The sequence below is a fragment of the Pezoporus flaviventris genome, unplaced genomic scaffold (genome assembly GCF_033815535.1).
Source record: "Pezoporus flaviventris isolate CSIRO_AGI_PZ_B2104156 unplaced genomic scaffold, CSIRO_AGI_Pfla_v1 ptg000015l, whole genome shotgun sequence".
NCBI lineage: Eukaryota > Metazoa > Chordata > Aves > Psittaciformes > Psittacidae > Pezoporus > Pezoporus flaviventris.
The window spans coordinates 3,157,001-3,400,167 of NW_026892563.1; the positions used below are offsets into that span (position 1 = coordinate 3,157,001).

General features: G+C 39.0%; 2 protein-coding genes and 1 long non-coding RNA gene across 9 annotated transcripts; 2 read left to right on the forward strand and 1 right to left on the reverse strand.

The window, feature by feature from the left end:
* Window positions 1-8,145: 8,145 nt before the first annotated feature.
* CNKSR2 (connector enhancer of kinase suppressor of Ras 2) lies at window positions 8,146-222,908 on the forward strand. 7 transcript variants are annotated; one of them, XM_061453247.1, is made up of 22 exons: window positions 8,146-8,505; window positions 43,002-43,165; window positions 54,696-54,898; window positions 65,784-65,871; window positions 80,877-80,918; window positions 94,073-94,192; window positions 100,824-100,883; window positions 105,581-105,649; window positions 121,900-122,046; window positions 132,003-132,136; window positions 135,490-135,701; window positions 139,068-139,157; window positions 140,822-141,036; window positions 160,463-160,511; window positions 161,301-161,473; window positions 163,604-163,677; window positions 166,114-166,185; window positions 173,508-173,575; window positions 178,976-179,076; window positions 180,292-180,835; window positions 216,741-216,937; window positions 220,390-222,908. In XM_061453247.1, exons 1-22 carry the CDS (start codon window positions 8,442-8,444, stop codon window positions 220,603-220,605), a joined length of 3,102 nt encoding a protein of 1,033 aa, XP_061309231.1. In that variant the 5' UTR covers window positions 8,146-8,441; the 3' UTR covers window positions 220,606-222,908. The 7 variants fall into 7 exon arrangements, with proteins under 7 accessions (XP_061309231.1, XP_061309233.1, XP_061309234.1 ...); XM_061453249.1 differs by lacking the exon at window positions 139,068-139,157; XM_061453250.1 differs by lacking the exon at window positions 121,900-122,046.
* Window position 222,909: 1 nt separating this feature from the next.
* Window positions 222,910-226,199, reverse strand: KLHL34 (kelch like family member 34). The gene is made up of 2 exons (XM_061453255.1): window positions 226,101-226,199; window positions 222,910-225,958 (listed from the first exon to the last, which is right to left on the reverse strand). The coding sequence occupies exons 1-2, from the start codon at window positions 226,170-226,172 to the stop codon at window positions 224,060-224,062; spliced, it is 1,971 nt and encodes a 656-aa protein (XP_061309239.1). The 5' UTR covers window positions 226,173-226,199; the 3' UTR covers window positions 222,910-224,059.
* Window positions 226,200-227,148: 949 nt separating this feature from the next.
* LOC133269240 (uncharacterized) lies at window positions 227,149-231,050 on the forward strand. Its single transcript, XR_009743385.1, has 3 exons — window positions 227,149-227,278; window positions 229,201-229,338; window positions 230,934-231,050. It is a non-coding gene; the product is annotated as an uncharacterized LOC133269240 (long non-coding RNA).
* Window positions 231,051-243,167: the final 12,117 nt, after the last annotated feature.

The following is a 243,167-nucleotide window of genomic DNA, read 5'->3' on the forward strand; positions in this document are numbered from 1 at the left end:
TGCTTGACTATTTGTCCTCATTCTCCTACTTTGTCAAGCACAGGTACGTAAGGGTACTTGTGGGAAAGCAAGCTGTTGTGATACTTGCAGTTGATTATAAACCATTTCCTTGAGATTGTGATTAGATCACCTCCTCAGGTCACCTCCAGATCAATTTGGGGTTCCCCTTGGGGCTTTATGACACCTCCAGGACATCCTTGATTGTTGGTTGGCAAAGCATAAGGATTGGGTGACCACCTGGAGATTGTCTAGGCCCCTCTGCAGCCCTAGCTTCACCACTGTGGTGAACAGATGCTGCGTGCTCTAGTCTGATGTTGACACTCAAGTCAGAGTACAGCAGAGAAAGAACGTTGACCTGGAAAGCAATGCCAGAGCCTGTGATATGAATGTAGGCTCCATCCTTAAGACCTCACCCCTAAATCTAGAAAGGTCTTGAAATATTTCCAGGTATGAGAATGCTTGTGCTACCAAACTCTTCAGATGTTCCCTGGCACAACTTTGGGCTATGCCAGCTAATAGTTCCCAAACAAGTTGCAAGCTCTGTTTGGGTGTTAGCATGGCCAGGAACCATCCAAAATATGCAGGCTGCATGCAGCCACTTGGTTTTGGAGGTAAAAGCTTTTTAATGCTATGGACGTGAGACATTCTGTAGTAGCTGAGACCAGTGGTAGAGAATGAGCCAGGCACATTTAATTCAGCAGAATTCAATTAATTAGCTCTAGTCCACCAAGGAATAAGAAAAATAACAATAAAACCAGTTTTTGTTTGGCACTTAATCTAGGTATGCTTTGAGAACTAAGCTCTCTTGTTTCTCTGATTAAAGTTATTTTGACTCCTTTTCAGTGGCTTAATTCCTGCTGAGTCACTTTAGGTACTTTAAATCTACCCTGTCCAATCCATGTGACTTCTTAAAATCCTTTTCTTCTAAAACCTGTCCATGTTTTGGGTCTCTTAGATTTTATAATATACTTACGTTTTCTCCTTTATTTCCTCCCAATTTCAATACTCATCCATATCTTCCTATTTCACTTCTTTCTCACTTTTTAACCCCCTTAATTCTAACTGTACCTACCGATTGAGCCATTCATTCGCTTTTATTTCCTCTCACACTCGTTTTTCATTTTCCTGTAATATTTTTCTCTGATAACTGTATTGCTTCCTGTTGTGCAATCCCTGTCATTCTGCTTCACTCCTCCAACAATACCACCTTTTCACATTGATCCATCGTTTTTCTATACTGATACTTTTCCTTCATTATAACAATTCTTTGATAATAGAAAAGTTCCTTCTCTCCCAAAAATATTCCTCATACTTTCTTTTCATAAACCAAGATTCCTCTGCCTTATCCTTGTTTCTTATGCTTTAATCAGGTCGAGCTGTAAATAACAGTACAAAAAGAACATTAATGGCATGGTGGTATAGAATATTCCAAACTCTGGCACTGCTGTGATATCTGAACACTTTGCGTATTTCTGTAAGTCTAGCATGTAATCTGGTTAATATTGTTCTTCAGGCATCATTTTGATTTGACCATCAGCCTCCCTAAATTCACTTTGATTTCAATGTTACAGCATATGGACAAACCTTTAGGTCTATGCACAGTCCCAACACAGCTCCAGGGAGAATGTGGGGACCAGGAAGGACTTCTCGTAGGAGTAGGTCACCAATTTCTCAAACTGTAAAAAAGAAGTTTCATGTAAATATACAAAATCTTAAATAACTTCTAATCATAGCAATACCAGTGCACATCAGGGCATATTTAGTTGTAACTTAGATATGCTGCTTTACACCAGGAATATTCAAAAATAGGTGTCTTTTTGCCTTTTCCTGTGAAATATGTTTGAAAATAGTAAATGATTCCTGAGTCTGGGAAGGTCGGGGCTATTTCTGTAACAATAGCTTTTAGAGAAAGTTGTCAGGTCTGGAAATAAAGCAAACCTGTTTCCCTGTTCATTAGGAGCCAAATTGCTCCTGCCCACTTCATCCACAAAAGCTGGCTGATACGAAGTCTTGTGGCACTGGAAGATTTATACTCTCTTTAATTTATTCGGCATAAATACTGTCCAAGTGGGATGGAGCCCGCACAGTGTGAACAAAGAACATGCCACATTTAAGAGGCCATGTCTGATCTGAAGACATATGGCAATGCTTCCTGAAGTCAGAAATAAAATGTAATACTTGTAATATGGCATGTAATACTTTCTGTACTCCACCAAATTACCGGGGAGACAGATTGTGCTTTTCTGAGTATAGTGACAAATGTCCCTTCTCATTATGGTTTTGCCCTTTTTATATTACCATATCATTATTCTTTTTCTTTTGTACTCCAGTGTGCAATTTAGATGACTACATTCTCTGGCAATTCTAAATGTTGTTTTATTTTCAGTATTGCTTAGAAAATTATCAGATATTTATTATTCTTTCACTAATGAGAATTCATCAGTAAAAATATATACCTTGAGGGGAGCCACCCATTGCATTTAGCCAACCACCCGACCATTCCAAAGGTAATAAGATCACATTTATAACCAGGAATAAACTGTGACATTGCTTTCTAATGAGATTTCCAAGCTGACTCTTGTTGGCAGCCATTTTACATTTGTGATACTAATAATGAGTGGGAACCTGATGTTAATAATGAAGTTATTTTCTTTTAAAATCTTTTCCTAATAATTTTAGCAAAGAAGGACACTTCCCCTGGGTTTCTTATTGTTTCAAGCAGGGTGTATGTCACAGAAGCATAGATGCAGCCTTAGCCTAGCACGGTAGCTGAACAAACAAACAGCCTCCTAGAGCTTGTGCCTAAAAAAAGAAAACAAGAAAGCCCACCTATGTATATTTATTTTCACAAAGGAACAGAAAACTGTTCTTTTGAGAAGGCAGCTCCGCCACACCTCCAGCCGAGTGGGTAACACACCTGAAAAGCCCTTTGCATCTGCAAGGACACTTCCACTGCAACTCTGTTTCTGGTTTACACCTACCACAAGGCAGCATCTCATGGCAGTGAGAAGCTGCATCAGACCTCAGCTGGGAGCAGCCATGGGATGCAGAAAGACAAGAGCTTGTCACATTGCCAGGGATTCCTATTCTTTTCAGTGACAGAATCAACCAGGCACTTGACTCCATGCAGAATGAAATGAGAAATGGAGACAATTTGGTGTGGAGAAGAGATATGATCAGAGAAAATAATTTCCCTCAATGAGGGAAAGGCTGGGAGAAATTCTTTGGCAGGCATCAATGCAGGAGGACGTGTCAGATTGTAGGGGTGGTCCCTCCTGATCATCAAAATTGACTAAGTCTTTGCATGACCCCGCAGACCTGGGGAAGGAGGAGCTCTCAGCAGGCAATTGCTCTAGTCCACTGTTTAAGAGAGGCAGTGGGACTCAACTTGTGTATGGAGTTGTTCCTTTTTTATTTTAAATGAAGAAACCTTATTAAAATTATAGGAATTTCCTGGGGAAATTCTCAGCCTGTTCATTTTTTAAGAGCCTTTGTGTTACAGAAGGTGTTTGAAGTCTTTAGATTTTTACCCTTTAGCCACCTTTAATCTAATTTCTAATCTCTTAACAGCCTTAATTGAGTTCTGAATACTTTAGATTATTAAACATCTTTGGGGAATTATGATTTCTATTTCTGATTACAAAAAAAACAATATAAATTGCATCCCTCTCCCCCATATTTACATCAAATTAAACCATCAAGGATCTAAGGCATATACTTTAAGGGCAAGATACTTGCTTTTGAAATACTGTTTTAAAGGACTTGTGCTTTCAGGCAGGTTGAAGATGAGTAGTGAGAAATGCGGAAACAGTGAGATCTCAGTGTTGGCCCCAAATTAATTGAGTGTCTTTTTAGCCTCTGTCATAATAGGTAGAAGCTGTCCATTGAAGGGGAAGGAGTAGCAGCTGGTTGCCAGTCAGGTGGTGGGCCACAGAGCGCCCCCCAGACCTGCTCATCCCAGCCAGGATGCACCTCCTTCCCACCCCAGGGCCTTCACACCTCCCTGCTGCTCCAGTGTCAGGGACAACTGGTCAGTTCAGGGCATTGCTCTGAATTGTCTTGCGTCCTCTGCCCCATCTAAGCCTCTTTACTCCTCTAAACTTTCCTGATCTACCCTGCTCCCACCCTCCTCAGAGACTTACCACCTCACTGCACCTCTGCTCTGCCATGGACTTTCCTCTTCTGACTTTGCCCATGGCCTACTGAAACCAAGGCTATGTTATTTCCCTCCCTGTCCCCATCATTCCCATTTCCCCTTGGAAGATGCCTGCCCTGGCAGGGACAGCAATCCTTGCATTGATGAGGCATCAGCACAAACACCACTCTGAAGGCAAAAAGACTTTGGGAAACAGAGGACAGATGGCAGCCCTATCAGCCAGGGAACAAGCCCAGTGTCTTTAGTCACAACTAAAAAAGTAGCAACTTGCTTTACACGTTGTCCCAAGCTGTGGAATAAAATAATCTCCAGTAATGAGGGTGCAGCATCCAAAGCAGATATTTGTAGCTAATAGTGATGGAAGAGCTTGACTACTAAAATAAAGCATCCCCTGTAAAAATCAGGAATTTATTTGTTACTAAAACACAAACAAGCTTTCTTAACTTGACAAAAGTATTGGCCTTTTCATCATGTTTGTTTTGTTTTGTTTTTTTAATCTAACTGGGTTTATTAGACCTCAGCTTTAGTTTACCTCCACTTGTTTTCATCTTCCTTCCTCTTGAGGAATCTACTTTAATATCCAGCACCAGAAATAACATCTTTTGAGTGCTAAATTTCTTTCCCTAGCTTCAGGGCAGGATTTCAACTTGTCATTACTGAGCATCTTGTATGTTTTCTAGAGATGCCAGTAGAAAGTCCATGAAGTTTCTGGGGAACTCACAGTTATGCTTGTACCCATTGCTGGTACCCACTGTAGAGTCTGGCCTCATATACACAAAACAAATGTCCACTCAAGTGGGCATTAGACTCAAGTTAGAACTTAGGTGTAATTCTGCCACCATTATTCAGGCTGAGCAATGCTCTACTTCAGGAGTTGTCCTAGTTAATTAAACAGGCACAAAAAGCATATTATTAGACATACTTGAACTATTTACTGGCAGCATTTACAATTTGTATTGCTGTAGCAGCTACGCCTGCCAGTCGAGCTCTAGGGAGCTTTGGTTTTGACAACATGCCATGACAGAAAGGTAACATCATCTGTGAGCTTGCAGGCTGAGGTGCTGATCTGGGAGGTGTGTATGTCCAAAACTATCTGCTGGAGCTCTCTACCCATGTCCATGGGTATTTAGAAAATGGATATTTAAGCCAATATATAGTCTATAAAGATGGGTTCATGCTTGTACTTCAGTTGCAAACTCATCCCTGTTCTTATTATTTTTCTTTCAATTTTACTGTGTACTTACTTTTACATATACTACCTAATATATTCAGACTTATCTAACAGGGACATGTATACTTATATATATATTTAAACACGTTAATTTTTAATGTACTATATGGACCAGAGTAATTATAAAAGATGAGTTAGAACCTAATTCTGCAGTTCAGCATTGCTGCAGAAGCCTGTCCCATATGCTTTACATAAAAGGCCTGACTCATGCAGGTGTGACAGCAAAATGAGGGCCACTAAACTAAAAGATGAAAACAGCCAAAAGACTTCAGTTAAGGCATTTGGCTGAGATGCTGTCGTTTAAGAAGGTCAGCATGAAAAGTCATTCAGCTCTCCTTTTGATTTCCTACCCTAGAAAGAGAAAATAATAAAATCAGGCAGTAATAAATTTAGAGCAAATTAAAAAATACTTTTATGTAACACATGTCCTGAGTATAGAATTCACTGCTGTAATAGGTCATCAAGTTAAATACCATGGCTGGATAATTTTATCATCACTCATACTGAGCCAAATCCTCCCCACCATAGCCAAGCCAACACCCTTTAGTGAGACTGAAACAAGAACTAAGTAAAAAGGTGGGATTTTACCCTGGTGTTTATGAGATGGTTACTCCCTATGAGAAGAACAATAAAGGTAATTAGATCCCATCTCAAAACATCATCTGTTTACTGAAGCAAGAGTGTAAGCTCCCTTTTGCCATTCCATAATTTGCTAGAACCACTATAAAGGGGATTTAGAAGTAATAGCAATTGACTACTGGGACACTACTGGGTCACAGATGTTTTACTGACAAACTCACTTCAGCTACAGATCACCCTGGCAAGATATAGGGATGACAGTGTATGCCATAAATAGGAACTATAGGACTTCAGACATACACACCGAGAGCTTACTTTTCCTCTCCTCACCCATGAAGAACTCTTCAGCACAGTGAGAATTACACAATGGTGTTATAAATTATATGCCAGGTTTCAGTTTGATCTTGGGTATATACTTCTAAACCTTTCAAACTACTGGTTTCTAATTAAAATTGTGACACGCTCTTTCAACAACAATAACCTGGTATATAAGGGTTCTGCATACCTTTCAAACCTTTTGTAGGGAAAAAAGTCAGCTTTAATTTGCAAGTGAGGTTTACTGTTTCAGTCTCTTCAGGTAATGCAACCTCTTTAGAAGCAGGCTGCATTGTAGTCAGTGTGCTGGCAGGAATGTGACGCAGGAGATAGTGTGTAAACCCCAGTTATCAGGAAAAAGAAGTTTCTTCTCAAGGATAAATACAACCTTTAAAAATGAAGTCTAACTAATGCTGCTAGGGAGGCTCCTCCTAGGTCTCCAAGGAGAGGTGTTACCAACCCTGTGAGTGCCTTGCTGGCCCTCGTCACTGCTGGTACTTCAGCCCCATGTACCAAAAAGGGAGAGCTTCTGTCGCTGCCCATGTCGTGCAAAGGAATTCCTTCGCTGTTCCCACTTCGGGGCTGAGGGAATCCTCTTTTTTCCTCACGTACAGATATTAAATGTCAGCGTCAGCGGCTGGCATTCAGCAGCCGACAGCGTCAGAGGGAACATCTTGATGGCCGTCTCCTCAGCCTTGGCAAAAGAAGCAGGGTGAATGCAAATGCAGGCAAAGCTGTGCACTAGCCAATTCCTTAGAAGGAAAACACCCTTCAGCGGTATTTATCCTCCGCCCGGAGCTCGGGGAGGGGGCCGCTGCCTCCTCAGAGCTGAGGCTGCTAGGTTGGGTGCTTGAAAAGCACCCACAGCCATACTAGGAGGGATCGCCCTCCGTCTGGGAGGGACTCCTACAAGCAGATATTCTGGCTCAGGATCTGTGGGAATTGCTCCCTCGGGGTAGCCTGCAGCATGATGCAGCCCGGAGGGGCACACAACGGGATGAACAGCTGAAGCAATGACGGTCCGCTGCGGAGACGGTGGATTTACACACCCGCAGCCATCACACTGTAGTGGTGCAGCTCGGCGGATACCCAGGGCAAAAGAGCTACCCTGCTGCCGTGCCCTCTCCGTGCGGAGGCTGGCCAGTGCCCACCCCGATTCCGCTGGGCAGTCTCACTCCAGCTGCCCCATTACTGCGTCCCCGGGGTGAGGCAGGCCAACCAACCAGGTGCAGATCACCTCCTCTCCCTCTCCTCAGTCCCCGGCCAAAGGCCGGTACCCCATCTGTGCTACCCGGCGGCACGGCCCCACGGAAGCGTTCAGCGGCACTGTTCGTCACATCACATCACTGCCGTTTTCCAGTTGGGCTTTACTCAAAAGAATTAAATAAATAGATAGATAAATAACTTTTCCCGCCCATGCACCGATGCTTTTCTGAAGGGGAAAAAAGCCCCTAAAGCAACCAACAAAGCCCAAACCCCGAACCCGGCTCGGTGCCGCTGCTAGCGTTTCCCGCAGGCACCCCCGATGTCCTTGCATCGGCGGGAGCAGGTGCTCGGCGCTGCCACCACCCGGGTCCCGTCCCCCCCCCCCCCACCTCCGGCGGCACCTTGCGAGTCATCCCTCCCTTCCCCCTCCCTCCCCCGCCCCGGGAGGCCGTCGGGTGTCGCTTCCCATTTCACTTGGAGGTATTTTCGGGTGGCAGGAGCCGCCTCGTCATTTCCGCCAGAAGAAAAAGACACCGGCGCGGCAGCCGCGGAGAGCTGTGGGAGTCGCCGGGCACGGCACAGCCGAGCCGAGAGGAGCCAGTCCCTCGGCTCGCCGCCTGCCGGGAACCGACCTCGCCGTGGCCGGGCGCCGCCGCCGCTGCCCGCGGGTCCACGGGGGCGGGAGGCGTCAGAGCGTGCCACCGCCTCCTCCCCCTTCCTCCTCCTCCTCCCCTCCCCGCCGAGCCGGCAACATGAACTGAAATCCCCAGAGAGGCACAGAGGCGGCGAGCCAGCGGAGCGGAGCGCAGCGGAGGCAAGCGAGGATTTAGCGGCTGTCTCCTCTTCCTGCCGCCGCCGCCGGGGCTCCGGGCAGCGCTGTCCCGGCGCTCTGCACAGCCTCGCCCCTTGCCCGGAGAGCGGCGGCCGCCCGCTCCCCGCGCCCCCGAGCCCCCCATGGCCCTCATCATGGAGCCCGTCAGTAAGTGGTCGCCTAGCCAAGTCGTCGACTGGATGAAAGGTGAGGAGCGGCGCCGGGGGTACCATCACTGCACCCCCAACGCCCCATCCCTGCAGGTGCGGAGAGCTCCGCGGCTTTCCCCGCGCCGGGGTCCCGCCTCCCGGCTCTCCCCTCGGTTCGGTTGCAGGGTGGGAAAGGAAGAGGAGGGCGAGGGGTCCGGGGGCTGCTCCGGGGCGCGGGGCCGCGCTCCAGCTCCTTCCCCGGGTGCAGTGGGATGGGGGCGGCCGCTGACCCTCTGGGTCCCGTAAAACCATGGGGGAATGATGGACGGACTGGAGTCAGGCTGTTCCCGAGGGATCCCAGGATGCTCCCTCGCGGGCGGCGGCCCCGTTGCGGCGATGGGGCTCCCCCCCCATCTGCCAGCAGCGCGGGGATGCGAGGATCGCGCCTGGGTGCTCCCGGCAGACGAGCTGCGAAATGACTCGCGAAATAAAAGTTTAACCTAACGTGGGGCACTCGCCTGTGTGGGGGACACGGCTGCAACCAGAGGAGGGGGGGGGGAGGCTCCGGAGGTGGCGGGGTCGGCGATTCGGTGCGCGCCCCGGGAGCGCCGGGGATACCCCCCCTTCATCCTGTCCCATTCCCCTCCCCCCCCCCCCCCGCTGCTGTGAAACCGCCTCGGGGGGGGGGGGGGGGGGGGTTCGGAGGGCTCTCAGCCCGCTCTTTCGTCCGGGTCCGGAGCATCCACGCGTGGGGAAGGGGGTCGCCGTTCCCGTCCCCGTCCCCAGGGGCGGTATTTAAAGAGCCGTGATTTATGTTAGGCTGGACGAGCCCGCTGGGCTGAAGCGTGTTTGTGCTGCTGCTCTGCCCCTCCGCTCCCTCACCTGTCCTCTCCAAATAAAGGCTAATGAGAATAAAATTTGGACTTTCTGGAAATGCTTTCCTGTTATTCTGTGTGCACTGACATGGTTTAACACTGCAATTTCAAAATGTCTTTCTGTGGTGTGGTTATTTATTTATTTATTTTTAATTACCTTTAAGTTAGGCTGCAGCTGTGTTTTGAATAAATCACCATCTAGTATTATGTATCTTTTCATAAAGATAGAATGACCGGATGGGTACAACTTTTGAACAACTGCTACATTGTGGGCGTTCTTTGTAACATGCTGCATGCTACTAATGTGACAGTTTCATCATCCTTAAAATTTCAGGCATATAGCATATGTTTTCAGTTATTCAATCCTGGCATTTATAGCTGTCCAGTTATAATTATATTAAGCAATGTAACATAGTTTTGCTGTTTCTGAAGCATTCTTAATAATAATAGAATAATGTGGTACTTCATATACTAAGAAATGAGTAAATATTAATTAGACACTTGAAGGAGCCACAGATGATCAGTATTGAAAGGAAATCTCTTCCAACTTCAGAATGTTTTATTACAGCTGTTTAGCTTCCAACATTTTTAATTCTGAAAAGAAAAAGAATAAAGAAGAGTGCTTAGGATATTTTTTCAAATCAATGTCTGAGATACCTCCCCCATACTTTGGGAATGCAGAAAAAAACTGCAGATAGTGCATTTCTAAAACACTTGAAAAATGTAATGTATCAAATACTTTTCATAAGTGACAGGTGAAGTGCAGTGCACACTCTGCTTTTGTATTGCATCAATATGAAATCAGTTAATTAAAAACAATAGGCTGACTAAATGATAACATTAACAGTTGTGAGGCTGGATAAAGGTTCATGGTTAGAAACCCATGACCAACACACAGAGCTGTAAATCTGATTTTAAAAATAATTAAGAGAACTTTACAAGAAAAGCAGTTGTTGCAGTCATGGCTAGATTTTGGATTGCAAAGCTTGCTTTTTAGTGTTTAACCTGTTTATTTTGTTGCAGATGCTCAATTGATTCTCTGGAGTACTTTAATTTTTACCGAGCAAACACGTATATGTTGCCTCAAGCTTTCATTTCTTCATTTTGTATCCTGAATTGCAGATGAAGCTTCATTTAGAGTGAGGTGGAGAGAGAGAGCGAGAGCACCTGCCTTTTACTAGCACTGTGTGAGGAAAACCACCTTGATAGGTACTGTAGTTGCCAAAATTGAGCCTGGAGATGAGTATGACCAGCTACTGTGGGCAAGTCCAGTCCTGTCTGATGGATTGCACATTGCCCAGCTTGGAGGCAAGACAGGAGTGGGTAAGGGCAAGTGTTCTTTGCTGCAACAACTTCATTTTCCTCACTTATCAGTCGTAGTGTTGCAAACATTGTTATTGAAATCTAGGTGAAAAAATGTTCTTCTTCTGCTTTAAACACATTGTCTCCAAGAAATTACTTTTCCGAAAGTCTCAAAAATAGCTTACTTATGGCTTAAGAGGTACCCAAGGCAGTTCAATTAGTAAAGTATGAATGTGTCTTTGTCATGAGAACTTTGGGGTTAGTGCATTAGTGGTCTTTGCATTAGCAGCGGTCAAGCCTGATTTGCATAAATTACATTAAACTTCAAGATGCAAGAATATTTTGCTGACTTGCTGGGTTATTTTACAGAATAATCAATGTTGAACTCTTGTTTTAACATCTTCCTTGAAGCAAGTGCCCTGCTATGTAATGTGCCTGCTTTATTCTTCAAAATATGCCTGCTATTCTTCAAAATAGATTTCAATGTTCAAAGTGAAATCTTTTCTGAAAAAGAAAAATCCTACTGCTTAACGTTGTTTACAGTTATCTGAAAGTAAGGGGAAATGAAACACTTTGGGTTTTATTGCTCTCAGTGTTTTTTGTGATGGTCTTGCTGGTATGACCTAAACGTTTGCAATAAAAGGCCCCGTCTGGAACTCTTTATTCAGGCAAAAGAGCCATTACTTCAGTGGCATTATGTTCAGGGCAGTGATAAAGCATCGGGCCTAATATTAAAAGATGTGAAAAATGGAGACAGGGAAAGCTGTCCTGCTTGAAAGTGTCAGATGAAAATGCCAGGCTCTGGGCTGGGTGGCTGGTTAGGGAGCGGACTCAACACAGTGGGTATTCATGGAATAAATACAGTGTCTCCAGTATTTTTTCATTTTTTAATTCCTTGATATACATGGTTGTCCTATGGATCCTTTAATAGCCTACGGACTCTCAGGCTGCTGAGATACAGAGTTGGACCTGGAACTAGTTATGCAATCAAGCAACTACCTAAATTTTGACCTGTGAAAATGTGTATTAATAAGAAGCTGTGGACCGAAGCACCAGTTAAAACTTTGCAAACCTAAAGGACAAAATGAGCAGAGCCTGTGTCAGCACATGAATGTTTGGATGGTTCAAAATGAATCCACTGACAGAAGATTAATTGTCATGGAGCTGGAAAAAGAGCAGATGGATTAGCTCATCTCTCCCACAGGATGGCATATTGTATGTGGAGGAGAAAATGAATATTTAAATTGATTCAAACTGTGTATTACTTTGCTTTTCATCTATTTAGTACTAATTTTAAAGGCTGTGCATGGAACAGTGAGCTGAAACTATGTCAATCACCTCCTCTGCCTCCCCTTTGGAGGACATGCGTGGATTGCACTACTGCGTTGCAAGATGTTGACATGCTGCATAGGTGAGCGCTGTTGGACGTCATGGCTTCCACTGACTCAGGAAGATAACTTGTCAGATGTGTTTTAGATTTCTAAGGTGCTGAGAAAACTCAAAGACATGCAATTACTTTCCAAATATCAGGATGTTTTTAACAGAGTCTTGTGATTTAACTTCTTTTGTCCGAGGTTATTTATAATGGTTGTAGTTTGATAAGGACTTGCTGCTTTCAACAGTATTCTAGTTTTAATTCAGGACCAATCTCTCAATGGAAGAAGCTGTTCAAAAAGGCAATCCACCTGGAAAAATCGGTATTACTTTATCTAACAAAGCTTAAATATGTTTTTTTGTTTGTTGAGTGACAGTTTACAGAGCTTATAGTAAACTCATACAGCTTAAACTGTTGTAATGGTAGTCATACTCAAGAAGCTGACATCTGAGACATGGAGTTGCTCTAAGGGCTTCTAATGATGAGTTTTTAACCCCTATAAAGTCTACTGTACGAGCATTTCGAAGGATGTAAATATTTAGAAGGACTGGGGAAAGAGGAGGAAAACATGAATGTGCTAGCAAAGAGAAATCGGAGTGCAAAAGTTCCCCATTTGAATGAGTGAATATTACATGGATTTAAGAACTGAGTTTCTGTTTGCTCTTCATGTAGAAGAGTTCATGGCCATTTCCAGTAGCATGTGTGTTTGCATGGAGTCATCATGGGCTGCCGACAGCTTGGTGTAATGGGAGTTACTTGTTATTCATCAAGGAAATGCAAGAGTTTGTGGGAATGCTCTGAAACAAAAGACTAATACTTAATGATGATTTAAAAAGAAAAAAAAGAAGTTGCCATGGGGATCTTTTCACTCCTGTTCCTGTGTGTGCAGAGCCCTAGGACTTGTGTGGCATCACCTAGGTCCCATTGCAGTTCCTGAGCCATTAGGTACCAACAGGGAAACTCATCAGTGATGGCACAAACCCTCTTACAGTGCCAGGATGTGGCAAATGGATTTAGGTCTTAAAAACAGTAAGGATGGCTCCTGTGTTCAGGGTCACTATCAGACCTACCTCATTTTTTGCCTTGGCTTTCTCTGAAGAAGACTGTGTTATGGATGGAGTTTAGGATAGAGCTTTTTCTGCAATGTATGCTCAACTATAATGCTAAACAGGCCTGTGAGCATCTACTTGATGGTAGGGAAGAGGTGTGCTTGCACATAAGTACGGGCCTCATTTGGGCTTTCAGTTTTGTCCATATTTTTAGGTTTTATTTTCAATGGCTTATGGAGTTAAAGTTGCTTTCTTACGCTACTTCCCTTCATATTGCTTTTGGCAGGCCCCCTTAACAAATGTGACTGTTAGAAATAATATGGAGAAGTCTGAGCTGTCTCAGGAAGACAAAAGCTGGATATTTAAGATTATGAAAAATGCCTGGATTCTGAAACTTTCCTTCTTTGTGAAGGTTGTGTAGATGACTAATGAGCTGCAGAATAGTCATCAACTTGAACAGTCATTGTTAAGTGCCATATGTGGAATAGATCAGGTGTATTACAGTTTGTCAGCATTAGAATTCTTTTTTCTCGCAAGAAAAGCAAACTAAAATTCTGCAGTATCGGAGGGTGCATATAGTACTCCATTAGCTTTGAAGCAATGCTATTAAATGGAGGTATGACTTTTACTGAAACGTCTAGCAAAGAAAACTGTGGAAAAGGGATAGAAAAATAGGAAATAGTGCCATAGCTGGAGCTTAATTTCGATGAACTCACAAACTTTTTAATTTATAGATAGTTACTCAATTTATAAGGAAGTAATAAGAATTTTGGTAAGACAAAAAAAGTTGGGGGTCTTTTTGGGGAGGGGAGCTTGCACAAAGACAGTCAAGAGACAAACTGTGCTATTGCAAACTTTCAGGGACTCTGGCTTTAAAATTGTAGTGAAAGCAGCACTGGGAGATCTGTCTTAGGCATGATTTTTTCCTGTGGATCTCTCACTTTTTGCTTGCCCTTCTGACATTAGGCATTTTAGCAGTATCGATGGCCACTACATCAGTCATGGTGATGTGTTTTGGGGCATCTTGATTTGTGATTAGAAGACCTCTTCTGCCATTGTTTATCAGCAGAAAATGAAACTGCAATTGCAATTGGGATGTGCCAGTGCCTAACAGCCTGGGTGTTGCCATAGCAAAGGCAATGTTACATAAGCAGCCACACTGCAAATAATTTATGCAGCCAAATTTTAAGCATAACATGAGAATTAATTTCTAAATTAATGATCTTTTCATGAGGGAGCTTTCCTAGACGAGGTGATCTCACTCGCTACCAAAATTAATGTGCTAGTTGTGAAGCAATTTTAACACTGCCCATTTACACCTTTATTTTGTTTGAACATATTGTTCTGTTTCTGAAACATCTGTTAGTTTAAATATGGCCTCACAATATGTTTTCTCAAGTAGTTTTTTGCAACAGTTCAGCAAAGCTCTATACTCTGATCTTATTCAGATTTATTTGCATACTGCAGTATTAAAGCAAGCAATTTACAAATGCCTTTTCTGGTTAATGGGTGTCAAGAATTTTTCAAGGCAGCAACAGAAACCAGATCACTTTTCAGATGAGAGTTTTGAAATATATATACAAATGCATTTTTAGAATCTTTTCAAGTAATGGTTTTTTAGCTCTCTGACAATAATAAACCAGGCAGTTTTATCTTCAAAAACTGAAACTGGCAAATGGTCTGGCCTTTCTGTCTGATCCTCAGAAGTACAGATAACCATTTAATCTCAGTGAAGTTACTGTAGCATTTGATTGTGCTTGATTTCTCAAAGTCAAATATTAATATTTGTTACTGATTTCCAGGAGAATAGGGAAAAGCTGTTTCCTGAGAAAATTCTCAGGTATAGGCTTGCATTCAGAGGTATGCAGTCAGAAGGAAGAGAAAGCTCATTCCTCAGGCTTCTGTTCTATGCATATGCTGGTTTGTTTATTGGTTGTTTTTTGCTTGGTTGGGGTTTTTTTCAAGAAGTTACCATTTCCTCATTAAATCATAGAATAATCATATCCACAGTCACCTGTAGCAAGCACTTACCTTCAGCCGGATAACTTAGCTCTAGATTTCTAGATCCAAATAAAACAAAACTGTACTACCATCATACTTACTGCTTAATAATTTGCTTAATGAAAACTTTAAACCTTTAGTTTAGAAGGTGAATAGTTACCAAGACAAATGCTGTAGAATAAGGGTTCCAAAATATCTTACTAAAAAAATCCAGTTCTGGAAGGCTGTGTTGTGAAATTCTTAAATGTCACGTTTTCTTCATGCATCTCTTCCAGCTTTTCAAATGCTTCTGCCTCTTCTAAAAAGACAAAGTAGGGAGATGGAGATGAGTTGCATTTTTTCAGAAGAAGAATTTTAGGAGCCCAATATTAGGCTCCTATTACAGGATCATAGGTCAAAATGCAAAGGAAAGCCACTGCCATGTAAACGTACTTGCAGCATGGTCAGGGAGTTTAATTTCTTTTTGTGGGACATTTGCTCTTAAATTTAAAATATCTGACAGCCCAAGAGCAAGCATCTGCTGTTCCTCATAATGGTCCTTTCCTGCAGTTGAAGGGTTAAGGGCTGGAAGAGACAGGTCTATTGGTCTGGTGTACCCAAGATTTGGAACCCAAGATTTGGAGCACTACATGAGTATCCACTCATAAACATGTTTTGCCCTCACCATATTTTGGCATGAGCAGAAATCTGGTAGATGAAATGAATTTTTCCTGGAGGTTTCCAGTGCAGGCATTTTTCTTATGTAGAGGGAAATCAGCACCATCTATATCAAGTAATTTCAAAGCAAGGGAGGCTTGAAAATCTATCCCTTTTTGTTCTCCTTATCTGCCAAATAATACTCTATTCGAGAAAATAGCTGTGGATGGGATCTTGTGGGATGTTTGGCATTTCCAGTTTATCCTTTAAGTAGAAATTTAAGGCACTTGGTACCTCAGATGAAGTGCCTAGAACAGTAATTTCAAAGTGTTTGGCCTTACATGATTAACATCTGCTACAGTACCATATGGTGGGAATTTCCAAGTAAACTGTTAATTAATATATGAGTGTACAAGAGTAAGCTGTAATTAAACTATATTCAGCGGAAGTGTATTATGTTAATTTAGTGGGTACAAAGTACTATAGTTTTGTATTATACATTTTCTGTTGTGTGAAGAAGAGGGCAAAAAGATGATGAAAATTAATCGAGCCTTTAAATTAAAGGTTCAAGTAGCTATCTAAAATAAATGATTTAAGACTCACATCAGCATCAACCATTCACTAATATAAGTGGAACAGGGTTGTTATTTGGTAATGCTGAATTTTAATTTGTGAATGCTGTGGAGACTTCTCTGCTAGCATTTTACTGCTGTCAGCTGTGGATGGTCAGTGGTTGTGCAGCTGAGTGGCGCAAGCATGTAAGCCATTTTCGTCCAACTTCAGATATCACTGATGGGTCCATGGCTGTGCTGCTTGGTCTAGCAACACCAGTGCAATGAAATCTTCCTATGCTAAGGTTGTGCATGAGCTGGGGTAATGCTGGGACCTACCCCTTGTCTGTATTATATTTGGAAGGATGAACATCCCCGTGGATACTGCAGAGCAGCTGGCTGGGTCACCTCTAAAGGGCTGTTGCCTCCTACTGAGGATGATTGTCAGCCTTACAGAAGTTTATGTTATTACTGGTTTTGTTAAAGTATAGAATTTGGTTTTAGTTTGGCCAGACCACCAGTTGCCAATAGCTAAAGCTATAAATTACCTATTTTAAATTAGATTCTTCTTCCGTGGCCTGCCTCCCTTCTCTCTTTCCTTTTTGTCCTGGTAATCTTCACGTCCATAGGAAGGTGAAGAAAACCTTCCGCTGCATAATGAGCCAGGTAAATAAATGTAGGTGGGACATGTCAGTGTTGTCTGAGTAATTCACTAGATGACATTCTTCCGTCTGAGTCAACATTGAAACCCTTCATGGGAATGACAAGAGAACTTAGTGTTTTTATTGAAATGTCAACCTGAAATCTTGACCAGATGTGATTCCGGAAGGCTCTCTGGAGTTCTTCATAACAGTGGGAGACTTAACTATAGCACCCCGATTAAATTCCATGTTAATAATTAACATCTTTGTAACTGGATTCCCCTCGCTGGTATCTATTACTGACATGTGCCTGCCTTTCTTACTTTAATTGCTTTGTAGTTTTATTGGTTGCTTTCACACAGCTGGTATTTTGATTTGCAAGGTGCAGTGCCATCGTGGTCCTTCTTTTTCTTTTTGTATTGTCAGGAAATAGTGGTGGAGGGACCTGTTGAATGCAAAACAGAAGTTGCTCTATGGAAAAATAACTCGTGTTGTATACAGTCAGCTGTTGTGAATCTACACTTGTCCTGCATTTTGTACACCTTGTAAACACCAAACAAATATCAGTTTTCTTCTTGATTAGTCTGATTGAAGTGTGCCTGAAGTATGGGGTGAAGTATCCAAAAAGCACTTTCTTGAGTTTTCAACATTGGTAGACTTCTGGCTGGCTTGTTTATTGTAGCTTTATTCTCATGGATAGAACTGTGTGCCCTTTGTCTCTATTTCTCTTAAAAGATGAAGCATGTCTCTTTTTGGTGGGGTTTGTTTTGTCAGAGCTGATATGAAACAAAACAAAGCAAAAAGTTAAAAAAAAAGAAATAATCTATTGCTGTGTTTTAATGTTTGTAGTCTGTCAAAAACTTTTTGTAAAGTGCTTGGTGATGAAGTAGTCATTGCTGCTTTTCAAAGAGGTGTTTATTGCCCTTTTTAAATATTTCGGTCTTCAAATATTTTCAAATGAAACTAACTATATGTTAGTTTAACCTAGAGTGTGGAGATTTATTGTTTCTTAAGTTTCTGTTTATGTTTTTTAGTATAGTCTTGAGTGTTGTGTCCCACAAGTCCTTTTGAGAATACCTGCGATCAGTAATTTTGCTGTTGGGCTCTGGACTTCAAAATCATATGTAGTTTTTATTACTTTAGCCGTTATTTCATTGTATGTTTTAAACCATATAGATCTTAACTATTTGATGCAGTCTGTGGTCAAAAGCCTATTTCTGGAGCCCTGGTAACTGAGTCAAAGAGCACAGCGTAATGTGAATAATTTGTCATGCTCTGCATGTGGATTTGAGAGAGAGCCTGGAAGCATAATCATTGCACTTCAGAGATTTCCATATAGGTGTCAATCTGAGCACTTGAAGGGAGGAGGACAGTTTATCATTAGAAAAATAAGAAAGTTAGGTATCAGATGGACTCCCTGAGAGCAAATAAACTTAGTTTTTAAAAGGACTGGATATTTCATAGCCTTCAAAGAACTGGTTTAAATGCCTGTTGTAGCAAATTACATTACTGGCATAGCATTTGAATGCCTGCATGAGTTGGTATGAAACTACCCCTTGCAACTATGGAAAGCATGCAAAATAGTGAAATGGTGCACATGCAATCATGAAACTTCTCTATTCCTAAGATTAGCATGTTTCCTTGGTTTTGTTTTTGTTTGTTTTTTATTTTTTTCCCCCTTACCCTTTTAATTGAAGGATTGGGTGTTCTTAACTATTTAGGCTTGAATATGACTGCTGGAGAGTTGTGGCAAAGCTAATGCAGGAGTGATCACCATCTCCCTGATGGAAGTGTCTGTATTTGAAAATGGTCTTCCCAGTTTACTAACCCAAGGTCTTGGGAAAACAAAATGCAAGATAAAGATCACTTTCCTATGAAAATACGCCCCATGAACTATTTGCTAGATGAATAAAAATTGAAATTTGTTGCAGAAGGTTAAAGGTAATTTCTTTTCACTTACTAGGAGTTTACAAATTTATTTTACAAGGAGCTCACTTTTCTTGTTCTGTCTTGGTCGGTGAAACTCTTTTCAGTTACTTATTTGGACATCATCTTGTTTCTCTCTTCCACTCTGTTGTTCCTCAGCTCACTATAAGCCACACTGAATTATTCAGTTATGAACTGGAGGTAACTAATGCTAATAAGGTATGAATGAGTAAACCTGAACAGACTGGACAATTAATGACTGCCTATGGAGCTGTTATCAGCTCAGAGGGTTTTATCTGTGTCCCTGAGACCGTTGCATTCTGAAGCAGGGTGCAGCAGTGTGCTGGAGATGGCTACCTGGGCAGCTGAATGCTGGTGATTGTGGGATGGGCTTGAGTCTGCTAGATGCCAGTGTCCTGAATGTTTTCCGCATCTGCAGGTCTGCCCAAATTCCTGTTTAAAGAATGGGTGCTCTGTGTAATAGAAAACTGAAAATACAACTTTGATATGTAACGCATTCCTTCAAATAAAATTAGAACAACCCCCCCAAACCTAACTGAGAATTCCTTTTCTAGTTGAAAAGAAGGAAAAGTTGAAGAAAAACTTTGCTGCCCAGTCCATTAAATAGAAAGTAAAAAGGTTAAAGACTCTTACTTTAGAAAACGTCTGGTTTTCTGTTGATAATATATTTCAGGCTCTGGTGAGAATGGTGCTGTTTTCCATCCAAAGAAAAAATTAACATGTTCATAACTCTCCCATTGCATATGTATGAAATTAATTCAACTAACAGGCAGAATTAAGTAATACCTGGGAATTGTAATATTGTCTTGTCATTTCATTAGATTTCCTCACTTTGTGTGTGTTCAGTAATGTGGTCTACCTCTTACAAGGTAATTGACTTGTATTTATCCTAAGAATTAAAACTGTAACTCTTATGCTTGTACCCTCTCGTTTAGTGCTCTCAAATACTGTAAGGAGTTTCCTGCAGAATACTGTTTTGATAAATCTTATTACATCAAAATTCGCTTCAAGAAAGAATTAAATTGAGACTTCTGAAGCAAAAGATTGATGGGTGTCAAGATTTGGTTTCAATTGATGATAGAATTGATTCTAAAATTACAAATTTATCTAATTTCTTTTTTTTATTTAAATTGAATCTTTGAAAGTATTACGGCAGTTCACAAAGCTGGAGCTCAAAGTTTTTGAGTTCAAAGCATCTCAGTAATGTCAAATGTTATGACTGTACTCCCTAGAAAGAAAATGGCTTTCAGATTACAGTAATTTAAAAATGGGCAAACAAATAGAAATAGCTTCTTAGTGGCATGATTAGGTATTTAAATCTGAAGAGGCCATTTGTTTTTGTTTACTGATCATTATTTTAAGATTTTTCTGTCACTGTGGAACAACACAAAATGATAAATTATAAATGATTTAATGGTAAAAATCAGCCATCAGTGTTGAGAAAAAGAAATCGGTGTAGAGCTCCTCTAGAAGAACACACTTATCTTGCATGTAATCAAGCACTCTAAGAACAATTGACTTGAATGAACTTTTGATAGGTTCTTAAATGTGCTCCCTTTAAAAGTTATTATCTCATGACAGATGGGGAGTAAACTAGCTAGGAGTTCAGAGAGGTCAGATAAGGCCAGCTATAAAGAGTTGTCTGCTTGGTTTTTTTGCTTACCATTTTTTTTCCCCTTCCCTTAATGACTTTTTGCTGTGGCGTATGTGACTTTATTTAAGTTTGCTCTGTGTGCTGTAATCCAATTGCTTTTTATTTTTTATTTTGTTTTGAATTTTAGCTTTTGTTTTTATCATTAAATGTGCATATTTAATTAAGATGCGTTATTAAAGAATAGATTCTCACAATGGGATGTGTGCCAATTCTTGAAATGAAGTCATGCTTGTCAGGAAATAGTAAATAATAAGCTTAGTGAGATTTAAAAAGATGTGTCTTGCAAAACATTAGCCCCTGTAATGAGTGCAAAGTGGCAACAGCACATAAATATCAATTGTTTTTCTCCAGTGGATATGTTTGAATATGAGTTTTCTTAATTTGAATTAAATTTTCTTTTGCCAGTTTAATGAAACAAGCAAGAAGGGATGTTTGTCTTTTGAGAAACCAGAGCTTCCCCATCCCAGAACAATGACATGTTTTGAACTGAAGGGAACAGTCCAACATTCATACAATAATCTTATAATCTATGTTCCCCAAACCATGTTAAAAATAAGAAACTCCTGTCCAACAAATCCCCATTTAGCTGCAAAGGGGAATCTTGGATTCTCAGCTTTGTTTTCATGACTGGTTGTGTTTTGTTCTTCACTTTGTCCAAAATCTTTAAATACTCCTGGGAACAAGGGTTTGGAGCATAACGTTCCCTGTGCTCCTAAATACCTTGAGTATTCTGACTAGTGTGCGTGAGCATGTGTGTGTATGTGTGGCTGGTGCGCCCAGAGTGGCATTAGCAAGAACAGGATTTGGAGACAAGGATGGGCCTGTCTCCATCCTAATTTGATCAGACAAAACTGTCTGCAGTCATGCCCTGAAAGATTAAGAGCAGCTTTTGATGACTGTGGTCTTAAGTTCAAGCACTGAATTTCTGTCTTTATGTGCATGAGTGGGTCTGGGCATAGTAACTCCTCTGCTAATAATCTGTGCAATAGGTTTTTTATCAATGTTTCTGATGTGTCCCCTGGCCCATGTTGGGGGAGGAGAAAAGGCAAAGCCCTTCTTAAGGGTGCACCTCTAGCCCAAAGCAGGAGGGAAGTGGGAGCACTGTGTTGAAATACATGTGTGTAATGCAGAAAGCAGAGTAATTTAAGTTGAGATGAGAAAAAAAAAATCTATTATACTTACTTTTTACAAGGGCATGTAGTGACAGGACAAGGGGGAATGGCTTAAAGCTGAAAGAGGGTAGGTTTGGGTTTGATTTTAGGAAGAAGTTCTCTACTGTGAGAACTGTTGAGGCACTGGAACAGGCTGTCCAGAGAAGCTATGTATATCCCATCCCTGGCAGTGTTCATGGCCAGGTTTGGATGGGGCTTTGAACAACCTGGTCTAGTGTGTGGTGTCCCTGCCCATGGCAGGGGGGGTGGAACTGGGTGATCTTGATAAGGTCTCTTCCGACCTAAATCATTCTGTGATTATGTGATTCTGTCACTTTTGTTTTACATTAAATTTGGTTTTCATGTTTGAACTTGTATTTCTAATATTTTTGAAATTCCATGTATATAATAAGTGCTTGATTCAGGAGCCATGTGGTATTGAGATGTAACCTTGGGAATAAGAAATTGCCTTTGCTAATGAGCAAATATTTCCATGAGATTAATAAAAGAAAAACAAAACTGAACAAGTGCTGAAGAAAATTCCCTGCGTTTAGTAACCCAGGGGGGCTTACCAAGTAGCCAAAACCTGAGGTATCTGGTACTGAAACTAAGTAGCCATTATGCAAAGTAACAGCATATTGCTGTGAGTACCCATCATGTTTCAGTTAAACCACCATGGCGCCATTTTTGACTAACGCAAAACTTTTGTACTCAGTACTGGAAGGCTTTAAAAATCCTACATTTCATTTTGTATGAAACTCTTGTCTCAAGTGTATGAACAAAACTACAGAAAATGGTTCTTTATGCCACTGATTTTTTGCCATGTGATGCTGGACAGTACCGTTGGGCTTTCTAGTTAGGTACCAGTATTTCACCAGCAGGTGAATGGGCTGCTTGTCACCCACTCTATACCAAGGCCTCTGGCTTCTCCTCAATACAGGAGAGGGAGGAGGTTAAATGCCTTGTGTCATCTTTAAGTGTGCAGAAGCACTTCTAACTGCCTGCTTTTCTCAGTGAAAGAAATTTGTCTTGTAACAGCTTTATATGCCCAGCTAATTAAAACAACTACATTATATTACCCTCCATGTATCCTATTTGGTATGCAGAAATTGTTTGCACTTGGCAGACTTATTTCTTGTTGATGTTGGTTTTGTAAGTTGCTTATGTCTTGGACTTATATAATAAGACATAAAGGCTTTTTTAGATATTGGAAAATACAAAGATTTGTTAATCGTTAACACAGAAAACATTTTCAGTCTGGCTTAGCATCATAACATAGTTTGTTCTGCGTGAGTAAATGCCTCAGCTTTATGGCAAGACTAAGCTGAGTGACATTGTTTGGTACATGAAGCTTGGGAATGTGTTTTAAATACAGAAATCATTACAGCATGGTTTCTCTCTGCTGTAACAACCTTTTTAAAAGATGTCAGGCAGGAAAAATGCCTTTTTTTTTTTTTTTGTGAAGAGGCACGATTCTCTGTTTTTTCTGAGACACTCAGTGTTGGCTGATGCCCTTTAGATTATTTGAAGCCCTGTGTATTTTTCCAGTGGTCTCCTCATTGCACTGCTTTGATTTCTTCCATATGGACCTGAGTGTGCACAGGTGGGACTTGAAGACTGCCATGCCACCTGTCACTCCTGATTTGAGACCTGGAGGTCTGAGGAATTTCACCCAGCTGGGAAGCTGGATTGGCTGTTGAGATGGAGCCACCTTCTAAACAAATCATGCATACCCTGCTTTTCCTCCTATCTTTTTCTCATGCCAGAAGCTGTGGGGTGGACTGAGGATTAAAAGCCCCACTAACTTTTGTCCCAGATGTCAAGCAGTCTCTTGACAAATTTGTCGGTGGTCATGTTGGTGCAGATTCTGTAGCACATTGAAAAGGGAAAAAGTTTCTCTTCAGTATATTGTTGCTGAGCCTGTTGACTGAATAAGTTGGCATCTTTTGCAAACACAAAGACCAACCACCCCTACCTCCAAAAAGAAGGGGATGGAGGAGGGCTTGAGTAAGTACCTTTCTTCACCCCTAAGCAGAGAATCATCCCCAGGGACATCACAGCCTGAATAGCACAGCAGAAAAGGTGAAGTGAATTATTGGGTAGGTTATTTGAAGGGAGGGAGCTGATGGCCCAGTGATAATTGAGCACACTTCTGGCTGGGTAGTATAAGCTGTCACAATTTGCCACCTGGTCTGCCATTGTTCTGACTCAATGTCAGACAGAGAGTGTTTGTAGTTCATAATGGGGTATTTTGGGAGAGGCAAGCCAACTGGATGGGTGCCTCTTGTCTTAGGCTCTGTAAATGCAGGTTCTATATAACTGAGTTTGTCATATATGAAAAGAGGGAGGCAATGTATAACTAGGAGAAAGAAGAGTACTGCAAGTTTTTTGTTTTATGTAGGTTATCTGATTAAATGATTTTGAGCAGGAAAACACCGAAGGGAATCCTTTGGTGTAAAATCCTTGCCTGCTATAAACTGTAGGTCTACTTTGATCTTGCATGGTGCTTATCACTGCTACAATGATAAGCAAGACACTACAAAACACATTTGTGCTCATGAAAAATAAACAAATACAGCACTAAACTTATTTCAAGTTCCTTGAAGCTGTGTGGGGAATATCGGATCTTTGACAAAATACTGATACCTGGTGTTTCTGTGGCTTTGGGCTGGATCTGCAACCCATTTGTTACAAGGGCAGGAGGGGCTTCAGTACATATAGCTCAGTAGGTTACCAATTATGAGTCAGGTCATAATAAGACTTTTAAGGATTTTAAAAAGACCAGTAGGTCATTTGGCGAGTCTGTACAGTATGCTCTGTGTTAAAACATCCTCAAAATACCGGTTGAGGTCCTGAAGAGTACTCATTATTAAAGTCAAAGTAGATGCTGACATTCTTGTAAGCTCTAACTTTTATTTGCACCAGTATTTGTGATGGCTTGTAAAGGAATGTTTTCATGGCTGTTTACGGACTTTCTCAAGGAAAATTTGAAATGACATCATCAGTTTGAGACTAAGCCTTTTCTGTTCTTGAGTCTGCCTAAAAGGATTGATGATATTAAAATACCAAGACTGGTAGGAAAAGAAACGTAACATAGAAATTACAGAAAACTGAAGTAACTAATCTGACGTGTCTTGAATAAACTATGCACTATTTCTCCCATTTTATTTCATAATGGTAAAATATTATGACAAATGCTTATGGCATTTACCATGCACTAAGGCTGGTCACAGGGAAGAGCAGGTGTTGTGCTTTTGGTAGAGGGATTAAAAGAAGACTTTCTTTGCTTCTCTCTTTGGCAGCTACTGGTGTGGGCGCCAGGCTGCTGCTGGGTGTAAAATTACCTGGCACGTGAGACAGGCCTGTGTCCAAAGGCAGGGCGCAGGAAACTCTCCTGGTTAACAAACCAACCTCTTTCAGTTTGGTCAATCTGCAGAAAGCAAAGGGGTTTAATACTGTGTTTTTAATTAGAGATAGGTTTATGAGATTGCTGGTTGCCGTTGTACAGAAGTATGGATGGTGTATTGCACAGGGAAGTCAGAAAGCCTCCTTGGTAGGTAGGTGCGAGCTGAGGCACCTGCAAAGTCCTGTATGACACTGCCATAAAGGCTAACTCTCTGTAACTGCCACTTAAGCTTCCAGGTCTGCAATGTTCCGATTCTGACTCAAGCAAAACAAAAAAGTCAACTTTATTCATCGCTCCACAGTGTGGAGAGCTCTGTAACAATTGACATTTTTGTCATGTTTTGAGCACTCATTAGCACTTCAGATTAGCTATTAAAGGACATGAAACGTTTAATCACCATGTCTTTTCTTCTTAGCAGTAGTCACTAATGCAGTGCTTTAAAAGAAAAAAAAAAATTGTAATTAAGTGAAAAAAATGTACTTTAACAGTTTTACTTGGGATGCAGCAATTTCAAGCAATAAGATTACTGGCCTAAGCAAATTACATTTTCTTTTCCCTGAAATAATGTTTTTAAACTCTTGAAATCTCAAACCAATAATAATTCTGAATGTCATTCAGAAGCCCAGAAGATCCTCTTTTACTGCTTCTAAATGTTTTGACATTTTTGTGTTTGGTGCAAAGGTGAATACTTTTATTCACGATTGAAATTAATGATTTCTCATCTTCTAAAGGTCCGCTATTTAGCGAAATATTTTAAGTGTGATACAACATTGGTTCTGTAGCAGTGACATATTCATTGAATTGCTTTTTTCTTCCCTAGCACTAGGTAGCTATTTAAGAAGTTATTTTGGATAGAATTCTGACTTTTTTTTTTTTCCAAAAAGGGGCTCTTTCAATTATAGATTAAAGGAAAATTTATAAGCCTCAGAAAGCCTCAAAATACTGAAGCACAGTCTCTTACTGTTTTCAGCCTTATATTGAAAAGGTTTCAAGTAGCAATAAAACATAACAGCTAATTTCTTCAGGGGTCCGTAATAGTAGGACCTTTTTCTTAAATTGAGATCTATTCCTCTGCATAAAATTGGCATTTAAGAAAAATAATTTTCATGTAATTGTTTTTATTCTAAAAATACAGAATGCATGAAAGATTGAAACACTCATTTTTAATAGTATACTGGGGAACTCTGAAGGGAATGCCATGGGAAATAGTAAAAGTTTGCTAATCAGTCCCTGTCCTTTTCTTTGCTGTTCTAAATGGACAAGACCTGTCCCAGGCTGTGGTGGGAGAAGTCTTCAGGATGGATTCATGCTGTGAGGATTTCTGCCAGCTTTGCTAATTGAGTGCACACACGCAGCTTTGTACCGGTGGCGATGCCTGGCAGTGTGGTGCGTGACAAGGCAGCACATGGCATCTCATTGCATGGGGATCCATCCCACTGTGGCTTCTTGCACCTTCTCCCTGGCCTTGCCGGGAGTGGCTGGCTGGCTGGCTGGCTGCCCACCTGGGGAAGCTCTGAGCAGAGGTCAGATGGGTTTTAGGTAGAGTTAGGGGGTGATCAAACCCAAGTTTTTCCTGGCTAAAATGGACACAGTGAGGGACTCAAAATATTTGTGCTGCAAGGGATGGGCAGGAGAGTCCATGGATTTGTACGTGAGAATTGGGGGTAGAAGAGAGGTGACTTTTGTGGCTGCTGCTTCCTCTTGCATTGATGCATTGGTTTCAGGCTGAGACACTTCTTTCAGCTTCCATGGAGAAAGTCAGTGGATCACAAGTGATGACTGCTGCAGCCAAAGGTCTTGGGAAGAACTGAGATGCAGGAAAACAGAACTTTTGTTTCCCATAAATGCTGAATGGTAAAGTTTTCTTTCAGAAGTAACTGAAAACCTGACCAAGAGTAACAATACCTATACCCATGCCAATGGGGTAAATTTTTCTGTTGGCATTTAGAGTAGTGAGAGTGGGGTTTGCAGAAGAGAATCTTCTCCTTGGAACTTAGCTTCTTTCATAGAGAAAAAAAAAACAAACACATCTCTGCAGGCTTGACTAAAGTGCAGGCTTGGTGGTGAGAAGTGGGAAAGGTGAAATTGAAGAGTAAGATGCAAAGAGGTCAGTTATTACTAAAACTAGATATATTTTTGTGGGCTTGACAATACAGAAAATATTTCTTTAGAAAAGCGAAGGAGGATTGTATATACTTCACTGTTTGTAGAATCCTAAACGTATGTTTATCCTTGGCAAAGTGTCTTAAGGTCTCAGAAACCAGAAGATATTATAGGCACCTCCCAAGGAGACATCTGAGACTTTGCCTTTTGAGATTTCAGTGCAGGTTTTGAGCTGGAGAGCCTCTTCATGTGGACAGTGTGTTAGGTTTGAGGTTCTATGTGGAGATTAACTCCTTGAAATTTAATTACCAGGTACTGCATGTTAAAAACATATGCTGATTTTGTTTTGCTTTTTGATTTTTTTTTTTTTTCCTAATACCTAACATGGAACAATCTTGAAGACCAAATTCAGAAAACATAGGAATTGAGTTATTTTACCAGTATTCAAGCATTTCTGGATAAAATCCAATAATTAAAGAAGTCAGTAGGCCTTATGGTTGTGTAAATATGTATTAGAATTCATTTTGGAATGTATTGTATATACTAGTGCTGTCTGGTAGAGTGTTTAAAGTATGTTTTTTTTAATTATCACCAGCTGATGTTTTGAAATTTTCACCATATTCTAAGGTAATTACATTAATTTCAGAGGACTGTAAAGGGCATACTTAGGTCTGATGTTTATACTTTCCATAATAACAATCAAATTATTTAGTCCTCTCAGCTGTTAGCAGGGAGAGACATGAGTACCTCCACAACTTTCTGCTAGAGCTAAAGCTTCATCATCTAATAAGGTGCACAAGCTCACACATAAAGCTCTAGTGTGATCTGCTCTAGTTTCAGTAGGAGTATTCATACTCTTGAAGTTAAAATCATGGACAGTCTCAGCAATTAGGCCCATACTTGACAACTTACAATGTCACTGAGGTACATACACCTCAGAAACCTTATTCTGGGGATTTTATGATTTTGACTTTTTTATTTCTGCAGTGTTATATTGTGTTAGCATCTAGCATTCTATCTGCATGTAGTTATTCCATAGTTACTTTACTGAGGGTGGTATGTTTTTGGGCTGTCAATAGCAAAAGTACTTGTGTACTGACAACTGTTTCTCTGTTTTACCTGGAATGAAAGGTTTACCTTCTGAAAAGCTAAAAAAAAGTGCATGTTTTTTAATGTATGTACTCTCAGAAACTTTTACTAGTTGTTCTCATTCACAGCATTTTTAAAACATTGTTTTCTCACTGCTTTTGTTTATTTGCTTTTAATTATTTTAAAACGTTTGGGCATTCACAGGGCATTTTTTTTCCTCAAAACTGGAATAGGCCTTCTTGAGATAATTTAGCAAGTACTGTTGCTACCAATTGTCTTTGATATGCATTTAAACTTGCTAATTTACTTAGCAAAATTTTAAAAAACTCAAAAACTTTAGGACCTTATCATTTAATTTGGGCTGTAAAAGTGTCTAATCCTCTGTGTCCAAATTAGCCTTCCTCATCCTCCGTGGAGAAAGGAGGGGAGAGACATTTTGGGATGGAGTTCAATAGCATCAGGCCAAACATTGAAAGATTGTTTGCACAGCTGTGTCTAAGCAGTGACCAAACTGTTAAACAACCTAGTGGGGAGAAAATGAATAGAAACTCCTGTTGGCCAGAGGACTGAGTTTCCTGGACGGTGCTCAGGACGTTATGAAGTCACTGCACATGCTGGGTCAAGGCTTTTACCCATATTTTCCCCTTGTGCTTGGGAATAATTCGTGCTTCACTTTTTCATAATAATATAATTGGCTTAAAGCATCTGAACAGAATTCTGTACTGACGAATGATGCACTGTAGTGTACTTACCTATAACTTCAATTAGGAAACCTTTCTCTGCCAGTAAACTGATTCACTGATATGAGAGGAGACAGTGCCTGTATATCTGTCTTACTTCCTTGCAAATTGTGGATTATGAAAGTGGACTACTGAGCAGTAATTTAATCAGTGGCATCAGAAGAGCATTAAGCTCCATTAAATGTTGGGTCACCATCAATGTCAGATGAGTATTAAATTATGGCTTGCAACTTAGCAATACTCATCCAAAAGGCAGTGCTTCGGCTCTTGGCAAGCATCTAACAGTTTATTACGGAGCAGATGCTTCAGAGCTTAACATATGACTGCAGTGTCAAGTTGTGTCAGAGAAGATGGGCCCAACACTAACGTGGTGCTCAGACTTTGTGAGACACGTGTTAGCAAATTTCCCCCTACCTGAACAATGTGGGTTAAAAGCGTTTCATTAATTGGCTCTCCTGTTGAATGCTTGGAAGTCAAAGCAGTGCTCTGTCTGCTGGAGGCTGGCTTGTAATGTGCATAGGTTATTATAAAATTCTCTCTACAAATGGAGATGTAGCTCTGCTGATAAGGAGGGAGGATCCCTACAGGCTGCTGAGAGTTTGAATTTTTATGTAGAAGAAACATAGTTTTCTTTCTGTTTCTGGCACACCATAAATATTGCCAGGCTGATATTTGGAAGATCACTTGGATCCCTCCATTGCTAGTCACAGATTTTCCATGTACGAGCACTAAGGTGAAACTGTTAATGCTCTTTCTGGGTGGCTTCGCTGATGTTAGCAGCAGTTCTCATGCAGCAGCTAAATCATTGAGCCTCTTGTCAGACTGCTGTACAGCTTATGTCACTTAAGAAAGCTGCGTGCTGCAGATGATGCTGACCTTGGAACTGTGCAGGGAGAGAGAGGAGGATGAAAAACGGATGCTAGTATAAAATGGCTTTCCCATTCCTTTTTAGGTGCAAAGGGAATAAGGAGAAGATAAAGAGGAGAGGGACTGGGTTGGGCTGATAGAGTAACAGGTGTACAGAGGAAAATTTTTGCTGCTGGTGGTGCTGAGAAAGGAATTAATGAGAGTGACATTGATGGGGTAAAGCTTATGTGGTCTTTACGCAGCTTGGTGGTAAGATGGGTTTTCCAAGTGGGAATCCTAACAAGGTTTCCCTGCCCATCTCCTGAAGATGGTGGTTAGGCTTCTTGCCAAAATCTTGCCCATGGTTGAGATTTTCTTATCTGGTTGTAACCACAAGTTGGTCAAATTATCTTATGGTCACAACATCATGGCAGGATATGTTACAGGTTTTTCATTTACCAAGGGTTGCACTGCTGGTGCTCAGATGTTGCCAACTAGATTCTTGCTGCTGTGCAGAAACTGTAGTACTTCTGTTTTGTGCAGCGGGTTGCAGATGGGAATGCTGCAGTTTCAGCTGAAGGAGCCTAGGACAGCTGGGCAGAAGCCAGTGGTCTTCAGGGAAGACTCCTGTCATCTGGCTGCAGGACAGGCTGACTGAGCTGATGGCTGGTGTGTTGCAAAACCACTCCAGTCAGAAGATTCCAGAATCTCCTGCTCATAATTTTCACCCTAAAATTTGGTGTTCCTTTGCTTCCTGAAAAGTACTGTCCCAGAAATCTGCGTGTCCTATTGTTATACTGTTGCTTTTATTTTTGAAAATATAACAAGTTGAAAATTTAAATACTAAGTATTAATATTAAAGCTTCAGATTTTTTTTCCCACTTTTGTCCCTATAGCAGTTGTGAAACACACCATTATTCAGAGAACCAGCTCTGAAGGGACTTCAGCAGAGCAGAACCTGTCATGAGAAGGGCAAATTGCGCCTTAGCTTTATAGGCATTATTATTGCCATTTACTATGTGTCAGTGCTTAACTTCATGCATATTTTATTATTAAAAGCCCTGCTATTTCTGAAATAGTTCAAGTTAGTGATTCTAAAAGAATTGAAGAGTTTTAATATATTACTGTTACTTAATCAAAAACTGAAATAATACATAAGCAGTAGGATGCATGTGGTGCAGTGAAAGATTAGAATATAGCTATCAATATGTGTTCAACAGACAGGTTAGCATTGGAAATCGTGGTGGAAATGATGGATTTGATACCTTAGAGCAGGTACTTAGAAATAAAGATGTCCTCTGTCTTTCAAAACCCACACTTTTTAAGTTCAGGTTCAGAAAGTTTATAGAAACCACGTTTAATGAGACCAAAGGAGTTTGTGGTACACTATCCAATGCTGACTGATACAAGAAATTAGTTCTGCGAGCCAGGGATATTGCAGAATAAAAGATGAAGATCACAAAACGAAATCAAAGTTCAGAATTAATCCAGTGGTAAAACTTAATATGGTTGTGTTTTGTTATTGTTTTGGTTTTTTTTTTTTCCTTTTATCTCATGAGCTATGGCAGTAATATTCTAGAGGTTGTGGAACTGCAGCTTCAGTTAAGTTTCAGCTCTGATTTAGTTTGCCATGCCTTCCATGTGGTTTGGGGCAAGGCTGTTTGTAAGTATGGATAAGAAAAACAAGAGAGCATCACTTTACCTTGTGTTGCCTTCTGGAAGGCATGAGTAAAGGTCTCGCTGACAGTGCATTTTTTGTGACGTTTCTGGCCTCTTTCTACATGAATTGCTCGGGAAGTGTGGTGTGCATCTCCCACCTCCCCACCGATGGCTCTCTATGTTGCCTGCAACAGAGGCAAAGCATGGGGATTTCAGGTTTTTCTTTGGATTGGCTGGCATTAAGCCTGTGAATTGATTAAGTAATTGTGTGTAAAAGTATGCATTATGAAGCATTAGTAGCATTAAACTGCTGCATTTTGCACAAATCTGTGTAGTGTGTAATACTAGTATTTAATGAAGTACCTACCTCATCCTGCCTTTGGGAAGAAGTTTCAGGGGCAGGTTTCATGTAGTTCATTTAGTGCTATGTAGTTACTAGTGAAAAACAAATTGTTAATTTTGTGTGATGCGTGCACACAGTACTTTCCATGTGAGCGTTCATTTCTCTTTCCTGGGGATATAACATTAATGAGACTTGAATGAGACTAATATGTCGCTGTGGATTAATTCAGTCTTCGAAGGGTCTAATTCCTAGTTACTGCTTTGTGCTCATATGGGTAAATTGCATGAGCAAGTGATTATACAAAATGAGAAACTGACTAAAGTGTAACTTAGGTTGTCACTTCAATGGATTTAAAAAAATAAATAACTGGTTTTACAATTTATGCAAAGCTGATAACACTATTTTAAAAAGTACATTGCCAAAGAAAATAGAAAAAATGACAAATTTATTTTGCTATTCTCTAGTTGTGTGGATTGCAGTCCCACTTTATAGGCTTAAGGTTCATATGGTAGATTTTACATTATGGAATGTGTTCTCTTCTAATGAGCAAGAGGGAGAGTGGGGAAGAGCAGGCAGGTAAATTTGTCTTTACATGTGTTTTTATGTAAAGCTCTCTATGTTGAATATAGTTTGAAGCAGAATGTCTTACCCAAGAAGCTTAAAACTGAACTGTTTTAAACTTAATATACGATCTGTGCATGTCAGACTATAATAAAGCTGTACTTGTAGGGCTGTTTATAAAGTTATTTGAACATATTCTGTCCAATTAAGGGTCATGTCTTTATGGTTTCTCTCTTAATTCTGAAACCCTTCCTGAGAGAAAGCAGATAAAGCCAGTGAACACTGGATGATTTTAGTGGTATTCGATGGAAAATAAATATAGGAGAAGGAAGAATAATTTGGAGCATGGATGGAAGCCATCCTCTAAAGCACTCCCATCCATGCCTAGTATCTTGTTCACTTTTGCTCCAGGGAGAGGTTCAATGTAAATGTAGCAAAAACTGATATTTACTTGTGTTGCAAAATGAATTGCCTTGTTTTTAACCATGCTGCTGGGCTGCATGAAATCCACAGACCCCATGTGGTGGTATCACCAAATAAATCTTGAAGCCTTGTCTGAACCATTAACAGATTTCTCCAGTGGGTGGGAGACAGTGGAAAGTACTGAGATAAAGGAAGGCTTTAACAACTGTTGTATTATTTCTTCTGTGACATAATGTTCCAGCTTGCTCTGAAAGGATGGATGCCTTCTGGCATAATAAATTCTTTACAGCAAAGCTGTTTTTCGTGGTGAAGAACTATAATAAAGCCCGTGGCAGTGCTTATTTGACTATTTTGTGTACTAGCATATATTAGCCCTTGTGAGGGAGGGAGAAGAGGAATGACCTTCTTGTGACAACAACAGTGTGTTCAATGTGGCTGCTTCGAAGCATGCTGTAAAAATGCAAACATGGGAAGGCATTTGAAAGAACGACCAATAGTTATTTACTTACTTTGTTAATGTCAGGGGCGTGCTTGGCTTAAATAAACACCTTCTGACTGTCTTACATATTATACTTGTTTTCCCCCTTTAATATATGATTAATTTGTATTTTACAGAATAAGATGGTTACTGAGACATAGTGTGTGAAGTGATGGAAGTGATGATTAGAACTGTAGCTTTCTCTTTCTTCTTCAAGACACTCCTACACATATCAAAGTATTTGACCAGTGATTTTAAGCTACAGATGTTTCTTTGTCATGTGGAGGGGGATGCACAGCTTTTTCTGCCCACAAATCTAAAACCATCCCAAATCTCACACTGTGCTGAATTGTGCAAACTTTTGCTAAAGAGAGCTTCAAGCCTGGGAATTGCATGGGCGTGTGAGAAGGAAGAATGAACGGGAGGGAGTTCACTTGGAGTTTGAAGAAACTTTCCCTCCTGCCTGTCTGCTGTAGGCTTGGATATCTGATGGCTTTGCACTTCCTGTAGCCATATGTGCTAGTGTGAAGCACAGCTGCAGATAATCATGGGAGACAGTGAAAAGCTATGGAAAATTAAGACTTTTGTATCTCAAGTCCTGAGAGAGTGTTTCAGACTTATAGCCCCTTCTAAACTGTTGAAGAAGCAAAAACCGCACCTATTTAGACAAAGCCTCTCATCCTTAGGGGATATGGTGGTGAATTGCAATGCTTACAGTCATATTTGAGAATTTGGTAGTTTGTCATTGCTGTGCAGTATGAAATGGTTCAGAGGGCTGTGCATTCGTGCAGTCGGGGTCGGAGATGTGCAACTGTAGCCCCAGGGCTGGGACAGATGGAGGGCTGGTTTGCTTTGGGCAGACTGTGCCCTCACTAGCCCTTTCCAGCTCTGGCACTGTTTGATTGCTGGTGTGCTTGAACCTGATAGTACTCACTTCAGCCTATCTTAATATCATTAGCACTCCCTGCTTGCTTGAGAGGTGTATCGGAAAAGTAATAAAGCCACACGCTGTTGTCAGATGGATGATTGTTCTCCCCATGTAAACCACTGATGTAATTTTTTTGTTTGCAGGCGCCGCAGTATTATGTTTGGTGATAAGCTGTGTTCTTATCTTGTAAGTTGCTTTGCATTGATACAGAGAGAAAGCTCCATAAACTCTAAAGTCAAAAGGATATTGCTGCAAAGTTTTTTGTTGTGCTTTATAAATAAATTCTTAATTTATAATGAATTTATTAATTCATAAATTGCTTTATATTTTAGGGGAAAACAATTATTAATAAAGTTATTCCTTATAGTCTGATGTATGGTAACAAGTTGTTAGGGAACATCAAATCCCGATAGTGTTAATGATGCAGACAGATGTTGTACAATAAGTCATTTTAGAGGATAGAAATGGTAGCATTTAAAATTTAAAAAAGTATCTGATGTAACACAAACTAAATACATGTTACTTAATGGTATTTAGAATCCTAATTTTGTAGTCTTGATAGAAAAATGCTTATATGCTAAGATAGTTGCAATGTATTCTAGTTAATGTGTGATAATTGGAGCAGAACTTTGAGAAAGAAGTTAAACAATGATTGGACCCAAGAAGGCTTCCCTTTCCTGTGGTATTCTGCAAACTGGCATATGTGTGAACAACTGGAAGGAGAATGATTGTGAGAGGAGAAAACTGCAAAGTGAAACAAACAGAGTAGAAATAAAAGTAGCTGTTGAGGGATCTGCCTTTATTAGCTAGCCAGCATGAATTTTATGGAGAAACAGAAATTTCTTTAATGTCTTGTGTCAGGACACTGTCTCCTTGTATATTACTTTGTACAGTCTCTAGCATCATGGAGCTCTGAATAAGACTAGACTGGCTGGATTTTTGTATTATCATAAAAATACATTATTACTTGTAAAGTGACAATGCTGTTCTCTTGCTTTTTGTGAAGCTTTGATTGTATATTTCATGGCTTTAAAGCTGCTTCAAAAATCACGAAAGCAGAGATTTAAGTAGGGAGAAAATTGAGACAATGATATTTCCTCTTTGAAATTTTAAGGAAGTACTTCATTCAGTGTTTATAGTCTCATAATCCTGATAATGCTTGGACAACTTACTGGAGAACTTCTGGTTTTGGTAGAATACAATATTTAAACATACTCTCCACCCCCCCACCCCGCCCCCCAGTAGCCTATTTTTTTTAGAATACAGGTGGGATTTCGGGGGGGTGGGGTGGGGGGTGGAATTATAGTTCAGATATTTCCACTTTATCTCGAGGTTCCTCCCAAGTTGTGCTGAACTTCTAACCCTGAGTTTAAAATCTGTCATTTTATACATTGAATTATGCAAGTGACTGCACAGTTTTTCATCCCATCCGCATTGTGACTGCCCTAGGCTCCTGCAGTTAGATGTAGCAGTGTTTATCAGGAGTAAATGGATACATTCCTTTGATTAGCTTCATTTGAGGGATTCCTGATATTTAATGATGCTGTGGGTTGTTTGGCTCTTCTCCCTTTCACTAGCGAGAGATTTCCGCTGCCGTTATCAACCACACTAACTTTTCAGCACACTTCAGCATTTTTTGTGTGCAAAGGCCACAGCTGTAGTTGAACAATGTGGTTGTTGTAATCCAATAATGAGTCCTAAATATAACAATAATTATAACCTTTACATTGAGAACAATATTGATAATCAGGGACACTGATCCTTGAATTTCATAGAAATCAAGCTCGTCACTGGTTGTTGCAGTGTTATCCATGTTTTAAGATTTCAGATACTTTGCAAAACTTGTGTGTGCTTGTGTAAAGACTTGGCTTTGCTGTACAGATGGGTATAATGGAAACAAAAAGCATCCAGATAAATATGAATGATTACATTTATCAACAGCTAAACAGAACATTTTGGATATTATTCTTGTAATTAACAAGTCTAAATTGCCATAATAAGCCCTGAGTATAAGTAGTCCAACAGCACGAACTGATTTTATTGAAAATATTTTGGCCACTGCACTCAGTTTGGTCTTGTGTATTTTTAAATCATGTTTGCAATTATTCTACATGTACACTTTCTTTCTCCCTGTCTTCTTATTTAAATTTCAGTTTCATTTTTCAAGAAAACCCGTGTAAAATTTGGTCAATGTGAAATCCTTTGTAAATAGGGCTTTTGATCAGCCATGTATGATCAAGTCAGTCTTGATGTGTTTCCAGTTTTCTGATGAACAAAATTGCCATTTATCACCGGCATGGTCATACTATTAATATATCCAGGTCTCATAAGAGTTCATGATCATGAAAAGAGTATGTTGGTAGGCACAGAAACAGCAGGCACTTCAGAGTTAGATTCCTCAAACAGGATTTGATTTTTAGTTACAGGATTCACAGTGACTCAAGACAGTACTTCTTTCACCTCAAACTTCTGTTTCAACCTACCACTGTCACTAATACTCTGTTTGACTCTCAAATTCTCACCGGGCATAATGCCATCTGCTTGTTCACTGCTGACTTTTTGACTACAGGCCCTTCTCCTTGCAAGGACCTTAAGGAGAACAGAGCAACAAGGTCTAAAATATACTCCTATTTCAGTTCTTCATTTCGTGCATCTCTTCAGGAGCCTGGTGTGATACCTTCTTTATTTACCTCACTGCTGTACACAGTACCTGTGGTCTAGTAGCCAGGGTCTCAGCATTTATAACACCTTCAGGAGAGGCTGAATTTGGATTATGTTGCTGCTTCTTATATTCCCTTTTTCTGTACTTTGGGCTCTTCATTCTACAAATTTCACATGCTTTTCTAGATGAAGTAGCATGTATCCACTGCATATAAAGTGGTTTTTTATATATATTGTGTTTCTTTTTCGTTGCCTAAAAGTGTAGTTTTTGGTTAGCAGTACCTCTCAGCTAATGTTTTGACTATGAACATTCGAAAATTCCTAGGAAAAAATACATCTAGCTAAACTGCACATGGAAAACATGTAATTGTGTATGATATTCTATGAATATGCATGTTATGCTTGAAAGAATAATTATTTGGATCTTCTCAGTAATTTTTGCTATTTATTTTATTATTCTTTTTTTTAGTTATATATGTATCTAGAGAGAGAGGAAGGGTAAAGAGCAAGAGAGAATAATTCTACAGAAGGGCAAATGCTTTTTGCAGTTAGAGGGGTTTTGCCTGAAATTGCAGATAACAGTGCACAAAGTGATTGTCCTGGTCTTTTGTAATCCAGGCACTTGGCAATTTTTATTTTATTTTATTTTTATTTTTTCCTTTAATCCTTTACCCATTCATAAATCTGGGGCCTGCAATTATCCCCCCCCCCCCCCCCCAAGTTTTAAATATAATTTTTTTTAAATATAATTTTTTTCCTGAAGCTGCTTCTGGTGTTTCTTTTTCTGTCCTTCCTGCAGTGCTCCTCTGGGATGGGGCATTACATTTTTTTTCAGCCTTCCTCTCTGCAGTAGGCATTTGCCATCTACCATACTTAAAACATTCTGTTCTTTGCTCCGTCTTTTGGCACTGATAACTGTGACATCTGTTTGTCACATATGAAGCCCAGGAGGTGCTGAAGACCCTGAAGCAGTGAGCATCCCTTACATGAGCATCCCTTATGTGGGCAGAGGAGAAATATCTTTGCCTCATAGGTGGCAAAGCAGCTGACTTGGCTTGCTCCTAGTTTCCATGGTGACATTCAGACTGAGGGATATGGAGAGTTTCCAAATGCTACGTATAGACTGTGGGAAATCTGGCCTTTCCTGGCCTCCCCTCTCGTGTTCTGGTTCACCTGGAGAGGAAATGTGAGTGTGTACCCCAAATAGGAGCTGCTGTGGTTAGGAGAGTTGCTCACTCTGGGCTGACTGCAGTGTCTATGCCCAGGAGCAGCTGTCTGGTTGAGGTGGAAGACAGGGAAGAGTTTTCTGGTTGGTTGTCTTGATCTTTGACATAGGCAAAGCTTGCATATTTGCATAAATAAAGTGAATAGGCTAGTAGCCTACCAGCTCTGGATTAATGAAGCCTAGGTGCAAATACATAAGTTGTAGCACAGTGTTTTAATTTATCAGGAACTCAGTTGAACTTTTGAAACATATGTAGATTCATGCAGTTTCAAAGGTGGTCAATCCTTAAGAATAGTTGGCTTAAATTTAGTGAGTATTTAGTGGTGAGCTGGGAGAAAACAACTGTCTGTTTTTTGTTGTTTTTTTTTCTGAACACTGAATGTTTTAGTGGTCCTTTCCGTCATGCTGGTTCAGGTAAAAGTATTGTAAATAATAGTTTGTGACCTGAAAAGTCATAGGACAACATTACATAAATGCCCAATTTGTATTAAACTCTAGTGTAATATTAAACTCTAGTGTAATTGTTTTATTTAATGACTTGTTAAACTCTATGTTGCAGTCCATTGCTTAAATTTGCATTTGTTAAGGTGTGAAATGGATGGCGTTCAGGTAGGGCATACTCTTTGTGTTCATATTGAAAGATGAATTTGCCTTATATTTAAAGAAAAAAAGAAACCCCAAACCTGTCATTTGTTTTTTGAGAAAGCTGTGTGTCTTTGCCTCCCATGCGAAATTATTCCATGTATTGTCTATGTGTTATTGCTTTTCAGTAAATGCTGGGTTTGCAGAACAAGGACTTGCCAAGGCAAGTTGTCGGTTTGCAGCCTCATTCTGATTTACCAGGGGAGCATAAAAATATACTCCCTTCCAAAATTTCATGTATGATAGTTAAACCAGTAATGTTCATCATCTTTCCATTAACCCCAAATGGAAAAGAAGGCTGGTAAGCACACAAGCTCTCTTATTTTCATTGTAGTTTTCCAATCTTAAAGAAAATTTCTCTTGACACCAATTTGGGGAAGAATATTCTACCTATTTGCCAGTATTTTTGGAATTGTATCTTCTCATGTATATCTAAGCAGCTGATTAGAAATTGTAATTCAGATCTAGACATAGAAAAGGCTATTTTAATACTTTTTAGTCTCCTAGAAGAAGGAGGAAAGACTGAACTGCTTGCAGAGGAGGAACAGACTGTGGGATCAGAACCTCAGGATATATTTAATGGAGAGGTTCTTTTGAGTTTGAACCAGCACATATGTGTATAACTTTTTCTGACATTGAATTACAGGGTGGTTTATTGGTTTGCTTGTTTCAAAAGATAACCTGTTACACACTTCAACATAAGACAATACCTCAGAGAGATCATGAAGTGTGGTATTAGTTAGGAGATTGCAAGTGTGGAAGATTTCCCTGGAGGGTAGCGCTGCATCATGCAGTCTTATTCCAGAAAATCATATGAGTATAAAAATAAAATTAATCATTTCTTTATAAGTTTCTACTATGCTGTTGTCATAAAAAGAATCCATTACATAGAAGTATGCCTGATTTTGTATCAGTGAGCCGTTAAATGTTGTTAATGATTTGATGAATTCTGACTTGGCCCACACAAGGTAGAACTCAATGTGGAGCAGGGAAAAAAAAAAAAAAAATCTTCAGAATATTCTACTTGTGAAATGAACTTTTCTAGAGAAGTTTTTTCTAATGTTAAAAGCACTGACTGTTCTGAGCAGTTTCTGTTGGAGGTGCTTTACTTTTTGCTATTGTTTTTAATTTGTTTAGTCTCACAGATGACGTAGATCTTACTTCAAACTTCATAAAGAGAGCTGCTCGTGTTCTATTAATGCTCTGTATAGTACACCTTTGTACATAACACCTCGGGGGTATGCCAGCTGACAAAGATGTGCAATGCATTAGCATCTTAAATGCTCTTCTAGGCCCCAGTCAAACTAGCCAGGAGCGTATAGGGGCATCTGGGAAACATTGCCATTGATAATAACATTGTTGATAAGCTCAGGTGGAAAGCATGCAGGGCAGGGAGGTGCTTCTTGAGTAGTTAGTGTTCTTGGAGGTCTGTGCTATTTCTATAGAAAAAGAGGAATCTTTAAAGAAAAAAAGAAAAAAGTTACATTATATAGTGTTTATTTTAAATAGTAGGTCTAAAAAGAAGGGGAGTTCCATCATACAGCTTTACATTAAGCTCTCTTCTTATTGGAACATCTGTGCCTTTACATAAATCTTGGGGTTATTTTAGGTGAGGAGCAAAGTTGTTGAATAAGAAGAGACTGTTACTTGTGTATTGACATCACAAAATCTGTTTGATGGGGCCTTATGCACCCCAAATATCATAATGAACCTGATTTTTGGACAGAGGCCACTGTTCTTGAATATCCAGGACTGCTAGATGCTTAGTAACTGTAATTGCACCCATAGCCAGGAACAAGGAATAGTACATAAAAATGAGTTATTTGCTGGGATTCCTGTGGTACATGGGTTGTGTGACATCCTATGATATTAGGGCATCTGAGGGTAAAAGCGAATGGGATCTTGACAGCTAGAAAAATTTCTTACTACATTGAGGTTTGGTGGATGCCGGATTTGGAGGAGTATCATAAAAGACACAGTGCTCTTAAGAAAGCTGTGCTGTCCCCACCAGCTTCCAGGGTGCTTCTTTGAACCTCAGGCATCTGATGTTTTTTGAAACACCTTGTCCTGTCGCAAGTTAAATGGCATTATCAGCCAGGAACGCCCTCTCCCTGAAGCTCCCCTAGTGTTGATCTGAACACAACAGCAGCTGGCCAGCTGCTGGCAAACAGGGCTGTCTGCTGCGGCTCTAGGATGAAAGGTGTGGGTGAGGAATGCTGCCGCTATTTTCGAACTATTATTATTTCCTATTTGTGCACAGTTCTGTTTACAAAAACAATTGCTGCTCTTTAATTAAGAAATAGAATGACAGAAATAAAGTATTTTAAAAGGATGTTCTATTTAGGGAACGAGGGGAGGTATTTGCGAGAAGCTATTCTGAAAACGTCATGCAATCTATGGTTAAATTATTTTGTTGTTTTGGGGATGTAGCTTTTACAAAATCGGTGAGTCAAGCAATTGTCAGTAATATTTTTGTTGTCTTAAATTTTTTTCTTACCCTATATGAACTATATGCCTCCATCTAAATTACGTCTGAATGACAAAAATACATAGATAGCAAGAAGTGGAAGAGTAATGGCTTTATTTAGAATTAACTGTCAGTGTTTATTAAGTGCATCTGTCATGTCTTATTCTGGATTTGTATTGGTAGTCTCTTAGCTCAGAGATTTTTTGATACCTGATGACGTTGAATATTTTAATGTTATTATTCTCATTCAGCAGTCTGTGTAAGCAGTGTGGGACTTCAGGAATATCAAAAGTACTTACTGCCTTCTTTTATAGTCATTTAGCAAAACCACATCTATGGCTTATTTTTAATACATTCTTAGGTAAATGTTTTATGTATTGTCAAGAATATTCAATTTTTTTCAAAAAATAAATGCCATTATACATGGGACTGCTTATAAAACAGTTCATGCAATTAACATAACAGATGGAAAAGTTGGGCTTTGAGAGAAAGTACGTAGAAATACGGATAAATCGAGAATGCTCACACCAGATAATTCAAGATAATCGTATCTTGTGTGTGTGAGCAAGTAAAGTGGATCCAAGAAGATTTGGAAAAGAAATTATTTCCTTTTGCAACCTAAATTTAAATGTCTAAATGAGTTCTTATAGCACTGGGACATTTTACATGGCCTTACTATTGGGTGTCAGGCAGAAAAAATAGCTGATTTTTACTGCTGCTTGTCTGGTGATAATGATGAGCATTGCCTAGCACGTAAGAGACAGCAGCAATTTGATGAATAGAGGGTTCCACTGAAATGCCTTGGGAATATGTAGGACTCATGCGCTTTGACATGTTCTGAAGCAATGGTGTCTAAGAAAGAGAGAAATTAAGATCTTCCTCTTGTACATCACACTGATTATGCATGTATTGTGTTGTTTTACAGTGAAACATTACTTTTGATTAACAAGCGGTTCTAACAACCCCAGTTCCCTTAGCTGCTCCTCATAGAGCTTGTGCTCTAAACCCTTCACCAGCTTCATTGTCCTTTGAACACGCTGTAGCAACTCAATATCTAACTTGTAGTGAAGGGCTCAAAACTGAGCACAGCATTTGAGGTTCAGCCTCACCAGTGCTGAGTGCACAGGGGCAATCACTTTCCTGGCCCTGCTGGCCACACTAGTTCTGACGCAAGCCAGGATGCTGTTGGTCTTCTTGGCATCTCTAGTAGCCCTTCCTCATCATGCGACCTACCATGGTGGAGGTACTCCAGGGGTGAGGTTAAGAGACACTGACAGCTAATAATTCCTAGATGTATGGCATTAAGCATATTCACACTCTCATTATTTCCTTAGAATTGGTCTCTGGCAGAAACACTTTCGTTTCTGGTCTTTTTCAGTGGTGTAATAGTTAACAACATCTGTTGATATGCTGGACCCAGAGAAGGGTGATAGTCTTCCTCCTTTCTATTGTTCCCTCTTCTCCTCTCCCATCCCAGATATAATGGAGACATTGCTAACATACCGGTTATTAGAGATGACCAGATAGGCATTCACAGTGCACTATCCTACAAGAATTCAGGGCTCTTCTTTGGATTCTGGAACAGTTGGTGTCTTCCACAGGTTGAAAAACCATGGCTGCCATAACTCTCCAAATCTTAAGATTTCATGTAGCATTAATTTTTTGTAATGTTGAAATACTTCTCTTAAACATAGGGCAAGTACCCTCTGTTGGCTTGATTTTGGTTTCAGTCTTTTTCTACTTCCCATGGCAGGACAAAATGTTGCTAACTGTTGTCTTCCCTTCTATCCTTTTTCTGCAGGTCTTGATGACTGCCTGCAGCAATACATAAAGAACTTTGAGAGAGAGAAGATTAGTGGTGACCAGCTACTACGCATTACTCATCAAGAACTTGAAGATCTTGGAGTCACAAGAATTGGCCATCAGGAGCTTATCTTGGAAGCAGTAGACTTGCTCTGTGCACTGGTAAACTTCTTGGGGCAAAACGGGGACAGCAAACAGTGTTTGCACATTCACAGTTTGAGAATTCACAGTGTTCATATTGCTAGTCCTAAACACTATCTAAACTCCTGACACATAATGTATGAGCAATTCAGCATTTTATACCAGAGTCAAGATAAAGAGCAATATCTACTGATAAGACGGAGCTTTGTAAATACATTGGTATCAGAGATTTAAAGCTTGCATATCTGTCTTTATAGAAGAAAAGTATATCTGAAATCAGAAAAAAACTAGACTGGGTTTGGTTTGGAATGTAAAACAGTTATATATGTGAATGCGCTACTTGAGTGCTGGTTGCCCTTCACAAACAAAATGTCCTGATATTAACCATGTCATTTTTCACTGATACATGCAAATTATGTTTTAGATGATAATTTGAGTTTGCTGAAACATAGCTGCTTCTATTTCACAGTAGAAAGGATTAAATACTGAAATAATTGTCTTATATGTAAATAATACATATTTTCTGGTGGAGCATACAGTGGGATTTTGGTAATTTTTTTTTCAATCAGGTCGTGTCATGCATAACTGGGATTGTCATCCCCTTGGTGAGAGGTGTGGTGCTGACTTCACCCTTCTTAATGAACCTTTTATGTGCGCCTGTAAACATTAGTGATAGCTTGGGCACACTGTCTGCATCCTTCACTGTAGGAAGGATTGTAAACAGCTCTGGTAAGATGTACTTTACTGCCTAAAGTGGTGTTTTGTGGATTTTTAATGCATGCTGCTTTTCCAAGCCTTAGAAGCAGCTTTAAGAAAGCTGGATCCCAGTAGAGGCAATCAAAGATGGTAGGCTGAAAGGCTCTTCAGAAGAAGGCTTGTGGATTTTCAGTATGAAGCAGCTTTGCTGCATAGTCTGATGTTGCATCTTTAGGAAACAGATGTGAGGGGTTATAAAGAGAAAAAAAAAATGCAGAAATAGAGGGGGAAAAAATGCAGAAAAGGGGGAAAAGCTTTTCCATATGGGAAGACATTTGGTTTTAAACACGTCTTAGGCTCTCTTCTTTAGAGCAGTATTTCTAATAACATTGCAAAGTGGCTCAGTGTAGTAAGTTAACTCATCTATTTGTTTTTTAGATAATGGAAAGTATGCAATGTTGAAAAAAAAAAAAAGCTACTCATATAGAAGGGAACAGACTTATTCACAAAATACTTTTCTCATCAGACAGCTCAGAAGGCAACAAGAAAGTAAATACTTTAATTAACTGAGACAAAATCTAAGTTAGGGTGAACAGTGATGACCATTCCTCTGGGGCACACAAGGAGACAGTTTACGGCTCTTAGAAATAACCTATTTTCACAAAAAAACACTCTTGTTTATTAGCTGAAATTTCTTTTTTTCCCTGGATATATAATTACAGATGTTATCTTTAGACAAACAAACACAACTTGTCTTTGTAGTTCTGTTATCTTAGGCAAAAGTGGATGGAACTAGGTTGAATATAAAATAAAGCATCTGTAGTGAAGGCTAGCACTGCCTGCTTAATTTATGCAGGAAGTCTCTACCTTCCTGATCCATGTTGCACAGGTAGCATTGGCTGCTTTTCTGAGTTTATCTTAAAGAAAACTTCATCACTGAAACACAGTAGCATGTGCCAGATCACAGCTTCCAATTTAAGCTGAGGTTTTTGCAGCCTCAGAATTGGCTCCTGATGGCTCCTTAAGGTTAAAAATATGTGATTGTTATATTGATTTTAGTGGACTTAATTCGAATTTATTGTTCACTAATCAGATAAACCTCTTAGGAAATTTAATTCAGAGGAGATTCTTTTGGCTATACTGGTCCTGTCCTTACAGGTTTTCCTTTTCTTACTGCATCAGTAAGTATCTATCCTGGTTAGTGCTTGTCCATTCTTCTGATTAGCTTCTAATGTTGACTGTATTGTTTAGGAGAACTTCAATTCAATGACTCTCCAGTGTAGGATAACTGCTAATGCAAGGTATTTAAATGAATATTATCTGATTATTTTTTTCTGTTTCGTTGGTATTTAACAGAAGTTTTGTGATAGAATTTGGCATGAGTTACAAGTGTATGATCTGACTGAGTTAACATCTGTTTATGGATACTGGAGATGGAGGGTGGCATGATGGAGAAGTAATATTAATGTTAATTTTGCACTACAAGCATAATCTCTGATTTTAAACTAATTGAAAACCAAAAGTATTGTCACTTCTGATTCTTCTCCCCATTCTCTCCAAGTTACTGAGTGACCACCTAATCAGTTTTTGGCAGGGAGGGCAATTGAGGGGGACAGAACCGCCTCACACTGGACATTCCTGCTCCCGCTCTGCAGGGGAGTTTCCAAGACAGGGTTGCCTTCAATGAAAAAAGCTTATGCAGTGATGGTAGCTGATGTGTTTTAAGAGCTGCTTTTTTCCCACCCCCTTCCCAGCACTTTTATGGTGTAAATTTCTACTTGCAGTTTCTGCCCTGACAGCTGTGGATATGGCAAATGGCAAGCCAGCTGCTTGTGTTGCATGCCTGTAGTTGATGGGGCAACATTTTCTTCCTGGAAGAAAGTGGAGAGCCTGAAAAAGCATATTTGGCTGGTATGGAGAGAGCATGGGACCTCCTTAACCGAGGTGGAAGCTACTGAACAGTGCTAAATATACAAACTGCTCGCCGTAGTAATAGTTGGGAATCATTTATGGTCGATAGCACTATTTAAAGGGTGTTCTTTATTGATTTTTGATAGAAGGTGGGTAATTGGCTGTGGTCTCTCATGGTATTCTTCTCCTGTCATAAGCACTAGCAAAAATGGATCCTCCAGTGTTAGCTATCAGAGAACAAACGGTGGCCTGTGCTATCCATCTAAGTATAGTCTCTCATGGCTGCCAGCCTGACATACCATGCTCTTAACAGGAGAGCAAGCATCCTGGGGGTGAGATTCACAGGTTTTCTTTTCCTGTGGTGCTTCTGAGAAGGAAGAACAAAGATTTTTCCCAGCTGCTCTTGCTGTTACAGGTCACACTCACTGATAATGGTGGGGGCGTATATACCATCACTGAGCAGAATGTGCTCCAGGAGAGAGTGGGCCATGTAACTAATGTGGCTTGTCTCTTCTTCAGTCTGTGAAGGTGGGAGCATGGTCAATAGATGATCTTGCCTTAGTGCAGTTTTGTGTTTTATAAAATTCATATGTCAGAAAGGGCAAGATAAATGAAATGTTCTCTGTGCTTTAAAGAAAGAAGCAATGAGGTCTGTGATGGTATTTCATTGGTGATAAGAGTTTGTTGCATGGTTTTTGATCGGTCCTTGAGAAACCATGACAGATACATGCCTGTAGAATTGTTCTGTTTCCAGCAAGGAATGTCTGTTTTCCTTTCAATTCAAATGGGGACATGAAACTGGGATCCCACTGGTGGCACCTACAGGTAGATTCCTACTTGATGTGGACGTGCATGTTTATTCATGCTGATAAGATCTCAAAAAATAATTGACCTCTGAAAAATTATTGAAAACTGTTAAGCTCATTAACTGTGTGTCCATCCCTAGAGATACAGGAGAAACTGTATTATTTTTTTTTCTTCAGGCTACTCCCAGGTAATAAAACACACGCTTGTTTATCAGTTATAAAAATTACCACCCTGATCTAGCCTCAATACAATCCTTTTCAGTATGTGTGTGGTGTGAAGCTAGCTTAAGAATGCTTTACATTTAATCAGTAATGAAACAACAGTGTAGCAGACCTTGAACCACAAATAAAATGTGATCAGCCTTGTTACTTTGATGGTTGCATTAAGAACTGGATGTGAATGAACAATGCCAAAAGAAATTGAGGAAAGATGCATGTGATGCTTTTGAAAAGAGAAATGCATACTGAAGAACTGATTATTTAGATAACACCATCACATCACTGTATCAGTCTTCAGGTTTGGAGTGCATCTGCAGGTCTTGTAGTGCCTGAAATATCTGACTGTGCTGCAGAAAGCAAAGAAATGCACCTAATTATTTTTCCATCATCTGTTTGTCAGGAGATGGAGTTCCATTTATCAAAACTGGGTATGACCATATTTTGCTGACTGTCCATGGACTCTAAATTTTATGTCTCCTTGATGTATTTTTCCCAGAAAATGCTACCTTTTGCTTTACTGCCTGGGGAATACCAAGACTGAAGACTGCACAGCCAAAGATCTCTTCTTCAATCTTTAAGCAAATGATGTAGTTTATCTGATATACCACCACAATGGCCTGTTGCATTAAGGGATTTTTTTGCTTTACTTTCCCAAAATATCATGTACGTTTTGTTTCCGTGAAGATTAGATTAGCTTCATTGAACATTAGATTAGTTTCATTGAGTATTTTCAAATATTTTTAAAGAGGAGACTTTAAAGTGGGAAATATTTTGTTCTGGGAAGACAAGAATATACAGAAAACTTCAAAATAACTTTTGGATGTTTTAAGTTTTCCTTAAACAAAGAAATTATTAAAGTCCCTGTGAATTTGCAAAATCCTTCTTCAGAGAATCTGCATTTGTGTAGTTTTGTTAAAACTCAAACCAGTTTTTGCTTTGTAGAGCATTCTGGTTTCAGTACCGGTTTCATGCTAATTATTTAAATATGCTTTGAGTGCACAGGAATCTATTATACACTGTGTATTTGAATCTGTAAAGCTAGAAGATTGAAGCAGATGAGATAGCATTATTATTTTGTAGAGAAAACATTGGTCTGCACTAACAGCATGAAATCACTTATCATTTACCACTAACACAAAACATTTATATGCAAATGAATGTAAAAAATAGACCTACTTTACCCATGAATGATTTGATTTCTCATAAGAATTATGCCTTTTACCTTAATTTCATCTTCTTGCCATTTCTCGCACAGAAATCCTTTCTTTTTGCCCTTATCACTAGTCAGATCTTAAAGCTGCTTTTGTCAGTAATAGTGAATATTAATCATCATAGTGGTCAATGAGGAAGACTTCATTTTGGAATGGAGATTTGTATGTGCTAGAGTTGGGATTTATTGTTAATATTCTGCATGCTCATAGCACAAAAATTATTTGCCCTTTTTACTATTGCCCTTTACAAGTTAAAGTTCTGGTTATATGTCATCTGCCTTCCTGTCTTCAGGCTGAGCTAACTTAACTGCAGAGAAAGAAATCCCGAAGTCCATCACCAAATCAATAACGCTAAGGAGTTAAAGGGCTTCTTATTGCTCATATAGATCGTGTCGAAAATGTTTGTTGCTGTTGTTAGCAGATCTTTTATACAGAACTGCAGTAAAGCCTTGTGGTATGCCAAAGGCAGTAAATACATCTGCATGCAAATTGTGAATGTCCTTCTTCCTAACTGTCTCAGGAAACAGTTTTGGATCCTAGATAATTTCCTTAGTTACTTTTTTTCTTTGGGTTGTTTGGTGTTTTGGGCAAGTAAAAAATACACACCCAGGTTCGCAGAGTCACAGCATAGTTTGGGTTGGAAGGGACCTTTAAAAATCCAACCCTCTAGGTCAAAAGCAGACTGGATAAACAGGGCTGTTACAGTATAATATGTTTTGAAGAGGTAGTGTATTCCTAGCAATCTACTTTTTTTTTTTGCTTTATTTGAAATTGCTGATAAGCTGTTTAGGACTTTGTGAAATGCATTTAACTGAATATGTAACTGATAGTTTGAATTCTGGAGAAATAAATAAGAGCACTTGGCTGGCTAGGGACAAAATTACATGACAAAGAAGAAAAACAAAAAAATAATGAGCACTTGGTCTTGAAGAGTCTGCTGATTAAATAAGAGTAAGAAGAATAGTTTATGTAATTGCTTTATTAGCACTGCAAAGCATGACTAGGGCTTGGCTTTTTGCTTGATTGTGCTGTAGAAAAAGAAGGGCATTTTTCAGGAAAGGGGATAATGATGATGATTGATTATGAATCTTTCCTGGGTTCTGCAGGGCTGTAAGTATCATGCACCTGAGCTTTATTTCTGTAAACATTTAGGACAAATATTTGTACTCTTTGAAACTATTTGCTTTTTAATCAGTATATGCTTAGTAATTGCAGTAAAATACAAGTGTCATTTGAGCTGTCCGGCTTTTTCTCCTTATCTACTTACTCTGTGTTTATGAAACAGATGTGCAAGGATCATGTGTTATGCACTTCTAAATTACCCCATATGTCAGTGCTGTTCGAAAGAGAGATAACCTTAGTGTTGGCATTTCATAATGCTGGAGGAAGGGCCGTTAGAAATGTATGTTGTAGGCAGATCTGATGAGGTATGAAGTTACATAAGGCACCTTCCATATGACAAGTTGTGTTCTCAGTTGCTCGCAACTTTGGGCTGGTGAGCTATCTGCCTCATACTTTGTGGGATGTGTTCAGCCAAATGTTTTCAAGAATGAGGTTCAGATGCATTTTGTTAATTTTAAAAACAACTTTGGAGACAAAGGTTGGAACTTTTCTTGGTGAATTTTTGGCCGCCCCAAATTTGGAGGCATGGTTTTGAAATGGCTGCCATGTGCCGTGGTATCTGTGTGATCCTGTTTTGATTATTCACTTAAGATCTTCCTCAGTTTTCCCCTGAACTGAGGATTCTGTGAACTTTACTGTTTCCAGGTTGCTTGTTTAAAAGCAATAATATATACAGAAATTATACTAAAAAAATAATATGGAAGATGAAAGCACTGAAAGATAGTGTGGAGCAGAATTAAATTTGTCTGGGGTTATCTTAAGTCCATTTCTTAGCAGTCATATGCTATTACCTAAAAATCCTGCATTCAGTCTGTGAATAAGAAGGAAAAGACTTTAAAAAGTTGTAGTAGAGAGAAAGCTTATGATTTAATCCTTGTGATTTTTAGCCATATCACTGAGAGATGTCAGGCATAACTGAGAAGTTACATTTCTTTACACATAATTTATTACGTACTGCACATAATTTGTTACCCCGTACACCCGTCTATACTATAATATTAGTCTTTTCAAAATGTTGCCATTTTTTCCTTCTTTAAATAATAATGTTTGTGTGTGTGATAATAAACATTTGCCAAATAAAAATAAAAGTTTACTTTTTGTAGTTTGTACAGCCATGGTTGCCTTCTCCAGAGGGGTATCAGGAATTGATATTAGCACTGCTATTTGCTCTGCCTGCCTGGAGAAACTGTTTTTACTTTACTTTTGCCCCCAGCTCCAGTGTTATAGTAGTATTGTTGGTTCCCAACTTGTGTCTCTTTGTTGTCAACTTGTGTCCAGCAATGGTCACTTCATGCCTTTTTCTCCACATGATTTCCAGCCACTTTCTGGGCTGGAGAGAAGTAACAGTTATTTAGGGAGGTAGGCAGAGGGGCCTTACCTTAATTTCTCGATCTTGGATTGTTTGCCGAAGCCGAATAATGACATTGAACTTGTTGTGTTCTTTGTGCTTGGAGGTGTAGAGGCATTTGTGGTTACATAAAAGTTGTGATCATGACATCTGCTCTAAGGGATTTTTTGATTTGTTAATGGGCCTGTGGCTGTCTCTACTGCATATTGCAATGTGTTTAGATGTGGACTTCTTTTGATATCTGAGCTTGGCATTTTTAGTTAGTTGATTTGTCTTTGCATTTGCAATAGGCAGCATAAAAGTACCCTAAACTAAAGGTCTCAGCAGCTTCTAGACAACCTGTCTGGGCCATCAGAGATAGCACTATGAGTTAGGAACACTTTGCTTTTAAGCTGTACTAGCAGTGTGAGATGCACTTCCCTGCCAGAAGGGGTCAAGTGAATTTAGCACAAGAGATAAAATGAGGTCTGATTTTATTTTTCTTTTTTAATATATATATACACACACATATATCTATTTTAATTGGGGGAAGAGGAGGGACACCTGGTGAACATTGATCAAGCTGAATTTTCACTTTACTTCCAAAGTCTGGTTACTGAACTCTGTTCCTATCCTGTGTGACTGGTGCAAGGATGTCCTGGCAAAGGGACTAGGCTTCCTGTTGCTACCAGAAAAAAAAGCAAAATTCATCAGTGGCTCAGTGGTGGTTAGAGCTGCTGCTTGTCAGCATGTGAAGAAAAGAGCTACAATTCGTCACTCACACTGTCATGTGAAGCCACAGAAAAGTAATTAGCAGGTAAAATGCCTATTAATAGCTCCCACCACCTTTAGTTCGAACACCTGCTGACAAGCTATTACTCTGTGTAGCTTAGTTTCATCAAGTTCTTGTTTTGTGATTGCCAGAAAGACTCCATTAGAGCTGTTTCTGTTGAGGCAGGGTGTCTCTGAAGAGATTCTTGCTCCATGGCCTCTCATTGAGAAAGCGGATGCATAGACTTGCTTTGCTTCTTGTAATCTCTGCAAGCATGCAGAGATTTCTTTGTGGTTCCTTCAGTGACTGTGAATTTATTTTGGCTAATGAAAGCATAACTTGTGTTAGTGCTGGCTAAATGTAGACTAGGGGAAAACAAAGAATTGTCTCTTTTTGCCTGCTATTATCTTCTCATGGTGCTTGAAAATAAACTGTGCATTTCTAAGAAAACCGTATTATTAATAGTGTCTTATTGTATATAAAGTATGATTAAACTTGGTGGTTATTATCTGAGCAGTTTTTTTTCCAATATTAGAACATGCAACTCTTTGTTAATTTCTAATGTGGGACAGAAATATTAGTGATAAACAAAGTGTGGAATTTGTTAGCTTGGCTGCTGTTTTAGGATCCTTCTACTTAAAGGCTTCAATAAACACTGCTGCCCCAAAATATATTCCATCCCCCGCTTTATCTGCCTCATATTACAGGTGGAGGCTTTACTGAAGCCATTCCCCTTGTAAGACTGAATTCTGTATGTAGCTTAAGCTTTACATTTGCCCCTTGTCTTTTCTTTTATGTTAAACAGCACACACTTTATGAATATGTGTGAAAATAGACTTTGTATCTGTTAACATTGTCTCTTCCTTTCCACATATACAATGGTGAAAAAAGACATTGAAAAAGAGTGAGTCTGCAGGTGTCTATCACTTGAAATATTAACAAGAGGCCACTAAGCTTTTATAGGAGCTGATTTTCTAAAGAAGCGTATACAGAAATGCAGGCTATTTTCCTGTTGTAGAATAAACTTTTGATTCATCCTGTGTTTTGGGGAAGTGAGCACCATGTCGTGCAGGTGTCACAGGGCTCGCTTACAGTGGGCTGTTGATCTGGCTGTTTTATACGGCATTTTGTATGACACATCTTTCACCTAAACTGTCTTTAATTTGTTTCTTCCCCTGTTAATTTTGTCAAAATAAGCCAGGTGCTCAAGAAGCAGGGTGAAATAAGAACAAACCCTATTTTTGGTGATGAAACACTGGAACAGGTTGCCCAGAGAAGCTGTGGATGCTCCATTCCTAGCAGTCTTCAAAGACAGGTTGGATGGGTTTTGAGCAACCTGATCTAGTGGGAGGTGTCCCTGCCCATGGCAGGGGGGCTGGAACTGGATGATCTTGAAGGTCCCTTCTAACGCAGACCGTTCTGTTTCTATGATTTTATGATTTTTTTCCAACTTTTACTCTGGCCCAGTCCTCAATCTCCGTCGTGCTCTCTCAGCCATAGAAAACCACAGCAAAATCAAATTTATTTTTTTCTAATGCCTGTCTCTTTACTTTGAACTGGGTTGGTAAGTAACTAGTTTGGCTGCGTAATAAAGCACGATTTACTTTTCCCTCCCTATTTATTGCCTTCATTTTTTATTTTTTTATTTATAATCTAACTCTATCTCTTGTGTAACTACTATTGAATATTTACATGGTGGGAAAGTCACTGCCCAAACATACAATTTGTCTAACTGGGAACTGAACCTGATGGCAGAGGACAGCTCCTGTGCAGAAACTGTGCAGTTGAGAAACATGTGTGGCAATCCTTCCTTGCCCAAAGTATGGATGTTCACAGAAGTTACGGTGACAGCTTTTAAAGCACAACCTTAGCGCATGGTCACCTCCGCCTTAAGCTGAGTCCCAAAGTGCATCCTCTGCTGTCGTAAGATAGATGTGGTTTTAGTGTCTCCCTCACGAAGAGTGTTTGATTTACAAGCACAAAGAAGGGCTGGTTGAGAGATGGCAAACTGTGTTCTGAAGTCTCTCTTTTCTGTGATGATCTCCCATTTTCCTGGGAGTGGATGTTGTGGGAGGGCTGGGGGCTCACTGCCGCCAGCTTCAGTGTAATGATCCTGTAATCCTGTGTAATTAAAGAGGAGATTAAGTTCATTTAGTAGACGGTTTGGGTTAAGAGCATGACAACTGCTGTAAATAATTACACACCCCAAACCCATTTCTTACAGGAAAAAAAGACTAAGGTAAATAAACTTCAGTGGTCTCAAATTAGCATTGACAAATATATCCCTTCTCCCATCTCTTCTCCTTGTGGACAGATCAGCATGGGAGCCAAACTGGGGGTCTGGGAGAAAAGTTGGTGAGGAGAGTGTGTGTTAGAAAGTAGATTTTTATATGTGCAGCTGAAGGGTTTTCTGCATCCTACTTCATCATCATTTGTAGTAGAAAATGGTCCACCCTTTGACAGAAAGTAGCCCTTCCCATCATCAATTGAACAATGTGGGAGCACCCTGTGATGTGGTTAAGGTGAGGAGTACCTTCAGAAGTCCCATCTTTTCTTTACAGGAATACTAAGCTCAATTCAGTGCAATTGCTTGCTTATTCCTTTACAAAGGCAAAAGAAAATCTCTTTCAAAAGAACTCTATTATTCTTTGCATATGTAAGGAAAGCAAATCTATTATAGAAATAACGAATCATTGATGGTACTATATTATATTGTAATTGAACATTAAATTAGGGTATTCTCTAGTGCTGTTTCAGTAATATTTGTATATTTGGATTGTATATATTGGAAGGATTATCACATACTGTTTATTAATATTTCTTCATAATTTTTTCTGTCTGCTGCGCACCTGAGGAACGTAATTTAAGTTTAAAGGATTGACTCTTAAATGGAAGCATAGTTTACATCTTGACTTTAAAAGAGCAACAGACACTGGGCAGAGAGTAGCACTATGTCCTCTAGTCTGTGATTCTAGTGGTTCTTTTCTGCTAACAAGAATAAAAATAAGGCAATGAACATGTTTCCTTGACAGAAACCAACCATAGCAATTTGGTGTCATACTGTGTCCATATGATGTACTAATGCTAGTTGCAGGCCTTCTTGTCTAATGTGATCTTAGGACCTGGTATGAGTACAGACATGAGGGGACTGATCCCTAACCATCAGATTTACTGAGAGAACCATCTGATCACTGAAAGTGATGGACTGCTTTGAAAGTCAGTCTTCCAGACTAGTCTTTTTTCTTCATTTTGAGATGTTTTTCAGCTAAAAGATCACTCATAATTTTGCTCTTCTTTTGTTCCATTTTTATGCACTTTAGAAACAGAACACGCCATACATTTAAAAATTAATGAGTGGGTGTATTTCTACCTTAATTATTAGGAATGGTTAAGTTTTGAAGCAGAAGAGCAATCTTGCTGTTCTCAGTACTTCATGTTCAGATGGAAAGCTAATTTTTTCTTGTCTTTTTTTTTTTTCTCAATGCAGAACTATGGTTTGGAAACAGAAAATCTGAAAACCCTTTCTCACAAACTGAATGCATCTGCCAAAAATCTGCAGAACTTCATCACTGGGAGGAGGAGGAGTGGTCACTACGATGGAAGGACCAGCCGCAAATTACCGAATGATTTTCTGACATCGGTAGTGGATCTGATTGGAGCAGCTAAAAGTCTGCTGGCTTGGCTGGACAGGTAAAATCTCCAAAATGTGTTACAGGTGACCAGATCATGCACACGCACAAACCCCAACTTCTTTACAAAATATAATGTGGGCACTGAAACGGAAGCAAAATTAATTTACAAATTCTGAGAGGAAGTTTGTAGCAATTTTTTCTTGTAAAGTCACCATGCCATTCAGATAGCATTTCACTACAGTACTTCTAAATACACTGCAACGCTACACATTTCTGGAAATACAGTAGAGCAACAGGATGACATCATTAGGTTATATATCACAGAATCATAGAATCAACTAGGTTAGAAAAGACCTTTAAGATCATCAAGTACAACCGTTACCCCAGGACTGCCAAGACCACCACTAAACCATGTCACTAAGAAAGAGCCTCACCTACAAAGGTTTTGAACGCTTCCAGGGCCAGTGATTCCACCACTCGCCTGGGCAGCCTGTTCCAATGCCAGATCATCCTCTCTGTGAAGAAATTTTTCCTAATGTCCAGTCTAAACCTCCCCTGGTGTAGCTTGAGGCCGTTACCTCTTGTCCTATCACTTCTTACCTGGGAGAAGAGACTGACCCCCCACCTCACTGCAACCTCCTTTCAGGCAGTTGTAGCGAGCTATAAGTTCTCAACAACTATGTAGATACATGTGTGTTTGATACTGATATGCACTCTGACCTGCATAACTCAGATTCATTGCTCTGAGAGTATCAAATTCACAAAAATATGATTGTAATTTACATTTGATAGGTGTCAATATATATTTAAAATGTGTGTGTGTGTACCATGCATGTTGCATTTTAGGTTTTTTAAGTGGCAATGAGATACCTCTGAAACCGGAAATGCCTTTTGAACTTATACTTTTGCCTCTATTACCTAGGAAGTATGTGGGACCATGACTTAAGTGCTCTCCTTTTCTGTATCTATAGTGACATTTTTCTAATGATAACAAGAGTAATAATGCAAGCTTTTAAGATGATCATTGAAACCCCTGAAGTGGTTAAAATTAGCCTATCTGTATGTCTTGCAAAATGCATCACAGTGATTTTTATCATTAAAATAAAATGCTTATCTTGATTTGAAGATGTATCTTTTTTTTTGTTTTTGTATCCAGCAGCTGAAGTTTTGTTCAGAGTATGATCTTTGTGAAATCCACAAAATCCAACAGAATTATTTGGATTTACTGCTGTGGGTTTTGTTGTGTTTCATTTTCCTGAGGCAAACTGTATTCTGTCCCATAAATGATTTCCATTTGAAAGCTTTAACTGAGGCATGAATCTTCTCCATTTCTTAAGCTGAACTGCAAAATCTTTCTTTTGTTCATTAGATTGCAGGTACCACTGCTGTTTCTCTTCTCCTCCCTTTCAAGCATTCCCCAAGTTTCAAAACCAGAATACCTAAAGTTGGGTTCCTAAATTGCTATTTATATGTTTAGCATTAGATGTGCAGAGAAGCAATACAATCTCATGGCAAGAGTTTAGTATTGAGACTTGAAAAATTTCGAATATATTTTTAGTTCTGCCTCCAGCCAATTTTTGTTACTGGGAAAACCTGTAGGCTTCACATTTTATCCCTGCAAATATTTTTTGACAGAGAACAGCATTATCATTCTGGGCTTTAAAACAGAAGGAATGGTAGAAAACCGTGGTAGAATGGTAGAAAACCATGCATAGGCAGATCAGTGTTTGCCACTCCTTTTTATTCTGGTATTAAGAAGTAAACTTTCACACACATGCGCACACACACACACACACACATATATATACTTTTAACACATTGAAAAACATTGTGGTTTTGTCATCAATATGTATTTAGTAGTTGAACTTCAGGACTTTTTAGTATTAAAAGACAAATCCAGACTGTAAAATTAGTTTGTAGCTCAGGAGTGTGTTGAGCATTATCTCCTAGTGAAGTTATGTTTATAAAGGCAACTATAGTGTATTTGTCAGAGTTAATTCTGTTAGCAGGTTTTAGTGTTGGTGGGGGAAGACCTTTTAAATAATTTTTCTAAAAAATGCATATCAGTTCTGCTACCAGTAAAATGCAAAATGACTTTTGTACTCATCTGAAATGGTAGCTGGTCAGACTAGGAGTTCCAAGGAGTTAAAAATGAAGGCAATCATGATGGCAGCCTGCTTTTAGCAATGTTGCCTTGAGTGTCCAGATAAGGCTTCCTAAAAGTGATATTTTAATTTTGTTCAGATTTCTCGGAAAGTCTTTGAAGATCTGTGTGTAGCTTAAACACCTGGTTCTGGCAAATCCCTCCCTCCTCTCCCACCCCCTCTCATAAATCAGACTTTTCTTATTTATGAACATGTGAGCATTTTGGTTAGGTTTGTTCTTCCTTGTTTGGTGAAGCCTCAGGTTAGGATGATGGCTGGCCAGTGACTTCATTTTCCTCAGGAAGGGGAGCATCTGGAGATCAACAGGATTTTGCCTGTTGTATTCCTTCTAAGAAGCTGTTGGGGCCACTAGGGGGAGACAGAAAGATTTTAAAAATCTAATTTAAAAATTTAAAGTCAGGAACTTGGATTTAATTTTATTCTTCACAGCCATTATTATTAAATCTGGGTCCCAGATCTTAGTATTTTGATTGATTTTTACCACCAGTTCTATCTCTGGGGTGCAAGAGAGGGGAAAGCATACCATTAGGAGGAATAAAGTGGCTCTTAGGGTTATTCACCCCATTGTGCTAGTCATACTAAGCTGCCCTTATTCAGTGTTTTTCAGGTCATGTCAGGAAAAAGCAGCTAGCGGCAGTTCCAACTTGCATAGAAATACAATAATGTGGCTTTTATGTGTAGGGAATGGTGGTGACTCCGTATGACTTGTGCTTCACTTGCTGCTCTAGTGAGCTCTTTTTTAGGATGTTTTTGTAGAATGCTTAAAATTTGTAAGGACCTTGTTAAGCCAGGCACAGTTGTCAAAAGGAGTGTGAGAGTCATGATTTGCTGAGTTACTTTCACCATGGCTCTTGCAGTGCCACTGTGCAGGGCCAATCCAAGGGCACTGTTTATTTCAGGTCTCTGCCTGGAGCAGTCCTACTTCCAGATGTATGTCAGAGATTGAGTTTAACTGAAAATTAGGGTAGCTTTTGTCACCAGGCTTTAAAAGTCTTCTGATTTAGTTTCATTTAGAAACTGGAAAACTTAGTGGAGAATTCTAGCTATTTTTAAAACAGGTTGGCTGATGATTTTGAGGAATATGAAATAGCTCTCCAATAACGTTCTGTAAAGAAACTGTCATCACACTAGATGATTATGTCCTTAACTTTTTTAAACTAATTTTAACTTCCTGTTACTTTCTCAGCCCATAAAATTTGTCCTCTCTTCCGGGAGACTTAAATCCTTTAAGTACTCCATTTTCCCCCTTCGAATCCCACTGTACATCATGTTTTTCTTTCATGGGACAGCTGGATTTAGGGTAGAGCTTATTACTACAGTCTTAACAGGGAACAACTGTAATGCTGTTTGTGGAAGAGGAGGGATCCTGAGAGAACCTGACATGGGGTGACATTTGGTAGCAGGAGCATGAGCTCTGTCTCCTTGCATGAGCATCTTGTCTCTTTGCTCTGCCAGCATACAGCTTGTTTGCATCCCTTGCTTCTGCTGGTGCCAGCTTCCCTGTTGCTGTTGGTTTGATATGTTGTCTTCATTCACCTCCACCACACTCCTGTAGTCTTTGACAGCCAACCAACCTGGAAACCTGTATTTCCTATTGACTGCACTAAGCAAAAAAAAATTTCTTAGTTATGCATTTGGGCTTCCTGCTTCTGCCTGTGCTGTAGTGCTTATGCTGTGTTACCTGAAGCAAGTGCTCCTCATCCCATGTGTCTTGTGCAGCACCAGGAAGAATGGTTTGGATCTTAGCAGATAGTACCAATAAATGCGGACTTAGAGACTAGGAGTGAGGAAGGGATTGTTGTTCTTAGGGCTTTAATCAAGTCTCCATTAAAGACACAACTAAGAGAATGTGGTAGTTTATTTTTCAATTAAGAATTTAAGAAAATATAATAAACTCCTCATGAGATAACTACTACAACATTTTGCATCTGTTATTGTGTCACAGATTTTAATGGTTGTGAATTAGTATTTGTCAAGGAACACTGGATTTTAGTGTACTATTTGACTCAGCCATCTGTGTGGGCAGTGATTCAATATGTCTTTCACAGCAACTCTCCTGTATCCCTTGTTTTTCACCCTAGCACTATCCCCATTTTGGAAATAAAAAACTTAAACTGCTACTGCAGATTACACTGAAGTCTAAGTAGTAGGAACAAAGAGATCTTGTGGAGACAGATTTTGTATTCAAAGCTTTCAGTACTGTGGCCAGAGAAAAGCTAGCAGGCTGACAAATGTGCACCAGTCTAATTAATTTACCACTGCTGTCTGGATATGTGATACATGAACAAAATGAAACAAGGAGATCAACAAAAAAACCAACTGTAAATAAAAATTTTTGGTCATCTGAAAGATACAGGTCAACTTGCTGACAGTAATAACAAAATGTGAAATTTTTGGCAAGTCTAGGTCCGCTTTTATGGCCATTCAGAGTGGTTAGGTATAACCTTTTGGCTTCTGACCCCAGGTGGGCAAGTCATTTTGGCCTGCGCTCAAACGTGCTAGTATTCTGCAAAGCACTTCTATGTATACATAAATATGATTAAGTAAGGCTAAAATCTGTGTGTAAAGTTAAGGATATTAGAATGCTTCAGTAGTTAAGTCTGGACAGAGAATAGGACCTCCAAGCCCCACTGTGGGCTGCATATACCTTTTTGATGATGCTCTGTTGTCTACAGAGAAATGCAGCCTGCAGTGATGTAAATACTCTTTGTTCATATGTGAGCAATTCTAGGTGTTCAGATTCAGTGCAACCCCTTAAGCCTACTTTGCGTGAAAGCATTGTGGTAGCAGACTGCATTCCCTGCTAAAAAATGGATCTCCCTCTTTTCACCATGGTGACATACACAACACATACATTGTCTTCTGCTGTACGTAAAATGGGTTCAGTTGGGTTTCTTTGTCTCATTGTTTTCAGTGAATGAGCCATGGTGGTGCTTATGGTGTGACTATTTTGTAGTCTTAAGTAAAGAGGAACATTGTTTACAAGCCCATAACTTCTTACAAAGAAGGTGTTTCTGATTTAGAGTCTCCTTTCTAAGAGACTTTACACCATCCTGTTAGCTGTGCTTGGTTATTGCCTATCCTAATAGGGCAAATCTGTTTTGCACACAAGATGGCAGGGGAAAACAAATGAAAACCCAAAAAAAAGAAACCAAAATGTTTAGTGATTCTGTATTCATCACACAAATTATGGACTTTCTGTCAATTGGTTTTCAGTCTTAAACCTGTAAATCTTACATTTCCTTTATGCATTTCCCTTTATGTTTGCTTGAATGGTATGCCAAACCTGTTAGTAAGTGCTGCCTAAGAGTGCTATGGTACTTAACTATGGAACAGCTGTAAATGTTTAACAGAGCATTCATTCAAAGAATTCTTTTATCCAGTGTGAATTCTACTGCATTCCTCCCTGATTCTACATAAAGCAGTTCCATTAGAATTAAATAAAATATTTGTTTCATGAAAGCCTAAAATTATGAATTTTAGATGGATTTGGTGCAAATATATATGCAGCAACATTCTACGTTCAGATATCTATTTGAATTCAGATTTCCATTTGAGCTTAATGTGTTACCTTTGAAGGCTCAGTTATATCTCTGATTTGGTTCCCTCTCTCTTTAAAATATTTTTGACTATTATGTTTAATCAAACTTCTCTGAGGATATTTCCCCATGTTAGGGTGCTAAAATAAGCATGATATTGGTCTTAAACCCCTCACAATGTCTATTGTTATAAAATAGCTGTGTACTAAAACTAGTGGTGAAATGTGACTAACTTTTATTCTGGGGCAATACTTTTACAAACAGGGGTCTGTATTTGTCCAAAGTGCAACTTTTAAAGTGAAATAGTTATTTCTGTGTATCATTTTCCCCTAACCAAGTGTTACGTGGAAAAGACAGATGAGGTAAAGCATCCAAGGCTGAAAAATGTTGATAATGGTAATATAGAAATACCAAGTGTATGCATCTCCTTCATAATGCACATCTTTATGTAATTGTTTGGGAAGGATTTTCCTTCATGTGCTGTTGGTACTTGTAAGTATTAATAGCTGTTGAATCACATTATTTCTTAAGTCTGTGAGGGAATTAGCTGGGCTATGGTGATGTAGCTGTTTTTCTATCAGTCTTTCAGGGTGGCTTAATTAATTAATAATATTAGATAATACACTTTTTTTTTTCATCCTGAAAGATGTTGATACTGCTATAGATTTTAATTAGGTCTCATTTCATAAAAGTATATACATACATGCGTGCATGTTACAGCTTGCATTATGCACATATAAACAAAATCATGTTTCAGAGGTGTTTTATTATTTATCTCAAACACTGGCTTAACGAAATGTGAAAAGAAACAGTACCTCTGTCATGCCTGGTGTGAGGGAAACTTTACTTCCTATAGATCAGGGACTTGAAGTTGATTGAATTGAATGTTATTTGAAACAACAACAAAAAAAGATAAAGCACCAATTGTAAGCTGTTTTTTTTTTTTTTTTTTCTTCTGTGAATGAGGTATTTAGAAGCTCTTCGTCTCACTGGAATCTGTCTTGTCTAATGAGGTGCAGGCTCACAATGTAGGTTTGCAAAGTGGAAAAATTAAGAGGCTCCCACTTTTCCAGCTGCATGCATCAGCACAAAACATGTCTGAACTTAATTATCCTTGAAGCCTATTAGCCATTTGCGAAAGTGGTTTGAAAATGGCTTCAAATGTTGGAGAAAGCAGGAGAAAAGGTGAGAAAAAGGGCAAAACCAACTTTCATGTGCATGTCCATGCACATGTGCGTGTGTGCAGAAGTGCTTATGTGATTGGATTAATCTCATTTTCTTAAAATGTCAGGATGTAAAACGGGTAGACAAAGAATGGAAAGGGGAAACCAGCAGAGGTCCAGAAGAGGAAATGAGTGGAAAGGGCATGTGGTAAGGTATGTGTGCTATGGAGCCACAGAGGTGTTTTCATGTGGGTGTTGCAAAGGAGGAGAATGACAAGGAGGTTTTCAAAGAAGAACAATTAAATTACAAGAGAAATTTTGTAAAACAGGTTCCATGAATGAGGAAATGTAAAAGGTCTTGGAAGTTACTGAGAGAGGCAAGACAATGGGACAGTGAGGTCAGTGTCACAGCAGGAAGTGGGGCAACATATGACCCCAGTCCAGGGTAGTTTTTCAGTTCTTGTTTAACTTAAAGAGCATTGAATTGGACAGCAAATGTGTTAAAAATTGCAGTTGTCTCAGGGATTTTTCTTCACTGGAGCCTTAGGAGTTATGGGAGACTTGAATGTCCAAGGGACTGTGAAAGATACAGGTTTGACAGAAAAGAGTGGAAGGTGGAAGCTGATAGAAATAGCACAGCCAAGGAAATGATTTTTTTAAAGTAGAGAGAAGTGGTCTAATTAAACAAGGAATTCCTTCTACATGGTGTGTTTCTGATGCCTTGAAGAAGAAAGTGTTTTAGCAGCCAATTGAAATGTTTCAGTGTATGGAGGCTTTATTTGCATTTGTACATACTGTTTCATCTGTTCATTCAACAATATTGTGCTGTATTAAAATTGCAATTAGTGGATGTTATCAGTAAAGAGGGTTTTTTTTGTCAGACTGGTGTTTCACGCTGTTTCTTTCATGAATCCCATCAGTGATCCCACAGTGAAGTTTCTGTTAATATTTTCGTTGAAACTGCTGGCATGTTGCTATACAAAGTCTTGCTGGACTTTCACTGTTGAAATTGAGTCTTAGGAACAATGCGTTCCCTTTGGTAGTAAATATTTAAAGAGGCCCTTACTAGTTTCCCTGCTGCTTATGCAGTAGTGCTGTATAATTGTGTGTGCAGATTGCCTTCAGGGTAGTGGTGTGAACTGGGAAGGAAAGGGAATTGCAATTTTATTGGTCCAATTTGCAGCAATACCCCAGAGAGGCATCAGCAGAAGCTGATGTGAGAGGTGGTTTATAAGACCAGAGACCTCCAGAGGAGGCAGCTCAAGGACCCCTTATGTTTTCTGCGGTAGCAAAGTCCGTATAACATGGACCTGTCTCCTTATCTTTCCAAGTTGTGAAGCACTTTTCAGAATAATACTTATTAGTTACTGATTTTTCATAGTCTTCTCCCTCCTCCTGGCACCCTTGCTGCCTGTTTCATATGCTGTTTTCAGTAATGCTTCACTATGTAAACTTCAATGTAACAAAATGAGTAATGTGTCAGTCTCTTGGCCTATTCTTTAATGTCAACAAAGTTTATTTGGGGTGCATTTCTAACAATCTTCACTAAGAGAAATGACAGTAAAAATGTCATTGTTTTCCTCATGAATTGTGAAACCAAACTAAATTGGAAAAGTATGAAGGAAGATAATGCAGTATTAGAAGTCAAAGCCTACCAAGCGATTTTCTTTAGAGAAATGCTGGAGGCTTTGAAATGTCAATTAGATTCCAGTTGCGTAATTTGAGGATCAAATTACATTAACACCCATACTTAATATAAAATAATACTGTTTGCTGGCTTGATTCCGTTCATCTTCAATAAAAGTGAGTTCATAAATGAGCATGACCTTTTTAAATCAAAGTTTCAGGTAGATTTCAGAAGCTCAGCAGTTACAATTTTGAAAGGAAAAATATCAGTGGTTTTTGTACATCTTGGCTAATGTAATTTTTTAAATGCAATTATGTTTCATAACCAAGCTGTTCAGATACTTTTTATTCTTTAATATGCCCACATGTCTCCTGAACTTCAGTAATAATCTGTATGCGTGTCTGTGGGTATGCCTGCTGTAGTGTGTACTTAGCATGCAGCTGCCAAATACTGCATAAAACTTGGACTTTGAATTGTGGTGTGTCAAATAGCTTTTGCAAGGCACCTTTTGGAACTTAACCAGATGCTGTCTACTAAATCCCACTCTGTTATTGGTTTTATGTTTCTTAAACTCTGCCTAGCTTCCAATTTCTGTACTTTTTAAAAAAGAATGTACTGCTTTTCTCCCTAGAAAATATGGGCAGAAAGAATATATTGTTGTATGATGTATTACATCAAATTAAGGCAGCAAATATGAGTACGCACATCAAAATTCATTCTGTCTGGCTGGATTAGGAGCTCTGGAGAAAAAAAAGTGCTAGAACAAGCAGGCAGAGAGAGGAGTTCACATGGGTTTATTAATGGACAGTTCCAAATTTAGTGTAGGACAAAATTTTAGCCTGCACTAAAATTTCAGTAGCTCTGCACATGGAAAAGAAACTTAGAAACCTGTTAAGAGCCGTAAGAACTATATCTGTAGTCATCACTCAGACCTACGTATAGCAGAGATCTTTGTACTGGAAACTTTTCTCTAGGCTTAAATGAGGAACGCATAAAACCAACCAGTGCTGTAAACCAGGTGTATACAAATATGTATGCTCTAATAAGTAATAAAAGAAGGCAGTTGGGGAAGGAACTGGTCACCCAGCTTAATTTAAAGGCAATGACACTTAAAGTATTGTTTAGAGAACTTGGCACACTGCATGATTTATCATTAGTTTACTCAGACATTATAATCCTTGTGGTTCTGTGCCACCGTTTTCTGTTTTAAATGTTAGAAGCAGGTATGTATATTAGGGAGAAATGCCATCTTTGCAATGCTAATAATGCCCATAAAAACCTCATTTGCAACACTGAGTCAAAATCTTGACTCCTCCTGAAGAAGATACCCATCCTGCCTAGTGTTTGGCTCCTTCTAAAATATAGAAAATAGGCCAACTTGAGTTTATAGTTTAACACAGACTCTAAGTACAGGAATCAGATGACTGACTGCCTCATTAACCAAACACATTTTAGCAGTGTCTCTAGAAAGCAAGCATGCTTCTAGGTAGACAAGCATTTTAAACATTCTAATGTGAAGTTTTATGCTTTAGGATACAAGTAGGTGACATCTGCAAATGCTGGATCAACTTTTCATTTCACTAAGCATATCTGATTGTAGTACAGTGTGGGGGATGTTGGGCTGTGCCTGCAGTTTAGCTTTTGCAGCTGCTACTGAGTATTGATGCATCTCTGGCTCTGTGTTATTTCCCTCTTTGGATAAAAGTTTTACTTATTCTAAGTCCCCCCAGTGCTTTTACCAGATATTAGATCAGGTCCCAAGAATCCCAATGAATCAGCCAAATGCTTTTCTCATCTGATTCGCATGTGGACACCATTTGTTTCACAGGTGGAAGTGGTGCTTCTGGTTGGTTTTATGAGGGTATTCACAAACGAATGCAGAAGGCAAGGTGGGCTTTTTCTGTGGGAGTAAAGGCAGTCTAAAAGTGAACTGGAAGACTGAGAAATAATCATAGAATTGTTTAGGTTGAAGAAGACCTTTAAGATCATCAAATTCAACTGTTAACCCAGCACTGCCAAGTCCACCACTAAACCATGTCCCGGTTTGCCATGTCTAAACATCTGTTAAGGCCCTCCAGGGATGGTGACTCAACCACTTGCCTGGGCAGCTTGTTCCAATGCTTGATAAATCTTTCAGTGAAGAAATTTTTCCTAATGTCCAGTTTAACCAACCTTGGCACAACTTGAGGCCATCTCATCCTATTGCTTGTTACTTGGGAGAATTTCTTAAAGAGAAACTTATAAAACTTAAAAACTGCAAAACTAAGGAGAGATTAATATTTTCCATGGATATGTATCCTGAATTTAACAATTTTAGTAGTACATTTTGGGTATTCTGTGTGATTTTAATATCTCTAGATATAATGTGTCTTAAGCGCATTGTGCATCAGTGAAGCAAGCAGATATATGCTAGTGACATTCAACATTATTTTTCTTTTTTTTGTTTTAGATCACCTTTTGCTGCTGTAACAGATTACTCAGTAACAAGAAATAATGTCATACAGCTCTGTCTGGAACTAACAACAATAGTACAACAGGTATGAGACCATCTGCTTAGCAATTTATTTTTTCCTAAATTGTAAATGGCTGTTACCTTCTTCACACAATTTTGTTACTCTGTCAATATCATTTTCTAAGAAAAGCAGCTATCAGTACTTAGTAAGTGCTTTATAAAAATTCTGCTTCCTGGTTTTATAGTACTAGTTTAGTTTGTGGTGTGTATAGGCTTCTGCGCATCTCGGTAGTAAGGTTCATCTTGGGTTCTTTAGTCTACTATCGTCACTATAAATTGGTGAAATCTAATTGATAATTTGCATATTTGTTGTGTTTTTCCATTTATTTTTAATTAACTCTCTGGTTTAAAAGGTCTGTATCTTTTGGACTTTAGCCACCTGCTCTTTAGTACAGCTCATATCATCTCTACACTTGGGCAGATGACATGTCCCCGTGAGGCTAAAATACTTTGAATACATTTTTGTGCATCCTACCTTCAAGAAATCCATAAGTAGGTTCTGAGAAGCACTTTCTTAATGGGCTTCATTTGGAAATGCAATTTAGAGAACTTTCCCTACCCTTCCGTTGTCTCTCTGTAGTTTAGGTCTGTACCTATCTTTGCCTGTTGTTCTGCTGAAACTGAAAAGTGTCTTTAGCCACAGGTTGAAACTAATGTAGGTATGAAATTTTGTATAAATAACCTATAAAATAGTTCAGTTGAGCATCATCATTTACCCTTATTCATGCATATAGGAGGCCAGTCTGCTGCTGATGATTGTGAAGGGCCTTGTTACCAACTTAGACCATCAGTTGACTGTGTGGTGCAGCAGTGCCCATCGTGCAGAGAGAAAAGAGTCCAGAAAGGGTTGCCTCTCCTGGTGGTTCAGCAACCACAGAGGGAAGGGACCACTGCTGCCAAGCAGAAGTTTGCACATGAGAAGTTGGAGTGGAAAAGAGGGGAGTGAGTGGGCTAGGTAGGAGCACTGAGGAGACTTTTTCAGGTTTTCAGAAGCACCACTCCAAACTGAGCAAAGCTACACTTCTCCTGTGGCCTCTTGGCTTGACTTTCTATGATGATACTCTCCCTTTTATAAAAGAAATGCAAATTTCTCTGATCCTTTCATAAACGTGTGCAATTAGATGATTAGTTGGATTTGCTTCCCACCTGAGCTGGAGAAGAGCATTATTGTTAGTCCCCTGTGTTCAAGCTTGGGAAATGAAAGTTCCTCACTTTTCTATATTTTTGTTGTTATTGTAGTTATTATTGATTTATTTTAGTCATTCATCATTATTTTCCCTTAGTTATGGGGTGGGGGGGGAGAGTGGGGTGGGTGTGGGTAGCGTGGAAATGGAGCATGGGCTGTTCTCTCCCCACAGGCCACACAGTGAGCATCCCTGTTTGCTTCCTAGGTCAGGGGGCCAAAGGTCCAGTCCTGTCCTTCAGCCACCCTATGCTCCCCACTTCTCACTGTCACCTTGCCTCAAAATGGGAAGGAGGTGCCTTTCGTAGTGGCTGTGGAAGAAGAGCCGGCCTTTGTTTTCTTGTCTGCTTATTGCGTGATGAGTGTTTTTTATCTGTCCTCTCATGGCTAGTGTCCTTGCTGCACTTGCCCTCTTGACATGAGGTCATAACCCCAGGAAGAAGAAGGCATCCCTTCCCCATGTCCAAATGGCTCATTTTCCACAGAGTTAGCTGTGAATCACTATCTAGATTTTCAATTAAGAGGAAAAGCCACCTGGTCCATTTTAATGTGTCCACTATTTGTGAAAAAGTGGGTAAAATATCAGCCGCTGAAGTATGTCCCAGGAATTAGCTCAATATCAGTCCATTTTCTTTCAAAATCATCCCTATCTATGATAATGCCAATTCGTTATGTATAGGTAAGTATTTTTCTATGTATATTTTTAGTATGAATGGGAACAAATTTTATTATTAAATACCTTTGGAGAACAGCAGTTTTATCTTTGCGAAAACTGACATGATTCCCCAGTCAGGCAGCAGTTCAGTACATGAATTCATATTTTGAAATCAAAAAGAACATTTAGGTGCCTAAATTTAAGCATGCTTTGAAATTGAATTGGGCTGTAGTCAGAAGAACAATAGTGAAAAATTCTATTAGTTGTCCCAAACACATGTGGTTTGATCTCTATGTAAAACAAATGCATTCCAACATAGCATTTCAAAATGCCCTCACTGAGCTTTCGTTTTATGTGATCACTAAACGCAACTGAACGTTTCAATATCATCTTACAAGATCTGTCTCAGAGTCTGGTTTCTTTTGTATGCAGATTACTTCCCTAATTTACAATGAGTAGTTTAAAGTATCTTTTTTGTTTATAAAAGACCTACAGAAGGCAGTGTTACAATTGCTCTTGTAACACTAGCTAACAATAGATTTTTATAAAGCTTAATAGTTTATTAAAACCATTAAACCCATGATTTATATATTGTCTGTACATTTTCTTATACATTTGACTTTTTTAAGGAATTTTTTTTTAATACAACTTAAAAATAGAACTTCAGTATTCATCTCAGTAACTGAGCATGAGCAGGATTGAAAAGTGAGGGTTTTCTTTTGTTTGGTGGTTGGTTTGTTTTTGTTGTTTTTTGTTGTTTTTTTTTTGTGGTGTTTAAGTTACAGCTAACATTCAGATTTATTAACTGAAAATGATTCTTTAGTTTAGATGGAGGAAAAAAAAAAGCTAAAATTTAGCTGTGTTGCTTGAATAATTATGCACGTTTGGTAACATCAATGTTTCTTCGTAGAATTAAATGTTGTTGGGTCATCCTTCCCCCCCCCCCATCAGTGCTAAACGTATAATGAACAAAAAAAATGACAGAATTACAGTACTTTCTTATCTGAGAAAAGTCTAAGAAAATCTATTGAGAGCCTGTGCTTTATACTTTAAATAATTTGAAAAGTTGGAGTTATAACATCTACTTAGAGACAGACTTTAGAATAAAGTACAGAATGGCACATACTGTGTTTTAACCGTTTTGTTTCTTATGCATGGTGCACAAAGCCCAGGACCCAACTAGCAGACCAGCATGCAGTGGATATTTCCCAGTGGAAGCAGGTCCCTCAGAGAACTGCAAGTTACTGTTGTAACCTTCTTTGCATCTGCACTAATCGTCCGCTTTTATGCAGCTGTTATATTTTGGCTCAGAAGATTTTTTTTCTCTCCCTTAGGACTTTAGGCTATTGTTTCATAGGTGCTTTCTGCAGGTTTTCACTTTTAATACCATCCTCCTTGCTGATGGCTTATTTGATTCAGGGCTTGCATTCTTGCTTCATTTTTATAATCAACTCTTCCCTTGCAGCAGAACGCTGGAGGAAAAAGATTTAAATAATAATTCTATGACTGTATCATGATTTTTGCTACCATTCCCTTGCACTCTCTGCCTTTATCTCCTACACCTGTTTGTCTCTCCATAGGAACCAGAGATGGGCATTATCCATCTTCTCTTTTTACACTGTAATAAGTAAAAAAGGCCTGTTCGTTCTTCATGGTACAAGATAGGTGCTAAAGGGGTACGGGTGTAGCGGATGAGACATGGGGTTCTGCATATTTCCCTTTTGGCTCATTCATGAGTTCAGATTTGTGTTCCAGAATTGTTCCGGTCATAAATGTCATGTAAGGAAGAGCATGAGTGACTCCTTGTCTTCATGGTGTTCATGAGTTTCTTGCTATTGACTTAGTTGGGGTGTTCAGCTTCAGAGGGTGCCTGGAACTGGTCCTTTTAAGTGTGCTTGTTTCATTTCAGAGAGGTACTAGTAAACAACTGTAAGGAAGAGAAGGTTTATTGCTTTCTCAGGCAATTTGTAGGTAGCTTTTATTATCATTCTCAATGCTCTTATTCTTCAGGAACCCATTAGGGTGTCACTAAAGAAGCTGTCTTCTTTAGTATTAAAGCCCTGGAAATCTTGGGAATATTCGAAAAACCTAATTTTATCTTGATTTTGTAAGTTATCAGACATGTAAAGAAAACTTTACTGCTGAGCACTGTCATTCTTATTTTTGCAGTTTAGTAGTGATCATTAGTAGTACTGGCCACATGTTTTTTACTTTCCTTAATCAGCTTTCACAATGATTTGCTGTTTATTTAGTTTTAAAACCACTGAAGTTTATCTCATAGCTTTAGGGTCTTGTGGGATTTACTTAGAAAGATAGTCCAGCAGAAGCATAACTGTAGGCCTGTAAAAACTCCTTTATAAAAGCTTCACTGCAATAAGTAATTGCAGTAAGTAATCTTGCTAAACACCTTTTTGAAGGACTGCATGGTGGAAGCAATTGTGTAACAGGGGTGGAGATGGAGAGCAGTCACTTAACTGACATGGATCTGGCTTGCACTGTAGTCACAGAACATACTTCTGACATCATCTGTGTCACAGCAATATTTTGATGTAAATTCAGATTCTGGAAAACACAGAGTGAGAACCTGAGTGGTGCAGTTTGGGAGGTGGTGGCTGGGATGGAAGACAGCTAGGAAAGACCAAGACAGCTGTTCAGAAATACTCTGTCTGGATGTATAGGCACCTTGCGATTTTGAGCTAAAAGCTGTAATATAGAGCACATACAGAAGTGCCCTGTGCACTGCCTCAGCTGAACGATTTGAAACTTATTCCCAAAGCTTATTCGCCGTTTAAGGATGGTTGAGATTTGTAAAATTGTCTATATACTCCATGCCCTGATGGACTTACTTCCCAGTCTTTGCTGGGCTTCTAGCAGGGTAATCTGTGTTGAGCTTCTAGCCATTGTTGTCTTTCAGATAAAAGATACTGAAAAGGATCGCAAATTATTTCTTCAGTAAGGCACTGTTTTGTGTGACATTGTGTTTTTTTATAGTCAAATGTCTGTGACGTAATGGATATTTCAAATATTAAGTCTCGCTTGGAAGCTAAGTGCACGCTGGTTTTCCAGTTATAAGGATAAAAAGGAAATCTACTTTCTTAGCTCCCTGCCCCGACTCAGAATCCAAATGCAGCAGTATAAAATGGCTCTATTCATTTAGTAAGGATAATATCAAATATGTGAATACAGAAGAATAATGAATATCTTCAGTACTATTGTTACAAAGTATCTCTGATAAAATCTTTTCTATAAAAATTCCTCACTTTTGTTTTTAAGTCCTAATTATTAAGGAGTTTAAGGACTGACTAAACATAGCTTAAAAATTTTGAATTTTAAGTCATACCAAATTGGGTATCTTTAGCTAATAAACTGGCTTTAATAGTTTAGTGGTGTGAATGTTTAATTGGTTCCTCATTAAAGCTGCTTTGCGCTTCCAGATTGTTGGGATTTTTCAAAGCAACACGTGTTTGATGAAACAGTTATGCATTAAATTCTAAACTTTTTAATTTAAATTTTCAACATCATTCCTTCCACTCCAACTTTATTATCAAATGCTTACAGGAAATTCTTTGTTAGCTTACAGTGGTAATAATCTCTCTCCTGCACCATTCCCCTGCTCCCCTTCCCCCTGCTTCCACTACCCCTTCTTCTTAATGAAAATACTTCATGGTGCGGAGGCCACATTCTTGGAATTTAAAATATATATGTGCATAGTACACTGTTTATGCAAAATGCCCAATTTCTGATAAGTGTACAAGTAAGGCAGTAAGTGTACAAGTGGGTAGGTGAAGAGATACAGTGAAAAGTTAAAAACAGCACAAAAAAAAGCCTCCTTTGAAAACAATACCCAGGCAATATCTGCCTATAGTACATGGAATCCAAATGATACTCATATGAGAGTGTTGTAACTCATTGCAAGTAACTTGCAAGACTTACCTTGTATCCTTCAAACATTGCTGTTATGCAGGATTTCCTGTTCCATAATGTTCAAAGCAGTGCTCAGATATATACTTTTTTTTTTTTTCCCCTTGAAATGGCTTACTTGTAGGTATATTGTTGTCTTTTGATATAAGTTTCTAAGACATTCCTGAAATAGATTAGGCATGGACCAGCTCAAAGGTTAAAACATCAATAATAGTTTACAGGGATATGAACCACTACTAGAAATCATTTGATGGTTCATTAGTTGTCATTGAGATGTATGGTGTAAAGAGGTTTGATGTTCCTAAACTTGTGTTGCCTGTGATACGACATTTTTGAAGTAGCTTATGAAGCCACTGCATACTTTAATAAAAAATCCACCTTGTGAAGCCGTGTGAATTTGTTAGCTCTGTTTACTTTTCCATTCTTAGAGAAAGTAGTTTGGAGTGGATGGAAGGAAAAAAGAGGGAGGGGGATGTGAGGGGAGACTGCTGAGTACATAAGAAGCTTAGTGACCAGAAGTGGGTTGGTGTTGGCTTGTTTGGGTTGTTTGGGTTTTTTTTTCTGTTTGGTTATTTTTCTTCCAGATTAATGAATGACAGCCTCTGAACATGGGGAAAACTGAAACACAAAGCAGAATAATGTGGGGAAAAGAGTAATTGTTTTGATAGAGCATATGCTGGTACATCAATGCAGCTGTTACATTTTTCCAAGAAAAGGAGACTGAATGGGCCTAGGTGACGGTAAAAGAGTCAGGGACTGTTAATTCGCGCACTCATGGAAGCACTTGCACAAAGTAGCAGAAAGTTGTTGGAAACTGCGATAAATTGTAGACCGGGAAAAATGTGTTTTAGTATCTTATATGTTTCCTTTAACTAAAACTTTTTTTTTTCTTAGGCTGATTGCTGTGGGCACTGTGTCAGTCCATGAGTGCTGAGTGGCATCGCATTTTCCGTTTGAATAGGGGCAGACAGAGGATATGCCATGCTTCCTGTGTAATTCTTTGTAAATGCTGAATTTAATCATTAACGATGATGGATTAAGATAACATTGGTTGTGTTAGTAGAAATGAAGATTGAGACTCTATTTCTTTTAGTTTGGAAACCGATTTCCCTTTCCAAAGACAGAATGGTCTCTGTCACCAAGTGCAGTGAAGCAAAATTTCACTTCAGTATAGTGAATTACAGAACCTATGTGTTGCTGAGTATCTAGTAGAAGCCTTGACCATGAAAAAGTGTAGGGTCTGTATTTCAGGAATATAGTGTGAGGTATGTGTTTGTTTGCTTAAATCCAGTAAAAATACATCAAGAATTTCAGATGATCCAATATGAAACATTTAAGTCATATCTGAGCCTGAAATGCCATCCGCCTATATATAATTACTTTTTCTCAAGTTTAGTTACTTTTATTTCCTCTGTTTACAGAATAACCACCCAGACACTATATGGAACGTGAAATATTTTGCTGCAACTGTGTTTTATAAACCAGAATTCTTTAAATAACAGTACTGAAGGAAAAGCAGAAGTGAAAAATTGAGAAGTTATTTACCTCTAAATGGTCTTGGCAGTGACAAACTTAAGAATTGCACAATACGTCATGCTATAAAACTTATGTTGCATGTCAGTAATAAAAGCTTGAGTTTTGAATTCATGATGCTTATTTTTCTGAGTTGTGTGGAAAAAAAAGGGTGACTTGACTTTGGTTTTTCTGCTTTGGGTGAAACATTTTTGCCTATTTCCAACTTCTCATCTGTTGATAGATTCAGTGGATTTTATTTTTACCTGCTGAGAATGTTGCTGCATAGAGAAATCAGCCTAAGAGCTGAAATTCAATTTAGACCACGTACATGCTTAGGTTCTAACAGGATATATGAGCAAGTATTAGTGTGATTTTAGTCAGTGCTAAAATACTTGCTGTGGTTTCTGACCTAATGGTATACCAGCTCATTTTAGAAATGGCATAGCAGGAAGAAGTGTTTCTATATGCAAATTAGAACTACTAAGCAAGCAGATCCCAAAGGAACGCAAGATGACGTCTTTTACAGAAAGGAGGATAGAAATAATTGGAAATGGAAAATAGCTTCAGAAAGATAGAAAAGAGCTTAGGGTACACATCGCATCTCTCTTAATCCAGCAAGCAATTTTTCCCAGTAGTTGCTTGGTCTGGGGGTGATTTATGTAAGTTGTGTTAAATTTTCACATGAAGTATTCTGTTACTATGGTGATAGGTGCCAATTCACGCAGATTGTTCAAATAAAATTAAGGCAATTCTTTGTACTCAGTAAGCTGGGTAATTGCTATTAGTTTGTACACAAGGGTTATGAACTTGGAGAACTGCAGGTTCATTAAGCATTCAGACTTTTAGAAACATTTGTGTAGGTTTCATAGGAAAGGTCCTTTTATGTAGCATTTATTTAACAGCTTGCATTATATTTTTCACAATAGATTTTTTTTTTTCCCTCTTCCCTTAGTATCTTAAATTGCGTGTGCTCACTGTTCTGTTTTCTCCTACCTTTGTCAGTTCTTACGCATGTTTCTGATGGGGGAGGACAGAGTGGGTTGTTGCAGATACAGATGAGCTCTGGCTTCAGTGTGGAGAAGCATGGAATAATAATGGAGTGAGGATGCCATAGACCAAGTGGCAAGAAACTGCAGGAATTGGATGATTTTGTGTAGTTGGAAAGAAAGTGAGTATTTCTGAACAGCAGTGGGATTAAAATCAACAGGATTTGTGTGGGAAGCGAAAAGGAGTTGAAAATGGCACCCAGGTTGTGAGCTTGTGGGACATAAGGTGGTGGAGTTGTTGACAGAGACAGGGAAAGAGGGGGAAGCAGGGAGGGTTTGAGAAGAAACGTGATTTCAGCTTTTCAGCATAATGCGCTGGGGCTGGTGGCAAATATCCAGAAGGAGATTCTGAGCTGCGAATGTGAACAGAAGGGACAAGAGATCTGTGACTCATCCGCACAGAGATGATAATTAAAGCAGCATGATTTTAGGAGGCTGCTGAGCAATAGGGAAGTGGTTGCAGAAAAGGGGAGAGTTGAGGATAGAGCTCCCTGGGATTGTTGCAGTCAGAAGGAGGAAGAACAGCCATGACAGGTTCCTCTTGGAGCAGCTCAGTGGGAAAAAAAGGGAAAGCATGTGCTTTAGACATCCACTTACAAATACAAAACAGGTTTCACACAAATGGCTGTGTGATTTTAAAAATTCATGGCAGCAGCCAAGGATTTCCTCTTCCCCTTTCTCTGTTACAAGCATTTTCACTTGTCAGTGTCCCCAAGGCCCACGTTTCTTGTATCCAAAATCCTGTTAGACCTCTCAAAATCTAAGACGTAGGAAAGCACCTCAGGAAACCTCTGCCTGTGTCACGCTCTTAATTCGTTGCCCGTTGCCAGAGGAGAATGTTATCTGCTTGCCAGCTTCTGTAGCTTTGGCGATATTTAAGAATTTATTGTTTCTTATTTATTTGAAGGGGGGTTGGAGGGAAGGGGATTGAACAGAGCTGTATGTCTGCTGATTTGTGTTTTGTTGTTCTAGTAATTACTCAGACATACCTATAAATCACAGCCTGAGCAGAATTCCCTAATATTATTGCATTTCTGATCGTCATCCTCTATAGAATACGGTGTTTTGCCATAGCCTGTATTATATCTATCAAGCTTTTTTTTCGAAACTGTCTTTGTAATCTTGCCATCAGATGTATTAGATATATTTTTCATGCATTTTCTAAGTAGTGAAAGGCTAAATTAACTCAACCTATCTTATCCTTGTACCTTTTTGGAAATTATATACTCCTGTTTTGGTCCAAGAAAAGTGATGAAAGGTAATAATAAGTGAACATACTATGAAAGCTATAAACTTTTGCCTTCTTCATGTGTTGGCAGAGCTCAAGACTTTATCATGAGTGTTGTTAAAGAACTTTTGTGAGAACCTTCAGTGACTACTCCAGCAAACCTCAGTCTTGTGGCTTTCTTGTTACAGCTGAATTGGGCAGAATTCAAACCAAATGAACCTTTCTAGAGCCAGTGGCATAAATTCCCTACAGCTAGTGACACTTGAACAGGCTCATTGTAGGCACCTTGAAGCCAGAACAACTTATTCTGAAGGGACTTGGAGTTATGATCTGAGCATTCTCGGGTTAATTATTTTGTATTGTTGTGAACTAGCAAGACCAACAGACCATCCATTAGAGATATCCTGGTATTAAAGGATTCAGTTACAGTTTTAATCAATTTGTGAAGCAAAGGATTTAAAGGATGGCTTGGCTTGATTCCAACCTATGGTTACATTGCTCAAGAGAGATTCTATGCCAAAGGTTTGGCAATGCATGAGAGTCTGAACCTTCTTTTAGCAATCATGTAATTTGTTATTTTTGTTACAAATAGAGACCTGAAATCATGCAGTTTAGACCATTTTGCGTGACTTCAAAATAATGGTGACAGCAATTCTATCAGACATTTGTTTTTAAGCAGTACATAAAATCTAGCTGTTAACCTCTTAAAACTAGGCATGGAAGATGTGTGGAATTGCTCATGAAAGATGCATTTCCCAGGCAATTTCACTACGTCTTTTAAAATTGTGCTCCTTAACTTTGCCTACATTTTATCAGCAAAGTGCTGGTAGAAAGAGTACAGTGTACACAAACACACACATGTAGATTGCCTTCATGTAAATTCAGTTAAACTGCAGTGGAAAACAAAATTTAAAAACAGTGAAGAAGCTTCACCAGAAGCAGCTTCAAAGTTGTCTGGAAAAAGAACACTTCTGTGGCAAGTTCTTGTTCTTCACAAGTTGCTCCACTTGACTCCACCTCTGTAGCCCCACACAGCCTGCTTCTGAACAATGCTGCTCATCATATGAATTCACAAGGGACATTTTGGGGCTAATATGTTAACTGAGAGTCAGGAGATTGGGGTTTTGTTCTTAACAATCGTGTAACCTGCTTCTGTATCAGTTCTGCCTAGAAATTTCCTTGCCTTGGAGGAAAAAATAAATTGGGATGACTAAATATATGTGGGCAGCTAAGACATTCTGCTGGACAAGAAAATACAGTGAAAGAAGTCCATGACCTCTCATGAGCATTCTGATCTAAGGATTACTAGAAATGCTGAAATGTTGCTGATTCATTGCTGAAAGAATTAATAAACATATTTCTACAGTTCTTCCTTTTTTATCCCATAACTATTTGTATGTATAACTTTTTCTTTTCTGAGCTAGCATAACTTTATTCTGAAGTTAAGTCATGGATTTAACAGGAAATTAAGACTGCCAAGAAGAGTGCAGTGCAGCAGCTGCTTAGAATGCATGGCTAAACCACAAATAATAATAGTAGTAACAATGATGCAAGAACCCTGTAAGAAGTGTCTGACAGATAGACGCAATAGGTAATTTGGCAGGTTGCTGACTTGGACTTTTAAACCAGATTATAGATACGCAAAATTAGAAGTGTTTTCTGCTGAATATTATCCTATGGTTATAGTACTGGAGAACTGCATGAACTTTTTTCCCTATGAGCAGTAGCAGGACTTGGCAGTTCTTTTATGTCTGAGTACTTCGCATCTTGAGATTTAATCAACTTGGATGGCAAAGAAATGGGCTAAAAAATAAGAAAAAGTCTGCTGTAATTAGCCAACCTAAAAATAAAATGGAAAAATAAAGCATCATAAACACTGTTCTTGAAAAAATGAAGTCCACAAATATTTGTATTTTATGTACGTTACCTCATATGTGAATTGTTCTAGCAGTGTCTAGGGCAGGTGAGGTGTTAGGGCTTCCTAATTCAGTGCATTTAAATGCCTTTAGCAATTATGACTTATGACATTATGATAGAATCTATGCAGATAAAACTTGTAATTTTTGTAGAAATAATGCAGAATTGTGGATATGAAAGAAGTTCTGGAAGAAGTGATGCCTCACAGTTGCAGTTGAGCATAGGTTTTGCTAGTCTTAAACAAAGGTTTTACTATTATACCAGGATTGAAAGTACAAAAGAACCCTCCTCTCCCTCACTGTTGTGGTTTGTTCTTGCTTTTTTTACCTTCCTCCCTTACTGCCTTTTTTTTTACCTTCTTCTTCTAGCTTTGAACTTCCAGTTTCCTTTTTTTAGGATCTTAGCCAAGTTCCAGCTGCCTCCACAATGGTCACTTTTGCCATTTTTTACGCATACAACAGAGCTGGAAAGAGTGACCATGAAAATATGATCCTAGTAATTAAGTTGTTCCATAATATGCCCCTTTTATTTATCTTTCTTTATAGATGATGCTGTCCCATTTTCCTCTCTGAAAGTGCTAATGGCCAATATTTGACTACATCTTCAGGAAGTATAAATTAACATGGAACTGCTTTTGTTGCTTTATTAGCAATCTGTGTCATTAATGTTTTAGAAAATAATGCATATTTGAAGATAACCTTTTGCTGTTTCATCTTAGGTTTTCTTCGATTGGTTGAATGAAGGTTATAATATAGGTTAGCTGTAGTTATACTTTGTCAGTGTATATATGTGGGGGGCTGAGAGAATAAACAGCTAAAAGGAAAATATCTTCTTGCTGTATCTGTGTATTTCAGTTCAGGGGTAATGACTGTATTGTTTCAGTAAGTGAATAGCAAATCGTTAGCTTGTGTAGGAGTAAAGCTTCACTGCAGATTTTTTGTGTGTTCCTTGTTTTCTAAAGTAAAAAAAAGTTGATGTTAAACTTGCATAAGATCTGTTTCTTAAATTAATTGCAATGTTTTGATACTGTGGTTAAACAGATATTAAGATCTTTCAAGAGTAAGATAAGGGCTTGTAGTCCAGGTATATATATGAGATGTTCTCCAGCTGTGGGTGGTATGCTATTAAAAATACAAATTTATCTCTAATTGCATAGTTAATGTCTCTTTTTTTATTGCTCAAGCGCTTTAAGTTCTTTTAGTTGAAATGAAATGCGTATGAAAAAGCAGTAATTGTAAATGGAAAAGGCCCCCAGTAATAAGTATTCAGCTTATCGTTCTACCTAAGGGATGTTTGAAAACAATGAGCACAGTTATCCTCAGCACTTGCTTAAAGATAAATCACAGAGGAGTGGAGTGACTTAAAAAAATTCTAAGGGGAAATAAACTTCACTACAAAAGAAAATGACATGGAGGTTTGCTGTTGGAATCATTCAGAATCAGCCTCAGCCCTCATCTCTGTGGATGGCTGCAGGAAGTTAAAACGAGCTTACTACGATGCAGGGATCAGCTTTGTGACCTTTTCTAGGTTTCTTTGAATCCTGCACTTCAGGGCTGCTCAGGGCTGTGCTGGTATGGATCTTTGCATTCCTGCACGTTTCCCTGATTTCATGCTTGAATTATGTTTAGTGGAATGTCATTCATGTGTTGAAAATGTGTATTTTCAAATTGTTTGGTGTATTTTTTGCGTAAGCATCTGCTGTCTTTCAGATTTTCTGTGTTCTGTTGTTTACTGAACTGTTAATTTTTCTTTTGCCTGCTATGTGATGAACTCATTTAGCTATTCTTCCCTGGATTTGTAGGGAATTATGTGTTGAGGAGAGAATTTCAGGGTGAGGCTGCCTGCTCCTATGCATAGACTGGATGCCAGAGAAGTTTTCCACTTGCTTTACTGTCTTTTGTAAACTCAGAAATATTTACATATATATATATATAAAATAAAATAAGCATATTTCTTTAGCTTCCTTCATGGTTGTGTGAAGAGTTTCATTTCAAGGATGTAGCAGTGTTTCTCTGTTATCCTTCATTTTCTTGATTGTACTGTACCTCTACAGCATTTAAGAACCCAGAATCTTTTTTGCCTTAGTAGTGAGACTTCTCAAACAGTATCCTCTTTAAGATGAATGTTTAACTTATAGTAAAATCTTCCTATTACCAATGAAATAATTATATCTGCCTAAAAGCACTTCTTTTTTTTTCTTCAATATAAATGTTATAATCCCCTCCTGCTATTTTTGCAAAATGATTCATAAGAAACCATGTAGAACATAGATGTATCCAGATTGAAAATGCTACATGTCCTCCCACATATAACAATGAAATGTGTGTTTTCCTACTAAGATTGCAAATACTTCATTGATGTCTGCGTATAATTGAATGTGGTAGATTTTCTTTCCAGCTCTACTTACTGGCAAATGTTTCCTGAATGCCAACAGCTGTTATTAGGAAAATGCTCCCTATCAGCCTGCTGCTTCTGCATAGGTTGCTTTATATAAAGCTTAAGAACACATTGACTTTTCTTGCCCGAATAATGCTAGAACCATTTCATGGATTAAAAGTTGATTAAAAAAAGCAAACCCAGTTGCATATAACAAGTTGCTTTTCTAATAAGATCAACTAATTTAAAAATTAAACTTAAACCATGAAAACTTAGTCACATTTCATGTGTGTTATTAGGTAGGATATAAAGCATCTGTTCTAAACAGAGTTTGCACTAATTAGCATAAAACTACAGCATCTTAGAATTCTAAGTTATTCCTTCACCAATTTGGTTGTATTTCATGTGCTTCCAGCATTATTAATTCAATTTCTCTATATATCCACTCAGGTTTTGGCCTGTTAGAAAAACTTCCACAGCCCTCAGCCTCCCATCTATTAATCTTGCTTATAGAATCTACCTTGCATGCTACATAAGGTAGCAGAGAATGTGCATGCAGTCCCCAGCAGGCTGTATGGAATAAGACAGTCCGACTCAAGTTTCCTGTGCATTTTGTATTCCGCATTTGTCTTCCCTCACATTGCTTGGAGTGTTATAAACAGACAGTGGTTTCCTTTTCTCTTTTTCCTCCTCCCAGTGTTTTTCTCCTCTTCTTTGGCAAGGTGTGCGAACATGTTAGTTCAACTCAGCTCAGCAGGAATTGTTTAGTTTCATTTTCTTTCTTAGTTACTAAAGAGCACTGCTGGTACATCTGTTTTTTCCAGTCTTACCACTGAAAGTGGGTCATTTTTTTCCATGGCCAGGGACTGCTGTTTGAAGCTACTCGTCTGGCATGCATGTGACTAGCTGGTATGTGCCAAAAGGATGTAAAGTGGAGGTAGATCAGTATCTGTCTCAAGGAAGGAAGCAACAAGAACTAGTCAAGAGATAGAAACATTTACCAGTATTTCCTTTGTGTGGTGGCTTCACATTAAATTTACACGAATCTCTCCATTCTGTTTAAGATTTTGAAATATTTTGTTTCTTCTTTGATTCCTTTTTAATTAAATTTAATTCTTTTGAAGAATAAATCTAGGAAGGGTGGATGACTGGATCAATTTAACCTGCCTTTTCTGCTTTACTCTTTCAGGACTGCACAGTATATGAAACAGAGAATAAAATTCTTCATGTGGTGAGTAGTGTTTGGATTTCTATTAATAAATATATTTGTATAGACTGCATAGAATTACAGACCTGTGTGTTTCATGCTTTTTCTGCAGTGCAAGTGTGATAATGAACTAGGCTGGGTATGACTGAGTGAACATCATGTATGGAACTAGTGGTGAATAAATAGTGATTTTATGGAAGGTGAGCTTCACACATGAGCGGCCAGGAACTTTGCAAGGGCTTGTGTTTGGCTCAGATCCGTCTGTTATTTGTAAACCATGGTCAGAAGAATGATTTTGAAAAATAGAATCTTTTGGGTTTGTTTTTTTTTTTTTTGTTTGTTTGTTTTTTGAGAGAGAGCTGGTCGCTAGGGTTCTATGAAACCGTATATATTTAAGTAAGTGATATAGCCTCATTTATACAGCTTTATTCCTCATAGGAGAATGGACCTAGCCAAGTGATAGGAAAATTAAAGCAATTCTTTCCTTTTGAACTCTCAGCATAAATACAACTGTTTCCAGAATCTGTAGCATTACTGATAATAAATAAAGCCTATGAAAGTCATCAGGGCATCAGAAATCAAAACGTTTGAAAGGCTGGTACCTGGTGGATGGAAAATCAAAAGCTTGAGTAAACTTTGCACCTAAGTTTTAGATATTAAATTGTATTTCATGTTGTTGCTGTAGTTTAGTGAGTATTAAGTTAACCCAGAGCTTGTTTCTGAAAGTTAGATACAAAGATACTCTTCTTAAGAATGAGTAATAGATTGGTTTAGTTTATTCACCATATTTCTCATTTAAGTGGGTTTTAATATTTTCTGGTTCTTATTACAAAAGCTTAATGAAGAAAATACTGCATTTCTTTGTCTGAAAAGGTGGGCGTCCCAGTAAATTTTGCTGTACTTCTTTTTTTTTTTTTCTCCTTTTCATTGCTTCCATATCAAATGCTTGGCAAGCTGAGTTCTATAAGCTTTTGATGCTTTGATTTCATAGTGATGTGGAATAAAACATCTCCTTGTATTCTCAAGTTTCACTGACACTTTTCCCTGTGGGGCACAAAGAATTAGCCATTTTAGTGAGGCTGACATCATCATCATCTTTGCTAGGCTGATCTTTACAAGTATTTAAGTCATTAAGTTTTTAATTGCATAATCTTGGCAAAAGTGCTATTAAGCTTGAAATCGTTGTGTTCAATTCATATTTGTTTTCTGCTGGAAGAACCTAGAGTTCTGAGTTCTGCTATCTACAGTATATCTATCTTTTCTAAATTAATAAAAAGGATTGGGAAGGGAGCTGGAAGTATTTAGAGCTAATGAAGCATCCATTAATATAATCTTCAACAGAAAATGTTGAGGAAACTGGAGGGATTCATTTAAGATATGTGAGTGCACAAATTTAAGGCAGGTTTCAAAAGTTATCTTGCAACATTCAGACTCACATAGGCTTATTTCTTTAATCCACAGTAACTTTATTGTGTTGACAGGTGGACATATGTATTATTATGGAGAGCTTAATTAGCTTCCACGATTAGTGCTCAAGCTTGCAAGGAAACCAGAACAGAGTGCTGAATGTTTTACTAAAGCCTGGGATTAAAATGACTATATATATTACACATCACTTGGATCGTTTCTGACCATGCCGCATTTTAGCTGATGGATGGGATTTCACTGGGCAAAAGCTGACCAAAAGCAGTCGAGGAAAGAGGTAAATCTGCAATTGAATAATTAAAATATAGGATTTTAAATCATGTTTGAATATTAAAGGGAATATTTTACACGTGCAGCTGAGAAGGTTGATGATAGAATTGGAATTGAAAGCAGAGTACCCCCTAACTGCATTTCATGGAAGAAAGAAAAAGGTGTTGAAGCTTTAGCCCATTAGACAATCTGGGGAGGAGCAATCTAACAGGTTGATTAAAAAAATAGGGGAAAAACCTGCTTATGTCAAGATCTTGAGAAAGTGCATGGTTTTTTTACACCAGTGTCAAAGAAGAGAGATGTTCAATACCTAATGAGATAATAATATTTGAATGCACAAACTAGATTAAAGATGTTCTAGAGGGGAATTAAGAATTTAAATCTCCTGTGATAGACTGTGCATCCAGTAAATTTAGAGGTGAATGTTAAAAAGAAGATTCTCTGATATAAAGAGAATAGTAGTAAATTTGATAAAGATGTAGAGAGAATCTTGAATGAGAAAGCTAGGAGAAAGATTGGGAAGATAGGATAGTATACGGAGAGAAAGTGAATTCTCTTTTCTTAAAGTCAAAGACCAAGCTATTTCAAGTCCATTTTCTGAGTACATTTCCCATGTACAAACCATGCAGATTCCTGAAGGTAACAGAAATGGAGTCTGGCCAGCATCACATACAGCTGCCTTTGAATGAACAGATGCTGATGTATAGCTGTGTTTGCTGGAATGACTTAGAGAAGAAATCGAATTCAAAACCATGGGCTCACCTCATGTGATTTTACTACCAGTTCTTTTCCAGACACAATGAAACAATGTTCCTCACAAACACAAAAGGCAATGACTTACAACTAATCTGCAATTCATGCAGTTAGCCTAAGGAAATCCTTGTTACAAGGTATTGTTCCCACTGAAGATTGAAGTCAGATTTTAAGAGATGCTTCTTACATAAGTAAAAAAGAACTACAGCTGCAGAAATTAAAATAAAACTAAGTTTCAGTTATGTACTCTTATTCTTTAGAACACCAAGAAATTTGCTACCCTGGGAGCACATCATTGGATCAAAGTACCTGATTCTTACCTGTGTTACCTATTGGCGGTCCAGTGCTTTACTTCAGTTTGAACCTGTATTTTAGGTGAAACATCTTCATTGTTCACATAGCTCAAAGTGTTATTTTGGACTTTTGTGCAATGATTCAGGGACTTGAGTTGTACACATCTCCTGTGGGGAAGCTGCCTATTTCCCCTGGGGTGAGCCTATACCTCTCCTATGAGGAAAGGCTGAAAGAGTTGGGGTTGTTCAGCCTGGAGAAGTCTCTGGGGAGACCTTTCTGTGGCCTTTCAGTAATTCAAAAGGGGCCTGTAAGAAATATGGAGAGAGACTTTTTAGCAGGATCTCTTCTGACAGGACAAGGGGTAATGGTTTTAAACTAAAAGAGGAGAGATTCAGGCTGGATATGAGGAATAAATGTTTTACAATGTGGGTAGTAAAATGTTGGAGCAGGTTGCCCAGAGAGGTGGTGGATATGCGACCCATGGAGACATTGAAGGCCAGGGTGGATGTGGTTCTGGGCAACCTGAAGATGTCCCTGTTTATTATAGACGGGTGGACTAGATGACCTTTGGAAGTCCTTTCCAACTCAAATCATTCTATGATTCTATACTTTGTGCCAAATCGGGGGGAAAGAGTGTGTGTGGGCACAGGCAGGGGATATGAGACCACTCTGCTGCTATTGAAGTGCATCCATGGATATCTCTGAAGTTAACTCATCACTAAGTCTTCATGCTTTCCTCTAAATCAATGTGGAGAAGGCAACATCCCTTATCAAAGGCAAGTTCCTCTTTTAAATAGTGGACTGTTTTGCTTTAATCAGGAAGGGACAGAAAACAGTTAATGTGCTCATATTCTAATGGCAGTAATTTGTTTTGAAAAGCAAATGAATGCCCTCTTTCTTTCAGAGATGGCAGTGTGGATGTTCATGTGGAGAGGCTGCTGAATCACCTTGTCCATAGATAGTATATTTTAACGTCAATAAACTTCTTCAGATGTTAGCATTTTAGATATCACAGATATAGTCAAGTGTCGTGGTTTAAACACAGTCAGCCAAGCAGTCTCTCTCTCACCCCACACCCCCCACTCCCCTTCTTGCCCTCCCCCTGCTCCTGGAGGGATGGGGAGGAGAATCAAAAGAATACAACTCCCACGGGTTGAGATAAGAACAGTCCAGTAACAAATCACTACTGCTGCCACCAATAATAATAACGATAAAGGAAATAAGAAGGGAATACAACACCTCACCACCTGCTGACCAATAACTCACCCCACCCTGCCTGCCTGAGCACCGACCAATACCTCATCTAACCCCACAGTGCACTAGCCCTTCCGGGTAACTCCCAGTTACATCCTGGGCATGATGTGCTGTGGTATGGAATACCTCTTTGGTCAGTTTGGGTCAGGTGTCCAGTCTCTGCTTCCTCCTGGCTTCCCCTCCTCCCTGGCAGAGCATGAGGCTCACAAAGTCCTTGGTCAGACTAAACATTTGAGCAGTAACTAAAACCATCGGTGTTATCAGTGCTGCTCCTGGGCCGAAAGTCAAAAACACAGCGCTGCAGCAGCTACTAACAAGGAGAAAAAAATTACTGCTATTGCTGAACCCAGGACATCAAGAAATAGTATTCTGTGGAGACAGAGCTGTATAGCTGCAGTTTATCTTCAAGAAATAAATGTCTTTGTTTGCTCCAGGCAATTTGAGTTTCAAATGTTATATAAAAGCATTTTGATTGTCACAATATTAGGTGAAGTAGTAAACTAATCTCTGTTCAACTAAACACATAAAATATATCTAAAGTAAAAAAGTCTTATGGAAAACTGATGAAGTTTTAAGAAGTAATTACCTACTTCAACTTGTTTATTTCTTCTCCATGTAGCTGTAAAATGTGTCTGGGAAAAAGTGTCTTTTCTATAATTTTCTGCCCTAGAATTGCAGGTGTGTTGAACCTATTTTAAAGACAACTATAGGTCTTAAAGTTTTGTTGCTTTTTTTGCTTTTTCTGTTAATTCATTCACAGAAACACTTGGTTTCTGTGGAATAAGAAGCATAAAACCACACATTAATAATGTGTTGGTATTTGCTTATTAAAATGTAGATGCTTCTGAAATATTCAGGAACACAGGGAAATGCTTCATATTTCTACTGCTTCATTTTTCAGTATGTTTTCTCCAGCTTACCTTTTGCTCAGCAAGCGATGCAATAAATAAATAAATTATAATAGTTCTAATAACTTATATAGATAGAAACTAATATAGATAGAAAGTAAATATCACCAGAAAAAAAAATAACCAGCAGAAGTAGATGGCAATAGAAAATGCTGATTTAAGAAGAACAGATTTTAAAATACAGTGGGCCTAAATATGAAAAGATAAGCCATAGGTGTGGTTTTTGCTTCAAAACTGGAGATTAGTATGCTCTTGCTAGTTTGTATTTAGAATCCTGATACTGATTAACTTGAGATGATAAAACATGGAAAACTGATCAGCTTAAAAAAGGTGTCAGTTCTGATTGTTTCGGGAGTTATAAGTTAATTGTTGCAAAACTCTGAATAGACCTGTAAAATCTTTGAAGAATAATTCATTGATTCCATCCAGCTGTTCAAGGATATATATGATGGAAATATCTAGTTCAGATTAATTCATGTGAAGCAGGAGCGTATTAAAGAGCAAAGCAAGGGCTAATTATAGAAAGTAGAAGCGAGGCATCAGTCAGATGAATAATAAGTTTTAACTGAGTTTTCTTTTTAGTTTAATTCTATAAGAAGAATGTTTTCATGAGGAATTTCGTTTTATTAAAATTATGCTATTTTTACCTGAAAAAAACCCTCATCATTTTATTGAGTTGGAAAACTGTAGAAAATAGAACTGCAGAGTGAAGTTAATACCGAGGAGTTTTTGAAAAACAAATGAGCTATTTAAAATAAAAAAGAGTTACTAAACTGAAAAAGAAAATTAAAAGTAATGGATCAGAATGTTCTTTTTTTTCTAAGAGCCTTGAAGAAACCACAGTTATGATAATTCACTCCTGCCTGCTGTATTTGAATATTTGTTATAGAACTGTAATTGACAAAGAATGCATTGTCAAAGGCATAATTTCTATAGTCTCATTAAAGAAAAAGAAAACACCTTTTTCCTTTAAATAGTCTGTACCTTGAAAATTGAGCCCAGCAAACTTCACTGTAAGAGAAGCCTCTCTTTTTGCATCTAAAATAAGATCTAGTTCACTGTTTAAACTCCATATATATACAAAAGCAAGTCCAGGGCTTTAAACCACGACAAGGGCTTATTGGTTCTAAAAGTGCTGGAGTTCCTGATGTATTCCCTATGGTACACAAATGTTTTGGACTAAAATCAATTGAATAATAATTATTTGGTTTGGCTTAAGTTGACTAGCTTCATCCTGAAGCTCATGTAGCAAGTTGCTTTGCCTTGTACAGGTCTAACTAACTGAGATTTTGGCTTTTTTTTTTTTTTTTTTTTCCCCAAGCAGATTAAAATTAACATTGCCAAGACATTTTTTTCTTACTTTTAATGTTCAGAATGCCCACATGTCTTATTGGCATCTTGTCCCTCATTCAAATGACATGGGTGAGAGACTTGATTGGGGAGCCTGGTGCTTTTCTTGTGATCAGCCCTGGAAATGTGTTTGAGCCAAGATGCTTCGGTATAGAATCATAGAATAGTTAGGATAGAAAGAAACTTAAGATAATCTAGTTCCAACCCCTCTGCCATGGGCAGGGACACCTCAGACTAAACCATGTCACCCAAGGCTCTGTCCAACCTGGCCTTGAACACCACCAGGGATGGAGCATTCACAACTTCCTTGGGCAGCCCATTCCAGTGCCTCACCACCCTCACAGTAAAGAACTTCTTCCTTATATCCAATCTAAACTTCCACTGTTTAAGTTTTAACCCGTTACCCCTTGTCCTGTCAGTACAGTCCCTAATGAAGAGTCCCTCCCCAGCATCCTTTTAGCCCCCCCTTCAGATACCGGAAGGCTGCTATGAGGTCTCCACGCAGCCTTCTCTTCTCCAGGCTGAACAGCCCCAACTTTCTCAGCCTGTCTTCATACAGAAGGTGCTCCGGTCCCCTGATCATCCTCGTGGCCCTCCTCTGGACTTGTTCCAACAGTTCCATGTCCTTCTTATGTTGAGGACACCAGAACTGCACACAATACTCCAAGTGAGGTCTCATGAGAGCAGAGCAGAGGTGCAGGATCACCTCCTTTGACCTGCTGGTCATGCTCCTTATGATGCAGCCCAGGATACAGTTGGCTTTCTGGGCTGTGAGTGCACACACTTGGCATGATGGGTTAAAGCTTGATCATTAGCCTGGGTAAAATTAAGGACGGGAGCAAATACAAATCTGTTTGCTTGACCAGAAATGCCTGGTGACCCTAGAGCTGCCAGATAACAGATGGACAATTTGATGAAAGGCCACGGCAGAGCCTCTGAAGCTAGCCATGACACCTGAGTACTTCCATTCCGCTGCAGAAGACAGTCGTTTTCCCAACACATATTGAAGTAGCCACAGATAATCAGAACAGGTGCAATTCTAATTTAGACACCTTTAGGTCCTTATCCTCCTGGCTAAAAGAAGGAGCAATTGTGGAAAATGTATTAAAAATTGGTATACTATATCCCCAGAGTAGAGGTAGAAACTGTTATCTTTCATTCTTCATGCTCTGGAACATAAATTAGTTGTCTGCTGAGTGAGAAAAAGAAATGTTTCCTCTTGAATTTCTACCAAACAACTAGATGCTGTGTAGTGATATTTTTCATCCTCCCATGAATCATTTAGCTTTGCATGTAAAGACAGTGGTGTAGCTTCAATCTGCAATTATAAGTTTGTCACTGAACAGAGAGGAAAATTTGTTAATAAAGTGGAGTAAAGAGGTGCTGCAAAAGAGAACTGAAGTCATCGCTGTAAGGCTTATAGTGAGAATATAGACAGTATGACAAAAGGAGAAAATGTAATCTGTTTATTTCTCTCAGTTAACCTCTTATAACTTGCTTTTTTTTTTTCCTTTGGCCTGGCCAAATCCTTTTCCTTTGTTTAGATAGCTTGCACACTGAAGGCTGAGTGGAGCTTGAGAAAGGCTGGGCATTTTTTATGTATGCTTCCTGATATTTGTAGGAGCAATTGGATGCTCATCTTCCTGTGAGTCTTACTGTAGCTAGTACTGCAGTGCAGCAGGGAGTCAACAGTAACAAAAGATGAAGGATCCTGATCTCATTAGCAATGTGTTAATAAACAGAAGTGTAGTTTTATGAAGTAACGAGATGTAACTACCATATGAGAGAAAAGGTGAGTTGTACTGTCATCTTATTTAGAGAAACTAAAATACATGTCTACAGTACAGTTTGTACTGAATTGTTATGCTGAGAAATAATGCAGTCATAAATAGGAGCAAAATGAGTAGCAAATGTGCACTTTTTGTGTGCTTTTCTTACACTCAAATTAATTGAGTGGCCACTATCATGCGAGTCCATTAATTTCCATCAAAAAAAAAAAAAATTTAAAACTTTTTACTAATAACAACAATGTAATAATAAGCCTCCTGTATTTCTTGCACTTACATAACTTGTAAAATTGGCTTGCATCTGCAAGGTGAAAGCTCCAGTGCAGTTTGGGGAGCTTAGGGAAAACTTACGCAAGCTAGAAGCAGCACCAAACATAACTTTAGATTTAGGCAGGTTTGTTGCTTGAATGTATATGGAATAAACCTGATGAGCCACAGTGTGAACTATTTAGGAAGAGGAGCATAGTTTTCTCTGGGAACTTTCCAAATTCAGCATGTTGCCACCATTAAATTAACATTGTTCCTGTGCCATGTGGCAGCATCTTTGCCATGGAAGTTCCTGATCCCCTGAATAGGTCCAAGGTCTTTTTCCATAAAGAAGCCTAATGGAGAGGAAGCCTGCTCCAGATGAAAAGGCTGTTTTTTCTGTATGCTGATTTATTCTGATTGGTATATTAAAAAGCCTTGGCCAGTGAAGTCAACAACAGTAATCTGGGCAGGAACTGCACAGTAACTATATTCAGAACCACTAGTTAAACTCTGTTGTATATTGACACAGCTGTAGCCTATGAATGTGTCCCAGAACCATCCAAGCTCCAGTATCTTCCTGGAGTTGAATTTACCTCCTCCTCCTCCTTCTCCCATCTTCCACAGATACACACAACAAAACCAACCCAGAAACTGTGAATAAGATGTTTATGAGAGTAAAGGCAAGGAAAAGTGCATTATTTTTTCTGTATCAGCCTCTGAACATGTTTCCAGTGAGACCCTGTGTGCTCTGTCTTTCCAAAGGGGAGAGGATGCCTGCTAGATGATGGTGGGCTCCTTGCTGTCCTGTCTCTGCTTAAGCTCAGAAAATGAAAATTTGTGAAAATTTGTCTTTCACACAACCCTGACAGACACTTGATCCTACTTACAATTCAACTCTTTAACTAAGGAGTATTTAACTAAAATTATTTAAATGTGTAACAGTTAAGGGAAGTTTATAAGATTCTGTGAGTATTCTAACACCAACAAGCTTCTGTTAGATATTTTCTTGTAACGGCTGGTTTTGGAAAGGTCATAGAATTTGAAACCTCAGTCTGAAAGAGCATCCCCTCATTGCAGGATCTTTTCTACAGACTTTGCTGTGGCTCATTTATTGTGCTTAGAATGGGCATGATATCGTGCTGTTGGACAGCAGTATGAATATCTAAGATGGAAAGAAAATCGCAAGACCCAGAAGACAATAATCTTATAGAAATGCATAGGAGCATATGGCAGGTTTTTTTATTGTAGTAACTTGGCATCCAGTATTCCCAGAGTTCCTCTAGGGAATATTCACACTACTTTTTTTTTTTTTAAGATTGCAACCAATATAACCATTCTGGAATGCTGATCTCCATAGGCTTACTGTTTAGACTGTCTGTACCCCTCTCATGGAGAGGCAGAGGGAGAGCAGCTGCTCTAAGGAGCTATTTAATGAATCTCAGTTTAGGCTTCTGTTCCATGCCACATCCTAGACTTGCCTCACTCCTTTCCCCATCATCTGTCAAGGCAGCCAAGGACTTTTTTTTTATTGAGAAGCTACGTCTGTGGACTTGAAATGGCATACGTTGTGTTAGGTGATAGGAACACTCCTTTTCTGTGTGTTTTGGCATCTCTCTGCAATGTAACAGTTGGGAATAGGAGAAAAAAAATCATACATTAATTCATTGTAAAGAGAAGTTCCTCTGAAACTGCTAAGGATCCCATAAATTTAGTAGTTTTAGAAGAGATAAATAGGAAGAATATATGGGTGAATACAAACCTAAAGATACATGAAAAATTCAAGTTTCATCACCAAAGAATGGTTTATACTTCAGATCTCTTTACTATGCATGTGGAGAACTGAGTGTTCTGTAATTTTCTAAAAGTAATTTCTCAATAATTGTCAGTGCAGTAACAAGTTATATGAAAATCAGGAGTAGTCGGCATGGATTCAGCTTAACTAGCCTGACTGCCTTCTACAATGGTTCAACTGGCTGGATAGATGAGGGGAGAGCAGTGGATGTTGCCTATCTGGACTTCAGCAAGGCTTTCGGCACCATCTCCCATGACATCCTCATAGGCAAGTTCAGGAACTGTGGGCTGGACAAGTGCATGGTGAGGTGGATTGAGAGCTGAGGAATGGCAGGTCTCAAGGGTTGTGATCAGTGGCACAGATTCTAATTGGCGACCTGTAACTAGCCGTGTCCCCTAAGGGCCACTACTGGGTCCAGTATTGACTTGCTCGTCAGTGACTTGGGCGAGGGGATAGAGGGACTTCTCAGCAAGTTTGCTGATGATACAAAGCTGTGAGGAGTGGCTGCCCCAGAGCTGTGCTGTCGTTCAGGGGGATCTGGACAGGCTGCAGGGGTGGGCAGAGAGGAACCTTTCGAAATTCAACAAAGGCAAGGGCAGGGTCCTGCACCAGGGAGGAGTAACCCACAGCAGGCTGGGGGGTGAGCTGCTGGAGAGAAACCTGGGGGTCCTGGTGGACAAGAACTTGTCCATGAGCCAGCAGCAATGTGCCCTTGTGGCCAAGAAGGCCAGCGGTATCCTTAGGAAGAGCAGTGCCAGCAGGTCAAGGGAGGTAATACTCCCTCTCTACTCAGCCATGGTAAGGCCCCACCTTGAGTACTGTGTCCAGTCCTGGGCTTCTCAGGACAAGAGAGACGTGGAGCTCCTGCAGCAAGTCCAGTGAAGGGCTACCAGAATGACTAAGGGTCTGTAGCATCTCTCATACGAGGAAAGGCTGAGGGAGCTGGGCCTGTTCAGCCTGGAGCAGAGAAGACTCGGGGGATCTGATCAATGTGAATAAGTATCTGAAGGGAGGGTGTCAAAAGGACAGGGTCAGACCCTTCTCAGTGGTGCCAGGCAATGCGACAAGAGGCAACAGGCATGAACTAAAACACAGGAAGTTCCACCTGGACATGGGGAAGAACTTCTTTATTGTGAGGGTGACTGAGCATTCATATGGATCATGGAATAGACTGCCCAGGGAGGCTGTGGGGTCTCCTTCCCTGGAGAGCAGTCTGGACCCAATCCTAAGCCAGCTGCTCTAGGTGATCCTGCTTGAGCAGGACTAAATGACCTCCAGTGGTTCCTTCCAGCCTCAACCGTTCTGTGATTCTATGAAAATACAAATAGCATGCCAGCATTGTATCTAAAAACACACACACAAAAGAAATCTATGCTTTCATTTTTATTATGGAATTTTATATATTTTTTTCTTTTTAAAATGTCAGGTCAGAGCAATTTTCATGTATTCAAAAAGCCATAAAAGCTGAATTTTGCAATAAAGTTTACTTTTTCACTTCTTCCTAATTCAGATAAAGTAAAAATCACTCTTAACACCCTTTTATATATTCCTCGACTTCCTTTTTTCAGTAATGATCCTGCATCATGAAATACAGCTAAAGCAGAAGGGGTGGTGTGTGTGTGTGTGTCTATGCTTGAAGGTAATATTATCTCTGAACAAAGGTCATGTTGGTAACATAAGTTTTGTTATATTTTGTTATGTTTTCCATTTGCTTCTGATCTGTTTATTCACTTTGAAACAGTATAATTTAATAAAATAAGCCATTGATATACATACCTAAATTTCTAACTGTAAATAATTTAAAAAGGAGAAAATAAAAATTACCAGTGTAATGGTCTTTAACAGGATTAAGATTTCACTGTCACTGGATTTTACTTTTTTTTTTACTTTTATCAGGTATTTTTTTACTTTCTTTTACATAAAATAGTTGTAGTTCGGCATTTGGACTGACAATGTTAATTTGGCAAGGAGTTTATATCCAGCTTCATATTATTTTTCTGTAGCATTGTTGTAGGCATTTTTTTCTTTAAGAAGTATGCTTTGCAATCTTGAAAGAGTGGTTAGTGCAGCATTTGTGTGCAGTTGTGTTTCAGTCATTTGAGGAGACTGGTTTGCTTTCATCTTTTGAATTTGAGAGCCATTAAGCTGGTTCTTAATTGGCTTTGGAGGTACCCACAGTTACAGGACCAGAAAAATGACCTGATCCCTGAATTTCCTGACAAAACACACCTTTGGAAACCTGAACTGAGAAAGCAGTTTTAGTTGCTGAAAGGGGACTTCACAGAGAACACTGAACCTCTCAAAAATCACCTGCTTAGTGACATATGAGATAATGATAGCAAAAAAATCACAGCTTCCTTGCCTTTGAGAAGAGAGTTTTCAGGGAGTGAGAGATGAGGAGATAATGCAGAACCTGTTTGACAGTCCCATCCTTTTTAGAAACATTTTTTTTCTATCTTGCTGTGAAGAGGCTGCCAAGGATAACAGGTTTAAGAATTATCCCATAGTGAAGTGGTTGTTTATTGTAATCTTCATACCAGTAATAGTAAATCATGGTTGGCAGCAGTAGAATGTGAGAAACTCAGTCCAAAGTCAATTAGCAAATTTTATTAGTATAGCATAAACTTCAGAGTTAATGGGAGTTACCCATCATTGTTAAGAGCTTGATTTTGATCTGTGCTGAACATCTGCATGGTCAACAGAAATTAGAGGGGTTCTGAGGCACTTAATGTCTTTGTGAAAGGTGTGTGCAGAGAGCAGGGTTGGAGCTTACCACATTCTCTGTGCATGCCTGAGCAGAGCTCAGATGCAGGGCATTTAACCCTGAGAGCACAAGGGAGCAGCTCAGGCAGTCATTTTTTCTCTCTGTTTGTTCTTCCCTGGTCTGATGCTGAGCCTGTTAGGGTCATCACAGAGAACTGATTTTGTATGGTTCTGCTGACTGAGGCCTTTCCCCCTCTTCCTTCATCTCCTCTGCCTTGTAGACTCAGCAATGTGGTTTAGCATGTACTTTAAAAATGCAGCGGTTTAAGTTGTAGGTTGATATGTGAGTAGTTAGCAGTGGTATACTTATTGTGACTTTTTTTTCTTTCCTAGTGTAAAACTCTCTCTGGCGTCTGTGATCACATTATCTCACTCTCTTCTGATCCGCTGGTTTCCCAGTCTGCCCACCTTGAAGTGATCCAGCTTACAAACATCAAGCCAAGTGAAGGGCTGGTAAGAAGTACGCAGTTAATTAAAGCCATCATCCAGGATGAGAAAGTGATATTTAATTTTTTTTTTTAATGTTTCATATATGGAAGAGAATAGGAGATTTTAACCTTTTCTATTTTGAAGTCTGAAAATGATTTGAAAATAGTTTCTCATGCTAGTTCTGTTTCTCATGCAGCTGGGATAACAGGGAAGTATTTTGTAAGGTTGACCAATATATGTAAAGAGTTTAGAGAACAGGGAGAAATGAGCAAGAAGTTCTTGCCATTTATACCAGCTTCTGAAAAATTGTTCAGATTGTTCTAGGATGTTGAAGTTTGAAGGGATTTAAATTACTAAGATGAACTCAACCAAGAAGTTTGCGTGGGCTTATACACAAAAGCTGTCAAATTCTGGAATATGCTTCAGAGTATCTCTGGGATATAATGCTGTTTTATAAGTTATTCAAGTGCTCTACAGCGCTGCTGAGAAGTAGCTTATTGAATTTATTGCAAGAACTCTGCATGCTTAATCGGGTGCTTGTAAAGGCTCAGTGCAGTGCAGCCATCCTGTGTTTGATGTTCGAGAGCTGACCACTGATCTTTTGTTTACTTAAGTATCCAACACCCACTGCATGGAAAAAATCAAACACTGGTGACAATTACAGCAGTATGACTTTACATCACTAATAATATCTCTTCCCACAATCCTTGGAGGTAGTAAAAGGTGATCAGAATACAGTTAATAATTTTTTGCCTAATTAAACAACTTTTTCAAGTTCTATCCAAGTTTATTCTCATTGTATTTTCTTGAATAAGGATTACTGCTGTACTTTTTGCAGCAGGTTTTTGAAGTTGTTTGGATGGTATTGTTTTGAAGAGCATTTTGGATTGTACATAGATTGTTGTTAGGTTTTGGCATTTGGTTTGGATTTTTTTACAAATTTGGCATGCCAGGGTATTTAGAGCAATTATGCACTAGATTAATTATCCATTCTTTTTGGAAAATCACAGTTAAAATAAGAGAACCCCCCAAACATATAGGTGAGTAAATATTGCCCCATCCTTTGCTTTAGTCTGCTTTTTGTTTTTGTTTTCCCATCCCCCACTGGCTTTCTTTTGATCTCTGAATCCATTTCAAACTAGTCCTCCAGGATTTCAGCTTTTCATGGATTCTCTCCTCCCTCTTTCCTATTATTTTAACTCTTTTTCACCAGCTCACTGCAGTAAAATTTTTGAAATCCTGTCTTTTACTATAATGAAGAGATCTGCTTCTCCCTTCTCTTGATCACCTTTCTTGGAGTTTTGTCCATTTTTATCTGAACATTTATTTCTTTTCCTTTCTGTCTCATGACTGGTTTTTATTTGGTTTTGCTTTTTTTCCCCCCCTCTTTCAAGTCTTTGTGTAGGGTGGTGTTAAGCCCCAGTGACTGAAAAATGTCGAGTGGTATTTTTGTAAGTAAGAATGTGCATCATGGGTCTGTTCCTGCTGGGTAGCTGATGAGATAAAGAATCTCCTCCCACTCTGTGCCTCTGTTTTACACCCCCTGTCTGTCTTGTCTGTTTAAACTGGAAGCTTTTGAAACAGGGCTTTTTCTTTTAATATCTGTTTATGAACCAACTGAACAGGGACTTGGTGCTGACTAAGGATTACCATGTCATTGTCATAAAAATAATTATATGTATTCTTAAAGAATGGAAAATACCAACTGTGCAGTATACAGGCCTTAGAAGGATATGTGCTATTTTGGTGCAGTCACTTTTTTTCCCCTTCATCCTTACCTATATGCCACTATTCTTTTGCCTCTTTATTGTGCTGCCTTCTCTAGATTGTGAGCTCTCCAGAGCAGGCACCAAGGACAATATATTTGCGCCAGAAGCATGAATGTCATACCTTTCAGTTTGTTACAGTGCCAATGTTATCATCTTTGCCGGGTTGCTCTTTGTGCTTTAAAGAAAAGCCTTGCTTTTCAGTTGTTTGGCTTCTGTTTGTTTGGGCTTTGAACTAATGTTTTTCAATTAAGATGCAGTGGGTGCATATCAGTACCATCCTGTTGAGTGCTAAGTCTGTAAATTTAAGAATTGGTGGTGGAGCTCGGAGTTGCGAATATCCTCTGCACTTGAGGAGCACTTGAATGAATGTGAAGCTCTATAACTTCTGGACCTTCTTCAGGATTTGTGCAATGAAGGAGGTGGAAAAATGGATTATTGTCAACTTTCTTCTGGATTTTTGACCCACATGACAGTTCTGTTCTGGCTCTACCAACCACAAAATAAAATCTTCTATAAACATGGGAAGATTTCAAGTGCAAAGACAAGGACAAGGATGGCTGCTAACTGGGAAGATTTTTTTGTCACCTAACATAAACAGAGTATCTAACTTGTCAAAAATTTAATATCTGAGAAACTAAAGTAGATCAGGGAGAGGAAAAGGAACGGAGAAGAGAAGGAAATAAAAAGTTTGGAAAATAATGCTATTTCTCTAAAGTCATATGGTAAATATATGATGGAATTAAGAAAATGGTTGGCATTTTTGCAACTTGAAACAGCCTGGAGCACTATCAGAATGTTTTGATCAGCACAAATAGTTCCTTCACAATGTTTGATCTTTTCTTGTGGAAACGTAAGTATCAATCAGAGGTAAATGTAAATTGTCAGACTAATACCTTAATGCAGAAGTAACAGGTAAATGTGTCACAGTATTTTAAATGTCTTACGTATATTAAAACTAGCTAACACTTACTAGAAAACCAGACCAAATAACCTGGCAAGCAGAAAATGTTGTTAGGGTGTGATGTAGGGAAACTCTTGTTACTGGGTAAAGTAATGTTATGGGTGGGTTTTGGTATTGCTTTTTTATTTTTGCCTTTTTTTGTTTTCTTTTTTTTTTATCTCTATCTCTGGTCTGTTGCCGAGGTGTGGTTATGTGACTGGCTGCACACATGTGTTCTTCAGTGAGTGTTGCTGTGGAAGAGTTAGGGCGAGCAGTGGCTATGAAGTAAGGGTGAAAAGAGGGTTTTCAGGGTAGAAAATTATTTTTAAAGGCCTAAAATGGATGAATGTGGTCAACTTTGAAGTAACCAGCATGCTCCATGATCCTTTTTATTGTTTTTTTTTTGAAGACTTGGAAGTTCTTCCATCTCTATCAGTAAGCAGAATTTAATTTTATGTGTTTTTACATTACTGATATTCTAGAAAGAGACAAGACTCTGTAACTTAAGTAGTATATTTTGCCATGAAACAGACTTAAAAACATTAGGGCTTGGCTGAAAACAGTGAATGTATTAGCAGAGAAGCACAATACTGTACACCTTTTCCTTTTGATAGACAAAAGCAAGTAACCAAGTTTTCCTTGGAAGTTTTTCTTCAACAGTCTGTTTCTATTTTATCTTTAGTTTTAACATAGAACAGAATATCAGAGAACTGTGGCAAGGGTTAGTCTTGAGTTTCAATCTTTTTTGTTCATATTATCATTTTAATCCTAGTCATTTTAGGTACTGTGATATGGTTTCAAGTTACAGCTATTCACCTGGCTTGCAAGATTCAGAAATGCAAAGGTGAATTAGAAAGGACATTAGAATGATTGTTCTAGGTTCCTGTTTGCCTGCGCAATCAAACACAAAATGAGCCTGTCATGTAAAAAATATCATGCAATAGACTACAAGCTGTAGATACAGCAGGGTGTGGCAGCTGATTAAAGGTGTACTGCTGACTCCCTATCTCAAAAGTATTTTCCAGGAATCGGGTGTAATAGTGTTCCTAATATTTCTCCTGAGTTATTTAGTTTGAAATGTTGGAGGAGCTGGGAAAAATCTATAAAGAGATTCTGAGAAGTGTTTGGGCTCAAGGAGGCTCATGAAACTTTGGGGGAACTCCATTAAGATGGTTTCACAGTGGAAGTAAAAGTTCAGTTATGTGTGCGTGATAAATGGTATCGGTATCTTCTTTTCCATCCAACATTGCATAAAATATGTTAAAAGTATATCAGGAAAAAGTCAAAAGGTCTCTCTCTTTTCTAATACTTAACTGAATAATAGTTCACACCAAGATAAAATTTAATGATTGCTTTGAAATTAGACTTCTACGCAAAACTGATCAGGAAAATCTCTGATTGAATTAAGCAAGAGTTATCCTATCTTTAATCTAGGCATACATTTGATCTTGATTACGAGGGCGGTTACCTTACGGTTGTTTTTTAACTATCTTTCCTTTTATTTCACCTAACTTGTTCTTGTAAATTCATAGGGACCATGGCGTTATCTTTGTGTATCTGCAAATTTGTTTCAGTACAAGTGAACAGCACACACACTAATCCCCCCTGTATTCTTGGTCACAAAAGTACTGTTGATACTGTGCAGCCACAAGGAGACAGAGGGGAAAGCTTCTAAATGTCTGTGGTGTTCTTATGTCCGTTCCAGATGAAACATTATAAACCAGGAGCATTCTCTTCTCTGTACCGTTTCCCATATATTGTTCACTTAAAAAGTGGAGGAACATGGGTGGAAAGGTAGCTCATCTTCCTGTTGCAAAATGTTGCCTCTCCCCATTTAAAAGCTGCTTTGTAAGCAGGATTATGTTGGCTCTTGCAAAATTAATATGTCATGGTACTAGTGTAACATGTATGAATTTTACATGTGAAATAAATATAATCGGGGGGGTGGTGGTGGTGGGAGTTCTGCCGCTTCACTCTTCCCACTCTTTCCTAATGTGTACATAATCCTGATCTTAGCCTTCAAAGAAAATTCTGCAAAAGTTCTTTCCTATTGCTATTTCAAAGTCTTTTAAATTTGTAGAAAAGACTACATTGGATGTAAATTGTAGAAAAGACTAGATTGGATGGAGCTTGTACTCCACCATGATGGCACACTTGGATGACCTTAGTATCCTTCAGAGTAATGCTTTGCATAAAACTAAACACTGTGTAACCATCAAGCATGAGACTGTCCTCGGCTTTCACCCTGATATTTTAAGTTGAAAGCAGTAACGCACTGTCAATAAAAGCAAAGACGTGATTTCTTCAGAAATTGCTCTGTGTGGGGACCTGGCACATAGTTCTGTCACCATGAATTCGCTGTGATTTCACCACTTGCCATGTCACAGGTTGTATGGTCAGGTCACTTGGGTGACCTGAGAGGGATTTAGGCCCTGGTTTTTGGTGGTTTGAGGGTAGGTATGTGTATCAAATTATGGATACCAACACATCTCAGCTTCTTGTGTGGCTCATTACCCTGTCTGTAAAATATATGTTAGTGTTTCCCTACCTCACAGGGGTGTTGTGAGGATAAATGTGTAAGAAATTGCCATTCTATATTTGATATAACTAGGTTAAGTGGGAAACTGTGTATGTGGAGCCAATCAATGGAAAAATTGCTGAAGGTTCATAGAGGAGCTGGGAGTTGAAGGATGATGCCAAGGGCTTCTATCTATGTTATAACAAGCAAATTCTTGCTTTGTCCTGTACTAGCTGTGGCAGCCTAACATGACAATTGTATTTGATGCCGTTACTGCTGTGTATTTTGCAGAGCAAAATAGGAGTTTAGTTTTGAGACCCCTCTCCTGAGAAACTCATAAAATCCCTTTTTCTTACTAGGGATATCATCTTCTTTTAAGTGGGGGGTGCTTTCTTCTTCCTACTACCAAAATGTCTGTGAGTTTTGGTCCCAAGTTAGATTAGTCCAACGTGATACATCTTCTTTGCCTCTTTACCACACTTAATCACCAATGAGGGCACTCTGTTCAAGTGGGGACAGACTATTTTGGGCACTCCGGTTAAAAGAAGAAAAAGTAGGTTGTGGAGAGAATGTATACTCAAGCCCTCAATGTTTACCTGCTTTCTGTAAATTGGTTGTGGGAAAGGAGATTCCTCAGAAGTTGTTGAACTCTCAGGGTATGCCAATTATTTCTCGTTTTTCCTTCTCTTGGTGTCTTAGTGGATGCTTTAAAATGCTTGAATTATGACATGATGAAAAAAAAACAATTTGAGGCACTGTCTCAGACTACCCATGCAGGAGCTTCTGTCTGTTCATAGGCTAACCCTCCATTTATGTATTTTTGGAAAGTGAAATAGCTAAAAAAGTTGATGTTTAAGTTTTTGTCACTGAGTTTTACAGCTGAACTGTTCACTGGGGTGAGTGAGGCTATCAAAGTCTTAGCGACATTTTGCAGGCTCTTTTCAGAGCATTGGTTTATCAGTTTGAAAGTTATGTTTGCCTACCAGAGACTAGATCTTTTAAAGCCTTTTCTACCTTCTAAAGCAAAATGGATCATCCTAAGGCTATTAGTTATTCTGTTTTGTTTTGGTTTTGTTTGTTGTTTTTTGGTTTTTTTTGTAATCAGGCGTTGTTATATTTGTAGTTGAAGTTATATTTGTAGTATTGGAAAAACTGGGGAGTATTTATGGAGATGACTGTGATCAAAGATTTAGTTTGCTATTGCTAATTAGGGCCAGACTAATCTGGGCTGTTGTTCTTGAAGTGTGTCAAAAAACACTTTCCTATCCAGAGAGAAGTTCCTCGTGGCATATATTAAAAGTCCACAAATCTTTTTTTTTTTCTTTTATTTTTTAAAGTCTTTTCTTTTAGAGATGTGCAAGTTATGTTTGGATGGTGTTGGTTTGTGAAACACTTTAAAAATTCTTTCCCATGATGTCTTTTTCTTAGGGTATGTACATTAAATCAACATATGATGGTCTCCATGTAATTACTGGAACAACAGAAAATGTAAGTATTGTTAATACTGTATGTTCAGGCCTGGAAGCCTTTTTGACCTTACCTGTGGTTTATGCTTTCCCTTTGCTATAGACTACATTTTGCTTGCGAAAGTGTGCTAGTTGGCTGTGGAGGACCAATAGCATGTTGGACAGCAGAAACGCTTGTGCTTGTTTACCTCAGAATTGAAAGAGTTGTTTCCAGTTGACGACCAAGAGAATCAGTTTTGATTTGTTCGTGCAAGACATCTAAAATTCTGCAGTTGATCAAGATAGGACGTAACTGTCTTGGAGCTGCCTTGCTCTGTGAATAAAAGATAAATTTCTTTATTATGTGTAGGCTGATATGCTGGAGTTTGCTGCAGTTTTATACAAACAGCTTTTATATTTTTCCATCTATCAAGCTTTATTTTGTGATAAATAAATGCATGGAAATGGGGACATCCCTCCACATTGACAAATAACCATACATTTCTGCATGAACTTCTGAATAATGCCTATAGAAAGGAACACTTATTACCGGTGTACTAGTCCTCACTGAAGGTATTAAATAGCAAAAAACCCCATAATAGAGTACTTTTCAAATTATTTTGAAATGCAACCTCTTTTCCTTGTACACCATATTTAGAGATCTGGCTATATGCTAGGAAGTGAGCAGACTGATCATTTTATGGGGAAAATGTTCTAGCCATAATCTTCAATGAGCATGGAACAAGAACTAAACGACACTGAACTGTTCCATAATGATTTAGGCAATTCCTTTCAAAGATTTTGATGGCATTTTCTGAAAATGAAGCTGTCAGAAATGTTTGTTTTATTCTGCTACTGTGTTGTACTGTGGGAAGTGCAAACTGCCTACACGGTATTTACAGCTGCTACCTCTCATCTGCAGTGAGGTTCTGTTAACATCCCAAACAAAATAGGAATATTATTTTCATCCCTTCATAGGAGCTGCCATCTGATATCCTTTCTTCTTTCTGTTTTCTTCTGCTGTGGGCAGGACATCCATGGGTTATATATAATAGATAATATCAATTGTAGAACTTGAGTGAATGCCACCTGTCTCAGAATAAGGAAAACATAAGGAATTTCAACCTTGAAATGAAAAATCTAGTGATCTAGATTTACAGCTACAATCAGTGAAATCAGTAAAACTAAACAAAACCAACAGAACCATACTTGAGCATAATCTAGAAAATATAAGAAGGAAAGAGGATGGTTTTTACGGTTGGATTTCTCTCAGATTAAAACAAGAACCATCTCTCTCCATGACTTACTAATATTGGATTTAATTTCCCAGTGGCAAAAATAAAAATAAAATCTTAATGCATTCCCTCAAAACTCTTTATCTTTTGTGATTCATGAATATAATTTAAAGCCACGTCAGGAAGCTTCATTCGTGATGACTTTTCTGCTGTTGTTACTGACTGTTTAACACTCTGGAGGTGCTCACAGCAGATTGAGAAACTGCAGTCTGCTATCTAGGGAAAAAACTCCTGTATGCTAAAGCATGTGTGAAAATGAGCAACACTTTAGAGAAAGTAAGGTGTCTATGGCTTTTAAGCACACAGCTGCTAGATGCTTCTTTTAAGAACCAAAAAAAAAAGGGGTATGATTCTGATAGATGGGAGAATAAACGTGTAAGCAGCATGGCCGGAGCAAGGTCATGATGGTGCAGATGTAATCTGACCTGTTGATGTTGACATTGTTACTATTTGTGATACAACTTAACTTGTAGGAAACAGTAAGAATCCAAACTCTCTTTCCTTTGAACAAAATTTTATGGCCTTTTTCTTTCCAGTTCTGTTCCTCCAAGTGAGACATTGGCAGACTTTTTGTCTGAGACTTTCCTGAAAGATCACAAAGAAGCACTTGTCTTTTTGGTAAACACAGTAGCATAGCAGTGCTAGCAACATTAATGTAACAGAGTATAACTGAGCAGGCTTTGAAACCATAGTTCTGCTTTTTCTGTTGGCCATTTTAGGTGGTTTTGTCCACCTACAAAGCCCATTAATTTCAATCTTTCTGTTCAGCATTAGGAGTCATCTCTACCAACACATCAGCACTGCAGTTCAAAGCAGCTTTGAAACTTGAATTGTGAGAGAGCAGGCTTCCTCACAGGCCACTGCCCCATAGGAGCTTGTCTCTGGCGGTCCTGTAGCATTAGAGCAAGCTGAGCTTTCTGGTTCATGTCTTCTCTCTTTTGTTTAGAAGTAAGAAATCCAACGGGTATATTGGTCCAGCAAAAGATTACAGCTTTCTTCTTAAGGAGCCCTTTTAGACCACATTGGAGAGGTTCTTTTAAATCACAAAGCAAATGTATTCTTCAAATAAGGTCATTTTGTAATTTGGTTTTCCAATAGAAAAGAGTACTTTCCAAAGTAATAGCATGTAGTGCATCTCCAGCAGGAGTGTGACCTTGAAGGGGTGCTTCCAGCATCCCCACTTACTGTGCACTGTTTGAGTTTGCAGGGTGCCCTTAGATCTCAGGGAAGAGGACCTTTCAGAAAAATAGAACCAATTTCTCCATTCTGAGCATGTAGCAAATGTACTTCATGGGATCTAAACTAGTCTTTCAGACTTTGTGGGTATACAGGGGGTCTAGGACAAAGACAACATTTAGCCTACAGAACAAAACTAAATCTATTCTGAAGAATAAATCCTAAGCAGATTCTGAATAGCTTGTATGTATGATCCTCCGTAACAGGTACTTCCATTTGTTGTTCAGCTCCCTGTTGAACTGAATTATAAGCTAAAGACACATCTGTGGAAAAAAAAGCTTATGGACTCTCTTCTGTTTTCCTGTTCCTTTATGGCAAGGTCTCTGTGTATTACTTGGGAGGAAAAAGGATAAGAAACAAGAGTTGTAACCTTTTCATAAGACCATACCTTGAGACTCCTTTATAAATTATTTTTACCTCACCTTGCAGTGTGTTCAAGGCACAATTGCAATGAGGTGGTTTTTTTTAAATAGACTTTTCCAATTTGAAGATTCTCAGACCATATTTTACTGGCTTGTCATAGAATCATAGAGTCATAGAATCGTAGAATTGTTAGGGTTGGAAAGGACCTTAAGATCATCTAGTTCCAATCCCCCTGCCATGGGGGTAAATCACACTGCTACACAAAATGCCAGTTTTGTCAAGATGAAGCTGCAAGTGCTGAAGTTAATACAAGAGAAAGCTTATACTGTAGAGTTCAAGGGTAATTACACAAGATTCACTTGCACTTGCATTTTGAAAGTCTTAGGTGTAACTACATCTGAGCTAAAACAGCAGTATTACAAAAGAGGATTATAAAGATTGTTAGAGGTATGAATGAGTAGTGAAATGGCAGACAAAATACAGATTGTTACAACATAATCACCAGTGTTAAAATTTTTCTCCAAGTCACTCAGGCAACACCTTTAATGATGGGGTAGTGCCAAAAAGTCAAGGCTGCTGTTCTTTATGCAAGTAAAATTATGCTTTCACCAGCCCAGCTTGATTTAGGATGTTCAGAGCAATGTCTCCCAGGACTGAGTTGTCAGTGATGACCTCAGCCTCCTCTCCCCTTTAAACACTGTCCTTGACTTAGACCATGTATTACACAATTGTACTAGAAAGTCATGGTGAAGCTATGGGACATATTTTGAATTAGGATACAGTATGTAGGCTACTACAAAGAGTATTCATTTCAAGCCTAGAGCATATTCTCTAGACAACCTGTTATGTCATCTGAAAATGAATTTAATTTCATTTATTTCTGTAAAATCCACAGGAGCTTTTCAGAAACCGACTTCTGAGCAACTTGGCTAGTTTTCTTTCAAATTGCCAGTCTCACCTTCTACCTTTAAGATTAAGCGTCTTCATAGACTGGCAGTCACAGTACTGAGAGAAAAATCAAAGCATTGACACTCTGTGAAAAGCTGAAGGAACTTATTTTCCTCTAAACATAGCAGTATTTGCCTCAGAAAACAGTTGGTCTACTGTAAATGTAGAAGGCAGAAGAAGGGAGAGTTTTGTGGGAATGTCAGTTTATGGCGGAGCATTGGGGTTTTTTATTGTGGGTTTTTATGTTTGCATTGTGTTGTCATTGAGCTGCGTTTTTTGAGACAAAAGCCAAAAATGAAAATACTTTGCTTTTTGAAAGTGTGATCTTTGTAGGATTTTTGTGCTGCTTGCATTTCTTCCACCCTAATGATCCATAGCTAAGTTACCATGTAACTTACATGATCTTCCTAGTTGGTACCTAACCTAATCCTCTCTTTGAAGAACATTGATTTACTGAAGCTCCCTGCAACATATTGAAACATTGAAAAATAAAAAGGCAATGTTTTGAAATTTGTTTGTGAAGAATGGCCAATTAGTCTTGATAGGCTCAATATTCAGCCAAAGCTTGGCTTTCAAGGCTTTAAGAGATGTTAGGCAGATTAAAGCACTCTTTTAGCAGAATGAAATTTGAAAGAAATCCTTAGGACTTGGTTATCCTTTCATAAAAAAATACTCATACCTTTCTTTATATTTGATTGTATTGTATACAATAGTACAGATTATTTTTCTCCAATAACAATGAATTGATTTATTAAATATTTATTTAACTCTTTATTTCACAGTAAAATGTCATTATCAATCTAACCTGATTTGCATAGCTTAGAAAACATACTGCTGAAAGAGAGATGATGACCAGTAAGAACTGTATTCTTGATCATCTCTTTTATTTTAAATTCAGTCACCTGCAGATCGGTGCAAGAAAATCCATGCTGGGGATGAAGTGATTCAAGTTAACCACCAAACTGTGGTATGTATAAATATGTTCTGTGTCAATTGGAGATAGAGGTGTCATGGCACATCAGCATGCGTAGAGAAGAAATATGTAGAAAAATGTGTTTTTATTATTAATTCTAATTTTAAAATTTTCCTTTTCTCTTCTGAAACCACATAGTTCTGAAGTTCAGCCTTGATCCTCTGAGTATCACTGAAGCTAAGAAGTTAGACTAAATAGCTGTGGCTTGGGAGATACGTTAGGGTGTTTTCTGCTTACCCAGTTGGGTTTAGTGTAGTAGAAGGTGTGGGTTGAAGGAATGCAGGGAGTTGCAAACCTACTGGAATGTGTAGAACATGATTTTTGAGAACAAAAGCATGTAAAATTCCCGTAGTGTGTCTAGGGTGGTTAGAGTAATTTAAACACGGATTTTTAAACTTGGAAACTTAAGATGAAACAAATCTTTCACATGTGATAGGCAAGAACACTAATGCCATGCAAACTACTCTTGAACAGATGCATGTTAGTTCCTGCTGATTCAGGGTTGATGAACTCTTAAAATCACCTTTTCTAAGGTAAGGCTTGGGAATGGAAAAAAGCAGACTGTCAATGTAAAAAAGAACTATTCTTTTTCCAAAGTATAAGGTTTCTTAAGAGTAGAAAAAGTCAATATATGATACAAATTACATGTGTCCTTGCAAATCACTTTAGCAGTTAATTAATTTGACAAAAAAGTATCCTAGATTGCCATTATTAATACAGCAGTCATTGGTTAAAAACACATTTGCCATTCACCGTAGGGTTCCACTTCTAGCTTTAGGCTATTGTACATCACGTCAGGTCCTCTGCACGAATTAGTGTAATATTTCAGTATACCCTCCAGCTAATTTTGATATAAAATGTACTGTACATATGTGGAACTTAACTGATGAGAAGCAATCTTTTGAGCTATGCACTGTAATCTAATAAATCTAAGCAGATCAGGGTGAATTTCAATACTGTTTGACCTTAGAAAGTATTGTATCCCATGATTAGTGTGTAGTTGACTAATTTCTTGATTTTTCAGCACTAAGAAAGCTTATGATAAAGGGAAAAACATTTTAGATCATTATTTTTTTGGCTACCAAAATGTTTACATATCTGAAGAAACACATCAACAAGCATTCAGTTTTTCTAACAAATCCTGATGTTACTATCAGGAAATTTGTCCTGTCAACTTGAAAATTTCCAATCAACTAGGTATTTTTTCTAGGGTTTTTGGAACATCTACTCTGCATTTATGTGGTGGAAAGATTAGGTTCTTAATACTATCACTAATCATAAAATCATTTTGACAAGCTTTAAGATGGGCTTTCTTACCTAGTTGGATGGAATTTTGAATGTAGGTTTTGGCTTTCATATCAGTGAAGCTAGGTATTTTGAGATGTACAGAAGAAAGAGTTGCTTGTAATTCTAGGAAAAAGGACTATAGGGAGCTAAGACAAACTTAAGTTGGTGTAGAGGATACATATAGTAATAGACTAAATCACACATTTGCATATGCTCTTGCTTTGTTGCATCAACAATATAATTAAAATAATTGACATCACTAATATCTTATGCAAGTAACTTCCTTGTATTTTCATGTTGCTTTTCCACAGTGAAAGTCAGCAATCATTCTCTTAGAAATGTGATAACACCTCCGACATTACTTTTACAAAGGTGCACTTCGTTCACTTTCCAATTTATAGAGCAAAAATGTTTGACCTTTTCTATGGATATTGCAAGGGTTTTAGGAATATTTTTAATGTAGATGTATTTTTTTAACAGACATATTTTTAAAATAGATAAAAGTCTAAGTCAGTCCTTTTGTACTCTGGCCCCTGTCATAAGAAATTTACTGTCCAGTTCTAGTAATCTCTTTTTCTGGGCAGAAGAGGTATGATTCCTTACAGTGATTCTTACTTTGGAGATAAATAATTCTGAAGATATTATATTTTGTCTTTCTCTTTATTGACTTTTTTCATACTTCATACACAGTATCTGATTTTCAAGTTGCTCCTTGTAACTTGTCAGAGATTGTCACTTGTATTGACTATAGAAACAACTATGATGAAACTTTTTAAAGATCTAAAGCTGCAGGAAATTATTGTTCACTTGTTGCTGTTACTTAGGTGATATCTTGTAATTGGAAAATCAAAATCTAAAAAAATCTAACTAAATTTAAATTTTAACAGTTAAAACTTTTTTACGGTGTTTTCTTCAGTGTATTCTATTTGTCAAAGCGAATTTAATACCTGGCTTTCAGTACTTTGTATTTCAAAGAATGAAGATATGGGGAGGAGAAGTTCCATTCCACACAAATATGTTAAAAATCCAACTTGTTAGGTAACACAGTTTAAAATAATTACTTTTTAATAATTGAGATACAGATGAGATTTTTTGGTTGTGGTTTTTTGGGGGGTTGTTTTTTTTTTTTCCAGAAAGCTCAGTTTCAAGCAAACAGCATGCCAAAGCAGGAGAATAGTTAAGTGACTTATAGTGATTTTTATTATACATATCCTAACAGTGTGTGTCAAAAAATTTTAAATTCTCTATTGACATCCTCTGCTTACTTGTAGTGGTGCTTAATCCTCGCAGTATTTTTTTGGCAGTGAAATCAAAGGATTTCAACTGGTTACTCTGATCTTTTGCTACATTGATCAAAACCATGTGTAACAGTGTGTATTCCACTTGTTGCTGGCAGGATGTCTGGAATGTAAATATCTTCTGAATCTTTAAATTTAAAAGAAATAAGTTTAAGCCTAAATTCAGTGAAAAGTTAGTGTTCAGAAAATTGTCCATTAAATTATGGTTTATTGAGGTTAGATAGCTTTATCAATCTTCTGCATCACATTTGCCTTATAGAATACATTCTCATAGAATACAGAATAGCTCTGTATCTAAGAGGCATGACTCCCCCACTGAAATTCAAAGGATTTAGCACTGTCTTCTCTTAAAGTTCCCTGTAAATTCCATCCTTAATCTCCTTTAAAAGCTTGTCTGTTTAAAATATTTCCAACGTAAACAAAAAACCAAGTCATCCAGTTGATTCAGAATCTGCACTGTGCTGCAGTACTCATGTTTCTGCCTATATATAAGTCAAGAGTGTGTTTTGCCTCAAGATAGTCCTCCTTTTAACCAACTAAAAGGGCAGGAAACAGTATTAGTGTTTACATGAACTATTACTGTTCACAGTACACTTTCTGGTTGTGTCAGTGATAAAGCAGTAGAAGAAATGCTCCAAGCAGAAAAGAGGAAGATATAGACTAAGGATGGTGTTAGATTCTTGAATAACAGGCCAATCTGTAATGTCCTGTGCATAATTTCTTTATTTTGGAGGCATTTTTGGCACATTGCATTTACTTCTAAAACAAGTATGATAGGACTTACAGATTTAATACAAGGATGCTATGACATCCGGTAGACATGTGGATTCCCCAAATTTGTGTTTGTTGCTAAAACTCATTGAAACTCATCATATAGATGATGGAAAAAAATGTGTTTAATTTGGCAAAATAGGTGAATATGGTCAGTTATCAATCCATTTCATGGAGAAGCTGGTATGTTCAATGGTTTTGAACCTGGAAGTTACCATTGAAATTGGATTTTTTTTTGAATCACGTAGTGTGTAGATAACACCTAGGTTTTATATGATGTCTCTTGATGTGAAAACTCCTGTAGGCTTTTGTGGGCCAAGTCAAGTCCGCAGCAGTGAGTTACTGCAATTCTTTTTGTATTTACAATGCAAAAACTTTGAGGATATTTTGCTAAAATTCCTGTGAAACATGATAGATGCATTTACAATATCATACCTTGCTTTTCTGTAAGGGTAAACACTTAAGAAGGCTATGATACCTTTCTAGATCCTTACACTAACTTAATCTTTGCTTAGAAAAGTAAGGAGCAGGTTTTTAAGATTCACTGTACAATTAGTGAGTAGAGTTCAACTTCCACAGAACCTCTCAGCATTTGTGGGGAACTGGCAAATTACAGCTGATAGGAAATGCTGAAGTTGGGGTGCATATGAATCTCAATTATGTGCATCCAAAATGGAGTTTGCAGATGTCTTCTTATTTTAGGAAAACCAGAACAAAATACCTAGAAGTAGAAAAATGGTGTTGAAAATATTTCTGTTTATTTAGTTTTTCTGCACTGTTTAGAAGGATCTCTTTCAGATCCTAGCTAGGGTTTTTTGAATATAGATTTCATTGAAGGCCTTATTAACTTGGCTTTGAAGGAAACAGTAGTTTTAAAGAGACTCGGTAGGTAAGTGGGCTGGAAGAGTATAATGGGGGGGACAGCATTGTCTGCCCAAGATTTTCACATCAGGTGTTTATACAACAAAACTTCCACTAACAAGATCTTTCATTTAAAATTACATGTTTATTCACTTATGATGCTTGACTTGTACAACAGAGCAGTGAAGCAAGATCATAAAAATTCAAAAGAAATGTGCCTCATGGTCAGCTTCCTTCTGTTGCTGTTACGCATGTGCTTTTATGGAAGAGGAGATAGAGTAAGAGCTCCCAAGTAATAATTTTAATCCTTTCCAAATCCTTGAGTTTCCTCTGTTTATAACAGTTTGATAAATGCTAACATTAATATTTAATTTTAAAGGTAGGTGGGATTTACATCTAAAAGCTTTTTAGGTGTATTCAGAAATGTAATGGAAGTTCTCTGCAGGGCTCTATCTTGAACCCTCTGTAGTTTTTCAGGATATGAGGACCATACTTTGATTTTGACAAATGTAGTCCGTCCTCCAAATGTCCTCTCAAAATTTCAGTTTAATTCTTTATTCTTTCTTTGCAGTCTTCGTAACTGCTTTGTAATACTGATAAAAGAACTAAATTGGCAAGATCCTCTCAAAAGGAAAAAACTTGTTGTGAATTTGCAATTGCATTTAACATGAAATTTGGTTGAGATTATATGGTTTTGCTTATGATTTGTTTTCTACATGGATGTACAAATACACACAGAAATAAATTATTTTATATCCCATATGTCAGGGAACTGTAATATTGCAGAAATGAAATGTGTGAGGGAAGATGATCTTTTGTTTCCCCATGGTGACAAATACTGTATGCTCTTGTTCATGGAATCTGTTTTCCATGGATCCCTAGGGCTTGCTCAGAGTTGATGTGTGAAACACACCACTTTGATGAGCACAGGCTCATTTTTATATAACTATTGTGCTGTGTCAGTGTGGGCATCCACTTATACTTCTAGCTCTGGCACGACACATCAGCTAACAAACAAGTCATTGTTGCATCTTGTGTTAGAGTAGTGTAAGCTTGGCCAGCCCACGCTGCTTCATGTTTCTGCCAAACTTTAAATAATTTCCCTTTGTTCATTCCTCATGAAATTTTCACGCTTAACTACACACCTGTGTCACCAGCCAGTGGAATTAGTTCAGTTGCAGCAGAAGGCCATGCTGTGCTGCCTTTCATCATCTACTTGCCTCCTGGATGATAACAGAGCTTAACTATGTGAGTGCTTCTACCTTAATTTAAAATCAACCTGCTTGGCTTAGCTGAAAGCTTAAACCTGGTTGACTGTGCCCCAAAATAGAAAGGGAACACTGACAGCATCACTGATAAGTTATATATGGTTGTGGAAACTGCTCCTTACTACCTCAGGCTTCATGAGTAACAGGTCTGGTCCTGTGACTTGGACACTAACCACTTCCGGTGTGCTCTTTGATCTGTGCTCCAGAGGACCTGACCTCCACTCTGCTGCAGCTATGGTATGCTACAGTACTTGAAGAATTTATGCTGGTGTTGTGGTTTAACCCCAGCTGGCAACTAAGCACCAGCTAGCTGCTTGCTCATTCTCCCCTACTTCCTGGTGTGATGAGAAGAGAATTGGAGGGGTAAAAGTGAGAACACTTTTGGGTTGAGATTAAGGCAGTCTAATAAGTAAAGCAAAAGCCACCCACCAAGAAAAGCAAACCAATGAATTCACTCATCATTCCCCATCATCAGGCAGGTGTTCAGCCATCCCTAGGAAGGCAGGGCTCCGTCACATGTTAACAGTTACTTGGGAAGAGAAACACTATCAGTCTGAATGTCCCTCCTCTCCTTTTTCTTTCCGTTTTATATGCTGAGCATGACAACATATGGTGTGGGATATCCATGGATCATTTAGAGTCAGCTATCCTGTCCTTGTCCCCTCCAAACTCCTTGTGCACCCCCAGCCTGCTTGCTGGTGGGGTGGTTTGAGAAACAGAAAATACCTTGGTTTTGTGTAAGCACTATTCTGCAATGAGAACATCCCTGAGTTACCAATGCTATTTCCAGCAGAAATCCAAAACACAGCCCCATACCAGCTACTGTGAAAAAAATTAACCGTACCCCAGGCCAAACCAGCATAGCTGGGCATGTTAAGCCTCATCTGTGGAATTAGCACGCTATTGATGGAGCTATGTAACAGTCAAGCACTGAGAGGTTCAGATTGCTATAGTAGTCCTTTCAGGAAGTAATAGAAGAAATTGGTGCAACAGGAGATGCCCATCCTGTCATATAACTGTGATGTGGGTTCAGTGGCTGGACACTGTATTTCTAAAAGTACTCCCTGCCAACTGACTCTGACCTTGGTCACCTGTTGCCATTTGCTATGTCCCGTAAGTCACTCAAAAGCATAGAATTTTTTTTTCCTGTCCTGGCTGTACCGCAGAATGAACAGCTATTACTGGGCCCTGGTGCTTTACTCATGTGATGAGATGAACATGTGCAATTCAGCAGGCTGTCATGTTCTTTCATGAGTTTTCTTTAGGGGGAAAAATGTTCTTTTGTAATTGATGACATAGACTGCTCTGTACACCACTGACTACGGTTTGGGAATACACACCTAGGCTGACTTTGAAGGCACCGATACCACTTTTAGAAGTAGTGTAATTGTAGGAAGATTTTCACTGCAGTACCATTGGACTTTTTGTGTGGATGTCATTGGTGGGCCTTCATAGTTTCAGCGCTGGTTATCACTAAGTTACTGAGTCTGTAGCCAAATCAAGTATTTTTATGCAAGCTGTACTCATGACCATACTCTTGGAGGTGTATCTGCTAGAAACTGCTGTAGCATTCTGTGGAGTATTCTGGTGATCTAATTGTTAAATTTATCTTTTTGCACAGAACATACTGGGAGATGGTGCATTTTCACTCATGTATTTTGTACAGTTGCTTTATGTTTTGCATTTTTTCCTTATATGGTGGTGTTTCCATAGGAAAAAAAAAAAAAAAGTCCTTCAAGAGGTGCTGTAAATGATACTAATATTTCCAACGGAAATACTGAAAGATAATATGCAGCCAAAAACTTTTTGCATATAATCCTGATAAAAATTATTTCCATGCCCTTATAGTAGTGGCTGTTGACTACCATTTGCATTTGCAGGCAATTTAAATTACAATGTTAACAGTGTGTTCTTGATAGTGGATTTTGCAGTTACAATAATTCTTTCAAAATTTCTTAGTCTCTCATATGTGAGATGCATGGTTTGAACATATGTTTGATGCCCAGGTAGAAGATAGTAAGTAGAATTGAATTTTTTTATTGTTAACAATGTTGATGCCTATAGAACAGAATACATATTACATTAGTCTTGTCAAATAGGAGTAGGTTAAAAGGCTTACTGTTATTTAAGTTCAGGTACTTATTTGTATTTGGAAAGGAAGGCAGGTATTATTCTGCTACTAATAATCTTCATTTTAACTGAGATAGCTGAAAATTTCAGTACACTGTAGAGAAGGAGATAAAGGTAAGGAGAGATGTCCTCAAAGTTATGCAGATTAATTCACTGATACTACAGTTGTGCACAGCATGGACCACATACAAGTTAGAATTCAATAGTTTTGAATACCTCTGTGCTTCGTGCAGGTAGCAGCTATATAAGTTAAACAGCTAATCTTCAGGTTCCAGCCTGATACTGTGTATTTCACTATCTTATTCTGATGAAGTTAGGAGTTAATTGTGAGGAAGTGTAAGACAGTGATAGTTATTGTAAAAGTAGATAGAAACAGTAAGAAAAGCAAGTTATTGCTGTGTCATGAGGGAAGAAAAATTAAAGCAGGGAAATTCTGTGCCTGATTTGGATAGATGTAGTCTGAATATGTAAATTTTTATTAAAAAAAACACCTCAGTTCTGGCTTAGAACACCTTAGTGGCTTGAATGTTTATGGCTGATTATTTTAACAGCAGTAAAATGGAACAAAAAAGAAAAGAACTCTTATGTCTAAATAAATTACTGCTTTATTATGATAATTTCTTTTAAATCTCTATCCATGTCTTTCTTTAGCTAAGTGATGCTACGTAATTCAGCTCTATTAAAGGCTTTTTGGTTTGAGTTTGTTTTTACCCCTCTCTCTCCACTCCTCTCCCGTTTTCCTCGGTCATTAGTGACTTTTAAGGATTTTTTTACAATTTCTTTGTAAAGACATGTTAATTTATTTTCACTATATGAACTCAGTCTCAGGAAACATCTGCTTCAAGGGTAGCAGCACTGTTTAGCTGCAGGGCTACTGGGGATATCAGTTTATTTATACATTGAAATGCGGGGATCAAAAACTTGGAATTACTGAGTCACTGGACTTCTAAATTATTAAGTTGTGATAATGTAAATTTAATCCGCAACAAAGTTATGTAGATATATACGTATGTTTACATATATTTATTATTTTAATTCAAGGACGACCACTTTGGAAATTTAAATATGAGCGTATGCGATGCACACACACATTTGCCTCAAATTCCCATTGTGAGATGAAGCACATGGCAGCACAAATGAATTCCTGTAAGGCAAAAGTGGCTGTGGTGGGTTAATACTGCAGAGTCACTACTGAGAAACATGTTCCTCATGCTGTGTGAAATACGGACAACTTGTCTATTCACTTCCCTTGAGGAATGAAGAGGCTGCTTATATCCATACTGCAGCTTGATCTGTGAGAAACTGGGGTGTGATCCAGTCTGTCTAAATCCTGCCTGGGTCTCCTTAGATATTGTATCAGCCCTTAAGTTTCTTTAGCACTCACCTGTGGCCACCCAGGGATGCTGAAATCTCAGGCAGTGGAGGTCTGTCCCTCACCAGGAGCCCTGCTGAAATGTACACAGCTTCCTGGGCTCTCCATATATTCCCTGGAAACTCCTGAAAATGAGGCCAAGTGAGGACTCTAGCGGCAGCACCTTTATTCATAATAGTTTAATGTCTGTGACCTTGCTAAAGAAGGGATAGGGCCTGATCATCGCAACTTGGCTTTCAGACCCTGTTCTTTGCAGTATGTGTGTAGTTTGTATTGTGTTTCTATTACACAAAAAAAAAACAGTGACTGTGAATTGGGATCAGAACCCTCATTTCTCTGCTCCCAGTGTAGGGACATGATGGTTTCTTACCTGTTGTATGACTGGGCTTCATACTTACCCGTCAGCACAGTGCTTTGCCTTCAGGGAAGGCCATTAACCTGAAATTATGCACATCTTGGTGGCTGAGTCCCCCCTCCAGGTTTAGAAAGACTGATTTTAGTCCCTCTGAGGCTAAATAATACTGAGATCCACATTTTGCAGGTGGGCGGAAGGCTGGATAAAATCCCTCCAAATTTCTGGTAGCTGTCTCCTCAGGTTATCTGTACTCTTGGTTGAAGGGAGAGTTGCCTTGCAGTCATCACGCTGGAGGCAGCCAGTCACTGCAGGGAAGAGCAAGTACACAAGTACTTCCTTCAAATTTCAGAGATACGTCAAAACTGGGTGAACTGAAATCAACTCCATTTTTTAGAGCCATACATGGAAATAGGGAAATAAGACCTTTTTTCCTCAAAAACTGTGCCTATTCACTAACCTTACATCTGCAAAAATAGGATATAATCAGACCCATAAAGTTGGACTCTTTGCTGTTCCCAATGGATATACTCTTTTATTTGTTCTAGGCTGTTGCTAGCACTGACTCAAAAGCAAAACAGTGAGGTAGCTCTGAACTAAAGTTTGATTGCATCAGTGAAAAATGAAAGGTAAGCATTGTTATTAAACAATGTCCAAGCTTCAATGCAGAACTGATTCTGTGTCCCTGAATAATTCAAGTTCCGGTTCTCCATGAATGAAACAGATGCTTGTCTCCATTACCGAGGTGTTCTGTAGTCATGTTAATAACATTTGTCAGGTTTGTTGAATTATGGTAGAATTTAGCTGTACAAATACCTAAAAGGAGCAAGGTAATAAAATCAGTCAAAAGTCATGCTTTGGATCAGATATATTTTTTGACAGGGAAATGTTATTAGAGCAGCTTAATGAGAAGCAGTAACTTCTCTATTCAGCTTTCAATTTTGGTCCTAACTTAGTTTATTCTTGGGAAGGTATCATAATTGTGAACTTTAGTTTAAATAGCCAAAAATAAATATGACAAATACTTATTTTATACTTTGGTGCTACTAAACAAAAGTTTTAGTGAAACTTCAGAATTTTCTCAAGTAAAAGATGTGATTTTCTTCAATGTACTTTACATGCACACTGTGTTGTGACTTTGGACAATGATATGGTGTGGTGTGATCAGTGACATTCTGTGGATGCACAGAACTGACTTTAACATTGGGTTAAAATTGCATTTACTTAAATAATGTAGCCAAGATAGATAGTCTTAATTAGAATTGTAGCGTATGCAATCACATTATCATTAACCTCTTCTGTTTGTGAGAAAACTGCTATGTAAGCATGGAGTTTCTGGATAAATCCCTGAAAGGCATCTGCTACTCTCCTGACACTGCTTTTACCTCATACAGGTACAGCTTTCATCTCTGTGGTAGTTCATGTTGTAAACATCCTTCTGTTGTTTCCCCACCCAATAATCTTTTCTGGCTGCAGAAGACCTATGGCCTTCCATTCTTTTTTAGCCTTTTTAGGCATCTACAGCTGGGGGAAGGAAAGGAGATGCTACTAACATACTTGTTTCATAGGGCTGCCAGCTGACCATCCTCATTTCTGCCCAGTGCTCATGGAAATCAATCTGTTAATTTAACAGCATGACACCAGATAGTTTCTTGTCAGATTCTGACTTCCTTAAAGACATGGTACGTTTGATAGACAGTGATTTGAAGTGCAGTGTTGTGGGGTTTTTTTCTTATGCACTAATTTTTATTTATAAAATAAACACACTTTCCTCCTAGAAATATTTTTTTTTAGCTGAAAAATTAGTAAAAGCTTGAAGCTTGAAATAGTTGATAAGTTAAAGAGCTCTGGCTGCATGCCACTTATAGCAGGCAATATTGAAAGAATAATATTTTTTATTATCTCTGCATTCCAGTAACTTTTTCAAATTAAATGCTAAAGTGGATTTTGCATATTTGCCTAGCTAGAAAGTAGCACATGGCTTTGCAGGTTATATTTAGCAGGAAGATACTACTTCTCCTTCAGAAGTGTAAAAATATTTGTACTTCTCTCTTTTACAAATCTGCACATCAGGAAAGGATTACTGTAACTGGAGGAAAAAAAAAGCAAACAAAACAAAAACAGTTTTCATGAAAACAGAAAGATCCCATTAACTTTCATGGGACTCTGGTAGCCCTTTGAACAAGAATAGGCCTGTAAAAATGTGGACTGTGTTCTATTTATCATTTGACTATAATTCCATCCTCTGGATGATGTAGTTTCAGTGTGTGTTAGATTTCCACACTGCTTTTAAATAATGCAGCTGTTCCATGGGTTCTTTGGCAAACATCTATGTTTTTTCACACTGTAGGTTATTTAGTACTGGATCTTGTAACATGCTAAAAATACTTGGTTTAGGTCCATCCAATTGTATTTAAGCTGCCTGCATGTTAATATTTTACAGAGTTCCTCTCTGGCTCATAACATACAGCAGTACTCACGGAAGTCATGAATGAGCAAAGGAGTTCGTGTGTGTCTGTGTAAAAAAAAAAAAAAAAATTCAATGAATGGTCATACTTACTTTCAGAAAAAGAGAAGATCACTACCAATTTTCCAACCTTTTCATAAAGGGGAAAATAGATTAATCTGGAGGAAAAAAGGTCATTATATTAAGAGTAACTTTTTAATAGTTTAAAATGCTAAAGTTCTCAGCAATTTAGAATAGGAATTCAAAATAAAAGTTCCATTTAGGCTGTTGTAACATTGTTATTCAGTTGTACTTGCCGAAGAGACACTGTGGTCATTTAATAGGTCTGCTCTTGCTTGGGGGCATCTTTTGGCAGGTGATGGCTGGGGGAGCAGACCTCTAAAAGCATCCCCTGCTAAAGCTTTTTGCTGTTTGGGGTAATGGGTGCTGGGATATTCCGGGTGGTGGAGAAGCCAGTGGGAGGTGATGGGGAGAGGCAGGGTAGATGAGGATGTGTCGGAGCTTGTTGCAGCTACACAGCTCTCCCACATGCCAGTCTGGCCCTGTTGAAGCAACCTGTGGAGCATTTTAGTGGGGCTTCCCAGCCTGGCTGCAACCTCTGGGCATGTAGTGGTGGGATGAGATGAGAAAGCTGAAGGTGGCCTGAAGCTGATGTTGCAGGCACCCTGCCTGCAGACTTGCTTCTCCTGGCACAGCACGTTGCTCTGCCTTTGGGAGGGTGACGTCCCTTCTTGCACCATCCCCCAGAAGCGCTGTTCATCTGGGCTTGGGGTATCAATGCTTAAGTGACATGGATGTTGGCTTGTCTATCCTTGTCTACCCTTGTCTATCCCTCATTTACCCTGGCAGTAGACTCCACCAGCAAAGGTGCTATAATCTCCTTGGCAGAAACAGCTCAACACAACTTCTCAGCACCCCTGTGGTGCTTGTTCACTCTCCTTTTCCTCTTCCTCCAGCTCCCCTATGTTTGCATGCACGCTTACCATCCCTTGGTGCTCGTGAAGCCCATAGTCCTCTTCCTCTTTCCTCATCAAAAAACCCCCATGTGGCCTGTCTGCTTCAAGCTGCACCTTTCCACAAGGTGCCCCACATTCCCTCAGGTGCCCAGTTCTACACTGGCTCCCAGTATTACCCAGGGACCTGCTGTGTTGTGCCTGTGCATGGTACCTGACCCATGGGCTGCCCTTGTCTGCCCTCGGCCCTCCTTGTGCTTGGCCATGAGCTGCACCGGCAGCCAGCAGTGATTCAGGCACTGCTCAGCAAAGCCCCGTGCTGGGTTTAGGCTGCCACTGGAGACCTCTCCTGACCGCCACTTGTTGTTGGCACTTGGTTTAACAATGTAAATTTATCTTAAAACAAGCAACAGTAACTTTCTTGGTCCTTAAAAATGGGTACCTGGTCAGCATAGTGCAGTATTTTAAAAATTAATGGCTCAGGTTCCTTCAGTGTAAGGAAAGTTCTCAGCTAATACTTTTACTTATCTATTAAATTTTCAAACCAGTAATGAAACTTTCTTATTACTGTCTGGTTTTGCAGTACATGGGCAGGATAAAGGATATGATAAGGACTTTGATATCTCTGCCCAAAAATTTGATGATTAGAAGTTGAGAATTAATAACTGCGGTGGTAATGAGAAAAGGGAAGATACTGAGGATAGATTACAGCGAATACATTCAAATCACACTTAAACTGTAGATGATATATCACTAAAGTGGATTTCTGGAGAACAGTTTTCAGTTCCACTTATAGTCACTGCCTTTTCCTCTTTTCAGCCTGACCTCCCCAAATAAAAGTGCTTCTGTTTAGTTTGTGTCAATATGAATTTTGATGGGATCTAAACTGTGTGGGAACTGAAAAGCATGCCTTCTATGTGGACATTGATTTCCTTCAATTTGTTGTAGACAGCCTTCTATGTGACTTCTTCCTCTTCAGACTATTTAAAAAGTGAGAAGTAACCAAGGATTGTCTGAACCAGTCAGAAAACTCCTGTCAGGGAACTAAGTAAAAGCAGAGGATGAACTTCATTTGAAATTTATAGTAAACTCAGAATATTCCTGTGAAAAATAAAGTTAAATTGTTTATATTCATGAGCTTCTAAATTAAGTACATCAGATTTAGTACTTTGATGTGATTTTTTCTTTAATCCCGCTAACTCTCAGACAGGCACTAGGTAATCTCCCTTTATTGCAGTATATGGCATAGTTGAAATACATGATAGTTTATCTCTGCAGGTTATGAAAGTGCATTTAAAATATTTTTAAAACTGCTAGCATAACAAACCCGTCCAGCTTTATTTAGATTTTTTTGGCTACTTCTCTAAGAAACAGATGGCTTTAAAGCACAGGTTTTGTATGCAGTGTTCTATCAACTTAAATGGCAAGAATTTTACACCCTAACTCTGCAAATGAGGCCACGTCGTGTTCTCGACAATCATGTTCTGCTTTATTCAGCAGAAAGATTCCTCTCCAGAGCTCTGTCTTCAGTTGTTACATTAGGGAATTAGAGTGTGCAGTTGCTTATGTTAGAAGCAGCTTACATGAACAGTAGGCCTTGTATTCCTTCTTTTGGGTAGCATATGAAACCTTGTATATGCCCATGGTGACGTTATGGAGCTATAGGGAATACACTGTTTCTAAGCGTGGTGGAAGTCTCTCTGAGGAGGAAAATGGTAGTGTAAAGAGCAAAGTACTTTTTTATAAAATTATATTTCTAAGACACAAAGCTTGGATTTACAAAGACTTGGGTTAGGTGCTGTTGAAACAAAATGGAGACTTCATTAGGATGTGGGAATTGAGCCAAAGTTGATTACATTCCTGTTCCATTTTATTCAATGTATAACAGCCATGTGCCTAGCACATTAGACTGAAAATAGGAATTCTAGTCTTCTGTGAAAGCTGGAAAATATTACATAAAGATGCCTGCTGTCAAAACTCTGTTTCTTTGTGTACAGTAACATTACTGTAGAGGTACATCCGGATATAGTGAATTTGCTGTGGTGAAAATGGGGCAGATGGGTTCACAGTAGCTGAGGAAGAGTGGTGAGGTTTGAACCATGTCTGTAATTCAAAGTTGTTGGCAAGCATTAGTATTGGTGATAATATGCAAACAAAGCGAGTTTCAGTGTAATAGGGAGTGATGTAAAAAATAGTAGCAACAACCTACTTAAACATAGAAAAAAGTACATATTTGTGTCATACATATTGCACTATACCAATGATAAAGAACATCTGCATTCTCTTAGTTCACATTGCCTAATTGTATTTTTTAAACATATTGACATGATACAAAGTGGCCTTTTCACAATCTCGTTACCTTATCACTTCAGATTTTTGTTTTTCAGTAAGAATTTCACTTCTCAAATGGATAATTTTCTTCTGAACAAGTTGTGAAAGCGGGAAAATATTTTAACTGTGATCTTTTAAACATGCGGAAAGTTTACTTGTTTGTTTAGGGGGAAACAGAAAAAAAAAGGTAGAAAAACTGTCAAGATTGCAGAAATAATCACTTTCTAAGTCTGCAGGCCAGGATCTTAAAGGGATATATGATTCTGTGTATTACCATTCTAGGTGCCAAACATGAGAGTGCAGAGATTTAATATCTTGAAGCATTTCAAGATAGATACCTAATATTAGGTATTATTTAGGCTGAAAATCATTGTCATGAGTTGTACTATTTTAATATTTGAGTTAGGGTTTTTTGAAAATGCAAACTAAATGTTTTAGAAAGTTCTATCCTGCATTTATAAATAAAGACTTCTCGCATTCCACATTAGTCAAGTTCTTAATTTTGGAATATTTCAAAATGCTGTAGGAAAATTTTACTTTGGGCTAATACTCAAGTAGTGGCTAGACTACCTTTCTGTTATCAATTTACTGTATTTGTTTCTGAAATCATCATGAAAAAGTACTATTAAAATAATAAAAGGCCTTGTGATTCTGATTTTATTTTTATAGCAGTGTGAAGAGTAGAAGATTTTCTTGAACTGGTTTGTCCTTGCATAAGCTGCTATGAGTAGAAGTAATATGACTACATGTGATTAGTGGACTTTAAAGAGTAACTATGGAGTACAAAATGCTCAGTTTTGAATTGAACTGTCAATGCAGAAGCCATGGGATTTTTAACTTTAGAAAGTTTATGTAGCAGAGCTCATTTTGAAAATGCTTTGAGATTTAATTGTGCATTTACAGTGGAATAACAATAGTTTATTAATTCTAAAACCTGATATGATGCATATGCATCTCAATGCATTAGAATAATTATTTTAGTTGACATGACTATTATGCAGTAACTTATTTTTGACATTTCTAGAGTTAATCTCCTTTAATATGTATATATATACACTCCTATTATGTTATTTTACTAATCTTATTTAAAAAGGGAACATTACATATTGAATACTGTACCTCAATTTTATTGTGATGATTTTACTGGTTACCAGGTGGGGTGGCAGTTGAAAAATTTGGTGAATGCACTACGAGAGGATCCGAGTGGTGTTATCTTAACTTTGAAAAAGCGACCTCAGAGCATGCTTACTTCAGCACCAGCTTTACTGAAAAATATGAGATGGAAACCCCTTGCTCTGCAGGTAATGAAGCTTAATCATAAGTCATACACCATCATTTTAACTATAGATTATCTCAATGATGCTTTATTGTGCTTCATCTCAGCAGCATATGGATTTACTCTTGCATACTTTGAAAAATTGTTTCTCTGCAGTTTGTTCTCATAGACTCAATTGAAATAAAACCTGTTAATAGAACTCTTCAAAGTTAAGAAGTAATCCCAGCAGTTTTCAATGCAGAAATATAGCCCCAGATAACTTTCTAGTCAATGGAAAGCAAGCATACTTCATAAAATAATAAATTTTAGTTTGATTTCTTGTTAATCTCTCAGGCAGTAAAAGCTTAAAGAAAGGGGATGAAAAGATCTAGAGTTCTCAGTTTGATCAGTGATGGAGATGTAGGAGAATTGACAAGGTGATTTTATTCACCAAACCACTTGACCATCAAAATTTTCTCATGTAAGTAAAGTATTATTTGAGTCAAAGTTGTCCTTAAGATTGAACCCTTGCATGTAAAGAGGTGTAGCACAGGATGTCCACCTAGGTGTTTAATTTTAGTAAGCCTGCAATGTGCTGAAAACCATGGAATGGTTTCATTAAAGATTTCATGTTTCACTGTAGGATAAAATGTCACTGTGATGGATTACTCTAGGAAATAAAAGTTATGTCCAGACTAATGAAAGATTATAATCAACAGATAAAGCTGGCAATAATCCCCTTTTTTTGTTCAGTTCAGATAAAACATTGTTTAGAAATGGATTTTCTTTGTGTAAAGATTGCATTCTTTGCAACATTTTTATTATTGCAACAAAAAGTCTAATTTGAAATCATATTTGAGATGGAGAAGACTTCTGCAAGAATTGGGAAAAAGGAAAATGAGATATGGAAATGGCACTGCCAGCAGCTGTGATCTTTGCCATTTAAAATATTAAGAGATTCTTAAAAATAACTAATGCATTGAAGAACTTATTTCAAATAAGTATGTATATATATATATAAAATTATTTTATAATGGTTAAATGCATCATTATTTTTGAAACTGAGTAATTTTTTAATGATTGAGATGTCTTTCTTTCAGATATAAAAAAACTGACTAGATATGTGATAAAAAACTTCCGACCAAAAATATCTTATTAGTGTCTGAACATAAAATTGCAAATCTGTATGCATGATATGACTGTATGAATGACCATACTAGAAGACTTCACTTTATCATAGATTTAGTGAGAATATCAATACAGAAGAAAAATGCACATCATTGCTTTAAATGAGGTCAAATGCTTACAGCCTAAATCCTGTTTGGGTGAGTTTGGTACTTCTTTGGGTGAATTGATTTATTCTCCTAAATAATTACATTTTGCTTCACTTAATCATTTGCTGCTAGGATAATTACACTGAAAGCCCCACCACAGGAGTTTCTGACATTGGTCATTGATGCAGGCAACTGCAAATAACTAATTCAAGGCGGGATATTCCAAAAGGGTGGGAAGAAACTGGACAGAAACTAATTTCCACCATTTAAACTAGGTCCAGTAGGAAAGTCAGGATTCCTGTGGTCCTTTTACAGTGAATGCAATCATGAGCTTAAGTTGTGTTCCTGTTTGAAAACTCCACACTCCCAGAAGCAAAAATCCAGTAATCTTTTAGTGTATTGTATTTGGCTTTGATTTACATCTCAGCATCATTAGTTCAATACAGATACTAGGGTGTTACTCAACTGATCTAACTTCAGATATCTGCTATGTACGTATCCACATATAATTCAGGTTTCTCATTTTTACTCTGGCCATCAGACATACATAACAGGTACTGGTTCATTCATCTTGGCCTATTTCAGATAGGATGAGGTGAACTGAACGTTGTGCATGCCTCTTTCTCTCCATTTGATGATAAAGGGAGTCTGGACAGCTAGCTCAACTGTAGATTATCTGTATTAGATGAGACTGACCCTAGATAGAGGTCTTCTGTAATTTTACAGGTTTGGGAAGAAGGGTAATGGGAGTATTGGTTTGCGTATGGGGTATTTTTGCTGATAGCATAGAAAATATTATTAAGGCTAATATGAGTTCAAATAGAGATGCTGTTCAACGTTAAAGAGATTATTCTGATATCATGATGATATTGTTCTGATTTTACCAAACAATACCAGGAAAAGGCTAGAACCTCATTCTATTCTTATGTGTGCAGTGTTGCACATGTCATAATTTTTTTATTTTAGTGTCAGAAACAACAGTTTTCTTAAGTAGACTGAATGTTGAAAAAGCTCCAGGATGAAGTGAATACAGACTTCAGAAGCTGCATAATGTAGAGATTTGTGTTGTTGATTTATGCAGATCAGAGGTGAACAGATGTTAAAGTCAGCTAATGTTAAACTTTAAACGGAGCCTGTGTGACATCAGTACTATCAAACAGTGAAAACTATATTTGGTAAATAACAAGCAGCAAAAGCAGTGAAGTGTAATTTTATAGCCATTCAAAAGATGAAGTAATTACATTTATTTAAGAATTTACTTTAAAATTTTCTGGAAAAAAAAAAACAAACAAAACACTTTCCATAAAACTAAGTTTTGTAATTGCAATTTTCCCTAGGCCTGTTCTGAAATTTCTTAATGTTCCTGTTTCAGATAAGGGTGCTATTCTGTAATAGGAGCCTGGTACACAGTATTAAAGGAGAGGAGCAAAGTGACAGCAAATAAAAAAAAAATAATTAGGAAAAGCAGTACCATCACCTTTGAAAGCAGGAGAAATTATAACTTTTTTCCTATATCAGGATGTCATGAAATAGTTGAGAATATTAGAACTGTGCTGTAATCCCAGAGCTAAGTTAATTGAACCATATGTATTATTCAACAGACATAGGCTATAAAGAAATTTTGACTCAGTAATAATTCTGTTAAAGTACAAAATATAAGCAAAATAGTCAAAAGACTCTAGAATAAGATATGGGGATGAATTTCTAATAAAATGGGAATTAGAATCTGCAAACTGTCCGCTGTGGTTTTTTGGTTCTGCAAATGGACTAAACAGAGGGAAAATATGGTGTCACATTCTTATCAAATTGCATTGAGTTAGGTGGGAAGGTAGAAGTTTGCCCTAATGTAAGAAGGATGACGCATAAATAGAGATTGAGTTTTTGTATGCACCCCACCAATGAATATGTTGAACAGCTGTTGCAACAAACGTAGACGGTAATATTTCAGTGAATTAAATTAAGAGACTCATTTAAATTGAGATTTACACTGGGATGTTTTAATTGAGGGCCTTTGAAATTTAATTTTAGCTGAAAGTGAATAATGTTGAGGTATTATTGGTAAATTACATTCTGCTTGTTCAGTCAGTAGTTGTATGTAAGAACTTGAGGTTTTCCATTTGCAGCTACATGAAAAAAAATACTTAATGGAGAGGTACTAAGTATGCCTGTAAGCTGGGAAAATGCTAGATGAATCTTCCAGTTCAGGCAGTATGCAGTTAGTACCAGTGTATCAAGCAGTTTGGTGTGTGGGTGACAGGACATCCAGGTAATTAAATTATACATTCTGATAATAAAATTTTTAAAAGTTTACTGTCCACTGTTAGTTATCTACAAAAGCCATATGCCAGCCAAATGTTTATGGTGTCTGAGAGGAAAATGCTTTTAGATCATTCAGATATTAACTGGCTACTAATTGGCATAAATACATCTTAGAATGTTCAGCGGTTTATTTTGAACAGCTCTTCCTTCACATTGCAGTCTTGCCATGAATTAGGAGTTAAATGCAATCTACATAATTATTGATTAATTGTTTGGGTTTATGGTGGGTTTTTTTTTCATTTTATCAGAAATGTGGTATTTTCATATCTTTCACAAGTATTTTTATCCTTAGAATAAATATGAAAGTTTAGGGGAAAGAAAGAAGGAGGAAAAGAATTATGCATCCTCTGTAGCAGTCCTGAAACTGGTATGGAATGTCTTTATGTACAGTAAAATAATACAGTTAGCCTGTGGCTATGATATGCACCATTAGATAGGGAGTTTGTATTTACAAGTGCATGAATTCCAGCTCTAAGGTCAATCCGTACAGAAGGAAAAACATTCTTCTTTTTTCCCCTTGTGACATGATTAAAGGAAGTGCTGTTGTTTTTTTTCTTTTCAGTCAATTGATGATTGTATGTTTTAATATCCATCAGTATCTAACTTTTTACAGATAATCAGTTCTCCTTTGACGCATCCTGGAATCATATCCAAATTTGTATAGTCAACAGACTGTGTTTTTTGTAATTGGTTTTGTAACAGTCAAATTAGACAGATGTGGCCTTGGGGAATTTTGTGGTTGCCTTTGCAATTCAAGGTATTCAATAATTTGGTATTGTACCATAAATAGTAATATATTATGCCTGCAAGACAAATCTTACTAAATTTGCCTTTCAGTTACTTTTTCTGATACACTGATCTGTTATGTGACAGCCTAGTATGATATTTCAGATCGCAATGCTTGAATTTCTGACTGCTACTGAATGCATTGAACAAACCAATTAAGTTTAATGTTTTATTTTTTATTTTATTAATTGATATACAGGTAACTTAATTATCTTTGAACTCTCCAAATTTTGCTCTGGTTCAAAACCTGACTTAAATAAATGTCATCTACTCCAAATTGTCTGTTTTATTTCTGCTTTCCACTTTGTGTTATTCTGGGGAGGTTTCAAAGGGAGACTTCATGAAATGCTGTGTGAACAAGGCTGAAAATTTCAAATGAGAAGATACTTGGAGCATATGAAATCTTATGTAAGTTGCTATCATCCCACTAGCAAGCAGCTAGCTGCAAAGTCCTCCTTTGCCTTCAGGAAAATGCTTTGTTAATTAGTCAAAAGAAACTGGACTTTGACTACAGTGTGGAAGACTCTTCATCCAGTTTCTTTATAACTCGGAAAAGGAGTGGTAGATCAACATGTTTCCATGCCTCGGCTGATCTGGACTACACCTGCCACTATCAGGGAAAAGGCTCTTAACTGATGTCAGTGAGGTTGGGGGCAGGTCTACCTGCCAACCACGTCTTCTGTGTTGACTTGGAAAGAAACCTTCTGACCCCTCTTAGTCACTGTCACACTCTTCAACAAGCATATTTAAATGACATCTATTGTATATTTAAAATAGTTCACTGTACTGTTTTGTGTGTGATTAAATTGTACTGTTACAAAATCACCAAGAGCTCAGTATCTGCAGTTTTTTAGAGAGACTTTATTTGGGATTAGATATGGATCGTATCTCCACAATTATATATTCAGCTTTTCAGCCTCCTAAGAAGCAACAGGAACAGTAACAATAGAGTCCTTGGTTGAGAGAAAACACTACTTTTATAATTTTTATTTAGTATTTTTCCGTATGTGATTATATTAACTCCTTCATTGATCTAGAGACAATGGTATATTCTGTTTTCATGATTTATAAGTAGAATTAATGACCTTACACTTTTCAACCATTAAGTTTGAATAAAGGGCTAACTTGCTTGCTTTTTGGTTTCTTAGTTGTATTTTAACTATATGGGAACTGGACGTTCTTTGCAGCACTGTTAAAATGGATTCGTAGAAAGTATGAATTAGTTATAGCATTTCATTACTTAGTGGCATAATTGGTCTTATAAAAAGTGTATTTTATTGGAAATATTCTGTTCAATAACTTGTCATAACCTTGATCTAATATGAAAAGTACATTAGCAGTAAAATCTGTTTATTGATGCAAATACTGTATAAGGATATTACCACTTAAAATTTTGTACTGGTTTTGCTTATGTTTTAAAAAATTCTGTGTCTTTTTCTGGAGCAATGTTTCTCAAACTATATATTGTAGCTTCCAAGGGAGTTAATGAAAGGTTCAAAGAGTTTTAAAAAGCATTTAAAAGAATTTTTGATAGTATATATTAAATATTAAGTACATTCATTTTTTAGAGAGAGAAAGCAGAAATAATATTCTGACTTACTGGGGGCACTCTCTCAGTTCCTTCAGGATTGGGGGTGGGAAGAGCAGCAATAAGTCCTGGTAGGAAGAGAGTAGGGACTGCAGGGCAGCACCAACCAGGGACAGAGCAGCTTCTGGAGGAGAGGGGAGTTAAGTGTCTGTGAGTTATCAGCCAGTACTTACAGGGACTTCTTATTCCCCTGTGTCAAAGAAACTGAGCTGCTGTAAGTAAAGATGATTGGTTATCCCAACTGACAGTGTGGGAAAAAAAGCATAAAGAGTAATGATCCTAAAGGAGGATGGTGCATCCAACATGTTTGAGAAATAGTACTCCAAAATATATTGAAATACGGATTTTGTATCTGTCATTGTGGGTTAAGATTGATGAAGAGTCTGTTGCATCACGTTCTTAAGCCTATTCCAGTTTTAATATGTAACTTCTGAACTTTCTCTGGCAAGCTGTTCCCAGGGGTCAAGTATTTAACTTTTAGGACCTAAAAACTTTTTCATTTTATTGGTGTTTCTGCAATCTGACTTGCCCTGGACAGTTTACCAAAAGGGACTGCAGCAGAAAAAAAGCTCTAGCCATTGGAAGAGAATTAACTCAGTGATAGAACTGATCTCCAAGGCATCCAATTGAGAAATACTTCAGTGACTATCCATGCGTTTTTCTGTTTAATGTGCCTATGTATGGTCCACTGAATGGCTGCCATTGAACTAGAGAGCTGCAAGGCTGATTTACTTGCAGGTGCACAGATTGACTGGAACTGAACAGTTGTGGTCTTTCTAAAATGCGATGCAAAAAGCCATGTAGATGCACTGAACTTGCAGGCCATATTCTGAAGGCTGTCTTTTCAGCCAGAAGAGTCTGAAGACTTTTAGTTATCTGTAGAATGAAAGCTGAACTCCTAAAGAACGAGGTGGTAGTTACCTTGCCTCAGTGTGTTGAGCTATTACCATAAGAGACCATTTGAATACTTTCACCATGTTCAGTTCTTACTGAGCTACTTATTTACTGGTGAAGTGGTTATAAATATACTTATTTTTAAAAAAAAGAAAAAAAAAGTGGTGACCTATTTTTAAAGTTGGATTCTTTATTATTTTCTGGTAACACAGCTTTTCTGTTTTTGTGGAAATAAGCTGGAAAGTTGACTGACAATATGACACAATTATGGAAAATATGAAGAAATCCTAGTTTTGAGACAGTCCTAGAGGATTGTGCTTCCACTAGATTTTATTACAGTTTCTATCCCCTTGAGAGCTCGAGGTGCCACGGGAAGTTATGCCCACATTGCCATCCTGTGAGACACCACAATCTTTCAAACTGTCACCAGTTGTGCTGTAATTTCTGAAAGTGTTAGGCATGGGACCAGTTCAAGGGAAACCTTTTACCTTCAGGTAGCTGAGTAACTTGTGGTTTCCTGTGGTACACTGAATAACATTTCTTCCAATTGCACTCACCTTTAAGATCATTGAGTCCAACCAATTTAAATAGTTAATCCTAGTCTGTAACATAAGGGAAATTCTTTACCTGTGTCCTCTAGTGTTCCAGAAGCTGGTCAGGACCACTAGAGTCTCATGAAGCTGTTCTAAGTCCAGATCTCTGTCATGTTGAGCATGATTTTTTCCTCATGTGACATACACCATAAACTGATTGATTGCCACCAGTCTAGTCTCTGACACACACACGCACACATACACACCCACTTTCCTTTTATCTGCCTTTTCATGCAGGTAAAGGGCTGCCTTCTTCCTCAAAGTGGAGAAGCACAAATCCACCTACCCAGCTTGTCTTCCTCTCAGTGTCTCTGCCAGTATGAGCCATGAATGGCAACAGCCTCAGCTTAACAAGTGTAAACAGAGTCTAGGTCACAAAATTATTTTGTGCTTAAAATGACAATTAATTCTACAGGCTACCTAGCAAGCCCCAAAGTGTACTTGTCAGAGAAGCATAAGGTATCAGAAAGGAAATAACTGGTGTTGTATTAGCAGGTGGTTCAAGGATGTCTGTGGTTACAGTGTCACAGATTAAAATTTAAAGGATAAAATTTTTGGTTTTCTGAAAGATTTTTTTAATTTATTTTATTTTTACCCAGCTTTGTCCCCAGCTTTATTCTTATTTTTGCAGACTTCTGTCTCTTGTTTTTAGTGGTTGTGAAGTCTTTTACCTGTCTGGTTGTGTATGTGTGTCTTTCTCCCTCTCTTCCTGTAAATACTGGCTGTCTTTCATTGGCCTGGCTACAAAATACTCACATTAATGAGCAAGGAAAGAATTTAGCAGCATCATTCTTTACAGGAGATGGTTTCCTGACATTCAAAACAGAAAAGTTGTGTCAGTTTGTATTGCTCTAAAGGTGGTCTTGCAAAGCTTTAGTAGGAAAATTTTAAGCATGCATTTTATTATGTTTGAGATAAGTATCATCTGACACAGCTCTGTTCCTTGAACAAGGCAGTAATTGGCTAAAGGATGAGGTAACATGCATTATTCTTACATACAGGTTGAATAAAAAGTAATGCAATGGTGGGGGCTTTGTTTAATAAACATAAATTTGAATGGCTCATCACTAGCTTAAAAGTGGTAAAAGGCCAAAATTATGAAAAAGTTCCTGCTGTTGAACTTTTGGGGGTTTCTGCAGTATAGTATAATGCTGCATTATACATACAGTGTAATGCTACATATAATGCATGTGCTTACATAGTACAATGCTATACGCTAGTATAGGCATAATGCTACCATGTCAAGATTAACACCTAGGAAATGATAACTGATTAGTCAGCACAGAAATGCCCTATTGGTCTGTCATAAAGCATTCTTAATAGTGCTGGTAGAAGGATGTTTCTACACACCCTTTCAGTCAGTATTTAAAGCTCCTGTGTCATCAATAAAAGGAGAAATGTTTGTGTCCTCCAGTAGTTATTCAGGTCAGAAATTATAGGTATGGTGAACTCTCTTTAATCCCAACACTTCTTTCTTTGAGAAGTTCAATTCTGAGAAGGGGGAAAGAACTCTTTCAAAGCAAAAATCAGCATTTGTTTAATATTATATTATTCTTATGGTATGTGAAGAACTGTTGTACCTGCTGTTTTGCCATTTTTTTTCTTCTGCTTGAGTATAGCTATCACACAAGCCAAGCAACATAAGGCTTTTGTTATTAGGCAGACATGTTATTAAGTAGACCAAAGCAATCAAAGTTATCTTCTCCTTTTTCTGCATCTGTATAGAGACTGTTAGAAAATCTTTCTGTAATTTCTAGCCCTACAGTGATTTAATAAAGACTTCAAGTGGCTGGTTGTTATTTAACTAGCCAAGATGCTGAAGCTGAGTTGTAAAAAGGGACGTCTGATTATGAGAGAGATAGCGTCCCTATTATTATGGTGTCTTTAATGAGAGAGATATGTGATTAACAGGAATGATAGCCAGAATGCATGATTATTCTGCAAGGGGTGTACAGTTTATTTACCTGTGAGTAAATGTTACTCTGTAAGGTGTGTGCCCAGGGGGGTAAATAATAATAATAATCTCCAGTTTATTCTGCCTCATAGTGTGTGTGCTCTGAGGATGCAGTACCTGATTTTACAGCATCTGCAGACATAAACTGAAGCTCTTACAGTTAATTCTTAAGCTGTAGAGCAGATGGGGGAGATGGCATTCAATTTAATGCCTACTTATGCACCTTTTACTGTAAACACTAGACTTTTTCTTTACAATATTATTTTAATTAAGGGATTTGCTGGATGTTATTTACTCACTAAAATTTTACCAATGGCTCTACTGTTTACTATTTTTATGGGCATTGGCAATAGTCTTGCTGTGCAAAAGGGAAAAAATGTAATCAGAGGCGTCAATTTTATAAGCAGAATACATGACCCTTCATAGATCTGTCTCCTTAGCATAAGTGTTTTTTCAGCCAGTTTAAAAGCACACAAAATATTAGAACCATTATTTCTGTAACTTTCTGAACTATAGAATGTTTTTTATAACTTTTGCAAATAAAAATGTATTATATATAAGGATAATCTTGGTTATTTCTCTCTTTTGGACCAGCCTCTTATTCCTAGAAGTCCTACAAGCAGTGTTGCTACACCATCCAGCACTATCAGCACACCCACAAAAAGAGACAGCTCTGCCCTTCAGGATCTCTACATACCTCCGCCTCCAACAGAACCTTATGTTCCAAGGTAAACAAGATCACTTCTGGTACAATTCAAAGTAAGAAACTATTTGTAAAGTAACTGACCCTTCTGTTCCTGTTTATCAGCCTGCCCTGCAGGATTAGGCTGATAATACTTCATTTTGCAGGTGAACTGGTTATTAGGAATAGGCGTGTTTTGTGTGTGTGTTGGTGTGAATCAGTGCCTTGTTTGCAAAACAGACAGTAGCCTTTAGAAAAAAAAGGTTCTATACCCTATTTTCTCAAATATTGGCTAATCTATTGTCCATAACAGTTTCATCGTATTTTGGAAGAGCAAAAATTATCTGAAAGACTGAATCTATAAATTAGGGGAAGAGTTCCTATCTATCCCTTCTCCTAATGACCATGATGCAGCAAGGGCAGGTGAGCTAAAAGCAAGAAACTTGCAACTTCAAGCGCAGCACTGTTCTGTTCTGCCATAGTGTTTTCTTTTCTAGATGTAGTTGATTTGTTAGAGCAAATTTCAGGATTCTGTTTTAGTGTTGCTACTCTGCAAGATTTTGCAGTGACCGTGCTGTTCCCTGTAAATACATCTGCTACTCTCACCTGCTGCCTGGTGATAATATGAATACCTGGCAGGGTATTTTCATCTTTCCCAGGTCTCTGGGCTTGCTAAGCCAGAAAATCAGCAGATCCTCCTTTAGATTCTTCACCCTACCCTCACATGACCTCAAATGATTCAGTATAAGTCCATAAGGTACAGAGATGTTGCTTTTCTAAAACTTTGAGAGAATTATGGCCTATAAATAATATGGAAGTAGCTGCCCAGAGGTCTGGGAATGTGTTTTAGAGAAATCAATATTTTTAAAGCTTCCGTATTCTTAGACACAGGCTATCAGATGTCCAGTCAATGTATTTTCAAATTACTTTTTGCTTTTCTTTTAGTTAACTTTCTTGGAAGGGTTGTAGGGCAGCATATCCTTTCTTGTAGCTGAGATCCTTGTAGCTGAGTTTTTCTTAGACTTTCTTATCAGTAATTCTTCTACCCAATTAAAAAGATGTATGAGCTGATACTGACAAGACTTTCCTGGGGGTTATCCAGCAGTGAGGTATATGGCAAATTAAACTGCCTAGTAGGGAGGAGAAGTTGTGGTTCCATAATAAATTCTTACTCTTCAGAGATACGAAAAACCTTGCAGGGCAGAAGAGTGAATTTCATGTCATGGCATAGATGTTGTCAGAAGCCTTTTGTGAAGCCATTTCTTCCTCATCACTGCCTCATCTTTACCTGGCTTGATTTTATTTCTTGGGGAAAAAAATTGCCGTTTTATTTCAAATATGACACAGATAACACAGTTGAACTTGTTGACACAGTTACTCTAGTATCTTTCTCTTAATGTGACAAAGAGACAAACAGAATACATAGTCTAATTCACTATTTTTCTTCTAATTAAATAAAAACATTGTCAGTCATAACACTCGAATTGTTCATAGAAATTGAGTGTGTCTTTTGTCTCTCTGATAAGAGTATTTTGCTGTGCCTATGTAAATATTTTGAGGACTTTTTATAGACAATCCACAGAAAAAAAAATCAACTATTTTATTCTAACCCATTATTGAAAAAAGCTGGATAAAGAAACCCCAACCAGAACATAGTCTTAGGTTTCTCATTCAATGCAGTAATTATATGGTAAAGACCTGTTGATCCTGAAACTGAAACTATATCAAAAGAAATAGTGCCTTTGAACTGCTACTGATCATGTTTACCACCACAAAAATAATTTAATTTGATAAGAAATGTATCCTATTTTTTTATGTATTGTTAGTGAATATTTTTCGTTGCTCAGCACTTTTTGAGTTCTGCTCTAGAAACTGAGATCTTCAAAATACATTTTGATTATTTATAAATAACATTTCTTACATGGTGATTATAATGTACTACCTTAGACCAATTCTGATTAAATCTTCTAATGCATATTAGTACAAGCTGTAATCTTACAGAGAGATTAAGCTTTGTACATTTAAATTTTTTTTTAGCAGCTTAATCCTGATGGACTATACTTCATTTCACAAACCTGTCACACAGTGTACAGTGTTTCTGAATAAACTGTTTTGGCATTTCATCAGTTTATTTTGTCCATGATTAACTATATTTAGGCATGTCTTGATATTGGGTATTATTAAACTATTTAGCATCTGTTTCTCAGTTTGTTGTTGCTGTTCCAAAGGAAAAAAAAAACAAAACCAACACAAAACAAAAAACCCCAAAGCAACCAAACAAACCCTCCTTTTGTTACTGGAATGGAGTAAAAGGCTTGATACTTTATTGTAAATTGTAAAAGCCTGAAGCCATGCTGCCTAGGGGACTATATCCACAGATAGTACAGCTGCTGACATAACAGCACAAGGATGGCATGAGAAAGAGGGAATGACACTTTCCGTGTGCAGTTACTTACGAGTGCTAGTCATAAGTTAGTGCCTGCTCAAATTTGTTGAAGACCTTCAGGAGTGAGAATTGAAGCCCACATCTCCAGAGGGCTGTGGCAAAGGCTGTCTGCCTGGTGGCTCTGCACTTCCCTCCATGTTCACCATAAAGATCCCTCCCACTCAGGCTGCCCTCCTTATCACAGAGAATTCCTTGTTCCAGCCCTTGATGGTAGCTGTAGCATCGTTTGGCATCTGGCTGGTTTATGTCAGTTTCGATCATGTTGCCTTCCAGGATCCCCCCAGCACTGTCACCACAGAACGTCTTTCCGTGACCGGAGATGGCCTCACAACCCCAGTGGGGCTGCACCAGCCGCTTACTAAGCCAAAACCATCCCTACCCTGCGAAAGCAGCCTGGCAAAGTGGTCACTGGGGAGATGTGGTGCTGTGCTGTTGCAGCCAAGGCAGGAGAGCCCTTCCTCATTCTGCCTGGATCCCATGAGGAGGCTTTGCTTCATCTTTAGATGGAACCTCAGGGAGCTAAGGGAAGTCTGGATCAGCACGCAGCTAGCTTGGAACTTACATGGCAGTCCAGAGGGGAAGAAGCCCAATACAATAAGTCCTCACGCCCAACAAGGCCATGAGACTCCAGCTTCTATTTTGGCTGCCTCTTGCCGATTTTGCTGCCCAGAAATTACTGTCTGATTAGGTCTATTGCAGCCATCTCCAGGCATAGTCCTACCAGCGGGCTTACTGAGCCTTGCTTCATCTAATGCAAGGAGAGTGCTCCTATCCCAGGCACAGCTTGCTCTATTATTTGATGCCTTTAGTAGTTTGCATTTTGGCCTGGTTGATGATACCTGTTTCCTGCTTGTATTAAATATTGACATATTCACAGTTTGTTGAAATATTCATAGAAAAAAAACCCAAATGTCTTATCCTAATGCATTTAAAACCTCTCTTGTTTATTAAAGGGATGAAAAGGGAAATCTCCCATGTGATGATGTTGGCAGACATATAGTGGGCAAGCCGGTTCATACAGGATCCGAATCTCCAAACTCATTTCTTGACCAGGAATATCGGAAACGCTTTAATGTAGTTGAAGAAGATGCAGTTCTATACTGCTATGAATATGAGAAAGGAAGAACAAGTGGTCCTGGAAGGAGAGAGAGCACACCAACATATGGTATGGCATTGATCTAATAAAGATAATCACCATTTATTGACTTTAGGATTTTTGTGCATCTGCTTCTGTTTTTAAGACTGAAAATCTTTTCAGTGAGTATTGATTTTGTTAACAATTCTGTACCACTTTAGTCCAGATTCAGTCTACAAGCTTGTTGTGTGCAAGACAAGATTAACTGCTTGCTATAATAGGGAAACATACACGTGCATTTTGGATTTTGACTTATTTAGGGACAGTACTCATGCAAATTCTGGTGAGATTTCTACTCCTCAGACCTTGATCATCCAGGGTATTTTCCCTTTGAATCTTTTGGAAGTCTTTCTTTAGCTAGTATTGTAAGTTGTTTCAGCTTTGTACTGGGAGAATTGGTTTTTTTTTGTTGCCAAGTATAAAATTGTGCATTCATAGAGTTGTTAGGATATAATAGAAACTGAAGAGGAAATCTCATGTTTAAAAAAGATTTTTGACTACTGTAGTATTAGCTGAGCACACACTTGAAATTTTTTTTACCCTTCTTGCTATGTTATTTCAAATTTTAAATTGAAATACAAGCTGTATGTTGGAGTTGTTATAGTAAACTATCATATCCTTTTGAGAAGAAAATAGACTTAATTTATGAGAAAGCATAGATTTAGTACATCATGCAGCCAAGTTGCAAATTCACTTGGGAACCTTCATATAAATGGAGCTAGAGCTGTGTAAAGTATCCTCAGGGCCTAGAGCAATGTGCTCACACAACATTAAAGGATACATTTTCATAAAATGCACCCTTTCTACGCAACTACACAATCCTGTTGCAAATCCTCAGTATCCTTTTGATTTCAAAAGGGTTTCAGGTGCCTTCTGACCATGCCCATAGAGTACAAAATAACTCCTAAGTTTTCAAAGTGGATATGTCAATTTTATTACTCCAGTTTTTCAACTACTACAATTGGTGGATGCAGTCAGTTCCATTAAGAGAGATCTACTCTCTGTTCCAGATGCTAAATTTTAATACTGGTAGTCTACAGTGAAAAGAACACATTGCTTCTTCAAGGACTGTTGAATCCATTATTCTGTTACAGGTTAGCTCTTTTAGCCTTTTCTTCTATTAGCAGAAAGGGTTATAAATACATGGATCAAAGACTGCACTGAAAATCAGTCATTTTTTAACACATTTTTTGTACAGCCTTTTACTTTTGAGCTCACTTCTTTTTTAATGAATTCACACCATCGAGTCCACTTTCATTTAAGTGTGTTTTCTAAAAATTGTAATTTCAGCACTGAAGTTTCCCACATGGCATTTGTTAGCGGCTAGGCATGACTTTAGGATTTCACAGAAATGTGGAAAATGACAATAAAGCTCTCATGGCTTATGGTGACCCATTAAAGAAGGTCAAACAGAGTTCCAAGGCCTAAAGAGATAATTATTTTCAACACATACTCGTTAATTTTGTAGTGGTGTTAATTTTTTTTTTTAATTATTTCTCAGTCCTCCTTTGTGAGAGGTTAATAGGGCTCTCCATAATTTACTGGAATCTTTTGACATTTTTTGACAATGTTGGCAGAGAGATTTTTCTTTCATGTTGTATAATTGCTGCTATAATTCCAGCTGATGAATAATTGTTGCCTCAGAAAGCTTCTGTTCACATCCAAAGGAAGAAATTTTCCTGAGTGTAGTCACCTGGGAAAACAGATTTAGGGAATCCATGGAGGTTAAGAAGAAGGAGATGAGCAGAGGTAGCAGGCGAATGAAACTGGAGTTTAAGGAAAGAAACAAACTTAGTAATTTCAGATTTACTGCCAGCTACAAAAAACATGCACTTTGAACAGCTAGAGGTTTTGTAGAAAATTTGTTTTGATTTTAGCTTTTGGTAACAATCAGACTTCACATGATTTTATAGCATTTGTACCTTTTTAAGTGTGCAGGTCCATTCAGTAAGATACTTCGGGCTCAGCCTCACAAAGAAGAGAATGTTGTATTTCTAGAAAAAGTAATCTTGGAAAGTTACTTCTGATCAAGTAAACATGAGCCGAATACATCCCCATTCAGGAAATTACTTCTTAACTGTGTGCTCTAAATCTCACCGCTTCAATCAGGCTTAACTATGTGTCCATAAATAGTAAAATAAATTATAAATAAAAAGTTAAATATATATATTGTATTTCCTGAACAATGATGTATTTGTGACCTGATGCTGTGGTCTGTACAGAACGTACAACTTTTTTGTCAATTATTTAAAAAGACAGTGTAACCTTTTAGCATTGTGCTGCCTGCAGGGTACTGGTGTAATTCCCATGAATGCCATACTTCAACAGGTCGACAGACATGTTTGAAAATTTGTAGTCTTTTTCAGTGTATCATGGATGTACCTCAAAAACGTGGAATAAGACCGATCACTTTTATGTAGGGGTTTTCTACTAAAATAGTTAACAAGACTTTTAATTTTTTACTTTAAGCTCTGCTACTTTTAAAAACAAATTATTTTCCCACTCTTCAGTTTAGTTATCAGTAGATTGACTCAAAAAAGAGCAAAGGCTGACCTTGTTGTGAAAACATTTTGTTTCAAGTCTGCCAGATACTGTGCCATATGCTATGCTACTTTATGATTCCCTTCAATATACTACTTAACTTGCTAAAAACTTCAGACCACTTTAAGTAACCCCACTAAGTTGCATACCACACTTTCACTGAATTTCTAACTATATTTGTGGAATCCTTAAGCAGAAATCATAGTGCACATAATCTTACAAAATCAATTCAGCAGCTTTCAAATAAAAATTTTAAACATGTAAGAGTCTTCAGCTTTTCTGTCTCTTGCTGTCTGAGACCAAAACGAATTTACCAACAGTAATTTACTTTGCTTTCTGTGGGTGAAATCCTACAAAAGAAATTACGCATAGAGGTTTTCTGCTTCCTTTCTTACTCAGTTGCTGATGGATCTTTTAAGCCCACAGCAAAGATGCTATTTTGAAGGTACTTTAGTGACGTGAACATGTTTCTAACAATTCACATATGCTTTAAAACAGTTCTCTTCATGTGTGTGCCAGAGGCTTCCAGAATAATAAATAGATATTGTTCAGTGAAAACTAAAGTAACTTGAATTCATTTTTCAGTCTCAGTTGTCAGTCTGCGGATGAATTTGTAGGGCACTGGATTTATTTTCTAAACTTAAAAAAAACTCCATTAAATACTTAGCTGCTTCTTGCCTGGTAAAGCAAACAGAACTTCTATCTTAACCTCTTATTCAGAGGCAATGCCGGATCCTCTTTCGTAAGCAACCTTGCAGAATAGCAGCTTAGCACATAATTTGTTCCTTCTCCTACAGAATGTTAGTTTAATGCTGCCGTATGGTGCATGATCTCAATTTTTTCCTCTGTTTCCAGGGAAACTAAGGCCTATTTCTATGCCAGTAGAATATAACTGGGTGGGGGATTATGAAGACCCCAATAAAATAAAAAGAGAGAGTAGGAGAGGTAAGTGATCTGAACACACATCTTGTACAAGGCATTATGGGTTTTATCATGCTTTAACCTATATATTTCAACCTCATTTTGCTGCTTGCTTAGGTACATTTTTTTTGTGAACCCGTTTGGGGTTCTTTCATTATGTATACTTAATTTTTTGTAGAGCCTCTACTAGGATTAAGGAGGTTGCTCAGCCAAGCCAAAGAAAATCATGACTGCAAAGCTCTGCAGTTTCCTTTAGCTCTATATTGGCATTTAATTGATTTAGTTGTATTATCCAGTCCATTTTGAAAGTGGCCTTAATTTTGTAATGCTAGTGGACAAATGTATAGTTATTACTGATAAATATTGTTATGCTTAAATGAGACATATCTCACATTTGTCTGTCTTCACGAGTTCTTTTTTTTGCATCAGAAGCATTCTAGAGCAATTCTAGATTCACCTCAAAATCATCAAGGATAAGTTCTTCAAAATTCTGGTTTGTGAGGCTCAGATATGTAACTTCACATTCAAAATGATAACCTCTGAGGTGGCTATTATCTCCCAGAAATGAAATGTAACAGTAATAATTGACATTTCTGTAAAAACATTAACAAAATATTCAGTAAGGAGCAAAAAAAACCACAAAAAAACAAAACAAAACAAAAAAACAAAACAAAAAACCCTGTTAGGAATTACTAGGAAAAGAATACAAGACAAATTAAGAAATTTTCTTAAGCTACTGTGTAAGTTCTTGCTCATGCTGGGTGTGTGTGCAGTTCCGGTCTCTTCATCTCTTCAGAAAAATACAGTAGAATTGAAGAAAGTTTAGGAGACAACAAAAATGATCAGATTTATGGAATGGGGTCAATTCAGTAGGCTGGCCATTATCAGTTTGGGAGAATTAAAATTAAAAGGACAAAATTAAAAAATTAAAATTTTAAAAAATCTTCTGTAGAGTAAAGAAAGGTAATAAGTTTGTCTATTTTTCCTGAAACAAGACCCAAGAGGCATCAAATATCTTTATTGAGTGCTGGTTAAAAAGAAGAGCTTGCTCTGTGTGCACTTTGGATTCAGGCTAAGGAATCTCTTGCCACAGGAGGTTGTGGATGCTAAAAGTTCACATTTAATACAAAGAAAGACCAGACAACTTCATGAAAGACAAATCTGCTGAGGTTTCCTAAATTCACAAACACTGCTTCTGGCTCAGGATATCCCTGAGCTACACAATGTTAGATACTGGAAGAGTATTCAGGGAAAGTATGGATGACACTGTGAATGATTTCAAATGAATGTTCAAAGCAAATTACTTCTAAATGTATGGCACCATAGTCATTTGTATTCAATAGAATCTTGTTTAAAAGAATGATTGCAGATATTATGATCATAAGTGTATCATTGCTCATTTTTTGAACACTCCAAGATGAAATTTATTGATGTGGGGTTTGTTTCATATTCTGTTCCTTTTATTTTCAAAGATACCAGAAAACTAGAAGAATGATGAATTTTCCCTGCCAAAAGATTGCTTTCTTATTATATACAGACCAATGAAGTAAATGGGTTTTGTTAAGGAAATAGTCTGGAGAGCTAAACCTGTCAATAGATCTTAGCAAGAATACTATGTATTTTAGAAGCAGGATTAACATACATACAACAATTCGCAATGATATTTTGCATTATTTTTCTTTCAACAGAGAATTCATTGCTTCGCTATATGAGCAATGAGAAAATAGGTCAAGAAGACTACATGTTTCAGAGGAATAGCAAAAAAGATACTGGGAAAAAGTCCAAAAAGAAGGGAGACAAGAGTAGTAGTCCAAGTCATTACTCACTGTTGCCTAGTTTACAAATGGATGCATTGAGACAAGAAGTCATGGGCACACCTGGACCAGAAACTGCTTTGTACCATGTAAGTAAAAATAACTTTAACAAAAAGTCAGTGCTCTCTTTTGTTTTTATCATGGTGTTGAAACATCTGTTGGATTTCTGCTGTTGCACAGATTCGTGTTCTTTGGACAATAACTAGATTTCAAAGAAATACTTTAGTATTCTTTATTTTCCTGTTACAAATGTGGGATGGACACCAGTCTTTTTCATAGAATCATAGAACAGTTAGGATTGGAACGGACCTTTAGATCATCTAGTTCCAACCCCCCTGCCATGGGCAAGGACACCTCACACTAAACCATGTCACCCAAGGCTCTGTCCAGCCTGGCCTTGAACACCGCCAGGGATGGAGCATTCACAACCTCCCTGGGCAACCCATTCCAGTGCCTCACCACTCTTGCAGTAAAGAATTTCTTATATCCAATCTAAACTTCCCCTGTTTAAGTTTTAACCCGTTACCCCTTGTCCTGTCACTACAGTCCCTAATGAAGAGTCCCTCCCCAGCATCCCTATAGGCCCCCTTCAGATACTGGAAGGCTGCTATGAGGTCTCCACGCAGCCTCCTCTTCTCCAGGCTGAACAGCCCCAACTTCCTCAGCCTGTCTTCATACGGGAGGTGCTCCAGTCCCTGATCATCCTCGTGGCCCTTCTCTGGACTTGTTCCAACAGTTCCATGTCCTTTTTATGTTGAGGACACCAGAACTGCACACAATACTCCAGGTGAGGTCTCACGAGAGCAGAGTAGAGGGGCTGTCTGCAGTCTTTCCTAGAAGGAGTCTAATCAGTGCAAGAGCCCTTGAAATCAAATATTTACATAACAAAATGGAAAAGCTATTTGTGCAATGGAGGACTTTCAGCTCTGTAAAGAACAGTGTGATAAATTTTCAACACTTCCCATGTATTGAGAGAACACTCATCTCTCAATAACATTTATTTGTTAGTATACATTAAATTCCTGACACTTGCAATGAGAGGGATTTTTTTCTTTTTGAAGGTACCATCTTTGTTTTAACTTGGTTCCTGCTATTACTCACTATGTTTACTCAAAATGTGTACAAAAATAAATTGCACAGGAAGATTCTTCAGAATTCTGGTGTGGAATTCAGTGAGGAACAGCAAACTTAGAATTGACAACCAGCACTTTTCAGGTACTTTAGATACCTGTCCACAAACCAACAGAACTCCTGACACCGCAAGTTCCACCAGTGTCTGCTAATCTTTTTTTGTGCATCTTTACTGTTAAAGAATGCCTCTTTCTATGTTGTGATTTAAGCACAGTTTAAATGCCATAAAATCTTTGGCATCTTCTTGGAAGTTTAGTGGGAGCTTATTTATTTATAAAAATATATAAAGGTTATTCATTCTTCAGAATACAAATATGTATTGATCTGCTAACTGGCTTTGAACGAAGTGCATGAAATAAAGAGAAAGAGGAAGTTTGAGCCACTGATTTTTCCTCAGGGAAATGGGAAGGAGCCCTCTACAAAGCATTTACAGCCCCCTGCAGATGAGTATTGCTGGTTTTATTGCTGGAAGCCACCCGGCTGCCACCAAGCAGTACAATACAGTTCCCTTTTTGTGGTAATGGCACCCAAGCATGCTGGCTTATGAAACCCTAATCTAATTTGCAGATGGAGCTACAAGTCTTTGCCACATAACAGAGTCAGTGTTTTTTTTTAATAAATTGGACAGAACTTTTCTTAAAATCTTAAATAAACAGTGCAGTGAGCATGTAAGGAACGGGGAATGAATACAGATAAAACACACGAAACTCACCTCTAAGTGCAATACATTTTTATTAAACCGTAGATAACAAATAGGACAATGAAAATGCACTTTATCTTCAAATTGCATCCTAAAGATCACTAAGAAGTGGCTGTCTTATTAGCATATAATTTTTTTACAAGCATCAGCTACCTAATTTTCACACTTTGGATTATCTGGAAATGGGAGCCTCTGGATGAGCCTGAGTTCAGTGCAGAGGAATAGTGGTAATTCCAAAACCTGCACTAATAGTAGTGAAAAAGACTGGAGGGGTTGATTAGGGTTTTGTTTGATTTTGTTTTGTAGGGTTTTTTAAGATGTCAGTGAATTCATCATAGTAGAATGTCAGATGACAAGACAATACTGTGCCTGGCTGCATTGCATACCACAAGCCAGTAGACTTTCCTGAAGTGCAGCTCCTACAAAGTGGCTGTAGTTGAACTTGTACCTATAGTGCCTCAATTGTTTGTATTAATTCCCAGTACTAGAGAGTACTCCACCAGGCTTCTTAAGTTGTTCCAGTGCCTGGTTGCTTTTGTTGTTAACCCTTTTCACCTGTTAGCCAGTGTTTACCTGACGTCCATATCCCACTTTAGTTACAAATGGACCTTTATCCTCTAGATGTAAAGGTCTTTTGTTATAAAACAGATTTTATTTCATGATATAGGAATCTCCAGGTTATAATCAAATCATTTTGTAGTATCTTGCTTAAAATAAATGGAATAAGTATCCTGGGTTTGCCATCAGAGAGTGTATTTTTATATCCTTTCATCATTCTCATAATTCTTTCAACTCCTTGTATTTAATCCTGAAGTATTCAAAATATCCTAAGTGTCCTTCCTAAAGTATGTATGCCAGAACAGGACATAAATTTCCAGGAGCTGGATGGAAAGTATTAATAACTTTTCTATTCCTGTTTGCTATCCCTCATTAAGTATTTAAAGGACTGTTTATCCAATTTAACTACAGACTTGAAGTGAGGGTATGTTCATTACTTGGGTTTGGTTTTATTTTTTTCTGTAATGCCACTTTTCCAAATCAGTGATTTGCAAGACTGGTATTCCCCCAGTCTTATAATTTCTATCTGGCTTTTTTTTTCTTAAATATTTGACACTGTACGATTGACCATGTTGAAATGTATGACTTCAGGGGTATGCTTGCTGAATAATCTAGGTCTCTAAAGCAACCTTAAGTACAAAATACCAAAGAGTAAGAGCTCTGGGCCCTCAAATTGGGCCCATGTGATTCCCAAGTCCATCACATGAAGTATTGAAGCTCCAGGAATCCAGGGTCTGCTGTGGTATGAAACTACTGAAATCTTTGTTTTGAAATTCTCTCCTTAATATGCATATTCTGTGAAATTAAAAACAAAAAAAACAAAAAAAACCAAACATCACATATATAATTCCTTTAATTTTCTCTCTCTCTTTTTTTTTTCCCCCCTTTTTTTCTGAATTCCCTGGAATAGAAACCATGCTGCTCAGTCAGTATTCAGGTCTCATGTCATTCACTGGTCTTTGATTCTGTGTTACCTTTATTCAATGATGTTTTCATTCTCTTTTTTACTCCATTGATATCAATGTTAAATAATTTTGGACTAAGACTGCATCGCACTAATTTAAGGATGAATTCCCCCTACAATTTCAAGCCTCTTTCCTTTTGAATTTGGCAGCCATTGATGTGTGCAGGTTGATTTCCTTTTTACTGTGAAGGTTTTCTGCAGAAAAGCAGCTTTTGCAATTATGCTGACTTCAACTCCTATCTTTTGTATCTGGCTTTTTAGAAAAGAAAAATCTTTGCTCAAAAGCTACACTGATGAGTTAAATTACCACAACAGAAATGGTAAACAAAGTGGATGGGATTAAAAAATAACCATGGTAATTCAGCAGTGCATGGTGGTTGTTTATTTGCCTAAAATTATTTTTAAAAACATCAGCAGGTTTGAATTGTTATATTCTGAAGTGATCACAAGAATGTGGCAGTCTAGAATCTTCCTGACCATCAGTTTGGTAAATTTGCATAAAATCACAGGTTCTAACAATTTTATCTTGTATCATTGACTTGCCACTACAATCAAGACTTTGTGGTCAATGTAGCATTTCAGCTATGGCCTTGAAGAGTAAACAGCATTTACTTGTGTCCAATGAAGATAATTGATGGGATAGCTGATATAATAGCAAGAGAAAAGCTAATTTGTCTTATATCTGTGATGTGTAATTATCTCTTGTATCCACTTATCACATTTTTTTAACCCTCACATACAAAGTCTCTTCACCACTTTGCTTTATTTTGCTTCCCATTCCAGAAAGTGTTTCCAGCCTATGTTGACTTCTAGCCAAGCTGTTGTTTTTGCGTTCTATTTTTCCTTAGTATTGCAAAAGAAATGCCAACACAGAGTGTTAATGTTTTCATTAAGCCAAGGCACACTGTTTGAGCTGTTGCTAATCTAGTGTGCAAGCAGGTGTTCAATGTGATCTATTACTGTTGATATAAAATGGTGCAGTTAAAATTGTCTTGATCCTTTGGGGCACAAGAAATTAAAGCTCCGACACACGACTGTAGGTTTTTAAGTTCATTATGTTATTCTGTATAGAAGTTTCCTTGGTACATTGTGCTTTGTTTTCATTGTAGGAAAATAATGTTATTTAGAAGGGAGGTAGTGTCATGAGTCAAAGGAAGATCCATATCAGGTTAATAATAATCAGCTCCTGTCTGGATCGATACAACTTTCCCTTAGTCTAGAAACAGAATTACTACGGAAGAAAAGGTTGCAGCCTATTGTATATAGTAGTTATACAAGAAAAAGTAACTTTGCTTACATACTCTTTCCAAACCTATACGAGTAAACTTCTGTTACTGACCTTGCTTCTTCTCCCTTTCTGCCTCATCCGTTTGCCTTTTCCAGTGTATGATCACGTGTTCATATTTATTTGGCGAATCCTAATGACTTGTCTGTCATAGGAAAAGTGACAAACAAGTAACAGATTCTTACTTTTCTGATAACCTATTTAAAATTGTTTAATTGATTAGGGTAGTTTTCTTAGCCATTTTAATTGGGGAAAAAAAAATAAGCATGTTTATTAGCAAGATGTATCATTTAAAGTTCATGTATCTGGAACAGGTGTCCCAGGAACAGATGCAGGAAAGAAACAAAGGATTTGTTCCATGGGGATTTTGCTGAATCTACATGTGTAGATATGTACATATGCACTGTCTTTAATGTTCCAGTTTTATGTTAAATGATGGAAGAATTAAAAAAAAAAAAAAAAAAAAGCCATCAGTTGGAGGGTTTTTGCTGAACATTCAATTATATTGGTGTGCTTTTGACAAAACTACTTTTATCCTGTTTAGCAATCTGTAACTATCCATGTGGTTGGAGTGCAGCTCAGTGATTCTTAACTCACATAATCAATTTCAGCACTTGCTGCAATGAGCACCTACAGAGAGCCAAGCACTTTCCTTTCTACTGCTTTCTGCTAGTGAGGACACTGAGATGATGATGAGGGATTTGGTTATGATTTCAGTTATTTCTCTTTGCCAGTCCATGTGAGGTTTCTGTAGTGGTTCACCTCAGTGGGTTTGCTCAGAAGAGCTGTTCGGTCTGCATCAGTCTGGGCATACAAAGTTCAGTTGCAACAGTGATCTTGTTGAACATACTTAAGCAAAGATGATCTCCTCAGGGAAGTCATAGATTCGCCAACACTGGACATCTTTAAGATTCAGCTGGACAGGGTGCTGAGATATCTAGTCTAGGTCTTGCATGCCTAGAATGGTGGGGACCAGATGATCCTTAAGGTCCCTTCCTCAAGAACCTGGTGTTCTATGGTTTTGTAATTCTAAGATTTGCTTATTGCAAAACCCATTGCAAAAATCAGTTTTTAGCCAGTAAGATAAATTGGAAAGGAAACTAACTTTAAAAAAAAAAAAAAAAAGCAGCAAACTTTTCTGCTTAAATGATGCATTTTTCCAGATATTTTTTGCCACCCAACAACCCCTCCAGAGAAAAAAATAGGCAAAAGTTCTTTTCAAAAGTTAGATTCAAAATTTATGTATTTAGATGTTCTCAATACAAAGAAGAATTTACCTAAATCTTCTGAATTTGAAAACTTTAGTCTAACCCTACTTGAATGGTTGATTTTTCTCTTACTCCTCTTACCCTTTTTTTCTAAAAGGCTGAAACATAAACTATCTACATTTTTTATGAAAATTCTTGAATACACATGTATTTCTAAATTTTTTTCATTGTAGTACACAGTACTCAGTAGCTAGCATTTAAAAAAATGCAGAACATAAGCATATTAGTTTCCTAATAAACCTGTGCACAATCTACCAATCAATTTGTTGTAAAAATCTTATGAAAAGAAATGGCGTATACTAGGCACTATATCCTGAAAAACTATTAACAAAAAAGAAAAAAAACAGAACTACCCCACTGAAAAACTAGCATTTTATTATAATTGTAAGCATTGCGGTATTGAAAGAATTTCAGTTTGGTGAAATTTTTATTATGGATATTTGTAATTAAACAAAAAATGGGTTTCTGGAAAAAAAAAATAATTAAAATCAGTTTGCACAGATTTTAAGTAGGTGTCTGAAGTCTAGAATGTCATTGTACCATTGCAGCAGATGGAGTTGGTACATTTTCTTCTGCAAAATATTTGAAGTCCAACTATGGCAGTATTTAAATGTCAAAGCTTCCTTTTCCTTTTTCTCCTCCCTGTTTTCACAGATGTCTATAGTTAGACTTGTTATTATTATAAAATAAAAGTCTAGCAGTTGATATCAAAGTCCAGTTTAACCTAAGTGCATATTGACAAAAAATATTTTCCATAAGTATTCCATAATTTTTGTTAACATTGGAACTAATATTGCTTCTTCTCTATGGTCTTTCATCTCTATATATTTGTATTAAAATAATACTTAAGCTTGCAGAATGATTACAAGCATCAATCATCAGCAAAGAAAATTTTAAACTCCTTGAAAATGTACTTGTAAGAAATAGCTGATTTTAAAAAGATACTTGTGTTATTGAAAAGCATTAGCATTTTTGTATTCCCAGCTAAGAAACTGCAGTGGATTTCAAATAACTGTCCAGAAATTAAATGAACATCATTAATGAGAGTTTTTGAAATGTTTTGTAATTGTGAAAAATTTTAGGCTATTCATTACCACAGTAAGAAAGGATTAAAAAGCTCATTTTTCTGCTGCTTTGTTGCAAGTTAGCCCTTTACAGTCTAAATATAATTGTGCATGCAGTAGCTTCCACTGTAAGGGTAAAAAACCAGAAACCTCAACTGAAAGTGGCACATACTGTGGAAATTTCATGGGTGAAAAGAAATGTAATTTTTCATGATGTCTGCCCTTTTGAGGTTGGTCTCCAAGCAGGCTCATGGGTGCCTCAGTAGAACAAGGCTAATAGTCTGAACTGCTGTGATATCCTAGTTTCTTCTCCAGGACTTTTAGGTTTATGAAGATTCAGTGTAGGTTGGCGCTGGTGAAAACTAAGCATTAGGAAATCACTCTCTGGAGATGACTGGAGCATTTATGACATTTACATCCCTTTCTTTTGTATGTTGCACTGGTCATGTCTCACCTTAGGTTTTGTAGCCTGATAAGGATGTAAGAGAGCATTTTGCCCTGTTCTAAAACTTCAGCAACTCCTTGTCCACTTCCCCACCCATGAGCATGTAATAAGGCTGGGACAATATCTTAGTCTGCATGTGGAAATGGAAGGAGATCACTGTTCTGCAGAGAATCAGAGCTGAATAGGCTTATGAAGTTATAGAATAAGCTCATTTGGAATTCTTTTTAAGGACTCAAAGTCTATACAGAGGCAAAAGTGCTGGTAAAATGTTTCATATAGTGCAATGTGGAGTAGAACACTCAATTCCACTATGAAAGCATCATGAGCTCTTAACATATCCATTTCTCTTGTCAGCTTCCTCTAGTGTAGTTCAGATATAGAAGGCCTTTTGCTCTGAGAGACAGTTGGAAAGAACAACAATTAAAAAAATCAGTAAGGGGAATACAGGTAAGAGGAAGAAATAGAATGGAAAATTCTCACTAGTGCCTTCATGAGTCTGAAACAGTGTCATGTCCCATTGCCTGTAGGCAGCTTTGAATGCCTACACACTGCACGCACTGGGTTTCTTTCAACTGGAGACTCATGGTTTGAAGTATCTGATTCAGACAGAAGAGCAGCATCTTCTTAAGCTGGAGTAGTGGTTCCAGCCCTTGGCCAGCTTCTTCGCTCAAAAAAAAAAAAAACCATATAAATGATACTGCATGTATTCCTTCCTTCAAATGGCAGCCCATTATAAATGTAACAAGAAAAAAAAAGTAATAAAATTATTAATTATGTTGCTAGAATCGCTATAGGAACTTCATCTAGACCATAAGTGAACTGTGTGGCATATAAAACAAACAAGCCTGGAGAAGAGAAGGCTCTTGAGAGATCTGATAGTAACCTTCCAGTGCCTAAAGGGGGCCTACCAGAAATATGGAAATGGACTTTTTACAAGGGCCTGTGTCGTGGTTTAAACCCAGTCAGGTAATTCGTTCGCTCACTTCCCCCCCTTTCTTGCCCTCCCCCTGCTCTCGGAGGGACGGAGAGGAGAATCAAAAGAATGCAACTCCCACGGGTTGAGATAAGAACAGTTTAGTAACTAAGGTATAACACAAATCACTACTGCTACCACCAATGATAATAATGATAAAGGAAATAACAAGGGAAGAGAATACAACACCTCACCACCAGCCGACCGATAACTCGCCCCCCAAGCCCGACCAAGCTCTGACCGATACCTCCTCCAACCCTGCAGTCTCCCAGCCCTTCCGGCTAACTCCCAGTTACATCCTGGGCATGACGTGCTGTGGTATGGAATACCTCTTTGGTCAGTTTGGGTCAGGTGTCCTGTCTCTGCTTCCTCCCAGCTTCCCCTCCTCCCTGGCAGAGCATGAGGCTCACAAAGTCCTTGGCCAAACCAAAACATCTCTATCAGCTCTGTTCCCGAGCCGAAAGTCAAAACACTGCACTACACCAGCTACCAAGGAGGAGAAACATGACTGCTACTGCTGAACCCAGGACAGCCTGTAGGGGTAGGACAAGGGGTAATAGCTTTAAACTGAAAGAAGGGAGATTTAGATTAGATATTATGAAGAAGTTCTTTGCTGTGGGGGTGATGAGGCACTGGCACAGGCTGCCCAGAGCAGCTGTGGCTGCCCCATCCCTGGTAGTGTTGAAGGCCAGGTTGGATGGGGTTAGGAGCAACTTGGTCTGGGGGAGGTGTCCCTGCCTGTGGCAGTGGGGCTGGAACTGGATGATCTTAAGGTCCTTTCCAACCCAAGCCATTCTATGATTCTATGATTCTGTGATTCTGTGAATTGGAAGTGATTAGCATAGCCATAAGATTGTTGTGCTAAAAGGTAAATAAAAGGGTTTGGTAAATATCTTGTCCTAAATAAAGCTTCTACATTTGTGAGAGAAAAGGCATCACATAAATTCATAAATTCCTTGCTAATGGAAGATGGCATTGTATTATTTTTAGACTAGTGCAATCAACAGGGGAATAGAGAGACCTCCTGGGACTAGTCCTCTGCTGTTGCAGTTAATCACCTTCATTTAATCCTGTTCAGATATGTATTAAACTCCACATTCATATGTGGTATGAACTGCTGTTGCTAATGATGGGAACAGTGTAAGGTGGTAAACTGCATGAATGGATGGCCAGTTGTCATAATTCCATTAAAAATGGTGGACAGGGGAGAGGAAAGAGAACAAAGTTATAATTAGCCTGCCAGCAAGAAAATGGCATCAATCCTAATGAATTTTCTACAAAAAAAAAAAAAATCCAAATATCTCAGAAACCAGCATAAAGTACATAGGATAATTCAGGCTGGGAGGAGCCTCTGGAGGTCTCTACTCTGGTCTGGCGCAAAGCAAAGTTAGCTCTAAGGTCAGATGAGGCTTCTCAGAGCTTTGCCCAGTCAGGAGCTGTAAACCTGAGATGGAAACTGCATGAACTCCCACCCAACCTGCTGCATTGCTTGGCTGTCCTCGTGGGAAAAAGTTGGAGGTGAGCAGTAAAACAGAGATTTCAGCAGCAGCACCTGAGAGGACAGCAGCTTGTTTGGATTTAAGGCATAGTTTCTGTTGTTCCATTGCTGTTTAGTTAAAAGCATCTAGTGAAAGTGCCTGGGTAATCTCACGTTTGTTTTGCCAGTTCTAGACTCTCAGTCCTTTAAACTCAAGATTGAAGAGACCGGATGTCCATATGTGTCTTTTACACTTGTGTTCTCTTTAAGCACATATTTTGTGAAATAATAATGTTTTGTCTCCCTAGGAGGGAGTACTAAGTTCTTTTAACTATATGGAATAATACATGCATTCTTCATGAGGAATATTATTCCTGTCACAGATAAGAGAACATTTTCACACCTGCACTGCTTCTCCTTGAAAGACACAGTTAATGCCATGAATTTTCTCTTACTGGGGAAGCCGTTGCCAGAATGAAATTTGAAGGTATTGAATATGGGAGATTTTGCATGTATTTCTATATACTATGTCATTTTCATTAGAATCCAGAGTTAACTATTGCAGCAAACAAAATGCTCCAGGGGTGAGGTGATATTGGTTTATGTGCCATCACAAAGCACAGTTGCAAGTTTTTGTGGAAGATTTTTATTTTCAACTTTCCCTATTACCTTCTTTTGCATTTGACCTTGAGGGAAAAAATGGCCTGTTATAATTTCTTTCAATGATGAAGCTAGGGAATTCTTTAAAACTGAGAGAGTTACTGTAAACTGTAAAGGTCATCTAGTGGAGCTCTGCCAGTCTAGATTTATTCCTTGCTGCATATGATATAATGCTTTGAAAGTGTAATTTTACATTGTCAAGAGATGTAGATCTGTAGACTAATAAATCTCCCAGCTCAGACCATTTCCTGATATCCTTTCACATCCCCATTCTGTATTTTTTCTGTTATCCATTTCAGTCAATCATTCTGGGTTGTATCCTGCTTTTGTTAACTGATAGAGGACTTCTGCCTTTGTAGGAATTAGCATTGTTTGTACACCACTAAGATACATTACCTATAGCTGGTACAATCACAATAGCGCATTTGAGAGATTTATTGGTTTGGGTTTTTTACTGTAGAATACATGATTTAGTTCCACAGTTATTCCCCTTTGATAAAGAAAAGATTAAGCACAGCATATTGTAGCAGTGAGGTGTATGCCAGGCATTGTACAGAGGGGAGTCAGCATGAATTGTCACTGCAATATGACGGGGAGTGTCACATCTATGAGAACTTAGATCTAGTTTCTGACTTCTCAGCTGGCTCCTCTCTGTACTCCTTTCTGCACAAGGAAAAGGGAGGTGTTGGGCTATGAAAGCAGTGAACCAAGGACACTGGTTGGCGTGAGTCATGAAATTTGGCCTCCTGAAAAACTTGTACTGAGTGGTGAAAATGATGTTGGAATTAAAGGAGCGCAAGAGTACCATTTAATCAAAACGCTTTGACAAGCATCACAATTGTTTCTGAGCAAGTGATTTTTACAAAGTGGTGGTTTTGACTCTGCAGGAGTCCCTGCCCCATTCCTCTTCCCCGTTTACACGGTGGTGGCCTCTTGAGCATATTGCTGACACATAATGTGGGAGATTGTATGGCTGCACCCGGGCGGAAAATGGCTCTTTGCAGCAGCGCGGCTCCTGAACAGAAGCTGGTTTATTAGGTGTTTCTGTTTTACTGGAAGGAAGTGCTTGTTGCTTAGCGTCTGATCTCTGAGTCAGCCAATCCATCTCTGCTACTCCGCTGTAGAGGAAAAAACCCTCATATTTTTCATATAGAGATAAGTGCTTTTTGTTCGTTCCTTAGGTATACCCCTTTACTTTCAGATTAACCCAAGCAGATAATATTTCTAACACTACAGAATTCTGACTTTAGAATGAAGTGTAAGACTTAATTTTGTAAGATTATTTGTACCCATAAAACCACCATAGCCAGCACAGAATTAAAAAGCCTAATGTTATCTTTCCCCATCTTCTGAGAAATGCTGTTTCATCCTATGCTTAGAGGCCATTTTACTGAATTCCAGCAAGTAATGCAACTTTTATCCTGGAATTAACTGTTCTTTTTCTACCTTAATTCATAGGTGCAATTGAAGTGTTTGGTAGGAATTTTAACAGAATGTATAATGGCTGAGGTACAAATGTTCTTTCCCTCATTGAAACTTCTCCTCTGCTCAAAGTCAAAATGAGTTTTCTGTTTATTTCACTGAAATAATACTATGACCAAGTGCTAACAGAAAATAGCTTGCAAGAGTATATCTTCCTTAAAGCAAAAATCTGTTTTCTCAGTTCTGCCCTCATTCATTACAGACCTCCTACATCCCCTGTACTTTTCTCTGTCACACAGTCAGGCTGAGCAATACAAAAGAGATCAGGCTGAGGGACACAGGAGTGTTGCTGACTTTCCTATAGAAGGACCTATGTATGTACTCTTTTCATCATAAGCAGACATGTAGGTGTTGTAGGGGGGCAAGGAACCTTTATTTAAACTAATGATTTTTCATCTAAAAAGACCATGGGCCTGTTGCAAAATTTTGTTAATGCCCTGGGGTTGACTTCTGTGGTGTTTTACAGTAGTTGTGTCCCCAGAAGGTTCAGGATCAGTTGCATGCTGTGCCAATGACCACTTCTCTAATCTAACATAGGTGACCTGCAGAATGTTTCTTACAACTGCTTGGATAGTCTTATAATGTGTAGATAAATATACAGAGGAAAACCTACATTTCCTGTGAATCAGACAGAAATTTTCTAAGCAAAACCAGGTTTTTCCTGGAGGAAATTGTGTCGTTTGAAAGAGGTTTGTTTGGTGGACTGATATTTGCTGTAGGAGAAACACAGCAGGGAACTAGCACTCCACAAGGCTTCTAGAGTGCATATGGGATGACTAGTCTCAGCAATACTTTGTGAAAGGACAAAAGGCAGTGGACATATATTGAAATTCAGGAAATTCCATGTAAACATAAGAAAAAACTATTTTTACTATGAAGATGGTTTAACTGGGGCAGGTTGTCTATGCAGTTTGTGGAGTCTTCATCTTTATAGATACTAAAAGCCAACTGAACACAGCCCTGAGCAACCTGCTCTAGCTGACCTTGCTTTGAGCAGCAGGACTGGATAAGACAGTCTCCAGAGGTACCTTCCTGTGTCAGCCATTTTGTGGTTCTCTGGTCCAATTGCTTCAGTAAGAGATGAAAATGGGAATTGTTCTGGAGTAGAAATCAAAAAAGGGTAAAATATTCTTTTATAATATATGACAGCTAAGTTTCTTTTTCCCTTTTAAATAGATGAAGTTGAAACATACACAGTGATGAAACAACTGATGTGTCTTGGACTTTTCCCATTAAGGAATACATACAGTTTTGGAGCCCAACTTTCTCTCTCAGATGACTTACTGTCAATAAAAACAGTGTGGGAGGTGCCAAAATTACATGTTTCGGAGTAGATATAGAGCAGAAGGATGATCTCAGAATGAATTATTCTAATGAGCAGCACTTGTCTGGCTTTTTTAATCCTCATTTACTTCAGGCAGCTATGACAGTGCTACAGTCCTTGTTCTGTTAGTTGAAAAGACAGTGGGGGAGTATGAGAACTCTCATTTAAATTTGATATTGTCCAGTTTTACTGCTTTGATGATTCAATTAAAGAGTCCTGTGGCTTAATGGCTAAGAAGGAAAATCTTTCCCTGGTGGTGGAAAGCAGGACCACTGTGTATTATTTTCTCACATGACCTGAAGTTTTAAAAAACACTTATTTTTTGAAGTTCGGCTTGTGTTATGCTAACAGTTTTGCACAAACAATTTGTACTAGCTTGTGCAACTGCAAATTTGTATCCAGCTAATGAAACATTTTCCACAGACCCTGAACCCCATATTACAAGAGAAAGCTTAGGTCTGGGAGAATGAAAAAGAATCTCTGAACAGGAAAGCTGTACTTGCTGTCACATTTCAGACAACCATAGTTCTGTCCTTAGCTAGCATGTTCTTCCTGGATAAGCAGCTATAGGAACAGCTGTGTGAAAAGATTAGACATCTTTGACAAATCAGCCCTTGAAGACTATGTAATAAGGACAACAGCCTGTGCAGGTAACGTAGCAATTGCCTACAGCAGAGGCAGCTAGAAAGTTCGCAGCTTCAGGGTCCTAGGCTACATTTTTTACAGTAAAAAGCTTTTAGTATATTCCTCTTAAGACACATGCTGGCTTTTTATCCTTGTGGTCACTAACAAAACACATGTATTTGGAATTCATGGTCAGAGCCCCAAAAATACATGAACCCAATTAGAGCTGTGACCATGCATGATAGATGTTATAGCCATCTATCTATAGATAATCTAGATATCTATACTAGATCTATATAGATCTAGTAATTTGTAGAAGCCTTTCATAAAGCTGCTGTGGGGAAGGAGAGAAGGAATAAGAACATGGCCTTTGGTTGTCAGGTAAATGTAGAAAACTGTATTACCTGAAATGGATTTTATGGCTGCTGCCAAGGAAACTATTGCTTTGCCAAATTTTGCAAATACGGGTTCATTTGGCCTTAGTGTTTAAACATCTTTTTTGCAGCTCTGAAAAAGCAAGACTAAGTGAGGAGGAAGAGGAATATGGTGTGTAGGATAACATATCCAGCCATAAATTCTGATATCTGTTCTGGCAATGACTGTTAATATGTCTGTGCCTCTCCCAGCCCATTTGCAGAACTAGTGATTCATGCTTCTCTCTGACATACCTGCCATTTAAAAGAGAAATATGCACAGGATATTTAGTATAATGACTCTGCCTTACTTGTTGGCATTATTTTGTTTGTACTACAAAAGCTCACTTTTGAAAGTCTGTACATACATAATGTTCATACTGTGTATTAGTATTATGTGTTTTAGGCTAGAACTTAGTAAATACCCAGGTCTGATATTTTTATTATAGAGTGTGCTTAAGAGGAGAGAGAGCTGTGCAGGGAGAGCAGAAGTATCTGTTACCAGTGTACCAAAAGATCAAGATCTGATTCAATAAATTTTGCTTTTGGGAGGCAAGACTGAAGGTTTCAGGGCATTTTTAATCAGCTATGTCATCCTTTTTCTTTAAATCACTTTTCCTTCAAACTCACCATGGATTTATGAATTACTCACATATGATGACTGTTTTGTCATCACCCTGTGACTTTAGCATAGGAAATATTTCTGGATCTGCTTTCATAAATTTACTGTCGTGCTTTTGTATTAGATTGTCTCTTACATACCCCATCCCATTTACTGTATTTGCATCTTATCTGTCCAGACTGAAGCCCTGCTGCTTTTGGAAGGGTTACGTAAACTAGAGCTCTTGCAGCAAATTAAAAATACTATATGCACAACTGTAGTGCCATAGTACTGATTTTGGGCAACTAAGTGCTTATAGCCACAGACAAATTAGAGAATACTGGATGTATGTCAGAAGTTCAAAGCCCAGAGGTACACAAAAAATTAACAAGTATTCAGTAAAATGTAAGAATAAAAGAGAATAGAGTAGGATTTAGAATAATCTTAGTGTATTGTGATTACAGGAACAGGAGTATTTCCTAAAACACCCTGCATGACCTGACAAGTCGGATATACAAAGCATGAGATGTTTTCTGCTAGCAGTCTCTGAACCCCAGTCAACAAGAACTGTTCAAACAAAGCAGTGAAGTCTTTGCCTTCCTAAATAGGATCATGCTTAGAGCATAGTCTTTCCTTATCCCACGTTTTAGTGAGTTCCCTTCTGAGTGTAGTTTCACTAGCTTCATTTGATCCTTAGCCCTCATAACTCGTAACAGAACATCAGGTCATACCTTGTCTCTTCTCTCCTGTGCCAATGAAGTCCTGTGTGTCCTAGCTTCAGCTCGTCCTTCAGAAGCTACCTTGCAGATGGTCTGTGTGGACTCAGATAGCTTCAAGACCTAGCTATGAGCAGTAATCTTTTTGCTTAGTTTGAGGGCTAAACACGGTAACAGGTTAACACCTGCTCTTGCTGTAAACAAACCGGTTATCTGTTGTGAATGAAATTCTGCTACTGATTGGCAGGAGGTTTCAAACTCTGAGCTGCCAGAGGTCATCTCCCATCATACCTTTGTAACATAGTGTTTAAAAACTGTATTTTCCACAAATATCCACAAAAGTAATTAATACTATCACTAGCTCTTATTGGAGACTAAACAAGATTGTCAACAAATAAGATTCTGGCAAAATCCTCTGTTGGGAGAACCCTGGAGCATGACTTGTTAAACTGGTGGGTAGTGTGACAATATAATATAAATAGATTTGAGTTTTTTCCCCTTTTCACTCTTTTAGCTCTGAAATTTTGACTCTCAACACACCAAATGCAGAGAAATACGTATATGTGGTGTATCAAAACTACAAAACCAGAACATTGCTGGTGTTCTCAAAGTATTGAGTGTGAGAGATCAAATAATTGGAAGCACCACCTATCTGCAGCAGAAAGTTCCAGTAATCACAAATGTTACAAGCTACTCTGCTGAAGCTAAAGTTATCTTACAGAGACAGAGGGGAACTGTCTGACTGTAAATAGTTCCTTCGTGTCTAAACTTGAAGCTTGAGAAAAATTGGATTTGACTGAAGCTCTCAAAAAAACTATAAAGATACCTGTCATTTTTCTTCCCAATCATACTGAGCTGAAATTCAGGCAGAAAATTGGGGATTATTATTTCCATAACCTGGTTCTCTCTTCCAGGTTTCTGAAAATGAGCAGGTGCAAAATCTCTGAAGAAAAGTGAAGAAACAAGTAAGAACTTGAAAGAGGATTTTAGGAGCTGTCAAATTTAGTACTAATTGCTATGGCCAAAACAGATCTTCAGAGAAGCTTCAGTTATGGTCTTTTATTTTGGTAGACCTACAAATTCTGTCACCATTAAGGGGTTCAAGTAAATAATAGAATATATCTATTTTTTGGATATGGATGTGTTCTGTGGATCACACGTGGAATTTATATTAGATCTTAGAGATGCTCTTATACAGGAATAGTTTGACCCCAAATCTTTAGACTTCCTCCTCAGTCTCTTGAAGTTTGGCAAAATAACCAGTTCATAGAATCATAGAATAGTTAGGGTTGGAAAAGACCTTAACATCATCAAGTTCCAACCCCCCTGCATGGGCAGGGACACCTCGCACTAAAGCATATCACCCAAGGCCTTGTCCAACCTGGTCTTGTTGACCCAAATCAATAGCATTGGCTTCAAAGCAAGCCTTTCTCTGAGTAGGAGGAAGGACATGACTTCATTCATCATTCTGTGATTATAAACAGCATTGAGAAAATGGCATCAAGCATTATCTAATAACTTGGAAGAGGCTGCAGATTCCATCCAATGATTTCCTAAAAAAAAGCAACAGAAGAAGCACTTTCAGATTTCATCCTCACTTGTTTGGGTTTTTCTATTTCTTGCATATTATATACTATATGTTTTACAAAAACATCTTCCAGGTTTAAAAAAAAAAAAAAGCTGATGCTGTTTTTGCGAAGGGCATGCCAACTTGAATCCTGAAGTCTGTGTAATCTAAAGTGTTAGCTACAATCACTGCAGATGGTTTAATAGTTCCCAGGAACTTTACTCAGTTGTAGATTTTGTCCTTAATTACAATTTAATTTAATGAGCTCATTTAGAATAATTACTGAATTTAATAAAACCTTTATATTTTGCAATATGCCATAATGTATGGAAAAATGGCTAGACACTTAAATTACATGCTGTCTTCCAATTAAAACCTGATACCCCTTCATTACCCTTTCTTACCAAAAACTGACTCAGAAGTTGTGAGGTGCGAGCGCACGTTTGCAGGTTCAATTTACAGTTGAAACATTTAAAGATCAGGCTTTTCATATCGTTCTAATCTGCTTTCATAATCACTTATGAGAAAACCAAGCAAAGGTTTTTGTTTTCTGTTTTGGCACTGTGAAAACATTAGTACAGAAAAGTCAAGCAGCAGAATGAAATTGTATGGGTTGTGAACTGAGAAGTGCTAAAGTTTTGGGTTTATATGGGTGTGTGTGGTTTTTCAAGTACTTTGGATTATATAAGATTTTCGAGGTATCTAAGAGTTACACAGTTCTGCCCAGTCACTCTGATTCCTAGGCCATAAATATCTCTCTTAGTCCTATGAAGGTCGAAATATTTCATGCGACTTAAATTGGGATGCAGTTGCTGTCTCAGCTTCTGAGAGCTGGTGCTGATTGAGATACTACCAGAAGCAGAATTAAAAAAACTAGAGCCAGGGAATAAAAACAAATGGGCTCCTTTTTTGTTCCCAGTGGAGGCCTGTTTTGGCCATCTGAGGTGGCAATACAGGTGAATAGCTTTCTTTAGATATGGTCTACAAGGGATCAGCACATCTTCTAAGTCAGTTAATGTTTATACATTACACTTAATTATTGTTGTACTGCTGGCAATTTATCCCCATGGACATGTTAGTTTTTGCTTCTTGAGAATGTCTTAGCTGTGAAGCAAGGCATACCTTGGTAGCTGAGCTTCAGCTTTCTGTATGAGTTCAGGTGAATGGGAAGTGGGGAGGAGAAAATGCAAAGCAGTTTTTGAATTGGAAAGGTAGCCTTGTAAATTGGGGTAAGGGTTTGTCTTATCTGCAAGGAACAGGATTTGGGATTACAGGGCTGTCGGTGCTTTTGCTTAGATTTATTTTTATCAAGTAGCACAAAAGCTTTTATTTTTTTTTTTTTTTTTGTTGCTTCATGGTAAACTGAAATAAGAGGTTTTAATACTCAGACACTTGAATGTGGCCTTGTCTTAGTTTTAGCATTCTCAAATACATTTGTCTATAGAAAACTAAAATTCAAACCAACTAAAATTATGTCTTTAAATTTTGAAGTGATTAATTACAGAATTATTTTTTAGTTCACTGGAGTGATGGTGATTATCTGAATCAAAGGTTTTTACCAAAAATGACCATGGAATATATTAATATGTGTTGTCATTTTTAATAAGCTAGGATCTTGAGTAAACAAATAGTTTCTTTCCTGTCTCACTGGCAAGGCAATGGGGTGGTTCATGGGAGTGGATCAATTGGAGAGAAATACTTCCAGTCCAAATCTGATCAAACGGAAAGTGGTTTCTATTTCAGAATATTTATTTGGGAGACTTTTTCACGGTTGTGATTTAGCAGAATTTTACTGATATCTTTAAAAATATTAGGCCCATTTCTGAGCAAACTGTCTGATGTTCTAAAGACCATCACATAAATGCCTTCACACCTGCACTAGGCAGTGTTAATTTGCATATTTGCATATTTATGTCAAGAAGACCTTAATGAGATGCTCTTGAGAAATGCAGTGTAGCTTCACTATCATACTAACCAAAGGGAGACATTCCTTCCTCATTAGCAGAATCTTCAGTTGTTGGTAAAGTAATTTGTGGTCTATTTTAAGATGTTTCACTGTGTGCTTTTGCTTTACAACCTTATGAGCAGATGAACTAAAAGTACCTTTTTTTCTGAGGCCTAGAAGTCTGTTGGCTGGTGTTATCTGGTGCTGACTTAAGTGTTCACAATATTCTACTTCTTTTTTAACAAGGATGTGGTCAAATATAAACACTGTATTTTCACTTCTTCCATTTTGTTGTGGTTTTTTTTTTTTTTTTTGTAGACATTTCAGCAGTCTTCTCTACAGCAGAAAAGTAAAAAGAAGAGCAAAGGTAAAAATTAAATTTATTTTCATGTATTGGTAAGAAGGGAATTGCCAAGATTAATGTTTATAGTATTGCAGTATCTGAGGAACTAGAACTTTTTAGCTCCTATTCAATGTTTAGTTCACTTGATCATGTTGAGAAGCTGTTAGTACATGATACATATATCCGATGGTGGGGTTTTCTTGAATACTTAGGCTCTAGCATCTTTGGGGCCAGGGCTGTTTTTTCCAGTTCTGTGCATGTAATGTCTTACTGCAGTCCTTGCTCATTACCTAAGCTGTCAGGTAATTTATAGCATAATAAATTTTCCTCTTTTGATTTAGAAGTACAAAGGCCTTAGTTGCAAAAGCAGTTACAAAGAGAGGGTTTCGAATACCCATGAAGTACTTGCATAGTGGTATTTGACAGCCAAGTGTGAAAGTACATGAATTTATATGCTGTGTGCTTTAACCTGATGTGAAATATTATTTTTTTTGAAAACTAAAAATAACCATTTTTCTGATTTCAAATATTTTGCCTTTCTTTTCTCTATAATATCTTTTCTGTCTTATCCATAGAATATGAGCTTTGTGAGGTGCTGAACATGGTTTGTTTTGATTTGTTTTTATTTTTAACTTATGGTGCTTTACATAGACTTTGGGGTTGAAATAGAATGTTTGTAAAATCTATTTATGGCAAATTGAGGTTGAAATTTTTAATCGATTTTCTTAAACAAATACATAGTGCTTTCTGGCTATCTGTCTTGTTGATTTAGTGGACAAATCAAATGCTTTCACATGTCCTCGTCATTTTCAGCTCCTATTCCAGGTAAAAGCAAAAGAAGGATCTCATGTAAAGACCTTGGTCGAGGGGACTGTGAAGGCTGGCTTTGGAAAAAGAAAGATGCCAAGAGTTATTTCTCGCAGAAATGGAAAAAATATTGGTTTGTCCTGAAGGATACATCTCTATATTGGTATATCAATGAAGAGGTGAGCATCTACGCTCATTGCCTTGACAAATAATCTGTGTACTGCTGTTTTTATGATTGAGTGGGAAGCCAGTGCTTTGAGTGCTCATGTATGTGAATAATTTCATTCACCCAAATAATCACACTGAAATTAATATTGATTGATTGAGTAAATTACCATTAAGCTCTAGAGATATTTGGTCCTTCAAATTCACTGTGTGCTACAAGGAGAAATAACACATTTTCCTGTGTCCTGCTCTCACCAAATTAAAATAAATCTATCTTCAAACCCTTGAAAGGGAAAAGCTAGTTGTTTAATCCTGTCATTCAACCTTAGTCATGGGAGTGTAAATTTTAATGATGTACTGCCTGTTTGTTTATCTATGCTAGTGAAACCACCAAAACCTCTGGCAGTTAAGGAAGATGGTTTGTTTCTCAGTAGAGTTCTCCTTCTTTGTAGCTTTTGATAAGCTTTCAGTGCTCATATATGCTGAACTTAAGAGTGCTGGAGCAGCCCAACTGAACTGTGTGCAGCTTTGATTGTGCAGCATGTTCTGCATTAATGCATGTTTATTTATATCAGGTTTACCAAGAAAACTTTTTGCCAGTGAGTTAGGAAACATTAATTTAAAACTCTATTAGTTCGTTAGTAAATAGGCTGAGGTAAAACCATTGCCAACATGTAGAGGCACGCAGTCCTGGAATTGTTCTTTCAATCACTGCAAGCATTTGTGCATATCCTGTTTAAAATACTGTGAAACACAACTTTTCCCTGAGTATACAGAAAGCAAGTCATTCCATGAGCAGTCACTGAAGCCTGTTTTGCCACAGACTTATCCCATTTGTATGTTGATCCCAGCTCCAGATCAGTTACCCTAACTCCCTTCTCTCCACCCTCCCTCTTCAAGGTCTATTACAAAGTGTTCATAAGGGCAGTAATTTATATCTACAACGATGATGAGTGGTCACCAAACATGGCCAAGGAGCATGTGGAACTACTGAGTTGTGCCTTACTATCCAATGGAGAGGGCAATGGTCTGACCACCTCTGTCTCCCCCTTGTCCCAGTTTTCCTGGGACTTGCTGAGAATTGGTTATTTTTGAGACCTCAGCTCCATCATCAAAGTGTCTGCAGTCTCCAACAGATTCACAGGCTGGTGAGAGGAGCATCAGTGGCACATGGACAGCCAAGTAAACAGTGGTCTTGCCAAAATTCTGCTTAGCCAACCATGCAAAAAAATAAAAATGGCAAGTTTATTCTAAACAGTGTCCTTTTGATTTTAAAATGCCTGGTAATGCAGAACCCGTTACAAACTTGCACCTTCTACAGCTACAGTTCCAGTTTTACATGCTGATTTATGTCTTCTATTTATTTATTTTTAAGAAAGCACATAGTCATAAGGGCTGCATAAATACCTATGGAGATTCTGGGAAAAAGATATAATTCTGTGGAATTCCTTAACATAACATTTGTGTAGGTTAAGCTCCACTTTCATGATCATGTTAATTTCTCATGCAAAGTTATGAGCAGCTAAATAAGAGAGTCTGTGTTATTGAGGTACTAGTGGCTTAAAATAATGCTTTCAAATTGTGAAAAGTCAAAGGAGACTGAATGTCTGATAAAATGAACTATGAGCAAGGCTTTAGGGGAGGGGGGAGGAAGGTCAGATGCCTTCTTCCTTAAGTGTTGGAGACAGATGAAAGTAGCTGAAGAGGTACAGTGCCTCTTAGACGTGATATCATATAAAGATGGAAAACAACACACATTGAAATTGCTTATTTCCCTATTTCTTACAGTAGGTTGCATTTCTCCTTATTAATTAGCCCATCTTTCCCCCAAATTAAGTAATTACAATAACTAATTGCCTGAATACATTTGGTCATCTTCTGTATTTTCAAACACTGCTTCAGCTGTGAAATTGTTTGAGAAAACTGGGCATTTAAAATTGTATTTTATACCAAGGGATCTCTCTTACTATTTTGGCAAAAGTCCCAGTGACTTCGGTAGGCAGTTTGCCAGAGCAGAGCATACATTAGTATTCCTTATGTAAGAAGCAGGAAAGTGAAAATATTTTTAAGTTTTCAGTGTGGTGGGTTGGGTTTTTTTCAAACAAACACCTTAACAATAGTAATATCTAGAACTACCTTTGCAGGATGAAAAAGCAGAAGGTTTCATCAGTCTACCTGAATTCAAAATTGACAGAGCCAGTGAATGCCGCAAGAAATAGTAAGTATGCTCAAAAATAATGCAATTACACAATAGAAAAAGTGGAACAAAGGACAAGTTTTTCCCTTGACTCAGTGACATAATGGATTTTATTACAATGACATTTGATTGTATCATAAGTTCATACAGAAGAGGCAAATTCAGTGTGGTTTCTGTGTGCTATCTTTCCTGGAGAAGGTTTTTTTACTTTATCATGCATCACAGTGCTTGACTAGAGCAAAATGAATTAAGAGCAAGAAGGCTGCTTGGCTGCTTCTGTCCCTTTATTTTCCTAGTTCTCCTTTCTTTTTTGTGGGTTGTTTTTTTTTTTTTGGGGGGGGGGGGTTGGGGGGGGAGGTGTTTGGTGCGGGTTTCTGTGTATATGTGAGATACCTTTAGGCTCAGTAAAGAGTTTTAAGCATAATAAAATCCAAATAAAATTAATCCAAATAAATAAGTCTGCAAGTTCATGGCCAGGCATCAATTTTTCATGTAACTCCAAATTAATTAGTGTCATCTCAAAGAGTGTGTTAGTCCTGAGGCAGAGTACAAAAAAGAAAATGACAATGATTTGCTGTATTTCTTAAAGGTCTTAAATAACTTCTCACCTAGCTGTGTGTTGGCCTCTGTCCAGATCTGTGCCACTGCACAAATCCATTTCTTGTTTAGACACAAAGTCAAGCATATGTAGCAATGTGACAGCTCCATACTCCCACAGGGATATTTTTAGAGTAACTAGTGTTGAAAACTTTTTGTATTGCCTTTTAATGCCTTTTACTGTTAAGTTTACTAAGACTGTTGGATCACTGATATTTGTACAGAAAAAGAATTGCAAAAGTAAAATGGTATGGTTTGTAGTACATACAGTTCTAAAGAAGACACTGACCTTGTATCAGTTGGTCCATATATCTCTTCAGGGTGAATTGTACTCTTCATGATAGTTTCCAAGAGCAGAAAATGAAAACTTCATTAACAAAAAAAAAAAAGATACATCAACTTGGACTTATTGTGCTGTGTCCTTGGGCTACATTACCGAAGTGCCTCATTTTTTCTGTTTTGTTGGGGCAGCAGCATAAAGGCAACTCATTCCTCAGAATTGCACCCTGCTTGCATTGGGTTTTTGTACTCGATTTGTTACCTGTTGAACAGTAGAACATAAAATGTGGCTATGAAAATCCCTTGCTTCGGTGGGAGATAAAGAAAAAACTCTTAAGAATCCAGACAACAGATGCTGTAATAATTTTAAGAAGTCAAGTTTTGGGTCTCAGTAACCTGATAATGTCTTTCTAAACTGAGCAGATGTCCCTGTATGCTTTTACTTGCATAACATTTTGTCATGCTGTAATGCTTTTTGTCTTGATTTCATGTTGCCTTCACTAGCAATATCTTTTCTGGACATCAGTTTCATATCCCTGGTTTATTAAAAATCTGGTTTCATATATTTACATATATGTACACACAGAGACATATATATTGAAAACTGCAAGCATGATACACGTGAAATACATCATCACCATTTTTCTGATGACACAATGGATTATGTATGTATATAAAGAGATACATAAAATAGCTGTTACTCTCTCTAATCCATTGTGTCTCAGAAAAATGGTAATGATGTTCTTCATGTGTCATGTTTGCAGTTTTCCTTATTTTCTTTGGGACTGTTACGCATATTTTGTTCTTATTTTAAGAGAGACCTTCAGGCTATTCTCAAAAATGATTCTTCTGTACTGTAAATTATTAATTACTTTCAGAAGCATTTTCTGGATCCTCAAGTACTTCGCCAGAAATCTTTATCCAACACAGTTAGAAAATGCTTTCTAGTAATTTATTTCATATTATGTATGAAATGCAGTAATTCTCTCAGCCCAGTCATGTTGATTACTTTGGTGGAAAGAAAAGATGAGCTGTAATTGCCTGTTGCTTAGAATGACCTCAAAATTGAAATCAGTGTTGATTTATAACAGCTTTTCAGAAGTCAATCAGCGCATTGTGTTCTTTTGTTTGAAACGTAGTCATTACAGCTAAAGGTAATCTGAAGGTCATTGGGATGTGAGAAATCACCAGGACTAAGAGTTTTTCTATTGTATCAAATAAATTGTTCAGTCAATTTTCTGTTCAGAAAAAATTAACACCTAAAGGTACATCAGCAAAGTTACCTGATACATGAAATTATATCTTTAACTGGTTAACTTTATCTAAATATAGTACACTACAGGTGATTGTTGAACAATAGTTATGCACATACGGATAAAGCATTATTTAGAAATATGTAGTTCAAGAGCACTAGGTGAAGTCTGGCACAATTCTAAAAGTTATGTGTTTATATATTGTTCGGGTACATCTGACACCTCAGGAAATTAGAATGCATCTCATTCCTGGGTGACCACACTATGTACAGTTTAAAAAACAAGAGTTGTGCCTTTACATTTTTATAACTATGTTTTTCCTCTACAGTGCATTCAAAGCCTGCCATCCTAAGATCAAAAGTTTTTATTTTGCTGCTGAACATCTAGATGACATGAACAGGTAAGGAAATCTAGCAAAGTTCAAGGAACCATTCCTTAAATGTGACACTTCCTGAAGCTAGTAATTACACAGTGATAATAAATTATGTGCTGATCTAAAAGTTAAGTTTAATACCTGAGAAAATAATTGCAGAGTAGCATTGTTTCTGAGTGCCTGCATATGCTAAATATTCAATTCATGCAAAAATTACTTTTTTTTTAAACGAAGGGTTGAAGATTTTCAGAAACAAGATTCCCACTTTCTAAAAAGAAATGAATACAGTATGTGAAACAACATCCAAACACAATTTCAGAATTCCAGGTTTTTACCTTTTGTTGTGCAGCACCTACAAAGATACAATATCTCCAGCTCTGCCTCCTAACATATTCCTGAAGATATGTGATGCTTGATCTGTGGATGCTTCTATTTCTGGTCCTGGAGAGAATGAGAAGTTGGAGAAAGATTTAAAGCACTTACTGATTTTAATTCTGCCAGTCTGGGAAAAGGAGGTAGAGATTACAAGGAATTTATTTTGCAGATTCTCTCTATTGCCATGAATTTAACCCGCATGTTGAAGTGAAAAATTGGTTGTATTGAATTTAGTGGAGAAAATTCCAGCATCTCAGAAAAAATCAAGGCCTTAAGTCCTAGTTCTTTGGGCATTGCATTTTACTGAATCTGTTTGAGGCCATTTGTGGAATTTTTCCAGCAAATTGTTGTTGAGACTCCAGCACAAAATAGACACAGTTCCTTCTAATTCATTCAAATGGTAAATTAAAAACATGGATCTCATGTCTATTCAAATATTTGGGAGTTTATTTCATTTTTTTGCACAACATAACTTGAAATTAATTCAGTTCAAAATAATACATCACAGAGTCATAGAATCAAGTAGGTTAGAAAAGACTTTTAAGATCAAGTCCAACCATTACCCTAGGACTGCCAAGTCCACCACTAAACCATGTCACTGAGGGTCTCATCTACACAGGTTTTGAGCCCTTCCAGGGATGGTGATTCCACCACTGCCCTGGGCAGCCTGTTCCAATGATGGAGCACCCTCTCTGTGAAAAAATTTCCCCTAATATCCAGTCTAAACCTCCCCTGGCACAGCTTGAGGCCATTACCTCTTGTCCTATCACTTGTTGCTTGGGAGAAGAGACCCATCCCCTCCTCATTACAGCCTCCTTCCAGTTAGTTGTAGAGAGCAATAAGGTCCCCCCTGAGCCTTCTCTTCTCCGGACTAAACAACCCCAGTTCCCTCAGCCGTCCTTCATAAGACTTGTTCTCCAGGTCCTTTGCCAGCTTTGTTGCCCTTTCCTGGACCCACTCTACCACCTCAATGTCTTTCTTGTACTGAAGGGCCCAGAACTGAACACAGGACTTGAGGTGCAGCCTCACCAGTGCCAAGTACAGGAGGATAATCACTTCCTAGTCCTGCTGGCCACACTAGTTCTGATACAGGCCAGGATGCCTTTGGCCTTCTTGGCTGCCTGGACACAATCTGGCTCATGTTCACCTTCATCAATCAACACCCCCAGGTCCTTTTCAGCTGAGCCACTTTCCAGCCTCTCTTCCCCAAGCCTGTAGCGTTCATTGGGATTGCTGTAGCCCAAATGCAGGACCCAGCACTTTGCTTTTTTGAACCTTATACCATTGACTTTATACCATTGACCATGACCTTATACCATTGACTTAACCTTATACCATAGTGGTTCATCAACCCAGCCTGTTGAGATCTCTCTGCAGAGCCTTCCTGTCCTCAAACAGATCAATACTCCCAGCCAACTTGGTGTCATCCGCAAATTTACCAAGGGTGCACTCAATCACCTCATCCAGATCATCAAAGAAGATACTAAACAACACTGGCCCTAACAGCAAGCCCTGAGGGACACCACTAGTGACTGGTTGACAACTAGATGCGATGCCATATCCCACCACTCTTTGGGATCGACCATCCAGCCAATTTCCAACCCAGCAAAGACTCCACCTATCCAGAGGTGACAATGTCTGGATAGAATACACCTATCCAGAGGTGGCATATCCTATGACAGAGGACACAAACAAAAATCTATTATTGCAACCTGGGAATTGTTTCATCTTAGATAATATCTGTGGAGATCCTTGCTGAGCAAAATTGCTTTTAAAACAGAGGAAAAATAAGATAAAACTGAACCCATAAAACTGTTAGTAAGTTCTTGTCCTGGGTTCAGCAGTAGCAGTCATGTTTCTCCTTCATAATCATGGTTTAATCTCTCCTGTGTGTACTAGATTCAGCTACCTGGCAGAGGACCTTCAGGGTACTGCCAGTTCTTTACTGATAATATTTGACTGGAAAAATATGCCAGTACTACAGTATGCTTGCTTTACTTTAGAAATAGCTGTCTGTTAACATTTCTTCAAAAGTTCATGCATGACTAAGGCTTACTTTAGAAGTCTCTCCTCAGAAAACTTAAAACCTTTTTATTTGTTTGTAAAGTTTTAAGCTTGCTTTTCCTTGATAATTCTGTCAAGCCAGTCACTCAAAATGCAATTTGCTGCACAACAAACAGAATAATAGCATGGTCTATTTGGCATAGCCTCAGCTACAGTGGTAGATAAATGATTTCTGTCAGCAGGTCCTTAGTCAGTATGACAAGGCACCTTGTTTCTAAGGTTAAAAATATATATATTGTTCACTAATCAGAAAGAAGCAACAAATATGCATCAGCTATTTAAAAATATATTGGAAGGTCTGAAGCCCAAGAACTAGAAGTTTTTTATCTTCCCAGCACAAATAGTCTTTTATCAAAGTTTGAAATAAATGCTCATTAATTCATTTAGAATCAACTTGGCCAAATTTTGATCTGAGTTATACACATGTAAATTTAAACCAACTCTGCCAAGGTCTATGGAATTCTTGACATTCTTACATGGAATTACTTACATTCTGCCGTCAGAGTCTCACCAAATTATTTTTTTTCCTCTTTGTTTAACGTATTAGAAAAAGTTGTTCACTTTCACAAACACTGAGCTAACTCAATATATTGCAAATAAGAAAAGTGGGTTACTAAAAAGTAATCTTTCAGATGCAGACATAAAATAGTTCTTGCCTAGAAGCATTTTGTAACCTACCTAAAGGCAAAGACAGAATCAAGTTATTAAGTAAAATTAAGACTGTTTTGATCAACTTCTGTTCTTTTTATAGTTGGGTTTCTGACATGCCTTCTGATATGTATTATACAGTCATTTCAGTTGTGTTTATACTTGGAGCAGAAGAAACGAAAGTAGGTAACTGCTAATACACAGTCTAACTGAAAAATCAAAATGGTTCAATTCCTTCATCCCTTCTATAAAATGTTTTAGCTGTTGTGTTTGGTTTTTTTTTAAGTGTTTGCAGGATATGAAGTTTTTGTTTACGTTTATCTACTCACATAAAATGGGTATTTAAATCTCAGGTAACTCTGTCACTATTCAAATTTTCTCACCATTATGCTGGTAAGGAGCCTGGAGAACTATGAACTTTATTGTTGTGCTGTCTGAAATTCCTTTCATCTGCATGGTTGCACCAGCATATAACATACTTAGTCTGGGTGAAAAGAAGGACAGAATATCCTTTATTGATGCAAAGTGCTGTTTTGCTAGTTTAACTGTATAGTCACAGAAACATCTTGCTTGAAAATGTATTGTTATTCCCATTCCAAGGAAATATTCTGATGGAGAAGACAGTCCATATATTTCTACCTGATGATAATATATGTAACTTTATTTTGATTTTCCATGGTAGCTGTGCCTGCTGCTATATGGACCAAGTATTTGTTCTTTACTCAGAAATCCTGATCATCAGCTCACAGCCAAATGCATCCTTTTCAGGGTTGGCTGGCTTAAATACTTACAATACTTTTTCTGCCTTTTTATTCCAAACTGTCCATTTTTTTTAGTGATGACATATATGGCTGCCAAAATTATACGTTTAAGGCAGGGGAATAATAGTCAGTAACCTCATGTGGAATGAGAAATGAGAACTTCCTTGACCTGCTGTCAAGGAAGTACCTGTAGCTGAGCTGTCCTCTTTCTCTTTTTTGTGATGTTGAGTATTGACATTTATAAGAGTTTTCTTCCTTACTGTTGCTTCATGATCAAGAGGAAAGATGACAAGTCAGCTTTTAGTATTAGTACATGAGAATGTCTCTGAAAGGTTTCAATACAGAAGGCCTTTAAAACTTCCAGAGGCCTCTTCATTCCAGTTAAACTGCATTTGGGTACTTATAGACGCTCTCAGGTTTCCATAGTTCCATACAGCAAGTTTGTCCTCTATCCTCAAGCTTTATGATTATGGACAATATGACACCCTGCTTTGACTGAAAGCATTGCATCTACCTGTAGCGTGAGATAAGATAGAAAAATGTTTCCTTCTATTCTCTGAGAGTGCCAGTACTGTGCATTTTTCCTTACGGAACGATTGATTTTTTTCTTAATCCTGTTGGATGTGTCGTAAAATTGTTGTACTTAAATACTGACAAGAAATGTATGTGCTATTCTTAAAAAGAAGGGGGAAAAAAAGGGGGAAATCTAGATGACCGTGGCATCTACCGGTGTCACTGTATTTACTGTCATACCTAACAAATAGATTTTATAATTCTCACAAGAAAATTAAAGCTGCAGTTGCAGTAAGGAAGGAATGTTTCCTTGACATCTTGCCCTCAAAAAGTTACAATGGCTACCAGGATACAGCACACCGCAGGGAAGAAAGATTTAAATCTTCCTGTGTCCTATGGCTCTGTATCTTTTAATATTCGTAGTGAGGAATATTTGTATAACTATGCTTGGAACTTTTGTCCCCAGTACTCCTCTTCCATTCTGCAAGAAATATTTACCCTGTGATACCAGCCTAGTGTGTGGATTTCTCATAGGACTCTAACTTCAATGAGCTGTAATTCTAGCCGTGTTTTATTAAAATAATATTAATTCTTTAACCATACCCATTCTAACAAGCTTTAGCGTCCACATATCAGAAATCATGCAGAACTCAATACCATTTTTTTTTAGTTTCTAAACTGGCAAACTGCTCAGAAGCCATGGTTGTTAAGAGATTACAGCCACATCAGTACCTTCTCATTCAGCCCACATGCATTGCAGGTGATACTCCAGACCATGACACAGGTCATGACCTGCACAACATCATTAAATGTGAGGTCAGGCTGCTGTCTCTGTCTCGGACTGGTACACATTTGCTGGGTTCTCATTAGATCATACTTTTCAGGAAATAACATTTTTCTGGAAACTGTCATCTGCCATAGCTGTAAGCAGTATCAGTTGACTGTCAATGATGTGTTTGTTAATTTAATTGGTAACCTCACTGTCAGGGAAATTAACGCGAAATGCTATCTCTTATTAAGGACAGAATGAAGTTTTCCAACAGGAGAACCTTGTTAGGTGTATCATGTAATACTCTGGGGCCAGCAGCCCCATCCAAAGGGGCTCAGTGGGGCACTGTTCCCTGCTGTCTGCACTGGGGAGTGGTAAACCGTGAGACAAATGGGGAATGTGAAATGCAAAATAAGCGAGAGGCAAGCATGGCAGACTTCCACTGTCTGTCATGCCATTTGACAGAGCAGGCGCTTTTCTTCTTGTGCTGCTTTACCCTTTGGACACAGGCAAGTCTGTGGCCTTTGCTGGTCCCCTGGTAGCATGGGGCCAGAGTGCTGTGGGTGAGGTTCCTGCCTCAGTGCCTCCGATTTGGGCTGGCAGAGCTGTCAAAATAGGTGGGCTTTATTCCCCAGAGAAAGCCTTCACTTACCAGGAATGTGAAGCTAAAAGATATCTTTGTATGGGCCACCTTTCTGCCCTGAAGATGCGGAATCATTGCTTGAAACATGATTTGTTGGATTTCTGTTCCCATGTGCCATTTATTTTTATAAGCGTATGGCACTTCCTAACAATTACAACTGAAATTTCAAGTCTTTTCTTCAGCTTCCCTATTCTCCTGGCGCATGAAGTATTGTGTAATCACTTCAGGAGTAAATCTCTTTCCAATGTACAGTGTGCTTTCTTCCCAGTCTGTGCAATGATTTATGGACCATCAATGTGGTTTACAGATCATATGTGTGGTCACTGTTTGTGGAAGAACAGTGGCAGAAGTTAATTTTGAATACAGCAACTGCATTTTATGATCTGATTCCTGCTTACCCTGCACTGAATAGTCTTAAAGGCTGGCATGGTGATTCCCTTGCTGAGACCATACTACATCGCGTTCCTGTGCATACAGTATACAAATGAAACCAATCAGGCACAGTTTTCTGAAACAGTCATTTCACATTCCTGAAGAAAACTCAAACCTAAATTCAGTTGTCCCTCTGTATACCCTAGCAGTAAAATTGCAAGCCAGTAGGTTGGCAAACCAAGCGTGTCAAATCCTGACTATGGGATGACTGGACCAAGTAATTCTGGATTTACCATGGAACGGACAACCACGGGAGATTGTCATAGTGGTTTAAAGCCTCCTTGATGGAAGACCTGATTTAGTAATTGGATAATGAATACACTGAGAGCCCCATGGGGGAAGAGAGCAAGTGGAAGCAGTGCACTGCTACGGGCAGTTGAGTGTATGGTTGCCAATGACAGCCCTGCTAGAAGAGTTTGGGAGGGGATTAGGTTTTTGGCGGGTTTTCTTTTTGTACTTTGGGTTTGGTTGTTGGGGTTTTTCTAATTTGTGCAGTTTATGGAAGCATTTTTTTCAAATCTAAATTGATGTTAAGGCCTTAGATGTGAAGGGCTTTGAGGCAATTTTCTTTCCTCCCTCTGCTTCTCTGACTTGAACACAAAAGTGAATTCTGATCTGCCTCCTTCTCTTTGTACTTGGCATTGTAGGTAAGCTTTAAAACACATAATGGCATAATTAAACCTCACCGACTGGGAGTGAACCTGTTCTTTTTATTGCTGGTTTCTGCTCTGTTCCTCTACTAAGTTGCCAATTCAGGCTTTAAAATATTGCTTAAATCTCTGAAAAGTGGTATTTATTCTTAAGAAATCAGAACAGCAGGAGTGTTGTGATGGCATATCTGTGAGCACCAGACTTAACAGCTCTTTGATGATCTCCAAATCCTTTATTTTACAGATGTTTGACATCATGCATGGCTTTCCATTTGAAATAAAACCTTTGCTGTGAAAACAGTTTGTTCAACAGCAGAATCATAGACCTTTGGAGACTCCCTGCATAAGAGTATCAAAGGAAGCAGCTGTCTAATATGAAAAATTACATTGTCCTGAATCTCCTTCAGATGCTCCTAAGTTTGGTTTTTATAGAAATGCACCCAAGAATTAAGAGGCTGGATCAGTATCACTGCTTTTTTTTAATATTATTTCAGGTGGCTAAACAGAATTAACATGCTTGCTGCTGGCTATGCAGAAAGAGAGAGGATCAAACAAGAGCAAGGTAATGTGTTGTTAGTTTGGTTTCTTCTGTCAGCTCTTATCACAAGTTCATCTGTTCTTTTTTCCCTGCTGTATATCAGGCCTCATTCTTATAATCTGAAAGCAATTCACTCATGGGTTATCACTGTTGTTGCTTTAGAGAATTCCTTCTTTCTCAGGGATTTTGATTAGTTCCTTCAGTTTCTGGTCCACAGACTGGATTATTTCTGAGAAGGCCACAGAAGATAGCTAAAAGCAGCAAATGTACCGTCAGTAAGCTCTGGTATGTGGTGCCAAGGAGTCTGTGTCCCCTGTCAGAAGAAACATAAGAATCTGCAAACTAAAAAAAAAAAAAATTAAACATTTTATTTGGTGTTTGAGTTCACAGGGGGGAGGAATGCATGAAATTGGTCTCAGGAACAAAACCGTTCTTCAAAGCCTGTTGACATAACTGGATTTCCCCTAAAGACTTTAATTTTAAGGCCATTTAATTTTTTTGTGATTTCGACTCCTTTTGCTATACTGAGGTTTGTGCTAAAGCCCTGCTGGCATTTATTTGAAATCGCAGTTTTTCATCATTTTATATCTGTTTATTTTTAATGTCTAATATTTCATGGGTTTAGAAGAGTGGCATGTATAAAATAATGAGCTGCTTTGCTTTAGTTTTCTGCAGTAGAAATCCTGTTTTCAGTCAGGAAAAAGAAAGGCTCAGTCCTCAGTTGTGTTGGGGTTATTGTTTCCTAGAACTGCCAGTGACATGGATCCACAGAAGTGTTCCTATCCAACTAGCTGTTTTGGCAAGCAGCTGGCTTTTGAGTCCGTGCTCTCTTTTACAGATGTACCTGGCAGCAGACACCAGAAAATTGCAGTGATCATGATGATCCAGAGCTTATCCAGATGCCTGTCTGCCTGCTGCCCACTGAGTCAAAACTTCACTTTTTTAATCCTGTGGCTCTGCAGACTCCCTCAGTAAGATTCTTTCTTCTGGCCCAAAAAGCTTATAGGTCAGAGCTGCAGCAGCAATGTATTTAATCTAGTCTTTCCTTTACAAAGACCATATTTCTAACCATTTTTCAGGGAGAGTTGTATTCAAAAGGCTATTGCTAGGCTTCAGCATTTGCCACGTGGTGTCCTTCTTGCCCCCCAAAGTTGTGGTGTTCTACCAAATTATGTGACAGCAGCCTTAGCCCTGACCTTCAGGTCTGATACCAGGAGGAGATAGTTGCGTGTGGTCTGTCTCTCTGCAGTGTGTTGCTGTAGTGCCGTTTTCCTGAGAGACACTGCAGATATACACTTTTCCTCAGTGAGAAGCAAGGGTGACTTCAGCAGCCAGGTAGAAACATCAAGAGAGTAGGATATCCTGCAGTGGTAGAAGATTAAAAGATCTGAAAATTACATCTTCGTTGATTCGTACCCTGATTGCCTCACCACAGAGCATCCTAGAGGGATGGCCTGGGGTTGAAGAGCAGTGGCTCACAGAATACTGCTGTAATTCAGTGGCAGCAGTGTGCAAGGGAAGGTTTTTGGTCTTGCCATTTGGTACAACAGCAGATTGTTGCCAACAGGTACAATATAACTAGGTTGTACCTGTTGTTACCTTATTTCTAATCTCATCTTCCAGTAAATGCAACTGCTCATCCTGGGAGTGTTGCCCACACCCTTTTTTAGTCTGATATAGTCCTTGGCACATCTAACACCAGACCCTTCATATTCACACAGCCCAGGATAGCAGTGCTATGCTCACTGTTCCTCCAGTCATGTTGTCAGTGCCTCACCAGACTCCAAAATCAAGTTAGGAAATCTGTACTCCCCAGGCAGCACTAGAATAACTGTTTTGTAGGGACCTTTATGCCATCTGTCACTGCTTGAGGAGGCTGTGAACAAACTCTGAATCTTGGAGTCTTCTAGGAAATCCTCTGTGTTAGTATTCAAAGCCAATTTCAAACTCTTATTGACAGCAGGTTGGCACTAGAATTGTAATAACACGTGGGACAGTAAGTGAAAAGGTGTGTGAACAGTTATGCTTACGCTGTGGAAGTGCATAATTACAGACACGGTACGCCTTTCAAAATCCAGATGGATATGGAGAAATATTTTTGCTACCAAGCAATCACTGAGTAATAAAATAGCAGATGATCCCACTCCTAGGCATGAGATCATGTGCATCCAGGCCTGTGTTACCTATTATTAAAATGTCTTCCTGTTGAAGATAATCAATGAGACCCTACTTAAAATGGAAATTATATCCCAGGCACTGACAGAGCTCCTTATTACCACTCTAAAGCCATTCACTCAAATTGATATACAGGTAGGTAAAACTATATCCTCTTTGTGTTGCTTAGTTGTGTTTAGTATGGGAAGCAGTATCATGTTCCCCCCTTGCCGCTGTACAGTACTTCTATGCCTCTAGCTATTATCATTCACTCCCAGCATAAGGGCTATTAAACAGCTCGGTAGTGTCTCTAATTAAGAGAGGCATCAAGTTAGCAAAGTAAAACCTCTCTATCACTTAGATTTTTGCAACTGTAAAAACCGTGAAGTTGGAATTTTCTATATTCAGTGACTGTACCAACTGTCATCTACATATTTGATTTTACAAAAGGTCTTTTATTTCTGCTCATTTCAGCCCTTTGCAGCAAAGCTTTATAATACCTCTGAAACAATTCAACAGTAATTGTCAAGCCTGTTTCAATTAAGAGTTGAATGCTTCTGAATCTAAAGTGCATAAATATATTTCAGGTGCTTCGGAGATGCACAAATCACCGAGTTGTGGGTGTACTGCTGAGTAAAATGTTACCTTCTGTACGGAACAGTTTTATAAAAATATCATCAGCTTTCCATATTAAATGCAATGAATGTTAGCAATATGGCAAGAGAGTTCCTTGGATGGAGAAGTTATATACTTTCTAGTCATATAAAATCAGAGAAAAAAATACTAGTTTATATAAATAGAAAATACTTAATCGGCAGATGGCAGGTCAGTGTTAGTTTATATATAATATATTAAGTCTTTTGCTTATTCAGAAAGCTTTCAAGATATTCCCGATGCATTGAGCTTGTCCATTACTGAGTTGGACAAAATCTGGAGAGAGAAATACGGTAACTGTTTGATAGCATTATACACACTTTAGACTAATGAGTCAATTGCTAAAAGCAGAACATTTTTAAAAGCTGGTGTGAGGCTATGTTCATACATTCCATCTGGAGCTTGACCCCTGTGACAGCAGAATTTTTCTAGACAAGCCATAGGTTGCCAACATAATTCCCTGTCTGAGGTAAGATGCACAAAAGCAGGATCATACAGTGGCTTATGTAATGCGGATTTGACAGCAAGAACCTCCTTGTATTTTTAGCCAAAATTGGAACCTGCACTAAAGCTGTTAAATATTACTTTCAGAATAAACAGTTGAGCTCCAAGTTTACAGTAGTGTCACTGAGTGATGCAATTCTGACAGGCCTCTCAGCACATGCCATTAGGCTTTGCTGTAATGCAGCAAGCAGGCTTATATGCCAATATTTTCAGGTGGTTTTAGTTGCTGGAAACAAATTTTCTTAAAACTAGGAGTGATTTTAAAAAGAGTTTTCACTGATTTAGTCTTTCATTCACCAAAAATTACTTATTTGCAGATATCTTTAGATGAAACTGTTTGGGTTTTTTTTATTTCATACTCATGAAAAACTTTGTTTATTCTACTTATTCGTACTATTTGAAGAGAATCTCAGCTGTAAGCTTGAAGGATGCGAACCAGGAGACTTAGAGTTAAGATGGAGTTGTTTGTACTTGGAAAAATTAAATAGATAAATAAAGCTGTCCCTACCATTTTTGCAATCTAAATATATACAAAATTGTAGGGAGAGCTGTTTCAAGATGGTGTTATTTAAAGATAAGGGTTTTTTTTTAAATCTTTAAAAGTTTAGTTACAGGTAGCTCATTAATCATACAATACAAAAATCATCATAGTAACAAAAAAAATCATTAAAGCCAAAATTGTATGTTGTGCCAGCTTGGATTTTAGCTTAGATTGCTCCTAATGAGGCACTGGAATGGGTTGCCCAGGGAGGTTGTGAATGCTCCATCCCTGGCTGTGTTCAAGGCCAGGTTGGACAGAGCCTTGGGTGACATGGTTTAGTGTGAGGTGTCCCTGCCCATGGCAGGGGGGCTGGAACTTGATGATCTTAAGGTCCTTTCCAACCCTAACTATTCTATGATTCTATGAAGCAGCAATCAATCTTTTTTTCCCCATTTATCAAAGAGAAAGTAGTAAGTTAGTTAAGTAGTTCACTGAAAACTTACTAGGCAAAGTGAAAATTGCCTGTGATTAGTCTGTGAATAGTCTGAGCTAAAGTGTCCTGTTGTACAATGTTTTACCAAATACTAGAAGGTGACAACAGAAATGTTTGCACATATCTTACAGCGTGGCAAAATATTAAAGTTACCGATCTAGAGCTGAGTTGGCAGCTTTCTTTTTGAAGGACTGTTAAAGTCCAGTGTCCATTTTGTTAGATGCTGTTCTGCTTCAAAAATATTTGCAACAGAATAAATATAAATTCCCTTGTGGTAACTTCTTCCATGTGTTTTGCCCTTTGACCAAGCTACCAAACTTATCAAACGGGCTTGACCAAGACTTGATTTCATGACAAAATGGATCCTCATATCCTTTGTAGTTTCTTATCCATCTTTTGGAACTCTGCACTTAAGTGTCATTATCATACTTTTCCTTACCGTATTTCCTTTATGATCTTGCATGGATAACATGGCAGCAGTTGTTTTATGAATCAGATATATGAAAACTAGTTTTTCTGCCTTATCTTTAAAGAAGCTGTTTGTTAATAGAAATTTAATTTAAAAGCTTGGGTAACTGGTAGCATACAGTGGAGAAAATAGGTATTAAAATAGCATTGATTATTCATGTGTGCAGTAACCTCTACTTGTTTGATTTGCCAGTTGGTTCTAATTATATTTGATAATGTTATTTGCAGTCAACAAGACTTTAGCAAGTTACAATGTCATCCTTCCTGTTCAAAAAATACTTTCAGTATTTTCCAGGCAATGTATGTCCAGTCATAATTATTTTTATGGCTGTATAAGTATTTGAAAATCTGATAGTTTCAGTAGGAATATTCTGCATGTTGTATTTTATAAGGAGTGTACAAGTGTTAAATTTGTGGCTCATTTGCAGGTTGTTGTTTAATATCTGCAATGGGGCATTAGACTTAGTATACCACATAATGTTTTGAATTTAGATTAGATTAAAACAATTAGATTGAAACAATTGCAAATTACAGCAGCTAATGTTTACAGCATTCACTAGTATTTATCTCTCAGTAATACCAAGGATGGTTTTGTGAAAGCAAGTCTCTGATACATGAATGTACCAAAGTGTGTTGGTAGTTCTTGATCTGATCTGTATGTAATTTGTAGATTACTGGAGTGAGAGCGATAAGGAGGAAGCTGACACTCCGTCAACACCCAAACAAGACAGCCCACCACCCCCGTATGACACATACCCACGGCCTCCTTCGGTAAGTCACCTGCAACTGTCTAAAGGGATCACTAGGTAAAGCATCACCTTTATGTACTCTCCTGCCTAGAAGTATCTGCATGTGCACATTAAGGCACACTCTAGCATACCTTTTTGAGTCAGTACCTGACTTAAGGCATTTGTTAAGTCACATGCATTGCTAACTTCAATAGCCTCCAGCAGCCTAACTTCAATTGGTTTGCAGAGAACATGGATTTATAATCCCACTCACTGTATGAAGTAGATTAAGTTACAGAGTTCTTTTTTTCCTGATCTTCATTCATGATGATCACCTACTCATCCATGCAATCCCTCACCACCCCCTTATCGACTTCTCTGACAAAATCTTATTGCCTCAGTAACAACACAGGCTCTTCTCTAAGACTCCAACAGTTGTGCTGTGAAGCTTTACAGTGACAAATGGCACTTGAATTTCCAGAGAAATGCCAACATATAAATGTTCTGTCTTATATTGCAAACAGTGATACCAGTTGTTCTGTTGTTGTGGAAAAAGTAGGTTCGTCTGTAAATTGGAACACAAGGGGATTTGTTTTGCTTTATTCTTGAAGCAGTTGTTGGTATAAACCAGAGTATGGACATCTAACTTGTTCTACATTGGCAATTTTAATTTTCATGTCCATATACTCAGTATTAACTAATGCATCTTACTTGAATATAGTTTTTAAAATGCAAAAATTTGGAATCAAAAATTAGAAAAGTTGGGGGAAACGGATTGTTCATGATGTTTAATTTGAATGCAATACTTTATCTTCCCAGATCATAGATCTTTAAACTGCACCAAAACACTGCAAACATGACTCCAAAGAAATTCTTAGCAAGATAGGATGACAGGGCATTTGGATGTCATTTATAAGATTTTTAATGGACCAAGCCCACCTCTTCTATGTCTTCCATAGTGCTATATTCTGCCAATTTTACTGCAAATAATTGTGTTGGCTTATTTTATACACTAAGGGACATAGTAAGTATACTGATATCTTTACTATTATGAATAAGAATCAGTGTTTGACCTACAGGTGTGACATATAGATATGGGCACGCCTTGAAGTTAGGATCAGGACAGGTTAATCTGGTAAGATTATGCCTTTGTTACTGAACTGGGTGGTGTCAGTGACAATGAAAAGTACATGGTTATCATGAGCACTAGGTCTCGGTGTACACTGATCTGAAGGTTGCTCCATTGCTGATGTTGCAGATGAGCTGCACAAGCCCTTATGTGGAGCCAAAACACAGCCGGCTCTCATCCACGGAGACCTCCCAGTCGCAGTCGTCGCACGAGGAGTTCCGCCCGGAGGCGGCGGGGAGCGCCACCGACTCGCCGGTGCGCAAGACGGCGAGCCAGCGGCGCTCCTGGCAGGACCTCATAGAGACACCGCTGACAAGCTCAGGACTCCACTACCTGCAGACGCTGCCGCTGGAGGACTCTGTGTTCTCCGAGGTGGCCGTGGTCTCCCCCGAGCACCGGCGGCAGTCCACCTTGCCCACCCAGAAGTGCCACTTGCAAGACCACTACGGCCCCTTCCCCCTCGTGGAGGGTGAGCGGATGCAAGTGCTGAATGGGAATGGGGGAAAGCCCAGAAGTTTCACTCTGCCTCGGGATAGCGGCTTCAACCACTGCTGCCAGAGCCTTTCAGTTGGTGCCGCCGATCATCATGAAGAAGCACAGCAGAAGGAGGTGGAGGAGGAGGAGGAGGAGGAAGAGGAGGGCAAAGCAGCAGACGAAAACCAGGAAGATAAAAGTAAGTATTGGATATTTCTGTGGCTTTTCCTGTTTGTGTAAAGTGGAGATTGTTTTTCCTTTTTCCTATCAAAAAAAAACCCGTCTTTCAACATCCCCATGTTTTACCAGGCCCACCTTGTCACACCCCTCTTTGATTTGCCGTTTGTATAAGGCTTAATAATCAGTGTTGCATGACCTCTCATGATCACCAGACGCTTTCCCCTACAGCTCACCCCGTAGGCTGCTCACCATTCCTGTAGGCTGGTCACCATTCACCTCCTACTAGCAATTCTTAGTTAAAAATGGGTTTTGCTTCCATGCTTTCTTCCCAGTTCCACTTTCACAGTATCCTCCCCCCCAACACATGTATGTCTCAGGACATACTTAGAAAAATTTCCATCCAACTCCATCTAGGTTGTGAAAAACACTTGGTAAACCCTGGAGTGCAGGGTCAGGCTGAGATTGTGTGGTAACCAGGCGGGCAGGTCAAAAGACAGCCAAGAAGCTCTAAGAAGTTGAAAAAGAGAGTGTATTTTCCCCAGTTCTTCACCTTGTGAGTTATAGAGAGAGGAGTTAAAAAAGAATCTTTTGAAGAAAATGAAAAAATTAATAGAGAATATCTAACCAGCGAGGCTTAAAAAAAAAAATAAATCATAATGCTGAATAACTGTCTCTTGTGTGGCACATTAACTCCATAGATATTAATGCTATTTGTCAAAATAATCCAAATAAACAAGGATTGGAGAAGGTCCCTGCTCCTTCTGAACGCGTAAACATATTTCTGTGTCTGTTTCATGCTCTGTCCTTCACTGTCATTTATGGAGCTTCTCAGCATGTGTTGCTAGCAAAGCTGAATTCACACCCAAGTTGTAGGGTCAGTCAACAAAGCCAGCATCCATCAGTTGTGGGGTCATGCTGCAATTAAATTACCTGATGTGGCAAGGAAAGCAGGATGATCCCTGAAGTTCTCAAAGGGTCTGTACTGTCTGGTTCCTTCATGTTCATTTTTTTCACTTCAGTAAAGGAGTATAAAAATGGTAAAGACATAGGAAATGGTAATGCAAGCTTTGGATAACTACCTAGCTAAGATAATTCATTAAGGTTAGCACCTTTGCTGGGCATTAAAATCCATGTGGATGCTATTTAGTCTACTTAGGAGAGATCAGCGTTTTTCCATTGCCCTCATGTTTCAGTCAGTAGTTTCTAAAAATCTCAAATTCTTGACTTTGAGAAAACTGTGATTTCTTTTGCAGGTACTAAATTCAATGCCTTTAAAAGTTAAAAAAGGCACGATTTCAGTTGCGTTCATGCATGACATCTCCAAAAAAACCCATACATTTTTTAGGGTAATATTAGACTCTGATTGACTGTGAAATGAAGCTGTCTAATTAATAGGGTTAAATTTCATTGGCTATACAGAATGCTTTATCCCATTTTTAGCCTTCCATTTCAGTTTTCAAATGGGTTTTTGCTGATAACAATATAAAAATATTTTAAAACAAAATCCTTACAGTCAACAGAAAGAGTCAAGGAGACTTCCCACTGGAGTTCCTGTGCTGTTTGGGCATTACTCAGAGATACTGTTGCAAGGCCTAAGTTGTTAGGTGTTTTAAATCTCAATTTTAATGCTTTTGGGTTGCTGGTTGTAGCATTTAATAATGTACTGTACTAATAAAGGGCTAATGCTTGATTTAACGTGCCAGAACTTGGGCCCTTCTCCATCTTTCTATGTCAATTTCCAAAACGGGAGAAAAAAGGTTCATTTTTTAAGTGCTCTCCCTGTATACACATGCTTTTATTTTTCTTTGAGTGAGAAGGTTTTCTTGGTTGAAGCTTTAACAGGAGGTTGTTTTTGAGACATTAATGAACAGCTAGACAAGTAAAGTGCTCATGGTGAATTATTGACCATGAAATTATAAAAACAGAAAGAAAATACTGTTTAGTCTGTTGAAAAGTTTAAGTGTTGAATTGCTTGTTGCCATGGCTGCAATGTTCTGTTTGCAACACTGACTTTTTCCAGTGCCCTTAACAGTAAAAAGCAGGAGGGATTTCACGCAAGTAGTATTATTAGGTGCAAAATCCAGTTTCTGAGCTGAGAGATTTGCTTTTAACTGCTAAGTCTGCTGACAGGGTGGGTGCCCTGTGCATGCTCCATCATTGCCCCCCTCCCTTCCATTGCTCTGGGAAAATGAAACATTGCAACTGACTGGCAAAGGGGAATCCTTTCCCTTTTAGAAATGTTTTAATCTCACCTTGAACATTCCTTGATGTGGTGTCAGATGAGCCTTTTAAATGTATTTATTTGCCTTACACATTTGTGATCCTGACATAGTTCTGAGCTCTTGAATGATTATATGTGTTCTTGTGTGTACAGTTACGTGTTTTAAAGCTTAATCATTCTTATTGCTTTTTTTGCGGGACAAGGAATGCAGTTCCTTTGCAGTTGTTGCTGTACAAGTCAAATATCATTGCCAAAAGTTTGTTTTCTCGGCTTTTTGGTTTTACATTCCCACTTTTAAAACCTCTTGAGTTTCAATCAAACAGTAAAATGCAGTCCTGTTTCTTCCAACTTCTTTTGCAGAATTGTTCTCAAATAACCACACCGCAAATTAGGAGCTCCATGTTTTTTTCAGATGCTGTCACCAGCTGCTATAATCTAACATAGTTCTGTTGACTTTCTACTAAAGCTACACTGACATGCAACAACTAAGCATCTGCTCTCTCTTAATTACTAATTTATGCTTTAAATAGATATTACAAGACTTTACTGACACTGCAAATAATTTTGTGCGTCAGCTCTTCTATAGTGCCTAGATATATCATGGTAAACTGAAAATGTGGGGTGTCCTTTCCTATGTTTGTCTGTGAGGACCTGACTTTGTTGTGTGTTCAGTTGCTGCTTTTTGTCTCGTTATATCACATGAACATTGCATTGCTAATCTTTGATGGGTTGTTTTATTTCCCTAATTAAAATGACATTTGTGTGACTCATTTAGATGTTCCATATTGACACCGTCCTGTAATGGTCTCTTTCTTTGTAATTGAAGAGGATCCTGTTGTGGGGTATTTGAGTTTGTCTGTGTGTTCGCTCCTGAGCCTATGAAAATGGCAAACAACATTCAGATCTATGGCACCAACCGTCCCTCTTGCTGTGTGGTTCAGAGGCAGCCTGCATGCGGGGAGCATGTCAATGGCTGCGGCACAGTGCATTGCATTTCTGTGATTGCGTTGTGAAGGACAAGCTGGGGCTTTTCAGTTTTGTCTTGTGCTAGAAGGAGGCAACAGAAGGAGACAGCTGTGCATCATGGCACTGCCACCCCCCTTCCCCTCTGGCCCCACTGCTGTCTGCGCTTTGTGTTTTGACAGATTTCACTACTTAATGCCAAAGAATGCTTCTGGGATCTTCTTGGGAGACTGTTTCCATGATTTGTCCCAGGAAAGCTTGCTTCATTTTTTGCTTTATTATTATTTTTGATGGTGGTTCCTTCATTTTCAAAGACTTTGGTTTCTGGCACAATAACAGAAATTACTAAGGGTTCCACATTTAAGAGAATATACTAGATCTCTACAGAGTGTAACTGGCTGTAGGTGCTACAGACTTAGCCACAGAAAAACCTGTACCTTTTTCCATACTCCCTGAAAAAGTCTTTTGAAAGCAGTAGCATCCGTGGGAGTCTCTGCTGCTGTGACCTGCCTATACAGTGCTGGGGCAGGAGCTCTGCTGCTGGCTGGATGTGTTGTGGGATTGGCCAGAGCAGGATTGATGCACCTCCAGGGAACTCACGCCTGGGACCTGCAACAGTGTGCAAAGGAGCTTTCCACTGTGTGGGCTCCTTAAGATTTCTTCAGGAATATGGATAGAAGAGCATTGATGTCTCTGAGTTTGAAAAGGTATTTGCAGCAGAAAGAAATAATTTAGGCTGTCTTCCCACTATTTAACCCCATTTCCTTCTGCATCGTTCCTCACCTCTTCTTCTCTTGCTTCTGCAAGTTTTATGTCCTTGTTCTGCACTTTGAGTACTGTAATTCCTGCTGACATGTGTTTTAGGGTTTTTGTTTTCTATCCCATCCTCATAATTTTGGAGTATCTTCTATAACAAGCTCTTGAATAGATTTCAATAAATCACTGGCTGTCCTTTTGGGATAATTGAAGGGTGGGAGCCTTTTGTTTGCTGCATTGATTTGCTCCCCTGAAGTGTTTATGAGATGCAACAATCTTCCATGCATGACTTGTGTCACCTTGAAAAGATTTCACAATGTTTCCTAAGCCTGGGCACACTCACATGTATTCCCTGGCATTTTGCTGAATCACTGGAAGCCCTTGTGCAGATTTGCAACATCTCCCAGCATCCCATACTTAGTCTCACATAGTCTAGCGAGCACTGTCCTAGGGGAACATCATAGCCTCATGTTCCAGTCTTTGAAACATGACTTTTAACCTTAAACCACTGAAGACACTTGCCAAAGGCCAGAGAGGAGCTGATGCTGATATTTTGCAGCTTAGAGGGATGTCCAATCCCTTCAAAGGGTTTCAGGAAAGCTCCCTTTGATGTGAAAGAGATCCCTCACAGTCACTGAAAGAGATACTGAATGTCTGTTTGTGCTAAGGTACCAAGCCTGAGACTTTCTCCTTTTTTTTCCCAGTTAAATAATTAGGAAGTAGCAAGAGAAACTGAGAGCAGTTTCTCCCACCCCACCTACAAATTGCAGAAATGAAATTCAAGGTGCAGTGCTTTCACAAAATAGCACAGATGGGTTTAAGGAGTAGTGCTATGACTAGCAGTGGTTTCACGCACTTTGCCCAAGAAGGTATTTCCTTGTGACATTCTAGGTGATATTTGCCTTCAAGAAGGAGTTTGTGCTAATGAAAAATATACTCCAAATAAGGTCAGATGTTTCAAGTTCTGAAATACAGGTACAGGGAGGCTTCCCTGGTTTTAATGAGAGGGCTGTAATGAGCAGTGCAAATGCTTCTCTCAAAGATCACTCTTTGCTAATTAAGCACTATGTTTTGAAGTGGTACGCTGTGTACCACTTCTAGGTTTTGCTTCTCTGCCTTTTGGATAGGGTGTCTTTTCACTTTGGCAGGGTTTGGGCAACAGTGAAAGGTGGGAGTCAGGATGAGTAATATGTAAAGCCTGGATTAAGGGCACTGGAGTTGATGGGGATGTGTGTCTGAAATTAATAGGGCATTTGCTTTTCTGACAGCCTCTTTCCATTTTACAGAAGGTACCATTAAGGTTGTCCTGTCTTCTGACCACCTAGTTAGTTTTATCCTCACCAGGAGGCCAGGGAGAGATCATTAAGATATTGTATCTTCCCCTCTGGAATTAACTTAGGGTAGTAGAAGTCTGGTAGTAGAATGCCTGGTAGTGTCTTAAATAAGTGGAGCTGTGAAAAATCACAGGTAATGTTTCATGTTAGAAACATTCCTTCTGAGGCTGGCAAATAGCAGGAAGTGCAGCACCCTCTAGGACACTAAGGAGGATGTTATTCTAGCTTGCTACATCCACTGTCGGTCCTGTACATAGCAGTATATTTGCCAGGGTTGTTTTTGTTTTTTTTCTCAACATCCTTCTGGGCGGCGCAGCCTATGTGTGCTCACACACTGAATAGACTAAAGAGATGGCTGCTTTTCCTAAGCTTTCTTACTCTGATCTGATTTTTCATTCCTAATTCCCATTTAAGCCTTCATGTGGCACCCGACTGGGCACTTGCACTCCCGTGGGCTAAGGACCAAGGCTTCTTTTAATGCCTTGTCTGCTAGGAGGAGACCACCTTCCCACTGCCCCTGCTGGGCTAGCTTTCCTCAATAACTCAGAATGAGCTTGCCTAAAAAATACTGCCTAGTTGTGTTCAGAAATATGATCTTAAGCTTGTTGGTTTATAGTGTAAATAACTAGCCCGCACTGCTTTGATACAGATAGTTTATATGTGCGCAAGGTGCCTCACAGTCTCAGGGAGGAAGGAACTGTGGAAAAGCAGGGCAAGACAGTAGCTGCTGTACCACCTGGGCTGCTTTTCAAAGCAAATGCTTTATGTACAAAATGTCTGGTGGAATGGCATGTCTTCACATGCTCTTGGATGGTTTTGTTGGTTTCGTCTTAACTAAACCATTTAATGCTTCATTTGTCATAAGATCCAGTGAGAACCTATGAGAGCTGTTATATTTGAAAATGAATGGGTGAGGGGACAGCACTGTTGATAATCTAGGTTATATGTCAGGCTAATGCTTTTTATCCTTGTTAAATTTTAAGGTACGTGTTTATCTGAATAGGAATTTCTGTAAGCTTCTAGAAGCAACTGCAATTTGGGAAAATTGTCAACTAAGAGTTGCTTAATTATCTTCCAGCTGACACATATGTATGTGCATATGTTCAGCTGCATGTATAAAAAATGTGGTTTAGACTATTTATTATCTTTTAAGACTAGCTTGGATAAATAAGTACTGGGAGTAGGTATGTTTCTTTCTGAGCATGTTATTTAATTAAAATTTTAAAATTTATAAAATAAAGCTTTTCCAGTTCTCATATGCAAAAGAAACTCTATTGCAGGAATGGGTTTGTATTTTAAATAAAAGTGATGGGATACAGAACCTCTGTATTCTGATTTTAAATTTCAGTTTAAGGGGGGAAAATTGCCTGCAGTGTTTGAAAGCCAAATATTGAATTATTTACTAAGCAGCAATTCAGAAAGCAATATGGGCTGTCAACAAAAATAAAAGTAGTTTAATTTTTTGCCTCCTTAGTGTTTTTACATATGAATGCATTTTACCCACAAATATGTTGTTGCCACATTTTAAATTTTAATTGATTTCCATTGCTTGTGCTACTAAAAATGCAAAGGAAGGGTAAATTCCTACTCTTATCTCAGTTTTAATAGCTTTGGATGTCACTGCAAACAAAGTTCATCTGCTTTTGCTTGAAATATATGGATTAAGTGGTCTTTTTACAGGCAAAAAGAAATGCACAAGAGAATTTCTTATGTGGCCATTCTTACAAATTGCTTTTCTCACAGAGTTTCCCCAATTATGTTACTAAGTCAGTGGCTGTCAATGGAGCCATGGTAGCAGAAACACCTTTAGGATAGGTGAAGGAGCAAGGAAACTATGGATGTGCAAATATATTTCTATTTTTTTCCTATGACGTTCTGCATTAATTTTCTTGCTAGGTGCTATGTAAGCAATCTGGTTTGCCTTGAATTTTTCCATTTCTTGGAAATGGAAAATCATTTCTTTTTCCATTTCTTTCTGGTGTGAGCAAGCACTGTCCCTGCCACTGCTCTGTCTGAGTCTGGCTGCAGACATGCTCTCCTTGGGAAAAGACAGCTCATCAGTGGCAGACCACATCCAGGGAAGACAGTCCAAGCCCTCTGGGGCTGTCTGTTTACCATAGGATATGAGATTGCTTCCCAGTTTGTTGGCCTGATAGGTCTCGATAGCAATATAAAGCAGCCTTTTTTGTGCTTGCACATTCCTCCCCCTCAATTCAAAATGTGCTTTCTTTATGAAGCATAATACAGTCACATTTCTAAAAGGGGGTATGTAGCTTTTTTGAAATTTGAAACAAAAAGGAAAATCAGACTTTTTTTTTAACATATCGTTTCCCATTAAAAAGAAGGTTTTCCTGTCTCAAAATATAGACTCGGATTCATTTTTTATTTCAATCATGAGAAACATACATAATTTTTAATCATTTGTATAAATCTTCTTGCTGAAACTCACTGAAAATTGTTTTAAAGACACTCTCAGATTTGACCACTGCATAATACATGAGAAAGCCATTTTTTTTTTTGCTGGGATTTTTGCCGAACTGGCATAGTTCCTCTTTGAGATGCAGCAGGTACTCAGCCTAATCTGAAAGTTTCTAAATGCAAAGGAAACAGATGCCTACAGTTAAAAACATTAACTGGCTATTGTGAGCATGAGAATGTTTTTTTGAAATATATAATTTTAATTTTTTTTTTTGCATTTTTCAAAGCTAAAAAAAAAACCAAAACCCCTTTCTGTAATGGATTATAATGAAATCAGAAGGATATGACATGGTACCAGTAGAACTGGGAGAATAGAGGAGGACTAAAATTTTTTCAAATTACATCTTCAGGTGATACCATCTGCTGTCTGTGGTTCTCAGGTTCTTGCAAGGCAACTGTAAAACATATGCAGGGATGAACTTGAATTAGTGCTGCTTGGAAGGTCATTGGATGTCTGTGATTTAGTTGAATGTTGAACTTCTGTCACTGTGTAAGCATGCATTCTTATTTAATTACTGTTCATCATGTGCAGCAGATAATGAGATATTAAAGCCCTCATGTGAACAGTCAGCATCCTGCTAGATTTGTTTATGTTGGACAGCAGACTCTGGAAAAGCCAAATTTTTACAAAGCAGGTTTTTTTCATTTAACCTATTGTTAAAAAAGATGTCCTTGTAGATCTTGGATTTAAGATGAAGACTGTCATGGAGGCCTATAAATAAATGTTGCAGGGCAATTTCCTGTTAACCTTCCAAGGTCCCAGCCTGGCCTTTTGGCTGACTTACCTATCTTTTTAGCCACTAGCTGCTGCTCCAGAGGGTCACAGACCTTGTGTAGGTCATGTGTCCAACCTGCCATCCCTATGCAACTTGTTTGGATACTCTTTGGCAGATAAAATGACACTAGATGCTTATGTTTAGGCATATTGTTTCCTAAACATTTCCACTGCAGGAGGGCAGCATCTCCAAAGGCTCTGGTGAAGCTGTAAATGTTCTGTGCATGTCTTGGAGCCAGTGAGATGGAAGTGAATTCGAAAGTTACCCACTAAATTTGGAGCCACTATACCTGCCAAATCTGTCCTTAAACATCCCTAGCAGTATTCCTCATTCCCTCCGGACAGTGCTTTTTCTCTTTGCTGTATTGGAAAGGATTTTTTTTTTTTTTCTCCTAATGGATATTGAATCATTCCCTCTGCAATTCAAGTCTACCATTTCTTTTCCATTATGGCATAGAAAACAAAACTGCTCCATTACAGCAGCTCTTTTTTTCAAGATGAATATTTGTTATGAAGGTTGATTTAGTTTTTCTCACAGATGGTGCTTTCTAGGCTCTGACCCTTCTTGCTGAGCTTCCCTGTTTTTACCAGATGCCTCCCACCTCTTCTGGGATAGCAGCATCCATGGCAGGTGCAGTGCACCTGGATGAGACCAGGAAGGTTGCTTTACCCTGGTGTTTTATGCACTGTACTGTGATAAGTATCTGTTTTTCAACCATATTGTACTTCATATTTCAGCTCATGCTGTACAGTATTCCAAATGCTTTTTTTCTGAATGGCTATTTTTCTTATCATAGCTGAGCTAATTATCCCTGTGCCTCTTGCGTATATACATTAAGTAGCTGATGTTAATAAAAACTTTAGGTGGTGTAAAATGTCTAAATAATTGGGCTAAAACCAACCAAACAACAGAAAAATATCACGTTTTGTAAAACTAACAACCTGAGCAGACAAAAGAAAAAAAAAAAAAGCAAAAGCCTGCAGACAAACCTGGTGTTTACCAGGCTTTGTGTCTGTTAGCACAGCACTGACCACATTGCTGTGCGAAATTTGGGAGAGATTTCATCCCTCCAAATCATTCCAACTTCTGACACTGACCTCCAGCAGTCTACAAGATGTTTCCTTGCACTTCTGTGCTTGTATATTTTAATAGGTTTATTCTCTTCCACCATCCACCATGCAGGTCGTTAGTGCAGCCTGGGACTGTTTTCCAATGCAGGGCAGCCTCAGGAGAACCTCGCATAATGCAGTCTTCCCTGTTAACAGCTAGTCCCTGGTGTTTCCTCTGTCTGGGCTTGGGTTTTCCTATCAGAGGGCACCTTGAGTCAGAGGTGGCTAATATTGCTCACTTCTGGCAGCTGAACTTCTAGAAGGAAAATGTTGTGCCCTGTCTCATATCTGTTCTACATCTAAATAACCAAGGAAGATAGGTGGAGAAATGAAGGCTCATCCTTCTGTCAGTTTGGATTGAGTCAGTCCCTCAAATGTTCAGAGCTTAGACTAACTATGTGCGTTTTATTTGTAAGATCTTCTTTTGTTTTCCAGTGTCAAGCATTGCCAGTTCTTATGAAACAAATATGATAATATGGTACTTAAAAAAGATAAAAACTAAAAATCCCTATAATCAGGCAATTTTGCAAGGATCTCAGTTCCTGTTAATAAAAAAAGGTTTATAGCTTTGCTTTCAAAAACTGTGGTTCAAAAGCTAGAAGATAAATATTGTTTGTCTCCTTTTTGTGGCCCCAATTTGCGAGTGTTGGATCTTGTTGATGATAGTTAACACTCACACATCACTGTACCTAGTGTGGTGCTATTAAATAGCATCATTTCACAGACAAAGTGAGAAACAAGTTCTCTGTGGTATCTTGTTGTATATAGACAAAGAAAATGGCTGTTTTTAAGTAGGAGGATGGCTCCACATTTTGAGTATGGCTGGCATAAAAAAATAGCAGCTAATTATTTCTTCTCTCCTGGATTCCAGAGGGATAGACTGTGGCCTTTTGGAATACAAAATATCACCACTGATTTGTTTAAAAAAAGCATTTGAATTGTTATCACCATTAGAAACTGAAGAGAGAGGCTGCCAAAAACTTTGATTTAAAACCACCTTTTGGACAGTTTTTGAAATATTAGCTTAATTTTGAAGATATACAAGGAGGAAGTGAAATTAAGGAAACCTCACTTGAGAGCTTTATCGTGGTTATAAATTCAGGGATAGACAGAGATCAGGCAACAGTGCGACAAGGCCTAGCCACTGAATGGGGAGGAAGTTTACCCTGATTGCTTTACCCAGCAAAATCAATGAGAATAAATAATAAAACTTAATTGGGGATTATTGTGCACTTAGTTCTGTGTTAAATGAAAATCAGATTTCCAGTGAGGCAGGATGGCCTGGGGGAGGCTCCTGGTACAGCACCCATCCAGCGGCTAATGTCAGTGGGCTCCTTGCAACTGATATGGTGTTTCCTATACTTGCAAAGCAGTCATTACAGAATACTTGAGAACTGGTGAATATGAGACATAGAGAACTCGAGAGTATCTTCCTGTTGTAAAAATAGCAAAATCTGGTTTAGAATTCATATAACAGTATTTTAATAGCCTCTATATTTGGCATTAAAATGATGTTTTTCCTGTACTTATGTGAACACTTGAAATCAAATGTGAACATCATACTATAAAAAACTTCAAGCTGTTTATTCTGAGAATTCTGTTTCTTTCTTCCCTGCTAGAAGGTACCCTGCCATTTTTTTCAATTTTTAATTTAGAAATTAAATTTTATTTTCAAGATTTTTTTAATCAAGTACATGCACATACTTCTACAGTGCAACATTTAAATTTTTAACTTCTAATATAATGGGTTTAGGGACAACTAGAGTTGCTGGTTTCTGTCTTTTCAGAAGATACAAGAATTTCTGTCTTTATTTATTTATGGTTGTGTAAAAAGCATATGAAAAAATCCATTTTAATTTTACACTCCAACTAAAAGCTTTCCAAGACTAGATTTTTATTTATTTATTTAACTTTTTCTGCCACTGGGGACTATGCTTATCTTCTCCAGTGTTATTGTATGATCTTGGTATTTAATGTCACGTTTCCTACTGTAGCCTCAAAAGTTTCATGTGATTCTTGCAGGGGCTAGGAATACTTATTAATGAACTAGGATAATTTAACTGCACTATGTATTTTTTATACTAACACATTGAAAATTTAAATCTCAGAATTTTGACAGCGGTTTATTGAATGGTGAGACTGTGAAATAAAAATAAAAACCAGAAAATGCACTTTTGACTTTAGTGTGCCATGCATTAACACATCAGTAAGTTTCTAAGTAAGTTCTGTGCTCATTTTGCATTTTAACCCTCTGCAGTTCAGTTCAGAAGTTCTGCCTGCAGATATGGCCACCTTATAGTGGCCATCGTGATTCTTATAGCATAAGCAGGCTGTCCTTGCATCTGTGCAAATTCTAAAGAAATTTGATTCCAAGAATGTCTTGCATAGTCTATAAAATGCATGTGAAATGTCTCCATAGTATAAGAAGAGGAAAAGAGGGTGTGTGTTAGGTTTCCTGGCAATACTTGTATAAAGCATGGCTGAAATTTTTGGTTCACTTAATTTTGAACTATTGGTAGAAGGTGGAAGGAAGATTCGAGGTTTTCATAAAGTGAAAAAGTGATTGTCTTGGAGACTCACAATTTGGAAATGGCTTTTACAGTTATGAAACTTAGAAATGTCAGGTGCCTTCTTGCTCTCCTTCATCCCAAGAGGCCAATTTCCTAAGCTTGTATATGTTGTGGCTAAACAAGATCACAACATTTATAGCGAGAGTACAAAAAAATCACTTCAAGTAAAAATTAAACTCTTCAGTTTCGAAGCTAGCACTTGGGTCCTTGACGGATTTCATTATTAGTGAACTTTAGGGGAAGCTGGTCTTGGGAGGACAAAGGCATGGCCCTGAGCAGCCAGCATTGTCCCTCGGAGGCCTGTGACACTTGGAGTCTTCAGGTTTCTACTCAGAGGAAAGCAGGAGTGGAAGGATGAGATTTTATATTCCACCTGGATTTGGCTCTTCTGGCACAGCTGCCAGAAGACTGCATGCATTTCAGAGCATTATGGCTCCCTTGGATGATGGGGAGTAGGAGGCTCCTGAGAGTAAGCCAATGAACAAAAAAAGGAAAGCAGACCCCACCAAGGTGGTAGAGGTTTAATTTACCCATGTAAAAAGAAAGGAAAGCCTTTCTATAGGCTGTGGTCTGTAGTGCTTACTTGGAACAGGAAACATCAAGGTAGCTGGAGAAGAGATGGCAAAATCTTGTGGGGTGAGATGGAAGCAAAAGGCAGAAGACTAGAAATAGGACATAAAACTGTAATGGACATAAATCTGCAATAAGCTATGGATCAAGTTTCCTAGAGTTGTTACTGTTTTTTCAACTGAAAATCCCATCAGCCTTAATGCTCTGTGATACAGTTGAGGATGATGGTGTCATAAATCTTTCCCCCAGTAAGAAAACCTGTTTTAAGAGAATTTTGTTTTGATAGCAACACAGGGCAGTGTGTGCTTGCAGCCCAGAAAGCCAACCGTATCCTGGGCTGCATTAAAAGGAGCGTGACCAGCAGGTCAAAGGAGGTGATCCTGCCCCTCTACTCTGCTCTTGTGAGACCTCACTTGGAGTATTGTGTGCAGTTCTGGTGTCCTCAACATAAAAAGGACATGGAACTGTTGGAACAAGTCCAGAGAAGGGTCATGAGGATGATCAGGGGACTACTGGAGCACCTCCCGTATGAAGACAGGCTGAGGAAGTTGGGGCTGTTCAGCCTGGAGAAGAGAAGGCTGCGTGGAGACCTCCTAGCAGCCTTCCAGTGTCTGAAGGGGGCCTATAGGGATGCTGGGGAGGGACTCTTCATTAGAGACTGTAGTGACAGGACAAGGGGTAACGGGTTAAAACTTAAACAGGGGAAGTTTACGTTGGATATAAGGAGGAAATTCTTTCCTGTTAGGGTGGTGAGGCACTGGAATGGGTTGCCCAGGGAAGTTGTGAATGCTCCATCCCTGGCAGTGTTCAAGGCCAGGTTGGACGAGGCCTTGGGTGATATGATTTAGCGTAAGGTGTCCCTGCCCATGGCAGGGGGGTTGGAACTTGATGATCTTAAGGTCCTTTCCAACCCTAACTATTCTATGATTCTATGACAACCTACTGTAAATGCACCCATGCTGCCTTTGCCTCTGTTTCAGGGAACTGCACAATTTAGCATGTTGCTCAGGTGAGAATGGACATATTTTATGCTGGGGCCGTGTTCTGGCAGACTGTGCCAGTGCACAGAACCATTTGCTCAGCCTAAGCTGTCCTCCACAGAGGACATAACCTCTGTCATAACCTCATGATTATGGAAATTCTGTAATATGTATCTGTCCATAATTAGCTGAGGTGACAGTTATTTTTGACAAGTAAAACTTTCTTATAGTATCCCCTTAAGCTCAGGTCTTCCAAAAGTATTAGCAGAGGCCTCTGGTGAGACTTTTTCTTCAGATGACTTATTCGGTTGTACCATAGTGAAATGGAGTAGATATTTTAAAAGATGAAGGCATGAGCCTGTTTCTTTATTTTGTCCTTGTATGTTTTGCATTTCTTCAGTCTGCTGTTGCCCATCTTTAGCGGTTGCCATAGCTAGCACTGTTATTAATGACCAAAAGTATATAGCCGGGTCTTCATCTCTGTTCCTTCTGGGTTTTACTAGCAACTGTTTCCTCCTTGCAAATTAAATATAATGATTGCAGTAGTTCCAGGCTGAGCAGGGGAGTTGCTCGCTGCACTTAGGCACGTAAGTGTGGAATTCCAGTTCTGAAACCCCCCAAGGTTTCTGCACACACCTGCTAAAGGGTTGTTTTAAAAACCTTCAGCTTCAGATGACCATGTGCTTGCTGTATTTTATTGTTCACAGAGAAGTGTGTAAATCGTGGTCTCCAACAGCTGTTTCATCTCCAGCAGCTGTGCTGACACAGTGCCTATTTCAAGATAATGTAACCAGAACAGATAAATTGTTGCCTGTTTCTACCTTCTCATTTACTTTCTGATAGAAAACTTAAATTGGGAAAGTTCTTATTTTTCCACACAGTTGCTGAATAGCTGCATTATTTAATATACATTGAACCTTGTGGTTACTCTGTAAGATACATTTTTAATATATCAGATAAAAGCAAGGACACTCTAAAAGGTAGTATGATCTCTGCATATTTCAAAGTCACTTTCCTTGGGTCTGTTTTCCAGAAGCAATCTTGTTTTCTGTGCATCCTTTACCCTAATTATGAAAGATACGACATAAATCAAACATAAATTCATAGCTTAATTCCATGACATTGCACCTGGAGAATTTTCCAGAACCTGTGTTTCTGGAATGAAAAACACTGAGGAAGATGAAAATAAATCCACATCACTGCAAATCACAAAAGCATTAGTCTGTTGTAAACAGGCTGCTATAAAGCCTTTTGGAATATCTGGTTGAACTGATAGCAAGTCCTGGTGCTGTACAGGAAAATTAGTGAGCTTATTGACATCAGATACGCAGCTCCTTTAAGAGGGATGTTTGCTTTCTTCTGAAAAAACAAATCCTTGCAAAATTAGAAACTCACTAAGCTTGTTGGTTTTACTGTTTTGTATTGTAGACCAATGTTTCCCTTCTGCACAGCAGATGTGAGCTTAGTACAAATGGTCCAACAAGTCCATTTGTGTCGCTCTATAGCAGATCTCATACCCTCAGCTATTTGCTAAAAAAAAAAAACAAACCAACAAAACAAACCAAAAAAAGACAAAACAAAAAAAAAACAAAAAACAAAAATGCAAGCACAAGTGATGCATGGAAAGAGAAGTGTAATGCTTGTTCACATACAAGTCTGCAGAGGAAAAGGAAATTAAAGAATACAATGTAGCTACTAAAGAAATTAGCAGAGGGCATAGGTAACAGTCGTAGGACTGAGCAACTTGAGAAATCCATAGGAGGGAGGTTGCTACCCTTGAATGAGAACTGAGCCCACGTTATTCAGTGATTTTCAGGAGGACAGTGGGTCTCTGCCAGGCTCAGGAATATTGCCCTTGACCCCTCAGGATGGGGCACTGAGGCAGGAGCAGGGCTCTGCCTCCAACACCAGGAAGGGGTCAGATGTGCAGAAGAGAACCAGTGGTGAAATTGGGCCCCAAGAGGGCCTTTGATGGTGCCTGGATGTCAGAGGAAGGCTGGGCAGCAGAGCTAAGGGTGCCTCCATGGCTGGCTATTCATGTGGCTGTGAAACATTGGCATGCCAGCTTAGGCTTTGTCTGGGCTTCATGAGCTTTCTGACAAATGCCTTTTACAATCCCTTTTCATGAACTTGTAGTTTTTTAGTTTTCTGAATGAGTATTTAATCAGGAGCTTGTACACATAATGTGATACGACAAAAGACTTCCTTGATTAGTTTGCTGTTTCTTCCGCCTACTAAATTACTTACAGAAGTACTTTCTTAGCAAGTTTTCGGAGATCCTATCCAATTAAAGAGCTCATCTTTAGTCTAGCATGTTCAGGGATTTGAAGTTACAATTTGGGTTTTGCTGCTGTCTTTAAAGTTGAAATACACTGGGGAACTTCTGACATTTTCAGCATTTGACTTCTGTAAGAGGAGCCTTTAGCCTAATAAAATCCCTGTGCAGCTCTGTTTTTCTCTTATTGCACTGGTGAGGGCATTGTTTGGCATATGATAGGCTCAGGATATATTTTTTATGAAAAAAAAAATGGAGCACTTCTGAAAACAGCTTTTGCACATTAAAAATATATATGAAAAAATATATAAAGCAATTATAAGTAAAAAAGTGTAGCAATGTTTGGCTTGCCAGAAGGGCACCTTACGTAAAACCTTTCAGTGAAAGCTTTTTATGTAAAAATAATTATTCTCATAAAAAATAAAAGTTCACCAGATGATAATATAAGCTTTCATATGCACCAGGTGTGAAACATTTTATCATTAATTCTTCATTTTATATTCCCAAGTAGGTAATTAATTCACAAAAACAAGGAGCTCACTGCTGTATTGGTCTGATGGGCTTTCAGGACACCATAGACACCTAAGAAAGCAACTGAATCGTTGTTTTAAAACAGAAAGCGTGATTTCTGCTTTATTTTTATGGAAATCAAATTCATTAGTTTCTAAAAGCACTTCCTTTGTATGCCGCTTTTGGGCAGTGTATTTCAGTTTGATAATCTGAGAGAGGGGCTTCAGGTCTAATAGCATTTGTATTACTAAGTATGGTCCTCCTCAAGCCTGGAAGAGACCTGACTAAATCAAAAATAGAACTGGAGCAGAGTGGCATGACTTGCCTGAGAACAGTCAAGGCAAGCTGGATTGACAGATCAAACAAGTGCTACTACTTGATAGCAGAGCCTGTTGTGAGAGGACAAGGGGTAATGGTTTGAAACTAAAAGAGGGGAGATTCAGGATGTGAGGAAGAAATATTTTATAAAGAGGGTGGTAAAATACTGGCACATGTTGCCCAGAGAGGTGGTGGATGTGCCATCCCTGGAGACATTCAAGGCCAGGCTGGATGTGGTTCTGAACAATCAAGTCTAGTTGAAGAAGTCCCTGCTCATGGCAGGGGGGTTGGGCTAGATGACCTTTGAAGGTCCCTTTCAAGCCAAACTATTCTGTGATTCTATAATTGTATGAGTAGCAAGAAGGGAGTACCTTCGTTATATGTGGCACAGCCAGCCAGGGATTGTTTTCAACACTTCACATAATGACCTCGCCACATAAGTAATAATGCCCATGTTTTGTGCTTCTCCAGTAAGCTCCAAATTCAATTAAAATATCTCAACGTGAGTAATAATAATCATCATAATAATCATCATCATAATAATTATCATAATAATCTGCCCTCCCAGCTTTCCCTAACCGTGTGGGTTTTCACACCATTCATGTTGGATGTTTTAGCAAAAGCTGCTGAAAAGCCTTGATAGAACAGGGCACAGAGATGACAGGTTTTGCTCAGTTTGTTTATTTTACCTCATAAAGTCATATCAACAACTTACTTACAATGTTTATGTGATCTGTCTCTTTTATCTGTCTCTTCTTACACTAAGGGAAGAGATTAGGCCAGTATGGCAGGTTGCTGCAGTTGTCAGCAGCTGTGGCAGGGGCAGCATCTCAGTCTTCTGTCTTTGGATGCAGGCAGGCAATGGGGAGATGACAATCTGGCCTTGTATTATTTAGTCACATGAGAGATTTTGTCAGTGGATTAGTATTTTTGCTGTCAGTATGGAAGGCATCATCAGAAAAAGCAATTATGGTACTTTATGATGGGCTATTAAAGTGTTCTTTGTCTAAAGTGGCTCTACTGGTTGAAGTTAAAAATCTCTTTGTGTAAGTTTAAAAGTGACATATTATAATTAATTCCATACATTTCTGTTTGCTTCTAAAATCCTGAGTGAGTTAGTGTATAAAAATTCCCAGAAATATGCTGCTGATAAAAGTGATATAGAGGATAGTCTGTAACAATAGTAGGACCAACTCTACTTTAATATTCCTTATCAAAACATTTGGAAATACACATGCAAAAAAACAGTATATTACTTTCTTTTTTCAGGGTTGTAGTCCAAAGCATTAGTTAGGAAACGCAAGTCCCATTCTTGTTCTTTACAGTAACTCTTTCACAGGGCAGCAAAGTGGAACTGCAGTTCCTGCTTCATGGTCAGGAAAAAAAAATACATCTTTTCAAGCAGTTCTCAGTGTAAACTGCACAGAAGGTTTGGTAGATTAAATTGAGCTTTATATGCTATTACAATTGTAGCCTGGCTAATTTTAGCTTACAACAGTACTAAGAATTGGATCGAAAGGAGCCTCACCGCTAGATATGTGCCCCATATGCTTGTCTTTTGAATGTAACATAGACTTCTCCTGGGTGAAGCTTGTCCCATACGCATATTTAACTTCATTTCAGTGTAACCCAGCAATTACAGTGCTGATATGCAGAAATGTTAATAACGTTCTCAGAATTCACATCACCCAGTGACACGCTAAAGTCCTGATTGCCTCTTGCACCCTCTGAACATCTATAAAACTGTAAGAAATTCAGACAGCTTATTTTGGGGGGGGGGAGGGGCTTTTTGACCATGGTTATTCAACTGTGTCTCACTATGTCCCAGATTAGAGCGCTTCCTCTGTCTGGGAGCAACTGTTTGTATTAGTTTACAATGGTTACAAAACAAACTACTCTGGAAAAGCAACTGTGGATTTCTGACAGAGCCACAACTCAAACTGCTACTTCTTGGAGTTGTGAACTGTCCTGGGTTCAGCAGTAGCAGTCATGTTTTTTCCTTTGTGTTAACTGGTGCAGTGCTGTGTTTTGACTTCTAGTTTGAGAACAGTGTTGGTGAAGCCGATGTTGTCGGTTTTTGCTAAGTGATGTTTACCCTGACCAAGGACTCTGTGAGGCTCATGCTCTGTCAGGGAGGAGGGGAGGCTGTGAGGAAGCAGAGACGGGGCGCCTGACCCGGGCTAGCCGGGGAGGTATTCCATACCACAGCACGTCATGCCCGGGGTGGGGGGTAACTGGGAGTTACCCGGAAGGACAGGGGCTTCCGGGTGGAACTCGCTTTCTTGGCCGGTGGTATCGTATTCTCTTCTCTTGTTATTTTCCCTTATCATTGTTTTAGCTGATAGTAGCGGTGGTGATTTGTTGCTGGACTGTTCTTGTCTCAACCCGTAGGAGTTGCACTCTCTCGATCCTCCTCCCCGTTCCTCCGGGAGCGGGGAAGGGGAGAGCCCGGTGCAGGGGGGGGGAGACGGACACGGACCTTGATTGTTGTCAGCTCGGCACCACTCACTGGGAGTGAGTGAACAAGTTACCTGACTGGGTTTAAACCACGACATGAACCATTATTCCAGTAAGACCCCAGTAACGAGCTAAAGTAGAGAACTTTACAGATACTACAGAGAGACCTACCTGTACAGCACAAGAATACCCATGAGATGTATTTAATATGGAAGGACATAAGGACAATGTTAGTGAGAATTAGGAATAATATAAAAAAAAAAAAATCCATATAAAAGGAGACAAAAATTGAGTCCTTCATTAGATGTTTAGCTACTGATACTGGTATCATCCTTATTTGTCAAGCAAGCGGGAAGTTTGTCACTTCAGAAAAGGTCCGTAAACAAACAGGAAATAATATAGGACCTCTAGTGGCATTGTCAAAAAGCCTCTCGGTGTTTAGAGAAACAATGTTGGTAAAGCAAATGCATATTCTATAGATAACTTTTTCCTTGACATCTCTGTGTGAGGTATTACTTTAGCAGAAGGTAGTACAGAAAGAAAGGTTAGAAATCCTTGAGAGTTCTGTCTCCACAAACTTACAAGTCTGTCTGTTTTTGTCAAAGGTGGCTTTCACGGAGCAGTAAGAGTGCTTTGAATGAAGGTTGTTGCAGCATGCACCACCAGAGTGATGTCTGTATTTATGCCTAGGGACAGAGTGGTATCTGCAGCTGCAGGGCTAAGCAAGAGTCCAGGGAAAAGCATAATGAGTTTATAAGGCTTCAGTGTCTTCTCTGCACATGAGGTGAGTTAGGTACAATTCAGTGTACATATGCACAGCTTAAGACAGGATGATGCAGAGAATAACCTTATTTTATGTACTAATAAGTACATTAGTAGTGTGGTGCTGGAGTGTGTAAGGCAACATTAGCAATGAATTTTAAGGTTTTTGTGGTGCTTTACATTGTAACTCTAGTGGGATTTTTGCTCACTTTGCTGGGGGGGTATTTAGTTCCTTAGTAGTGAATAGATAGAGGATTATTCAGCAATAACTGTACTATGTGAGCTGCATATTATGAAAGCTGGATACATTTGCACATTTAGAAGTACTGTGGTAAGCAGGAGGAAAAATGCCTTCTGATCAGAGCCCTGTAATTTCCCCAAGCATTGTCCTATGGGGCTAAGAGCCGCACTTGTAGAGGAGCAGATACTGGAGGTTATATGTCCTCTCACACCACCATCTGTCTTCCCAGTCCCCCTTCCTCATTGCGGTGCTTTCTCATACACTATTCGTGCTCTTGGTGTTCCTTTATTTAGCTCAGTGAGGACATGAGGGACACTAAAGCATATACTGTGGTAAAAAGCTGGAACTTGCTATTTGTAGAAAGCATATTCCTATATTGTCGTTGCTTGATTTAGTGCCCTCTACTGCAGTATCTCAGTCTCCAGAGGAGTACTGACTCCTGCTACTGCTTGCACATCTAACTGGCTTCTTACAGTCTAATTTGCAGAGATGCCGCTTTGGAGTATAGTGTCAGGGGGCTGTACTGGGTGTGTCATTGAAACCCTCTTTCCTCAGCCACTCTCATTACCAGGCTGCATACCAGCTCCGTTTCATCTCTGCGTGGCATCTGAGACCTGAGCAGTCCTGAAGAGGGTGGGAGCTTCCTACCATTGAGCAATGGACAATTTGTAGATCTGCCAGCATTCCTCCCAAAGACTCTCTGTCAATTACTAGTTTTACTAATTACTTAGGCAACTACTAGTAAGAACAAAAATGTATCTACCATTGGAATTAGAAGCAGCCACGGAACAGCCTGTGGTACATGGTGAGGGGGATTTCTTTTTCCAAGGCCTTTGCATTCATTCCCAAGGCCTTTGCATTCATTCTTGTTCGGAGCCTGATTACTCACACATAGTATTTACCTTTAGGGGAATATATGTAACTAGACATGCAAGATTCAAAAGGTGGTTACAGTTCACTGATTGTCACTATAGATGGGAAATCTGAAATTTCCTTTTCTAAAACTCAAGTACTTTTTTAAAAAGTAAGTTTATTAACCTGCTGTTATTCGACCTTCTCTGATAAGCAAATTTACCATAATCATACCATTTAATAATCAAGCAACTTGTAGCCTGTTTAGACAAAATGTATGATGTGAACGTTCATAAGAAAGTGTACTCTCAAGTGGCAGCAGTAAAATGTTACACATTTTATTAAAAAGCACATCAGAGTGAAAGCCCTAACTTAGATTACCTCTCATTAGTGACGGCTGCTGTACCTTCATTAACAATAAATAGGTCTCAAAGAGAAAAAGAAATTGTTGATTTGCCTTCCATGTCCCTTTCCTTACATAGGACTTACAGTGTGAGAGGCCTTTTGAGACCTTACTGATTGTGACTCTCAAACATTTCTCTCAGGTGAAAAATTTCTCCTCCCCTCTGCTTACATTTTTATTGTTTTTTAAAACATGATGGGAAAGGCCTGCAGAGCATCCCTTTGCTCTTGCTTGGCAGGTTGGTCCCAGCCCTGATGCATTCTGTCTCTGACACTTTCAATGGGTAAAATACCTCCCACTGTTTACAGGTTTGCCCAGACGCAAGATTACTCACATCTTATGTGACCAAATTAGCTGAAGAAATAGGTGGAGACTTACAGCAGGCAGTTTTGTTTCTGCAGCCTCTCTGGGGAAGTCATTTGCAGTAAAGCTCTTCTAATAATACAAACATAATTTGGTTGATAAATGCAGTAAGTTCACTTCATTGTTTTCATAGGGTCACATTCATTTTTATATGTGAATGGCAGTTGGTTTATTTTTCAAAATGTTTGCAAGTCTCATCAGTTTTGTAAGTTGTAGTGTCAATAAGTATCCATCCAAAAGCACGCTACTTGTTCTTTGTTATTTGTATTTGTTCTGCTTTAAAACAAATTTTAAAAACCTATATAGAAAGGGAACTGTATGCTGGAGATATTTTACATAAAACATTTTGCTAATGCTTGTGACACACAAAGAAAAATGTGGGGTTTATAATGGTAAGAAAAAAATGATTTTACTACCAAAAAGCAGAATTTCTAAATTCTAGTTTAGTAGTGTAGTGCATCTACACTAATAGGAAATACTGTACAGTACTCATTATCAGTAAGAGTGGTACAGTAAAATAATGATAAGATCTATTTAGAAAAGCCTCCTCAAATGCCTGTTAATTATATTCACTTTCAGATAAATAGGACAGTGTACACTAACACTTATCTTTAAGAGGCCATAATAAAAGGTGTTCATGCAAATTGTGACTAATCCAAGCTGGGACAGTAAAGATTTACCAGTGTTTGATGAGAGGCCTATTACTGAATAGCCTTTTCAAAAGTGTGTCTAATTAGAAAGGGTTTTTTTCAGGAATAGTCATCTTCTAATCCAAAATCTAGTTGGATTTTACATACATAATTTAGGTACCATGCTTTGGCAGGGCATGCGGAAGAACTGGGTCTAGACGTCTGCTAGATAATACCCTTGCCTTATCTTCAATAACCCTTCCTTATTTCGTAGCCACCTTGTTTCATGAAGAGGGACCTTTATTTTCACCAAAGCCTGACCTTTGAAACCAAACTTCCTGAATTTTTGGAGATAAAGTTACATTAATAACAACCAAGAGACAACAAGCTTGAGAAGTGATAGCTAGAAGGCAGCAGTATGCTCTTTCACTTAGTGCCTTTTTCCAAACAAATCCAAGACTCTTCTTATAAATGCTGTGACTGTAGTATAAAACAGGATGAAGTGTGAAAAACATTCCCTTATTCAGTCTACTAAGCCCCCCTTCCCTCAACCCCATGAGTCCTGAAATGTGCTGGTTTGGCCTTCTGTTTGTCAGGGGTTTGGTTTTGGTGTGGGTTTGTTGTTTTTTTTTTGGCTAGTTTTTTGTTGTTGTTTTTTTTTTGGGGGGGGGGGGAGGTTGCTTTTTTTTTATTTTTCATTTTGGTTGTAGAATCAAATGTTCCTTATTTTAAACAAGAAGTTATATGAAAGCTTCTTTCAACTGCTATACTTAGGATTTAGTTATATAAACTGTTTTCCTTTCCCTTCTTCTTCCTCTCCCTGTTGACGCACAGAGTCGCCGGGAAATCTCAGCAGTGGAGCAAAGCCTGAACTCGGTTTGAGTTCCATATAGCATTGCTCACCCCCTGCCTCTCTGGAAACTCATTTTCCTATTGCTGCCGTGGGTGGAGTAAATGGCACCGATCTTTCCATCTGGGATTCTTTCCACCTTGTGCCTTCTGTCACTGAGACAGTACTTCTGCTTTCCAGACCTTTTGTGACATGTTGAAGAGTAAAACTGGCAACACTTGATATTTTCCTTCCTTTTTCATCCTGTCTTTAGGGGAAAAAAAGAAAAAAAAAGTCTCCTTAACAAGGGTTAAAAAAAATCTCACCTTTTAAATTGGATTGAATTGGTGCAGATGTATATTCTGCACAGTTGAACTCTTTCCCAAAGTGTTTGGGGTTTTTTTAATAACAAAACTCTCCCCACCTTTTCATATCTGAGATCTAAAGCCACAACGGATTTCAAAATCCATGTAGTTTCATTTTTTATAACAAATAAGTGTCGTAGACAATAGTATAGGGTACGTACTGGGAGCAGCTGGGCTTTTGAAACTGCCAGTGCAGAGGCTGCATAGCCACCCAGAAACTCTAAGTAAACAACTTAGATGTATGCTGTTTATTCCACTCTTTCTTTCTCTTTTCTTTGATAACACAGGTCCACAAAGCTTCTCAAGTTCTCAAGGCCTAGCTTTTGGATGAATGTAATGTCAGTGTGGTTTCACAATCACGTGATTTCCTAGCTCTGTATCTTACCCTTCACCCAATGTTGCACAATGCTGGATTGTCAGCTAGGATAACAAGAGGAACCAGATTTTTTTTATGCCATCTCTTGTCCTAGTTCATGAAAAAGTTGCCAGCAGGATATTTTTCTGTGTTTGTAGCACGTTTGGTGGATTTGGGGCACATTGTTTGCTTCCTTTCTTCTCGTTCATGTGACCCTTTTCCAGTGCTAACAAATGAGCTAATGTCTCTTCAACATGGAGGAAATCAATCCAAATTGTTTAGGATGTGAATTGTTCTCTTGTTTTATTTGTGGTTTCTTTGGTTTTTTTTAATTGGTCTTTGTTCTGTTGTTTTGTTTGGGTTTTTCTTCTTTTTTGAAAGCATATCCACAAAGAGAATATACAACTTTCTGCCCTAAATACTTCTTTTGCATCAGGGATGGATATTTTAATGGAGCAACTGTAACAACAGAACAGTGCCATGTCTCTGTCTTCATAAGCATAGCTGCATGCAGATTAGAAAAGCTCTGTAGTGCTGCTACTGTATGCCAGATTTGCTATTTGCTCTTGTTTGCATGATAGTATTTCTAATATACTAATATGATATGGAAATAATGGCACATCACAGTTCTTTCAACATATTGTAACACTGCTTTATCATATTAGGCTAATACACTGCGAGAGTTGATAGCACCTCTCCATGTCAAATGGGATCCACTTCTCTTGGCACTGAACCGATTGGACTCAAAGGTTGATAAACTTATCATTAGAGAATTGGCACGGCGGAGACTCAACTTCAGCCTCTTGCAAGCAACCTAATGGCCTCCGTTCAGAAAGTCAGTTCTTCCTGAATAACTTTGATGTTTATAACAGAGAACAGACCTGTTAAAGCATAGACAACCACATGCCTGGATATGAGGCCTCCAGGAAGGTGTCAAAGGGCATGGCCAGTCTTTTGAAGAATGCACCCTTTCCACAATGGGACTAGGCACAAAGTCAGATCCAGTCTACATGGAGCACATTTGCAGAAAATATTACACACACACCCCCCACCCCCCGGCATGGGAGAACGGAAGGGGAAGAGGGTCTTGGCAGGGGAAGGGCTTTGATGTCACTCAGTTTTGTTCTGCAGACTTCGAGGAATTAAAGAGAGATTCAGCCATGGTAACTGTAAAATCCTGTTGCTTGTACTGAACTCCAGTGAACCTGTTCAGGCCAACTAGGCAGAGTCATGCAGCATTAAAGCGAGCTTCACGTTAGTGAAGGAAATCACTTTACTTTGTCATGCTAAACTAAGTGTATTCTGTCAAGTGGAGGTATGTATAGACATTTCAGAGATTTCCATTTATCTAATGATTTGTAACGAATTACCAGAGGGTACACTGGGATCATGACGGAGAAGATACCTCGCGCTGAGATTTATTAGACTCTGCAGATAAACTCTTCAGTTCCTCTTTATCTTCTAGGACTTAAACATGTGAGTGATGCTGCCTGGCCAACCAGGCACAAAGTATTCTCTGTATAACACCGAGACTCCAGAGGGCTGTTTTGGGGCCAGTATTTGTCTGGATGTCACTCGAAGTAGATTCAGATATTGTATTTATCATTATGTTCCGGGTCCCCTATGGGTTGATGTTTGCCTCTATCTCTGTGATTAGAATGTGGATTTTCCTTAATATATTTGGCTAAGGGTGTATTGTAATAATGTTAATGCTAATTACTTGATATTTCATACTATCTTACGGGGAGATACTTTTAAAAAATGTATTTTGAAATGTTTTCTTTCTGTTTGCTCAATGTATGGTATTGCATTATGTTAATACCAATAAAATTATATATATATAGTTATATATATTTCCCTTTTATAAAGAAGTAAATTATGCTTTTTTGCCTCACAAACAGGAAATGTGCAGTGAATAAAATTACATCATTCTGCCTTACAGCAGGTGACAAAAGCTTATAATAGTTTTAATATTCTTTTTTGAAAAATAAAAAGTATAGTATGACAAACTAGCTGGAAATTCATCAAAATGCATGTTTTGTATTTCTGCTCAATGGGACTGTCACAAATCAACCTAAATATTTAGCAATGTTGTTTTGGCATCTTTAATTTTTTCTGATCAAAAACATACACTGTATTGCTACTATTAATTACAAAACTATACTGTCATAAATTTTTGCCTGTTGGCCAAATAGACAAACCCACTGAGTTTTTATGACTCTCTTGTCTGTAGGAATTGATTTTAAAATTTAATTTAGTGCTCTTTCCAGTGCTTGGCAAAGGCAGAATTTATTTTTTATATAAGGTTGCCTTTGAAGTACCTGCTTCTGCCAGGTCTGATAAATCACTGCTAAGTACATAGATTCTGCAACCTGAAGGATATGCCATTAAAGCCTTGTTGGAATGGCCTGCAACCCCAGCCAGTCCTTTACATTCTGTCATTAAATTCCATAATTAGTTAGAGGTGAAATGTTTTGGAAATGAATTAGAGAAGCAGAAGCAAAGATGTGACTCAAAAATGTCCTTTGGCTGCCATTTGAGGTTATACCGTTGGCTTATTTGCTGCTCGTAGCCAAAGGCCAGCATATATCTGTGCTAATATGAATTAGATTGTCTTCAGCTTCCTCTCTTTCTTTTCCCCATGCTTTCTAACATATTGTACTGAGTATCTTTGTTTTGCAGAGGCATTCAGAAGGGGTGTAATTAGCAGTCCCTAGCATTTAATTGCATACACATTTGTTAAATATTTTCTGTATGCCTTAAAATAAAGTATAGAAAATGGCAGTAAATGTTTCTTTAATGAAAGCATTTGATTTATTCATGAAGTCAGGATTTTTTAAAGGTGTTATTTTGGGCTTAATAAAGGAAATAAGCCACCAAATTTTCAGTTTTGCCTTTGCGTAACCATCGTCTGTCAGGGCTGATGTTTATTTCCTTTCTCTTGTTTCTTTTGTGTGCAAACACATTCTGCCCAGTGGATGGGGAACAGACCTTTCCTGGGTGATGACGTCAGTTATGAGAGACATCCTTATGTTAAGGTGTATACGTGTTCACAAGTTCGTGATGACATCTGATGACATGAGCAATGCCTAGAGAAGCCACATGGTATTGCCTGTTTCTCATCACAGTAATAGCTCTGGTTCTCAAAGGTAATTTGAACTCTGTGTGGTGCTTACAGACCGTGGTGGTGTGATGGGCATTCAGCAGCTGACAAGGGGTGCTTTGTATTAGGCAGTGTCATGCCCTACGTAAATAACATGTAAATCAGAGTGCAGATTAATTAGTCTGGAATCTAATCAGTGCAGCTATCATGATGTGCAATTATAAATCCAATGAGAAATCTGAATATCTGAATAAATATGACTTCTTCTGAGATAACATTTTTAGAAATATTTCAGGCCCCTTTCATAAATGCCTCAGGAGGTGCCTCCCCAACAGACTGTGGTGCATTACAGAGGTAACTAAGAGAGCTGGCCCCCACCCAGACTGATTTGCTGTGTTTCTTTCACGTTGAAAGTAGGATTTCAATTCCTAAGTGATGCAAGTGTTTCACTGTCGGTGCTACATTTCCATATAAATAAGCAAACTTGTGATGCAGCCCAAAGTAGAGTTCATTTTCTCAGTGGGTGTTTCTTACCAGGAATAGTGTTGCTCACCAGAAATGCATACCTCTTCCATTCAGGCTTTGTTTCAGGTATCAAGCCCATAAACCTTGACAGGCATTGCTGTTGTGCAAGCATGACTGTGGCTTGATTCTGACTGGTGAGTAATGTCACTGTGCCCGTATCATTTGTCATTTAACTTTTCACACCATCATGTGCTGTAACAGCTTAGGTTTGTGAAAAAAAAAGTATTTTCCTGAAGGAGTAATTGCTTCCATGTATCCCTTGTGAGGTGTATCCATAGGGACATCCTCATCCTGTTTAAAGTCACAAGCATCCCCAAACATGTAGTGGTTTACCCAGTTTGCTTCAGCTACTGGTTTACCTCATAAAGACAAGTTTTTCATTGTTTCTGAACTGTGAGAACTGAGGGGAAGCGTACCATCAAAATGTAATTGCTCTGTTTATTTCACTTCAACATCGGTAGCTTGTGGTAAAATTAAACAGCACTTATATCGATGTGTGGCACAGAAAAATGTCAAACTCTCTATTTCATCATGTTAAAATTCTCCCAGGGAGCCACTAAAATCAGTTCAGCAGATCGAGGTTAAACTGATGCTTTCTGAGGCAACTTAATGAGTAGAGTACTGTGTCCAAATACCAAAGGATAACACTGCTGCCAAAAAGCTCTGCCACTGATCAGAGTTCCTTGTTACTTTGGGAAGCTTTGGAGTTATTTCCTCTTTCTTCTTATGCTCTCTCTGAAATCACGGCCCACCAGTATAAGCTCATGAAACAGCAGGGCTGGGAGCAAATGAGGAGCTTCTCCTGGTGCTCATTCGAGGTGTGTAAGAGCTGTCAAGAGGCAGCACGAACAGAGCAAGCTAATTATTCCCTCTGCCTGTGTTTTCCCTTCTCACTAACATATTAACCTATTTGCTGGCACCTGAACTTCATTCCTAAGTGGATGCTGAAAATGCCTAAATGTTGCTGTCAGCACAGCAACACAGGTCTGCAGGGAGAAACCTGGAGGACTGATTATTTTTTTTAATGCCAAGTTTAGTGTCAGCTGGTTTTACTAAGCAATTCCAGTTGCAAGGAAAGCTGAAAAGAGGTGATTGCCTCTGGGTGTGAGACTTCTAGTAAGACCAGCACAGGTGTCCCATGAAGCCAGGAGGTTGAACATGCTCCCACCTGCTGCCTCACAAACTGCAGTCTGTGGCAGCAGTGGCTCGCAAGGCTTGCCATTCGAATATCACCAGAAGGGTGACCTCAGAGGAAAAGAGTTTTGCAGGGATCTACTGATCCAAGGAAAAAAAAAACACTAGTGCCATAAATAGTTCACAAATAGAATTAGATCTTGCTGTCACAGCAAAAATTTAGCATCTCCCAGGCCTTACAAAGGCTAGGGTTGGATCTTCTAAAAGTGGTTATGGGTACCTAACTGCTTCTGATTGAACTTGGTTCAAACAGTGGAAAACATCTGAAATGCCTTCAGAAATCTGTCATATGGGAGATGACTTTTCCACTTTCCTGCACAGTTCACTTTATTTCAAGAAACCAATTTATGCTCATATATGTGAGAGGCAAGGCAGCCTCGTATCGTTGAGTGGAAAACTCCAGCATATTGCTGAGTTCTGTTGTGTTCACCATTTCAGTGAACACCCTTTCTGGGAAATATCTTTTTTTGCCTGGAGGTTTTCATATACATTTACATGTACATGTACAACTATCCTGGTAACCCAAAAATACTTCTGCTTTAGAAGAAAGGATGGTTTTATACCATATAAATTAATACATGTTCTCTGATCCTCCTTCACTAATGTTTCACCAAACACATGGGTGAAAGCTTGTTTTTAAACACTGCTTCTCCCTTCCTTGATTCAAGTCTTTGGGAAAAATCCTGCACTTGCAGATACATGGGGCCAATCAGGACGGAGGATTACACAAATCAAAAAAAGGGCAGGTAAAGAGAAAGAATAAAGAGAAAAGGGTTGCAAAGGCCAGACATTGCACAAGAAGCCAACAGCTTTTCTTCAGCTTGCTTAAACTCTTCATCAGTTGTGGAAAGCATTATATATACAAGTATATAGATACATGTAATATGCACAGGTGTGTATGGCTATACATGCACAGGCATACTCACAATCCCAGTCAGGCCTTGATTTTAATGTGGCATAGGAGATGACACAGGTTTCTGTTTATGCTTTAACAGGAAAATCTGTTCTGTATTACACAGAGCAGTTGATTAGCAGCTGTCTTCCATGTAGACCTGAACTTCATCTCATTGCACTTCCTGCCAGGGTTAAATACTGTTACTTCTTCTTTTTGTCAGTAATGAGGGATGTGACTTGTATCATTTTCCTACCAAAAACTGACTTTCCATGTCACCATGGCTCCCCCATACCTGTGCAGGGGTGATCTCATATGCAGCACGCAGCTGTGCAGACACGATCTCCTTGTAATTGTAATCCTTTCATTGATTTCACCATTTCATTCCTTTTAGTTTGTAATCTGGGAGGAAAGGAAATACCTAGTTTAATCTGCCTGACATCCATCCAAATAGTTTAAAAAATGACTGTAATTCCTGGTTGTTTGCGTCCTAAGCATTTGGGTATCTCTCCCTCTTGTGCAGTTGAACTCTAATGATTAACCCAAACAGCAGCAAAGACGGATTTAAGCCTTGCACATCCTTCTTTGGAAAATTTCTTCTCTCCCTTCCCCTCCAACACACCTAAAACCCATATTGATCCTTCTGCTTTTTAACTTTAAATATAAGGAGATCTCTTCTGTCTTCCTCCTAACTGGTCTCTTGGGTTGGGACCCTGTGGCTATGTTACACTCCCTGCTCCTACCTGCCTATTAGCACACTTGGGCCAGCAGATAGCTGGAACTGGAGCTTGATAGTTTGATGCAGGGGGCCTCCCCTTCCTAAGGGATCAGCAGACATAAGTCTGTTGCACTACCTACCTGTAAAACCATTGCAGAACCAGGTGGGATTTGATAGACCTCTTAGTTAGACATGGCATAATCAACATGCTGTGGCATAAGAAGATTACAAAAACCCTTTGGTTGGTCCTGGGATTATATCACTTATTAGTTAGCCTGTGGTAGGTAAGCTTCTCTGTTCCCAACATATGTGCGTCAGAGTCAAGAAGGCAAAGAAAAATCAAAACAAAGCACCCAGAGATTCATGCATCAGGGCCTGTTTCATCTAGTTTGAAACCATTTTCTAAAGGCCAGGGATGATCTCTGTTTTGGTGGAACATTTACTAACACTCACAGAAAGTCTGGGGAGGCTTCAGGTAGAGGCCTCCCCTATATGAAAGGGAAGCAGTAAGTTGTAATTCAAATTGGAAGAAAATCTTTGGAATTTGTATGGGGGGAATAACATGGCAGCTGTGTAATCACATAATTAGTGATGTATTCTAGCAAAAAACTGCCTCCTTAAGATCCTGAGAAAGCTGAGCTGAGCTGGTTCCTCTGCCAGAGTGAGCTCACAAGAAGGAATGGAAATGGGAGTTAACATTTCAGTGGAGCCAGGGGGTTTCAGTCTGACTGTGCCTTGTTCTCGCTCTGTCGCAGACTTCGCAGCAGTTTGGCTTTCTCAGGATTTGCAGAGGGTGTAATTTCATTCAAATGCAGGGCTAATCGCAACTAGAGCAGTGGGCGTGCATGAGAGGGAGTTGCGCAGCGAAGGAAAGCACATCACTAAGCTGTAAAGGTAGCAAAGAGGATAGCTGGAAAACGGAGAATGCCATCAGCAGTGTCCATCAGTCAGGGAAAGAAGTCTAAAGACAATGGGATGAGCCTGGGTGGTGTTAGTAGGCACTGGCAAAGCACAAGGTGGACTCAAAGGAGAGCCGTAACCTTTGAAAAATCTGTCCTTGTCAGCACAGTGGGTGACAAAATTTATGATTGGCTGAGTTGTACTATCCTTGTATGGGCAGTTGTATGCATTCGTGGCCCCAGGTTCCTCTGGTGCCTCACTGAAAGAGGAAAACCATGCAAGCTTCTGGTGGCTCAAGCTTTTACAGGGAGAGTGAGTCGCCGAAGTGCAAGAACCTCTACTGAAAATTACCAGATGTTATTCCATATACTTAAAGCACATTTTTGAGAAATGTGTGCCTAGAGATTCTTTGTGTCCAGAGGAAAATGTGTTAGACAGCTGGCTTTGCAACAGTGACCTTCTCCATGATCCTATTTCAGTACCATCTTCCTGAATCACCAGTTTACAGGGACCAATCATCTCTTGATCCATGTAAATACCCAGTGATAACTGTTTCTCTCCAGTCACTTTTCACTCGAGTGTCTGATGTTCTTATTTATTGCTCTTAGGATTTTAGTTTATAAGAGGGAAATAATGGAAAGATGAATAGCCTGACGGAGCAAAGAGGTGGTTGCATTTAGTACATTGTGGAGCTCAGCTTATGTTCTTTTCAACAACAAATGACAGCACAGTGTAAGAAACCTCACCAGTTTTTCCTAAATGCCAACAACCCAAACCATTCCTGACCTCTTAAAGTTTCACCCACAATCTCTCTCTCCAGAGGAAACATTAAGGTGGGTACAAATATTTGCTCCATTTTAAGAAGCAAGGACGAAGTACAAAAGGTTCAGAAATTCTTCCTTGTGGAAAGCAGAATAATGAAAAATAATAACACACCATTTACTAGACTGATGTATTCTGAATGTAATGCAAATGGCTTTGCATTCACTTGAAGACACAGCAGATGCTTCACTGTTACAAAATTCATTACCTGTGCATTTGGAAGATACAGTTCTGCATTTAGATTTTGTGTGCTGCAGTTTATGAATCTTTATTTGTAGTCCAGAGTTACACAGTTGTTCAGTCTTGGGTGGGGAAGGGGATAAACCTATTGCTTCAGAGAAGAGACCCTCCTTTTTAGTTGTATGTGAAAATAAATACCTGACAGTGTATTCAGAGAAACAAAGAGATGCAACCCATGACTCAGCAGCCAAGTGAGGGTAAAAAACAACCTGCTGCATTAGAGGATGTTCTGAGGTCATCTGCAAATCCCATTAAGCCACATTTTCTACTTGAACAAGTCAGTACCTGAGGCCTTACTCTTCCTTAAGGAGGCAGCCCTGCTGTAGTAGCATGACTCACATACAAATCCATCAATTTAGAAAAAGAAAATACATTTTGAGCTCAGCTGTACATCTAATCAAGTACCTCAGATGCTTTATAGTGCCAAGGGTTTCACCAACACCTACAGGAAATCAATCAAAGCCTTTAGCAGAAGGGTGAGGGAGGGGAGATTCATGTGTAATCTCATTCCCGCCTACTGAGAGCCATTGGGAGCAGCAGTACCAGCACCTTCAGTGTTCCTCTGGAAAGTATTAAGGGCTTGGGATGTGTTATCATGACACTTGCTGCCCTCTCCCCCGCCATGGGTGGAACAAGGCAGCATTGTGCCCTGTTTAAGTTTCCCCACCCCCAGCAAGACATTTAAGGGAAGGGACCTGCTCTTTTTCTTCCCTGCGCTTTCCTTTATAGGAAATCCCAGCTCCTTTTATACACACCTTCCACAGCTGCAGTACCGAGGCAGTGACAGAGCCTGGGGGAGGCAGCCCAAGCTGCGTGGAGGTGATGTGTTGATGCGTTTCAAAGACCTGTCATCAGTGCTCTGCTGACTAACCCTGCCTGCATCATTCCCCTGTAGTCCTGTGCCTCTTCCCGTGCAGCCTCAGAGCACGTTTGGAGCAAGGGTAGAAATCCTCTGTCTGCAGCCCCACTGAGGCTCACATTAGGTGCCTGCCCAAGAAGATGAGCCCTGAGGAGCATCAGCCATGCAGATTGCCAGGCCAGTGGTGCAGAAAGGGAGGGCATCACAAGCTCCCCAGCCTGGCATTTGAGCTTGCACAGGCCATGCTGCCTTCCAGGTTTATTAAAGGCGCCTGTCATTCAGGTCCTTTGCCATGTTGAGGACCTCTGGTGGTTGAGGAAGCCATGGGTTTTCAATGGCAAGCCTGGATGTGGTGTGTGGTTGCTGGTCCAGGCTGTAGATCACCTTAGCAAAGTGATGACATGGAGCCAAAGCACTGGCTTGCTTCTTCAGCAGTTTGTCCCTGTACTAATCCCACTAATTCCCAGAGGATACAATGTGGCAATGCTGCTGGGGAGCATAACGGACAAAAGATCTTTCCTGCTTTGCACAAGGGTAAGAGAGAAATATAAAATACTCGTGTCAGATAGAGGTGGGTTTTTTTCCCCTTTGCCATTTAGCAAATCACTCCCATTCCCCAGCTGTCAGAATGGCGGACTTCAGTATTCAGCAATATAAACTGATGGATAGATCCCAAACATCTGATCTCATAGCTGCATGGACTTTTGAAGAAAGCATAGAAATCAAGACTGTGGAGGATTTTAACTGATCCTTGAATATTTAGATACTGACTTTTTTGCCCTTTAATTAGATGGTTTAATAAGAAATCCACAAGAAAGAGAAATTTATCACATTTCTATTTCTTTAAAGTCCTGGCTGCCCCTTACAGTGATAAACCCAGCTCCCCAAGCAAAGTAGCACACGATGAGAGGATTTAGGGAGCTCTGTACAAGCCCACAACACCTCCATCAATAAAAGTCCTCAAACCCTACTTGACTTCCATATCTCTTAAAAAGAAGTGCTTTAAAAACAGCTACCTCCTGAAAAGGTAAAGGGATAAACTGGTAAGAGATATAGCTAAACTAGTTGCTGTCTGCAAAGTTCTTTGATTGCCTAAATATCTCTACAAATGCGAACACTTTTTGTGATGGAATGTAGAGACTTGGGTCTCTGGAGTTCTTGCCTGATACTGAGGTGAGTAGTTGCTATATTGCATGGTATGGGCTTCAACGGGAAGTTGCCTTGGGTATCTCCTAGAAATGTCACTTCTAAACACTAGCTGACCTCCAGGTTGATGCTCGATAAAAAATCCCTCTCTGAATATCTGAGAAGACTGAGGTTCACTACATATGGGCACTTTATCATGTACTAACCTTTCGTGTAGTGGATGGAGATGGCTATGTCTTGGTGCACGGTCACTCACAGAATAAAAGTAGTGCTTGAAACCAAACAGCTGTAGCCTTCCTACAAGAGCTTTCATGAAAGCATCCTGAGGACACAGGCACCTTGGGGCAGGAAAACATACACCACTGTGAAAGCCAAGTTGGATAGAAGGGTCCCAAGGGCTCTGAAGAGAGCTGGGCGGCTGTGCACAAGCAGTGGCCAGCTGTGTTGGGTACAGTGGTGTTGGTGTGAGAGGGTCACCACTCCTGGTCACCACTCAGCTGCTCCATGCACTTCCCAAGTTTGTATAGAGTCATCAAACAGTTTCTTCAGAGGTAAACGGTGTGTGAGAAGTTGAAATGTTTTGATGCCTTCTAAACGAAGCATTTCAAATGCTCCTATCAGAGTAATATTTCATCCCCCGCCTTTGCTCAATTTTCCTTTAAAATGCTCCTGGTGTTAGTTAGAATAAATAGTTTTAAACCTGTAGTAAACAAATAAATAAACAAACCTATAATGCAAACAGCTCTGGTTTGGTTTGCCGTGAGGCTGGGTAAACTGCCATGAATGTGCTCTTATATTAAGTCTGTAGTCTGCTAGTGAACCTTCAGATAATAGAGTAAGAAAACAAGTGACAGCATTACTGACTATTAAACAACACTCTTGAGTATCAAAAATGGGAGGCAAAAAGAACTGGACTTTTCTAGGAAGGAAATGACATGTCCTTCTAAGGCCACCTTTATAAATATAATCTTGAATGCCATATCAGCGCTCTCGGGCCAAGATCCAATCCCTGATCACCTTCTTCAGCAGGATGCTTTCAGGGCTTCCTTTCCTTGTAACAACAAAGTCACCAGCATATTTAACTGCAGTACTAGAGATGAGATCTCTGCCAGTACGCTACTTTAATATTACTACATCTTGCACTATTTCTCTTTTTTTCCTTTTTTCTGTGTGGGTTGACTGTACATTCTTGAATGTTTTTTTCTCCCTTTCTTCTGAAGGCAATAACAAGAGGAGGAGTTACAATCACAGCACTTTTTTCTGCAACTTAGGTTGTGAAATGTCTTCCTTATGGTCTAGTTAAACCTGTTAAACATTTTGCAGAGGTTTTTTTGATAGATCTTATTTAATCACATTAATGATTTTTCTCTATTTTTTCCTTTTATTTTTTCTTCTTTTTCTCATTACAGTTGAGACTATAAAGGAAAAAACAGCAGATTCCTTGCAAGATTTATACAGAGCCTTGGAGCAGGCCAGCCTGTCTCCTTTAGGAGAACACCGGATTTCCACTAAGCTGGAGTATAAGAAATCTTTTATAAAAAGATGTAGCGATCCAGTAGTCAATGAAAAACTGCACCAGCTGCGAATTCTGAAAAGCACTTTAAAGGTGAGATAAAAGAGGGAGGAAAAATCCTGCCCCAGGGTTGGATCAGACCACATTGTATTTGGAGATTAATTGTGCGCAGCTGTAGTCCAGGCTGAACCTAGTGTGCAGAACAAGGAAGACATGGGAAAGAGCTGGTCACTTAGCAGAGAAGAATGTGCCTTGGGAGAGCAGTCAGAGTGAGTGGGATCAGTTTTTTTTTCTGGGCAGATAAAATCTCAGCAGCTGCTCTTCCTCTAGACAGTTTAACAGAATTTGAAACCAAATTATGGGAGGAAACCTTAATCCGTTTTTTGTCTCTGAACATTTTCATTTACCAGAACCCATTCATTCCGTAATTGCCTCAGTCTAAAGTTAAGCAAAGGCAGCCTTTCAGAAGGGAGCAGTACCTTTTGCAACACTTGATTAATTTCTGATTGCTGAGATTATCCAGGAGGAAACTGTGAGCTTGCTTTCTGTGTGAGGTGATAGGATCATTGTATTTAATTAGTAGGATTGATTAAATAAATAGATAATGGTGATGACAGATTTTAAGATTTTTATGGTTATTCTAAATGTACCACAGCTCATTTAGCCTCCCTGTCAGCCTTTTTTTGTTTGTTACAGCAATTTCAATTCTGTCCTGATAGAGATTTCAGCAAACAATATGCTGGATTTCCCCAGGGACCCTGTTAACTATATTAAATTACCACATTTTAAGACACTAGATAATTGGACAGTGGATTTTGTAACAACTTTCATCAGAGTGAGCTTTATCAACATTAATTAATTCAGTTCTCCATCACCTAGAGAAGCATTTGAGCAATATTATTTTCATGCTGTGGGGCTCCCATCCTGAAAAAACCTTACACATGCTTAACTTTCTGCACTGTATCCTCTCATTGAAGGCAAATGCTACATGTGGGTGAGTGAGTCTTTACAGGATTGGGGGTTGGCAGAAAACTCAAGATACACAGCCTTACCACATGACTTCTTGTCCTGGGTTCAGCAGTAGCAGTCATTTTTCTCCTTTTTAGTAGCTGGTGCAGTGCTGTTTTTGACTTTCAGCCTGGGAGCAGCACTGATAACACTGATAACTGTTTTTAGTTGTTGCTCATTGATGTTTAGTCTGACCAAGGACTTTGTGAGCCTCATGCTCTGCCAGGGAGGAGGGGAAGCTGGGAAGAAGCAGAGACAGGACACCTGACCTGAACTAGCCAAAGAGGTATTCCATACCACAGCATGTCATGTCCAGGATGTGGAACTGGGGGCAGTTACCTGGAAGGGCTAGATCACTGCTTGGGTTGGGCTGCGTATTGGTCGGTGGGTGGTGAGCAGTTGCATTCTCTTCCTTTATTATTTCCCCTATCTTTATTATTATTGGTGGTAGCAGCAGTGATTTGTGTTATACCTAAGTTACTGGACTGTTCTTATCTCAGCCCATGGGAGTTACATTCTTTTGATTCTCCCCCCCATCCCTCCGGGAGCAGGGGAGGGAGGAAGGGGTGGAGTGGGCTAACAGCTGCCTGGTTATGTATTGCCGGCTGGGCTTAAACCACGACATTTCTACAAGCATGTGAAACTGAAACAAAATCAAAGTACTCAGACATGTCAGGGTGGCAGGAGGTTCACACTGTATCTGTGCTTTTGTACATGGCGGGATTACTCACACCAAAACTGTGGTTCAGTATCAGCAGCTTGCTGCCACGCCTGTCTTCCTAGTTAGCATTTATTGATTAACTGAGCTACATTATGCCAGTAGCTTCCTACAAATGGAATTGCTTTCCCACAGGGAATTCCAAAGCCAGCACAACCTCTTGACCCATCAGATGCCTGTTCTCATGCTTGGGACTTCTTTCTTTTAGACCAAGAAAAGACAATTTGTTCATTCTCTGTCCATGAGCAGTATTTTCTAAACCTGTCACCATTCTTGTTTGGACCATACTACTGGTAGTCATCTGTACCCATAGCTACTGCTGTTACCTAATCAGTTACTCTCTCTTTTTATCAGTGCTTTTGATTTCTCCTTTGTGAATGCAGCCAATTGCACTGGCCTGTTGGAGTTGGTGTTCTGAACTTTCCTGGAGTTTTATCACATTAATAGTAGCCTGAGACAGCCCTCCAAAATGCTTCTAGCTTTTGTTATCCATAGGCTCTCTGTCCCATTATCAAAGTGCTTAACAAATGACCCTCTGCTCTCTTCCTGTGACCATTCTTCTACCGGCAAGTATGGGCTGGTATTGCAGAGATGTGGATACTAGCCACAATCTGCAAGAAGCATGTTATGGTAGTTCAAGCAGAGATATGGTAATTGGGAGTCCCCATAGTTCAATTCCCACTGGTCATTCTCAGCTTGCACCTCTGTTTCTGGAAATTAATATTCTAGTGGATATCATTAATTTACTACTGTTTGCAAAGCATGAAAAATACCTCTCAACCTACTGCTTATGGGTGACATCTCTCACCCTTCTCATTGTCTCCCATCAGCATAGGCTGAGACAGTTTAATATTTCTCTTTAACATTCTTCCAGAAAGATTTAACGTACTTATAGTATGGACATGGAAAATGTGAGTTAGCAATGAGGAGTGTGAAACCTGTCTGGAAGAGAGGATAGAGTGGAGATTGATGGCAACCATACCATTCCCATGCAGAGGAGTAGTACTGGAAACCTGTATGTTATCTTTCCAGGGCTTATGTCTGTTGCATCCAACTTTCATTGCTTGCAACAACCACAAGTGTCTATGAGTATATCTGAGGCTTAATCTGATCTGTACTGGCTGCCTGTTGTCTCTTGATAAACTAATCACTGGCCAGTGATTATGATAGAGTCACATCCCCTGCTTCGATGATGGTTAAGGAGATACCAGCAGCTACATTAGATTTTATCCTTTTCTGCCTTCTCTTTGCCACTACAGTGGGAGGAGAAGATTGCAGCCAGCCAGCCCATCACATACACTGGATCTCTAATGAAGATGTTTTATCATTAACTTGGAGGTCCTTGCACAAGCCTTTGCAATGTAACCCTCAGATGTCCCCATGACAAGCCCAGTAAAAAAGATGTAGCTCTGCTGGCAGGCAAGAGTCCATGTGTCTGCATCCCACAGAGTACTTCTTTTGCTGATCAAGAATTGTAAACAGATGACACTTCTTTGTGTGAAACCCATCCTGAGAAATGCAAGCAGCTAATAGTAAACAGTACAAGGCTTGCTTTTTCTTGAGCTGAACAAGGGGTGAGGAAGGGGAATAGGAATGTTTCTGAGGATTCTGGACAAGGCAACAGAAGCCCTAGCCATGCAGGGTGATGTGTGACACACTGAAGGAAGGGCTTCTCTTTGTGAGCCATTATAGAGCAGTCAGATAATCTCCCTGCTTTTAGGGACTCCGTGGCTTGAGTTTGCTCCCACCATTCTCTCCTTCCACCCATGAGACTGACCAGCCACTCACATTGACTCTGCTTATTCTTTTTCTCTTGCAGGCCAGAGAAGGAGAAGTAGCTATTATAGATAAAGTTTTGGATAATCCAGCTTTGACATCTAGAGACTTTCAAGAATGGAAACAAATGTACCTTGATCTCTTCACGGACATCTATCAAAGCAGCACCCCGAGGGACTCTGTTAATGGCTCATCTGAGGTTGATGCACTTATAGCTTCCTTAGCGCACACTTACTCTTACATTGAAACGCATGTATAAAGGTGTCTCTTTTTGCCCATTTGCTACACTCCAGCCCTTTACTTAAGTGCGTAAAGTAGGTTTTATATCAATATGTGGGAGTTCTAGTAAATTATATTTTAATGTTACTCAGCTGTGTAAAGTAAACCTTCAATGGTCAACAGTACCACATCTTTAATGAGGATTTGTATATTTTATATGCTACCAATGCTCTGCTTGTGTTTACCTTCTGTGAAATAACAAAAATAATCTTTAGCTATTAAAGAAAAGTATTTAAAAGCATTTTTGGAAGATTGTGGCCTTCATGCAGGAAGTTCCACAAGCTAGGGTTTTGTTATCGAAGGTTACTTTTACAATGATATTTTATATTATATAATTCCAGTATTGCATTGCATTTTTGGAGTGCAGGTACTATTTTGGTGGTGGAAGAAAACTAATTTTTATATTTAATGAGAAACTCTAGGAGTTTTCTTAAGTAACAGGGAAAAAATGTAATGCAGCGCTTGTGTTTCAGTTTTGTCAAACACACAAAAGGGTGAAAATCAGCAGACAGAAATTATTGAAGGGAATTTAAGTATCAAAATGTTAGGTCTTATTTCCTTGTGCTTTTGTAAAGCCTGCCGCTAAGATTTACTATCAGGGCAAAGAGATGCTGGTTTATATGCTAATGAAGACCAAATTATGTGTTAGTTGTCTCTTAACCACATTTGGTTGATTTTTTTAAAAATTAGTCATGGTACTGTCATTTATGCTGCTTTTGTACTGAAGGTATCAGTATAATGTGTAGATTTTTCAAAAGAGAATAAGTAGACTTTGAACATCCTTGATAGCTGCATTTCTCTTGCCCAGAAAAGCAGCAGTGAAAAAGGTTCCCAACGAAGTGCTACAAATCTGAGAGGCTTTGAAAATTCCCACAATAGAAATGGAGTGAATACGATTTTTCATGCAGTCTCCTATGTGTTTTCTGAGCTGTGAAATTTGGCTGTATTGTATGAAGGGAAAATATGTGATGGGAGCAGAGCTGAGCAGAGAACCTGAAAAAGTGAGGAGTAAAAAAGCCTCTGGTTTCCTTTTGAAGGGAAAGTGATGCCTCTGGGTTCTGATGAGTTCACAAGCCAATTAAAATGTTTTAAACTTCTATGAGATGCAAGATGTGCTGGAGACAACCCAGTGAATATGAGTAGAAATAGCTCCTTAGAGCCAGGCACAGGCCTGGAATAGGAAAGTGGGAGGGAAATCTTAAATCACGTATTTACTTTTTATGGGCTTGTTTTTCAAAAGTCATCAGAGCATGACAAAATATTTCTGCTGCTTTTCAGTATTTTGCTGCATAAATTAGAACTCACAATGATTTAATAATGCTCATGTGAAAGGGAAAAGCCTCCTTTATACTCTTTACAGCAAGCTGTACTCTTAACCAACTTTAGACTATTGCCTGTACAGCTTAGTGAATGTACTTTAAAGTTTATGAGCTCTGATATTTCCTGGCATCCATGAAGGGTTGAAGGAAAGAATGGATAGATTTACCTTCTCTCTCCTTCTTTCTTTTTTTTTTATTCCTCTTTCTCTCCCTCATTTTCCTTCATTCTCCCCTTTCTCTCCTTTTCTCCCTCTCTTTTTTTTTTTTTGTTTTATTGCATTTGGATTGCAAATGTTTTGCAGATTTTGCACAATTGTACAGAAGAGTGGCCTTTCTGTAGCCCATTTTCAGTAATCCTGTATTCAAGTCAATATGGATGACAAATCATGTATTAATGTTTGTATAGAATTCTGGATCCGGTGTAATATTTGTACCATTAGAAGACTATTGTTTGTATAAACTGAACATTTATTTACTGCATGGGTACTGACTTGTATATTAAATTTGTGAGGTTTTTTGTAAATTTCTCTTTAAAAATGCTTGACTTGAAATGGATTGTGCTATTGTTCCAAGCATTTAGATTCTCTTGCTATTGTTTTACTGGACCAAAAGTAAATATATTCATATAAAAAACCTCTTTATATCTGATGGATGTATATGCACATTGTGTAGTTGATTCCTTGTCAAAACCAAGGCAGCTCAGAAGACTTAGATCTGTTGCTATGCAACAGCTATTCTGCCTGCACTTTACATTAGTAAAGTCAGCTTGATTGCTTTAAAGGTGAAAATTAAACATTAAGTTTTTTAAGCTAGTCTAGTGACAAAGAACATGTGTCCTCTCCATTGTGCTGCCTTCTTTTAAGACTATTAAATGTTCTTCTATATATATTTTTATTGTATTAACTCTCAGCCTAGAAAGGGAACACTGTAAAATGAAGTACAATAAATTTAGCTTTTAAATGAACACTTGTGACTCAGGATTCAATTTACTTCATACCAAAGTGATTCTGCAGCATCTGGCCATTTTACCTGCATTTCACAGATACACAGTGTTTAAAGTACCCTCATAATCTGTGCCTTCAAACTTGTCCAGCATGGCCAAAAAGTAAGGCTTGCTGTTTCATATGTAGGCAGACACTGAATAAAGACTTCTGACAACATTCAGTTACCTCTCTCACCTTCATCCTCTTTGATGAAAGTAAACCTTTTCTGACTGCAAGATTCTCGCAGATCATTCAGCAGCTATGATCCATTTTACCCTTATGAGCAGGTATGATAAAGCAGCATGTGCTACTGAGGTAAGTTTCAAGGGATTAGTTACAGCAACTCCTGTAACAAGGCTAATAATAAGTATACCACTTCAGCTCTGGCCATCTAAACTAACACAAGGTTTTGGTACAAAAGAAATGTGCTGTGCTGGTCTTTAAAATGACACAAAATAAGCATCTGAAGGGCATAATGCAACAAAAGCTGCTCAGGGAGAAATGACTTCTGCTAAACAATCACTGTTTCAACTCATGGCCATAACTTGAGTCCATATATCAAAAAAATCCATGCTTTCTGTCCAGTAATTTCATGCTGGTTAGCTAAGATGTTCTTTCCTTGTATGTAGCATATCGAATAATACCTTTTCCTTGGCAGCATATGTTATTAGTTCTCATAGGCATCAATTTTCTAGTCTTTATACAGTTCACTTTTATTTTGCTTAGCCATAGTATAAGAATTCAATGGCACTTACCAGCTAGGAAAATTACCTCTGATTAAGAAAACAGAAAAGATGGATTATATTTTTTTAACCTTTGAAATATCGGACTTGAAAAATTAATTGCTATCTAGGTATTATTCTTCAAAAGTCAAGGATTACGATTCTTGCACATTGCCTCAAAATGTGCCACTTGCTACATCCTTCCTTAATGAGATAGGCTTCCAACTCTGTAATTCCAGCACCTTTTCCCATGCTGGAGCCAGACTTCCTTGCATGTTTCCACCAGGTGTTTGGCTTATTAAGGAAAAGCTTTGACTCTGACACATTCAGTGCCATTGCAGTTTTCTTCTTCTTCCTCAGCACCACCCTGATACTTGTCCCCTGAGATGGTTCTTCCTCAGTGTGTGAGCTCAGCAGTTCAGCCGCCTCTTCTGCTGGCTGTCAGTCTCCTGCTCATCGGCCAGTTCGGAGAGTTGCAGCACCGCGCACTGCAGCCCACACCAAGGCGAGGGAGCTTTGCAGATCTCTTCCCAGCCATCATTGTCAATGTCATAACCGACCACATCTTGCGTGGGGACTTCCTGTGAGTTCTGCCATTTCTTTCCCCCAATAAGAAGAGCTGTTTCCTCTACCACTGCCAGACCATAGCAAAATCGATCATAGATAAGTGGTCTTAACCGAGTCCATTGGTTTTGATCAGGATCGTATCTTTCTATTTCAGAGAATGGTTCATATAATCCTAAAAAGGTGAATATGGCTTCTCTGATTGTTGCCATCTGATGCCCAAATCGAGCAATGCTCATGGGTGCTTGTTTCACCCACTGCCCTTCAAATGAGCTCAGAGAATATACATCCTTGCTTGTGCTGGCTGGATCTGAGTACTTGCCGCCAGAGATGTATATAGTATTCTTGCAAATGGCACTGGCATGGCCATGCATCTTACATGGCAATTCCCTGGCCTTTGTCCATCTGTCCCTGCTGATGTTGTAGACTTCCACAGATGAATGCAGTGACCCATCCCCACCCCTTCCACCAATAGCAAAGATATCCTTGCCCAAGACACAGCAAGAAAACTGGCATCTCTTCTCCAGCATGCCTGTGATTTGGGTCCATGCGTTAAATCTCGGGTCATAACGGTAGACCTTGTTTGTAACCAATAGGTTCTTTTCGGTTTTAGTGTCACCTGGAGCACCATTTTCTATTTCCCCACCCAAGACATAGAGGAAGTTCCCCACCACGCATACACTGTGGTTCTGCACCCTGTCCTGCACCTTTGTGAGAGCTCGCCATTTGTGATTGTAAACGTCGAAGGCCACCACATCTGTGACAAGCCCCCCACTTGCTGTTCCTCCCCCCAGCAGAATGATGCGAGTTTTCTCATTCCTTAGTGTGGTGGACTTATCCTGCAGGACAGGCTGTTTGTAAACCGATGTATGGTAATTTATTCCTTTAATGATCAAGCACTTAATACTTGATGAGAGGGGTACTTCCGACTGTCTGTAGGCTTTTCTCAGCTCTTCCACTGGGATGAGACCGTATCTTATGTGCTCTAAAAGGCTGCTTGTGTGAACCAGCCTGGATTTATCCTGCTTCAGCCAGAGCAGCACAAGATTCAACAAGCAGGTTTCTTTCACTATGGGGAGATCTGGTGATTGAACCACTGCTAGCAAAGACCTGAAGTTCAGTTCGAGCAGTCCTGGCAAATCCAAGTCCAGCAGTTTCCAGAGATTTTTGACAATATATTTTTCTGTTGCTTCTAAGGCATCTGGCAAGTAGAACTTCCTGGCCACATTGGCAGAGAAGCAGCAGTTTTCCAAGGCAAGGTTGTTAACTAAGTATTGATTGCACAAGCCAATAGCGTCAGTCACTTGCAAGTAGCTTGCAGCTTCCAAGGTATCCTCCAGGCTTTCAAAGGAAAGGGGCAACAAGGAAGTGTAAATGAAATCCAGGACATGCTGGAGACCAGTGGGTGAGACAACTTGCAGGTGAATTACACTGGCCTTAGACTCTTGGGTGTAACTTTTGAACATAGCTCGGAAATAGTCGCTGGAGCATGCCAACAAGGATTTGTGTGCAGGAAATTCATTTTCCTTCACTTTCAGCAAAATATCACACAGAAAGCCCTCTGATCTCAGGGTCTGATACTGAGCGAGTACGGTGGTGCAGTGCGCTTTACAGTAGGACAGAAAGTAACTCATGGTAGGCAATGCAGCACTTTCCCCTGAAGTTATTAAAGTAAAAATGCAATTAGACAGTGAAATAGCTGCCCTGTTCACTAGCCATTGCTTGAGTGCCCAGCAGACCTCCAGCTGTTAGAGAAAAGCCCAACAAAAAAAACCAAATCAGTCTCTTGCCTGGCAGAGGGGGGACAGTTAGTAGATTGGTAGTGAATTCAAGGCATTCCTTTATAGAAAAAACAGCTGAATGTTGTAACAGCTGTAGGATCCTTACTTTTCTTGCCTCTGTCACTTGTGCAAGGATGAAGGGTCCACGGTTGTGCGGAGCACTTGCTTGGCTGGCCATCAGGTGACAGATGAGGGAGCTAGATGACAATCCCAACAAATGATAGTTTGTGTCTGCTCAGCCGTCGCCCTCGACCCTTCTTGCTCTGCAGGCGCATTGAATAGATCCTCTCTGGCTCGCAGTGCATGGCTCTGAGCAGACACGGGTAAGAAGGGAGTGCTGGCTTTTCTCGTCTCCTGTTCGTATTTCAAACTCGAATGAGTTTAGACCTCTCCACCCCGGGACATCAGTGCCCTTATCGTCCTCTTTTCACACTCTCTCAGGAAGCCCGAGCTGAAGATCAAATCAGCACCCAAGGATTACTACGTGAAGATTTTCTGAACCCATAAATCTTTGACTGGCAGGCACTAAGACAACCAAAATATCATGATTAGTCACTGGTTTGATTTGACATGCATTTCTCAGCTCTTTGCTTCACATGACACCGCCATAACTCACAGCTACCAGAATAGCCACAGGCACATCCCCTCATCCCCTTTGCCCAGGAGCCAAACCCAGGCAGGCGAGCAGAGGGGCCAGGGACTGGGCGGGCAGAGGAGCTTCCACCAGCAGCCACGGCCAGAGCAGCTGACATGGAATGATCTGGCTGGAAATCACAAGGGTAACACATTCACACAAAGCAGTGACAAAAATAGACTCTCCCAGTTCAGCCATAATAAACCAGACCCTGTTTATAGAGGAGGCTTTGCATAACTGTGCTCTCGGTTACCAGCTGGGAATAAACCTGGAGCCCCCAGGGACAGGCAGGAGCTGACTCTCTCAGCTTCCTCATTTTCAGTATGGCTCATTAGAAACGTGTACAGGGATTACCCCTGATTTTCACCCAGGCCCTTCAGCGTCTAATTTCTACCAGGAATAGTAGCTTTGGGCAGGCTACGCATTTTGACCTCTTAAAGCTTGCTTTTGTTTTTCTGTATTTTTCTCTGTGTAACTCTGGGTGGAGGTGTTCAGGAATCTCCTCCTGACACCTTTCTTTCCAAGTCACATACACTCAGGACCTGCAAATCTTGACAGTGTCGATAAACACTGGACAATGACCCTGCAGACTTGGGTGCAGAGGACGATCCTGCAGAACTCAAAGATGTCAACTTTTGCTCAAGCCCAAGGTAAAGACTTTTTCCTGCATTTGCTTATATTTATTCATATGATGTCAAGAAATTCTGGCTTACCCCTGTAATCAAGGACTGTCTGGGAGCTGACTGGGTACTGATGTGGAGCATGCATGCTGTGTGACTCTTCTAATGAGCTTAAACTGTCTTGCTAAGCAGACTGATACCTACAGACTGATACCTCCGCTCTGTTTGTGAAGGACTCAAAAACCACTGCTTTTTTTGCTGAATAGCTCTAAAAATTGATTTACTGCTTGAATCCACTTTTGGTCATGACATTATAAACTATAAATCAGGATCTTGTTAAAAAAATCTTCCCCCTTGCTAGCAAAATGACAGTATGGGCAGTGGGGATGAAGTAGAAAAGGAATGTCTTGTTTCTCTTTTCCAGTGGCTTTGCCTATGTCCAAGTTGGGACAACTCTAAAGTATTTCAGGTATTGTTAGCAAAGCTGTGCAGTTGAGTCCAAGCTTCTGGTTTGATGCTTTTCCTGCTTTGGCCAAAACAGACACAGGTATGTCTGTCACCACTTAGCAGTGATGTGTGTTGGTGATGAGGTACCAGGCCTTAAAGCTCCCACTATTCTTCCACTCTTAAAGATACTGCTTTCTCCAGTTTAACCCCATAAGGTACCAGATTTCAATAACTAGAGGTGCAGATAAACCTCCATGGTTTCAAAACAGCAAGCCAGTACTGTGCCTTCACACTTTCACCGGGGGGCTGAGCAGTGAGTGCAGGGGTGCGCACAGGCTGTGCCTTCAGCACAGGACTAAGTTTGAGGAGAGCTTCTGCAGCAGTTCTGGCATAAGCAAGTCCTAGCATCATGTCTTTTTAGGCAACAGTCCTTGTCCTCCATCAGCCCTTCACCTGCGCAGCCGCAATTGCTCTGAGGCGAGGGCTGGGAGGTGACACAGCCAGGAACTGATGATTGAAGAGGACTGTTGGAAACCCAATAATCCAACAGCAGAGACCTGTCTGTAGTCCTGGTCAAGTCCTCAGCCTCCCTCACTGGGTGGACTCCCAGGCAGATGTAGATCCCCAATTCAGAGCACAGCAGAGGTTAGACACTGGCTGGGCAGGCATCTGGGAACCCACCACTGGGAGAAACCCTTGCACATGATGCCCACCAAATGCACAGAAACTGGACTGGTCTTCTGTTATTGAGCCATGGCCAACAGCCCCCCAGCACTGGTAAAGTGCCTTTTGTATGCCTGGTAAGCCACAGAAGCTGGGACTGAGGACACGTAATTAAATCCTACTTTCCTTGGATCCAGATGCACCAGAAAGGGGTCAGAGATCTGGCATGGGCAACAGTGAGTATTGCCAGCAGAAGCCAAAACACACTTCCCCAGTCAAGTGATGCACTCCAAGACCCTGAGCAAGGCCAGGCCAGACACTGCCCAGGCTCCCACCAATCTTGCTGGCATGCATAAAGTACCATCACAGCATCGTCTGCAAGCACTGAAATGAGGCCAAATGAGGCACAGTCTGAACATCCATGTCTATGCCCAGTGATGCCATGTTAACCAAGCTGGTCGTGCACCACTTGCTCTCCGAATGACTTCCGTATATGTGGCATAGTTTACGCAGGGCAGTTGCCAGCCGACTCCAGTGTGTTGCCACAGGAGCCAGCACTGATTTAACTAAACTAATTTAATACCTGTGCTGGATAAGCAGGTTGTATAATTGCATGCAGGTTTGCTGTGCAATTCCCTCTCAGACCTACTTCATCTTTGTGGCAAGCCAGCTAATAGAACTAGTAAGAATTATGATCTTTATAAAGCTGTTTATTTGCCCAGAGATTTTTTTCCTTTCACTGATGATTGGATAAAAGCCACCTCCTCTCAGTCCCTTGCTCTGGAGTGACAAAACAAAGGTTATCATTATCAAAATGAGGTTTCTCCCTGCTCTGCTTTTAGACATTTAGCAGTGTCTAACTAAGGAGCCTACTCAGCCAGCACCTTCCTTTGTTGACAGACAAATTATCTCCAGGCAGCATCTCAGGTCTTTGGCACCTTTGGAGGAATAGTTAAAGTCCATTAGCAAGAGAGCAGACAGTGAATAAACAGCTAACAGTACAAATCTTAGGAAGAGACAGAGCACTAGGTGGGATTCAGTCAAGCCACGATCTTATATTTCTCAGCCATAATTTGGAAGATCAGATCTAATGTTTGACTCACTAGTTGGTGCTTAAAATTAGGGAAACATTAGTGTTTCAGTGATATTGATTTGCTGGGAATAGATAATGCATTTTTAATCGTGCTCCATTTAGACTTTAAATTATATTTAGATTTTAGGCTTTTAATATACTCCTGTTGAAAACATTGCTATACTATAGTAGGCAGTCTGCAATAAAAAAGAATATTAAGAGGTGTGCTGTGGAAAATACTGGCTTCCATGCTTGCAGCATTTTTTTTTTCCTGTACAAAGCTGAAAAATGGTCTGAATTTCAATGCCATGTTCAGTTTAATCTTGCAAGTAGACCATCAGTTAATAAACACTTCAATTATCATTGTAAATTTTCCCAATTATTTTTTTAAGAGTAAAGGTTATAAAAAGAGCTGTACAAGTAAAATTAGGCTCATTAGTAACAAGTGGCTTACTGTGGAATATTCATTACAAAAATCCACAGTGGAGAATTTCTAAGCTACACTTTGTTCCAGAAGAAATCAGTGCAGTCTAGAGGACAAAAGAGCAAATGCTTCAGATGCTTGGTAATGTACCGCATGAACAAATATAGCAGAAGTGAGCCAAATGATGAAAGCAATAGGGATGATGTAGCATACATATCTAGATATATATCTAGAAACTTACAAGAAAGATCTTATTGATTTAGGTTGTCTTTTAAAAAATCATTGGAATAGAGTCTGTACTTCACCCTTGAATAATCATTCACAATAGCATATGGGTCACCCCATCTATTTAAAGCAAAGGATGTTTAGCCTGGGAAGGCAGTCTTTAAGAACATAACAGTAAGAAGAAGACATTTTCTTGCAGCTAAAAGCAATGTCTGGTGCAATCACGTCTGTGTATAAAAGCAAACGAGAAAGTTACCAGCTTGGATGAGGTGGGCTTAGGCCATGAGGTTTCCATTTTGGCAGGAAGAGGCTGGGGACACATGTGGTCTTAAGCACTGTCTGGGTGTGAAGGAGCTGGAAGTCCCCATGGGCACTCTCCCCCACAACAGTTGGGGAGAGGAAATCAGTGCAGACCAGAGCATCCCCTGGCCCATCAGAGAAGTCTGCAAGCCTGGGTGCACCACATCCCTCCATGTGCCACCTAGGAGGGGTCTGTGTCCAGGGACGATGCTGGCAAGAAAAACTTTAAGCGAAAGCCTCTGTCTGCCACTGGGGAGAAGAGGTTTAGCGTGATCAGGTGTGTAAGCAGGGATTCCAGCCAGAGCCTGCTGTTAGGCCATGCCTGCAAAGCCACACCTGCTTGGCAGTTTTCTGTGGTTATATGGAAAAAGAGGAAGCAAGGTGGAAATACCATATGCACACCTGGGCTGGGGATGCCATGCCCCAGATGGGTTACACTAACACTGGGTACTGGGATGCAAGAAAGCATCCTGTGTCAGACTGTGGAAGGCAACATGAAATAAGAGTCTTTTAATCAGCTGGTGTCTCATTTGTTTCCTCTCCCTTTTTTTCAGGCTTCCTTCCATTCGCCTTCCATGAAGACAAATGTTGTTATGGCTTCCATTGCCCTCTCAGTGTGTTAGACATGAGCTTCCACGGTGAATAAAAAAACAAATTGGGAAAGTTTTTAACTTGGGTTCCCATTTCAGAGCGGCTGCAGTGGGATGAGTCAGGCATGCAGCTGCAGAGTAACAAAGGTGAATCTGTATTTTAATGAGTCCATTTCAGAGCAGATATACTAATGGCCTTCACAGCACTTCGCAGAGGAGGGCAGAGGGCTGCTTCTGCTCTTGCAATGGTCTGGTGGCAGGAGAGGTGCTCTGCATCGAGGCATTGCTTTTTTTCCCACTGAAAGCCAGGGCTGCCCAGGCTGCAGCTGGGGCAGAGATGGACCTGCAGCCCCTGCCTGGAGTGCCTTTGCTCTGTATCCAGCTCAGGGCTGCTCAGAGACCGTGTTTTATGTTGACCTTGCACAGTGAGGACATGTACACTGCTAGCTGAAGCTGCTCTGCTCACTGGTCACTTCTGTACACATGGAGGCCCCCTTGCTATGAAAGGAGCATTTCTGACTCCTGTGAAACACTCCTGTCTCCCCAGGACCTTGTGGCTGGTTGAGCTAGGTTCCCAAACTTGATTTGCTTGGGTATTACATGTACCAGCTTTGGCAAAAGCTGCAGCCTCAGGCAGTGTGAAGCGCTAGTGGAAGGAGAGCTGCGTCTTTCCCTTTTGCCTGTGGTTGGATACACCCAGCAGCTCCCCGCTCCGCCCCCACCACAGGTGGCCCAGAGCACGCTGACAGGGTTTCCTGTGGTCCTAGTGATGCATGTAGCCAATATAAAACCAATGTAACTGAGATCCACACCACATCTGAGAAAATAAGGAAATGAGAGGTGGGTCCCCGTGTTGCGCTGGTTTCTTAGTGCATTCACTTCCAATTAGAACTAGGATATGCTTTTACAGGGATAGAAATCTAAGCAAAAATCAGTTCTCAGGGGCCACAGAGGAGAAAACACAAATGAGATTTTCTTCTATTAGGATACCGTACAGGTGAAGTAAAGCTGTGGACTGCAGAGGTCTCTCTGAAATCAAGGTGCTTTTAGAATCATAGAATAGTTTGGGTTGGATGAGACTGTCAAATGTCATCTAGTCCAACCCCCCTGTCATGGGCCGGGACATCTTCAACTAGATCAGGTTGCTCAGAACCACATCCACCCTGGCCTTGAATGTCTCCAGGGGTGACACATCCATCACCTCTCTGGGCAACCTGTGCCAGTATTTTACCACCCTCACTGTAAAAATGTTCTTCCTCACGTCCAGCCTGAATTACACATCAGCTGGTTAGGATTCAACTCTTCCATCTTCTTCCATTCCCTAATTCACATTCAAGCAACTGCTCTGTGAGATATAGACTGTTGCTTTGCAAAGTAAAGGTTATGGTGTAATCACCTGCTGTTAGCACTGTTAGTCTATGAGATAATGAGAGCCTGATGTCCACTGATCACTAAAAGTGTTCCCAGAATCTGTGCACTATATCATCATAGTCACCATTGTTAGCAGAAGCAGCAAGTTAACCAGTGACTCAGACTTGGTCCCTCCATGATCTGCAACTCTCAGGCTTACCTTTGGGACTGAAGGAGTTGTGTCTGCGCCTGCCAATCCAATTTCATGTGCTCACAAACGCTGAGGTTTGAGAGTAGGAGAGAACACTAAGGGAGAGCACCCCAGCCCTCACTCCGGGTGAAGTGCTGCTGGAATGAACTGCACATGCTGAAGGATGGATGATGGATAGCAAACCACTAATTTTGTGGAGGGCTTTTTGTCTTAACGACTTCTGACTGAATAAAGACATGCTGGACTCTGGCAAAGGCATTGATGGGATGTGTTTTATTTACCCTCCTAATCTTCATGAAAGGTGCATGACTAGCAATTTGTCAGGCTGTGCTCAGAGACTGTCCATAGTGGTACAAGGTAGCGGTGGCCCTGCTTACCAAATAGGAAGAAAGATATCTCCTCCACACTAGACAGTCTCTAAATTCCACTCCTGGAAGAAATTTCTAGGGTAGTTACAGGAACTGGACTACACATGTCAATTTTTCTTCCGCATGCCAGAGTCCCAACAGACCATGGCTTCAGTAATCGCTTGTCTTCCCCTGGTATGAGCTGGATGTGTACTGGGCAGGCATATAAGCTTGGATAGCAGTGAGCCAAACCCCTCATCCCCAAAGCACTGTCCAAGAACTAATGTACTACAAGCTCATTTTTATTAATCCTTAGAGTTTCTGTGCCAGCAACAATGCAAATATTGACTTCCTCATAGAAGTGCAAAGGTTAGCCTGCCAAAAAAACCAACCAACCAACCAAACAAAAAACCAAAAAAACCAAAAACAACCCACATAGTCTACTTAAACCGGTTTGAAAGGCTGTAGAGATACTGGGATCTACTTCAGCAAGTTTATTTTGGTTTCATCTGCCTATGTTAAGGATTGACATAAGTGACTCTCAAGGGAGTAAACACAGCCCATGCTCTGAGTCCCATTGGCATGCACCTGGCATGACACTGCAGCATCATCTTCTTGATATGATAACAGAATTTTTTGGGGGCCCTTGGATTTTTCCTGAAGAGGAAAAGTCATTACTGTGTTAGTTCTGTCACACCAAAGAATCAGAACTGTAGACCAGTGAAGAGAAAAGCATAGGGCAGATGGACCTGAAATCTGTGAAAACCTTTTGGGGGAAACATAGAGTTTGAAATGCCTAATAGCAAACCACCTTTCAAATACTGCAAAGACTTATCTGTCCCTTGGTCTCCCAGGCAGTCTACCTCTCAAAGGCACTAGATGTCTTTCAGCAGAATTGACTGACATTAGAAGTCACCAACACTTGGACGGACCACTACAGCCATAGCTGAAGTACCAAGCAATGCCACTGGGGAAAGCACACGTCCTCCTGAGGTATGAGGGTCAGCCAGAGATGCCCTCTCAGGTGGACTGGCAAAACTCTTCCCGCAGTAAAGAGATGGCAGTCTTTCAGGGTGAGGGTGGGGAATATGATTCAGCAGGATGCCACGCTCCTTCCAGAAAATCCAGAGTCCTCACAGACACAAAAGCAGTCAGTTTCATCCTTCTCCCCTATTCAAGGTCCAAGGAACCTCCTCTGATCCTGATGGCAGTCATGTCAAAGGGAATGATGCTAACGAGAGATGGAGTTAAATGAGAAATATAGTTAAATGTGTGTAAATATAGTTAAATAGTGTAAATTTGATATCCTACTGTTGAAAGGGAGAGGAGATTAAAAACAAATGTACATGCTTCAACTTCTTTAAATTAAAAGTAATAACATTACTTGTACTTTCTGGAGGTTGTGCAATGACAGCAATACAATAGTTTAGGACAATGCTGACCATCTTGACAGGGTACAAGCACATCTTCCCTACCTTTTTACCTCTTCCAGTCTTCCTTTGCACTAAAATATAGTCCAACAAGCAAGTTACAGCAAAGAAAATTTCCTTAATTTACACTATAGAAATGACACAGCTGAGGAAACTTGACTTAAAAAGTAGTTTTATATATGAAGAGGAGTAAATAATCTCTCTGCCTACACCTTCATTTAGCTCACAGTAACACATGAATGTGCCTACGGCCATGGTAAAAAAAAAAGAAGTCAAAATTAATATACCAGCTTCACAAACTAGGCCTGAGGCAGACTTTCACCCATTACTATGCAAGGAGCTACTGTGCACTGCTAGTCTTAACACTTCCATCACACTAGCCAAGTCAAAGCTCTTAAAAAGACAGATCCTGTTGGGTGTATTCTGCTATACTACCCAACATCAGCACCCTAACATCATTTCCACAGCTAGATGATTACAGTCCCCTAAAAAGAAAACACTCAACTTCAGGAGATAGCTTGAGTTAGCCATACCTACTCACTTCTGACACCCACCAGCTGTACATGTAAAATAACAAGCAATCTATGCAAACAAACTGCACAACCTGATGCTTCTACTGTGCCTGACTTTGGTTAAGAGTCTGTATGTAGAAATAATGAAAAGAAAATGGAAGAAATCACTATACAAATCACCTGTCCATATTTCCCCAAGCAGGTTTATTTGCTTTTGACAAAACAAAACAGCTCTTAAAAGACTGACAGATCTTCTAAGGGCATTATGTTTTGCAATTTTCTTCAAATGAGCTTTGTGATCTAACAAGTACTTTTCCAGCTCAAAGTTTACATAGTTGTATGGAAATAGGGGCTGGTTTTCATTCCTTTGAAACCAATAGGAAATCTGCCATCAACTCTGGTACAAGTAGAAATGCAACGTTCTTAGCATATAGAAGTTTTGGGGGCCAAATTCTCTGTCTTAGCTTAATTTTTCAGCCTTAGCTTTCTCACCTGATATGCATGGTATATTCAGCTCCTAATGGTCCTATTGGAATGAAGGTTGCATGGAAGGCCCTTCAGAGTTAAGTCCCTCATCTGCTATAGAAGAAAGCCTGCTGAGTTTCTACACACAGTATGTTATTTTTTAACGCGTTAACTCTTGATGTGTAGACACATCTACAGGATGTGTAAACATCAGTGGTATATAGGGAGCAAGCAGGCTCTAGTGAGTAAATCTGGGGAGCAATAATCTCTGCTCCCACACTCTCATGCTGCAGCCTTCACTGACACTTCAGAGAGCAGGGTCTTCAGCCACCAGTGTTGCATGGCTGTCCTTGCTGTCACTACTGCTGATTTCACTTGCTTTGCCTTGGAAGCAGACAGGCTTGTAGGATTGCTTCCTATTACATCGCCCTCTGGAAACATTTCATTAAGTGATTGAAAGGGGTTTTTTTTGGTTGGTTGGTTGGTTGGTTGGGTTTTTTTCCCAGCTCGACACATAGGGCCTTCTCCTGATTTTTCTCATATTTTCAGAAAAGAGTTATTGGAGAAAATACCCCTTTTCCACAGCCTTCAGAATTACAATACATTACCACAACCTCCAAAAAGAGGCACTGCAGAGAGCTTGAATTCCTATAGGCCATTTGTGGTTTCCTGTACTCTGCAATTCTCAGCCATAAAGACAAATGGAGAGAATAAATAGGCATCCCTAAGACATCAGGAATAGAAGTGTTCAGGGTATTTTCAAAGGCAGGAAGAGCTTTCAAAGGCCAGGATCCCTTCAGGCAGCTGAACAATCCTAGTGGCCATTTCCCCTCATGATAATGTCCTTCCTGCTTACTAAACTGCAGTGGTTCTGCTACCAAGGTGACACCAAACTGTCTGATCTGTTTCAGGATAATGTCGTGTGGAATGGGCACTTTAGAAACATTTAGAAAGTGCTGGCGACTGCCCTCCCATGAGGCTACTGCTGTAAGTCACTGCTGTCAATAACTCTTGTTGCTCTTAATTGTTTGGGTTTCTCTTAGAAACAAATATTTACCAGCTTCTGGTTTGCACAGTCTTCTAAAGGTCACAGATGGCTCCAAGGGGAGCCAAGCTTTTCAACCTTAAGCTATTTAATATTGGCTTCCTGTACAAGCCTGCACTGCCATAAAAGCAGACATCACTATGGGACTTATGTGCAAGGATGGAGGAGTAACATTCTTCTCCTCTTGGCCCATTATTTTTTAAAGCTTATGTGTTCATTGATGGAAATGGACATCTTTATTCTGCTTATTCTTTTGAATGGGGTTGATGTGCTAGGTGTTAATGGTCTGCTGGGAAGTTAGAATTACTTTCTCATATAATAAATCTGGATGGAGGGGAGAGAAAAGAATTTTCTTGAGCTTGTTAGTGGTAGTAAAAGTTTGTATTAAGAAAAAAAAGGTCCAGGTTATTAAAAACTATTATAGCCTGTCTACGTCCACTACACAACTGTATGTAGTAAGCCGTAGATCCAAAAAAGCTTCAACTCGTTTTAGCTGCTAGCCTCATGTCAGCTTCCTAGAATATTCAGACAAGAAAAGCTCTCTGGCATATAGTGTAAGTTATTTCTTACACTTGTGTTTCATTTCATCATGACCAAAAAGCCCAACTGAGAGAATTGTTGGGGAAGTATTACTAGATTTTGTGTCCTGACTCTTTTAATGCTGACTCTTTTCATTTGAATTACATAATTTCTAATGACACCAATTGCCTGCATACTCACCTGAGCTACTTGCCTGTGAAGGCAATGACCTGTGTGCTGACCTACACCCTCTGCCTTATGCAGTGGATTAAGGTTTGACTTTAGAACTTTCACTCATTTCTCCCCTTCCTTTTCTGCCTTGCTTTGGTTTTGGTCGGTATAGGCATTGGAGAAGAGGAAGCTTCATATGACTGGGAGGAGGTACCAGCTCTTCTCCTGACTGGGATCCTCTAGCTGTTGCTTGGGTTCAGCAAGAATCAGCCCATTTTCTTTTAAGATTCATTATTTTTGTAATCTGACCTAGAAGAACCACAAGAGACCAAGGCCCCCACTTAAGAGCCACTTCCACACGGGTTAACCATGCCTGGGGAAATACAAGGTTTGCTTTCACACCCCTAGGATGGAAATTGATCGGATTGACATAATTTTCTAATTGCATTGCTCTACTCAGTGTTGTATGTTTCCTACACAGCCATCACATGTAATATCACACATCTATGTTATATTTATGCAGGCCAATAATATCAGCTTTAAACTAGGAAACACTTTGTAACAGTAAAGACAACAAAATGCTAGGATAGGTTGTCTAGTTGCCTAGGGAGGTTGTAGTGTTTCCGTGATGGATGGATCTTTAAAGCGCGCTGTGAATAATATACTCCCTACAAATCTGCTTGGAATTAGGCAAGTATAGCTGCTTGGGCTTGGAGGCAAGGAGATGGATTAGATTGTCTTATGAATCCCTCTGAGGACTGCACTCTATGATCTTCTGTTCATAATAAGCCTTCAATCACAAAGTCCTCTGAAATATGAGGCGTGTGTCTTATCGGACCTTGATGATTTACACAAGTGATTTTCGAAATAGAGATGCTTTGCTGAAAAACAAAAGCCTTAAATAGGAAAAAGGTTGTGTTGCATGCTGGTGTGTGATGTTTTGGAGACACCATAATTGCTCCTTGGAAAATTTGCTGAGCATTTCAGTAAGCTGAAAATGTACAGGACAAAGGGCATTTGAATTTTCTGCCTGAATGCACTGCCTTTCTTCACAGGAAGAGCCATTGGGAGGTCAACATCACTGCTATTTAAAAAGCTTTTGCTCGGGATGTCACAACTTGAACATTTCTGCTGAAATCAACCTGTAAAGAACACATTTTTGACAACTGACAGGTAGTACAGAAATTATCTCCACCACGGCTGATGCCAGAGTTATTTTTTCTTTACTTTTTCCCCTGCCTCACATAAAGGTAAATAAAGTAGGTAGCTTTCTATCTTAGCCAAAATTGGTAGAGTAGAAATAGTTCTTGTTCTGGATATTAAGAATTTGCACTTCTGGATGTCACTTTTGCTTAGTTGCTTTTCCTTGAAGAGAAGGAGCAAGGTGTGTAAAATATCAGTAAGCCAAAAAAATCAGTAAGAACGGCAGGGCAGGAAGCCTTCACTAAGTGGGCTGGATGGGGGAGACCATGCAAGAGACAAGGCTGGAAGAGCCCAGTTCCTGCTGTAGGGAAAGGGAGGAAAGGAGAGGTCCTTGGTCCTCCCTCCCTGCTGCCCTGGCCTGCCACTACCCCATCAGGATCTTAGTCTGGGAGGCTGCAGTTCCATCTGATGCCTTTCCAAATAATGCTTTTCACCAGGCTCCTCCAGAACACCTACTGCGGCCCTTTTTCAGATAAGCCCTGGTGAGCCAAGGGCTTTATACATGAAATAGCAATCCAGGATACGAATTTTACCCTCACACAGGATGAAGGATGCTGTTCATCTTTTTTTCCTCCCTTGCAGCCTACACTCTTCCAAGTCTCTCTTTCTCCCCCGATTCTCTGAGGCTGGAGCAAAAGCAACTGCTGGTGCAAACCAGCATAGCTTCAGTGACATGGATGGCATGGTGTCATAGAATCATAGAATAGTTAGGGTTGGAAAGGACCTTAAGATCGTCTAGTTCCAACCCTCCTTCCGTGTGCAGGGACACCTCACACTAAACCATGCCACCCAAGGCTCTGTCCAACCTGGCCTTGAACACTGCCAGTGTCACACTACAACAGCAGATGACCTGGCCATCGATTTTAGGTCAGCAACATGACTATAGCACATGCAGCTTTCACTTGCCTTGCTAGGTATGCGGTGTAGGCAAAGCATGTTCCTCTGCTCTCAAGGGCTAGAGAACAGCCCAGATGTCCCATTCGTGTCACAAAGACTATTACAAATTTGAGGCTGACTGAATTTTCTCAACCATTGGTGCTGTCCAATGTCATTTTCCCAGTCTTCACAAAGCTCTCCTTACGCTGCCACTTTTGATCGCTCTCAGTGCGAGGATGGTCAGCAGCATCTTATTGGAGAAACAGTCAAAGCAGGGAATTAAGAGGTGGCTGTGTTTGGAGACATTAGTGCCTGAGTCACTGGGATGTCATTCAGGCATGAGGACAGCCTGTGAAGGCTTTCAGATCACATGAGTGCATGACATTTAGAAGAGGTGGGTGACCTCATGGGAGATTATCTGGGAGATCTAAACTGGCCATAGAAAGTAGCATTGAAGGCTTCCATTTATCCTCACTAACCTTCAGCAATAAAAACAGAGGATGAGTGCACGGATGTGCATGCAGGAAGTATTCAAGAAGCGCTGTGAACATTGTGAAAGCCAGAGGGCTGGTAGACCATACCCCAGCTCCAGTGACATGTGGCTGTCATGGAAAGAAGGAAGAGGACACTGTGTGTTTGATGGGTCAGAGTGTTTTATTTGATTTTTTGTGTCTGGGTGCTTGCTACTTCACTGTGCTTTTCCTGTAGGAAAGCACAAATTTGTATATGCTCCTGACCCTCTTAATTCCATGTATGGCCATCAGGCCAGGGACAGCCTTGGCAGCAGCTATGACGGCACCCAGCAACAGTGAGTAGTAGCGCCCTAACTATTCGACCCTTATAGCTTCTCCCATTACTCACACTCTGCACACACCAGGACTGTTTGGTAGGAAGCAAGGTGGTTTTCTTGAATTCATTAGGATCAAGGATCCAAAAGGCCTTCAGATGTCTCCTCAAGTCTTTGGCCTTCCTCTAAGCATTCATCTGTCATGTGTCAGCCCAGCACACAACCTTTCTCCAGCCTGCTGGAACTGCTCCAGTGCTCCTGCTGAGCTACTTGTTAAAATTTGAGCTGAAGATCCACGGTATTAGATGAAAAATACTCTCAATAGAAAGTAGGGTAGGACCTATAAAAAAATCTACTGAAAATGTGGAATCTGTAAGAAAGAAAATGAATTTCAGTTTCACTAAAAATACAAGGGTTAGGTCACTTTTCACGGTATGGCACCCAGATAGGATTTACCAATCACTGGTGTGTATGAATCACACAGTTGGTATCAGGGCCGAAACATTGTCACTTTCCTATTGCACTTGCAGTTAGTCACCAGTCATCTCTAGGATATCTTCAAAAACATCTACTTCATAGTTACTGCAAAGTAATGTAGTGGGAAGTGAGTATAACATACGAACAGATGTATTTATTTTATAAATGGCTTTAGACTGCTTCCAAAGACACAGGAAAACTGGATTTTACCAAGTTTGACTGAGCACACATCCAATCCTTAGTCTTTTATCTCTAGAGAACTGTTTTCTCTTGAGGCTGCAGTGCTTTTAGAGGGCTGAAAAACTGGCTTTAGGGGGAGTTTATTTTGTAATTATTCATGTAACTATTCAGCAGTAGTACTAGGCAGCTCATTTACCAAAATCAGGATTTATTTTGTCAAGCATATTACCTAATCTGCTTCTCTTATAAGGCAAAAACTCATTCAAATTGAATGAGCACACATTCGAGAAACCTGGAGTTAGTCACAAGGGCAGAAGAAAATTGTTTCAGCATTTTTGCCCTAAAGCTATTACCAAGAAAGATACAACTACTGTCCTTGGACACCCTTCTCTGATTCTCTTCTCTCAACATCAATTTTTTATAATACAAAATGTCCAAAGTGCCAGATTTTTATTACATCTTCCTATAAATAATTTACAGACTGCATGGAAAAAGAGATAAATAAAAGGACCATCTTCATTACCCTTGTGATTACACTGAGCACAGACCTGGTAAAACACCACTAAACTCAATGAACTACGTCTCAAGACTGATTTTGGGAATTCACATCCATAAACACAGTAGAATGCAACTACAGATGTTTTGTTAGTAAAGTAAGTAAAGTAGTGTAGTGGGGCCTTGCTTTTACTACTAAAAAATAATAGCTTACACCATTGCCAGCTTAGTTCCATAATTGAAGTTATGCACAGAGCCAAACCTCCAGAGTTTTAAGGCAAGTAATATCATTTGTCTTGGAAATGCAGAAGCATTATAATCTTTTAACTGAAAGTGATTAAACCAGAGTAATAAACTAGAAATACATTCAAACACACCAAAAGATGTCAGGTAACAGGAATTATTATTTTGCCTCTACCTTTACCTTCACCTCTGTGTGTTTGGATTTTCTGTGCAGGTGATCAGAGAAATCATTACAGTGTGTTTTTGTTCAGTGACCAACAGTTAGAAGTGTCTTCCCAAATGTGTCAAGGTCTTGGTGTCTCATTAGACTAAACCCTTTGCTGTGGGCACAGCATGAAAACTTTCTGTTTTTTGTAAAAGAATATGTCTCCACCACACTCCTGAACAGTTTCTCAGAAAAACATGTTCAGATAGATGAAAGAAGTCTCCCTTTCACCACTGGGACAATAAAAAACTTACAGTGCAGAGCACTGGGTAGGGAGTTAACAAAGGAAGCTCTTCCTCCACCTTACATGCACAGAGCTTAGAGACACCATGGAAATACTGTCCTTTTGATTTACTGCCATAACAGGACTGCATGGAGACCAGAGAGCAGGGATGACATTGAAATCCAGCTATTTTACTTCATTTCATGGGTTCTTCATTAAGCAGGTTAGGGGTTGTGGGGAGGAGGGGAGTTTCTCTCTCTGTGGTTCAGTTATAATAACTATTTATTTTGCTGCAACCATTCCTCTGGCTTCACTGGCCAGCTGGTCATGTATCGTCACATTAGTAAGGTGTTTGTATGCAGGTGTTAGTGAGTTTGGCTCATACACTCAAAGGCTGGCAGGTAACCACATGAAATAGGCATGATTTTACCATGCTCTGTTATTATGCATTTTTGTGCTCATCCTTCATTTTAAGACCTCAATCTTTCACTAACTTTGTGCCAAAATCTAACATTTAGAGGGCAAAATTTTCCATGCCAGAAGTAATAGACTGCAGTTTCTTAGGGCATCTTTCACTGGTCTGTGTACTCCCTACAGTCATACCTTTTCATAAGACTTAGATGAAAAGTAACATCAATAGAACATGATGGTTCATACCAGTTGTTAACAGTTTGCCTCCTGAGAAACAGGGAGCCTTCGTATCCTCTTTTTTTCTAGCACTTAGTTGCTAATTTTGTGCTTTCATAAGGATTCCTTGTAGTGCTAAGACCTAACTGAGGGTCCTTACTGATCCCCATGCCCTGTAGCTGTCAGCCTTGAGGTGTTTCTAAATTATATGTATTTTGAAATTCTATTTAAAATAAAAATGAAATTTATTAAAAAAATATTCTTTGCCTCTGTGTAGCTCATCCCCACAATTAAGATGTTTCAGTGACTACTGGTTGCACCCTTCCATTTGGGAGCAAGAAGGTGAAATCTGGCAAAAGTAGTACACTTCTGGGTCAGGGATGGTTTTTTGCTTTCACTTACACATTCAGATATGATGACTGGGATCTGGTCCCAGCTCTCCCCATCAGCCAGAATTTCCACTATGAAGTTTCCTAATTGTGAAAGGAGGGGAAAATTGTGGCTTTAACTTTCCAGAGTTCTCTGGAATGAGTACTTTTAAAGTGAGTAAAGAATAATAAAAGCTGAGGCCCTGACTCATCTCACCTTCAACATGCTTTATGTTCAAGGGATTGCATGTTTTCTCCTTGGTTTATCACTTCCATACTGGCAGGAACAATGCAGTCCAATATCACTGACTGATAATGCAGTGTCAGGAAAAATTGTTCATTTTCGATTGAATAGACACATTAATCTTATCAGTATGTAAATGTAAGGTGGTCCTGATGCACTCTTGTCTCTTGACACTTCCGTTTCAACCTGTCTTTTGGGGATGTTTGCCTTCAAGGAATGC

What these genes read in the sequence shown, in the direction of transcription:
- CNKSR2 (XM_061453247.1), top strand. Translation starts at nt 8,442, where the DNA reads ATGGCCCTCATCATGGAGCCCGTCAGTAAGTGGTCGCCTAGCCAAGTC. An exon ending in CAGAAACTGCTTTGTACCAT is followed by an intron (nt 141,037 to 160,462) that starts GTAAGTAAAAAT and finishes TTTTTTTTGTAG; the next exon opens with ACATTTCAGCAGTCTTCTCT. An exon ending in CGAAAACCAGGAAGATAAAA is followed by an intron (nt 180,836 to 216,740) that starts GTAAGTATTGGA and finishes TTCTCATTACAG; the next exon opens with TTGAGACTATAAAGGAAAAA.
- KLHL34 (XM_061453255.1), bottom strand. Translation starts at nt 226,172, where the DNA reads ATGGCCAGCCAAGCAAGTGCTCCGCACAACCGTGGACCCTTCATCCTT. An exon ending in AAGTGACAGAGGCAAGAAAA is followed by an intron (nt 225,959 to 226,100) that starts GTAAGGATCCTA and finishes TTTCTCTAACAG; the next exon opens with CTGGAGGTCTGCTGGGCACT.